Source organism: Neodiprion lecontei, chromosome 4 (genome assembly GCF_021901455.1).
Source record: "Neodiprion lecontei isolate iyNeoLeco1 chromosome 4, iyNeoLeco1.1, whole genome shotgun sequence".
In the NCBI taxonomy this organism is placed as follows: Eukaryota; Metazoa; Arthropoda; class Insecta; order Hymenoptera; family Diprionidae; genus Neodiprion; species Neodiprion lecontei.
Window position 1 is genome coordinate 37,309,006 of NC_060263.1, and position 250,199 is coordinate 37,559,204.

The window sequence follows — 250,199 nt, forward strand, 5'->3', positions numbered from 1 at the left end:
GTATTACAATAAAAAAAACATGCGTCATTGTTGACGCGACATGTATAATTGCCAGACTGGCATATGCAGTCTTGGTATCCGTTATACACACCTCTCTTTTAACCGAACCTTCCATGGTTTTTAAAGCATCTCACGAACTACTTCGTTCACCTTCTCTTTCAAATAAGTAGTCATTAATTATCGGGAAATTATCAGAGACGGTTTCAAGCGGAAAATTATTCCCGAATCATGCATAGACGTATAAAGACGAGGTATTTTTTCTTTTGATTGAATAGTCGAATACCGATTAACTGAAAAGTCTCAAAGTTCAACGACTGTATTACGCGCAATACAAAAGCCTGCAATTGTATAAGTGTATATTCAACAGTTAACATACATACTAATCAAGGATGTGATATTGAAAATTGAAATGTTTCTGCCGTGTCGCAAGTTTATCAACGAGTCGTTCAACCCGCGTCATTGAGCCGTGTAACACGAGGTTGGAGGTCGTTAAATCATTACTTAGTAACGTCATGCTTCACAATTGCGGGAAAAAGGCGTTTTAGTTTCTTGCACTGGTATTGTGAATAAATATCGTTACGTACTAATAACGAATGTACGAACGATCTTTCTATACATACATACACACCGCATCGTTTCATAGTAAATGATGTGATCGTGATCGTTGATTATAGTCCTTCATTTTTATCGATTGCGATACGTGATACAGAAATGTTTGGAAAAATTTTCCGTTCAAGTCGTTGGCCATGGATCCCCTTCTCTGTGATCCAAAAAGCACTATTGACGCGATAATGGAATGTGACCGTCGATGATGGCGTCAACCTTTTTCTTTCCGTTATAATCATCTAATTCAACCTTCGACGCAGGCGTTCATTTCGATCAAGAATTTTCCAACAAGATAATTCACTTTCCGATTCTACAACTATAGGATTGATTTTAAAATTGTTCTCTAGGGGGTGCAAAAAATGCCCATCTTTCATCTTCTTGGACTATTGAATTTGACGAGGTGATTGTGTTCTCTTTAATTCTTCTACAGCGTTTTAAGATGCTATGATATTTCTAAAACCGAAGGAAAGATTTTCATTTTTCAAAAGGTTGGCATCATTGTTTGATTCACAATCAGCGTTCCGAAGACTACTAATGAGAAGAAAAAAAAATTGCAATCAAAATTATCACCACAGCCATTAAACAATTTGTCTCTGGCATACGTTGAATGTTATTTTTACATTAAATCAAGAGATACGAAACTGTCTCGCACAAAGTACATTCCAAAAATTAAAAATCTAGAGTTGTACTTTCTCAATTCTGCGCACATGCAAACAAGAATATCGTTTTATAATTATAAACGTCATTCACAGTCAATTATACGAGCGGAATTTCGTTTTCGTGAAGAATACCGAGAATTTTAATTTCATATTAAAATTAAGTTCAGATGGATAATTGGAACGTTATTAATTCATTATTATGAATTATATAGTAAGCCAATTGGCCTCGTGGAATTAAGTATGAAAAATTATTATACTCTCTAAACTACATGGCTCTAAGTTTTTTCATTCTCTCTCAATTCTGTGATAGATATTTTTTTCTTTTCCTATTTACAGCTTTTATCCGTAATATAAGAATAATATTATATCTATAATATTTTATCACCATGTAAAAACGTCTTTATATATACATAAATAAGCACTATACGTATACATGCCTTTTATGTCGCTGATAACCATAAGCGGTTGATGGGACGTTTTGAATGAAAAAAAAAAAAAAAAACCGATATTTTCTATCAATCAGTATTTTCCCAGAACAGGTTTTGCTTTTTTCTCGTGTATCGAACGATCCAAAAGAAAGAAAACCCTTTCTTAGATTGCGCGAAATCTTGAGGTTCGTATAATAATGCTTTTCACCGATATTTTATTATAGGTTATGAATTTTATTTTATTTATTTAAATTTCTCTTGTATAATTCTCCCCAATTATGTACAAAAATATAATGAGAATCAATGATTAGATTGCAGAGTTTTTAATATATGCAAATATATATAATATTATATCTATACATATAATATATGCGTATATACATTAATATTATACGTATATACAATATTAAGCATATAATAGGTACGTACATGAAAACGCTAGTATTTATTATTATTATTATCATTATAATTTTTATAAGTCGCTTCCATCGTGTCACTCATACATTACACACAGGTATATGCACATAATAATAACAATAATAAATTGTCATTCTGTACTTGGTATTTATAAAAAAAATTTATTTTTAATTTAAATTATATTAATTTATACATATATATATATATATCCTGTATATTAAGGTGATTCTTGTTTAGGGTGTTGGCGAATTTTTACCAGCTCACGCCCCAAGTTAACTTCAAATAATTCAAAAACAATTCCCTCATTTTTTCAGATTTTCATCTCAACTCTAACCCTTCCCAATAAGACGATAAATTTCCCTATTGAAAATACACGTGTATTCACCAAAGTCTCGCAGTTACGAATTTTTTTTTATAACATTATTACTCTTACAATAAAACATATACTGAGAATCTGGCCGAAATTCACCCTCTTACAGGCACGGGTTAGAATTGACACAAGTATCTGAATAGATCAGGCAATTGTTTGGCAATTATTTGAAGTCGATTTCGGGGGTGAGCCGGAAGAAATTCATCAATATCCTAAATAAGGATCACCCTAATATACAATGTATATACGTAATATATTACGAAAGATAAAACTGAGAAAAAAAAGAACAGTGAAAGAAATTGAAAATTAAAGAATAAAACAATGTAGCACTATAGTATTATTATTATTATTATTATTATTATCGTCATAATAGTATGTACAAAGAGGTATGTTTATTTTAACTAACTATTTGTATGTATAATGTATACAAATGAGAAGAGCGTTTATGGAAACAGATCAGCTTGGCGTTTGTGTGTGTGTGAGTGTGTGTGTGTGTGTGATGTGTGCGTGTTCGCTTAGTTCATCGTAATATATATATAGATATATATATATGTAATATACCTATGTACACATATACATATTTATATTATCGTTAGATCACTATTCCATGTGAATTGAATGCATTAGAAATAACGGTATGACAGTATTTATATGCATATGTATATATGTGTGACCAGAGTCGAGGACTGAACTAAACTTGTAATCGTCATCCTCAAAATGCTTTCAACCTTATTATCTATAATGTTTATAATATAACAAGGAAGAGACACCGCATGGCTGACTGATGAGATCTTCTGGCGCGTTGGATAGATTCCGTCTTCGCTAACAATAAGACTGCAGTATTCAAAGTTAGAGCAATAATTTTATTTTTCGGGGAAGCTTTTTTCTTTCCGTACGTTGTTTTTACCCCTCTTTGTGAATTCAAGACGATTATTGGTCCCTCGCGACCATGGACTTGTGATATCTTTCAAACGAAAATCATTATACGAGAACGATTACAATTAGGTGTAATATCACTTTGAATGGTGGTGGCGGTTTGATTATTGAAAAAATTCAAACTCTCCGAATTCCGGGTGCTTCGAAAGTTGAACAAATTGCTTTCAAGACGCTGCTCATTCAAAATATCTAATAAAATGGCCTAATACAGGAGTGTAACGAGTTACAGTCACAAACAAGCAACGATTACACACTGTCTCAAACTTTGCCTCTTGCGACGAATCCTTCAACTTCTACAAATACACACAGTCTAGTGGAGTAATAATATATAAAGTCTCCGGTAAAGCATCTCTAGACACCAGGTTCGATTCCTGGCTTCGTCTTTAATTTTTCTAGTCACCTAAAATTTTCGAATTTGCATTCTCTATTCAAACTATCGACGTGGACACACCGATTTACAATCAATGATATCAAATAATTTTGGCTACTTTGGGTAGATCGGAAATAGGAAAGATCGATAATGACACAAAGCCGTTACAGTTTTGACTCTTCAAGCCTGAATAAATTAGCCGATTTTACTTTGATGCACTTGGCGTCACACGTTGAATGAGAAGCGCTTTAAGATAATTCAAACTTTGTTTGCACCCAGTTTTGTTATGATCTACTTGAAAAACAATACCTAGTAATACGCATGGAAGCATGTGTACAATGTGTGAAATTCGATCAATTTCACAATTAAATGCATCGGTTTATGTATAATATATTGTTTATAAACGGATAACGGAGAGTTGCTTCCAAAATTAAGTATCGTCATTCTGTGAACAATTGAAAATATTTCTTAATTAAACTTCTTGGTATAGAAAAATCCCCCTACGTTCATTTTTTAAAGTCAAGGCTTTTCAGCTTACTTTTCACCTCTTAGCTGAGCTTCGAAGCAAGTGAGTGTAGCACTGCTGCTACATTGGTACACAGACTTATGGTATTTGAACTCTGTTTTGATGTACATTTTTTTTTTTCTTCATCTCGAAGCGCAACAATTGCATCGTTTCAACAGAGACAATACGATCCTTGTATATTTACAAGTCTCAAACAAAACGAGAAATTTGTTTTACGGACAAAATTGCGTGAACATTTCGTTCGAATAATTAGGTAAATGACTGAAATTTCAGTACTTAAAGCAAAACGTCGAAGATTTCGTCGATTAGTTCTCATTGCCATCGACAAAATGACATTTCTTAGTTTGAGCAAAGTTTAGTATATTATAGGTATGCAACTATGCATGGATCATAATGCCGTTATTAATTTTGCATATCGGTAGCGTCGTAAGAACGGTGATTTTCGAGCCTGATTAGCAACTGCGAAGTTTGAAAGAAGATTACAGATTACCATGGCGAATAAATGATCGCTAATGATCGCTAGCCGTTCCGTAAGGCTTCGGATTATGAATAGTTCAGTCGTGTTCGTGTTCATGCCCAAATTCGCTAGGTTTATACACGACAGATTGTTACGCGAGATGAAAAATGGTATTTTTAATAATCAAGTTTACAATGCGTGCCGATTAAATTAAATTTGAAGAATACGTTTGTGTATTTGTTTTTGTATGTATTTCTCCTTTACATTCATTATTTATCATTTTCTTTAAATTTGTTTTTGTTTTTCCTCTCTTTGTTACTTCTTTCCATTTCGTTTTTTTTCCTTTCTTCTTCTTTCTTGGTTCAAATCTCTCTTAATCGCGGCGCGTGCAGAGAGTAATATTGCACACGCGTTTCATCGGTAAAAAATTTGAAGAAACGATATGTATAAACAAGTAATGAAAAAGAAACAAAAACAAAAACAAAGATCACTTCGTTTCGATAAAAACAACAATTTCATACATAATTATAGACTCCCTATCTAATAGAAAATTAATAACAAAAAAATCCTTATACTTAGTTAATTACTTATCCTTACATATCTAATGAACTTCGGTGTATCGATTACTTTTTTTTTTTTACAAGAGATTTTTGTTCTGTTTTTTCTTTTCTTCAATTTCAAATAATTGTTAGTTGCTCGTCCCCCTCCCCTTTTCTTTTTGTCTTTAATCATAACGTTTTGTTATAGGTACATTAATGTATAATAATATTAATAATAATAATAATAATATGAAAAGTCGAATTAAAACAGGCTCCAATTAACGTCACGAAGAACTAAAAATCAGAACACGAAACTTTCAAAATTTAGAAGCAGAATTCTTTCGAATATTATTGTGTCGTGTTTTTATTTTTTTCATTTTTCTATTTACCATTTTTTGTTTTATTGTTTCAAATACGCGCTGCGTAAGAAATCGAACGATTGATCATTTATCCGGTTGCCAACAGATTTTTCAAAAAATAATGAGAAATTAGTATTTGAAATCTATTACTTCATCTATGCAATATACAAAATATAATGACACAGGGCAATAAAAACATGAAGCGATACACAACGTAATACACATTCCACGAACACAAATAGGAAAAGACAAACAATAATAACAAAAATAAGATAATTGAAGAAAAAATAATCTTTAAAAAAAAAAAAAAATAAGAGGAAACTCATCTTTTTCCTAAATACAAGCAACCTTTAAATATTTCATTTAACCTATAAAACGTATCAATAATAATAATAATAATAATAATAATAATAACAATAATAATCTATATTTATACTAGTTTTCGATCGTCCGCCCGTTAAGTAAATAACGTTATCTGACTTGCATTTTCAAAATGTTTTCTTCTTCTGTGCATCATCTTGACTGTTGGAGGAAGAGAGAAAAAAAAACAAAAAAAAACACACACACAAAAATAATAATGACAACAAAGTCAACGCATATTAAAAATCTGTCATAGATCTTTCTGTCTTTCTGTGTAACATACTGTAGAATGATATCGAACGTGTATTAATATACTAATAATAACTCAATTGTATTCGACAGTAAATAATTATTGAATTCTAAACAATAATAGAGAGGACCGGAATTAATTAAATCTGAAACTTGTAACAATAGTGCTAATCATTATTTACCGTGTAGTGTGTGTGTGTGTGTGTGTATATATCATATATATACATCGCATATATACAGTAAGAGACAAAAAGATAAATAAGTGAAGCACGCACGTTGTTACGTATATTTGAATTTGAACACACGAACTTAGTTGTCGAATACTGTATATATAGCCAAACATATAACACGTATTGTGGGAGCAGAAGAAATATGAGGCCATAGATGTAGAGCGTCTAGGCGGAACACACGAATTATCATTATCAATATTATTTATACCGTTGTTTTTTTTTCCCCGACTCATATTTTCATTCTGTTGTGTCTTTTTTTTTCTTTTTTTTTGCTATTTCACTTATTAATCAATCATTTATTTATATTATATATATTTTATTTAATTTGCGCGACTAACACACACTCTCCCAAGTATCTCCCCCCCCCTCCCCCCTCCCCCCTCCCCCCGCCCGTCGAAAAATATATAAAAACCAGCACAACGCGTTATATATTACAATTATTTATAATCTTTAATATAATCGATAGATTATTTATTACTGTGTGCCCAAATATTTTCTATTCAGCGAAATATAATAGCGCGTCATAAGTTCATTTTCGATGCGGCGATTGATGACAGTTATTAACTAATAGTTCGAGTCGCACGCAGATGAAGTAGTGGTAGCGGCATAATAGTAGAAGTAGTAGTGGTAGTGGTAGTAGTAGTTGTGGTGGCGGTGGTGGCGGTGGTGGTGGTTGTGGTTGTAATTTGTTTAATATAATTTCATTATATTTTTTGTTGTTTAATTTTTTTCAGTGAGAAATGCGTAGCAACTGGTTCGCCAGATATTCATGTAACTGCGATCAGTAATTGCACAAGTTTTTGTTCTTTGTTTGGTTTTTTTCCCGTTCGTTTACTTATTTCTTCGATTATTGTTTATTTAATTTTTTTTTTTTTTCTCACACGCGAGTGATTTTTTTTACTTTTTTAATATTTATCGTCGATTGATTTTAGGCCACTTTTTTCTCCGTATTATTATTAGCTACGTATCCATTGTTCGTTCCATTGCTGTAACAACTGTTGTACTCCTTGTTGTAAATCGTTGCATACGACGATACACCATTTTGATGAGGTTTCGTATCGTCTTCTAAGACTGGCATGCAACCGCCTGAGTTTGCTTCTCGTTTCACATCAGACCTAACCCGTGTGTACTTTGTCTTGTAGAAGTCGGAGAACAAACCGAGGAACAACACTCCGTGGAGACCGATCCAGATCATGAAACTCCTCGGGTAATCGCACTCCGTAAACAGAAGTTGGAACTGGTGCGTCATTATCATCACAAATTGGACCTGCGAAATGAAACGAGAGAATTTAGTCAGGCATTGTACACTTTTCAGCGTTCACATGTCGTCACAAATTAGATATCGCAATCGGATCGCTTTAAATTCTAGTGAAAATAAGTGTGATGATCTCATTTTATCGATGATGGAAAAAAAAAAAAAAGATAACAAGTTCGAATATTTAAACTTATAATAACTATGCAACTGGGGTGAATCAAAAAAAAAAAAAAGAAATGTACATATATGTATACGCAACACGCAATCGTCTCTCTGTGTTTGTTCAATTCTTACGATATGAGCCATATTTACGATCCAAATGGTAATAAAACCTGAACGAAAGTACGTTTACGCCACGAATGATGATGATGATGATGATGATGATGTAGTGACATCGTAAAAAAGTATTGTATATTATTATGTAAATATCAATCAAAGAAGGTGACTCGTAAATTTATAATTATGAAATCTAAACAGGTGAAGAGAGGAAGATGAATGGGCAAATATGAGATCTTCTCATGTTTACTCATGTATTCACTATCTCATCCACAATTGCATGTTGGGTAGATGAATGAGTAAATAAAAGAAAAACGTAGGGCAAGAATTTTTAGAATTTAAAAAGCAGGAAATAAAATAACTTTCTGGGCCGCTCTTGACTTTTGTCTCTCTCTTTCTCTAATGTTTTCTGTCCATATACCAATATCGGTGTCGGTATTCTTATCGATCATGTCATCAATCTTTGGCTTGGATTATTTTAATGCAAGTATTTTATCCAGAAGAAGCGATCGTTGTAATCTTATTGTGAGTGAAGAGGAAATGAGGTGATTATTTCCGTGCAGTTATATTAATCGCATTATCTTATCATTGTCGAACGAGATTCGTATTATATACACGTTTTTTACTCGATCCAATCATTGAGACATAGATATGTGAATCATAATGTCAAACGTTGTTACGAGAATTTAAATTTTCTACAAGTTTTTATCTCGCACGTAAACGAAGAAAAAGAGAAAAGAAAAAAAAAAGAGGAGGCACTCTGTGTTATAATTCAAAACTTGGTATATAAATAGGACGCTGAATGAGTATGAATAAATTAATAAATACAAGAAAACAAAAAATAGAAATTCTTGTGAAATTCTGCAAGGCTTTTGCACCACAAGGTTTAGACCCTGAATCTGACCATTGACGTGGGATTTTTAATGAAACCGTGTAAAAGTATGCTGATCAGATTCAAGGCTCGCGAGAGATTTGGCCTCAACGAAACTGACTTGACCACAAATATGAAAGGGAAACATAAGGCGACGAAGAAAGATTAACGAAACTTCGAATCAATCGACGATTAATCTTTAGACTTCTTCCTGCGTTCTCATTCGTATTCGTGTTCGATTTTAATCAATGTACTCGATCGAACCGCACTCACCATCTGCATCGTTGTCAGATACTTTTTCCACCATATGTATTTCTGATACTGGGGACCCATCGCCGCCACCATGTAATAAAAGTACATAACGATGTGAACGAAGGTGTTTAGTAAGGCAAAGAACGTGCTGTGGCCACCCGGTGCAAACTTCATCCCCATCCAAACCGAGAATGGCATAACGCCATGGTGAATCACGTGGAGGGTGGACACGTGCTGATTCTTCTTTCTCAGGATGAAGAAGAGCTGCGCGTGAAAGAAAAAGAAAAGAACAAACTTAATCACGTTGAGTTAAATCGAAAAAATAATTAAGACAACTTTCGCAATTTAATTTCTCTTCAAAACCGATCGTTCGATATCTCACGTATCACATGATGCGTGTGTGTGTTTTTTTTTTTTTTACCTTTCGATAAAATCCATCAAATTTTGAAAAATGATATTCATATGTATTATCAATGATAAGAAAACGAAGAAAAAATTTTCGCTACCCTTTTGTAAAGTGGCGAGTGTTCGAGGATACGCGGAGGGTAAGAAAAATGCAGGCACGAAGAAAAAAAAAAAAAAAAAAACACGGCGATGCACCACGTTAATGAAATTCAAAAATTATCATTGAATGACGCTTTTCCAACCGGGAAATTCCTTGCGGCATATTCAATTCTTGTATATTTGTTCGTCATTTTACGGAAACGTTTGTTATACACGTTACGCGAGGTGTTTGTACTGAAAATTGTTGACTTTTAACATAATCGCAACTGGCTGCATGTATGAGATGTAGGAATATATAATGAACAAGTCGGAAAACAAAGAACAACAACAACACAACGAATGGTTATATTCTATTACCCGCACCTGTTGCAGGAAATACAAGCAGATGATTTTCTCTTCGTTTCTTTTTGCCCCCCGCCCCCCCGCCTTTTTTGAATAAAGATTTTTTTTTCACATTCTCACGAATCGCAACCCGACGCGGACCAAAGGTGTGTAAAAATGTTCATTCATTATTTACTTTCAGCTTGTTATCATATACGCTGCATTTATTTTCAATATACTTGAGGTGTAAATTATTGTAATGTCCCTACACGTCACCGAGTGCAACGATGTTTCGGTTACATAATTAATTAACTAGCAAATAAACCGGTATAGCGCGTTATAATACGTAATATACGTTTTTATTATTATACAGTGTCAGACCGAAGCTTTTTGTCTCTATTTTACTCTTTCTTCCATATTATCCGTATTTTAATAATTTTACACGTTATTATACATTATATATATATATATATATATAGAAATTACTTATCTTACGCGAGGCAAAAAGAAAATTTATACGATTATTACGAGTGATTATAATCGTTGAATGTATTGGTATATGCGACCGAGTGATGATACGCACTAGGATTGACTGTCAGAATTTTTTTTATGTTTATTTAAATCGTTAAATAGGTGGATAAAGTTTTTTCAGACGGAACTGATCGAAAGTCAAGTAATAAAACAGATTTTTTTGTTTTTATATAAACTCCGGCTCGAAATCCGGCAGCATTTAATAAAGAGATTTACAGCGTGCGTTAAGCGTTAATAATTTTTTGTACTCGTACATCGTAAATAGAAGACCGATAAATTGAGATAAAAAACATTGAAATTTTTTTCAAAGTTCATACTGCAAATATCGTCGCAGGAACAATTGATCAATAAATTTACAAAAAGTTAATTCATTTATGAAAAATTCGTAATTAGAAATAAATTATAACGAAGCGTCAGATTCGAAATTATTTTCTAACCATTCGCTATTCTGATTCGATCGTTAAAACTGTACGCATAATTGAATGTGTAAGTATTTTTCGTAGTATAATAAGCTTGCAGCATGTTTATCATCGCATACACGTATCGCAAGTTTTGTTTATTTCAGTAACTTGACAACGGCGTGAAGAATTTTGCTTTTCGTAAACACATATATGTATGTATAATATATATACATATGAGTATAAATACTATCAGAAAAAGCCATTTAACTTTCAGATTGTCTATCGTATTATACCTATAGGTAATAATTTACTAAACAAATTTCGTACTCTGTGTATTTAACTTGCGAATTGTAAAATACACGTGCGTTTTATACATATATATATATATATATTTTATTTATATTTATGTATACTTTGTGGTACGACAGAAAATTATCATAACTGCAAAGTATCTCCAGTGGAATGAAAAACTGCAGATGCGAAATCCGCAGTGAAATTACAGATATTTGCTGTTTTCTTTTTTTTTTTTTTTTTGTTATCCTCTTCTTTACTTCGAAACGGTATTGTTTATTTTATTTTATTTTATTTTATTTTATTTTATTTTACTTTTTCTTCACGGTAAGTAAGCGCGATCGGTATATTTGAACTATTCTCGCTACGCAGCTACGTGTCAAGGTTTCAGATTTTACCACCGACTTCAAAACCCGTACAACATTATTTTAATAAATATATTCCAAGTGCGAAAGTTAACGAAATTTTTAGAACCTTCGGCCTGAGTAGTTGAGAATAAATAAAGCAGCGTGTATTTCGTGCACATTTCGTTTTGCAAATGTTATTATTCAAGGCGTTATTTTTAACAAGTCGTCGTACGTATTTGCGATTATATCATCTGCCGAACTGTTTATACGATTAGAAAAAGGAGTTTTAAGAGAAAATAAAAGCATATTATATAAAACGTATATTGCAATTAACAAGTTTTCTCTAGTATAACAAGCAACGCATCGTTACACGTTACACGTTGTATGCGATACGATCTAAGAGATCGGTTGAAATCGATTTGGACGATGAAGAGACGTGGAAGAAAGAATGGAAAAAAAAGAAACGAAAAAAAAAAATGAAATTAAAATAAATAAAAAATAGGAAATTCAACGTAGGATGAAACAAATTTTTTAAAATTCCTTATTTACCGTGTCAAAGAATTCTGTGAACTTGCTGAAATAATACCACCAGCAAGTGTTTGCCATCCTCAGGGCCAACGGATTGTTTGAGTAATCGACTGGCTGACACCTCAGGCTGTATCCTCTCGCCCAGCCGCTCATCAGGTACTGTAAAAAATGAAAAATAAACGGATTGAAAAAGGCGTTGGAATAATAATAATAAAAAAAAAAAAAAAAAAAAAAAAAAAAAAAAAAAAAAAAAAAAAAACGAGTCCTGCAATCGGGGCAAAATTCAACCGGCCTTATAATAGATTAAAAGACAAATTATTTTATTCCCCTTAGTCTCTTTCATTCTCATTCCAAGTAGTTTCTACAAATTTCACATTTATACGCAACTGTTTCAAATTGAAAATTAAGAATCGAAAAATTCCTTTTTTTTTAATTATTTTATCTCGCAGATATTATGCGAAGAAATGAGAATTGAAATAATAAGATATTGTTATGCTGCGTCGTAATACACGTAGAACGGGGTAAAAAAGTAATAAAAACTTTTATCTGCGACCAAGCATGAATTTCTTATAAAATGTACGTAGATATAATATAATATATATATATATATATATTATATGTATACATACACATACATAGAATGAATTATTTTATCCGCGTACAAAAAATTTCTCCTCATCATCGTTTTCGATTATTAGTTTGCGTAACTCGAATACCTTGCGGTGTATAAGTATACATATGTGTATACATATTAGAGCGGTCCAAAAAAATCGAATATTTTTTTTTTTTTTTTTTTTATCAAAGTCACACTTTTCATGGTTTGTGTGAAGTGGTAATAAGACGCCTGTGAAAATTATAGCTATTAATGTTGACATTTAGTGGTTCCTGGAAGCGATTTTTCGTTTTCCATACGATTGACAAGCGAATATAGTTTTAGTTTAATTCCTAATTTTGCAGTTCGGTAAAGAGGCGATCTACGTAAATGTTCGATACACATTTTTGTAGCGAATTCAACGCTCTGCATGAAGAAAAAAAAACAAAAAATGGTCAGTTATAATTTTTAGATAATTCGAATCTTTGAAAAGTTATTCAAGACTAAAGTTGAAATCGTGTAAAAATTCGCGTTTTTTTTTTTCGAAATTAATAGTGAAAATACTAGAGTTATCAGAAAATATTGTGGGTTTCTTTTGTAAAGCATTTCAACCGCTATAAAAGCGTGTCGTTTAATCAATTCTCAACTTGAGTGAATTCATTCTTTGCAAAATAAAAAGAAAAAGGAAAAAAAGAAAACGTGCTTTTAAAGTGGAATTACATTATATTACATATTACTACGTGTAATAATTGCAAAATAAATTTGATAAATTTCAGTTAATCCTAAAGTTGCAAATTAACAACTTTTTTTAAAAAGATGCATCGTTATAATAACGTTGCAAACTTCAGCCTGATAAAATTTCGCAATCGTTTAACCAAGCGTAATAAAACTTGTTGTACGTACGTGCCTCGACTATAACGTAAAAAAAAATCACTGCAGGGATTGAAAAATTAGCACCAATTAAACCTCTTAAACTCTTCTAGACTATACATTACACTTTACGCAAAACGCGGACGTAACTTTTCGACTTAACGCGCGTACTTTCATAAAGGATCATCTGCATGTTTGCGACGCGATGCTTGATATTCGCTCCTCTCAATTTGCGTCAACTTTTTTACACACGCGTTAAATTGCAATGTGATAAAACTACACCGTGTCGAAAAATTTTTTTTTCCATCGCGACGAACGATTACAATTTATTTTTCATTTACACAAATTTCACTTTCTATTATAAATCTTCGTTCCGATTACAACGGAATTATTTCTGTTGAATATTGATTCTCAATCTAAACCAATGAATTATATATTCCGCTTGTTATTTATAATACACGTATTTCGTTTGAAATGCTTCCAAAATTTTTTTTGTTCCAAATAATGATCCATTCAATATAAATTATGACGCATATTTGCATTATAGACGTATTTATAAGGAGAGAAAAGGAAAGAACGTTCTAGATCCCGTACATCATGTATACCGGGACAATTTGTCGAAACTCGAAAATCAACCGCGCATGCGCGAGTTTTATCGGCTGTTCCTGCAGGCTGGCCAATCCGAGTTTTCAGCTGTCGAACTCTTTCTGCCGGCGATGCGGTTGATACGAATTTTCGAGGTTAGAATCTCAAATAATCGAGGCAGCGACTCGGAAAGGTTTCGGAAGCGTTTGTTGTCGGGTCGGAAAGTTGATTCTTCGAAGAACGGTCGGAATTCAATGCTTACGCTCTTTGAAAATTCGAACGTACAAATTTTGCGTAGGTTGGCCCGCCTGCGTCGCGGACAAAAATATCGCTGCGGGAAGATTTGGCCGACCAATGAGATTTGATTATTTGGCGCATGCGCGGTTCATTTTAAAGTTTCAAGAGATTGTCCCGGTATGTGTATGTTACGTAATACATGTACAAAAGCTGCAGAAGTGACGGTTGTACATACGTCGTAAAAAAAAAAAATACGCACCTCGTAGAATATCCATGTTGAAAATACTGTCTGTATGAAATTGTAGACGATAAGGACGTGCCTCAGATTGAAGGGCTTTCTGTTCTCCATTAGCCTTGGTCCTATTACTTTACTAAAGTACGCGTAACTCAGGCATATAAGTACGGTCGGAAATGGGCTGCTCATCATCGCCCAATCGTTCACCCTTGGATCTGTAATAAAATTATTACCCATCATTCCCAATTTTGATGCTTCTTTTTTTTTTTCAACCTTTTACTCTCTGTATATTACAGCGAATATGGAGAAGAGATAAATTGAATTAGTTATATTACTGATTTAAAAAAAAATATATATATTTTCCTGCAATGAAAATTAATGCGTTGGAAATTATCGAAACGATAAAAATTTTTTAGAAATTTATCATTTCTGAACAATTGTGTGTATTTAAATAAGAATCAAATTAAAATATATAAATTACAATTGAACGAAATCTTATCTTTTATTTTTTTACGTGTATCACCCAATTACAGACTTAATTCTCGGACAATGTGATATAATTATGATCAATGTATGAAAAACGTGTTTAATTCACGTATGGAGATATTTCTCCGCAAGATATTTGAGAACTCAAGAGATTTGAAATCAAGAGAATAATGATAGTCGAATTTCTCGTAATAAAACGTCGGTATAACAATATCTCGGTATAACTATCCTCGATTATAAATATGCAATGAGGAAGTTTGTGAAAAAAAATAATAAAAATAAATAAAAAACAAAAATGTAATAATTCATATTGCCGAGGAAAATTGCAGTGAAGAGAAGGAGGAAGAACGAGGAAAAGACATTTAAAAATAGAAACAATTCACTTTCTACATGAGCGAATAAATGTTTCGGTATAAAAAAAACTTGTGTCATCTTAACGGTTATGACGGAAAAAAAAAAAAAAATGTAACACAAGAAAAATAATCTTTTAACTCGTTTCGGTAAATTTTTCTCCTCGAACGTTTTGGAATAATATTAATCGTAGGTTTTTCCGTGATCGCGCAGCGCAAATTCCTCTGTTATTATTCAATTTAATACATTTTCAAAATGGAAGAAAAAAAGAAGAAACAAAAAAAGTGAAAAAACTCTGGCATCGAAATTGATGGAATTGGAATTGGAATTATAAATAAAATTTAGGAAAGAAGAAGAAACACGTGAAATTAAAGAGGCAATTTTGGAAAATTACTGCAATACTCTTGCCGACGAAAGAAAAAAAAAAAATTACATACGAGTATAATTAGATGGATAATAATCTATTATTATCATTTCACGAGGCACATAATTCAGATTAATTATTCGGTCCGCTAGATAATAAACATAGTTATGTCTCTATAAACTTCTTCACTTAACTTGATACGTCTATATATATGTATGTGTGTGTGTGTGTGAATCGATAAGGAATATAACGTCTATATGAATACTTGTTACAATCTTGCATACGTATATCGCGATCCAAAGAAAAATAAATCGTGTAAATTGATGAAGACTAATTGATACGCGTTATATGTTGGTACATGCTTGAATTAGTCGTCATAATCGTTTTATTCACGGTTCGGGATCATCGCGTTCGTTATTAATTATTACATCAACAAGATTTACAAAAATTCGTTTGATAATTCATAATTCGTATCGAGTATTGCACAGAGGAATAATCTGTACAATAATTCCACACACGTGTACATGTATACACTGAGAAAAATTTCATTTGTCATTGTAACTAGAAAAATTGAGCAAAACAGGTATCGTTAAAAAAAAACTGTTTGAATATTGTTGGAATTACGAAAAACGAGGTACACCTAAAATTTTGCGCTATCGTCGATCCTTTTTTGGTTATTGCAATGCAAAATCAGTTTCCGAGGTTTACTCTACTTTTTTAGTTGAACAAGGCTTTAACGTCAATTTATCGTTGCACGAGCGTTAAATTTTCGCAACAGTTGCAAGAATATCTAGCAACAGTGATCGTAATGAGAAAGAATAGCAACGGATGCTAGACTTTCCGGTAACGGCTAGAAAACTAATTTTCATTTTCTACCTGGAACAATATTTTTCGATTCTGGTAAAAAATGAAAATAGTCAAGGACTGAGCGGTAACCGGAACTAAAAATTTCTCTTAGTGTACATACATATTAGGATGTTAACGTATTTTTTCCGCTCCACCCTTGAAATCAACTTTAAATAATTCATAAACAATCCCCTCATTGTCATTGTGATCGAAGTTTCTTATGAAAATAGCGTGGGAAAAAACTATTTTTCTCAGTATATATTTTATTGCCAAAGTAATAATGTTCCAAAAAATTTGTAACCGCGTGATTTTAGTGAGCATTAGCGCTATTATGTAAACAAAAAAAAACATCACATCATCATAACAGCCGATCTAGACGAATTGCACACCCTCGAAATCTGCCTTTTTTTTTGTATTAGTAAAAAATCATTCATACTTTCACACGTGCGGTTAAGTATTCCTAGTTGAGAATTATGATAATATCGTCACCATCATCATCATCATCGTTATTATTGCTATTACTACTATTATTATTACCGTTGTTGTTATTATTATTAATAGTATTGCAAGACCGAGGCCGTGAAATCCACTCTTTGCTCTCTCCAAATATTTGTTCTATTATTTTTCTTCTTAATTTCAGCTCTCGGAAAACAACCTTGATCGTTTGATTTTATGAAGGTTATACATATACACTGGTAGATGGATGAATGCGGTGTTAAGATATTTCAAGCGGGTGAAAAAGATAAGGAATAAGAAACAAGAAAAAGGACAAAAAAAAAAAATAAACAAACAAATAAAAAATCCACGTTAAAAATTGTATAGAAATATTCACGCTGTATGGTATAAAACAGAATTAATATGTAGATACAGGAAATGCAACCACGTAAAATCGAAGTCGATCAAAGTGTGCTTTTTTTTTCATACGCATAATTAAAAATTTGCGGTTTAGGTAATTTTTTAAAAGGTGAACCGGATCCTGTAGTCATGATTACTTTTAATGCTAATTCGGACAACGTCTCGTTACATTTAATCAAGTTGAAGTTGTCTTTTTTTTTTTCACGTAATCCGCGAGTAACATAAACGTGAAGAAGAAATCGAATCAGAGGACGAAATTATTATGTAACTAACCCGAACCGTCCCGGCTTAGCACGGATGACTTTTTTTTAGATCCACCGATGACTAATATTTGATTAGTGCATTATTTTTACGTATATCCAACCATTCGGTTAACGCACGCCGGTAAAGCAGCCGAGCTGTGATTTTTCATCCGATGTAATTTACCATTATTGAATATTCGAAATGAAAACTTATTTTTATCAAAATTAATTATAACCGATGTTACTCAACGATTTCTTTTAATATCGGTTCAGTGATTCTAGAGATTAAACCTTACATAAAAACGAGCAAACTTCACCTATTTATAATATTATTACGATGTGGGAATATAGATTTTTGTTGGAATAAAAAAGAAACGAACTTACACGTGTACACGGGATAATGATAATTGCTAGACAATTTTCAAATGTCCGGACTAATTTTTCTTCTTCAAGTGCAACGTGCGTTTTTGAATTATAATTTTTGACCAATTACTAGTAATTTCATAGTAGGTGTATATATATACATACACATATATATATATATATGAAAAGGAAAACAAAAACAAGAAAATTAGTCGGTTTCATTTCTCGAGGAAATTTTGTTCATTTTTTTGTTTTTTTTTTTTTTCAACTTCCCTACTTTTTCAATTATTTAAGAAACAGAATTCCAAAAAAATCAAATAAAAATGATGAATCCTTGAGAACGGACGAATGGATTTGAATGAAAATTGTTACCGTGAGGTTTTTTTGGTTCGTTTGTCAGATTATCAAAAATTGCGATCCGATACGATGGAAAAAAAAAAAAAAATCTAAAAATATAGGAAAGTAGGCGGAGTTTTTCCGGGTAACCGATAACGAATCCAAGACCGGACTTCTAAAAAATTTGTAACGGTGATTCCGTTACAGTGGTTCAAAAGTAAAAAAAAAAAATCATCGTATTCGTAGTTTGAAATTCGAATTCGATATTATTCTTTTTTCTACGGGAAGTTCGAGGGCTTGCTCATGGTCAGTCTAAGGCCGCTTCTTCCTTTAATTTTTTCCGAGCATAAAGGAGCAAAAAAAAAAAAAGAAATGAAATGAAAATGGCGCGATAAAGATAAAATTGAGAGATTAATCGGAGAGTTGGCAGGGAATGCCCCATAAATGTCGTGCGTGCTGGTGTCCTTCTGCGGTAGTACAGGCATACTATCATACGGGTTTACCGGTTACGAAATAACTCTTATGTATGAATATTCAATATACGCAACCGATTCTTGACTCTAAGCGGTGAAAGTTATACCTTAAAGTTTAAACTTTATGCCTAGCCACCCGAGAGTATCGATGACAACTCTGTGTCGTGACTTGTCTTGTTATTGCACCGCATGAAACGACGATTTCGCCGGACTCTGAAACGCACCGCGACCTAAGTCAATTTTATTTGCGAGATTTGCCTGTGTATTGTTTAATTGTTTAAATTATTTATTCATTTACTTGTATGAAGTTATACGTCGATGTAAAATCAAGACGATCCGTTTCATCGAATGTGGCAAAAAACACGTACTATATACAGAAAACAGAAGGAAATTGTGATGTTAGAAACAAAGGAGTTTTATTTGTACACTGTGAAAAATTTTTCATTTTTTATACTAACTAGAAAAATTCAGTAAAACAGGCATTGTTTGAAAAAACCGTTTGAATATTGATGCGATTACGGTAATCAAAATATGCAGCGTTTCACCAAAACGAACGTTTAGATATCAATATTTTATTATATTATTCAAACTCGAGTAAACTGTATTATTCAAGTCGAATAAGTTACAAAAACATCATTAAACAGAAACGTGTAGTCGAATCGAATGAATGAAATTAATTTTTATTGCAATAAAAATCAGCGTTTTTTTTTTTTTGTTTGTTATATTTTTATCAAGACAATTCTTTTTCAACTCCATCCGTACAACGCGAGCTAGTTTTATAGCGTGGAATTAAAATAAAAAAAAAAAAAAAAAAAACAGCATCGTCAGCAGTTGTATTCCGTACCAGTTTTACATGGGTATTAAAATACATACATGTACATATACGAACAAACACACACAACTAATCAATCTATAGGCCACCATTGCACTTGTACTACTTATCAGCGTCTCAAGTTGCTCGTTCGTGTATATACATATGTACTATATATATATAATAGAGTCTACAAGGATCATCGCCGTGTCGTTAACCCTAATGATCGATAGATCGGGTTCGTAATCGTACACACATCGACGTGATAATTTATTAATGAACGGAAAATTCATGGCCGACCATTTTTTATATCTAGGATAAATAATTGATATACATATATAATATAATATAATATAATACATATATACATACATATATATCTATATATGTATGTATTTACGTATCTCTGCGGTCGCTTTGCTATAACACGCAATTTATTATAAATATTGCCCGAGGGGTTCGAAAATGTTTAATTATGCAAAAGACTGTATGTTTTTTTTTTTTTTTGCGTCTGCGTATGTTTTTTATTTTTTCATCCGAGCGTAAAAAATTGTTGTCGTGAATTTAGCAGCGAATAATTATTCCCAGTTGAGGGAATTAGTCGGTGATAGATCGATCGCGTGGAATGATAAAAACGACGAAACAACGATCGAGCACGGAATAAAATACTGGATTTTTTATCCCCCCCCCCCCCCCCCCCCCCCCCTCTCTCTCTCTCTCTCTATATTCGTCTTCTATTACACAACGCATTATGAAACATTAGAGTAAATGAATTCAACTAGTAAGGTATCAAAGGATTATTAAATAATGACCGCAAATGAATTGGTAAACGATTAATAATTATCATCTACTATACACATACCATGTTATGTATTATGTATTTTTCTTCTGTTTTTTACGAATCGCGAGAGATTAAAAAAAAAAAAAAAAAAAAAAAAAAAAAAAAAAACAAAGAATTCTCGATAAAATTGTTGTTAGCTTTGCAGGGAATAATTGCAGTTTTTATAAGAGATATGAAAAAGAAGTGACTCGTTGTTGTTCGGAGAAAATAATCTTGTGTACAGTGTTTGTGTGAAATTAATTAACTGATTTAACGTAGAGAGTATTCGTTTCGAGTTCATCTTACGTGAAATACCCTTCTTCGGCACAACTTTTAATTATAGTTATTATTTTTACTCACCGGACTTGTTGTCCATTAGATCCCTGTATCCATGTACAAGATCTGCTACTACGCTCGTCATCTTGACGTATCTGAAATAATATTGTAAACAAAGAATGCAATTAGATATTTGTTCACGTAATTTTTTTGTTTTGTTGAAATATCGGGTAATTTTTACGGGGAATAAATTAATTCGCGGATTTTTCCATTCGCCGATTATGAATCTGATCTCGGAATTGCGATATTCAGATTCCAATATCGCGAATAAACAGTGAGTGATATGGTTCGATTTTTACGTAAGCGAAGGTTAAGAAAAATTCGTGAAACTTGATGAACGAAAGAACAATGAAACAAACATACAATCAATATCGGATTTTTCGACTCGTTTTGCCGTGAATCAAAATTGCAAAATCAATTTAAATAATTGTGATCGACCGTTTGTAACTGAAATTTTTCATTACATTAACGATAAGACAACGTACATAAATATTTGAGATTTTAGAAAAATATAGAATTTTGAAGCCTGAAACTTAACGAAATCTGTCATTCTTGTCGCAATCCAGCATCGGACTATGTATTCGTTTATCCGATATCGGAACATGAAAAAAAAAAAAAAACAAAAAAAAAAAACACTTGAAAAACATACTTTTTTAATTAAAAAAATATTGCAAGATTCGAATTTGAAGAACCAGCTGATTTGTTGCAAGCAAAAATCATGGTAAATTTAGTTTTTATTACAAATACTTGGCTGCTAAAAAAATGTATTTTTTCACTTCTTCTCTCGTCGTTCTTAAACTTTCGGAAATATCGTCACGACAATGGAATCTTACAGCTGAAATTTTTAACGAAACAAGTTTGAAATTAGGTGTATATAATGTGTTATAAATTACACGCCTTTTTCGAAAATACAATTTATTACCTTAGACCGATAGAGGCAGAGAATTAATTACGTACGAAGCACATTAATAATCGCTTGGAAAGATATTTCTTTTTATTATTTCATATATTTTCCTTTCACATAAAAACTGTTCCCGTTCGTTATTATCACATCGAGCATTCTGACGTTGCGTGATACGTACTTTACTTATTATGTGATGCGAATGAATTAACGCGATAATAGCATTAAAATAATTCATGGAAACGAGGAAATCATATGTACCTTGAATTGGCCATTTTCGAATAAAATGTTATCACTACTCGGCAAAAATATCGAGTTCCGCGATGCCAATTTTTCTTTTTTATATCTCCCCAATACACTGCCAAATACCCTGTGAAATTAACAATGAATCAAAGTTGCCGCATTGAGAGAAAAAAAAAAATTTCCATTTCCATTTCCATTTTTTTTTTTTTTGCTAAAAATTCGCCTTCTCATTTCATTTTATATATATATATATATATATTCTACTTCTACTTTCACGACCCGTAAGTATACGAATTTCAAGTAAAAAAAATCAACTCCGTAGTCTTTGTTTAAAAAATTTAATGCCCTGCAAGAATATGCTTGGAAAAATGTTTTAATTAAAACGGTTCAACAGTTGCACCATTGTTAATGAAAAAAAAAAAAAAATAATAAAATTTCCGTGTTATTTAAGTGGGAAATTTTCAAAATGGCCAGCGACACCTTTCAAAATTGAGCTGAAAATATTTTCAACCGGGAGAATTTTTTTCTCAGTAAATAGGTCCTTACGAGACCGTGGATTCGATGGATCAGTTTTTTTGGCTCACTGTAATATATATATATATATATATATATATATATAACCAATTATGAGACAGATCCGAGTGGATGAAAAAAGAAAAAAAAAAAAAAAAAAAAACGTGGTTGAATTAACGGAGACCGCCGCATACGTAAGAGACGCATAATTGCACGTCATTTTTTAATTCAATTATATTTTTATCAAATGACTTCACCGAAGCGCGACGAGCCGGCTCATTAGATGTCCCTAACCGTATACGTATTATACATGCATTGGTAGTAAAGTTTTATCAATAATACACATGAGAGGCTTCTCCTCCTCCCTCACCCCCTCCTCCGTCTCCTTCTACTTCTTCTGTGCCGTACCGGAGCGTAATACAGGGCGACGCAAACACAGACGCACACACAGACAAACACACAAACACCCACGCATCCCTCCGGAGCCAGTAATAGAGTAATTCTTTGTCCGACCTAACCTAAGCCGACCTAATTTCGCCGAACGTAACGTAACGTGGAGGCATCGCGCTGCATTGAACATAGATACACGTGCGTGTGCGTGCGTGTGTGTGTTTTCATATATACCGCATCTAGTCCGACTTGCCTTCTCCAAATTAGATCCCCCTTGCATCATCTGAATTCCAGGTGCCCTGGCTTCCACTTCTCGTTGGAAGGGAAATTTCTTTCTTTTTTTAATTAACACACACACATATATATATGTATATACGTGTATATGTATACGTTAGGTTGACCCTTGATAGTTGGTAAATAAAATTTTTCCTCTCCCACCCCTTAAATTGACTCGCAATACTTAAAATTGATTCATAAACGTGAAATCCGCTGTTGATTTTAATATTGACCCGCGACCCAAAGGTCCTTTAAAGGAGTGTAAAATCGATTAGGAGTTATTATCAAGATAAAAGATTTGGAAACGAAAAAAAAAAAAAAAAAAAAGTTTTGCACAGTTTTTCCTGCGAAAATCAATGCCGTTGTCCGTATTTATACAGCATTACTTTCTTGACATGAAATATATACGAGAAAATCGAAGAATAATCGGATCAAAAAACTACAACGCTAGATTGGCAATTAATTGTGTTCGGAGATGTTACATCTATTTCCACCTAACTTTAGTAAAAGTTTCACCTTTTTATGACGTTAAAAATTTTTCTTAAAAAAATTCCTTATTTCTGCTTCTTTAAGTAAAATCAAATAGTCTCTCATTTTATCTAATTGAAAACGATTATCTTGCAAGCATTTATTGGCGATTAATAACGCATCAATAATTCAGCTTCTTATCTTCACATTGCTATAATGACCGTATCATCTTGAAAAATTCAGATAAATGTGCGGAATGCGGTAAAATAACTTTTAGATTAGTTTAAGCTGTCACACGATGTTGTTTCATTGTTTACATGAAAATTGATCAAAAAATTGAAAGGGTCTTTCGGGCACGGGTTAATATTAAAATTAAGAGCGGATTTCACTTTTAAAAATCATTTTCTAGTATTCTGAGTCAATTTAAGGGGAGAGAGAGAATTTTTTTTTTTTTACAAATATAAAATTTGACTACTTTGATCTTTTTTTGTTTTGGATTTTCGATATTTTTAAGCTTGGGAATTCTGGTCATTCTGATTTTCGGTTTTTCCGATCTTCACACCAACTCGTTGAGTAAACTGTGTGAGTATATTTTAATTTTCGGAATTTTACTCAATCGAAACTATAATTTTCGTAATTTTGCTGTATCGTAACTCGAATTTTCGGAATCTTGCATTTCGGAAGTTTGAGCCGTCGGGTTTCCGACCGTAGAAAATTTCGTTGGTTCGTCAAAGTTTGATCTCTTCAAGTTTCGCCACCAAATAATTCGGAATCAGGCGCTTTCGGGAGTTTTCAAATTCATAACTTTAACCCCGCAACACGACAAGGTTGAATTTACTGGATAATTCTATAAAAAGGGAAAAAAAAGAAAGAAAAAACAAACAGAACAAAACAAAAAAAAAAACCAACACAACTGTTATTTCAATTTATTCAGATCTGAAACGAAATCTATTTTTTTTTTTTCCTTTCGATTTTTTAGGTCTCGTTCAATTTTTTCTCTAGAAGATTCTAAAATTTACGAGACCTCGAAATTTACGAGAGCTAGACTATAGAATTTACTACTTGTTCGACCGAATTTGTTTGTATAAAATTATATATATATATATATACATATATATACGAGACCAAAAAACTGAGGAAAAAAAAAAAAAAAAATCCCAGACTTCCTTTCAGATTCGAACGAATCGATATGACAGTTTTGTTTCTTTTTTTTTTTATTTTCCTTTCACTTTGTCCCGCGACAAGGCAGAGGATTTGAAATTAATATTATCCGCCGATGCGAGTTCGCTGCTGCATTTACACGTCGTCGTTAAATAAATGCTGAAATCACGAAGGCGAGCGGCTCCGTTACGTATTACACATGTAGTTCCGTATTTACCATCTTTGGACAAGACACGCGGTTTCCAACTTTCAATCTCGACGCCTCGTCGTCTTCGAAAACTTTGTAATTCTGTACCAAACTAACGAACGTTTTTTTATGCCGTTTTTCATGTTTAAACAAAAAAAAAAAAAGAGAGAAAAGCAAATTCCTCGACGAATTTTTCAATTTTGACGGTGATGCAATTTATGGTCTTTTTTTTTTTTTCAATCATTATCACAACGTCCGAGTTACTTTTTCGCATATTTCAAATTTCTACAGGCATAGCGACAATTGCTACTTCGGCGATACTTTTAGAATTGAAATTCAAGTTTTTCTATTATATTTCTTTTCTTTTCGAAGCACCGACGGTCATCCCTGATTTATGAAACTCCCGAGGTATCTTCACGTTCGAATTGTCAACGCATGTAAATGTAGAAGACGAGAAAAAAAATAAAAGAAAATAAAACGAAAGAAAAAGCCGAACGAAGCGTCGTGGAATGAAAATTAATTAAACGAATGTAGAAAGGAATATGGTGAGAAAAAAAAAAATATAAAAATCGAAAAAGAAGAAGCCAGGCTTGTGCAAAGGTTACATATACAGCGGACGCGTAAAATTCCTCCAGACGTTTTTAAATACGTAAAATTCAATCAATCAACCGATATGTGTGTTTTGAATAATGCGCAGCAACGAGCGATTAACCGGTAATAACACAACGTCCATTTGCGTTTGACGTCTGTTGAGAGTAATGCGCGAAGTAATGTGTAAAAAAAAACGGCACAATATCTGAACGAGAGATTTGAAATGGAAAAAAAAAGAAATCGCAAAACCGCGGTAATACTTTGTCATAAAAATAAGGCACAGCAGTTCGGAATGCGATTGATACCGATCGTGCATGAGTATTAGTAACAGTCAGTATTACGAATGGCAAAACGAATCTTTAATTTTTTTTATTTTTAACCCATCTTCGTATACACGTATGACATAAGTTTTGCATTCGGAATTCTTGCGTCAAGGGTTAGGTTACATGTAACAGTTGACATCGATTAAGGAGATGGACTCGACGCTTCTGTCAAACGATTTATTATATCTTCGTATTCACGTTTGTGTGTACGCGCTTTATTCAAATTGAACCGTCGAGGAAGGAGAGAAATTAAATAAAGAGAGGAAGAAGAAGAAGAAAAAAAAAAAAAAGTAATACAGGTCAATTTTTGTTCATCAACTTTTGCACACCTCCTCAATCGTCGCGTCATTAATTATCCAATCGTATAAAAATCATGTAAATGAATCGAACGCGCGAGTGATAAAGGCGCGTACACATCCAAAAAAATGGACAAGAGAAGAAAAAAAGTAAAAAATTTCAACAGGTTGCATAATTGTAAGCAACGACAATAATTATGACGGAAATTTTTGTAAACAAGGAATTTTGTCAGGTATATTTTTTACAGTCAAACTATTTCCTCAAACACGAAATCCATCGATCATTTTTAATTCTTTTGATACACGGTATCGTTAGATCGTTATGTCGCATAAAATTTATTTAGAAAAACACTCTGCATTTTTTCAGTGTATTATAAACAGGGACGTGTGTATATATAGATAGACGATTAAACGATCAATCGATCATACGTATTACAAAAGTTATTCTCCTACAATCAATATTATATAGATCAATCGTACATACACTGAGGGAAATTTTTTTTCCGGTAAACCTCAGAAACTGATTCAGCGTTGCAATAGCCAAAAAAGTATCGACGATATCGCAAAATCTTTACGCGTAGCTCGTTTTTCGTAATTCCAACGATATTCAAAAAGGCTTTTCTAACGATACCTGTTTTACTGAATTTTTCTAGTTACTGTAACGAATGAAATTATTCTCAGTGTATGCGATATTGACTTGTTATTTATCATGACAATCGAGATTGACGATCGAAAGAAAGTTTTCCAAAAATTTTCCGTATAAATTAATCGTGGAGCAGGTTTCAACAACCGAGACAGCGTCGCATCCTTGATAAATCAAATCTTTCGACCTCCGGACTCCGGAGAGTAATGATAAATTACAACGCGGTGACGACGCGTGACGTACAGTGAAAACTTTCAGGGATATCCCCGAGGCGAATTCAAACCGCAAACGAAAATTAAACGTGCAACGATTCGATTCAATATTTTTTATAAAAATAATGAAAGTAAGAAAAAATTTCGTCAGCACTTAATTACGATTCACGTATAATAATAATATATATCCATATGATGGTTAGTTTTTAAACAAAATCATTTCATAGAGAATCGAAGTGTTTGAAAGCGTTCCTATTATACACATCTTCGTCTATTCGCTATTTTACTTATACATACAGTATTGTAACATTCACTTGTCTGGGTAAAGATGAATAAATGATTTTTGAAATTCATTACGCAACAGCTCAAATATACAGTCACCGCGTTGAAATCTCGTGAAATCTTCTTCGTGGAATTTCCGGTGGGAATGAAATTCAAAGGGCTATATATGTATATATATATATATATATATATACAACAAATTAAAAAGCCGAGTCCACCGATTACGTGTATCATCTATAATATATTTCACGTATTTATTACTTTTTTAAAATCATTTTTCAAATCTTTGAAAAAAGCAAGTTTTACTGTTTATCGACGTCACGTCGAATCCGTCGCGTCTAACAATGAAAATGTGATACGTATACGTGTGTATATCGACACATTGTGATGTAATTTGGCATGTTCATTTTTTACGAATATTTGATCGCAAATCTTATAATGGAACTGTCAATATATATGTATATATATATATATATACATATTATATATATATATATGATTATGTGCAAAAATCTGTGAGGTATGCAAATATTAAAAAAAAAAATTACTCCCTCTTTTTCTACGCACTTTCAAATCTTTCGGTCGCATTCCATCAAAGAGAGCGATACACGCACGCAAACAAACAAACAAACTTTTACTAACACAGGATGACGAAGAAACGAAAAATAATAAATAAATAAAAGTGAATCTAGAAAATTGAAGTGGCAAAGCGGAAATAACTGTGTAAAGTGGTAAGTAGAAAAAAAAAAAAAAAAAAAAATTGTCGAATAGGAAAAATTTCGAGAAAACTGTCCTCGAACACTCAAAAATATCGTCAGATTTTTATGTTTATTCGAATCTCGCGTGCTGATTTTTTTTTTTTTCTCCCGAAGCAAGCGCATAAGACGTTTGACCGCGAGATGATTTTTCGCGGCAGGGTTTATAAGTGGGTCGAGTTGTCAGGGAACGGAGCATACACGTACGACATAAGGATAATCGTTATTGACCGAAAACTTTCGAACCTGACGTAACGCGACGGCGGGGCTGAAAACGGGTTGTTGATTATTCACAGAAGTTACAATACGCGCCAACATTTTTATGCAGACGTGACATTTATTATACACGCGTGTACGGTGTGAAATGAAATGGAGACGGGATAAAAATAAATAAATAAATAAATAAATAAATAAATAAATATACAAGTACTGGAAGAAAAAAAAAAATCACCGTTTTTGCATTTCCCGTTTCATAGCATAAAAAAAAAAAAAAAAATTGACATTTTTTATTTACTTTTTTCTCTCTTTCTCTTCTTTCGCGCTATTTTACCTCTTTGTTGTAAATATAATACGCAAATCCGTCGAGTGTTCAACGCACTTACTTACTTACGTGCGTGTATATATGTATATATATATAATATATGTATATACGCGGATAAATGTGATTTATATGTAAACAAGTGTCGTTGCAACGGCGAGACCGTGAGCAGCTAGCAGCGAGCATCGAGCAGCACTCGGCAAGTATTTAGTAACTTTCTCGCGGTTTTTTTCAACGTCTTTAATCTTGCGTAATATTCGTATAATGACGCGTCGCGGAGTTTGTTCCCCGAGAGAAAGAGAAAGAGAAAGAAAAATAAGGAGAAATGACGACGATGACGACGATTATCATTATCATTATGTTGATCTCCTCGGCCCGATCGAAAGTCGGATTTCAAAATTACAGACGCTAACGCGCCGAATAGCTGGCTAAAGTTTATTACTTTCGAAGGCATTTTTTATTCACTTTTATTTTTCTTCATTCTTGTTGCTCTCAACATTTTTTAACGTACGATTTTATGTTTTAGCCCTACGCGACGAGAAATTACGACCGATGTTTGGAGATAATGATGATAAAAGAAATTTCTCTAAAATTTGATGAAAGCAAAAAAAAAAAAAAACGTTACGGAGGGTAAGATCTGCGAGAATCGATTTCATTTTTCATTTAATCGTTCCGAGCACTCACAATAATAATTTATATTTAAAGGTGAGATGAAAATGTAAACGTTAAAAAATAAATTGATAAAACAAATAACGGTATTACTTATTTGGAACAAGAGGAACGACCAATTGCTTTGAATCTGCGATAATTGTGTCTTCGGAAGAGAAGCGAAAGAATAAATGAATGATGAAATAAAAAAAAAAAAAAAAGTAATAATAAAAATAATGATAATTAATTAAAACCCGTTACCGAACTTTCACCTGTTGTTATTTCTTTTTCCGCAAGACGCGAAAGAAGGGGGCAGGAAAAAAAAAAGAAGAGGAAGAAACCGTCACAAGCACCGCGATATATATATACACACACACACACACGCACAGACTCTTAGTGATGAAATCGCGAAATATTATGTATGGCCGTTACATTATACGTATCTTATATATATATATATATACACGTTACAAGTTACGTTGAATACCTGCAGAATCGCGACAAGGATAATAATTTATTCGTTTCTTGTTTCTTTTTTTTTTCGCCTATTTTTCATTCCATTTCTCGCGTTCCGTTATTGGAGTTTCGGCTTTTAAACTATCTAGCAAGCGCAAAGTGATTTTTGGTCAAGCCTGTACGAGAAGCAACATCAGCATTTATTTGAACGCAACAGCAGCAGCGTGGCTCTGGCAACTGCTTTCCCCACTGTCTTATATGCTTACTACTTTTATCGGCGACTTTGCGTATAGTTAGTTACAATCCGTCTACAACCTGTATGAGTTGGTTGAAATGGCCCATCGAGATATCACAGCAGCATGGCTTTTGGGGAACCGTGTCGTTTAACATTTTTTACTTTGATTCGAAGGGTTTTTTTATTTAATATTTTCATTTTCGATTCGAGTATTTAGGTGGACTGTAACATACTGCGGAAGAATTGAAAGATATAAAAAACGCGAAAAGAAAACACGCGGTGCATGTATACACGTGTATTTGTGTTTCTGTCGCGAAATCGAAATCAAACAATCGCTGCAGGGATAGAATATTCACGATTTTATTGATAGACGATTAGTAAGATTAGATTAGACGTAATATTACCGTGAGGTTCAAGTTCGTAAAGTTATGCGTGGCAAATCATTTGGGGCGGGATTGATACTTTTCCAATTGTATAGCGACTTTGAGGTAATCAAGTTTTCAAAATATTTATACACTTTACTAATTATTATGATTTATTGCGTTTCAGAAATTCTTAAGATTGATCGAAATAACGATTATACCGAAACGTGAATCATATTACAATAACGTTAATAACTTCAGCCTCATATATTATCGAGATAAGATACAAAGTGGTAATTATAAAGCGAGATAATATTCGAATTCAGATCGAATGTAAATTATAACTAGACACGTCTATACAAAGTGCAGAGATTCATTTATAGAGAATATATACAAAGTAGCGAAAGATGATGATTTAAATTTTTTTGAATCCAATCAAAAAGTAGGATTCTATAAAGGTTTTCATGCATACGGTCTACAATTATGGGCGAAAAAGTTAATTAAAAGAAATCAAGTTTGTCTGTCTGCCAATAAAATATAAACTACACATTCATTTCCCGTTATGCATACGATACGTATCGAGAACTCACGATGACAAATTAACGAACGAATACTTGAGAACCGCGTGAACAAATAAGAACGGGAACAAAAAAATAAGGATGATAAAACAAAAACACCGATGCCAACGATAAGAATGAAACGTAGTAACTCGCGCCTGATTTTTTTGTCTTCCAGTACGTATTTTTCCGATTTAAACCGCTCGTTATTATGCGTAAAACACGGTTGCATTACTATTCACACGTTTGCATTTATGAATTACACATTAATCTCTGTCCAACTGACGCGTGTTCCGTGACGTCACTTAGAACGACGAGTAAGATCAATTTACGAACGCTGGTTTAGTTCTTTTTTGTTTCGACAATTCTGGGTAGTTGATTCCTTGCAAATGTTCCTAAAGTTGCAAAAAATGGCGATTACTTTTAAACATACGTAGAGTTTCGACTTTCGTTTGTTTCAACCGTTAACGATCGTCATTCTTTTCTTTTTTTTTCATACTTTCGTTTTTCTATCATTAATCGCGACTGGGTTGTAAGAGATGAAAATATTTCACTCGAATGTAAAAGAAATCCCTCGAAGACAAAAGGAAAGCAAGCATCAGAAGCAGCTCGTCGCCGCGTACGCCGATCGGCAAATATGGAGAAAGTCGGGACGAGCAGAGGAAACAATGAATGAAACACGATTCATCGGAAGAAACGGAAGTAGGCAGCGTGTCGTCTTTCAAACTCTTCACGTACCGGAAGTGAAGTGAACGCGGGCGCTTCAACAGTTGCGCAATCATTTGGGTGAATAAAAAAACGTCAACAAAACCAAAAAATCACCTCACCGTGAATCAGCAGGAATCGCAAAAAACAAATCGACGTAACAACGAGTTTGAGTTGTTGAAACGGTTATAAAAACCGACACGCATCGGGAATCCCTCGAGAGATCGCCGCTTCCATTTTTACAGTTACATTACGTGTATTTTATTTAATATACCCAGTGAATAACGTTGCAATTTAAAGAGATATCGTTTCCACGGTGCTAAATCGAGTTCGCGAGGATTATAGGATTATCATCGACGGTTACATCGCCGCCACCTCGCGTTGCTCTCGTTGTTGTTGTTCGTAAAGCACGGTTGGGATTATATTCAAATGGAGAACACAAGTCACAGAAAAAAACAACACGTACACACAAACAGAGTGCAAAACTGGAATTCATCCAGACATTAATCGCGAATAGCGTATCCACGCGCGAGTTTCACGTTCCCAACTATTCAATCGCGGTTTTTTCACAAACACGCGCTCACACACGCGGGGCTACTATTACGTGTATGTGTGTATGTACTCACTTTTCAGCAACTGAACACGCTTTTGCGTGCATAGGTATGCGCGTATGTATGAACGTAATGTACCTTCTTGCGGAAAGAAATCACGATCGTGAAAACAAAACACTAACGGTCACGGAAGACGCACGGGGCACAGACTGACGGACCCTCGAATTTTGTTTACTACCGTCGAATATCTTTCCTGCCTTATTTTCGGGTTGTAACTTCCGGCTTCCCGCCTTAAAACAGCAGCGGACGTATCACCGAGAAACTTGGACGGGAAGTTGAATAAATAAAAGTACGAGTTTGTGCAGATTTGAAACAAGAGAAGGGGCCGGAAGAAAAACGCCCGGGATGCGTGTAAGCGATAAGCGGCATGTGGGCAGGGGAATCGATTGGCGTTTCGGCGCCCTAACCTCAACCTCATCGGGAGCAGTAGGTCAGGAGCTCCATTTTGCACACAAGCCGCGTACATGCAACGGAGCGGCCGACACCCACCTGCTTCTTTGGCTTAACCGTTGGCCGAAAACAGGAGAAGGATATACTCGGCGCTGGGAAGTGATAAAACAGAAGAAAAACGCGGCGAGGGGTCGGGAAGTTGTCACGTCTTATCCGCGTATATTATCCCTTGGTTGTCACCTGCGGCACGTTGTGCGATAATAAATACGATAGCGTGGAAGCGAATAAGGGATCGTTAAGCTCGCCCGTTAACCGGGCGTGAAAAAATGTCGCACCGTTTATTCGCGCTGTGTTACGCCTCGCAATGCCAAGCGAAAACCACGCGGAGGATGGCGAACCGAACGGTTAAAAGTAGAGGATGGGAAAGAAAAAAAAAAAAAAGAAAGGAAGACTAAAAATAAAAAATAAAACTAAGACGAAATGAAAAAAAGGAAACGCGGTGTACGGCACCAAGCGCCGCTCACTGATACCGAGGCATTATTTAATCCGCGGCTTATCTTTTATACGTATTCTCCTTTTTCTTAAACCTTCACTTACTATTTATTTTCCTACAAATGATAATAACTCCGTCAACGCGGGCACGTCCACTCACGCCGCCAAACGTTTAGCACAAACTATCGAATCGCCTCGACGCGGAGCCGATTTTGATAAGCACAGCCTGCCCTACCACCGCGCCACTCACCCTACTCTATCCAACCCTGCCTCCGCCTGCCCTTCCCTACTTCGAACCGCTGCCGACTTCGCTGCCTTTGCTTCGCTTCGGCCGCCGTTGAACGCGTTGAACCGAGCCTTCTGCGCATGCGCCGATCGCTTTTTCGTCCCTCCGACTTGGCCAAGCACCCGCCATCTACGAGTCGCGTCCGAACTAACGACGGAGGTTGTTTTTTGCGTCACGTGGCAAAGTACGCAAACGCGGGACGCTTAAGGCTGACGCTCATTATACCGCGGCGCAGTTATGGAGAGGTGCTCCCACTATGGTCGCTGTGACCACCCGCCGATACTGTCTCTATGAAAAAGAGATATTTGTCGATTATCCGATGACCGCCATTTGTCTCAATCGTCATGGGCTCACAATAAATAATCAAACTAATTCTCAGATTGGATAGTCCACCGAGTTTCAGCCCTTTGCGACTCGCCATTGATGATAACGCATTTTGCAATTAGATCTGTCAAAAAAAAAAAGCCGAGCGCATTATTTTCTCACAACCGGGACACGAATCCCGTCGCTTTTGCAACGTTCAAGCGTACTAGACAGTTACCCTACCTACTACACCAAACTACTTCGTAAAATTAGTGACTTTATTTCATTCATGATACACGGCACGTTCTATAGACGGGCATGACAGATGACGCAGTCACTGAAAACCCACCAATAAGATTATAATTTCTGAATTCGTACTCACAATACAATTTTAAATAAATTTACAAAAGCATTCACTTTCCAAATTTAGTAAATTGTTAGATAGTCCGTAAAATTACAGTGTAATTATCTGAAATTGAAAAATTGCTTATTCCAAAATTAACGTGGGAATTCTTTGATCTTTGTTGGGATCTGATACTGTTAAGTATGCCGTATAAAGTTTATACGCGCACAACTTGAGTAGATTCACAAGAAAATTCCGGAGTTTCCAAAAACTATTGAGAAACCTTGTAATACAGTACGCGTGACATGCTATCAATTAAAACTAAAATTCTCCGGGGTGACTTTAGAACTCAGATTTGCGAAAGTCGAAATCTGACTAAGGAACTGAAGGTCCACATGCGACATTTCCGAATCTAGTTGTGAGATGTTTGAAATCCTTTTAATTCCTTCTAATACAATATATTCTCAATTTCCAATTTATTTGTACATTCATTGCGTGAATTTAGCCGAATGTTTAGTAAATTCCAAATACTGTATGGCAAATGTACGGTAAATGTACAAATACAATATATTTAATTACATTTTTGTCTAGTAAATGTGTAGTAAATTAACCATTTGAATAGGGTTAGTATATTTATACATATAATATGTGTATGGTAAAAATGAAATAAATTTTAGCTCAAAATATACTCTCTCATTTCTTATGTATAAAAATTAATACGTAAAATAAAAAATAGTCTTCACGAAATCAGCATTATATCCGAACAATAAGAGAAAAATAATATTTTCACATAAAATAATCCGTTGATTATAACTTGTTGTTCTAAGACTCACATTTACTTAAATTTCCTCAAAAATGAAGTAATTACTTACGTAACATTTATTTAATTTCTGTAGGATTTATTTAAGATGTAAAAATGAATACATTTATTATTCGCAAGAACAGCGGCGAGAATGAGAAGAAGAATCCTTGTAAACCATAACCATCTACACCAAAGTAACGCAGGTTGCCCTATTTTCATACTTGGGGTGAATTTCGGCATCGGTCGAAATCACCCTGCGTCACGCGGAAGACGATTTTTCATCGGCATCTGACGTGAGAGAGTACAGAAATTTGACGAAGGACTCCTAAGCCGACGAGTCAGATTGAATAAAGATGCAACGATTTGCATTCAATTCGAGGTGTACATTTTTTTTTCCCAGGTAATTGAATTTCCCGAAATAAACGTATCTTTGGACATGTCAGGTTTTGACGAAGAGGGATTTAGCTCCGAAGTTAAATATCGGAGTAACGTCAATTTGCAAGAAAGAATGAAACATGTTTATAATCTCAAACGATGTGTCTGTAAAATGGTAGAGGTGATCAAGTTTTTGCACAAAAATCGCAATTAAATTTTTATGCAAATAAATCGTATCCGTCTGACGTACACGAATCCGCTTACGCAGACAGTGGATTTGCAGGTTATTTAATTGTATCAGGAACCGAAGCTAATTATTTTTCACGCGACATTAAAATATCAAATTACACATATCCACCTATATGCAAGGATTCTTGCACCACCCTTTTGAGCGATAACGAGATCTGACTATGCCCAGATAAAGGCGGTAAAAAAGGAAGGAGACAGTTATCGTCAATTTGACGAGATCCAGTTAAACCTAGCTGGGCGGATTAAAGAAGTAAGGAAAAAGATAATAACCGTGAAACTTTCAATCACGAACCATTTATCGCGATCCTTTTCTGCAGCTCTCATTCGAATAACAACGGAAGAGCGCGACTTCAACGTAAAGGGTTTTTCGCAACGGAAGCGACGCGCGATGAGGGTGAAATTGCGATCGCCAATAGAGGAAGAGTTAAGGACAAAGCGTGACTCTGATTGGCTGTCGCTAGTCTCGCGCCAAGATGATGCAGCTCGTAATTCCGGAACGTAATTTGAAATATACGCGGTAGTAGCGATTAGAGGAGGATGAGAATATGCCTTGAGTTATGCTTCTAAGAAAATGAACTTTGGCAGGGATGTATTGAGTGGAATTTTTTTTACCCAGTTTTTTTTTTTTTTATAATTCCATCTTCCTCAATGGACCTAATGGAATTTAACTGTCGGTAAATTTTAATGGAAATGTTGAATGCCAAAACGCTGCCATTAATATGAATAAGTATCAACTGACGCACGATATTTTTTCACTCATTTTCGCGCATGTAATTGCACTTACGCCATGTATGTTAATGTATAAAGCATGGCAAACGTTCAATTACAGACATAACATATCTACGTATTTAACTTTCGACGAATAAATTGCACGACAAATTTAGGCAGTTTGAAAAAAAAAAAATTTCTTTCCTACTTCTTTGTCGTTTCTTTATTGAATACTCTTTCGAATTCTCATTCTTGATAATAAACACGTAGATACGGGATGCCATCGCTGTTAAATTCGCAATTGAGATTTTTTTTGCGTTAAAATCGAAATCATTTGCTATTCTTTCCTTGTTATCTCCAATTTGCTTGTTCTTATAAAAGTCATTGACGCGTTTGCGTTTAGACGAAGGTGACGCGTGTCAATTACATCATGGTAGGGGATTGACGTAGCTATACATACATATATAATATATATATTTTCCAAATTCACGGTCCGAGTAATTTCGGGAAGGTGATGTATGAACCTTCGACATTCCTACTTTCTCATCGCTAACGAGGCTCTATTAGGTAAAGTTCATAGGAGAGGAATAAGAAACGAGGAAAAAAAAATCGATTTTACAATAAAGGCATATTTCGTGTCAATGATCGTTATTCAGGACAAAATTGATTAATGATCCACAGTGACGTCAGGTGTCTATGATTTCGAATATTTATGAACTGTTACTTTGCATAAGAATTTTGCATTTCGTATTTCGCGGTTTTGGTTGGTAAATATTTATCCTTCAAATAATTCTCTAGGCCGTACGGTCAACCGACGTAAAAAAAAAAAAAAAAAAAAAAGTTAATAACCTGTACGTAAAATTCAAATATCGAAAAAAAGTTTTGATACCATCGTTAAAAGACCTCCGGGGTTAAAATTGATAACCTGCGAACGATGAAAATAATCTACCTACAAATCTGGTCTCAAGTATAAACGGGAGAATCGATCGGATCTTGAATATGGTTCAATTTTATCGATTAAAGTTCAATCGGTAGTTGATTTATATTATACCCGGTTGGCATATGTAAAAATATTCAGATGTAAACCAGTGTCGCAATACCGGAATAAAATATCAAGTCAAGGGCCTTTCGTTCGCGGTCAGGTTTAATCGACTTTGGTCAGTCTCGTAAAACGCCGTGATTCGCGATGGCATTCGACAACCGATCGCATCACTGGCAGTACAAGAGAACGTTAGAGTTTTATCGATTCTTGAACACCAGGAAATACTGTTACCAATTTCTTCATAAATCTCCAAATCTTGGAGCAGACTGCAATGCGATAAAAACTATCGATGAATGCAGCAGGTTTTTGCTTAGTAAAACTGCCGGCTGGTCACCTCCGACGAAACGTTATAAAAAGTTTCGCGACTCCTGATCCAAAAACGGGATTACGATGTCCAGACATACAGAATTTCTTGCAGAGAAATTGTAACAAATAAATAAATAAATGAATTATTAAAAAATGTTGTAACAAGTGTAGTGGAGAAAAAAAATTCTGATCGTGTCTGGATTGCATACCCGATAAAATCGCACCATCTCGCTATACGGTGCGATATCTAAAAACTGCGTCATTTATTTTTGCTCAGCGATATTCGCTCCGACGATGTGAATTTTCGATCCGAGAATCGATTCCATCGCATGTTTGATAACCTCGGTTTTACACCGGAGAACGTAATTTTTTTTATTTGCTTTTATTCTTCGGGTATTACAACCTCCATCTTCAAGCCCACGTTACGCAGGTGTAATAAGTAATATTGCCGTACCTAACCGATTGTCAGCCAATTAATAAAATGACAAAGCGATTTATCCCATAGAGAGATAATACACGTGGGCCCACACATGCGCACACACGCACGTTAATCATGCATATATATTCATTCAGGTCGTCTCCTTGTCCCACTTTCCTCTTGTATTAGCCTCATTCGGGTTCCAATTCGATTATACGTTTTTAAAATTTAACTTTTAAACAATGTGCGGAGGCAATTCATACTTTACCTGCAAATATCACTGTACGTGCGAAATACTCGTTAGACAAATATGTATTATTCGTTGTCTGCTGCTTCGCGTGTGTGTTCACGCGCAATTCACACCGCATACCGGTGAACCGGTAATAGATATTATTGCTGCGTTGTGTCACCGTTATGCAAAAGGCCTTCGATCGGGACTCCGGCGGTCAGGGAAAGTGATCTTAATTTTATTCCCCCGCTTTTGCTCAGCCGCCGCCGCCGGCTTGAAAGCTCGAACCCATCTTGCCCTGTAACCACGCGTTAAGTCGACTCTCTGAAACACTCGATTCCTCCGTTCGCAAAAATTAAGAAGCAGAGTTTTGCCATTTCGATCGAGTCTCGATCCGAAATAGGGGAGCAAAAATGCTGATATAGTTACAACAAAATAAAGTGTCATATAAAAGATGTGACGCTGCCTGTGGGAGGTTAAGAACCCGATGGGTCTCACCTCGCGTTTTGCAACGTTTGTTTCTGTCCCACCCGAGGGACTACTTCCATTTTTTCGATCGCGTCAGCAGCCCATCGATTGATAGAGCGACTTGGCCGACCGAGTTTTTACAGAAAGTTGAGTATTGCGTTCTTTGTTTTAAGATATTACAAGCCAATTGCCGACGGCCAATTAAATATGGCGGTTAAATTTTTAACTCCAAAATAGCGCAAGTATGAATTTTAACTTAGAGTGAAGAACAGCGATCATCACTCATCGAACTTGAGTCGATATGTTTTTGTTGCCGGATAAACAACCGAGGCGAGTAAACGTTTGCCTGCATAAATTCGGCGAATTTTTTTTACCACCTCCGACCATTTAATTAACATCAATCCACCGACTAAGTACATACATTTTTTATCATCAAAGTTAGGAACACTTATCTACGCGTGACTAATATGAGTTCAAAACAGAGGTCGCCGTGTGTATACGCAGACGAATATCGGAACGATCTCTGCGCAGCTTCCTGAATCTCGCTAATCGCACGGTTAATTCCTGTGTTTAAATTAGTTTTTGAAACACCCACAGTGAAGATGAATATCTCCTATGCTTGAACATGCATATGGCTGTAATATAAACCGAGTTTATAATCAAAAAACAGCAAAGATGGATGTGATAACGTCGCGAACCTTGCGCAGGAACTTCTTGGGTGACATTGAAGAACCGCTGTGACAATTACATATGCGCGTTAATTCAAACCTGTATCGATCCGATCGTTACGCGTTCAATGATATTTTGTCAAAAAAATACCGATATCGGTCTAAAGATCTTTGGAATTTGTATTAAGAATATCGGCGAGATCCTTGAATCTTTGCCATCAGGTTCTGGGTATTAGGTGCAAGAATTTTCGGCACCGATCATACCTATCATACTTTTACAAGCACAGACCGTGTGGGAGAGGAAATTCACAGGTCAGCATATCGCGGCTTGCATATATGCGGTAGGCGCAAGTTTTCCCGCGACTTGACTTCTGTTATGGAAAACATTCCACAGGTGAATACCAAGAAGCCGTCGATGCGCGCTTCTTGTTATTCCGAGGTTTTAAAACACAACATTTCTCCTTTCTTTTCCGTTTACGCTTAAGGTGCTTTATATTATCTGTCTCGTATACGCAATCTAATTTTGGCCTGCAAACAGAGTCCGTCGCATAATTAGGTTTTTATATTATACCGCGTTCCGAGTCAAGGAGACGTGATTCAAACAACGCTGGCGTTTACTTCTTCACTCGATCACGTTGGTGTATAAAAATAACAATAATAATTTGAAGAATGCCTTAATACCACTTACTGATCCGTATTTCGTAATGATTTTTTGTCACTCGCGACGTATACACCTCGTGTAACCCGTGATTATCACACAGCTCTAATAACGCCTTCGTATTTCAAGCCGGGTATATTATACCTGTCTAGAAATCGTTATATTTATTTGTCAAGGTAATTATATTGTTATTACACGTGAGATGATGTACATCACTATGTAATTATATAATATATGTATACACCGTGTGTAAATATTATTATGCTGAATCAAGATATTTTCAAATTCTGTATAAACATATGGTATGCATAATTTGTTGTTAAATATTGTTATCGTTACGCAAGGTGTAGTGTATTATAATCACGGGAACAATATCTTCGACATTTATTATTACGCCAATACCGAAAGACGTGACTGCATCAGGTTGCCGGAATTATGAATATAATATCATTCGGATATTGCGATGTATACACAAATATACGCTATACAGGGTGGGCAAAAAAAAAAAAAAAACCGACCGATTTAAAACGTGAATAATATCCGAAAGCGTCAAGTCTTAAGAACTTTTTTCACTTGAAATCAGACGGTTAAACCTTTCGTTCTGCGTTTGAAAATTCAAAAAATTTCTTGCTGAGATACGTGGTCTTGAAAAATGGGTTTTGAAAAAGTTGCTGGAAGAACGAAAAAAATTTATATTAATGAATGTTCTACTCAAATTCTATCTTAAATTGGAATCCAAATTTTGATTCTGGCATTTTAGCAATTCTCTTAAATTTTTTCACATAACATGAAACGTTTTTCGTATAATATCAGAGTCAAAACGACCTTTTGAAAACCCGTTTTTCAACACCGTGTATCTCAGCGTGAAATAAAGATTTTTTGGATTTGCAAGCGCGAAACAAAAGGTTCATTCTTCTAATTTAGATCAAAGAAAGTTCTTGAAAATCAGTTGACGCATTCGGATATCATTCGCGTTTTGAATTGGTCTTTTTTTTTACCCACTCTGTATATAACTGTTATGTATCCAATATTACATGCGGTAGTTATTCTTTTCCACGAATTTATTACATATCTGGTGTATTTACCACCATCCAGTTCCAGAAATCTCCACATTTTCAATAATAACTATACCTACAAGGTGTAACACCATGTTCGGTATAGTTATGAGCGTGTAATATTGAAATATTGTATTTCATGTTTTTGACCCGGATTGAAAAATACGGATATAAAACGATATTTTGAAATGAACGAATGATAATTTAATGATGATTAAAATACCTCCCGGCTATTCCGTTTATCAATCTATATTATATTCTTTGCCGGGTGAAAAAGGAAACACAGTTCGAGTAATCGACTATTGCTCGGGTAAAAAGTTGTGATAAAATCGTCACAAAATAATATCCGGTTGAGAAATGTTAATCTGACGAACATAGGGTCGTATAAAAATCCGACATTACAAGTCAGACGCGCATGCGATGCTTTTCCTCAGCATACTTTCCGAGGGCAGGAAAGGTGATGGAATCCGGTAACCTTTGGATGTTTGCCTTGGAATTATATTGATAAAATGTACGTACATTGTGCCTGCGTGAACATACGTATACGCATAGAAGTTTTTGTAAAAAATCAGAGCAAAGAAAAAGAAGAAAAAGGAAAAAAAAAATGCTAAACAAAAGAATTGCATGCATGCAGGCGGATTTTCCCTTCGTTAAATTGCCCACGAAATAGCTCGGTACGTATATTACAGGTGTTGGTATCAAGCAGAGAGACTCGGCAAAACCTAATTGCCGTTTGAAACCATAATTTTATCTAATCGGGTGCTCAGTACACATGGATACAACATAGATGGTAGTATAAAAATAGGTTAAAAATTAATTAGAATGCCAATTTTGTATGGCGTGGGGAGAAAATACAATTTTAACCAAAAGCTGGAATTAGTGAAACCAATCGTTACACGCCTGTGTATAACACGTAGCTGCTTGCAAAACGTGTGCTTACAGACGAATCAGTTTTTTCTGCGCTCACGCATATGAACACTGCATTGATGAAAATTTCCGTAAACAGAGTATCATGTGCACGGGGAAATTGGAGAAAAAATCATTTCCTTTTTTACAATCTCTTTATCATCCAACCGATCGAGGCAGAGATAAAATATACTGGGAGTTGTATCATGTTGAGACCACTCGGAGCAACCTTTATCGGTCAATTTTGTTTCAATTTGCTATTGAAATCAGTGAGCTGAAATGCTGTAACTCGTGTGTCCAATGAAAAGAATACATTTTGCTACAATTTATTTTTGACATGACGTCATGTTCTGTAACGTCGGTTACGACTAAACCGAATAGACAAGTTGTACCGATGTTAAAAAACAACTGCAACTGTACACTGAGTACGTTCCAATTATAACCGAGTATTTACAAGTTTTTTTTTCCAGTCGACATGGCAAAATAACAAAGCAGCAGATTCAGACCCCTTGACACCTGCAGGTCTGAATGGATTCAATGCAAAAGTTTACAGGTAGCCATGATGTAAGGAAATATGGTGTGTCGGAACTGAAGACTGATTTTCGCTCGTTCTGCGCAAATCCAAGATGACGTCACAGAAATCACCCAAATAGGTTGCTTGAGGTTACTTACTTATTTCCGTATGTTCCGTTTGCTGAAAATGCCGGTTTCTGCAGTCAGAAGGTACAAAAATAATAATATAAACACCGAAGGACAAAATATCAATCCTTTATGACGTCACCTTGGATACGTCTTTCGATTGGTTCAACTAAAGTGTATGCGCCGGTGCAAATTCAAAATGGCAGCGCGGTCGACCACTTCGAATTTTATTTGGGCTGTCGAATGATTTGTCTGATTGACCATCGGTCGAGAGTTGTTTCAAGCTAAGCGAAATAACAGCACGAACATCTCGGGCGTAATTTCACCTTCGACGAATGTCTATAAAAGCTGCGAATTCGTCTTGCAAAATAGCCTCGCGTATACAAAGACGCGCGTGCGTATGCGTCTGTTGCTACATGGACTCGCTGTTGGACGGCTATCAAATAGGAACTCGATTACTCAAAGTCCCTCTCAATTAACCTCGAATATCACTACATCCACAGCCGGAGTCTGGGCGAAGGTCGTTCGTCAATTTCGTGCATACGTCAGTCAAGGTTGATTTGTTTGGGGGGACAGGGTTCGGTGCACGATTAAAACTATGCAAATTTCTCGAAAAACAGTTCCTCGACAAGACGCGGGGGCCGCTCAACTCATTGCCAATTCTGAATCGGCATTGCCGATCGCGTTGCAGGTTCTGTTCGAGATACCGACGTTTTTCCCGACAAACCGCCGGCGCGCGGCCCACCGATTTAGTGAGGGGAATTCCATTCCGGCACCGTCGTTAAAAATATACTCCGTGATGCGAAGTGATGCTCGGAATTTCCGCAATTTCACGATTCTTTATTCACCGGCCAATCCCAAAGTCCGACTCAGATTGGAAAAGTTTGCCGATCTTTCACTCGCTGGTCGAGTAATTTTTAGATCATCAAAATATTCCACCGTCGATCGATCCATTGCAAACAGCTTTTTCTCAGGTAGCATACCGTTCGCTGTTGGTTGACTTAATATTAACAAAAATTCTCAGTCAGCTGTTTCAAGTCAACTGGGAATAGGCATATTATGAGCCTATTGTTCACCGTACACCGACTAAGACTGCACGAATGTCCTTTGAAAATTCGTGATAAAGGCAATACCCGACGTCAACTATTATTTGGTACTCAGTTGACTATGAAAAGGCGATAATTTGCAAGTAGGCTAATTACGTGGGCTAATAGTCAGATGGCGTCAAGTACGAGATAACGATTAGTTAGTCTAACTGCCATCAGACCTTGAAGTTCATTCGGCACATGAATGCGCTCGCACAAACAATTATCTGTCGGAAAAACATCAAAAACCTGAACAATCACAACTGTAGTTGAGACGGCTAGTATTAATTTATTATTGCAAACATGAAGTATACTGCATGTCAATTTTACGTTCAGTTTTTTGACGATCTATAGCTATTGAAAAATAGGCTGCCTTTTGTTGATTTTTTGCCAACAATGCGTCGGCATGTCTTTAATTGAACAAAACGGTGACTTTTTGTAGTTGAATGATAGACAGCCTCGAAATAAATGTGCTACCTGGGCTTGTTTACCGGATTCCGGTTGATGGGCCAAGAAATTCGATGGCATACACACCTGCGTTCCCAGATCCGGAGCAAAATTTACTTCAAGGTTATAATTTTCATAAATTAGCATAAGAGCCGCAATTCCCACTTGTGCAGCATTTATATGTATCGTTATCCCGCGAAAAATCAGAAATAACTCAATCCGTTATCTCGAGTGGAAAAATCAATGATACCTCGACACGAAATTTGAATAGGTCATAATAATCAGTATCAGTCATAGTAATCATTAGGCATTCAGTTAGTCTCGACGGATTGAATTCTTATCACCGAAAATATATTCCATCTTCATATTTTTTGATAGAAATAAATTCTACACATTTAATTTTCCCGCGTGGTTTAACCCAGAGTGACCTGCAATTGGCTCTAGGCGTATGACGTCACGTAGATGGCGTCCCTAGCGGTACCGCGGAGTGTGAAACACAGCCACAACATACGTATAATTAAATATCGAGCAGCCGCTTATCCACTCTGCGCATCGTTAATAATTGCAGGCGTTTGAAAACTGCGTCATTGAAGTAAAATAATTAATTACTGGTAAGTCAGATATTGCTGAAAATTACTTACCTTGAACTGCTATTACCATGACTGGCTTCTACGCGAGACGCGCGTCATCAGGTGTATTTGATCTGTGTGACGTCAAGTGCGAACCAATGAAACTGTGAATGATTTTTTTTCGGAGTTCATTATGACGGCGCAAACTAGAAAGTCAAACATTCGCACCATTTCACTTCATAGATCGAGTGTCTAGGTGTAAAGATTGTTGCGAACTGAGAATAAATGAGAAAAAAAAAAACAAATTTCTTCAATTGCTTCAAACACCAAAAATTTTCATATTTGAATCACGACAATGATTCTTTTTACAATTAGCTTATGACCGCAACCTGTTGCCTTATTGCGGTTATTGGCAATGGTTTCCTCGAGTAAACTACATCAAGTAATTACAGGCGTGTGTGCTCTTTTCTCGTATACATCTATACAGCATATTAAGTATCCATCGGCATAGCTCTAGGCGATCAATTATTTCATTAGTCTTTCTGTGGTATTTTTTCATCTCTCTCTTTTCGGTTACTACTTTTTCTGTATTTCAGCCTCAAGACACTGCGCAGTTGCGGTTCCACGCGAAGAGTATGCGGTACATTTTGTTCTTCTTCTTTTTGACCGTTCCGTTTCTTTCTTACTCTTATTCACTCTCCTTTTTGTTTCTATTCAAAACCCGCACTTGCCCTGGGTTCAAAGTGACCGATGTTTTGCTGGACGATGAATTTTTACGCAACAATATACAAAATTGATTAACTAATAATCATCATTGAATCGAACGACGAATCCATCGCGGTTATCCTTCAACGCGTCTGTGACTTGACCTAAGGGATCGACGCTTCGATTCGTCGTCATTAACACGTAGCGTAAAATGTCACGCTCGACCGCCTCGAGGAATTTCTTTGATCATTACATCGAACCACTCGGTGCACTGGCGCCTTTTCATCCGCATCGTCGTAATACGCATGATTTACGTATGCGGTACAGCAGTGATAAAATTTTCGATGGCGTTATCCGATCGGTAATTGCACGTGGAATTCGTTTAGTAAACAATTTATACGGAGAGCCCAATGATATGACATAAGTATTATGTACACTTGTCTATTGTGACGATGATGATGACGATGACGATAACGCTTGGATGTTAAATAAACACCTACATAATTATATGCTCTCACGGAATTTTGTTTGCGATGCACTCCATATTCCTCGCTATAATTAGTAATTCATACGTATCAATAATTCTTGTCACGAGGCGGAGAAGGAGGGAATTTTACCCGGGGATTTCAGAAATTTTTCGATCCGTAGGATTTAAATTTCGTTTTTCAACTCTGGAGCGTAAGCCGCATTCTTGAATATTCATCAGACTCGCTTACAACAGAACTATTATACATGAGTGAGAAACGCACAAAGTGGATAAATCTGTGTTGCGCATAATGGATGAATCGCAAAAATCACAGCAACTTTTTCAGTAAGCTACATATGAGGTATGCATTGGACAAGGTATACGTGCAACCAAACAAATCAGCGCAACGAATCTGATCGATTCATCATGAATTGCGATATTTAAAAAAGATATGAATGTCTTCTCCCTTCCCGCTTATACGCGATGTCATCTTCCATTACATATTTAACCACGTAGAAGATCGGCAGGTGCAAACATCGCAAAGTTCAGTCTTGCAGTTTGTGTACGTGTACGTAGGTACGGAATGCCCGGCACTGTCACAGACCGATTGCCCAATGCTTTACGGTCCGCGGTTATGCCCGAAAGGCCCGTAAGGCCCGAAAGGTTGGATGCCGTGTAGGCTTGCCTTGCCCCCCCCCCCCCCCCCCCCCCCCCCCACAACGAAGCAGTTTCCGGTTTGCGGCTTCGCGGGAGCGGCGCGATGCGGTTCACTTTCACTATCCAGCTCCCGCTTTCACCGATTGAAAATCGGTCCCAGCAGCCGGTCCCAGTATCATCTTCATCATCATCATGATCAACGTAAAGACTGCGCGCCCTAGATTATTTTTCGTAATGGTTTACGGTTCTGGTAAATTTTTAGAGTAATTCGATAGCCCTGCACTTACCGACTGGTCTTATGGGATCCCAATGAAAAAATCGAGTCGGCATAGCAGAACATTACAATCTTCTTTCTCGCAATTTGAAAATTTCCCGCCGTAATGCGAGGTTCGGTTTAGTACCGACTGTCAGCGACATCTGGCGGCGGTTGTTTACAGCCGGTAATCGAAAGCCTCGCATCTCTCACTCTGTATCTGCTGTGAGATTGTGAAAATCGATTTTCGCACCCCAGTCGAGAAGCTGTGGATCGAACGAAACGGTGAGATCGACCGGTGGAACGTTACCGACCAATCGTTTTCCCTATCGTCGCCAATTGTTGTTTAATAGAGACTTTATCGACTATTTCGACTTTATCGACCGAGCGTAGACTTCTCATTTTCTAACTATCCGATCGTTTTCATCCGATTTTTCATTACAGATTGTAGGCACTACCCGAAATAGTTGAAAATGATGCAACTAACCTCTGAACACTGATAATCGTGCGTATTTGGTGAATGTTGCCTGGGTGAGTCGAAGTTGAAAAATCTGCAAAGATCGGATAGAGCTAAAGCCACTGAAAAATGAGCAGAAAAGACACACTCGAGGAATAATGGAAGTGTGCCATTGCCCTTATAACGGAGTGACGGTGCTTGACTTGCACCAAGGCGCAACATGATACTTGTACCTATCTATCTACCTACTTCTCGACCCGCATCGGGTTAATTAGAAGCCGTTCAGAGATTTTCTATTACGCGACAACCACACTTTCCCCAGTTGCACTTGTCCTAATATCTCTTCTTGCGCAAGGGAAGGCGTAAAAGATACGGCTGTTTGTACCTACAAATATCAGTTATACTGTCTGCATGTCCACGCATGGGTATATATGGCATGCAAGTTATTTATCGGTGTAATAACCTGCAGTAGAAGGTATAAAACTTCCGGGAAATTTTTATACACGTATACATATAGTCGCGGACTACGTAACCGATGTAAATATTTTTGCAAGAGGAAGAATTAAGATTCTGTTTCCTGGTACATTAGTCTCATCTTTCTTTTCCTCACCTTCGACTTGGAGCTCCTTTTTTTGTTGGCACTTCTGGCTAGGCTAAACCGCAATCATGTAGAATACCAATATCGCTTGAGGAAAATATTATAACGAGCCGTCTTCTTTGTATACGGTGTAATTCTTTTCCTCCTTTAATGTGTAACCGAATTAACTAAAGTGTGAACAATCATCTTCGTCGTGAAAGAAAAAAAGGAAAGGACACTAAAGCGAATCTGTGCACGTATATAGACACGCGATGAATTTTTCCTGTAGCCTAACTTGAATGAATAATTATCGCGGTGTACGGTCCGTTCTGTGAAAGATTGAAATTATCACTAAATGAGGAAAAATTGAAAATATTCGTCTGGCTGCCGCTCAAGTTGATCATCACACATCGCGAATTCAATATGAATCTTTAAATTAAGAAATAAATGTATTCATAAACGCGGCAATAATATTACTCTTTACTATTCAAACCGGTGTTTTTCTTGTCTGGCCATTTTATTGACCCGAATTTGAAATTCTCATCGAACCTACCGTCTGCATTGCGAATAATAGGTATTTTGTTTTCGTCGTGTGGTTTTAACTCAACGACGAAAAAAAAAAAAAAAAAAAAACGGAAAAATACCTATCTGACGAACAAAAGACAAATTTAATATGTAAAAGAGGAAATTTATCTTTGCGATTAGTGCACCGGACTCACGACCAGACGTTAATTGCTTATGCATTGCAGCCTGGAAGCAAATCCATAATAGATTTATCTGCTGCAACGTGGTTAAAGTGGTAAAAACACGGGCACGGTCCAACCTGGGCTACATCATCAGCCGGTCATTTTATTTCTCACTTTTCTCGTTTGATTCGTCATCCTGTCGTACAACAAAGTTGAAACGCGTCTCGAACCTTCGAAGTTGCCCCGGCGAGCTGTGTTCTCGGTTCCATAAGGCCAGTGATTACCATTTCTGATTAACTACAAGATACTTGTCATTCAGCTCGGCGACAAAGACAAAGCACAAGCCAAAGTACAGGAAAAGTAAACTCGGTTCCGCAGATAATTGACACGCACTTTAAATTAGTAAGGATTACGAAAAACGCGCAAGTTTTATACTGTCGGACAGTGATCGGGTCGGATCATCCGCCGTTCATTTATTGTACAAAAGCCTTAACAAGTATAATTTATCTATACATTGTAACAACTAACCGCAATGTATTTATATTATTACGTTAGACGTATATCATTTCTCGTTTTATAATGAAACACATCCAATACAATCAATGTATAATACGTCGAACACATGACTCGTATTGATAATATGTCTCACAGAACATAAAACTGTGATCGGAGGATAAGAATATTATCAATAAGTGCAGCGAATTGAATATACATCTAAGGTATATTACAGATATAGCAAGATTAAAAAAAAAAAAAAAAAATTTATAAAAAATAATAAATCGGTTGCATCTTTAATGTGTCACTGATTGAGGTGCGACGTTCGCTATCCATCATTATTATTACTATGTATATGCTCGTAGGCTTTATACATATTCATCGCATATTTGACACTATATGTACATGGTCCCCATTTTGTCACAAGCAATTTCTATACTCACAGTAATCTACTAACAAGTATATAAGTTAAGACTAAGTTAATGCTAACAATAACACTAATAATAATTATAATAATAATCATAAAATGGTAATATGTACAACCGGTATCAGCTGCCGGTCAAATCCCGTTTCGTTCATCGGTTTTCCTTTATCAGCAGTTTCTGCCAGCTTTTTCATTATGTACAGGTACATATAATAACATGTACAGGCGACAAACGTTGCGTTCTTTCTTGTTCATCCTTTTTCTCCCCTCAGCTTCTCTATTAATCTCCAAATGGTAAATTCTCAACCCTTTGTGCAATGAGATGAAAAATAAACATAAACAAAAATGTATCTCCATATAGCCGCTTTCTTACTTCCTTTCGTTCTTCTGTTCTTTCTGATATATTCCTCATTCCTTTCTTTGGTTCGGTACAATTGGATAATGTGTCGCGCAGGCGATGATACTAAGCTCTATATTGTTTTTATTGTTGTTGTTGTTGATGTTGTTCATGTGTATAATAACGTATAGTACAGTATGTGTAATGGGGTGTGTAAATCAGTTGCACACTTCATCCTCGTGCTAATATTATTTATCAGGATCGTGATCATCGTCATCATCGTCATCGTGATCTTCTAATGTCCCGGTTGTTTTTTTTTTTCTCTTCTCTTTTAATCAAGGATCGGCGACCTCGATCCGTAACGGCGAACAGGTTTTGTGTATAGGTATACAATTAGCGTATAAAGTCTCGCTGCATCTATTCGCTGATGCTCCTATTGTCTATGAATACTCTGTTCCTAAGTCCGTTACCGGAAATGTAACCTGTCGCCATTTTGTATTTGCCGGCGTATATCTCGTCCTTGGTATCGACGCCAGGTTCCAGACCGTTCTTCCTGTCACTCTTGCTTCCGTCGTGAACCTTGCCGTTCTGTAGCTTCGCGTCGTTGGAATCGTCGGTCTTGGCGAGGTTGCGCGACTTCTTGACGTAGGCCTGCTGGTAGAAGTCTCTGAACAGGAAGTAGAAGAGCACGGCGTGCATTCCGATCCACCATACGAAGGCCTTGGGGTAGTTGCACTGGATGAAGAGCAGCTGGAACGCGTGGACCATCACCAGAACAAACTGGACCATCTGCAGGGTAGTCAAGTACTTCTTCCACCAGAGGTAAGGCTGCATATGGGGACCGAGAGCGGCCAGAAGATAGTAGGAGTACATCACTATGTGAACGAAGGTGTTGAGCAGACCGAAGAACGTGCTGTGACCTCCTGGAATAATAGAATAGAAGAGGTTTTACAAGGGCGAATTTTGCGATCTGGTCAGTCTCATTGGGGTCGTTGTCTGAACGTCGCGTGGTACATGGTAACCGTGATAAATATGCATGACTTATTAGTGGTTGGGCAACCTCTGCGAGTTCTGGGCAAGCAGAGTTTCGTTGACATTATTGTAATTTCTACTCATCCGCGGCCACCTGTCGAAATTACTTATGATCTCAACAAGGCGTTTAACTTTTAAGCCGGTCAGTTAGCCCTTTATGCACTGGAAAAGCAAAGAGGACTTTGTATTATGATATGGTAATTTTATTTCTTTCCTCGTGTTATTGGTCATTCGGAAGCGTGCGAAGCTCGATCCTCGACCTTGGCTGTCTTGAACGTACACAACAAACCACACAAGTACCTGACGAATTACTTTCTGTAACTGAGTAAGTAATCTCGAGATATTCGACGTTTTGTAGACCATTCACCAATCGCCATCATCGATAGGAACGAACATACTAATCGGGGGGAAATTTTAACTTAACTTTTAAAAGAAACGATCGGTGCTCAACGAAGCTTTTCAAACCGTACGCGCCGCGAGTCATTTGGTCACAGAATGGACGACCACTTGGCATTTTGAGATCAGAATAAACGATTCGTCAAGTTCAGCACATTCTCATTAATCATGCAAACTCCAATTGAGATCATTATGAGGTACAAAAAGGGTACCGGTTTTATTCCGTTCCTAGCTAGGCTCCGATCTTCGGCAATCGTAGGTGTAGTATGGAGAAGATGATTGACAGCGGTGAGAAAAGTTTGCTAATTCAATAGTTACGTCATTGTTGTGTTAACGGTACACTTGGCATGTTCTAAAACTGACCATTTTTAGCCGGCTACCTATAACTCCGTTGAAATTGAGGAACAGATCACGCGTGTCCGTTGAACCTTCGGTTGCAAAGGTACATTCGATGTTAATGACTCTGAACGAACGCTCGCCTCTAGCAACGCTTAGTTTTTATCGAAACAGCTCATGACTTTAGAGGCTCGTAAAATACCTCAATATTTATGGTATGGTATATAGACTTAGTAACCGATTACAGGATTCATCGGTTCAAGCGCAGATCACGTTTTGCTGAATCACGGCAACGGTATTAATCAACGAATACGATTAATCGTGTTCCAAGTGTAAGGTTAAGACGAAAATTAATGCACTCTAAATATGTATAATATACAATGAGAATGTATTCAATTAACGTCTGCCGGGATGGTGACTGTCCAGTAAATATTAGAACACCGGTTAAATTAACATTGATGTTAGTGAGAAGATCCGATGGAAGCCATGGGACTTCGATCGTTAAAAACCGTACAGAATAAGTAATATCTACCCAAAATCCGGTAGTATATATTTGGAGTCTGAGATCAGAACTACATGTGGCCAATATTATTCGTGTCCACAAGAATATTGAACGCGCAATATTTGTAATGCTTGAATATTTAATGACGCGTGGCGAAGGTATCGCGGCATCTCGTAGAAGACGTTCGATGTATTTACCTATTCCGTATACACAATGTGCTAGTGCCAGTGATAATTGATTTTTTTCGTGTCCTCTTAGAGTGGTCGAGTTACTCTGGAAGTAATGACTGTCAATTATCGGGGTCCGATATTTCACCGAGTTTTGCCTTCAGACAAGTCTTGGGTACTTTTGGCTTCGACCCGTATTTGTTGAACCGTACTCGGAATGAGACGGGAAGAAGTTTTTCAAAAGTCAAAGAGCGTTGGAATCAGTTTCCATAACCCACCTGGCGTGAATTTCAGCCCGAACCAGACGGACATCGGCATTATGCCGTGATGGATGACGTGGAGGGTCGACACCTGTTCGTTCTTCTTCCTAAGCACGAAGAATATCGTGTCGAAGAATTCCGTGAACTTGGACATGTAGTACCACCAGCACGCGTGGGCCATTCTGACGGCCAACGTGTTGTTGGAATAATCGACCGGCTGACATCTGAAGGAGTAATGACCGCCCCACCCGGCAACGAGAGACTGAAAAGGAAAGAACGTCATTAGGTACAGGAATTACTCAACACCATGGGATTACTGTCCAAGCAAACAATGACACGATTTATGCGAGCGTCTCTGCGAAATGATACATGATACATTGATACGTCATTAAATATCATTGGTCTTACCTCTTTGAAGAGCCAGTAGGAGAATATGACTTGGAACAGGTTGTAGAAAATCAAAACCTTCCGGAGCTTCATCGGCTTTCTGTTCTCCATCAGTTTAGGTCCGAGCACCTTGACGCAGTAAGCGTAGGTGAGGCATATCAACGCCGTTGGCATTGGACCGCTCATCATGAACCAACCGTTGACTCTCGGGTCACTTTTGTTGTCCATTAGGTCCCGATAGGCGTCCACCACCATCCTGACTACCTGGTCCATCTGCAAGATGAGGTACCGGGCGATAAGTTAGTGAAAAAGTCGCTACTGATTGGAAATTGGGGAAATACCAATGTCGGAAAAGTCTTGACACATCGCTTCTATAATCACCCAGTTGGGCAATCCTGACCAATCGCGGTTACCAAATTCTCATTTCTTGTACGTATGTTGCGGGTCGAATATCTGCGTAGTCAAGACGCGTGTCAAATATGTCACGTTAGTCGGAATAGTGAAAACTCGGAAGGGTTCGAAGTGCGAGTTGTCGAAATTCGGAATAGTTCAAATTTCGGATGAGGCTTCCGCAAATTCGCCGCAGTAACTTTGGAAGACTATGAAAACCCGACTGAATTCTGACAATCGGCAATTTGGATTGTGCTTGAAATTGATCGAACAATTTGCAACATCGATTCTTTCGACTGACGAAATTTTACCCATGCATAAAGATGAGTCCAAATCATCAGCAATGTTAATCATGCCGACCTTTGCCTGATATCCTGTACGCGGTACCGTTTCGTCGTAAAATTGCACTTCGTATTTCGCAAGGGAGAAACCAAAAGTTGCATAAATTAAGCGATAGCTTCACGAGAACATTTGCACGTCATTATGCAGCGTCAAGAATCGTTTTATTGCTGGATGTGACCACTGTGACCTCCGGTTGCAAAATCGCCAAGCCTAAAATCGAGGCTTTCTTAAAACCACCGCGGCTGATCAATGTCAGGGTAGCGTCCGAGGTTTTTGCTGTCCAAATTTGCACAGTGGTAATAATTTCTACATAACACTGAAACCAGCTGGGCTACACATTGCGTAATACCTATTCGAGATTGTTCACACGCGAATAATGACGTGCGGAGAAGGTGAGATTGTAAGGCAAACATTCCGGAGCCTCGGCCTCATCTCCCATTCCTCTGCAATCTCACCAGCAGTTTTCCGTGAAACCCGTCGCTAAACGCCAACAGCTAGGCAACCAAGGCTACGCGGTTGCATCAATTCCACAGCGAATTGTGGGTTGCCTATCTGCCGGGTGAGTATCAGAGAAAAAAGACACGCGCTGCTGAAAATTCGAGCAAAATGCTTATTCGAAAATCGAATTAACAGCAGCGCTCGGATACCTCGGAATTCTAATGGTACCTACTACCTTTCACGGGCGTGTTGAGCAATCTACGTGAACCGCGTGGCTACCTGCTCGTTGTGAAATTCTGAGCGTCTCGCCGGTCTTCCGCAGGTCGTTAAGATTGGCCCGTTCGGCGAATGCGGAATGTGTGTGTGTGTGTGTGTGTGTTTTTTTTATTATTTATTTATTTATATTTACTACGGACAATGGAATAAACGACAGCGTCTCTCCTCGTCGATCGTCCGAGTAAACCGATCTATCGTAAAATCGGCGAGGAATTGAGGAATTTCAACCAGGTCGGGGTGATTTTCTCGCGGCTTCAGTGGCCCGAGACCGTCACCGTTGGGCCTGAGTATTGCCTTACAGAAACCGCACAACCCGTTCTTCGATTGAGCGAGCTAGCGAGCGAGTGAGTGAGTTTGTTTCGCAACGCGCTAACGTTTCTGTTCGAAAGGAAAAGTGGCCTTACATCGAAGGCTGGTGCAGCTGTGCAGTTAGGTATACAGGTATAAATTCAGCGCCTGCGGACCGAAAGAGAATAAAGTACAGCGGGAGAGGGAACGCGTTTTCTCGGTTGCTTGAAAAAAAAACAACGGAAATAAGGAAAAAGTAAAAGAAAAAGAAAATAAAAGAAAAAGAAAACAATCTCACCGGACCAGCTATAATATTCCCTTGCAAAACTCCGGGTTTAAATATCTACGCGTTACACGGAACTGCAACTTGTAACAGACCCGTCTTTTATCTTCGCACGCTCGCGATTCGAATATAATTTTGTTCTCATCCACTTGTTACAGGCCAGCAAAATATCAGACATTTCGTGTTCCACTATCCGAACCAGAAGGATGTGCAATTTTGAACCTGATGTATATTGTTACTTTGACGAAAGATTGGTATCTATGGATTGTAGCCGAGGGCGCTGTAAAGTTTGAGAAATTTATTTCTCAACAGGCGATTTCCAAATTAGAACACAAAATTGTGATTATATATATGTATGCCCGCGTGATGACAGAGAGAAAAGCCATATTTAATTTTAGTCGAATTCTCAAATAATATACGAGGTGTGTGTAATTTTGCGAAAAACGGAAATGTGAAAGGTGGAAAAATCGAACGGGAACGTTTAGCTATAGCGCGATGATAAATTTCTATACCGGGATACAAAATCCAATGTCAACGCTGATTTTAATCGTCGGCAGTAACGTTCGGAATAGAAATTGAACGGTCTGAATGATGTTACGATGCTTGTATGTATTTACCTGCATAAGCACGCGGCTAAATTGTGTTCCGTGATTTACGGGGTTGAGTAAACGTTTTTGGAAATTCTTCGGCTTCTTAATTTACGAAATACCCCGCGGCTCTTCGCATTACAACAAAGCGGAATATTTTCCAACAACACATGATACGCGTGAGTAGATATAAATTCCGAAATTATCGTACGTATTTTGGATACCTATCTACGGTATTATGCGCATAGACGAAGACGCGAACTTTGGCCGCTCTTAACTTTTACCCTTAAGTTTGATTAAAATTTTTAACAACTTTTTTACGTTTCTTCCACATTTTTTTTTCACACACCTCGTGTACATATGTAAAAATTACTTCGCATCATCTTCCGGCGTTGAATTTCTGCTCTTAGAGGGGACTTCGAACGACGCGTTTTTCAAACTTTGTTTCATACTTTCAATATTCATTTATTTCATTGTAATTCTCGCCAATTATACAATCATACAAAATTTCCAATATTTCAAACATCTTCGAATACTTTACGCGATGTAAGAATAATGATATAATTACTGGGCGAGTCTCAAATTAATTGATATTCATGTCAATATATGTATATGTATATTTATTATACTAAAATCTATCGTTTCAACGAAACTCTTTGCGGTGAATAAATTACAAATCACCGTAGAATATCTAATTTTTCACATATTTGACTTTCGGATCCGGTAAACACCCGTGTGTGTAATGTATAAATAAACGGCGAATGGAGTTTGGAATGTGGATGACCGTAGGAGGTATCCAGGTTCGAAAGCCGGCTCCATGATATTATAACAGATGCGTTTAAATGTAATTCGCAGCCCCGGTCAGGTGCAAAGCGAATGGAGAACCGCGTCGCCGTTAGAAATAAAAAAAAAAAAAAAAAAACGACCACCCGCAGCGAGTTTCATGCCGCATGCGGAAGTCTGCAATTCTTCTTTGAGACAACGCATGGCGTTTACCGCAGGTTCTGCAAATATGCGCGCATAATAAAACTAGTCAAATTATGCAGGTCGGTGATTTATCCGCGTTATATCTTGATATTACATACGCGAGCCGAAGGTGAATTTTTATTATATTTTATTTTATTTTTTATGTCATTGTAAACCTGACGCGTCTTTCTGCACAAACCGCGATCGGTTTATTGCGTAAAAAACGATACTTCGCATTATTCCCGGAGCGTGAAAAAATAGTAAAAAATTTTTACGCACTTTAGCACAGCGGTACGTAATCGATCTGTGGTAAAAAAGAATTTATACGTGACGCGTTAATCGGTATATTTAATTATACATGCACAGTGTAGCGTGTGAATTTAATAATATCAAGCCACGATGCAAGAAGCCGGTTTTTTTCAGATTACATCGCGGTTACACATACTCATGAGAACCATGCGGCGAGCCACAGATCGAGTGTAATAATCGCATGTATGTGTGTGTGAAAAGTTTTGCGATTTCGAAACCGGTTCAACGAAAATAACGCACCTGTCATACCCGATGCAGAATTGCTTATGATTAAGCAAGGTAGCCAATTTCACGGAATGCTTGGTTTCTTTTCCTGTTTTTATTATTTCTTCCTCACATCGTTAAGTCGACGTCACATCCTGCGATGATTCGATTGACTTCGTAAGAATCTTCGCGATTTGCCTATGCAATAAGTATAACAGAAAGCTTAAAGAATATCGTAGAAAATTAAGGCTCACTTCAGTCTCTATCCTCTTTCGAATCCAGTCTTGATACGCGTATAAATAACTAGAAAATCGGTCGAACGATTTCATTTTTGATAGACGTGAAGGCGAATGAAGGAAAGAAAATAACCGAAGCTTTACCTACTAGTAAAGTAGATAAAGAAATATTTCGGCTGCAAGTCACGCGTGAGGGAGTGATTTATATATGTTGCATGCATAGATCGGTGTGGTCTTTTTTTCCAACAGCATCGGTAACGGCTTCGAAATTATATTCACAGCTAGTAAACGGAGATCTTTGGCCTTTTTGAGGTCTTGGTCGTGATTTGTTCGGCTATTAAACGCCTGTGTTAACCGGCATAAAAATGGTCTTTAAATGCCAAACGATTGGGCAATGTTGTTTTTATGAATCGGAGCCGATCGGTATGTTACATAGATCTAAGCGTGACCTTGTGCGTGGAACGTTAAAAATAAATGTGCAAGCTGGCCGATTTCTCTTAGTCATAAACTATTCCCGATTTATTCGCAAAAAATTATTCACGCTCACGTTTGCGGATATTTTTTTTTCAGAGCATCTTTTCTCGTTAGCATCTCTCATTTATTGTCGAATAGTCCTATTAACTTGAAGAATGAAAACCATTAACGGCCATAAAACACATTGTACAGGCATGCAAACTCGGATTTTTAGAAACTTTAAGATCTGCTACTTCAAAGTCTCATTAGATCTGAATTATATCCAGCGTTATAAAAATCGGCATAAAAATCGTTTTGCACATCTCGTGAAAACTTCTTCCTCTTCTACGTCTGCCTCTGTGTCACATTTTTATTCATAAATGCATGAGCCGTGAGCTGCGAATTTACAATTTTAATCCGCATCACCTTTTTCTTTGCCGATAATTTTTTAACGTAATATTATACGCCACAACATGTTTGTTTAAAGCTACAGAGAATTTTTTAATCGAATTACGATCATTGTGCAAAATCCGATACAAAATTTAACAATCCGAATTATGTTTTCAATAATATTTTCAATAATAATAAAATTCGAATGGTAGATAAACAAAAAAAAAAAATTCCATGTTCAAATATCACTGGGTAGTTTTCTTCTTTTTCATCTTTTCAATTCTTTTTTCACCTCGTATCGTTCAGTCAAGTCATCGTAAATTTTCTTTCATTTTTCTCAGACTTGCAACTTTTATCAATAGGTCGGAGAACGATTGAACGGAATAAAGACAAAATCGACAGCAAATGTATATTCAAATCTGAGAAATTGTGTGCAACACAACGAGCGTTTCAAACCTTTTGAAATTCTCCAGTACTCTAATTTCTATCGTAGTCGGAGCAACTAATTTAAATGTCGATTTGTCGATGATCAGTCGTGGTTGCCGATATATCGATTTGATATACCGTTGGGGTACGGGTATAACAATAAAAATTAGTTTAAAAATAAAAAAAAAAATCAACAAAAAAATTTACCAACCATGTTTTAATCAAACAATTTTTTCCCGAAGGCTGTCAAACCTATCTTAAAAATAGGGTATAAATGGATGAAAAAAAAAAAAGAAAAGGAAAAGAGAAACCGACTCACCGTTATAACTGTCGTCCAAGATCGCCGGATACCGAAATGTGTAGAATCGGTTGTCCAAAATCCAAGTTTATCGAGAACCTTTCAATCGCGTTCAGTTGTATATTATTATCCTCAATAAAACCCGCACGTGTTTGCCGAATCGAGTGTCTGTTATTAAAATTAACGTTCAACAACGTGTCCGATTTTACCGATTTACAAAAACAACCGTATGCTCAAATACGCCGTCTGCAAAAATCGGCGCAGCTACGATCGATTAATTTCGACCAGTTTCTTTTATACCGTACAAGACGAATCGGCAAGGAACAACAACAGATATTTATCGATTTATTTACTTCTTCATTTATTTATTTATTTATTTATTTATTTATTTATTTATCTATACATGTATATATATTTATGTATATATATATATACATATAGAGGTGTACACACACATGTACCTATATCTCTATCCCAGCTCGTCGGGTAATTCAGTGATCAACTGCGGTTCACGAGCACCAATGCCGATCTTATATCGGTTCGTTGCGGCCGGTCGAACGGAACTCGCGCTAGAAGTTCGAATTCTCATCCTCCCCCCCCTCCCCCCCCCATTCCTTGGATCAGATAGGCTTTCGTTAATTTACCAAAGCCCCACCACCGATCGCGTCGCTCCTCTGCGTTTAAATTCGCAAACGCTGGCTCGAACGCGCTTACGTTTTATTATTATCAACTTTATCACTGCGATCGTGGGTATTTTTTTTTATTTTTTATTTTTGTTTTTTTTTTTTTTTTTTTGCTTTACGCATTTGTCGCCTCTCTTTCTATCATCCTCTATATTCCTCCACCTCTGAAACCGCGAATGTTTCACAACGAGTGTTACAGGATAAGCGGAGAGACTTTTATTATCCATGTTTGATTCGTCGGTTATTCGTAATTACGGCGAAATATTTACGGTTCAGGGATAATCGAGGTGCCGCAATAACGATAGAAGATCGTTGTACATAATTCTTTTATTATCAAGTATTACGTAATCTTACTGTAGAATAAGAGTTTGTATCGTACGTTTGGAGACAGTGACAGTGGAAACATTTACTGTTGGATAATTGGGAGTGTGAAATAGCGATTGGGACAAATGACGAGTTTTCCCATAAATAAATCTGAAAGTAATTATTTTCCGTAATATTAGTTCTAAGAAATGTATGAAAGTTTAAAATTTTCGTTGTAGATTACGTGTCGAATTGAAAGGCACTTGTATGATGTAAAGTTTCTGGGATTTTAGAGAAATTCTAAAGGACTGTACGGAAAATAGCCGAATGTTTACGAAATGTTCCGACTTTAACCGACGACCATTAAACCAGTTCGCGACAATTTCTGTGATGTGTCCATTATTTTACACGAGTGAGGTGCCAAATGATGTTTTAAAAAGCTGTGTATTTTCCTGCAACGTGCTTGCAGAATTTTAGTCCCTAGATTGTTGAAGAAAGAGGTGTGAATATTAACCGAGTATCCAAGTAATTTGTAAATTTTTTAATATTACGTGTTGTTTTTTTTTTTTCTAGATTTTTATTTAAAGATCGGTTGGTTTTTAAGGGGGGAGCCTGCTTTAGAGGCTTCAAAAAATCTATTTTTTTTTTTTGCACAAATGTCTTCCCAAACTATCCAAGAATGTGTCCCTAAAATTTCAGACGCAAATTCGAGATATTTTCGGAGTTACAGAAGAAATAGTGAGCAATTGTCGAGCAGGTATACGAGCGGTTTTTTGAAGTTTTCAACCAGTTTTTCGAAGAGTCTGAACCACTTTTTTGAAGTTTTGAACCAGTGTTTTGAAGAGTCTGGAGGGCGACTCTATGGACCAGGAATCGCTGATTAGCATATTAATGCGGTAAGTTCAAGAAAATTACAATTTTTTATGTACGAAAACTTTGACGCACGATTTCTCGGTTTTTCATTTTTACGACTTTTCCTAATTGGCGGGAAAGATAGGGAAAAAACTAAACGTCCTATCGAAACGAGACAAATTGCATTCTACTCGGGATTAAATTCTCTTCTAGTTGAACCTAAAAAACTTTAAGAAAGTCAAGATTAACCCACTTTTTAAACAATCTAAAGTGAATTTTTTTTTTAATTTGCGAAAAATTGTTGAATTTTTCACTTTTTGTTGAATTTTCTTGGTTTAACTAGAAGCTATACTATTGAGAAGTAAAAATTTTTTTGGGATCTTTTTTTCAGATGGAAATTGCGACCTGCACCTTTCCCGCCGCACGACAAATGCACACTGGAGACGCCTCGGTGAAATGCTTGGATCAGGCATAATATGACATATATCTTAATGAAAAAATTCTAGAAGACTGCTGAAATATATAACAATAAAACCTGAAAGTTTTGTTTCAATCGAATATTTCTTCCCTTCCCAAAAAAATCCTTGAAAAAATCGATTTTGTGAAGCCTCTAAAGCAGTCTCCCCCCTTAAATGTTAAAGTAAATTGTCGCTGCGATTATTTATATCTGGTAAATGCTTAATGATTCGGTAAAGATGGAACCGGAATCAGAGCTTTTCAATTTCAATGCCACGTGAATCCAAATTTTCGTGTATTGTTTTAGAAAAATTGCAATGCGTTTATATCGATCGTGCAAGATTTTGATTCACTATTTCTAAAGCACTGTATTAATTTTCGTAATTTGAGTCCGTTACAAGATTAAATTTGTACAATAATATGCAAATACTGTAATTCTTACAAAGCAAGAGTCTAATATTCTCACGAGTCATTATAAAAAAAGATATTAACTAATAATGATAAGAAATAATCGATTTCAAGTAAATCCATTATTTTTCAAATCAGATTTATCGACCAACTCCATTATTTTTCCTCACGATACATAATCAATTTATACGATTACTGTATCAATTACTATCATCGTATTACCCACAAGTTGAAGATGAACGAATATTTTTAGCTGAAATTGAAAAATATTTTGAATCTAACTATAAATTATAAAGAAAATTTTCCGCTATTAAGACCGCATACCGAAATTCACGACATATTGGTTTCAAATGTACTGTTTCAAAAAAACCCGGAACTATGGATCGATCGATTAATTTTTGACGATTCAATCAAGTCGTGTTCGATTATTTTTTTGAACCCGAATAATCGATTACTCGATTATTTTTAGCTCAGTGGCCGTCGTAAAATTACTTACTCTGCATTTTCCCAAAATTCGCATATTCTATTATAATGATGGATATAAGCAAACATTGATATCTTTATCGGTTACTTTTATTTTTTTCATACGCTGCTCATACTTTTTTACTGTGACGTACCGTGTATCGCATTTCGGTTTCTGATTATCTATATTGGAATTTGCACGACGCGGATGAAGAAGAAAAATGTATTACTATTATCTTCCTCTTTTTTTTCTTTCATCCCATTCTGCCGATGTTAAATCGCAGCTTTCATACGTTAATATTCGGATTATACCTCCTGCAGTCATTCAGCGATACGTGCATCATATAAAATTCCAATGCAGAATCAGTGAAAAAACTTTTCATCCGCGTTTAATCCAGTCTATTATTATCGTAATTACTATCATTACTGTGCAAATTATTTGAAGTGAAAAGTGATGTTTCATTTGTTTATCTGAAATTATTTTCGTTTCTTCGCCGATTTTCACTGCGATCGAGACGTGAGACAGCCGATGTGAACGTTTTTTTTTCTTTTTTTTTTTTGTTTATCCACATCTTTTAAATACTAACTGCTATTTGCCAAAACGTATAACTTACACACATGCGAAAAATATTGTGAAATACCAATTGCATAATGTAAATTGATTGAATTGTAGTAAAAGATTTTTTTTAAACACCAAAGCATCAAAGTTCCATTGATCATGATTTATAAATGATTTATGGTAGAAAATTTTTGCGAATATTAACATATTTATGCACCGTTTGGACAAATTTCAGTGTTCACGTGAAATGTGAAAAAGAACGAGGACAACTATTTAGATTTGTGTGAGCGGAAACAATGACAAAAAAAAAAAAATAAAAAATACATAAGGCCGACGAAACGAAGAAGGCACGGACAATGAGTCGATAGGTCATTATGTTAGTAGATCAATGTTGTCGCATAAATTTTCCGTTCCACGCGATGCATGTATTTTCACGTAATTGAAGGTTATACAGAGAGGTTCTCTTGCAAGAACTTGCTCGACAATTGCGGTTCGTCTAGTTTATCGGCGTAGCCAACTTCGCAAAAAATGTTACTAGCATGGCTAAGGCAGAGTGACGGATTCTTAAATGGGCGAGAGGTTACGGTTGACCGTCACTTGTCGGCCGGTCGATTCTAGGGAATTTTTTTGTTTTATTCTTGCCTGAAAAGGTTTGCTTCAGGCTTTGGGAGAATGGATTTCAGCCAATGAAAATTGAGCAAGTTGAATCGCGCTTGGTACAAACAGGTTCTTTCGGGAGAACCTTTCGGCATCTGGAATTTGTTAATGAAAGACATCGAATTGCCGGGGCAATTGTATTATGTATTAACTCAACGTAACTTCCTATATTATTATACATCGCTTATAGTAAGGCTGAGAAATAATGTTGATTCGTAGCTTTGCGCGGTATTGATATTGTCAATCAATGTAAAACGGCCAGTAGTATATACATATATATACATATATATATATATAGCGCATTCCCGTGAGTTTTTCTCTTTTCACTTCTTCTTTGTTTTCTCTTCTTCGTAAGGCTATCATAACATATTCGACGAATTATAGTCGTCGTGTTACATAGATACTAGGCGTGTAATAACAGGTTTGCGGTATATCTCCGGAATCTAGTGTTGGCCGTTAATTTATTGTGAGAATTTTATCACGATTTGGAATATTACTGAATGATCTTTTTATTATAAAAACACGGATGTACCGGATCATCATGAGGCTTAATTCGATTCAGATGTTTAACTTCTCGATTCGTTATAACCGATTTGAAACAGCGGGGCATCACACAATGAAGCGTGTACATTTTATATTTTATACTAAATTTGTATATACCTGTATTGATCAGAGATACTATCGACTAAACATTTTACGGCGAAGTTGAAAAGTCTGAAGTGCGTCCGAATCGCTGACTGAATCAAACGTTACCCTGTATCAACAGTTTGAAATTATTACGACAGATTTACGTTTAGTGGCTCGATTAAATTTTTAATACCAACAAATTTGAACTGCATTTACCAAACTCATTAAATGATATGGGTAAGAAAATCCGATCAATTATTTACACAAATAAACCATATTGGTGGAGACGTTTAATTTTATAAATTGTAAAAGTGTCGTGTTATGAAAAATTTGTGAACTTCACAGACGGGCGCAACTCGTTTGAAGGCCGATACAGATGACGAACTTTTCACGTATTGAGAAACGTACTCCCAATAGATAATTGGGTCAATGACTACCATATCTTAAAGACTGGCGAATGCACAACTTGCAGATTGAAGTAGGTCGGTATACTTGATTACGATACGCCAACCTTTACGCGTTACGAAAGTTCTATCAATCTAATAACACCAATCGGATCGGCCACACGTGTAAAAATTCATCCAATCGTTTATACAGAGATTACCGGAGATTCCGGTCGATGCTGCATTGCGAAATGCAGCGATGCAACATCATTCGATACATGATAATTATCAGTCGATTAATCGAAAAAAAAAAAACAGGTAATCCGAGTATTCGATTAATCGACTAATCGAATAAACAAATACACTCAAAGAAGAGTGAATCCGATCGTTATTCGTTTCGGTTGAGCCTTGGAAAACTTCTGAAAAGATTGGATGTTTGTTGATAAAATCTTCAAAGAATGGCAATAAATGTGCGTCTGTTGTTTATAACTCAATTTCATTATGCGTAGTTATAGCGATTCGAAAATATCCGGAGAATCTGGCAATGGTAAGTTTTTCCGGATATTTTATCGTTCAGCGAGAGCACATCGAAAAGAAACAGTCAAGCGACATAATGCATCTATAATTTCGAGGTGATTCAGACGCGTCTGTTAGTGCAGATTTGGTCTTCTTTTTCCGCACAGTCTTGACAAATCGGTTGTTATGAAATTTTTTTTACTCCTCTGCCGCTTATTAATATTACTTAAACAGTACGAAATAGTAAATTGTGGACGAAGGATGAAAGGTGAGTCTGTTTTTGTAAAAAATTTGGTATCAGATTACATTGATCAAAAAATTGATGTATGCGTTCAATTAACAAACACTTCCAATTGTTTCAAAAGTATAAAAGTACCGAGGTAGGAAAAAAGCAAAATGGTTAGGCGTGCCTCGTTTTTCGTAATCCCAACAATGTTCGAACAGTTTTTTTTAACACTACCTGTTTTACTAAATTTTTCTAGTTACTGTAACAAATGAAATTTTTCTCAGTGTGGTTAATTTTTCCCGATGATTCGTAACAACCAAGTTTCAGCCCTGCATATGCCAAGTATGCTGAAAATTCAATTGTGCGAAACACTTCTTTCAAAAATCCACACATATATCGATCCAAGAATATACTATACAGATAAGAATTAACTTTTTAGCGATTAAATTAATTATATTGGTAGAAAGAAGAAAGAGGCGATTATATCCTCGACCGCAAATCATGCTTGAATGTGTCTTTTTTCTTCGTCATTTCCAATCATTGACCCTTTTATTTAACAAAGTTATAAACCGACGGCCGAAATTTCGAAATTCTCGACGACTAAAACCAATTGCTAGAGGGTTAGATACTACAGATTTAATTTTTGGTAGTTTTAGAACCAAGGATCGAACAGATACAATCAAAAAAGGTCATTAATTGGGACAGGGTCAATAACTTGTGACGCGTGCCTAAGTTACCTTAAATAATGAATCTTTGTCATTCATTCTCACGATGAGCTGGTTATTTGTTGTGTGGTTTGATTATTAGTTCGTATAAATCTGCGTCATTAAGTACGATCTAAAGATAGTGGAACAGGGATCATCGATCCACTAATCACTCCTCACACATTTCCTGCTACCGTATAATATAACTTCGTAATGATTGTATATTTATATAATTAATCGTCGATTTACAACCGAGGAGATTTATATAACTCATTAGTCTGCGATCGTAATCAGGCTGAACGTAGGAACGCGTATAGATGATTAGTTAAAAATTGAAAATCATGCCGGAAACTCATTTTCACTCTCAATACCAGACAGATGTAGAAAAGAATAAGAAAAAGTCTGATCGACTTCGATTCGTCTTCGCGATGTGAAAAAAAAAAAAAAAAAAAAAACTGGGAATAAACCTTCGTCCCGACGAACACGATTTTTCGAGAGTGCAGCGTCTGGACTGTTTTTTGAAAATCTGCCAACTCATCGGTACAAAGAATTTTACGATTGCAGGATGACTCGCGATTTCGTCGCGATACTCGAAACGTCGAAAACGAGAAGAGGTGAAAAAACATTGACATTCGCTCATTGTCATACGTCATCGAGCGGGAATGATTGGCGAAGAGTTTCGGCTCGGAACTCGCGCACGGTTTAGTTATGAAAATAACATGGTAATTAGTCGGGCTAAGTGCGCCGATATTTGGAGGTAAGAGAACGGAAAGAGAAAAGAAGAAGAAGAAGAAGAAGCCTTGGTATTCAATTAGACGTTTCTGGTTAACTGCGCGCGTGCACGGTTCGTGAATATCAATTCACAAAATAACAATCATTGACCGAGTATATTTACCCGAGATTCCATCTCCGGCATATTGTTTGAGATTTTTTTTTATTTTTATTCTCATCGCGCGCCATTAATTGAAAATTTTATCCATCGACGGAATGCCGTGTCCAATTTTCAATCACCGTTTATCATCCGATGCGTTTAAGCGTAAGTATATAAGCCGTTCCTTGGACCCCTGGAATATTCGCAACCTCAACGTATTTGCGATCCAGTCTTATAAATGGTTCTTTTTTTTTTTTTTTTTTTTTCTTCTTCCATCTATAATTCATGAATTTGTTATATCTATAAAGGCGATCACGTTGTCCCGGAATTTTCGAGACTTCATTAATCAGTCGTTGTACTGTTTTGTGTAATTGTTTATTCATTGGTTGGTTAAGTTTTTTTTCTCATTTAACTTCAGAGACTAGCGAACAGGTAATGATTCCGGACTTAAAACGCGCGCTTTATTATTTACGCACACGTGCAGCGGCCGTTTTCCGATCTCACTTTTTTAATCGTTATAAGTATATTAAGCATTGACCGGTTGAACATGTCCTTCCATAATGTCTACAAATTATAATTTCTCTGCTACCGCAATTTAATGGGCTTATTAAACATCATTTCCGTAGGTACTCGACTTTGTTGAGCATTAAGATTAAGTGGCTTAATGGTAGCTGTAAACATATAAAAAGTACGGTCATTAAATTTGAAATGAAATTTGTTCAATATATTTACTTTGCCCGTTTCGACCAGGCTTAAATTTCGTGTCATATTTATTCACACAATGTAAATAGCCCGATTTTTGTGTTAAAAATTATAAAGCACCACCGATTCGAAGCTGGTTTCAAAAAATTAGGAAAACATTCGGCGATAAGGAAGCGCGAAGCAAGAAATAGGAAACATCTCGAATTCCATATAACGACGAAGGCGCGCCGTTTAATTTGACGCATGTAATTAAATTCCGGATCCGCAAGTATCAGATGTAAACACATGGATTATAACTAACATAAATTTCTTGACGTAAGATACGGAGGCTATCCTTGGCTTTCGTGTATCAATTTAAATAGGCTTCGTCATGTGTTTGAATTTTTTGGTTTTAGTTTTTGTCTTCCCCGTTACTGTCGATTCGCCTTTCGCATTCAAGAAAATACTTTTTCCGGATGAAATACTTGTGACAAATTAATATAGATATGAAATCGAACCTTTGAATGATCGTGCCGAGCATCAATTTATTCGAGACAACACGACCGTGCGTTTTTTGCGATAATGTGAATTTTGTATCATGAAAATTTGTCGTTCAAATAATTAAAAATTTTACCGAACGCACCTCAATCCATTTATTTTGGAAATATGAAATTGTTGTATCAAAGTTCAATGGTTGAAGCAGATAATCAAATTTTGTTGCATTGACTGAACACATTAGAGTTATTCAAGCGTAGAAATCATATTTGTCAAATGTTGTAATTATAAATATGTTGATTCAAAATATTGTGGAATTTATTCGATATTAATCTGGTGAAATCCGAAAACTTGTAACTGTTGTATATATGTAAAAGTGAAAAACGAACATGTGGCGATGGTTTTTGTTTATTTGTCGTCAATTTCAATTTCGGTCATTCAAAACTTGGCATTATGATGCTTTCTTCGTTTTTAACAAGTCGGACGGGAAATTTACCCTTCGATTTCCGGATCTGACTTCTTTACCGACTCAACCAATTAGCTAGATCAACAAAGTGTGGAATTCGATCGATGTAAATTTTCTGCTGGTTAGATTCATTTACTCATTTTATTTTAAGTACCTAATCGTTTCTCTGTCGACGAACATGCGACATGGGGGAACATTGTATAAGCTTGAAATGAAATGATATCTAGTTGACTAAATTTCGGAAACGCATGAAAAAGTTCGTTCGCTTTTGTTGAATAAAGGAATTCTCTTGAATATATCATTTTGACGAACTAACTAAATCGAAACGGTTGAATCGAAGTCACCGTAGTTGAAAGAAGTATAAGTGACAGTAGATGGAAGCGAATGGACTCCAAAAAAATCAAATTTTTTGTTGGTTCAACAATTCCTTTTCCTCCGTGCGCGAACCGAGTTCTTTGAATTTTCATAAAAGTATTTTAATAGACATAATATTTCTTTCGCAACGAATCAAATACAAAGTATACTTTTCTAAAAGTGATAAAATATCCCATCAATACTAGGCAGCAAACATTTGCGTTCTACAACATGCGCGAAAAAAGCCCCTTTGCAGAATTTCTATTCATTCCATCATTCCAGTGAAACAGAAATTCCAAAATTTGCATTGCAAATTTAGATTGGCATGACCCCTTAATTAAATGCAACTTCGACGAGTACTAATGGAATTTGACTTATGGTGGTATTTTTATATATTTAATTTGTTGAGGCCTGTCGACAGGTACAAAATAAGGACCGTATCGGCATAAGTGAACTTAAGTTTACGGATTGAACATTAGGTTTCAGGGTCATTGTCCAACTGCTAATCATAATTTAGTCTCGGAATTGAAATTAGTTTCTCGATTTGAATAACACGGATAGAAAGTTTTTTTTATTGTTTTTTAATTATTACAACCATTCAGCCTCGTTTAATGGCAGGAATTTTATCGAAAAGTATTTGTAGGAAATAGAATTGTGTAGAAAAGTGTCATTTGAATTTTTCGTTTTACGGAGTCAATGGCTTGGCCATTGTAAATTGTTTTTCGAATCGGAGCTTCATTACTCTTGAATCACGTTTCGTGCTCAACAGATTCTACTGAATATATAAATTATCTACAAAACGTTTCCCGGATCAATTCCGTACCATTAAAAACATATAAAACACAGTATCCGCGTACGATTTAAATGACCTTTAATGATGATTTTTTACGTGCGATTTGATGCAAATATTCTCTCACATTAGTTTAAATCTTATCAGCTTCACGATTTTATTCAATTCAATGGCCTTCGTGTATGGAGCGACTCGCGATACTGCGCATTCGTAGACCACCATTAGACCTTATCGTTAGCATCGTAGACGATATATAAAATAAAAGTGGTTTTTTGACAAGTCGATTGGTACTTATGCCAAAGCGGCTTAGCGTTCTTGCCCGGCGAGTCCAATTCTACTTCGTTTCGAGTTTGATTAAGCACATCACTCTGCTTTATCTTATAGATTTCCTACTTTCATCGAAGTCTAAAGCTTTCACCCCTTTCAGGGGGTGGATGTCGAAATCTCAAAAGATGAAAAAGTCGACGAATTTTAAAATAACGAATGATTAGCGCACCGATATTCGGATTTTTCATAAATCTCATTCATTTAACCGAACGCTCTTTGATGCGATAAAGTATTTTCGGAACAGTAACACGAAAAAATCACGAAACGTGAAGATACACGGAAAAATGAAAGTTCCGAAATTAGAAATTGAGAGCGGCTGATACTTCGAAAGGAGAAAAACAGAAAATAATTATTTGTCCAAGATTAAAGTTCAGAAGCAGGAAAATTTCGATCCGCAAAATGTAAAATGACCAGAATACCGAAAGGACGAAATACCGAATCTCCTGAAAATACGGAATGTCAAGATTGACAATCGTCAGTGTCATCAAAGAAAAAAAACGAACGCAAGATATTTTTAACAACATTCAAACAGTAAGTCTTTTTTCCCGTACGTTTGATTTATACAAGTCAATTGTTAAATTAAATCGTCTTCCACATTCGTGTCCACGTTCACGTGTCAATTCGCAAGTGTAAACATAATAAATATGTTGCTGACGTCTTGCAACGTCTTCCGATATTTTATCAACTCTGTTTTGATCAGTCGTTAAACGAGTCTGACATTTGAAAAGTTGACTTAACAACTGCTCGGTATTTCCGCAGTTCAATATTTTGTGATTCGTAAACTTGTCCATTCTCGACGAAAAAAAAAATGTCAGTATAAATTTATTTTATTTACACATATTCGCGTTCAAAATTTTTTATTTTTTATTTCACTTTTTCGTGCCAACTTGTCATATTACGGTATTTCTACGTTATTGACTGTCCGTAATTTGACTTGAGAAATGTCATGCCGTCGACTTTTTGGTCTTTCGCATTTTTTTAACCCCCATCCAGCATGTTGAAAAAAGCCATCGATGATCGGACGATTATACTCATTATTCGTAAAGCTTTCGATACCGTATCTCTCACCAAATTATTGACCAAATAAAAGTGTCTTAGCTGTTCAACCTCGGTGATGAAGTTGATTGACCGTTATTTTCCTGGGTTTAAAATGAATGGAATCCGTAATGGTCGGTGTTGACTGCTACTATTATCAGTCTTTGTGAACGATTCCTAATTTATTAATTCATTTCCACAATCAAATATCACTAAAGGTTACAAGTATCAAACTATCGCATGATATTAAAGCGATTCGTGATTGGACCGGTTTTTGAATAGCTACGAAATTAACTTTCAAAAGACGAATGGAATGATTTGTGGTAGTTTTAAGCTTATCAGCATTCTTGATACCCTTTTCCCTTCGATTCTGCCTTTCATGGGCTTCTCTATGATTGACATAGTCATCAGCTGTACTCTCTATTCTCTGTCATGTGATTCTATCTAAATCGGCTTCATTCATTTGTCAATATTGTTTTAACTTTTAGCTGCACTTTTATACCACTCGTTTTATCGATATCTTATTCAATTCATTTCTACGTTTATTTATTTATTTATGTTTCTATGCTGTCTCATCTTGTTTTATCTGATTTTTGCATTTATTTCTGTGGTTTTTATAATTAATTTTTTTTTTTTATCTCCATCTATTTACTTATTTAACTCTATGTTCTATTTTCTCTTTCCTTCTGCTATTTTACTTCAGTGCTTATCTTAATTTTGTTACTTATTTATTTTATCTTAGCTTACACTTTATTCATATATTTGTTTATCTACTGTCATATTTACCATCCTAGGGAACTTGTCCTTAGGCAAATAAGCGCTTCTCTCTCTCTCTCTCTCTCTCCCTTTCTTATTATTTTAGTTTCCCATTTTCTTCACACACGAATGCTTTTGTACACTAGGATAAAGTTTGTTTATTTACTAATTCCTGTCTTTGAGCATTGGATCATCTCTGTATTACACCGTTTATCGCCACATGGCACATACGAGCTAAGGTATAAATGATTAAATATATCAATCATTCAATTTCTCTCCTCTCTCTCTCTCTCACTCTCTTCGGTCACTCTTGACCTTCCAATTTCATGAAATCCGAACGAGAGATTTCGACAGCGGTACGAAATATGACGAAAAATGTCATCGCCTAGGTATGTAAATACTGAGAACCGGTATATTTGGTTACGAAATCGACGTATAGCTTATCACTGGATCTAACGATTCCACACTCTGATTTACTGGATTTTTATTTCGGAATAACCGACAGCGTCGCGTATAAGAATAATAATTATGTATTATTGCCGTGTGCAGGCATGCACCAGAAAATTAAGGTCAACCGTCACAAATCATTATATATCCATCACATTTTTATACACCTGTACAGTTTTACTCGCGTCAAAGTGACGAAATTCCGTCACGTTTGGTAGGCTGATCGAGTTTTAATAAACATACGTGTAAACAAGACCGAAGGAAACTCATTCACAAAAAAAAAAAAAAAAAACTATAACTACCATGCACAGAAATCGCGCATACAATGAAACGCATTGCGTGTATAATTCGTTTTTCTTTCTCTTCGAGCTTCTCCCCCCCCCCCCCCCCCCGCGCCGTTTTTTTTTTATCACCCCAATTGTAATTACAACGTAACGAAAAATTCGGAACGTAAGATATCATTAAATGGTATAAAAGAAACCCTATTTTGCAACGAATCAAATTTCAAGATATACTTACACGCGGGATCGTGAAACGAGCGGATGAATATTAAACTAGGTATACATTTGTCACTGACCTCGTTGTGAGAAAACTTGTTGAGCCCGAAACGTTAAGGATTTAATTCTAACACAGAATAATTTCGATCACTGCTCGCTTGAAATTAAGATATATTTGTCTTCTGTGTAATTATAATCACACAATTGCGACGGGGTATTTAATATCATAATCGTCGTCATCGTCATCGTCATCCATGTACAAACAAAGCAGCCGTCTGTGGCGAATAAGAATTTTTTGTCCTTATTGACAAGTATTTGTTCTTGTTTTTTTTTTTTTGTTTTTTCTATTTTCGAAGTAATGAAAGATTTCGCGATATAAATTATAACCAGTTTTTTTTTTTTTTTTTTTTTTTTTTTCAACTCGAAAATTTAATTATTTTCATCAGAATTCACTGTCTTTATCTTCACTTGCCACTGCAATGGCAAAGGAATGTCAGTTTGGTTGAAACGATCAACTATAGTTTCACATAATGTTCACACGAGTGATTATTCGTGTATTGGCCAGGTGTTTATGCTTGAATAATTAGACACGGATGGTCATTTTTCTTTCAGTAGATTTTTTTTTTTTTTTTTTCTCTTCACAAAGTTTGTTTTACGCTTATTTTACAGGATCTTGGGTGAATTAATTAGCTAACGTAATTTCTAGAATCTCACTGGATGTTCAATTAACTAGAAAATTCGCAATACCGAGTTGAAATGAAGATTTGTGAAGAACGATGATCGAAGTGACAAATTCGAATGCAGTATTAAAAGACACGCGACACAAGAGAATTAGAAAAATTTGACCTTCTGATTAGAACGTAAATTGCGTGAACAAGTTTCCTAATATCAAAATAAAATAACGGTCGCCTCTACGATACAAACGAAATATGATACAAACGTACCCGAGTACAGGGTACGCTGTGTAATGTATTCCATCTCATTCTTTTGCACGTTCAATGTATATGTTTGTCTCTTTCTATAACGCCTCAAGTATTCGTGTTACACTTGATGAGGATTTGGTTTTTTGTGGTTTTTTTTTTTTTTTTGTTCGGCCGTGTTGTTGTTGTTGTTTTTTTTGTCCCCTTATCTCACTGTCTCTTTTTTCGTTTGAAATTTTTTTTCATGCAAAACACTAATCGACAAGCTGACACTTACGGACTTCTTGAACACGCAAGGAATAATGCAAATATTGCCATGTAATTTAAAACGAAGCCTCGATGATTTGCAGACACCGGATTCTCTTGCTACGAGAAACTTCGATTATCATACATCGATTATTATCATAGATCGATGATCGAACTGAACAAATGACTGTTGTTATTACACATACAACCGCCGATGCGTATAAGGGGAAAAGTACCGGGGATGATTGAAACTGACACGTCAGTTTTTTGATATCGTTGAGAATTCATAATAATTAATCGTTCAATATTATAGCGGTGTAATCATTATACAATATCAATTGAATTATTAATGAGATAGCTGACGTAGATGCGCGGCACGCGAATGTTGCGAATATCACATAATACAGGTGTACGGATATGTATAGGATGTTTTAAAAAAAAAAATAATAATCATAATAATAATTAGAAAAAAAAAAAATGAAAATACCATTAGTCGCGGTTTTACCAGATGATTCTGCTTCCTATTTATCGATCTTTATCACGATTTTTAATCTCGAACCGGAGAAATAAATTTTATAATCTTTACGGATACTCCGGGAATGATTTGTACAAAAAAATAGACATTGACATTCCACCGAATCGTGTGATTATTTATTGAATTATCGTAATCGTTCGACAAATGGATTTTCGAATCTCTGGTCCATGAGTTACGAGTTATGACCTGACTAGTAAGAAGGAGCATGTCAACCCGACGAATATCGGCATTAAAATCGCTGACGGGCACAAGTATTCGAACGGTCATGACTTTTTATTTTTTTTTCTCTTTACCGGCGGCATATCTTTCAGGATTTTATAGATAATTATCCGGTAAAGCGTCGACTAATAGTTTTTTTTTTTTTCTTTTCTTTTTTTTTTACACCCTGTACGTTATAATTAAGAGTGCGCACAGACATACAAACAGATACAAATGTGTAAATAGATGGTGAAAGACGTATTGTGTATAAATTATATACATGTACAGTACGTCTAGGAAACAAATGACCTAAGATTATAGGTATATTAATGTCATTAGATTCGAGAAGCTTCCTTTAGACGGTCTAGTCATGCAAATATTCGTACAATACATACCTATATCGCATGCAATGTACTCGTAAACGAGTCGCCTCTGTATTATACTTAGTGTGAGAAAATGGCGAGAATAAAGTGATACAAAAAGCAAAGTAAAAATTAAACACAAAAATTGATAAACCGATAAATGAATATCATAGAAAAAAAAAATCATGCGATAGTATACCAAATAAAGGAGTAAAAGCGCAGCGGAGGACGAGAGAGAGAGAGAGAGAGAGAGAGAGAGAGAGAGAGAGAGAGAGAGAGAGAGAGAGAGAAGCGTTTATTTATTCGCCCTGGGACAAGTCCCCTCAGGCGGCATATGTATAATCAAGAACGAAAACAGAAAAATTAACAAATACGAAAATAAGTAAATTAATTAATTAATACAAAATAAAATAAAAATAAAACACAATAACATTGATAGAAAATAAATAAATAAATAGATAAATAGATATGTAAATATATAAAAGTAAATAAATAATTAGGTAGAAGTAAGTAAAGATAGAGAGAGAAACAGAATAGGATTAGTTGAGACTGCCAGTACTCGAGCATAACAACTCGGGGAGTGAGCCGAAAAATAAAAAATAAAATATAGAAATAAAAATAAAAATAAATAAAATATATACATATATAATAGGATTATAGATAAAGACATAGCCGGGGCGAAAATTGTCTCGTGACAGTAAGAAACAGAAACAGAAGGCTAGCAGGGCAGAGAACAATAGACACAATAAACATAAAAATAGATTCACTGAAATAAAATAATCAAACAAAATAAAATAAAATAAAATAGCCTTATATTTTAGACGAGGAAAATAACTACTGCAAAGAATCAAATCTTTGTTGCTCGAGATTTAAGTAATAATCATAAAGTTTGACCTTGAATGTAGCCAGCCTGTCACTGTCAACAATGTTCTGTGGGAGTGAATTCCACAAATAGCAGGCACTGACTGTAAATGATTTTTGGTAACAGACCGTGCGGCAGTGCGGAATGCAAAGCCTGGCAGTAGCTCCCGTATTGACAGCAATACGTTGCGACCGCGCCTCAGCTGGTTGCAACGTCTCAGCCAAATAAGTTGGCCTACCTGAGCGTAAAATAGTAAAAAGATAAGAACCGATTAAGTATAGCCTCCTATTTCGCTGAGTTAACCAGCCCAACTCAAGTCGGTGTCCCGTAATATGCTCATCCCTCGCTACGCCTGTAATAAATCTAACAGAGGCGTTAATAAGTCGCTGGAGCTTTATATCAAGTACACCAGGTAGATTATTATAGACTGCTGAACAATAATGGAGGTGAGGAAATATAAGAGCCGTAACTAACCATTTACGAAGAGAATCAGAAAACAGTTCCTTGTTGATTTTCAAATGGTATAGAACCCTGTTGACTCTGTTGCAAATTACATCAACATGGTCATTCCATGTTAGAGTCGAATTCATAATTAGTCCAAGGTTACGGAACCTGTTGACATACTCGATTGTATGATCCCCAACCTTAATTAGTGGTAGATGAGAGGCATCTAGCCTGTTAATGAATTTGGAACTACCACAAAACATTCCCTTCGTCTTTCCGAAATTGATTTTCAAGCAATTGTCACCGGCCCAATCATGAATTGCTTGTACATCACGCGAGACTTTACTTACGCCCTCGGCAATATTTGATGGTAGGAATGAAAGGTAAGTTTGTAGATCATCAGCGTACAAGACATGCTTACAGTAACGTATCGATGCGGGTAAGTTGTTGACAAAAATGGAAAGTAGTAACGGAGCCAGCACCGAGCCCTGCGGGACCCCCGAATGAATATCAATATCAACCCAGAGAGAGAGAGAGAGAGAGAGAGAGAGAGAGAGAAAGAAGGAGAGAAAACCTCTAAAACAATAATGCACTTATACACGTGATATTGTTACTAAACGCGGCTGTGATGACGTAAATCGTTTATAATTATGCGAGAAAGAGGGAAATAGTGACGTTCTGTTCACATTGCATAATTCACACGATCGTGTTTTTGCCAGTCATTGCGATCGATTGTAAATCATTGGTGCACCGAACGATTGTGCGCAGTTATTGACGTCGAAGGATTAAAATTTCGGAAAATCATTGCATTGTATGCATGATTGTACATACATATACATGTGTTATCGAATAAACTGATTTCTGTAGACAGAGGTAGCTGTGCAAGTTGTGCAAACTGTGCAACGCAGGGCAGATGAATTTTTATAATCGTGCAAGCTTCCGTAAAAGACGTATCGTTAACATGCATAATGCACCGAATACGTATGACCGAACTATACGGGCGGAATCAATTTCCGCCAATATTCGTACGACTGCAAACGTTTAACACAAGTGTGTCTTCACCTTTGAACAGAAATGAAAACTGACATTTCCAGACGTAATTTCCGGTGTCGTGCTTTTTATTACGGTTATTTTGTTGACGTTGTTTTTAATTTCGCTGTACTTAGTCTTGATTCTCATCGTGATAGTGCAATAATGTTTTGTATTCGAAGCGTTATCGGTTCAAAATTGAATATGCAAATGAACGTGACTGTTTTTGTAACTGGCGAATATTGCATGAATTAAACTACGCAGCACGTGTAAAGGCGGATGATTGGAAGTTGAGGAGTTATCTAATGTCCGGAATATTTATATATTAATTTATATATAGATTTGTGTGTATATTCTTGAAAATGTCTTTGCACTAGCAAATTATTCTACCCACATCCGCGTAAGTCATGTTTATCGAACTGTCGTCATTTCGCGAAGACAGATGTTCGTATAGCTATACATATGAGCAAGGCGAAAATAATAATGAGAAGAAGTATAAAAAAGGCTTGTTTTAACGGAATTCTGGAGTCTGTAATTACCGCGATAAACGTTTTTTTTTTTTTTTTTCTTTCAATTCGATTCTTCAATACGCGCATCTCTCTGTACAAATTTCTCGATATTTGTTCGGAAAAATGAAAGAGCATTGAAGCGAAAAAGTAGTATCGATTTTTATTAGACAATCACAGGATAGCCCACAAAGGATAAAAAAAAATATCGATAATTAATTTTAATTTATGTAGTTTTACCAGGTGTTGAAATGGCATCAGTCGGTTCTCGGTCATTTCCGACAGCGACTTGTGTTTCTTCAATTCAGGCGACGCAAGATAAATTAATATCGACGAGATATATTTCGTCCGAAGTGAGATCAGTTTTTGTCGATTTGCGCAATATCCAGCTCAAGGTCTAATCGTGGAAGGAGATTTCTTTACCGATCTTAATTCCAGATTGACGAGTAAACATGGCGTCGCAGCTGAGGAACAGCTGATCGTTTTGGTCGAATTGCACGACTATGAAGGCACGAGCTCAGCGCAAGCTACCGATCTTCTATTTCTTTACGCGGAGTCGTCACAAGATGAAATCCGCGGGTAAAAACGAGTTTTAAAATTAAATACGGAGCAGCAGAAGGCGGCGTTCTTAAATGCAACACCCGAGACCCCAATCCGGGCGTCACGTACACGTCGCAAATCAAGACACAGACGTCTTGAGAGCATCCCATCGCTAATAGATTCCAGACTGAAAAACTAGTTTTTTGATTATTGTTTCGCTCGGCTGCGTAGGAATCAACGGAGCTGCTCAAGGAGCCTCGGAGAAAATTACGACCCGCAGTCTTGCTCGCTGAAGTCTACTGTGGAATTTTACGGGATACCATTTGCGGAAAGTCCTGGTATAAGAACCAGAATGACGAGGGTCTCGAGGCCACGAGGCCACGATCTCAGCGCGGCCCTTTTCACTCAGGTCAACAGCCGCCAGCTGGCTTTTGTGCAATCGTTCATGTTCACCTTCAGACTTGTGGCATACTTCGCAACCGAGATTGCCGCGAATTGAATCGATTCTATTCTCTGCGAAGGTATGTGGCAGGTGTAGATACGTTTGTGTATAACACAAGCTGACTCGAATGGATATAAGCTGATCCCACGCGGTGTTCGAACACGTTTTCTAAATACTTCAATGATGCAGTTTCGTTAAAAAGCCCGCCTACACCACGTGCGATATTTTATAACTTATTTAAAGATCGCCTAATTTTATACTTCTGAATGTTTACGTTTACGGCTGATTTCGTTTCTTCCTATGTACGTGCACACCGTGTCATTTTTCGAGGAAATCTCACATGTTATACTCGACGCAGATTAAATCCGCCTACAGTTATGGAATTCAGGGTACACTTTGCCGATATCCGCCTGCATTTCGGCAACTCAAACTACGACGAACCGATCGACATTTGTTTCGCGGTTTGTGATTGGAGATATTGAGGCGCCGGCCAATCGCGACGAGTGAGAAAAAAGACGATCGGTAAAACGTCCTCGGAGTTACTGTAAATATGTGGACTCGGAATTGCATAAAAGCAGGCGAATTAGCCCGTAACAAATGCAGAAGAAGAAAAAGAAGAAGAAGCGAGAGGGAATTTCGAAGTTGAGACACATACGTGATATTTCCTCAAGTTATTGAAAGTCGTTTGATCACAACGCTTGGACTAAAAAGAGGAGATAAGGTGAATCAAGCTCGGACGATGAGTAAAAAATGTTGTTCAATGAGAATTGATTTTCATCAGAGGAAATTTATTCGTACCTACTTCCGTAATCGTATAAGCGTACAATGAATTTGTTTTTTTTTTTTTTTTCTTCAGTATCGTCATCAATGATTATATATTCGCAGATTCTTTTTGAACTTTGATCTGCTTGTTACCAAAATACAAATGGACATTGTAAAGGTATGAATAAATATGAATGTCGTGAATTGAACGAATATTCGATTGAGGAAATCGTTCCCCCATTCCGCCTTTGCCCTTTTATTTAATTCATGTCTTTACGCACTTCCAGCCACCTTTTTTCTTCGGCGAAACCTTCGCTCAGTCCTTTTTATTTTCGCAGGTTCTTCCATCAATTGGGATATGAAATTGCAAACAAAACTCATAATTCACGCTCCTTTATCCTCGAGAGTTTCGCCTAGCTATTATACGGCAATTTAAATTCACAATAATATATGTATTTTGGATAGAAAATAACTGTTTCTGTTCTTGCGATTGTCTTCGAGATTTTCTAATTACTGTGATGATACTTTGAAAAGAAGATTAGCGAAGGGAAACACGTAAATTCTTATTATTCATTCTATAGGTAGCCCGAGGTAGACGACCTGTCGTTTTACCAACACAGTATCGCGATTCGCGGTTTGAACGAGCAGTTTCCATCATAGCTAATCATTTTAGACAGATCAATTAACTTCATTTCATTTCACGACCGATTGAACGATCAATGCTAGAGCACGCCGATGTTTGTAATTGTTTACGCCACGTCCATGACCGGAGTGTCAAAAGCTTGGAATAAATATATTATCCCCGAATGCACGACCGCGCTGATTAATACTGTAGTAACAATTATTTTTGATTTCAACTTTGTCTATCACTCAATAATAACGTACACGATGTTGCATACAGTTTAGATATTGCTGCACTTCTGGTATTGCAGATAAATACATGTAGATACAAACATAAAACTTTGAATGTAGTTTTACAATTATAAAACAATAGTTGTCGCGGAGATGAATTGCAATAAATTTATGCGCATACATGTGCATCGTATAAGAAATATTCCATGGTATAATCATATGTATAACGCGAATGCATGTATGTTATAGATAACAATCTAACTTTATTTATCTTATAGCCGTGCGGCAGAGACTCGTCCGTTAGTTTACTACTTGAATTATAATCGCAAATTTACCCATTGACGTTCAAAGCGACGTTTTGCACCGCCACCGATTAGCAGTATAGTAATAACAATGTGAGTATCGAGTTTATACGCACTGTTTGCGTCGCGGTGATTATTTATTTATTTTTTTTTTGTTTCCTTTTTGCCGCATTTTTTGTTCCGTAAACTTTGTTTATCATTGGTTTTTTTTCTCACTGCTCCTTCTCTCCTTCGGTTCGTTGCATGTGTGCTCAATTTTACCGAGCGTGCATGTCACGAGCTATTATAATACATCGAGAAAAAAAATTAATTACTTAAAAGTCGTACCAGAAAATTCTATGGTAAAATTTTTATCGTTAGAATAACGGTTTGAATATTGTTGACAATAAATGATGATTTGGTACTAGTAAATGTTTAACCTGATTACAGTTGCCAAAACTACGATTTCTGATTATTGCAAGGCTTAATCTGTTTGTTAATAGTTGACTAGGATCTTTTTAGTTTAACGAGGCCTTAACATCATTTTGTTCTTACAACAGCATCAAATTATCACAACGGTTGGAAGAAAATGCATCACGAGAACAGTAACATCTGTTGCATGTGATTTTATTTTTGTTAGTTAGAAAAGTGATATCCATTTTGAACCCGGAACCATATTTTTTACGGTTATGATGAGAATATGAAAATTGTCGAGGACCGTAAAGTGACAACGACTAGAAATTTCTTTCGGTAAATTCACGTCAACGCGTGAAATTAGGTTTCTGACGAGTCGGCGAATATTCTGGACATCGAGAAATTAATGAGGCGGCATGGCGGCAGTGAATTTAAACTAGCAATACTTAGGAGTATGTCCGTTTCTTTATTACACGTCTCCGCTGATTAGACAAAAAGATTATATGTGTTTTCAATTCGTTTATGGAGGCTATTATTCATTGTTGTTTACTCTCGTAGTAACGGACAGTGCAAATCGCTGGGGGAATTCTGAATATCTTAACGTATATGGGAAAACTTTATCGTCAATTAAATAGAAATATAAAAGTGAGTAAAAAATTTTTATATTCTCTCTGAGAAGAAAAAAAATTTTGTTTTGTCTCATCGAAAGGTTACCGAATACCTACTTTAATTGCGTAGTGTGATTGTAAACAAATATGTTTTTTTTTTTGTCGAAGAATGGATGCGTAGGAGAAAATCTTGCAATTTTCAAGTAAATCCAAGTACCTACGCATTGTTATACAGTTAAGTGAATATTTTTCTTTCCAATGCCACATGACTCGACTGAAAATTACCGATGTGACCCTGCAAATTGTGCCATGCGCGAAGCTCTGATATTATCATTAATGTATTGTCGATCTATTTTCGCGTTTACTGTATTCGAGTTTTTATACCAGACTTATAACATGTGGATTGTACTCAACTCAACGAACACATAAATAATGAATAATTCATTGTTCATTTATTCGGCGCTGTTTTCTTGCCCTTCAAATCGTATTTCCTGCAGACTATAAATAATCAGAAATCAATTTATGTTTCCCGGTTGTTTGATGGAGTTCGGTTTTTTTTTTCTTCCATTCGGACGGATGTGATTGAGCACCTTGAAACTCAAATGGCCTTGCATGGGTTTGGAACGAATTGTTTTCTGCAAATACAATTCAAATAGCTAGACGTTCGGGGATTTCTCTTCAATAATTTTGCGTGCGAAGAAATAATTAATATTTGCGTTATAAAATATTATTTTATGTGCGACCCGAAATCCAGTACAACTTTCAATGCAAATCATGCATTGCAAGTCTGGCGAAGAAGTTGGTAATAAACAAAAATCATAAAAGCAGGCTTACAAAAATAAAACTCAAGTTAATACGTTGAATTTTCAAAGAATCTCTTCTTACATGTAGTCCGAAAATGAAGCAATGGATAAAAACGGTAAATTAAAATCAATCGTAAATCGATGTAATAAACTCTGCGAGGCATAAATTCGTTGATTACAATCTGTGATGAGTTTGTATGGGACAAGTGAAATCATCCGGGTCGATCTGTGTCAGTGTTAGTCGATAGTGTTATTTCGACAAAATTTCCGACATAATCCATCGAAATTGGAGACAATAATGGATGATTGTTGATGATTAACGATACAACTTTTTGGTTAATTATAACTTGATTTACTTGAGTCATCGCTTCTCAATCTCCGTTACAATTTTCTATGACCCAGTTTCGAAAATAAAATAAAATTTTCCGACGCTCGAACTTACCTTGCGGCGTTGATATAGGCGAGTTTTGTAATTTTTTGACCTGCTTTATTTTCACAATAATTTTACCAACGGTTTTTGTTTGAACCTCCTGCAGATGTGCAAAAATTGAGAAAGCCAATTGCATGGACATGCAAGTTCAAGGTTGAGAAGATCTATAGCAAATTGACCTTGATAATAAAGTCGAAATTATTTGCACTCAACGCGGTTGGATCTTTCATTTAGTAAGACAGGTAGAAAGGTGATTTCTCTTTTTTTGGAACATTCATGCGTATGAAAATAATCGTTCAACATAGTATGCATCAAAATCTGGTTCCTATTCATCTACTGGCATTAAAGTTAGATATGGGTGAGAAATTCGCAAATTTAAATAAAAATCGCGACTATGTTCCCTACTCTTCGATATGTTATTCGATTAACGAAGAAGGGGCATTCATTTAGTCCATCGCATCTAAAAAGTAGGTAAATCATTTGTTCCAGTTAATTCGTCTGTTAAATTAACGAGAAGGTTAATATTCTTAGAGTGAATTTAATACAAAAACCTACATAGTTTTGTGTGTAGTTCAAACTGTTCAGAGTGTTTTTTATTTCTAATTTCAAGACAAGGAAGACTGAGAAGAAAAAACCGCTCATTGATTGCTTATATCAGATCAAGTTACTTGTTAGGAACAGGTAAAAAAAAAAAAACGGATGACGTTCGATTGACGTAGTTAATGACACCAATAACAAATATTCTGGAGACGTTGGTATCCAATACGTCAGGGAATGCTCTTTCAACTATTTACATTTACTTAAATGGTATTCTGGGTAATTGACAAGAGAAGGAATTTAAATAAGCTAAAATCATAGAACGGTAGATATTCAGGGCTGCAGACCATGAGCAAATATGTGTCCTTTTTAGCAATAATACTTCACTGAAAATTATAACCGCACTAAAACTACGTTCGGTGTTCAATTGAAATGGCAAAACTTTTGAAAACAAATTTCGCGTACGATATTTGTTAATCCAAACGTTCCAAAGGTAGAGAACTAACAAATGTTCAACGAGCTGAATGACGAGGAAAATCGTTCAAGTTTACATTTTTTGGGAAATATCTTCGGAATTTGCCGCAGCTTAGTGTATGTAATGTTTGTTGAATACAAAAATCAGTTCAATTCGTATAAATGTATATACAGTAACTAATTTTGTAATTCAAATCGTCGACATCTGTGATTTCTTCCGATATATTATGATCAACATTAGCTTACCATCAGTATTTACAAAATCCTAAATCATTCAAATTTTCAATTTTCGCTAGGTAAAAAAGATTTTTTACTTTTTTGAATATCTTTGAAATTGAAGTAGGATTATACAAAAATGTACCATAGAGCCGACAGATTAAAGGTAACGGTACGAAGTTGATGAATCGGTACAGAATTTACGAGATTAATGAGCAGAAAAAGACCTTATGAAAATCATATGAATAATTGAGATAATGAATGTGCTTACTGAGCGCAGTCTCTGCAGTTACCGACTTGATCAGATGACTCGGTTGGTAATGACAGAAGACCTTCATTACTACCGACCACGGTCTTACATACAGGTCTGGTAACTCCGGCAGTTTTGAGTGGTAGGGGGTGTCACCGTTAGAGAGGCACACGGTCTTGTTTCCTATCCATCCGCTAGGGGCGCCATTGGCCCGGGGTATGCTAGATATAGATATATACCGATAAGATAACCTGCTCATCGAAGTTTTTGCCAGTTCATAACTCAGTGTAAAGTGTGTAAGCGATGGATCATCTACACAAGATCTCAAACTGTCTCAAAAGTTGTGAGCCCTCGCTTGATGTTTATGGATTTTATTGACTTAAACATTTGAGGATTCCGTTGAAATGAAACAATTATCATGCCCGCTATGGAATGCTAGTAAGCATTTCAATCATTTTTTATTCGCATCTTTCTTCATTTTTGAGTGTTATTCAGGATTGTTGATTCTGAAAAACCAGCTGTTCGGATCTGATTTATGATTAACTCACCCCGAGGGGACAGCGCTGCAGACGGTGAAGACGAGAACCACGGTTTTGCCTCATTATCTGAGTCATTCCCCACCCTACTAGTTTCCGGACCTGTATGTAAGACCGTGCTACCGACGCAATTACTGCTGATCATAAACGCTCCGTCGACTCGGCTGTCTCTAGTCTTCTGAGTTCGTGATTGATTCACCATAGCTGCGTCAAAACCGTAGTCGGAACGGTCAAAATTAGCGTAATAAACGGAAAGGATTTGGGACACGTTTCTTTACAGTTGCTGAGAAATTTATTGTCTAGAAAAATGGTGAAGTTAACACCGGAATTGATCCAGCAATCGATGCAGTACATAAATCCTGTACGAGATCGAGAATTGGACTTGAGAGGTGAGAATGTTAACGGTTTTTCAAACGACGTTGCGCTGCTTTGGCGTAACTTAACCTGAAAAATTCAATTTTTGCACCGGTTGTTGCTGAAAATTTACTTTTTTTATTACAGGATATAAGATACCAACGATAGAAAACCTGGGGGCCACCTTGGTGAGTATCAACGTTCAAGAAATAAACAAGAACAGAAAAAGAGATTAACTTGAGGTCAGAATTGATTCCCAATATATGAGAGTTGAATTATGATGGAAGAAAGTCCGTTTTTGCATGCATGTATAAAGCAATTGTTGGGGGATGAAGAGCATTTGTTTCTGTACTTCTAACATTGGCATTATGTATTATGGTTGCCTGAAGTCGAACAGTTTGATTCAAGCCTTTGGGCTTCGAGTTCAGAGTTGGTGAAACAAAAGAGTGCTATTGATGCATTGTTAACAGCCTATATTTGTTCCAGGACCAATTTGATACAATAGATTTCTCTGACAATGACATCCGAAAGCTGGATGGATTCCCGTTGTTGAAGAGACTGAAGACCTTGTTCTTCAACAACAACAGAATAGTCAGAATAGCCGAAGGCTTAGAGCTCTGTATTCCATCGCTGGAGGTGCTTATGCTTACCGGTAACATGATACAGGAACTGGGCGACTTGGACCCACTCATTCCGCTGAAGAATCTTCGGAACTTGTGTCTCCTGCAGAACCCGGTTTCTGCCAAGCCTCAGTACAGACAGTACGTCGTCTATAGATTGCCACAGCTCCGTCTTCTCGACTTCAGGAAGATAAAGCCAAAGGAAAAGGAAGCAGCCATCCTCTATTTTAGAAGCAAGAAGGGCAAGGACATGGCCAGAGAAATAGCCAAAAAGGCCAAGACCCTTGTTGCTAACAATGGCACCCTAAGCAAACCACCCACCAATGCTGAAGAACGCACAAAGATCAGAGAGGCCATCACAAAAGCTTCGTCACTGGAAGAAGTTCAACGATTGAGCAAGTTACTACAAGCTGGTCAATTACCTGGCGAGGAATCTTCACAGAATGGTATGGAAAACTTTACTAAAATTGTTTGTACGCCTGGCCTCGGAGCTTGATTTGAACATAGTAAGACTATTCTAGCAAATTGAGTTGCGAATGAATTTTTTTCCAAATAAAACATCGAACTCGATACTTATTTCAAAATCAATTTTTTGCAGACGAATATAGCGCTTGTTTATGCTCGCGGGCTACTAATATCTCCTATTTTTCAGGCACCCCACAGCAGCCAACGCCAATGGAGGAGGAGGACGATGAGTGAACTAAATTGAGGGATAAATGTTTAATAATCTGTTTACCGCATTACGAATTAAGTTCTTTTTTTTATAAGGTTACAGCGTAATCCCGTAAGTATGCATTGCCTCCTGATCAACGTTTGTAAAATGAAATATGTAAAAAAAAAAGGTTCTGCATATTAAGCTAATAAGAAGCTGTACACTACACAAAATACAGCATTATCCATTGGAATGTATGGATAGAAAGCGATGGTAAACCGAAATAACGGTTCATTGAAAATTCTAAAAATAAATTACTCTTTGATTGCAATGAAACAAGGTTCGGAAGCGATTTTACCTGAACGAAATTTTCTCTGTAATGTTTCTCCGCTGATTCTAATGTAAATCTCTGTTTATTTCAGCGTGGTTCGAATAAAACACATTGTTTTTCACATTATAAATTGTGTCTTTTAATACTTATTACCATCCAAAGTTTCCCAACAACTTAATTTGCTTGCAGAATTTCATCAAAACTAACCATAAACTAATATTAATAGTTGATATAATCTCACGGTTTGCATTGATGAAAATTCATGCGTAAATCAGTAGCTCAAAGATCTTCTGAATCCCACATTATCACTCAAGTTTAGACGAACCGTTCGCGTCTGTAACGCAGCTTAAGCTAAACTGGAGCATACAAAATCAGCTTCGAACCGTTGTAAACAATTTTTGTTTTGATTTTCCTCACTCTAGGGTCCGTTCGAAGCGTCGAAACTCGGATTAGCGACTTAGACCGCCTGAAGGTAAATTACAAGTCATACACAAACGTAAGACCCGCTTGCATTTCACGGTTACGTAAGGAGCGTCAACAGATGTCAGCACTGTACAGCCAGTTCGTCAAATTCTTCCAATCCGCTATAGGTTTTCTCCGTTCCAAAAATCGGAGAATTGTTAAAAAAATAAAATTTGGTGGGCTCGGAAAAATGGGGAATACGTACGCGCACTACGTTTCTCACCCGGACACGACACCGGGGATCGATATAGAACCGAGTTTTGATCCTCAGATTGGTTTTGCGAACGGGAGAAAACCCAGAGGCAAGTAAAACCTCTCCAACCTAACCTAACCTAACCCTAAACTCGTCCTTGTTGGCAGTTTATACACGAGAGAAATTGAAAAATGAGTGAAAATTGAACGTACCTCTGTTGATGTCGGTCGAATCTGCTCCTTTCCTGCCTTTGAAACCGTTGACACCGTTCACCGACTTTGCTCGCAAAATATTCACCTTGTTTATCTCGATCAGCAATCCTATGACATAACCGAATATGCGCACACCTTATCATTCATCATACCCAGTGTTCCAAGAGAATCCAATGCTGTACCCCGAAGCTCATTCTTGCTCTCGCACTTCATGCGGAGAGACTGAGTGATGCAACTGCCCTCTTTGCCTCGAATTTCTTATGCTAGATTTATCTCAGCGTGCAATGTTAGGAAAATCGAGAGACAGCTAGTGTAGAAGACTTGTTTACACAAGTATTCATGCTAATTGTTATTGCCAAATACCTTCCTGAATTGTTATTCTAAATCTTGGTAGTTGTGGCAATATCCTGGTATTCTTGGCTCCGTAGATAAATCTGTGAATCTTATCAGTTCTCCTGTTAAACGTCACAGGTAATCCGAGGGTTAATTTTACAGTCCTAGTGAGAAATCGAGATTCTTGCCTAGTTCGACTACCTGATTTTTCTTTCTTCAGTTATGGTGGCGACTGAGGAGGAAATGCAATCCGCTCGTCTTCCCCAAGACCGTCGAGACTACTGTGCTCACATATTGATCGATTATCAAGCCTGTCGAAAAGATGTCTGGCCTTGGGCTGTGAAATGTGCTCACAAAAATCACGAGTATTTAAACTGCGAATACGAAGAGTAAGTCCAGTCAAGTAATTACAGGCCTGTTTCAAATGTTCCTCAATAATGTAAAGGGAAAAGATCTTATTAGGGTTTTTACTGCAAAGTTATAACCGCAAATTATATTTCTTTTGTTGTATCATCGATAAAAAAAGTAATTTTTCCTATACCGATGTACGTGAATTTAAATTTCAATACGAATTACTATTATTGGTTGTTTTAGTTATCCTTTAATTATTAACTGAGTATGAAATCTTTTGTCCTTAGAACTTATGGTTTTCTACGTCATGTTTTGTAATGCGAGAAAGAAAAAATTGACCAATTCGATATGAAACTAATTTCATTCCAGTTACATCATCAGAATGAAGGAATACGAACGTGAACGCAGACTTCTTGAGAGACAAAAAAGAAAGAAGCAGGCAGAAGCAGCCTAGGATGAATTATAGTTGATCATGAATTGAATCACAAATATTTCTGTAAGCGCAGTAGCGAGTAATATATATAAATACGGTGTTCAGTTTCTTTATACATAAACGCATCGTCGTCGATCACGTCGTGTACATACAATAAAAAACTAAAATTGAAAAAAAAAAACAATCTGTGATTCCTTTTACAATACGTTATGTAAACAAATTTCCTTTGTTCAAGTCGATCTTTTATTCTGCAAGTACCTTGTTTCCATAATATTTTCGTCAAACTGACTTTGTAATTTATTGCTAAGCTATTGTAAGTCGTCGCTTGTGCGAATAATGCGCTGTCTGCCAGTGACCCTTAAATCACTTTTTCACGGGCGCTTTGTCAAAAATCCACGACAGCACATTTTCGCCTGGCTAAAATGTAAGCAGCACAAAGACAACTTTCAAAATATATTTTAAACGGCTCCGAGGTACAGTAACATTTATTAACGCCTTAACCTTACGGCTAACTTGCTTTCGGTCCGAAAAAAAATGCGAGTTCAATTCTGTACGAATTATGTGATAATATAATTCGTATAGAATCGGAGTCGCATTTTATTTTGGACCGAAAACAAGTTAGCCGAAAAGTTAAGACATTAACGTATATGACTGTAAATGATGATCAGTCTACAAGAGGAGAGGACGCTTTTGAAAAACTTAAAACGCCACGAAAAAACCAACATGGACGGAAAAGTTGGCGACACACTTGCTACTTAATTTCGTCTCGTCGATAATTTTAGGGACTAAAAATGCAACGAGCACTTACACAGACGCAGTGAAACGACGACGCAAGAATAACTCGAAGTGATAATATCACCTTGGACGGGATCCCAAAACCCGAAATAATCAAGCTTGGAAAACGAGTTTGTATAACGACTACGAATTGCCTATAATGATTTGTATTACTTCATATATTTTATTGAAAAAAAAAAAAACAATTCATGACATGTATAGAAATATAGTATGTATTTACAGAATAGTTTACATTTATACATTAATTGTACGTATTATATTATAATTATTACTTTTCATAAATAGAATTTTTATAATCCGCCAGAGTTTCTCGTTTATTAAATAATAATAATAATAATAATAATAATAATAATAATAATAATAATAACAATAATAATAATAATAATAATAATAATAATAATAATGATGATGTATAAAAAAAAGAAAACGAAGAAAAATTACGAATCGGTCAACAGTCGACCCGCGGGACTGATTGGTTTATAATTCGCGAGGATTGAACTACTGCGCATGCCGCAAAAATCCTCACATTACTGTTGTGGACAAGTTTCAATGAGCGTCACTGCACTTCGTTGTGCGAGTTCAAGCGGTGGCTGCATCGCCCCCGTAAAAATCGATAAGGCAACGCGGGTTTTCCTTATCGCACAACGTTCGCGAACGTCTTTCGGTCAGCGTTACGATAATCCTATCCACCCCTGAAATTTCGTTATCAAGAAAACAAGCGTGTACACGCTTATATCTGTAACTGCAGATTATACAACTGCCTGTATACGATACGTTTTTTTCTTTCGTCGGTGAAACTTCATGCCAAAAATCCTGGTACGGTGATTTATTTACGGTGTGCGTATATATAAAGGTGCGTTCGAAAAATTATAAATAATTAAAATATATTGACTACATTCCTATGTTACATCGTAAGAAAAAAAAAAATTATAATTTTTTTTTTTTTTTCACTCATGCCTATGCGTTCATATTCGTATGTATATTGTATATACGTGTATTAAAATCAAATTCTATCCTGTGAAATCTTTTATATGCATACACACACACACACACACATATATATATATATATATTTTATATATATATATAAATGTAATACCGAGTATATTTAAAAAATAATATTTTAATTGTATTTTTGACCAAATTCTTTGTTTTTCTTCTGTCTTATATAATAATAATAATAATAACAATAATAACAATAATAATAATAATAAGTGTTTTCTTTTTATTTTCTAATTCTTTTTCGCTTATTTCTGTCAAAACTTTTGCCGACGTCGGTCGCTGCAACTTGCGGAGAATGTAGGTTACGTGTTCCAATGCGGGAAATATATGTGTGTATACATATACACAGTATGTGTTTTTACGCACCTATGTTTACGAAATATTGCACACATACACACAGGGTACATGTATACACTTGAGCAATTTCACAACCTGTATTGTATATCATTATTATTTGAACGACGATTTTTCATATTTCAATATTAACATTTACGGTTTATTCTTTCAACATTCGTCAGTGCTTGGGTGCATTTTTGTAGATTTGAAAAATTCACGTACTGATTGCTGAGTGATATTTTGCAATTCCGAAACGTGATTTTTCTTGTTTTTTGCCATTAAGCAATTGATATTACGTTAGTTGTCAGTTTTTTTTTTTTTTTTTTTTGTTTCACGAGACCTTTAATTACAGTAAAAATTAATAATCGTCATGGTAATTTCCAAATGATATGCAAATGAAATTTAAGAAATACGAAGTTTAATTATACGTGTCAAACGCAATTCATGTATTTAAGTACATGTATACGTATAATCTATTACGTGTGTGGTACGATGATTCTATACGGTTTAATATTGAGCTCGAGTCTCGAATCTCTTGGCCATGCCTTACTTAAATAAGCCTGGTCGTATTAAAATCGCGGTATTTCATTACTCCTATGATACTGATTAATGCATAACGTTATATTATTACACAATTTCTATATATATTTACAAAATTAGCCTTAAGCGCATCTACACTATACGTGTAAACTTAACGAAATGAATTTGCACGAAACATGCGGCGTGTAATCTATTACTTACTTGACGTATAAAATAATTTATGATTTATGGTTAATTAACGCTTATTTCTATGCTTGTGTTTGTATATAATATAACATATTATATATCTATATAATTTGATCACACGTTAATTTGATCGGTATTATACGATGGGGTTTTCGGGATAAGGTAGAAAAGAAGTTAGGACGTGATGGGGAGAGAAAAATAATCAAAATAAAAGAAAAAGAAAAAAAAAAAAAAAAATGACAATGACAATGAAAATAAGGGAATAAGAATTGGCGCGCGTGTCTTTGAACTAATCTGATTTAACAGCCTTTTGTTGGATAGTCAGCTTCTTCGCCTGTGCTCTGCGGTAAGCTTGGTTGTAAAAGTCCGAGAACAGGACGAAGAATATCGTCGAGTGTAGGAGCAAAAGTCCGGCGACTAGTTTCGGGTATCCGCAGTCAAACACCAAGGCTTGGGTGCTGTGCACGAAGACGAGGAAAAATTGAACCTGAAAAAGAAAGGATAGAAAAATTTTTCACCTTCAATTATTTACCTTCTAAAATCGTACGCGATACGTAATTTCGCGCAAATTATATTTTACAACGTTTAATATCCGTTTGATACTCTTGCATTTTCACCTGCGCTTGCCTCTAATGTATGTGCATATTGTGCATACATGTAATATAAGTACACTCAGAACGAAAGCGACTGTTCATTATATCCAATTAATATTTCGAAACGTTCTGGAAAGGTTTTCGAAGTAAAAGGTATTAACCGCAGAATAAGTCACGCCCCGAGTGAGACAATTAATGCGAAATCGTCTATATAATGATAATAACAGTAATTATGCCAGTTTTCGATATTCTGCAACTGCATTCAATTACATACGTGCATAAGCGTACACGTAAATTTGTATGTATGTACGTGAACTTGCGCAGCTCCGGACGATCCGTGCGAGTCACAATGTATGCAATTTCTACATACATATTCATGACTAGATATTTTATAAAGCTTAATATCGTTGCAAAGGTCATGAAATTCGTATTCTCGCGTGCATGCGAAAAACCACTTTTGCCGTATATTTCTCAACACTACGCAATCCACAACAATAACGACGAATCCCGAAATGTTCCAACGTTGAAGACGAAATTATAATATGTAGAAATAAACGAGGATGAGGAATGGATGATTGAAAATTTATGTAGATCCTATTTTCTGTATTTTCGGTGACCGTAATGAAAATGAAAAAAAAAAAAAAAAAAAAAAAAAAAACAAGAAAAAATAAACGACGGTGTGAAAGCTGTTCTTTTTCGTTTTTTTTTTTTTCAAATTGAGGTTACCTTGAGCGTGGCGCCACGTGGCCGATTTCGCAGTTTTTACGGGTCTGTCACGTTCCTTCGCAAGACTTTGAATCGATTTAAAATTTCTCGTAAAACGATCGTGCCAGTGACGGAAAGTGCGCTCTGGTCAACTACGGCTGAAAAAATGTTTTAGAAATTTTTAATCTATTTATTTCACCGTGAGGTAGGCTTTGAGGTTATAGTTTCCAAATCGTGCGATCATCAATTCATATGATAATTTATCCGTCCTAGCTGACCAGAGCTCACTTCCTAACATTAAAACGATTACATGTCGAGAAATTTCGAATCGAATCGATGTTCTACGAGATAACAAGATGGAGATTCGTAAAAGCTCTGTAATCGGTCACGTGACGCCAGGCTCAATACGGCTTAACTTTGATCGCGGGATAGCCGCGCAGCCAGCGACATCTGGGGACGAATCGTCGTACCGACAGAGTAAATCGTATTATCACGCGTCGTAGGTGTTGCGCAGTCGCAAACATCGCCGCTCCGATTGGGCGGTTAAATTAAAACGCTAGCAAATTTCGCAAGCTTGTGAAATATTTCATAATTTCGACAGTGCATGCATGGTGTAGTAAAATTGCAAAAACAAACCTAATTGCGGTATAATAGTCGAAGAGGCGAGCGTACGGATCCTGTTCAATCGTGTAATAATAAAGATCCTAATAAGGCCGGAGGCAGCGGCGGATAATTTTGTACGCCGAAGAGTAATTAGCGTAATTATGCGTTCGCGATAGACCCGTAGGGGGAGGGGGAGGACAGACGGAAAGGTTCACTCCGTCAAAGTTTAGCAATTGGCGGGTGTGCGCGGGCACATTCCTATATTATGCACTCGTGTGAGGCAGGTTCTGTCGCGGTGCTGCAAAAGCAAACGGCATATCGGAATGCCGAATTATTACACCATCTCGGCTTGAGGCCGATCCGGCCTTTACGGAGAACCGCGGGCCTCGCAGCCTCCGGTTGGGTCCAGGTACCCAAGATCTTTACGGAGGCTGAACGCTCGTCTGCGAGTTGGTGCTGCACCAGCACCAGCAACAGCAGCTGATCGTGAGTCCTCGAGCGAGTAACGCGAGTTGAAATTGCTCAACGTCCTTACCGACATTTTTCACTTTCCCCGCCATTCTATCCTGTCCTATCCTTTCCTATCCTAGCCCATTCAATCCTGAAAGTCAGTACTCCGTCTCTTTCTCGAGAAATTCATCCAGGCTCTTTTGCACACGGAGATTGCTGCTGTAACGAAAGTGTCGAATCGCGCGATCGCTCGTCCGCGACTTCAAAGACTGTAGCACCGGCAGAAATCGGACAATTCGTTCGCTTTGATTATAATATTATATCGCGGACCTGTTACATCGCACAATGCAAACCGTCGCGAGTCTCGACCGTGCAAAATTCATTCACCTTGCGAAATAACCGCTGCGCCGCGAATTGTCTGGTCCAGTTTTTTGCCTCTCTTTCTACGAATCGACGCAGTGATTTTTACGGTTTATACACTTTCTGCGGCCCTGCCAATTGTCTCAGTGCGAATTTTGTTGCATTTTTCACGCCTTTCGGTATCTGTAATTTATTAGATGACAGCGCGCCATTCCAATTACCGAAAGTGCCATTCGGTGGCGGGAAATCCAGCTGGCTACTCTGACTTCGTCGTATTTAGTTATGAAAGTCGTTGTTCACCGGATATTCTTCCCTTTATCAAGTTAACGTCACAACATAAAAGTCCCATAAGTTGCACGAGTTTTTTCTTGCCTCTCCGCGCATTCAGTTCACCCGAAACGATCAGCTGATCGTTCAGACCGGCGCCATATTTATGTAGCGATACACGTGATTTGGATTTTATCCAATCGTTTTAAAGTATTCCGGAGATTTTTCTACAAGATCTTTCAGCTCTTGTCACACGTCATTGCAATTTGGCGATTTGCGAATGGCTTGGGAAAAGTGTTGAATTAATATGGAAAATTCGCTTGCCGTTTTTGAATTCAATTTCTTTCTTCGTAAGTATTAAAAAACTCGTCACAAAATTTGCGAGATCAAATGAGCTGAATTCTTTCTACACTCGTATAAGGTATATGTTCTCGACTGTAGAACTAGTTTTACGCGCTCGAGTACAGAAAGAAAGAGATTTCTTTCAAGTCACGTCACGCCAGTTAAATTACGTCCGAGAGTCGTAGAAATTATACGGGATCGATGTCTCCTCGAATTGCGCAAATTTACTCGACAGAACCGAGTCAGCCAGCGTTTCTGACATACAATTTTCATCCAGTTTCCTGACTTATCCTGGGATTCCGGTTCAAAAATATTCTCCACCGATTCGAGATGCGCAATGAAATTGACGAATCGTGACTCGGCGCACAGAAATCGAGTCGGTAAAAATCGCTTAGTCACTCGCACGAGGCTGGGAGTACAACTTTTACGCTATCGCAACTAGGAAAAGAGTGAACGTTGTCTCGAGGTGACCGAAACCGTTCGCCTTTCATTCTGAAACAACAGTTAATTCGGCGTTTTTATTGCCTCTAACAGTGGTGAAAGAAAAAAACTTACATTGTATAAAATACCTTTTAAAAATGAATGGGCCGTAACGTCCGAAGTGAAAAAACCGTCTCAAAATCGCCGTTGACGGTGAACACAAGTTAAAAAACGTGCCTAATACGTAATTGAAATGAAACTGAATAAATTCGAACAACGTAAGCTAAGGTGGCGAAAATTTGAGAAATGATTTTACGCGATTAGAAAGATCAAAATTATTGAAATCATATCTTGTTTTTTTTTTTTTTTTTTTTACCTTATTTTCTTCATTGCAGAGATTTTCAACGGCGTAATAAATCCTTTACTCAAATCCTAAACGACTCAGCGTCTGTTACTCTAATTTGCTCCAATTCGTTTTTGTTATCATTGGCGTAAATGACGTTGTTGAAAGTTCCTTCTCTGCTCCTGATTTTCGATTCGAACGTTTTGGCCGAATCATCCTTAATTATAGTACTATATTCAACAGTCTTTTGCCAAACAAATTCCACGTTTGGAGCACAATATTATGTTCGCACAATATGTAAATTTATAAATCGACGTGGATAAAATAAAAACGCGGCGCGAAGACGAATCAGAGTCGAATATTTGCGAGGGTAAATCGAACGGACAAAACGTATTTTCACCTTTCCTATTTCCTTAATTTTCCCTACCGCATCGAGCAAAACGCCCCGCTTAAAACAATACCGTTTATTTCGCAACTCCGTACCGTTGAATTCCCGTTTATCCCTACCGTTTCTCATTTCGATTCGCCGTCTCCGTTCCGAGACTTGGGCGGCTGCCTTATACATCGAGTGTGTATTTTGATTATAGCAATCTAGACGATATTGCGAGGCGGCGTTCCTAATTCGCTCTACACACTCACAATCAGCGCGGTTGAGCAATGATTGACAGCAACCTTAAACCGCGTTATTCCCACCGCAGAACGATCGTTACTATCATTGTTGTGATTTTTTTCCATCCCTCCTTTTCTTCCTTATTTCTTCAAAGGTACACGTCGCTTTTTTTCCCCTTCCTTGTCTCTTTTTATCCGACAATTACTTCTCCTCGTTTTCTATATTTCACACGCTCGCACCGTTTTGTCATACCAACGATCTTACAATGCGCCTGCCGCCTCGCCGAATCACCCTTTTTGTCTTCTTTCTACAATTCGTCAATCATATCTAGGTTATCGAAAGTACAAACCTCTCACTGCGGTAAAGCGGTCTAAACGCGCGCCGCTGCGGCAAAGTCGCGTGGCATATTTAAACACAATTACTTCGCGCCAAAAACTTGCGCCTATGTAATTCCGTGCTGTGCGGTAATTAAGACGGAAGTAAATTTTTTCCACAAGAAAAAAAAAAAAAAAAAAAAAAGATCAAACAAAATTTATACCCTTCGACAGAAATATGTCGAGGTCGGTCATTAGTATGGCCGGTTCGCAAAAAAACAAAAAAAAAAATCACATATTTGTACGTAATTATTGCTTCTCATTCGATTCAATAAAAATTCACATTCCAGCTCAATTAATATAAATTCAATCTTTGCGAGACTAGGAAAAACTTTCTCACATAGTACAGATAACTTGAATTCAAATACAGATCCTCTGTTTTCCTGGATTGTGCAGAATCGTCGGAAAAATTTCATCGATCCCCATTATCGATAAAATCCCCCCCCCCCCCGGCAATTTATACTCACCAACTGAACTGTGGTGAGGTGTTTTTTCCACCAGAGGTACTTTTGGTACTCGGGTCCCATCGCCGATAGCATGTAGTAGGCGTACATGACTACGTGAACGGCGTTGTTTATCAAATTTCCAAGTGTCCCGTGGCCCCCGGCGATGAATTTCACGCACACCCAAGTCTCGAGGGGCGTCAAAGAGTGATGGTAGAGGTGAAGGAACGACACCTGGCTGTCCTTTTTGCGTAGAACGAAGAATATCTGAAGAGGAGGAGAGAAGGAAAGAAAGAAAAAAAATAAATAAATTGGAATCAAATAAAAGCGGAAGGAGAATGAAAAAAAAAAAAAAACAATTATCATCGGGTGGATAATTGTTCATATTACGCTAAAAAGATGATTCGCGATAACTCGATAAAACGTGTTTGCATTAACGCGAATTTATTTCACCCGTTAACATTACCCCGTGCAAATTAACACCGTACGCAGGTTCAAAGGACTGATTAATAGACGAGCTAACGTTTTTATATAAGCATGTCAGGAAAAACTTGCGAATAATTTTTCTTCCATCTCACTGTATATTTTTGTATATATATATAGTTGGCACGGAATACCTCATATATATATATATATATTATATATACCCCCGCCAATTTGCTTCATTATTTTTTATATGATTCTACAACCTAAAAAAAGAGCTCACCATTTTTTTCAGATTTTTCTTCCGAACCATTCTTTTTTAAAAAATGTTACAAACCCTTTTATGGTCTTAAAAAAAAAGTCATTTTTAGATTTTTTTACAAAAATTAACATAATTTCTAGGTCCCAAAACAAACATTTTGTGCCGTAGTTCAGAGTGGAGAATTGATTCTTTGTATTTTTTAAATATTTTTTTAGAGGAATAATTTTTCTTATTTTGTATGTATACAAAACATATGTTATGTTTGTGACATTTTTTAAAAAAGAATGGTTGGGACGAAAAATCTGAAAAAAATGGCGAGCTCTTTTTTTAGGTTCTACAATCATATAAAAAATAACGAAGCAAATTGGCGGGGGTCAGGGAAAATGTCCTCTCAGTTGGCACGGAATGCGACATATATACCGTTATCATTTACACTGATCGGTTAATAATATCCTGAGAAGCGATGTGATTAGCTCGCGAATCGCGAAGGCGAATAATTCGTATCATTACGCGCACATCAAATAAAGGTGTTACGTGACGAAGGGGAGAAGCGAAGTGTTTGCTCAGTCTCACCTTAAATCCGGCATATAATCGTGTATTCATAAATACCAAATTACTACATCCCAGACGTTGGTCTCTAAGCTTTGCGCAAAGAAAGCAAACTGATTTAACGAACACGAATAAGATTAGACAGCGGTCAGAGATGAACGAACGGCCAAGGTTGACTGTATTCGACTCCTCGCGCTGTTATAATAACCCGTCAAGCAGGCGATTCGTGTTCGTATCGTTAATTCGTCGGATGTTGGCTTACCGTGTCTGCGAATTCGGTAAATTTACTGATGAAGTACCACCAGCACAAATTGGCCATCCGCAAGGCGGACGGATTGTGAGAATAATCGACCGGCTGACATTTGTAGCTGTAGTCCAGTAGCCATCCCGACATCAGATGCTGTAATGGGAAAACCAGTCCATTCGTTTAGAGACTGTTGAAAGAAAAAAAAAACAAAAAAAAAAAAAACAAAAAACTCCCGTTTTATTATGTTATCATTACCGAATTTTTTTTCTACCAGCCAATTTTATTATTCTGCAAGACGTCGGCATTGAACGAATATAATATTCACCGGGGGAATTTAACTTCGCTAATCTGTTCTGGCATCTCTTTATATTTCACACTGTAATTATGTATTTAAGCATCGGTTGTCACGGGATATATTTTATCTGCGATATCGACGACCAAAATAGTTGTGCATTAGTTAGCGAATTTCTTCTTCTTCTTTTTTTTTTTTTGTGTTTTTTCTTCTTATTTACGCATTCTTCATAATTTATTTTAGCTTGTTCAATCGGAGAGTGTAAGACAAGCGTCGGGGATATACCGAAATTTTTATCCACGACTGTATTTACGGTAATTTGCGTCCAAACGACACGATTGCGCGTTAAATTGCACATTGGCCGGATCCATTAAGAGTTTATGGAAAAATCAACATCCGTATAATTGGTAATTATTTTTATTGTTGTTAACATTAATAGCATCGTAAATTAGAATTGCCAAAAATTATCGATTTTTGGTTAAACCGCTTATATTTTCCGGATTAATCGAGTATAATGATCATGTTTGAAACTCTATTAATTGACAATTATTATTCTTCACGATAGGTTTTTTTTTTGTTTTTTTTACTCCCATGCATGACGCAGAACAATGTCAATTTATACGGTTAAAGTATCGATTATTATCATCGTCTTACTTACTAATCGTAAGTACCTATTCGATGTAATTAGTGAAAAATGAATAAATATTTTTATTTGAAATTGAAAAATACCTTGAATGAAACAATAGATTATCAAAAAACTTTTCCGCCATTAATACTAGGTACAGAAATTTACGTAACTTTGGTTTCATATGCACCGTTTAAAAAAAAAAAAAAACAACGAAACAATCGATTGTTCCATTAATTTTTACCGATTCAATCGAGTCGTGTTCGACTATTTTTTTGATTCGATTAATCGACGCATCGATTATTTTTAGATTACCAGCCATCGCTTAAAATGGCATCGATATTGCTAAGGCTTTCGTTGTAGATGTACGCAAATCGGCCCGAAACTTGGGTGTATTTTAAAAAGTAACGGCAGTTTGTAATTTATTGATATTAAATTTATTCTCCCCTATTCTGAATTTTTAATAATTCTTCTCTTCGGATCTTATCGACTCTTTTTATTTAATCGTTGTTGTTCTCGTTGCATAGATTTTAGTTTTTCTTCGCACGCGGGAATTAATCTCTCGACGATCTTGGAAGGCGCGCCATTATTGCTGCTACCGCTGCTGCTGGTGCAGAAAGAACGAAAGAACGGAGGCACACAAAGATACCGGCAAACGCACACAAATCACTATGCAGCCTTGAATATAGAAAGTCGATACAGGAAATTCCTTGGAGGGAAATATTGTTGCTCAAACTTTCGAGAAAAAGCGCGGCTTTGCATCGCCATACTTTATAACTCTTTGCCGGCTTGAACCTAATGATTTCGTATTTCCTAATCATCGTTCCATACGTCTCTGTGTATATGCGTAAGTTACAAGTACCTATACGCGTATGTAATTCTCAAGTGTGTTACAATCTCCGATGACGAATCGAAACCAAAGTAAACGCGGCAGGTGAAAGGTAAAAAAATGGAAGAATATAAGATGAAAAAGATGTCCACATTTGCGTTTGTTGGATAAATTTTTTTTTTTCTTAGGAATTACAAATTCTGAAAGAAATTAGAGACTGTATTCCATCGATTCTGACGAATGGAATTTAATGCTGTTTTCAAAAATAATTGAAAATTTATTTAGGATTAATGATTATTAGGCGTGACAAATTTTCTTCAATAATTTCCTACAAATGCAATTTCCGCCAATGACATTGAACGCGCATCAAAGACCATTAGTACTATGAGCAACAGAAACGATTCAATGGAAGTTAGAATAACAGGGATAAGTTATCAGAAATTTGAAAAACAGTTCTCTTTTCCCAATTTTCGATTCGGATAGTCCGACTGATTCGCAACCTTGAATAACGAATCTCTGTTTTCTACTCAATATCCGAAAGTCGGCCATGAACATACAAACACTGTTACTGTTGAATTGCGTGTAATTACTGTTTCAATGACTATACTCTTACGGTTTTGGTTACGCACATTCCGAAATGAATGAGGCGTATTTTTTATTCTCATGTATTTCAACCGGTTCGTCGGTAATTATGAATTTTTAACCATAAGGAAAACAAGCAACTCGATTCCAGTTTACGACTTGTCTATGTCGTTAATTTTTTTTCACCTAACAGGCGTGTGCAAATTCGTTAAAACGCACCCGCGGACTTAACAAAATCCTCTCTAATAACGTAAGGTCGCGGTATGTATTTACAGTAAGAATGACTAAAAATAATCGATTATTTTTCAAACTCCATTATTTCTCCTCACAAACGGTTTTTGTTTTCTTTACTCTAACGAACGACGCAATGCAATAAAAATTTATGCGATCAAAGTATCAATTACCATCATTGTTTCACTTCCTAAGATACCTATTTGAAATAACAAGTGATGGAAAAGTGAATGAATATTTTCAGCGCAGCTACAAATTATCGAGAAAACTTTTCCGCTATGCGTTGTTTGAAAAAAAAATAATTTTTACCGATTCAATCGAGGCGTGTTCGATTATTTTTTTCTAATCGATTCATCGATTATTCTCAGTTCAGTGGTAATCGGCAGACTATTTAGGTGTAGGAAGAGGTAAAGTTGAAGACTCGAAACAGTCACGGAGAGTGATGGAGCACGTTTACCCCTTTACCATCGCCTCGAGTTAGCAAATTGCCACAAGAGTTACACCACACGCTGTCAGTCAAGTAAAATTGGTATTTAAATTAGGAATTTCACAAGTTCGGCTGTACAAGATTCGGACGCGAATTGCGAATGAATAACCATAACAGACGCTCGTCAAACTATCGTCCAACTGTCGTCCAACTGTCATCCAACTGTCGTCCAACTATCGTCCAACTGTCGTCCAACAATCGTCCAACTATCGTCCAACTGTCGTCCAACTGTCATCCAACAATCGTCCAACTATCGTCCAACTGTCGTCCAACTGTCATCCAACAATCGTCCAACTATCGTCCAACTGTCGTTCAACTGTCGTCCAGCAATCGTCCAACTATCGTCCAAATATTGTCCAATTATCGTCCAACTATCGTCCAACTATCGTCCAAGTCGACGGATTCACGGCATAAAGCGATCGCGAATCACACTCGTTGTTAATCGTTAAACCCTGGCGTAGATGATAATTAAAGGGTACGTGAAAGAAGCGACAAGTTGCAATACAGAAACCGTTCGCCGCCAGTGAAATGATGTTTTCGTTCCTCAAGAAGTCAGTCGGTCAAGGTTGCATCTCGTGATCTGTCCGTGCTACTTTCTTCCACGACGTTAACAATTATTATACCTATAGTTAGTACGCGGTTGTAACACGGAGTTCCAGCGGCTTACAAACTTGTCTCGCCGAGAAGTATAACTTGCGAACGAATGCACGCAATTACAATCGAAACCCGCCGAACGAGTCTCCCTGCAATGTTTGCATCGTGTATGATTCTAATTTTACAGCGTGAAAAAAAATCTCTGTTTACCGTTGTTATACTGGAAAATATATGTAAGTTAGAATTATAACGGTTCGAATAACGTTAGAACTACATATGAGAAAATAGTGGTAATTTAGTAATCGTTTAGTATGCTTCAATACGGTTGTCGATGCTACATTTTCTGGTCATTGAAACGTCGAGTCCGTTTCTTTAGTTTACTGTATTCTTTTCGTTTGTGAACAACGGTTAAAATTATAGCAATATCGGGTGACCGTATAGTCGAAGAGAATGATGACCCTTTACATCAGATTTTCTGGTCACACCTGCCAAAGTTAATTTTAATTTTTTACCAGTGTTGTGCGATCGATCGATTAATCGAATAATTCAGTCTTTAGATTGATCGTTTTTTTAATTAATCGATAAATCGACATTTTCGATTAATCATTTTCCCGAGGAATCGATTAATCAACGGTTTCGATTCATATACCGATTGACCTGAAGAATTATTATGAGGCGATTAATCGTTTTTTCGATTAATCGATTAATAAAAACCGTCGATTAATCCTAACAGGTCACACTTCATTAGAATCGTGATATCTTGTTTCAACGACGAGTTCTAAAAGTCTAAAACAAATATCTACGAATCGTTTAAGGATCGCAGGAAAAGCTCTCTCAGTTTTCCTAACCAGAATTGATTGTTTAAATATTGTAAATAATCGGCAAACTTGCAGGAAAGTGCCAAAAATGTTTAAAAAAGGCCTTTATTTAGCGTGAAGAATGGCGTGAAGAGGCTTATTTTCACGACTTATGGACTCTACGAGAGGTTCGAAGGACGTTTGGGGTAAAATTTACCCAGAGTGACCAATCAGGGTTGATCGATCAATCGAAAAAACGATTAATCGAACCTGCCGACCAATCGATTAATCCGATAGCGTTATTTTCTCAAGCTTTTCGTTAGCTCGCGATTTCTTACCTCGTACATCATCCCCAACGAGAAGAGGACCTGGAAGGCGTTGTAGGCGATAAGGGTGCCGCGAAGCTGGAAGGGTTTTTTATTCGCCATCACCCTCGGACCGAATATCGTCACGCCGTAGAGGTAGAGGACGACGATGAGGAAGGTGGGGATCGGCGAGTCCATAAGGGGCCAGTCGCTCACTCTTGGGTCCGATACCGTCGTCAGGATCTCCGTGTACTGATCGAGGGCCATCCTGACGAGGTATTCCGCCCCCATGGCGCCCCCGAAAGCTCCGGTCCTGTTCGTGTCCTGGATTTCATTGCGCGGCTCTGGCTCACGCTCCGCCACTAATTCTGCCGCCGCGGACGCCAGCTTGCCTGAAATTTTTTCAAAACTAATCAATCTCCTTTGTTCAGGGAAATTTTTGGAAACCGGAGAGAATTTAAGCAATCGGTTCGGTGCCGGTCAAAAAATATTCAATTGTTCAAAGATTGACTTGCCCAAAGTTCATACAATTATAAAATTGTTATATTCGTATGGAGTACAAAGATGTATTTAAGAATTCTAAAACAGAATACACCGGGACAATCTGTTGAAACTTGAAAATGAACCGCGCATGCGCGAGTTTTATCGGCTGTTCGCGCAGGCTGGCCAATCCGAGTTTCCAGCTGTCGAACTCTTTCTGCCGGCGATGCGGTTGATACGAATTTTCGAGGTTAGAATCTCAAATAATCGAGGCAGCGACTCGGAAAGGTTTCCGAAGCGTTTGTTGTCGGGTCGGAAAGTTGATTCTTCGAAGAACGCTCGGAATTCAATGCTTACGCTCTTTGAAAATTCAAACGCAGACATTTTGCGTAGGTTGGCCCGCCTGCGTCGCGGGCTAAAATATCGCTGCGGGAAGATTTGGCCGACCAATGAGATTTAATTATTTGGCGCATGCGCGGTTCATTTTCAAGTTTCAAGAGATTGTCCCGGTATCGACTGGGTTTATAAGGAAAAGATTAAATATCGATGTTTGATCGGTTCAGATCGTTTCAAAATCGATGATAATTTGGCAGATTTATAAACACCATTATTTCGTAATGTGGGCAATGTTACATATTTAATTTTGCAATCCTGCATCGACATTGATCGTACGAACACAAATGGCAATATTAAATCAACCACTGGAAAAAGGTAAAAATCCATTTCAGTTCCTCTGTAAAAAATAATCTGTCTGAATGAAATGAACGAAAACGTAGAGTGAAATAGTCGAAAAATACTGAATTTTCATTACTTCAAAACAATTCGAATCGAACCATCGACATCTGAGCTTTTCTTTATAATTCCGATTTATATTTATTAATGGATTTTCGTGGCTAACGAACAAATGCTTGTATGATAAAATACCCGATGCAATTATTGTGAAGTATCGATATTTGCCCAACGAAACTTTTCAATGGATATTTTCACGGTGAACAAGTTGAATACGATCGTTTGGTAAGAGTGTATGACGTAATCATATCTGTGTCATCCGATATATAGCGTCTGGGGTTCGATGACTTATTACACATACAGAAATTCTTTTGAAATTTTTCTCTCGCCTCTTCAGTCATCTCGATGACCTATATTATGTATATTATAATAACGTTCAGTGTCGATGAAAGTGTTAATGACGTTTGAATCATTCCGCATGCATTATTCATACGTAAAATTCAAACACTCGAAAACTTCACCTCGTTTGGCAAAATATGTAAATATTTTACAATGATTTCTACTCCCTATTTACACAGGCACGGTAAATTTATGATCACGACGTGACGCGAGTACCGTTCGTCATCTCGTGTATCAGGTTCCATTCGGACGGACATCTCGAGTTCGATATCTAATCAAACAAACCTACATTCACGTTGATTAGAAACCTAGGTAAGAGAATCGTTGATTCACACCAAAATTCGCCCGCGTGTTGAAAGAAAGAGTCGAGATCCGAACGGAAAAACGAATGAAAGAAAATAAAAAATAAATAAAATAAAACGCAATTGCGCAGAATTTGTGAGTAAGAAATTTTTAAAGCCTTGCAAGCTGTCGATGAACTTTTTTTTTTCTCGAGCTTTCGATTGTCGTTCGATAAAAAAATAAAAAAATGTACAATCAAACTTCAAGGAATATCAAAAGTTTAGAAGAAGATGGTTTAATCATTATTTCGTTTGTAAAATACAATATCTAGGCATCGATTGTTTTACGTATATATTTACCTCTTATTACACGACGGCAAGAAAATTACGCAACATCCGCAGTACAGAAATATTTGCGAAACTCAGCGTAACGCGTTTTATTCCTTATGTCTTTACAGATGGGTGAGATTTTTTTTTTTGCAAATAAATTGCAACCTATTGCAATATGTGCAGTAATATACCTAATCAGAAACGTATTTCGCGCTTCGACCGGGTTTCTCCGCCGCTGTCTGCATGCGATAATAATAGCTGGGTGATGATTTCTCCTCGTAGGATTCGAGCGAAGTGTAACGAGCACAGAGCTCGTTGTGAAAACAACGGAAGAGAAGAGTCGCTGCATTTGCGGAGAATGATTTATCGCCGTAAATGACATTATCATTCCCGCGTCAATCCAGCGGATTTAATAATCCAGCATTTGCGATTATATAAATTTGTGTCGTAACTGTCTTAGCGCCGATCGAGTTTTCAAATCAAATGATCAAAACACAATTAGCTATTCATACGTACGTATACGCGCGTGATTTACGTCCTTGGCTCAATAATTATTATGATAATACAAAGCTGCACAACTTGTCTGCAAATTATTTTCTTCCGGACGATGTAATCGGCGTCTCAGAAATTTTTTGTTATTACACTACCGTCGATATTCTCTTTGAAGATTACTCAACGAGGAAATAAACAAACAGAAAAAAAAAACGACAACGAAAACAACAAATTAAAATTATTCCGCTGAGAAGGTTTCATGATTGGCCGAAAATCGATACTTTTTGGTCAATTTTATTACGAGATAGTTACTTGAACAGATCTTTTTTTTTTTTTTTTCAGCGGTTTTTTCAATACCGCCGTTTGTTAATCGCAATCAAAATCTTAGCAGTATTGTAAAACGAATTATTCAACCAAGCGAAGATGATGTAAAAAAAAAGTCTCCAACGGACAGCGAATTTGGAGAATACAGTCGTCTAGTAGTCAAAACGAGTCGTCGTAGAGTGAAGTTCAACTGATCTAATAAATTTTTGGCAATTTTAAAAGGATTTTAAACAAATTTTAAACGAATTTTTACGACGATTTTAAATAAAAATTACTCACACACAATGAATTTCATCGCCAGGGAGTCAATATTACCAAAATGTGGTTAAATCTTTTCAAAATCAGGTTCGTGACTCACGATAAGACGCGTGGCAATCCAAAGTTTGACTCTTGTTTGAAAATACAATTCTCGAGACCGAGGGCATTGACCCAAATTATCATCAACGGGGATTTCCCATGGCAAAACCGGTCCTTCCGGGTTCACCGGGCGAATAAAGAGTTATTAGCGTTTGTCTGCAGTAATTGCGAAGCCGCCTCGCGTCGCGCGTCAAAAGAACCCGGACACGACATTCCGGCATCAAGGTGGACTCGTGCTTATTTTTCAGTCTTTGTTATTACGATTTTTCCTCAGCAAGTTGACGTGCCGATAAAAAATTTTGCGGTCAAAGACAATTGCGAGAGTTGGAATATTATTATCCATAAAAATAAGGATTTCTTAAGATTGGGAAAAGAAAAACAAAACTGATAAGGTTCTGGGAATTTTAGAAGAACAGATCAATGGTACTTTTCGAGAAAATTTTGAAGTCACGATGGTGTCTTTTTTTTTTGTAAAAGTCTCTGAAGAGACTTTTTAACAAAAAATTGAGCGGACATTTCAGGGTTAAAAAATATGTTTCGAAGGGTGGAAGAACCATGAATGAATTTCTTGTTATAAGACGATGACAAAAGTTATCAGAGGAGATTGGGGCGGGGTTGAAATTCCGAACTTGAAAAATTCCGAAAGCGTCGAATTTTGAATTTTTCGGTGGCGACACTTGAAGTAAAGAAATCAAACTTTGACGAAACATCAAAGTTTCGAATTTTCCAAAACCCGACGTTCAAAGTTCCGGAAGTGCGAGAATGATAAAATTAAGAAAATCTGTAACACCGAAATTCCGAATGATCGAAGATTTTCGGTCTTGTGAAATTCTACCGCTTTGATTTTTCTTTATTTTCTGATTCTTCACACCCACTCTCGTTGAGTAAACTACGCTGTACGAATATATTTGAATTTTCAAAACATCACCCCATCGAAACTTTATATTTCGCAATTCTGCTCCATCAGAACCTTACTTTTCGGAACTTTGCTCTACCGTAACTTGAATTTTTGAAATCTTGCATTTCGGAACTTTGTCATCTCTCCAAAGTTTGATCTCTCTCCTTCGAGTCTCGCCACCAAATAATTCGGAACTATGCGTTTTCGGAACTTTTCAAATTCTCAACTTCAACCCTGCCCCGGGACATCGACGACTTCGAAATAGCAAAAGTCTTATCCGACCTTCGGAAGGCGAAGAGTTTCGCAGTCTCGAATCGGGTCTTCGAGCAAGACCGAATGTTTACACGAAATGTTTATATGAAATACCGAGCGTTTGCCCGGTGATTGCATCGTACAGACGTTGAACTTTCGAGTACGAAATAGGCAATGATAAACGAGATTGGTACCAGTTCGAGAAAGGCTGTGCAATAATTCAAGCGATGGTTTCGAGGGCGCGTGTAACAGCGATAGCAATATAAACAATATCTATTAAGCATTCCCGAGTAGCGCAAGCTCTCTGACCCGTGGAGATGCGGTTTTGAATAGAATATACGGCACGTCTCCATCCTCTGAAACGTATCGGCGTCGAGCAAGCGACAGCGACAGCAACAGCAGCAAGTTGCGTTCAAGGACGATGACCACTCGTTGTTGAGCAAACTCAGATCACGAAACTCGCATCAATTAAAAGTAGAAAATTGTAGAAAACAACAAGTCGGCTCTCTCTCTCTCTCTCTCTCTCTCTCTCTCTCTCTCTCTCTCTCTCTGGTGAATCGCGCGGTTATTATCATCACTATTAATCCATGGTGCAATACCCACTTGCAGTTGGCACGGTGAACGCGTACGACGGATATACGATGATTAATCGACACGCGCGACTTTGACGATTTAGGATTCGGAATTTCGAAAGGAAGCAAGATAAAATAATCACCGCCAATCTTGTCGTTACCGACAGAAAAGCTAAACGCGAATTAAACGACATTCTCATCGTGTGACGGACGCTGAGCCGAACGAAATCGAACAACGCAATTATTGAAATATTAGCATTTTGAGAAAGGATTCTTAAATAACTAAATTCTTGTGTTTTTCGACATATTCCGATGTATCCAGACTCATTTTCTTCATCATAAATATATCCGAAAGTTTCAAATAATGGTTACTTCAGGAGTGGATAAACTTAGTTACAGATACCAGTTCGTTAATCACATCATCGCGTTGTACACTGAGAAAAAATTTCATTTGTTACGGTAACTAGAAAAATTGAGTAAAACGGGTATCGTTAAGAGAAGCTGTTTGAATATTGTTGGAAATACGTAACCAGAAGACGCTATGATACAAAATCGATAGATATTTTGAATGTTTTTTCAGATAACTCGAGGAAATCTGCTCAGCGAGGAGAATGAGGCCGAAAAAATGAGAATAGTAAGAATAACACTGAATTTTGATAATTTTGAAGGTTCTAGTTATCGACCTCTTTTCCCAAATCGTTGATATCTCAGGTTGCGTTATTCACATTCGTCCAGAAACATTTTTATCATAAAGTGTCCAGACGTAGTTCCAGCGATTTTTTAAACAACATTCCCTCTTTCAATTCGTCCATCTTTTTCCCAACACTGGTTCTGCATCATCATCATCATTATATCATGTTCAATCGCACGCGGCATCCTCTGGGTGAAAATGGATGCGAATTCTTGTACATTGATCGATAACAATCTGTCACAGCGTTTGAATCGCTTCCTCGAATGTCACGTCAAACGTAGGTATATCATAGTCGTATATTTTCATTGTACCGCGATCAGTCACTTTTATCGCAGGAATGGGATGCGGTATGTCGTAGAGCTTGCGCAACGGCGGAAACCGTGTTGCGGAAAAAATTATCACCCTCCGAAAGCTCACCTCGGAACAAATCCTCGGTTATTCGATCCTCCTTCGTGAATCACCCGATCGCTACGTCGAACGTGTTTTTATATATATATATATATATATATTTATCCTTGATTCGAGTTATATTATCAATTACAGGAGGGATAACCCTTCGCCGGGAAATATTTAAAGCCCTTCTGTCTGTAACGCGGCGCGGAAAATCCTTCGAACTACAAACGGCGATGGCATAAACGGAACTGACTTGCGATCATCATCGGTACGATACAAGATCCTCGTTTAAACGAACGAACGAATCGAACGGTACGTGATTTCCAGAGAAAGTTCCGCGGGTCGAGAATGAGATGGAAGAAAGCAGCGGCCTATGGGAAAGATACGAAAAAAGTAACAAAATACGGCGGGAGGGAGGACAAAGAAAGAAAAAAAAAAGAAAAGAAATTTAAAAAATCGGCGAAACATCGACGGGAGGAATCGCCTGTTCGAGTTACTTTTTAGCCGCTTTTCATTGGCTCAAACAAGATAAATACCGCAGTGACTGACTGTCCTGTCTCCTCGTTCGTACTTATAACACTTATAGTAGGTAAGTGTGCCGCGCTTAGCTCAAGCCTCGAGTTCCAACCAAGACAAGACCCGGACTGCAGACAGGACTCGGAGAAGGCGAACGACACGGTCGCGGAATTCATTGTGCATCCTAGGTTTGTCCTATAGATGATGTTCGTGCGCGTGTTCGTGCATCCGCGGAATTATCCACGGGCGTGTAATTCCGCCGACGCGGCGACGTGCAAATGAACGATCGTTAGTCCAGTTTCCAGTCGGCTGGCTCGAGTCGCCTTCGTTTCAACGGATGGAACACCGTAGGAAATTACGCAAGGAAATACTGTAGTACATCTTGAATTAGAATCGCTTTTAGGGATACGCGTCTCAAAGGGTAAAAACGGAACCTTTTTGGTATCGTTTCGTTTTTCGTTTGTCCGTCCGTCCCTTTTTCCCTTTTTCTCGGGGACCGGTGGAGGTACGAAGTTGAAATTAATATCAAATACTCAGATCTACGGTCCCTTGGAGGTGTGAAAAATTCAAGATTCTAAGTCAACGCGATCGAAAGATACGGACATTTGTGTCACCTATTTTTGTACTCGCAAACTCACTCGCCAATTCAATCAGAGTTCAATTCGCGCTTGTCCGGGTTTTTTTTTTTTTTTTTGTATATTCTCGAACCGAGAAAGAAGAAATTTTATTGCGAATCGGGGCGAGAAAGATTTGAAAACGAAACGGAATTTTGAGGTATAAGTTTTAAAGTTCAACACCGTTCGGCGTCAAATTCAATACCGTCGGTGTGAATTGTGCTTTTTTTCACACCCGATGGTATCGAATTGTATAGAATATTTCACCAATAATATTCGATCGTTTTCCGAAACGCGGAAGTCCATTTTGCATGGAATTTTGTAATTCTGTATATTAATATAAAAAGATTGTAAAAGTCAATAACAAAAATACAGAAACGGCAAAAAATAAAGATATAGAAAATTTCATATCTTGGTTTGAATTGCCATTGATTCGACCCTTCGACGTTTCGAAATTTTATGAAACAGATTTTTTTCTTCCGTCTAATTCGAAAATCCGATATCGCAGAATCCCACGAGTATAACTTCTACGTTTTTTTTTTTATCATCTCCCAACATTTTTACCCCCAATCAACCGCTAACCAAAGGAGTTAAAATTCACGCGAGTTATCGACTGTAAAAACAATTTTTTTCACAACGAACATTGTGAAGATTTCACTAGTTTTGGGTCATTTGTTTGCCCGAGTCACGATTTCTCCTCGGACACATACCGTTCTTCAAATCTTCTCAAAGATTCAATCCATCCAAACAATTCTCTCTGTCTTCATCCGCAAGCATTGCAAAAATTAAAAAAAACCTTTATTACATTCCATACGGTTGACTGTTCATTGTCAGTGTGATTATAATTTTCAACGGTTGTCTTACAGAGCGGACGACAATTTGCAAAGAAAATTTACTAAAGAGGATAATTAAAAGCGACTGTAAGTGCCGTTTTCATTTAGAAAAAAAAAAAAAATAAAATAAGAACAGAACAGTTTAACTACGTTTTTGAAAATTTTTCGCTTCAGTCGCACTCACAGCCTTTTTCGATTTTCCTCCTCAATTTCTTCGCTCGCGTTTCACTTCGAATAGTCAATTTGTATCTTTGCACGGATAGTTGCTGGCCCATCGACCGACTGCTGCCGGATGATTTTTACTTTCGAAATATTTCGCTTCGCCATGCGCACGCGATACAGGCCGTTAATAAACAAAACGGGACCTGTCTCGGGGCCTCACCAAGGACCCAGATACCGTCTTGCGGTGCCAACGTACCTTACACGCCTCTCGAAACTCGTTTGGTCCACCCGTAAACTTACTCTGTACAGTACGAGGTATCAAAGACCTCGCTCCGAATCGGTGCGGCTAATATGGAGAGTGTGACACTTATTTTTTTTTTTTTACAGCACCGACATCATAATCGGAGGAATTCGTTTTACGACAAGGGCCAAAAAAGCTGAGCAATAAAATATTCTCGTCGAATCTCCCACTCTTTTCACGATTCACTTTATTCGCCAATCGGTCGAAAACCGATTTATACGATTTCAAGGATCGGGGATGAGAATTGCCGAAGAAAGGTGAGAAAAGTGAAATTAAAATTGACAATAATTAGCGAATCGCTTGACCCGCTCACTTTTAAATTAATATATTTACCCAAAATGCTCTTAATCGAGTAAACGGACACTTTTTGGACGATTTTGAGATGTTTCGAACATTTTTAAGAAATTGATGCTTCGTTTGCTTTGCGTTTTTCTTACAATGCGGGAATGATTCTACAAAAATAAATAGCTGCAATCAAATTGACAGAAAGTTTAACTCTTGTTTCATATACTTAACAATTATTTAATACGTAGTATATTTCGATGAAATCGTACATAACCTCAAAAATGTTGGTAGCCCTGACGAAACAACTGCTTTTGCTCGCGAATATTAGCGCATGCGCGTTAAACCGTTCGGTCGTTAGCGATTCGCTTTATAAATTAAATATGCGTATAAAACTTTTACTCACAATTTTCATTTTATTTTATTTTACTGTCGCGTGTTGTTTCTGTTCTCGATGACACTCGACTAGGTCTAGAATTTACAGATTATTACTCAAATTTGAAATCGAAATTTTCGCGTTTGTCAAGTTATTCGTATCAATATATCCATAAAATGTAAATTTTGATCAACGACTTTACAGGAATTCCAGAGAAGAATTAAAATCAAACTTTATTATTTACGATGCTGTGCAACTGTTTTGTAGTAATTAAGGAGAAAAAAAACTATGGAGTTTAGTAATTCCCTGGCTCGTTGGGATTTTATTTTCTTATTAAAACACCAAAACTTGGTACTTGAAAATTTACCATGATATCGATTGAAGGAGAACATCGAGCAACGAGACCGGTTGTTCTAAATTTTATTTGTCTACGTGAACATCAAATCTGATTTCCAGCTCAGTCCCTCAACTGTGTGACTCGAGATTTCAAGATTCAGGATTCATTGCAGCTTTCATCGCGCAATGACGTTAAAAAAGAAGTTAGAAAAAAGAAAAACCGAAAACAAACCCTGTGAGATGCTTATACGATTACAGCTAAGTGGCAGCATTTTTTTTTTTTTAAACCTCTTATTAGGAAGTAATGTACCGAGCGTGATGTAAGCACTAAATTTTTGCACGAGTATATCGCTCGCTGACCTTCCTAATCCCGGAAATTGCAGCACAGTGAGTCGACTGATACAGAAATACAAGGCGTGCTTAAATTAATCGCAAGTCTGAGCATCGTGCGATTTATAACTGACGTGAGAGAGCAAGGAAATCGCGAGTGATGAGGCCCCGAAAAAATTGGGTCCGAATAAATAGCCTCAAGCGATCTAGCGGCGAATATTTTTGCGAATTGTAACCACGTTGTGAGATTACAAACAATTCCGGTATTGTGCAATTAAAGAGGAAAAACAAGAGTTGCCGATTATGCAGCAGCACTTTTATTTATTTACACCAGCCGCGAAAATATGTCGAAACAGTTTTGACGTAATTGATTTAAACATTTTTAATTACATATTTCACGCTCAGAGCCGGAATCGCGTCAAGGTTTATAATAATAGCGACAACAAATGACGCAATTTCACATGAAATGCGAGAGAAGTGATGAGAATCTGGAAACAGGTTGAGTTGTATTCCTTTCGTTGTTTGGTAGTTTTCGTTAATTTTTCACATACCGTGCCTTGTGCGCAGAGCCTGTTCTACAGTAGACTACAAATTATACATACTAAGCTCAGAATTATACAAAGCCGAATGTTGTCTCATGATATGGTAATAAAAATATCTTGAAAAACAGGAACCTTGCTTGTTATTACAATAATTGTAACCGCAATTATATTCAGCTGGGAGGTCATCGAGCCGTAGAAATATGCCTTATTTTTCTTATACTTGGCATATTTTTATATCGCATATACACATATACACACGTATTATTTGCGTGCCCGATATTCCCGAGGTCGCATACATTAAAATTTGCAGCATTTTACGAATCAGTTGTCGTTGTTCCAACGAACTTGATTCCGTCACGTTTTTATTTTACCTTCCGTCTTTGTGCGATGAAAAAAAAAAAATAAAATAAAATAAAAAAAATAAAAAACAAACGAAATAAATATTTCGCAACAATCGCGTCGGTGCGGCGCGGATTCGATAATATGATAAATCGGAAAATCGGCTCGAACCTGCAATACGACGTAAATTCGCGATAAACGAGAAAGGTGAAGAAACACGGGAATGAAATTGTAAAATCGGGATGGCTAACGAGGGCGGAACAATATTTAGACGAATCGGTGCCGATGCCGATAAAAGCGGAGAGAAAGAGAGAAATATTTATATATACATACATTTATACATATATGTATATATATGTGTATATAAAAAAATGTCTATATATAATATTCGAGCTCACCGGTCTACTTATTTCAATTGCAATCCTTCGAGTAGAATATCATTACGTGCATTCTACAGTATGCAAGAAAATTACTGAAAGCATTCCCGCGCGGATTTTTTTCTGAATCTTGAACGTGTTGTTGTTTTTTTCTCTTTCTTTTTTGATTTTTTTTTTTCCATCTGCTTTTCCCCTCTCGAGACGCGTCGATATCGCCAAACGCGACGATCGCAATTTTCACGCTTTGAACGGCGTCGCGAATTACGTCGTGCGCCTGTTGCGATTAAACTGACGTTTTATTTTTCACCTCGTTTTCTTCCTTCTTCTGCAGTATTTTCGCAACGTTCGCCACGGGCATGCAAGAACGATGGAAAATCTTTCGGGACGTGGCGTTTTTTCCGCACATCGCGTAGATTTTTAAAGATTTGATTATAAATTTGCAAAAAAATTAAAAATAGAAATAAGAAAATAAAAAAAAATCATCGTCGTCGATCGTTGCGTTGTTTCCTTTTTTTTTTTTCGCTCCTTCTTTTCTCGATTAAATCCAGCGTCGCGCGGTTCGGTTGCAAAGTTTTAAACTCGCTACAAGTACAGGGTTAAAAACGTTCGTGCAACAACTTGTAAATTTTCGAGGACACGATAAACTGCGAAACGGTAATTATATAATTGATAACAGTCCGAGACGAAGGTTTGCGATTGCGAACAGCTGACGAATTATCAACTTTTGCAATAAACATACCTTCCTTGTTATCATAAATTTTGAGAACTTGATGGTTACGGAGTAAAAAAAAAAAAAAAAATGGGAAAAAGATCAAGAGTTCTTTGACGAAAATCCCATCCTTTTTTTCTTCTAACCTACCGGAAAATACATTTTTAATATCATGGTGGGAATGAACGCAAACTGTTATGATAAAAAATTGCGGTAGAAAATGGGAATTTCAGGTACAATTGACTTTTTCCCTAAACTTGAGCGACGACAAAATGAAAAAAAGGGTATAATTCGAGTAATGATCTGCCTGATAAAGGGAAAAAAAATTATTTCCACTCCAACGCGCTGGATAATTTAAGCAACTTCAAGGCCCGTGCGGGGCGGTTCAAGCCGATTTCGCATTTCGCGTATTCAACACGCTGCACGCGTGTCAATGATTCTGGAACTTAACGCAAACGCACGGGCATTTGAAAACGGCGAACGATAATTATTTCCACGTATTATACGTCCACGTATGTATACAACTATGCACAGCAATAATCTGAAACAATTACACGGCAATATTCCACGAATGAAATCGCGCTGAGCCCGAGACGATGCGATTACAAAACGCTCTCGAATAAAATCTCCGAAAACTTGTGTAATTTGAATGAATTACGATAAGCGATAATAATTGTTTCTGTATTTTTTTGAATTAATTTATTTTTCGCGAAGAAATTGAAAAGTTTAGTTAAAAAGAAAAATAAAACAGCCGGTTTCTTTTTCTAATCGTTGCGATAAATTGGTCTTCTGAATAAAACGAGCCGTGGAGTGAATCCGATCGGATGTACATCGGATTTTTTGCAATTTTTAAGGCACTTCGAACAAAGCATCGAGCTGTATAAAATATACGAAATAATCAATCGCTTCGTATTTTTTTTTGAAACGGTCGATCTGAAAACAAAATTTTGTAAATTTCAGTACGTAGTCTTAATAGCGGAAATTTTTTTTGATAATATATTATTTCATTCAAAACGTTTTTCAATTTCAGATAAAAATACCGATTCATCTTTCAATAATTACGTGAAATAGGTAGTCAGTAAGTAAGACAAGGATAATAATTGATACTTTGATCGCACAAATTGATATCGTTTTGCGTGGTTAATCGAAGTGAAAAACAAAAACCGATTTCGAGAAATAACAATGGTCGATCAATCGAGTATCAAAAATGATCGATTATGCACGATTAATTAAAATAATCGATCATCTTTGATCGTTCTTGCTATTCACAATAATCGCAAGGATCGTTAAGGACGAGATTCTCGCATCGAGCCGTGACTTACAATTTTTGCGAAACTCGTCGCATTTCTTAATTGCAATCCGTGAGAAACGGCGATCGAACGCACGTTCCCCCACCGATCGAGTCTTTATCCAGTAAATTTTTAAGAGAAATATAACACTCTACACTTGTTGAGTAATAATTGAGTGACCGACGAAGCGGCGAGTTGATTTCGCTGACTTGAAAGGCAAATTCAAAACTCTTACTTCGCCGACGTATCGGTTTTGTGTGTTTGCTGTGCACATGCAGAAGCGTTGTAGCAGGCTTGATGAGTTTTTGCACCGCGTTCCAGTTCACCGCAACACGGCTCAGAATTATGTCAGTTACTTACAAATTTTCAACCGGCTCGTTGCTGCCTCGGTTGTTCTACTTATCCTTAAAACTGCTTGCTCGGCAGTAGCGATCGAAAAAATTAGCGACGTTCTTTTGAACGCCGGGTCAATATCCGAGCGAATCGCGCGGTTCGAGATTTTCTTTACTTGAAATTTTTCGATATTTATCAGGCATTCCACTCAGGCAAGTCCGTCGATGTATCCTCGCTGTGGGTGATTTTTTATTTTTTTTTTTTATCATCGAATAAAAAAAACATCTTTTATCGAGTTTTAGATTTTTTGGATAATGGGTTCGATTTTTACCGCCATGAAAAACACGAAAACTCAATTTTCGAATAAGCAGCCTCAATCAGTTGGCTTTAAATTCTTTACAACGGTTCTTCAAATTTTTTTCAATTTCAAAAATTGATAAGAAACGAATGAAACGTGAATTTGTATTTTCTAAATTCATATTCAATTCGATTTTTCTTTCCACTTTTCAATTACTCGTTTCGCTTGTAGCTTCTAAACCAAAAGCTTGCCCGTTTTCATTTTGACCTCAAAATTTTCGTCTTTTGACAAAAAAATTATCGAGAAAAATTTGCAGCCAATCGATCGGGGCTGTTCATTCGAAAATTGTGTTTTTGCGTTCTTTGGAGCAGTAAAAATTAAACCCCTGGTCAAAAGTATGTGAAACTCGGTGAAGGAAGTTTTTTTTTTTTTTTTTTCTTTTATACACTAAACCACACTTAAAAAAGAAAGAAAGAAAAAAAATTTATATATATAAAAAAAAGAAAAGGGAATGTCTCGTACGTGTATTACAGGCGGATTGAAAAACCGCGAAATTGAAAAAGAAAACATATCTTTTTTACATTCATATACGTACAGTGTAATATGAGCACGTGGACCGGAGACCTTGTGCTGATTAAATATTGTATACCCGCGGGTTTTCGAGTTGTGTAATATTTGCTTTTAAGACAGGTGTGACGTTTGCTCTTTCATTATACCTATATAATATCCTACGCTCTGTGTAGCCGCCTGATACGTATTATAATTTTACTATCTATTTATAAAGCTGATATATTCGATAGATTTCACGATCTTTCGATAATTATTCGGTGCTCGATCCGATTTATCCGTAAGAAAAAAAAAAAAAAAAAAGAAAATCACGGCGAACACGCTAAGCGAATTTTCTCAGGAATTAATCGTGCACGTCGGCGTTCAAATTGAAAGAAAAAATTGTCGCCGAACTGCAAAATCGCGGGTTTTAAAAAAGAAGGAATTTCGTATTTTCAAAGACGCGAAAAACTAATTTGTAGAACGTCAGAGTTTAGAAAATTAAAAATACAGGAAATTCGTAACGAATCTAACCTTTATATTTTTTCACTTCTTTATATACCCAGACCCTAATATTTTTAAATTTTATAAATGAAATTTACGCTACCATAAAAATTCTTTGAAATATTTTCACTCCCACCTGCGCGTAATAATTTCCTCTGCGAAAAAATCTGTACAAAAATCGTTAAAAAATCGGTTATACTGTTGAAAAATTCCACACATGGATGATTAATTTTTCGCTAATAATCTCTCACGGTTTGCGCGATAATAACCTTGCCCCCCAGACTCGTTCGAAAAGTGAACCGCGCACGTCGATTTTCAAGGATCATCGATCGTTAAACTAACTGCACGCGGTGTGGGACGTCGTCCGGCGCCGATCTCCGATCGATTTGAATCCGATTTTTTTTTTTCCCACTTGTCTTGCGACCGTATTTTATACCCATATTGCACGACATGCGTGCAGCGGCCAATGTTTCCCAACAAATTCGACACGCGCACGCAAAAACAATCGATTCGTCAACGCGCGTATTTCACGTACCGTTAAGCCCGCACAATTGTTATAACAATTCAACTTTCGCCAAATTTTACAATATCTCCAATTAATTAACCATTATTCGGCTGATTTCTGTCTAACTGTACAATTCTTATAAAGTACAATCGTTATTTTAGATTCTGGTCAATTTCTTTCCTCCCGATTTCGCATCGCGATCGGCTCGACCGATTTTCCTCATTTTCTAAAATACACGATCCCGATTCGTTTCTTCGTCGCATTTTCTGTAACTTCACGAAGTAATAACTACGTATATAATATTATGATTATATGTTTTATATATATATATATATGTCTGTATTCGCGCTTTCTATCCCAGCTTCCGAGCCTCTGCAACATAGCACGGGGGCCTACTTCATATTTTATAACCATATTATATATATATATATATATATATATATATATATATATATATATATATATATATATATAAATATTAGGGTGCTTTTTTTTGGACTATTTTTTTTTTTCGGTCCCACCGTGAAATTTTGTTGGAAATACAACAAAAAAAATTCCCTGAAAGATTGAGCCCTTAATATTAATATTAAGTGCTCGCCCAAGGCATTGTTAAGATTTCCCGCTTAAAACACACGTAAACTTTAATTTTTTTCTTTAAAACATCTACAGTTCAGAGGAATTTTATGGTGTAGTCTAGGACGTCAGTAGGTTTTCTTCGGAATGAAATGATCTACAAAAGTGCTCATTGCGGTGAAGTCGTAACTCACACCGGCGAAGTCGTACGGGTCACCCAAACCAAATTTTTTCATGAAATTCTTGTCTTTTTGCCCGTATCTCGTAAATAACAAGAGCTACAAAAAAAAAAAAAAAAATATTCAAAAAATTTGTAGGAAGTTTAATTTCCTACAAAAAAGTTCCAGAAAACCAAATTGCTAACATCGATATTTATTGAGATATTGGGCTTTTAAGGTGAGGAAGTATGAAATTTTCATGAATTATTGAGTTAAATTGTCGAATAATTGATGGTCGAATATTTTTTTGTTTTGTAGCTCTTGTCATTACAATTACAATTATTAATAAATATACGTAGATACGCGGCGAGCGTTCGCCCCCGAACTTGAAAACGCGATTAGAAAACTGGCGTTTATTACATCACATCGCATACTTGCCGGTTAATATCTTCGTTACGATGGTTATTTTTTAATTTCTTATTTTCCGCCCCTCTGTCTGTCTTCTCGTCGTACAATCACCGGATATGTGATATAATTCAGGGTCGTTTCAGTCCCCGTAAAGAAATATTACGTAAACGCGTATGTATGGATGCGTATCCGTGATTATAAGACGAGTTTAGTGCTTACGGCTGTACACGTTTTAAGAATTTATATATATATATACATATATACGCAAGTGGGTAATTTTAGTGAATGAATTTCATCTTACCGTTTCGCGTCTACTCGTTAAGGCCGAAACTTTATCACCACACTCAACACTGTGTCTTTCTTCTTTTTTGTATTTTTATTCTGATTTTTTTTTCTTTCTTTTTTTTTTTATTTTTATCTTTCTTACTCTTCGTTTTTACTGAAACCAGGTAATTATTTATTTGATTATTTATTTCTCCGTGTATGAAACGTACACAAAGTATTCTTGCCCCTTCGATCTACGCGATCAGTCGACGGATATATTTGACTTGGGTGAGGAATAGGAGCTTTTTTAAATCCTGCATCAACGAACGAATCGATTTATATGTTTCACTTTGCTGCGAGGTTCTATCGGAGGAATAGGAACCGTCTATCTGTCCCTCGTTATTCACTTTGAAACCGCACCTCTCGACTTTTCCCGTATTGTCTGAAAAACGTCAGCAGCGAAAGCTTGCAGCTTGTAGGATACACGAATTTCACCAGTTAATTATCGCGCCCTCCGCAGCAGACGACCGGAAAATCAATCGGCGACAGACGCCAATTTGTGGAAACAATATCTCTCGTCGTCGATAACCGAAGAATAATAATAAGAAGGATATAAAAATATGAAGGAAAATAATAACCGGTATATCGTAAATCGAATCAATCGTAAAACCGGCGATGTTTGCGACTGCAGCGGCGACGTCGTATCCGTACAATGTGTAACTCGTATGACACAATTTTACAGACACGCGGGTCCGGTGAGCTGATGCTGGTGGAATGGTCGGGGGGCCTCAGGCCCAACGGCTTAAGTATTGGCTATCCAAGAAGGGGTACGTTGGGTCAGACCGATCGGTTGCAGGTGGGGGTTGAATTTGCGGGGGCTATACCTCGGCGGAAATCAAGGTCTTCCAGAGAGTAGCCGACGAGAAATGTGCGCGCAAAGGAAACGGCGCGTGCGCAATTTTAATGAAGAAACCGAACGCGATTCACGCGCTCGATTCTTTTCTGAAAATCGTACACGGCACGCCTGTGATCTGCCTGGAAATTTCATTGCGGTTGAGTATATTATTTTTTTTTTTTGGATTTGTGCGTCGACGTGTTTTTCATGCCGACAAGCGAATGAGCTTTATTTGCTCTGCGGGTGCGGGGTCGAAGTTACGAATTTGAAAACTTCCGAAAGAGGCCTTGTTATTTATCGTTTCGCGGGGAAACTTGACGGAAAGAAATCAAACTTTGAAGTAACGACAAAGTTTCGAACCGTTGGAAAGTTGACGGTTCAAGGTGCCGAAAAGTAAAGTTACGAAATATGAAGTTTCGATGGGGTGAAATTTCGAAAACTTAAAACTTGTATCGCACAGCGTGGTTTAATCGATGAGTGGATGTGGAAAATCGGAAAACCTGAATGACGGAACGATCGGGATTCCGAACGCGGAAATATAGAACACTTCAAAACAAAGAAAGATCGAAGCGGTGGAATTTCAACTCACCAGAAATTCACAGAACCGAAAATCTTCGATGTTTCAGATTTTTTAATTTTCTCATTTTCGCACTTTCGGAACTTTGACTCGTCGGCGTTTTGTCCTTTCGGAAATTTGAGCTCCGGGTTTCAGATCGTTCGAAACTTTGATCTTTCGTCAAAGTTTGATTTCTTTTCTTCAAGTTTCGCCATCAAATAATTCGGAATTCGGCGCTTTGGGAACTTTTCAAATTCGGAATTTCAACTCCGTCCCGAATTGCGGGCGAATAAAATACAAAAACATGACGATTATTGTTTCGGGCTTCGTGTTTTCAATTTTATACACAGCTTTTGCCTTCTTATAAACTCTTTTTACTTCTTCTTCTTATTCATCTTTTTTTCTATCCTTTGTTTTTCATCTAACTCCGTTTTTTCCTAACGCTATAACTAGCTACGCCTTCCCTCCCCCCCCCCCCCATTTGTTGTTGTTTTATTCCTCTCTGACGTATGAATATGTCTTCAAACATGTTATACCTGTATACCGTGCACAAGCGAGTGTAATAAAAATCTTACGCATCTTTATAAAGAATTGCGAAACATTTTGGCCGTCGTCGAGAATCTGTCGTTAGACGGAACGACGTGACGTTGCAAAAGTGATTTAATTTTCGAGTTCACTTCTTCTTTCAATTCTTCAACGTTCAACTATTCCTTTCAGCGAAATTATATTTCGCACGTTATAAGATTTCCCGATGAAAAGTATCTTCTTTTCAGCCTTAAAAAAAAACCGCATATTACGCACAAACATGATCGGTAAAAAAGACTTTGAATATTGATAGAACATTGAGGTTTCGCGTCATCGAATTGCATAGGTGAAAAATATTTTCCACACCGATAAAACAAAAACAAAGCCCACGACAAGGAATAATTTGAACCAAACTTTTTACTTTCCCTTTTACATTTTTTTTACGTCCAGTTTTTTTCCCCCTCTAGCCCGACTCTTTTCAATTTGTCAAATTTTTTTTTTCCCCCCTTCGTTCCTCGTCACTTTCCTTCCGCGGGCAAACCTTGTGTCCCGGAATTTGCGGGCCTTTTTTTCTTTATTTTTTATTTTTTTTTCCTCTTCTCCTTTACTCACCGGACCGCGCGGCTCGAGTTGACGGTCAAATATTCTACACGTCCGAGAAATGATTCGACGAAAGGCTGGCGAGAGTGATATTGTAATAACCGATGGGTGCGTGTAATACGTAATACTTGGCCGCAATAATGTTATAGAGGCATGGCGTATACGAATGACCTTGAGAAATTGTTCAGTGATCGTTGGCAATTCGTAATATATGTTGTACGACATACGCAACCGTATTTAAAATATGAGGTTCGAAATAAATTCGCGGTTGCAACGTAATTTTTTAACCCACCGACTTGTTTACGTTTATTCGTTTACTTGCGATTCACTCGGATTCACTTTGCTATCTTGTTTGCATGGGAAATAGTCGTTTTTCCAAAGAGTTCGATTTCAGGTTACACACGAGCATGTGAATTTACACCCATTGGCATACAATATTTATATTATATATCGCAACTGCATCTTAACCTACTGCTGAGGTACCTTCACGCCTATAAATTACGGCTGTGTAATATAAATATGTATGTAGATATATACGCATACATGTAAAACATATGGGATTTATGCGGAGAGAAGATGAGTAAATAATTACAAATATATGCCGTTGCTGGTGAAGGCCTCGATATTTTCAATAACGATTATGATTTAATAATCAGATCGATAAACTTGTACAGATGAGTGATGCAAAAATTGTACGACAACCTAGTATTTTCTAGGTGTAGATAATCGGACGAATGCGGTGAAATGCAATGAAACGAAATTTTTTTAAGCAGCCTAATTATTTTAGGCGTCGATATATCGGTCAGTAAAAATGAAAAACGTAGGTACAGACCGGGACAATATATTGAAACTTGAAAATCAACCGCGCATGCGCGAGTTTTATCGGCTGTTCGCGCAGGCTGGCCAATCCGAGTTTTCAGTTGTCGAACTCTTTCTGCCGGCGATGCGGTTGATACGAATTTTCGAGGTTAGAATCTCAAATAATCGAGGCAGCGACTCGGAAAGGTTTCGGAAGCGTTTGTTGTCGGGTCGGAAAGTTGATTCTTCGAAGAACGGTCGGAATTCAACGCTTACGCTCTTTGAAAATTCAAACGTAGACATTTTGCGAAGGTTGGCCCGCCTGCGTCGCGGACAAAAATATCGCTGCGGGAAGATTTGGCCGACCAATGAGATTTGATTATTTGGCGCATGCGCGGTTCATTTTCAAGTTTCAAGAGATTGTCCCGGTATCTACTAAGTAGGAGTTCTTATTTTATAACCGATCGTCGCGGGTTACTGAACTATGAAACATTAAAAAATCAGAACGAATGTTAAAATTTTATTCGCGTAATTTGCAGAAGTAGTCAAAATAGTTGTGAGGAATAACTGTGAAAATGTATATGAATTTTTACCGCCTTTCAAATTAACAGTGCCAAGGTCCAAGCTTGCTGTAAATCTACTGTATTTTTATTTTATTTCCAGACATTCAACGGAAATTTTTTTTTTCACGGTATATTCCTCCTGTTAGGAAAAAATTCATCAAGCAATCAATTATTCAAACGTGTAAGCTCCTTTTGATTTTACGAGCGTTTAAGTTTTATTGCTTTTGTTATACCGATCATTTTTATCAAGTTCAATCGACACGCAAGTCGGTGATCTTGCGACTCGCGCTCTTTGTACTTTTATACGTGTATCGTCATATTTACAATAATGTCTGTGTGTATTTGCGAAATGGCGACAGATTCAGATATACAGGTACTTTCGAGGTAGTTATGTCGTCGAGACTTCCTTAAAACTCGAATTTATATGCATCCGAACAGAACAACTTTTTTGGGCGCGATCAAAAAAAAAAAAATAAACAGAACTATTAAACGGAAAGGTTAAAATTTGAATTCGTACAATTTGCCGAAGGCAAAAAAAAAAATTGTAAACATTGCTTACTTGTGGAAAAGTTGTCTATTGAAAAGAAAAAGACGACGAATCGCTGGAGAATATTAGTTTGATGAAATTTCAATATCGCGTTTCGAGTAATAGTCGTGGGGGGGAGAGGGGTGGGGGGGGGGAGGGATCCGTGTCCCATTTCTAATTTAATATAAAACAAAATAATAATAAATAATAAAGAAAAAATAAAAAATTTGTTCAATATCGTGCAAAATACAAGAAATAGCGAATCGCTTGAGACTGAGCGGCGGAGCCGTTAACACGAGGGTACGAGCTGGTAGCGCTCGTGTTGAACTAACGGCTGACCAGTTTCACTTGAAAATTGGGCGTCCGAAACGAGGAGCCGAGAGCCGTTGGGTGAATGATTAATTCTAAGCCGCGTGTACGGAGGCAGAGTCGCGAAACGATATCTTTCACAAGGGTCGCGCGACGGAGATGGAAAGCGGCAAGGGTCGTGGGCGGGGGGCGCAGGGGGGAGGGAGAGGAGAGGGAGGAGGAGGAGGAGGAGGAAGGGACGAAGGAACGGAGTTGCGCGCATGCGCGCGCGCGACAATCGAGCGGGGTGTACAACTACCTGCGGTAGCGAAAAGAAGATAGAGCGAGAATACGGGCGAACGTAGAGACGGACAGAATTAATATATACATCGAAATTTCCCATTCACTCGACCGGCTCTCAAATATTGTTATACGCTGCTATAACGGGCGTGAAAGAATTTTTTCGAGGCCGATCCGAGACATCGTGCAGCGGCGAATTACCCAACTCGCGCAATATTGCGAAGCTGTGCGCATGCGCGCTCGATCATCAGCGTTGATTAGACCCGCGCAGTTTCAAGAGCTGTTTCGTCGCACGTACCAACCGATTGGCACAGCCTGCAGCACAGCGGTTGAAGGGAGTCGAATGGAGGGATCGAACGATCTTTGGACCCGAAAACGAGCGTTGCCTCATCTCACCGGTTTGGTCAAATATTGTTAGTATACACAGAATTTTGCGACTCATCGCCTTGTCGATGATCCCGCATAACTTCGCGTCTCCGGGGTCGAAGCGGAGACGAAATTTAGAGAAAAGAAATACGGCGGGAGAGGTCGTTGCCGGATTTAGGATCGCAAAAAATTTGGCTAAGCGAAAACGTTATTAGAGTTTGAAAAGTCTCGGCTGAGTCAAGCTTCGAGTTAAATACAAATTGCAAGGCCTCGTGGTACTGCAGGATAATAATCTTTGAAAGAGGTTAATTTTTAACAAGTCGTATCAATAAAGTCCGAGGAATTTCTTTTACTCACTCTAAAATTTATATCGCTCGGCCGATTCCGATGAGCATTATGTAGCTATTATCTTATCCGTACCGTAAATGAATTCTCCGCAACTGATAATCGGAATTTTAGATTTTGTGTGATAGGAACGTTGCACTCTTTGCAGAATCACACGTAAGTTTCATCGTGCAAATATTAAAACAACCCTCTATAAAATATCAACTTTACCCAACCAATATTTCGACTGACTGGACAAAAAAAATGTACATAATATTATACTTTAGAGAATTTCATTTGTGAGTAAAATAAATTATTTATCGGTCAACAACCATTATTTACAACAATGCGTGATTTCTGTGGTACATTGTTAGTTAGGGAGGTGTTTGGAATTCAAATCTTATTCATTTCTCTTTCTCCGACGTGGGAAATTTTTCAATTTCATTCAATTTTGTCGGTCTAGCTTTGCAGTTGCATTTCTCGATGGACCCGACGGTTACCTTGGAAGGTGCAATCGCCGCCAGAAATATCGTTGCGCAATCTCTACACGTTTCCTTTGCACGCACGCATTCATACATTCACAGGATATTTGGTGTAACGACGTTACGAGCCGTACAACGAAGAGGAGCATCGAATCCGTTTACACTTTTTTCAGATCCAAAGAACTCCGTCAACTTTTTTACTCGCGATGATTTGTAATTTGTATATTATTACTTACCGTTGTTTTTTTTTTTTTTTTTTTTTTAAACCGCAATTGGAACTGTATACGAATTACAGAACGATATTAACACACGTTCCAGAATGTTGAATAAAGATTGGCATAAAATTTCGGAACGAACAACCTTGACATTCTAAACAAGTTTTGAAACGAAACGTTCCGTTTTACACATTTTGCTGGAAACTTGAGAATGTAAAGAAAAAAAAACAACATAAATTGCCAACTCTTGGAGAGAAAATTTCGAGACGAATCGTAGTCTAGCTTTACAGACTGTGTCGTCAAATTTCTTCATCGGGTTGTTCCCATTTATTTTATCTACATTTCAATCCTCATGAAATTCTATGATAAATTGAGCAAAGAGGTATTGCAACGTACATACGTTAGAAGGATCAATTATCAATGGTTTAAAGACGCGCAGAATGTTCGTTGTGAAAGAGCGAATATTATGAAAGGCGTGTGTATACTGCATATAATACGTTATACCTACATACATGTATAATGTAAAAACGTAAAACATACGTCTACACATGTTTATAATTTTATTTCTTTTTTTTTCCGCAAATACTCGTTGCCAATACTCGCCAAAGATATAATTTTGAAACGGGATTCTCCTAGCAATTAGAGAGAATTTCAAACGTTTTCTTCCAACCCAACCATCTACAATATAACTGCCTATACGCCTGAGGTGAGATAAAATAATTTACACCGAGTTAAAATATATAAAATTCCTTTTTTAATCAACGCGAAATTATTCACTTATATATACAATTCACTTCTTTCGATCCCAACGATTTTCCGAATCAAGTATCGGACGGTGGTGTCGAAGATTTATGGATGATAAATCCTCAACTCCTCAAGTCACGAGATAATTAGCATTCCGCATGTACGTTATAATGTATAAATTACTTGATTTTTTTTTTTTTTTTTTCCTTTTCCCCTCTTATTTTACACCATATTACGCGTACTATTCCTTCGCGTGTATCAAAGATATGACTCAGAGAGTTGACGAAGTCGGAACCACGATGAGTTGTCAGATTTTTTTCCTTTTTCCCCTATTCTATACGATATAGTCGATTGTATATTAATAACGAAACCGATGATTGTCGAAAAACAATCGTACGGAAAAGTATTGTGAAAAAAAGAATGTTACTTCTCTATCTCTCTCTCTCTCTCTCTGTCTTTAGTAACAAGCAGTAACAGTTCGACAGGCTTAACGTTGGTGCTATTCTGTGAAAAACGTTGTTCATTTAGTAACTTCAGAATCACACGACGATTACAATATATCCGTAACAGGTTTCCGTAATTTGAGATAAAAAAAAAAAAAAATAAAAAAAAAATAAGAAAATGAAATCTTTTTTCTCCTTTCTTTATACGGCTAAATTGGCTTCCACGACGAAAGAGCGTCTAATCAGGATTGTCCGGGGTTTACGATCATCGACAATCGTTATGTCATCCGTCATTTTTGGACCCTCGTCAGTATGTGCTTAGGAGATAATATTTTCCAGACTTGATTTTAGTTAGCGTCGTATATGTATAGTCAACGTTTCGTACCTCCGGTCACGCGGCTAGATCCGGCTTCAATTCTCTCTCTCTCTCTCTCTCTCTCTCTCTCTCTCTCTCTCTCTCTCTCTCTCTCTCGCTCTCTTTTTTTTCTCGTCTTCCAACCGAACATCACCGAAAACCTTCAAGGACGTTGAAACGGCCAGTCGCTGGGATAATTCCTACACCTATAAATGTTTTTACCTGCAAAGAATATAAGAGAGCAATCGCGTCCAAATTCGCAGCTCTGTACTTACTCGTTAAAATTAGCGACAATACCCTAACATCTTTGCGAATTAGGATCGTATTTCTTCATGCCGGAGCGTAAATGCCCGCTCTAATTACGCTTGCGTCATTCGGTATTCATTTTTTATTCACCATTTTGTTTTTTTTTTTTTTTTTTTTTTTTTTTTTTTCTCGAGACACATTTACTTTTGGACATTCAAGAAATGTCACGCCGCCGATGCGTAAATTTATCGTAACTATCGCCATCGTTATTTTTTATAATATTATTATTAACTACCTGAATTTATATTTCTATATTTATTCCGTATCGTATTTTCCGACGTTAATCAATATTACCGCGTAAATTATTCCCTGTTTTTTTGAAAGGGAAAAAACGAAAAAAAAAAAAAAAAAATGTTCATGCACTCAATGCTTCTGCTCGTTCATATTCTCTATTCTTTTTTTCTATACTTCTCGTTTTTATTCTCATTCGTACATGTAATATTTAAGTTTTGTAATTCTTACGTAGAGATAATTTTTTTTTTTTCTTACATCAAGATCAAATAAATTAATCGCAACAGTTCGAATCTACATCTATGTATAATAAGTATACGATTATCGTTTTTCAGAAAGTTGCTGCAGAGACGAAATAGAACGAAAAAAAAAAAAAAAAAAAAAAAAAAAAAAAAAATGGAAAATAAACAAATAAATACATATCGTTAGGTCCAACGACTTTGCCTCTCGCCTTGTTTATTCTTCGAGCATTTCGTACTCTTCACACCGTCCGCATGTGCGCGGTGTGTAAAACCACAGCGTAATAAAGACAATAATTCTTACAGAGAGATAAACGAACGATTCATATCTTAAGGTTTCCACATTTTTTCCCCTTCTTTTCTTTTTCCTACTTTTTCATTAGTCGAATTATGAAATACGCGCGGCCACCTGTTAATACCTTACCATATATAATTCGAGTTTTATCCAGGTCATATTCCCTACCAACGATCCGCCGATTCGATGTCCATACATACGTAAAATATGTAAGAGGCATGTGTATAAACTGCATTGTACATCTTTGTCGCAAATTATAGTACATGTATATGCAAAGTATATATACGAGAGCCTTCGGATTGCGCACGGTGTACAATAATATTCCTTTCTCTTTCGCGATTGTGTGTGTGTGTGTGTGTATTTTTTTTATTCTTTCATTTATTCATTTTGTTCGTCTTCTTCTGTATTCTCGCATTTTTATTTTATTTTTTTAATTCTTTTGTTAATTCCATTCACAAGCATCCTCATCATCATCGTCATCATCATCATCGTCGTCGTCATTATCGTCGTTAAGGTAATAAATTATTTTCAGAATAATTCGGAGAATGAATTACGAACAAGACTTGAAGAATTCATAATCTAATTCATTCATACAATTACAGATCTGTCGTTGTGTATAAAAATTGACTATTTATTTTTGATTCTTTCTCCCACTTCGCGAAACCATAGTTTATAACATAGTGGGAGATCAAAGAAAAAAAACTTATTATCGAGGCAGTCTAATATATATGTATATATATTAGGGTGATTCAAAAAAAAACAAAAATTTTTTTTTTTCTCGCAAACAGGCTTAAAAGTTTCCTTTTGGCGTAAAAAAGTGCCAGTTAAAATTTGAGCCCTTAATATTAATATTAAAGTTGTCCTCATCGCGCTTTTCTATTTCCCATAAGAATAACATGGGAAAAATTTTTTTTGCACCTTCTGATTTTTGTTGCTAGCCTATCGTGTGTCATAAAAAAAAAACCATCACTTAATCTTGTAGAAAATTGAACGCTCTACAAAAAAGGTCTCTTATGATTTGTTGCGGAAACTAATAGTTCAAAAGTTATTCGAGGTCAAAATCCAAGTTATCGCAAATTTTACCGTTTTTAATGCATTACAGCAATTTTCATGGTTTGATTAAAAAAATTTAACAGAAAATTTGTGTTTATCTTGAACTTAGTCTTAAGGAAAAATAAGTTTGTCAATAGTTTTTTGGTATAGTGAGGCCAGTGATACTCGTTAAGAAAATTTTTAGCGTCAGTGAGCCTTAAAATCATAGTTTGTTTCCTTTTTGTTTAATCTAAGTGCAATAAATTTTCTTTCAGTCATTTAAAATACTTACATGAGGTATAAATTTAGTGACGATTGGTTTTGTTAAGAAAAGAAATTTATTTATTTTACTTGTACTTATAAATTATTGCAAAAAATTGTTGACAAACTTATGTCTTCTAAAGACTAAGTTCAAGATAAACACAAATTTTCTGATAAATTTTTTTAATCAAGCCATGAAATTCGCTGTAATGCATTAAAAACGGTAAAATTTGCGATAACTTGAACTTTGACCTCGAATAACTTTTGAACTATTAGTTTCCGCAACAAATCATAAGAGACCTTTTTTGTAGAGCGTTCAATTTTCTACAAGATTAAGTGATGGTTTTTTTTTTATGACACACGATAGGCTAGCACCAAAAATCAGAAGGTGCAAAAAAAAATTTTCCCATGTTATTCTTATGGGAAATAGAAAAGCGCGATGAGGACAACTTTAATATTAATATTAAGGGCTCAAATTTTAACTGGCACTTTTTTAAGCCAAAAGGAAACTTTTAAGCCTGTTTGCGAGAAAAAAAAAAATTTTTGTTTTTTTTTGAATCACCCTAATATATATTATACATACATACATGTATATGTACAAAGCTTATTCACATATTTTTACAAAACGATGCATCCAGCCCAGCATAATTTTAACGGTCAGAATGACCTGAATGATTTTATTTTCCAATTATGTACTATTCTGATTTTTTATTTTTTCCTTTCACTTTTTGACTTTCAGTTTCTTCTATGGGTATAATAATAATAATAACAATAATAATAATAATATTTTTATATACAGCTATCGTAATGTTGCATCCAAACAAGACCGTCCTCTACGTAATATTATTATACACATATATTTTTGATAATATGTGTACGTATAGAGTTCACCATAAAATATCTATTACCATTGTTATTAATATATATATATATATATATATATATATATATATATATATATATATATAATACATAAATCGTTAATGTGAAATTTCTCAAAATTTTTGTAATCGTCGTAAAGTTCATATATTATACAGGGTGATATGTCAATAATATTGGTAATAGATGTTTCATGATAAACTGCATATATATTAGAGTGTTTCAAAAAAACCGACAATTTTTTTTTTTTCGAAGAACATTGAAAAATCTTCCGAGTGTCCCTCAAAAATGACCTCGGTAAAATATGAGCTCTTAATATTGATATTTAGAGGAGGCGATTATTAATTTTCTATTTCCCATTCAAATAACATGGGAAAATTTTTTTTTTAAATTTAGAATTTTATTACTCGAAAACGAATCATTGTGAAGATATAAACAGAACGTGTTCTTGTAGGAAATTTTACGCTCTACAAAAAAGATCTGAATAAAGATTTGCGTAAGGTAAGTCGTTTCGGAGTTATCAGGCCTCAAACGTCGAACCGTTTGAAACAATGATGTTATTAATTTATAAATGCTACAAAATTGACTCATGTCGTCGATTAATGAAATTTATTAATTGACATTTCATTGGAAGTCTATAGTTTTGTAGCATTTATAAATTAATAACATCATTGTTTCAAACGGTTCGATGTATATATATATATGTATAAATGTATAAAATGTTTAGGTATACTTACGTGCGCAATATTTGGAAGATATCGATTTGCTAAAGTTGGGGAGAACGTTCTAATCTTGTTACTTAGAATACAGGTTATAAAATTACGATTCTTTCAAAATATTACCGTTAAAAGTAACAAATGAAAAGAAAAAAAAAAAAGAAAGAAAAAACGATAAAAAAAAAAAAAACAATTTAATAGCGGTTAATTTGCGTTGCTGTAACATTCATTTACGTTATCTATATCGTTATAACGGGGCTTCGAACTTCCACGTTTATAAGTGTAGATGACTTGTCCGATTTGGAATTTGAATGTTTTTTTTTTTTTTTTTTTATTTTGTTTACCATCTTTTTTCAATTTAGTTTTTACACATTATCCGCGATTGATGCGTGTCTGGATCCGGTTTTCGTACACACCGGCCTACCAATACCAGAACCTTTCCCTAAACTGATCGGCAAGGTTGTTATCCGCAGCGTTCCTACGCTAGCCTGCAAACCGAATATGCGTAGGTGCGTCTGCATGTTTTTTTGTTTTTTTTCCATTTTAACTTGTAAAAAAAAAAAAAAAAATAAAAAACAATTTGTTTAACGAAGAAACAAATTGACGAACGAACGAACAGAATTTCGGATGGGAAAAATTGGAAAATCAGTCGATAATAATTAATCAGCATAGAACTCGGATGCTTTGACCGAAAGAACAGGTGTGGAAGAATATTACCTACTTCTTCTCTCCTATTTCTGTTAAACGTTGTTGTACAGAAATTAATATTCCACGTTTGCTCGTGTATAAATAATAATATAAAACTTTTCCCAAGCGATAAATAAAAAGTCTCCCGTTCCCCCCACGATGTGAATTCATTGATTTTTTACACTTCTTTTAGATCAATGCAGGCACAGACGAATAGTGGACTGGAATATTCCACCTTGAAATACCGGTATAATAGTTGCGTAGCCAACCCACGATATTTAATATGTCCATATGGTCGGTAAAAATAAGACTATTAGTTTGAAAATTTTCACTTCCTGATGGTGGTAATATATGTTTGTTGTTTATTCATTGTTCGTCTTACGCTCGGAACGAATCGAGGCGTTTGAAGAAATACGCGGAATAATCTTTGGAATTGTTATTGTTCGACCGATTAAAATTGAAATAATTTATCGTGTGATAAATGTAGAAAAAAATCATGGTAACGTGTGCGGTTTTATGAATAGTTGATAATAATGTTTTTTTTTTTTTCCACTTTTCTTGTGCCTTTTATCATTTTTCATTTTTTGCTTCAGCAAGAAATTCTTCTATCATTCTCGCGCATGACGACGAGTAGTATTCTTCATTTTTATATCGCTTCGTAAGCGTAAAAAAATTACGTACGTAATATCAGCTTTTACATAAAATAATTACGAATATTCACCATCGTCGCGAAATGCGGTAAATTATTTATTGCATCGACTACCGTCTTGTTATATTTCTGTTTTTACGTGAACGACGATTTATCCGTATATAATTTACGTTTAACGATGATGCCTGAAAAATCAATCGATCTTTCAAATTTTCCAGCTTCTTTTACACCACACGATTTGCATCGGCGTTGTAGAAAATATTAATTATCAAATTTTTGTTCACGATTTACAATTTTTCATCACAATCGAGATGACGCAGACGAATTGCAACGATGTAAAATGTACAGGTATTACTGGCAAAAGGTGTAAATCAACGTTAGCATCGTGACTTTTGTTTTTTTTTTTTTTTTTTTATTACAATGCACAGCGCAAATTACTTTTTGCGACAAATTTTTTTAACGAGGGTATTTCCCGTTTTCATATAAATATACTTGTTATAGCCACAATAATTCGATACGTCGTGGATCGATTTGCAAACTGCGAAGGCCAATGCGCGTTTTTCGGCTTGATTCATTCTAAATAATTCTAGTTCCCTCGTCGATTCTACACCACAAAGGTTAAACCGATCTCGGATAATGTTCGGTTTCCGTCAACAACCGCTCGTCGAACGATCCGATCGTCGTCGACCATTTATTCCGCTTCCTGTCTGCTCGTGTTCGTTTATAATTTATTGCTCATCCTTGCGTGGGTGTCTTTAACACAAGCGGTTTTCTACATATTCGGAAACCTGTCCAACCGATTTTCTGTTCATTTTAAAAAGTCGGCTTTGAATTCGCAAAGATCTTGGCCAACGATCGTTTGCGGATATTGAAATTAAGATTCGTAGACGAATTGAATATCCAATCGTCGGAAGGTAACTCTAGTCACCCGGATGAAATCAATACAATCTTACATCCGTGATGAGATGAAATCGAGAAAATCGAGCAGGTATTACGATTACGATTAAAGATCATCGTTCGTAGTCAAATCACTGCGAAAATGACTGATTGCCGTTATATTTTTATAGACCATAAAACAAACGCGGGGATTTTCTGTTGTACATACATGTTTAAATTATACGTATACACGTAAATTACGATGAAGGGATTTTCAAATTACTTCTTCATATTTATTCGCGGGGGAATCACAGCCGCGTTATAATATGGCCATGTCTAATGGACTTGCGGACATTAATGCTGCGATAAACAGTAATCAATAAAATACCTGATAGATTTTTTTGCTCAAACTATATGTGTTTTAATTTCGATTCTTTTTTTTCCCCAACCGTGTTGTTGGTGTTGATGTATGTACTATACATTTGTATCGTACACACATATATCTATACTGTGTGTTGTATATTGACATTGAGGAAACAGAATCCAACCTACGCGTATGTATCCTAATACCGAGTGAGTGTGTGAGAACGAAGAGTGCGTTTCTGAACAGAGTTAGTCGAAAACAAGATTGCAGGCAAAGCGCCACGCCATGTCTTGTGTTGTCCTAAATCATTAATTATTAACTCTGTATGTATTTCTATACAATAAATGCAGCATAGTATCTCTACAGAATTATTGGAGCCTCATTTTTCCCGACACATTCTAACAGTTTGTTTTTTCTTACCATTCAAATATCTCGTGTAAGATTGCGTTAACATTTCGTCTGTGCGTTAACTGGTTGACCTTAACTCGTCGAGAGACGCAGTTTTTAAAAAAAAATTCAATCGTTTAATTGTCTACCACGCAAGTGTCGCCACGCAAAGAGTGCGGGTAATTATTCGCATCTATCGTTAGTTTTTGCGTTTGAGAATTTAGGAAAAAAAAAAAATAAAACGTTAGTCGACAACGACGCGGTGGAAACGATTAAGTTTGTGGATACAACATTTAATAGTTTGTTTTTCTTTGCTCGGAAGGTAAAAAAATTATTATTCTCTGCAAAGTTGATTGCTTAACAATCGGGTTTTTTTTCTTCCTCTCGCAATACTTTTTCTAATTCCCACCTTTGTCTCTGTCTCTGTCTAAAATCGACATCACCTTCGATTAAATCAATGTACTTTATACGAATACGATTGTTTGTAATTCGCGATTTTCGCAATATTCTTATCCCGACTATTCGTATTATCGTGCGTTTTCGTCGAGGAGGCTTCGACAACTTCGGAGAATCTGGATTAGAAATTGGGTGTAGAAGCGGAGTGTTGGAAACGAAGAGAGAATGGTGAAACGTAATTGAGAAGGTCTCGGATTACGATTCTGAAATCGATCTTGATATCGTATTTCAATTTTTGCATCAAATGGGTCAAAACACTCTGCCCATTTCCCACTCATTTTACATTCTTAAAAATTTTCTCACGCAGTTCGTCGCTGTTTTTTTCTCCCGAATAACCGACCACTCACCTCGTCTCACTTTCTGTACAATTCGGTGGAAAAAAGTACCCGATTAACGTAACGCGACATTGACTTTGACACAGCGGTTCGAAACGCCTGACGAATGGTCGACGATTTCGTTTTATCATTTTTTGCCGCCGCTCAGACTTCACGATTAATACCAGATATCGATCGGTATTTGATCTATCACCTTAACGAACGTTTACTGTCGGCTAAATCCCAGTCTGCAGAGCAGTTCGCCATTGGTAACTGGAATCTGTTTCCGTCAGCAAACGCCGTCGTTTGAAATCATTCTTATTTGTTTCAACTCAACGTGTCGCTTTGACGAAGTTAATCGCAGACAAGGAAATCGTCGTTTTTGTCTTATGCAGAAGGCCGAGCAGTGGTAGTGATTTCTTCGAGTATAGAAAATCCCTCGGAATTACCGTGCGGAAAATTTTCAGGCGAAACTCACCCCAATGAATATTCACACCAAGCAAACAACGACTCTGAACTTACCGGATGTAACGAATAACGAGTCGTCTGATCGTACAGTCAATGACGCTAGACCCTTTTTTTTCATATATTCTGGTTTGCACAATGACGTAAATGAAAATGTTGGAACTCAGGTAGAACCGAACAAACAACTTTCCTACGGATTGCTATGCTGTATACATTATTATAGAGATGTCGTTGTCGATAATGACCCACGCATCATCGATCCTAATGATCTTGATGGAAAAAGCCTCTGTCATTACTGCATTTGCGCAAGTAAATAACACTGTATTAAAGCGTATGAGCCTCGAAACGTTTTGTCGACAAATCGGCACATTTCTCGAAACATCGTTGTATAATTTTTTCCCGTAATCAGCGTGTAACGTCTTACCCGCATCGAGTCTGCAAAAATTATCCACACTATAGATAACCCTAGAAAATCAACATCTCGCAATCGTTGTTCAAAGACATCGCGTCATTTTTTCTTCCAACCCGTAGGTACCGTATAAATGACACGTAAAAAATCATGGAGCTTCGCGTATGCAAACGTGTTTTGAGAATGTTTGAATCGTTTGAAGTCAAACGATTTTTAACAAGTGTTTGAGATATAGCGTTGGAATTTATAATTGATAGGAGTAGCAGAACCTGCCACCGTAACGGATAGACAATATATCATTAAAACTTGCTGCCTGTGCAATTACGCCAGTTTTTTTTTTAACACTATTACCACCCGACATGCGGCTGTTTACGATGAGCACGTTCGGTCATGTTTTCACAGGCCTTAATCACGCGCTTCTATCATTATGCGTAACGCTACAAAGGCATGCGCATATACCCTACTACACGCGTCTAAGCTCTGTAGGTGTAACATCCAGCCTGTGTCGGAGTGAAACAACGATCGGAAATTCCTTGGCGGTAAAACCGAAGGCCAAGGGTAAAATTAACAGCCTCCCTTCGCTTCCATCTTATTCGTTTCGCACACACGTCTGCACTTCGATATATGGGATAGACTTTGCACCCAGAGTCTTAGACTAGCTTTTCTGCGATGATCGCGTGATATTTGTAGATCCATCCTTGATGGCGGGAATCCCCGATGTCTTTATCGCGATGTTTAAACTCGCGCATTGGTTACATCTGTGTGTAAAAATAACGCGTGTTTTTGCCGGTCATACATCAGACTGGCTGCGTCACATCCCGGAAGGATTTGAACAAAGTGACACGCCAATTTCGGACTTACGGATATCCTATGGCGTAAGGAAGACGCGCGTGTTATATTCGAGAAGAGATGCAAAATGTTCGCGGAGACAATCGCTGCTCAAATTGTCGACCAGGTTTCGTTCCCGTAGAAGCACAAGCACGGGATCACGTTTTGTAAACAGCCTTAATTTCTGCGATCAATATTATCATCTGTTAGTAATTTTACGTTACATCGCCGCGACACGAAATAAGAGAATGACCGAATTGGCAAGGAATTGTCTATACGCGGAACACGCGGACTACTTCCTAGATCAACCGGCATGTAAAAATGATGAAAAACTATTTGTTGTATGATACGCGTTGGAAACATTGTTCAAGGTTAATATATTCCGAGTACGTACATACTGTGCGGTAATTGGCAGTTTGTAGGAAAATGCACGGTAGGTTACGAAATGAGGGATTCGTGGAAATATTCCAAGTGCAACGTTTAATATGTTTGGATATTTGCGCACGCAAACGTTGGTCGTATTATTCTGCAAATTATTAATTGACGACAACAGACGAGCGCAGTGGTTGGTATTATTCTAGAAAACACTTTCCCGGTGGGGTCTACAATCGTTCGCTAATATCAAGGATCTTCAACTTATCGCTTACAGTGTGCACGATCGATCCTCGGCGCTCTTTTTGGTCGATAATGTCGCTCTGGATCACTTCGGATTTCTCTTTGCTGCTCGGTAAGGCAGAATCCTCTGATTCATCACTGCGCCTGGCGACGAAGCGGTAGGCAACTCATAATACATTCATATCGAGTGTTTAGTATCAGATCATCGGTTGATACCAAGCGTGGTTTCATATGAAAACCGAAACCACATTTTTCGGCTTGGCTACATTCTGTGAGAATAACTGAAGCTTTTCGATTCGGCGTCCGTCTTCTCGGCGGATAAAATCACTCTGGATCCCTTCGGACTTCGTTCCACACTTCGGTAATGTAGGATTCTCGAATTCACCTCTGCGCCTGGCGAACAAGTGGCAGGCAACTGGAAATACATTTGTGTCGAACGGTTAGTATTCGACACCTTGCACCAGGCGAAACTCCCAATGAAAGCCGATCGAATGTTGTTTTTTCTTGTTACCGCTTGTGGGGTATTCCATCTCTTGAATTCTCCAAGTTGAAAAATAAAACACGATTTTATGGCACTTTCTGCGGCCCGAGATCCAAGAATTTAATCAATTGGGAGGGATAAGTGTTGTCATACACGCAGGGGATTGTTGGAAAAACAGCATCAGCACCCAGAGGTAATCACACCGCACCTTTGAACAGGGCGAAAGAGAGACAAAAATGTGAGCTAAATGTCACCGCACCTTATGGTTGCGACTTACGATAAGTATTTGATGACGTTTCGCAACGCGTACCACGCGCTAACTGACCGAACGAAGGAGAGAAAAGTCATTTATTTAGCAACAGTGAACGGTCATTGCGGCAGCTCTCTTCTGTGGTGCAATATCCAAGACTTTGCATGTATCTGCGCGCCGTTTCTTACGTTTCTTCTCATCACAGGCAATCGGAAAATGGGCATGAAAAATTTATTCTTACGATTATTTCGAGGATTCCAGAAGAGTTAGCCGAAACAGAATCATAAAAAAAAGAGAGGCAAAAAAAAAAAAAAGAAAACAATCTCAATCCGTGGAAATCAAACTGTTTTCGAAATAATAAAAATTGTACAATATTGTGTAATTGGGTATTTTCAATTACCTAAATTCACGGTTTGGTTTCTTTCCGTTCGTTTTGAGAGAACATTATTGTATAATTCCATATTGTCGAATTAAATTATATTTTATTACTTCTGATTTAAAACCGATTAGCCGCGTAAAATAATAAAAATTACTTCGTCTATCGAAAAAACCTGTACAGATTTCAGTTACACGCTAGGTTTGCGCATGTTTATGTAATCGTACCTAATTTCCGCAGTAAAAAGATGCGCAAGTACCGTACGGATCGCATTAGCGTGCAGAGCCGCGTACTCGCAACAAAAATGAAATCTTAAAAAAATTGAATATAAATACCGTGGCCATAAAATTTTATCAACGATAGATTTTCGCGTGTCTAAAAGGTAAATATCATCTATTCAATTCAGTCTTACATCGCACGGCATGAATATAAATGGTCGAATTTGCATCTGTACCAACAACTTCAAACGGTGTTGCATTACGTTAATTAATAAACACGAAAAAACGTGGAATACATTATTGTGTAATTTGCTCCTACGATTTTGCGAATTTAGAATATATTATCTCGAGGTTTACCTAAAGAAACACGAATTACATTTATCTCTATATCTTTATCCAGGCATTAAAATGGCGTTTTGTAAAATCCGGTGTCAGATTTCAGCGACTCAAAATTCGCGAAAGTGCTTAAAACTTTCGTTTTTTCTATCAAAATCAAATCCAACACGCGTATTGATAAAAATGCTTGTCAGTGAAAGTGTTGCCTCGAAATATTTCGTCCTTCTAATGGGTTTACCGATCGTCAGCAGTGGCGGCAATTCTGTTTTATTAGAGATAAGAAGGGGCGCTGTTGTACAACTTAATTTCAATCCGCTCTTACTCTCAATTTCTGCACATTTCGATCACATCTGGAGCACAAGAGTTCGCAAAGGGCCTCTCGCCATAAAGTAGGTATCCACTTATTGTTTCGCCTGAAACGATCTGGTTAATACGGTTGTAAGCTTTCGCCTCGGTCGTTACACGGGAGTTCTTTACCTCCCGGAAGTTCGCTGTCCGCGGAGTCTCTGGGACAGGTATAATCACGTAATAATCACCACCACCTGCAGACCGGTGCGATATAAATCATGGCGAAAAAAAAAAGAAGGGAAAAAAATAATGGTATCAGTGTGCATTGTTCGGTACGAGTCGCTATACCGTGTTCGTTCATTGCCGAGTGTTTTGCAAATGCATGTACACAAGCTTTTTGCCTTGGTATAAAGTTATGTAATATAATAATGCATCGTCGTTATTCCCGAGAACTTTTGCTGTATTTTCTTCTTCTTCTTTCTTGTCAAAAAAATTACCACGGACGGTGAGAATAAACAGGTAACGAGGGTATAATAGGTCGGAAATTTTCTACGATGGAACAAAAATCATCTACGATGACGCTGTCGTAATTTCTTTGATTAACCCGAGTGTTGTAATTTGGAATTTACCACGATATTCAGTAATCAGTATCGAAAATTTGACTGTTACTCGCTCGAACGTCGAAAATTCGTCAACGTTTATAGCATAAATAATTGATCAGGTTTTTTAGAAATTTGTAAATTTTTATTCAATCATATTACGACCCGCGAGTCGACGACCAAGTTCTGTATTTGGCAAGTCTTGCGTGGAGATTGAGAACGTAGTAATTTGAGGGTAAAAAAAAAAAAAAAAAAAACAAACAAACATCATAATATCGGCATGCAGAATCGCGTATTATACCATTAAGTATCAGCAATTAAAGTACACGATTCCTGTAACAAAGGTGGGACATCTTAATTCCTTAGTCATGATTCTGGTTCCTTCATACATATACGCATAGTGAGAAAAAGAATCGTTTCTAACTCACCTTGAACCATGAACTAAAATTTTTTCGCCTTGTATTACGTGACTGTAACTATAAAAATAAAGTTTGAACGTCAGACTTTGTCCTAAAAAAAAATTTCAACATATAATTTATTTCAGAGAATAGAATAGAGTCAAATTGAATGACGCGTCCTGTGTCTCGGGAGGATTTTCATGGTTTGTTTAAAAATGAACATTTAGATTTTTAATCGGTAAAAAATAAATGGAAAATGAGCGATCGAAGACATCATCCCTTTTCTGAAACAGTCGAATAACTTGTCATTATCGACGTCATCGTCATCTGAAAACTTATGAAACTTTCATAACTGTGACGTAAACCCAAGGTGCATTGTAGGGAAAACGGGAGGAGAGAAATGACGGGTATGGACCGAGCTGCGGGGCCCGGTGAAAATAAATCGGTCTCCCTCTCCACTACGGGGGACCTACTTAGGCCCTGATTCCCACTTCGTCAATTTCCGCAGGCCAAGTAGCCGGGGATAGCACAAGTCCCAGTTCGTTCCTAACGCCATAAGGTAGACGCCACATGTTGCCTATCGCCAATAAAAGCGAAGCTTTCCGCACTTCGCAACAGAGTCACGGATTAAACGGTCCTCGTACCGGCATCCCTCAGCCGGGCCCCAGGAATAAAGTTTAAAAAAAAAAAATAGAAAACCAACCGATCGCGCATCATTAACGATCCTTGGAACAAAGAGGATCGTGGATTCTGCAAATAAGCTCGTAAAATCGTCAGGGAAATCGGTAATCGGTCTGGTCACGGGGTCGATTACAGTCACCGAATCGTCGGTAGATCAGGATCGGTAAATATATCGGTAAAACCAGGGTGTTCTCGTTTGTGTTTGCCGGAAGCCGGTCATCGTCGCTGGTGAAAAATCGCCGACAACCCGCGTACTCTTGGGAGGAATAAAAAAGTAAATAAAGAAGGGGATAAGTACTGAAAATTTGAAAGTATTAAACTTCTTCATTTCCCGCTCGTTCAAAGTTTCAAAATGGAATAATCGGCCGTCTGCGACGGATGAACTGAGGAATCGCATTCATCGATCTGGCAAGTAAGTGTTACGCGTAAAATTCGACAAATTCTGTAAAATATTTATGCACGCGAAGCCGATATTTTGCCTCCGATTCGTCATTTGCCGCTTAGCGAAAAAGGCTCGTTGCTTTTAGTTCGGCCCGATCGCGTCCACGGCTTGGTGGACACTTTCAACGTTCTAAACTAGAGAAATCGTGGCGGAAATCTTACTATCATCTAAGAGACCTTGTTCCGGTTTACTAAACGTGTATATGCCTGCACGAAAGTCCTATAAGACCGGTTTTATTTCTCGTTTCTGTATGCATACGTGCGTTAGGTATTAAGGTGAATATATATTTATACGTGTTTAACGTTATTGTGTACCTTACGTACACGTAATTACCAGCTTACGTGTAGAATATTTTAACTCGATTCAAGAGGGGAATTAAAAAAGACTGTAAGTGCCTTAAACATGGAGAGAAACTGTTTTTTTCTTTCTTGCATAGTTCTTCGTCGCTTGAATTTGTCTGTGCATGGAAAAATGAAAGGGGGAAAAAAAAAAACAGAAACTGCCACTCACACTCTCTTTTAATTCTCATATGTACTCGAATTATACGCAAATATTTAAAAGTTGTAACGTTGTGAATTTTCGATCGCGTTTTAACCCTGCGTAAAATTTGCAAATTTGTTTTCACACCTCGCTGTTAACTTTCACAGATCACACCGGTCAACGCGAATTTTCAGTCTCGGTGTTCTAGATGTTAAATTTTCATTTCTTTCACGTGAGCGACGAGAAAACATGAAAAAAAAAAAAAAAAAACAGTTGTATTAGATAAAATTTACTTTTGTAGAAACCAGAACGATATTTCGGGTTTTAAGAAAAGTTACCTATATTCTCAAACATTTATTGTAAATAACGACTAAACAAACTTCGGTTTCGGTTTTGATTCACTTTTGTTCGAAAATAATAATAAATCACGGGTCAACAAAATTTTTTTTATTTACTTCGAGTTTATATCTAAATAAACAAATTTCGCTTCCATATCGAATAATAACCGAAATCTTCGTTTATCGGCGTAAAAAAAGTACAAAAGCAAACTTTATAAGCAACAGATCGAGATAGTTGGTTATTATTCGACGTATAGGATCAAAATTTATTTATTTAAATGTAAACTGTAAAAATAATGTGTTTTTTTTTTTTCTTTTCTAATCCGAGCAATTAATCGCCGCGCATTGTTACACCTTACCGGTAACACATCGCGTTATATTCCAACCGTTACTTTCACGATCGTTCGATTTCACGATCAATCAAACTCTGCCGAAAAAAATTAAAACGATTGCGCAACACGGCCTCCGGTCTTCGATATGCAATAACAATTTCCAATCGAATTTCGAGCGTGTCGAAAAAGAAGAATAATTTATAGTCCGTCCATCGTTCCGAAGAGAAGAAAGAATAATTTCCCTTACGAAACTGTTAAATATTACACAAATAGTTTGTAAATATTTAACGGCGATCGAACTCCTCAACGAAGACGAATGTTATGAAAATTATGCTTCCGGATACCGGAGGCTCGAATTCCTCCGACATTTAATTCGTTTTATTCGCTCGCTATATTTTCACGCGCATTGCCCGAGGGCTCGTTCATGTAACTCCGCATATTTAACCGCTCGCAAACACGCGGAAAAAGGCGCTCCCGTACGCGTCTCCATTTGCTTTCTTGTTACGCTTTCTTCAGACCATTTCTCCCAAGCTCTGTAATGTACTTAACTGCACGTATATGAAGCAGTCGGAATCTGCGCCGAGTGCACATATGCGTCAGTTTTGCTGCAACGAAGGTGAGACGCGATATCGAAACGATTAATAAGGAAGCCGACGCGACGCGACTCGCGGTCAAAGAGCGAAAGCTGATCATTGCAATTTGTCTGGGATTCTTGAAATTTACGACTCTTTGATACGGATTTACACAAGATATATTCGGTTTCGTAGAGAAATTTTTACTTCCGTTTACCGATCACTCCTCAACTAATTTCATTTATTACCACGATCGAAAAATATGATAGTTCTAGGTAGAAAATGATCATTAGTTTTATAGCTGTTACGGGAATTCTAGTAACGATATCGCAAAATGGTTACTATAATTATACTTCGTTATCTATTAACAAGAAAATTTATGGGTTTTAATTAACTGAAACCTTTTTCATCGACTTATAAGTCAGAAATTGCGCTATTGAAAGTTATAATCACATTAAATAGTAAGTTCCACCGCGTTGTAATTTTGTAACGTGTAATGTAATTTTTATTATCGCACCCGCACGATGGTATAAAATTAAATCAGAGTCCCTTGAAGGTTGAAAATTTGATTAACCACGCGTTCAGAGATTTTTAAAACCAAGTATCTGCCGCTGACTAGTCGTTAAAAAAAAAAGTTCAAGTCCGCGTATCGGGAACTTATTTATATTCAATCCTGTATAAAGTTTCAAACCTGCAGAGTGAAAACTCGCGGTTACGCGCCGAGTGGTATTAATATAGTCACAGTTATATCGTAAGCCGAGCAATCTCTACCCGTTACACTTGCTACAACAATCGTACATATCGTGGCAACGCCCAAAGCGTGCCAGCCTCGTTGAATCTAATTGTAAGATTCTATTCAGAACGTGACGTTTGCCATGCGCATTGAAGAGAGTTGGAGAATCGCGGTGGGGAAAATGAAATACGAATATGAAATATGAAATGAAGAAAGAAAGGATCGGTCGATCAGCTCCTCCTTATTTCCGGAATTTGAACAAGATCTACGAAATTTTCATTTTTTTTTTTTTTTTTTTTTGGTAAGAGCTGAAACGTTCTTTCTGCTTTCAATTCCTTCATTTCTCTTTCAAATTTTCACCATCCGCATACAGCGGTTTCGCTGATCCGCGAATTAGCCGTTTCGAATATTGTCGAAAGTTTAGCGGTAAAAAAATCAAAGACTAGACAGCTCGCGGCAATATATTTTGGTTATAGCTCATGGCCTCTGACATCCGCACTTGTAATAGTAGACCAGGTCTAACAGATCCTTGAAAGCTGCATCGCAATTATACTTTTTTTTGTTTTTTTTACCGGTTACAATATGGTCCTGGTCACGTTTCTATACAACAGTACATATGATGATTCTGCTTATTATATTGTACACACACATTGAACAGACGCAAGTATCCATATAATTATAAAGGCGGATTCGTTGTTAACGATTTTATCGCAGGCATGTGAGAAAAGTCTTTTTTTTTTGCTTTTTTTTTTTTTTTTTACTCTCTTTGCTGTAATTAATTTTTTTTCTTTAGCATTTTTTATCTTGTTTCCTTTGTACTTTTGACGGTCTGCACGGCGACATTCGGAGAGAACGGTTCTAAGCCATAAAAAAAAAAAAACGAAAAAAAAAAAAAAAGACGCCTTTTCGATCTAACGCCTGCACACTTTACCACGCGTAATGTATACCTGCCAACGTTAAAAGACTCATACGAAAATTCAAATTTTGTTAATTAACGCAATGTCGTTATTATTCTGTAGAATAAGCACGCAAGTCGATAAAAAATATTACCGTTAGGTATAGTGGGATTTGATTTATTCTTAGATTATACTTGACTTCGATTCTTGAAAATTTCTGAAAAAAAATTCTGTTCAATTCGAGATAGTATTGAGAATAACGTCAATGTTTTTGCCTTTTGTAAAATAGATTTAAACTAAACGAAGAGAGAAAGATTGTTTTATTTTTCTGTTATATAGGTAGGCATATGATTGTACTCTGATAAGTTGGACAATATTGAGCGTACAAATCGAAGGTTCGTTTACCGGTGCAATAAAGAGAGAGAGAAAAAAATAAAAATAAACAAAATACAAACAAATTACCGGTTAAAATCACGTACAAGTGAATCGTGTAAAATGAGAATATCGCGTGTGACTTCGCGATGAGCTTCGTTTCTCGTTAACGGAGTTCACGAAACGAAATACGCAACGCTGTTTACAATAATCGAATGCATATTTATGAAAGAGATGCGATACGGAGGCGAAGAACGGTACCGGGCGTCAAACCGGACGAGAATAAGATGCTGACCCAGATGAAGAAGGTGCCTTTAACCCTACCTCAACCGAACAGCCTCGGGGCGAAGAACGGTCGCATTTCGGACACCGCAAAGCAGGTTCCGTTGGCTCCGAGGTGTTCGGCCTGAAGATATACGGAGAAAGGAGGAGATTGTAACAGATTCGAAGACCCAATTTCATCTAATTCCGAGGCGCATTGACGCGGAGCGACGGAGTTGAAATTCTCGTCGTTCTCTCCGTGAACGGCGCTGTAAATGGCACCTTTAACACATTTTATTTATAATGAGATTTCGAGGCGACGATGTGAGAATTGAACGCGCAAACACGGACGGTAAGAGGAAGAAACGGACCTCGATGGACCGACGTGTTTCTACCTTCACTAATTTCGGCGCTGGTACGAGCAGAGAAAAGACCGGTACCGGTTCTCAACGGATCGCTCGACTTGCTTACCTGCCCGCTTACGCCGATATATCCGCAAGCTTTCTTCATCCGAAGCCCGGTCATTTAACGGCGATGTTGGTCGAGTTCGGTGAATTGGGAGCCGAACCAATTAACGCGACATTGAAAAAGACCGGCCTTTTATGACGAGACGAGACGTTATTAATGGGTTATTAACCCAATTTAGGTGCGTTAAAAAAGGCGGTTTTCATGAATTTTTTCGATAGGTTTATATTATTAATATTGAAGTATAAGTTGTTACACTTAATAAATACACTCCCGAAATAGATGGAAAGATTTTTTTCAATTCATTTTAGTTCCAATCATTTATATGAAGGATTTTTGAAAATTTTCATTTTGACTATTTTTATTTGGCCAAAGACATTGAAAAGAAACGTGGATTTCTTTTGTTTTTCGAAAAATGTCCGCCATTTTGTCAATTTTGCAAAAATAAAAAATCGTATGATATGCGCTATAGCTATTAATACACTGAATCTAAAACCGTTCGATTTTTTTTTTGGACCATCAATCCCAGGGATTTCATCAACAGCGCAGACCCATCTTTTTTCGAATCTTTCTTCAGCTACCACTTTCTTGTATAAAAACTCACTGAAATGAATTTAAAAAAAAATCTTTCCGTGTATTTCGGGAGTGTATTTATTAAATGTAACAACTTATATCGGGACAATCTGTTTAAACTTGAAAATCAACCGCGCATGCGCGAGTTTTATCGGCTGTTCCTGCAGGTTGGCCAATCCGAGTTTTCAGCTGTCAAACTCTTTCTGCCGGCGATGCGGTTGATACGAATTTTCGAGGTTAGAATCTCAAATAATCGAGGCAGCGACTCGGAAAGGTTTCGGAAGCGTTTGTTGTCGGGTCGGAAAGTTGATTCTTCAAAGAACGGTCGGAATTCAACGCTTACGCTCTTTGAAAATTCAAACGTAGACATTTTGCGTAGGTTGGCCCGCCTGCGTCGCGGATAAAATTATCGCTGCGGGAAGATTTGGCCGACCAATGAGATTAGATTATTTGGCGCATGCGCGGTTCATTTTCAAGTTTCAAGAGATTGTCCCGGTATATCGATATTTATAATACAAAACAAATGAAAAAAACTTATGAAAACAGCCTTTTCTTAGCGCGCCTGAATTGGGTAGACTCATTAATGCCGAGTCGCTTCGTTCGCGTTTATTTTATTAATGAAAATTTTTCGACATTGGTATTGCGATCGAGGTGCAAAATTCTTTGGACGCAATAACCGTGGACGATTTTTTTAAAGGAAGCAATTTGAGTTAGCGTTTCGTGCAGATTGAACAGATCGTTTGTTTATATCTCGAAAAAGCTTCCTCTCTCAAAAGTCTGCGAGAGCAAAGCGAAGGCGTCGTGATTCTTCGTCGTGTAGAAAGAACGGCTGTCCAAGTGAGCGTACGAATAAACCGAACGAAGTCGACTCTGGACCGCGAGCTTTTCAAGTGAAAGCTAACCGCGAATAAAACGTTTTTGCTACGAAACGACGCAGAGTTAGATATTACGTTGCGTACGCGAAGTAACTCGTTACCCGACTGAAAGTTGAGGTGATCTCAAGTCCATCGAGTCTCATGGATTTATCATTTGTTTTTTTTTTTGTTTTTTTGTTTTTTATTAATTAAATTACCGTTGATAATCGATCGGACGCGCGACGTTGCGAATCAATTTCCGCCACAGCTGCTGGAATAATTCTTAAACGGTTCGCCAATTCGTCCACACCGGCGGTTAAATTTTTTTCACACCGTGAAAGAATCGCTGGGAAAGAATCTTCGTCGTTACGGAGTATCAGGACGAATTGTCATCTTATCGCGAACAAATTGACGTTGCGAAAGGTTCGCTGGTCTCTCGCCAATTGCGCCAACGGGTTTAATAATAAGGATAATTGCACACCTACGGACTGCAATTTTATCCGTTTCTCCTGCTCTGTTTCTAGTCCTCTTAAAATTCTCCTCTCCGTCGACTGACGCGAGTCGGCTCAGACTCGCTTTGCGCAGATTATACGGGCCGTTTCACTCGCGCTTACGGCCGTAAATTTGCAATTTCCATTCGCCGGGTGTCTCTCAAGATGTGCGGTTCAACGAACGACATTGCTCTATGCAAGATGACGACGACTTCGAACGGCTGATATTGATCCGGGACGGTTCGCAAATGACGAATGATTGCGCGATTTAAGGGAACTGTAGAGCTTCGAGATTTTGAAACTTTTGGTGACTTGGTTTTTTTTTATGATAACGGTGCAATTGAACACAACCGGCTTCAACTTTTCGGACTGTTTACTGGCATATTTGTAAATAATCAAGATGTTGGTTCCCAGGTCATTGATACGGTCTTTTTGAAGAGATAGTTTGATCTTTGTCTTAGGCTTTGAAATTTGAAAAAATGATTGATTTTCTACTTGTTTGCACGGAAATCGAAATTCTATGCTGAAAGATCATTTTTGCAGGAACTAGAACTCGGCGAGTTACGAATTATAGAGGAGCGATGAGATTCGATAAAGTTGCGAAAAATTTGTCGACTCTGGAAAAATAAGACAGCGCTGCAGCGTGACGACATTGGAGTTTCAAGTTTCGGCGATATAACTGCGAGTGCGTTGAACTTGAAAATACTTCTTTTCTTTTTTTTTTTTCTTTCACTTAACCGAAAGCGTCGTAATTATATAAAAATTGCAGCCTCGTCGAGAAATCTGTTACAGATGCCGAAGGTCGTTTCATAACTCGAAGAATCGTATATTATTTTTCAAATTTCATCCAATCAACCTAATTCCAGCGGCAACATTTTTTTACAAATCATTTTTTGTAATGAACTAGTCGATCCATCTGAGCAACTCAAGTTTTCGTTAATATGTTTATTCCAGCACATATTCTACAACGAAAAATTAACGTTTCAAGTTTTCACTCGGAGTAGGATTTCTATTTTTACTATCTTTGAAATTTTTTTTTTTTTACAAGGACGCCGTTGTGTTTCGATCAATATTAAAGTATAAAGTTAGGAAATTCATTCTTTGTGGCCGATTGTCTTGCAGTTTTCAAAAATTTCCATTAACCAAAAAAATCACCAACAATCAATTACGCGACCTTGTGTAGAATTGACAAATATTCGATACTTAAATCGATGTAAAAAAAATAGTAAAAATAGGAGTTCCACTCCAATCGAACCCTCAAAATGTTACATCTTACAACATGTAGAGAAATTTTCAAAAAAAGGTCGTTTTTTGGGTAGCTTACAAAATAATTAATTTAAGAAACTTGTTCGGCAAAAAAAAAAAAAAAAAAAAGTTTCCGAAACTAGAACTATATTTTTCGACTGTGGTAAAAAATGAAAATAGTTAAGGACCTAGCGGTAAACGGAACTGAAAATTTCTCTCAGTGTTGAAAACGGACATCCGCTGCTCTCTGTGAGGAGCTGCCGAGTTTGTCCTTATTGCACAAATCGCCGGATTGACGGACGTTGTGCATAACTCGGCATAAGCCAGCACGTTACATGTCGGCTCTGAATGCACCTATGCACAATGCCTATGTAACGATCTACCCGTCAGTTTTCTATTCTTGCGTTTAAACTCGCGGACTTGTATTTCCATATTTTCCCCTCGTCCTGCACTGATTTTCATCACTTTCGATTTATTATTATTTCTCGCATTGCAGTTTATGCATTGACTTGAGAGAGTTTCTCGCTCAAATACTGTAATATTCGTCGGTTCCGAGTCTCGTTTCTTACTTTTTTAATCTCGTTTTTTTCGTCAATATCCGATATTTTAATATCGCATGATACAGCGAAAAGAGTCTGAGATTAATGACTGATGTAACGAATTACGTTACGTTAGAATAGAATTTGTACATCGGATCAGATTACCCGCCAAAATGCGAAAATCAGCTGTTTAGAAATTGGATTTTCATAGAAAACGCTAAAGAAAGTTGGAAGTTTTTTCAATGGAAATGCTATCATAATTATTTATCATAAAATCTATGAAACTTGATAAAAAAGAAAAAAAAACGAGATAATGGTTTTTGGAATAATGATATAATCCTGCCAACGACATGTTGAAAAGACGGTGTATAGTTTAAAAATGTCGCATCCATATTCCGACGATATGGCGAGGAATTTGAGTATCGTGAATCGTATTTTCACATAATCTGGATTGATTTATTAATAATAATAACAAAACAAAGATAAAATCGTTGACATTTGACCGAACGAAATCTATTTTACATCAAGGTGTATGAAAATAATGGAATTATACACTCGCTATCGATTAAAAATTAAAATTCGTCAACTTCATTTATCCACATCATTTTAAAAATTTTAATGTAAATTATACTCCTCCAAAAGGATATCCGACTTACTCCGGAGTCAATAAAGAACCACCTTAAAAGTTTGTACATGGCATATAAGATTATACAAGATTGGTTTTTCAAAGCGTTTCTCACAGCATCAATAAATATATTCCACCGAAAATTCGTGCTACCGATTCTGAGAAATATGTCGATAATTGCTATTGAATCGGCGCATCAATTAACAAACCTTACTGTCCGTAATACGTTATAAAAAGAGACAGAAGTAGAGAGAGAGAGAGAGAGAGAGAGAGGCTTTCGCGTGATCGGGGAAAGTAATGCGAGCTCGATATTGCTGCCTTTTCACCCGTTTCTTCGGATATTTCTTTTCGCCCATTCACGTAACTATGATAGAGCTGTTTATGTCATCGGAGCTCGCCGGGTCGCGAGTGAAAACGCATCTTACAAACCTTTTTCTTTCTCAGCCCCGCCTGTTTGTTAACTTTTATCTCTTTTACGCGACGATTTTACAAACGAATTCCTAGGCGAACGAAGTCTCGAGTGATTAACGGACTATTACATCGCACCTTAATGGTTATATACACATATAGACATACGCTTCGCGGGCAAGCATTCAACTTGTTTAGGAATTTCACAATCTCAAAACTGATTTTATACACGACCGTTTGAAAAACGGTCTATAATTCTATGTATATATGTATGTATATTTTTATAACTATTTGTAAGGCCGGACGTTTAATCAAACGACGATTTTCGCTTCTCCCTGTATAATTATTGTAATATAATGCGAATATATGATGCAATAAGTTTCTAATGCACTTTGCATATTAATCATTGCGATTTATTTTCAACGAGATCCGTTACCCTTGTATTACGTTTGATCTCGAAAAATCGATTGCTGATCAGCTCCAAATCGGGAGTCTACGTTTTTTTAATTTTTTTAATTTTTTTAATTTTTTTTTTTTTTTAAAGTAAAAAAATCTATTCAACTAATTGGCTAATCAAGAACAATTTACCGATAAAAAATTTTCATATCGTACTCGGAAAAATCACAGCAATTAGGTATAATGATTATTAGCGCTGTGTCGGAAAAAAATGTTTTATCGAATCTCTGAGAGTGATACATGCAAAGAGAGAGAGAGAGAGAGAGAGAGGCAAACGCGATTTATGCACGAGAATTTTTATACAGAGTTCAATTCAGTCGCGAGGAATGTTTTATAAATACACCTGATCACATAACGTAGATGAATTAATAAATCGTACCGAATGATTTAGCCCAGCAAAGATCTTTCGTAAATGCGTTACGATCTCAGAATGTGATCTCAGAAAAGCGAAATCAGCTGGGGGATGCTAAATTTCGAGATGTGTGCGGTAATTTCGGAAGGAAGAAAAAACCAGTTAATGTTATACAATTCAAAAAAGTAACGAAAAAAAAAAACGAAAACGGTAAATCATATATTCTATATAGTTTCGATACAAGAAATAAAAAAAAAAAACCTTAAATCAAAAAGAGTCTCAACGTAAAGTAATTTACAGACATATTTCGATGCTAAGTTCGCTGCTCGAGAGTCGTAAACAAAAATACTAGCAAATTCAAGAAAAAAAGGAGTAAATCATTTTTTCACGCTCGTAGACCGTAACACTTAAACTAGTTCGTAGTCTTGACTAATTGAAAAAAAATGTGCGAATTACAATAGAGCGAAAAATTAGGATTAAATGAAGTCTCTAATCGCAATCCGCCGTTATATTTATTTTATAATTACTCTATTTCCTCGCATTACTCGCGACCTAAAATCGAATACAACGACGAAAAAATTTTTTAAGGAGGATATAATCTCGAGGAAGTCACGTCCTCGTACGTATAAAGCACACTTAATTAATACAAGTGCGCACACTTATTATTATTCGAATCTAAGTTTACCGATTCGAAAGCGTTAAATTCTCACATCGGTGTCAATAATTAGGCAAGCTGCGTTTCCAGCCAGTTTCAACTCTCGGATGTTTTGCCGTTGTAGCTGGCCGTTTGAAACGAAGAAATGAAAGGCAAGAACGCAATGTAATCACATAGCAAACGAAAAATTATATGATAGGTAAAAAAGAAACTCTGGTTATAATATATCATGCGGATTATATTAATTTATATATCATACCCATAGACTTTCACTTTTTACAGAGGAGCCCACTGCACACACGGACCGTGTCAAATCGCTTTATCTTGCCAGTGTCAACGATAAACGAATCTCGATCTTAATTCTCAAAGTCAAACGTCAGGTTTTGATATTACGAATCGGCTCGTGTGTTACGAGTTGGCGGAAAGTGGTGGGTGGGAGGAAATCGCACCGAAAAACAATTCATATTTTGCTCGTCGTTGTTTCGGCTAATTTTAACTTCATTCGCGTACTCGCCGAATTCGTAACTCCGTCTCGTTATTAACACCTGTACATACGTGACAAACATGTACCGGGACGATCTGTTGAAACTTGAAAATGAACCGCGCATGCGCGAGTTTTATCGGCTGTTCGCGCAGGCTGGCCAATCCGAGTTTTCAGCTGTCGAACTCTTTCTGCCGGCGATGCGGTTCATACGAATTTTCGAGGTTAGAATCTCAAATAATCGAGGCAGCGACTCGGAAATGTTTCGGAAGCATTTGTTGTCGGGTCGGAGAAAGTTGATTCTTCAAAGAACGGTCGGAATTCAACGCTTACGCTCTTTGAAAATTCAAACGTAGACATTTCGCGTAGGTTGGCCCGCCTGCGTCGCGGACAAAAATATCGCTGCGGGAAGATTTGGCCGACCAATGAGATTTGATTATTTAGCGCATGCGCGGTTCATTTTCAAGTTTCAAGAGATTGTCCCGGTATAAGTAGAATTTCGCTGTGGATTATCAAGAATTTATCGATTGCTTCGTCCGGTACACCTTCTTCTATTACGAGAAAGTTATATTGTGTATTTAATTAACGCAAGAATTGAAGCCCCTTTCTTTTTTTCTATATTTTACGGTTCTTTGACGCATAATTAAAAAAAAAAAAAAAAAAAAATGCTCAACCCACTAATTAATTGCTTTTAATCTCGTTACAGTCTGATTTCTAATGAACACCAGCGACGATACAATCAGCGAGATGTCGAACATCTACAACAACTCGGTCGTGAGGTTTTACCAACGTTTGTTCTACGAATGGGCTGGTGAGTTTATTCGAGAATCTTATTTTACGTTACTTCGAACAATCGGCTCCTCCGTATCTTAATTCATAAATGTTCAACAAATCTTATAAATCATTGACAAGAGATTCTCATTGTCAACATAAATATGGCATTGAATTTGGAAAGAAGAGTTGTCGAAGAATTTCAACAAGAAAAAAAAAAAAATAAAAAATCGCTAAAAACAAGAACCTAAATTATTTTTTACAAATATCCGGATACAGAATTGTTCTTTAAAACCGAAAGAAACTCTTTGCAAAAATATAAGAAATTACACCTATTCATGAAATACAAGGCAGTGCGTTCAAATGTTTTAACTGCGTTTTGTGACTTTCAACCAAAGTTCACCACGAAATCCGTATCGCTAAGAAACCTGATATCCATCAACCGGAGGTAAAAAAATTCTGTGGTTTGCAGCCCGCAAGAGGTAGAAAAAAAAAAAAAAAAAAACGAAAACAAATAAATAAACAAATAAAAAAATGTACAAGATGTATAAAATTGTCGTACGCGTGAACGTTGTTGCAGAAGCATATTGTTTTCTTTCCAATCGATTTTAGATACTCGTGAAACGTGACCGTGAATTTTAAGAACACGTTGCTGGTGGAAGAAAGATAAAAAAAAAGAAAAAAAAAAAAAAAGTTTCAAGTGCGGAAATACTAATCGAGTCCGCATATCACGTGCTTCGGATCTTTTTCATCCTAGTTCGGGTTGCGTAATAAATTGATCAGCACTTTTCCACCTGTCAATTAAAAGATTATCTGCCGCAGGCTCATCACGTCAGACGGTCATGCGTTCAATTCTTTGATCTGTCCTAGATGTGAGGACAAAGGATTGGTTTCTGATGGGGTCGCCGGTCCCAGGCGCCAGCATAATGTTCGGCTACCTTTACTTCGTTCTCTCATGGGGCCCGAGGCACATGGAACACCGAAAGCCGTATCAGCTCAAGAATGTTCTCATTCTTTATAACTTGTTCCAAGTTATCCTCAGCATTTGGTTATTTTGCGAGGGTCTCGACGCCGCCTGGCTAACTAAATACAGCTGGAAGTGCGAGCCCGTAGATTTTTCAAACTCACCAGAAGCGCTCCGGGTCAGTTTTCACGTTAGATTGGAATCATTCCAGTATTATTACCCGCACTTTCTCTCCATATTTCTATCCACTTATTCACCTCGGCGTAATTAATAGTCAAGGTGACCAGTTACGTCGGTCGGCTTTGCCGAATGAGGAAGACTTTTTACCTGAGGACCGGTTGGAATTAGAAAAAAAAAAAAATATGCGTTAGTTTTTATTTTTATCATTCACGAATCGAGTTATTATGCAAATTTAATCAAATCACTGTACATTCGTTCTCTACTAACTCTTCATTATCGTTTTTCAATTGGTCTATTCAACGTTCTATAACGTTTTGTATAGAAAGGAAACGGTTAACTGCACTTACAATTCGGATACACGAAGATAATTGTGGAAATTGTTGTTTTTTTTTTTTTCGTTTTGTTCTGTTTTTGTTTGAATTCTAAACATCGTACGTGTGTATAATTTGACACGAATTAAAGCGACGATTTTCTTCACCGATAAAAAAGCAAAAAGTGAAGTACCTGAGAATAAACAAACGAAAATCAGACCTACGCACGAGTCGGAAAAATATTATCGATACGACGTTTCGTAAAATCTTTTTACGATTGATTTTCGTACGTACATTTGTTAATATATGAGCGTGTTATTCCGGCTGCAACGAATTCCTACCGGTTTTCTGTCTTTTCACTCTATCGTTCTTTTTTCTTTCTCTTTCGTCTCTTTTGCAAGTTGCGCATAATCGCTAAAAGTGAATTTAGGACGTAGAAGAATTCGAATCTCTCCGATCGACCTGATAGTAATAATAAACGATCCGCAGGTTGCTCGAGGCGTCTACATTTACTTCCTTGCGAAAATCTCCGAGCTCCTCGACACCGTCTTCTTCGTTTTGCGGAAGAAGGATCGACAGATAAGCTTCCTTCACATGTATCATCACACCGTCATGCCTCTCGTCGCTTGGGGAGCCACCAAGTATTATCCCGGCGGCCACGGGACCTTCATAGGTACGAAGAAAGGATAAGAAAGAAAAGAAAAAAAAATCTAAAGCGACCGCAAGATACGGTTGTAATATCGAATTTTTCAAAAGTGGAAAGTCTGAACAGCGTAACGCAGTGTCAAAATGTTATAATGAAAAAGCGAAGTGTGAAACGTGAAAACTTTGGAAAGGTCAGAGTCTAGTCGATTAGAAAGTCAAAATTTATAGCGAATTACATGAATAAATGAGAATGTATGATAGCGGGTTTCTAGAAAAAAAAAAAAAAAAAACATGAAACATTTTTCAAACACGCATCAAAATTTTGCTATAGCATCTCAAATAGAATATCTCAGCCAAATACGACCTTCTAATATTGATATTCAGAGGTGTCGATTTTATTTTTTCCATTTCTTATTTAAATAATGCGTAAGAAAAATCGAAAATTTGTTGAATTTTTTCCTTTCTCGCAAACGGCTTGACTCATAAGCTATCAAAACACAGATTCTTACGGGAAATTTCACGCTCTATAAAAAAGTAATGAGATGGAATTTTCCCAAATATAAACGGTTAAGAAATATTCAACAGATGACTCAATGTTTGTAGGCGAATATTTCTCAATCTGACAAAGTTAGGAAAATTGTATCTCAGTATTTTTTTTATAGAGCTTGAAATTCCCTATGAAAACCTGTACTTAGATAGTTTATAATTTTACAATTTTATTTTTTTTTTTTGTACGTATTATGTAACTTGTAAGTGAGAGAAGTAAAACAGGCACCTCTAAATATTAATATTAAGCGATCACATTTGGTTGAAATATTCTATTTGAAATTCTCTACCGAAATTTTCATGCGCGTTTGAAAAAAAATAATTTTCGTCTATTTCGAAACGCTCTAATGTATAAACAAGCTGAAATACACATAACGTGCATTGTGGAATTCTTTTATCTCCCTACAAGTCGAGTCGTCTGTATTTTAATCAATTTTATTTTTGATCTATTGCATTTTGCTCTGCACTTCTACGTGTCTATGACTCGTGTATCCGTTACCGATTTTCGCCACTTTTTAGTTGAGCTTCTTTGTTAATCAAATTCTTTTCTCCTTTTTCGTCCCATCTAATTTCAGGCATCATCAACACCTTCGTCCACATCGTCATGTACACCTACTACCTTCTGGCGGCGATGCTGCCGCAATATCAGGCCTACTTGTGGTGGAAGAAATACATCACCACCTTACAAATGGTACAATTTTCAATCGATTCTTGCCTTTGTCAACGCTTACAGATTTTTAGAGCAAATTTTTGCGCGCCATTTCTCTCTAGCTTGATCCTCTTTTTCTCGTCGAATTGATAAAGTCTAAATTACTTTCGCGAATAACGCAGTTTTTCGCATCATTCGAGGAGGCCATAATTTTACAAATCGCAAATCAAATATTCAATCAAAAGAGCTTGAATGACCGAAATGATTTTTTTCTAAGTAACGAGCAATCGATTCTCGGCTAGCTTAAATCCATGCCAATTTCTACTCAACATTTGAAATCGCGCGACAAACGTCGAAAATCATGGAAATCATTGTAAGTCTTGCGGTAAAGGTGAAATGGTTTCAACTCACTGAAATTTTATTAATTTTTTCTCCCCGATTTCCATTCATTTCCAACGATTCAACCCAGCGTTCCAAATAATTTCCAGTGTCTAGTTACGATTTTCCGTGATCAGCATGAAAATCGGTCAGAAAACTCGAAAATCATTGAAAAGCAGGCCTAAGTCTTGAACACTGAGAGAAATTTGTAGTTCCGGTTACCGCTCGGTCCTTAATTATTTTCATTTTTTACCACGATCGAAAAATATAGTTCCAGGTAGAAAATGAAAATTAGTTTACTGTTACCGGAAAGTCTAGTATCCGTTACTGTTCTTTCTCATTACGATCACTGTTGCTATATTTTCTTGCAACTGTTGCGAAAATTTAACGCTCGTGCAACGATAAAATGACGTTAAAGCCTTGTTCAACTAAAAAAGTAGAGTGAAACCTCAGAAACTGATTTCGCGTTGCGATAACCAAAAAACCATCGACGATAGCGCAAAATGTTTACGCGTACCTCGTTTTTCGTAATCCGAACAATATTCAAACAGTTTTTTTTTAACGATACCTGTTTTACTGAATTTTTCTAGTTACTGTAACAATTAAAATTTTTCTCAGTGAAGTCAGTGAAAATCGATTGATACGGTATAGAAATAAATTATAAAAATGCCTCGTAATCAATGCCACCCAATTTGAATAAAAGCATATTCTAAATCCAATGAAGCTTTCCTCGATTAGAATAAAATTTCAAGTCGCTTAATTTATGTTAGTTTTCACCGTGTTTTTCCTATTTTCATTTTTTTCACGCGCATGTGCTCTCAAAGTTGTTAAATGTCGTCATGAGGATTAACAACGATCGTTGCTGTTATTATTATTGTTATTATTACAGCAGTCGAGAGATTAAATTTTTCGCCCGTTGATATTCGTTCGTTATTCTCAGGGCCAGTTCTGCATCGCCTTCCTTCACAGCCTGCAGCTGCTGATCTACGACTGCGACTATCCGAAGTGGTCGCTGATGATCATTCTCCCGAATGTGACGTTCTTCTACTTACTGTTCGCGGACTTTTACAACAAGGCCTACGACAAGTCGAAGACATCGGAAACTGTGGCGAGTGCGAAGCTTCGCGAGGATTAAGAAAGTCGGAGGTTGACGAACAGCGGTAAAGTCCAGAATGGAAAAACGACGAAGGCCTGATCGAGTAACGACCCAGTTTTTGGCCATCCTTCAAAGGGAGACTGAAACGGCTTCGGGACTCCGAACGAAAACATTTATTTGGCGCAATGAACGGCTTTCTCGATTTCGAAATAAAATTGCCTTACACGTAGATCCGGCTTTTTGTATCCTACGAGGATGCCGAATGGCTGGATGAAAAAAAGACGGTTCAACTTATATCGATTGGTTTTGGCTCAACAAGTAGCGCATTTAGCGATCGTATTTCTGTACATAGGTGGATAATCTAAAAATCTAGTTGACACGTCAAGTAATTCAACGAAATTTAGCGTGTGATTTGTAAACGAAGTTCGGACTGCGATGATATTTGTACCAGGGCTTTGATGCTGTTATTCTTAAAAAAAATAATGCACAGAATTACAGTTCTCAAAATATATCGACGACTCGACGTTATTGGTTCGAATATTCGGTTCACAATTTTTTTTTTTTTTTCTAAGAAGCTGCGTTTACTGACTGAATATTCTCAGTTTGTTTTTGATGATATTTTTCATTTCTGTACGAATTTCTTATCTCTAGATTTTTAGATTCGCAAACCGGATAAGTAATCTTCCAGTTTACAAGGCTGAAATAGAATCAGGCAAAATTAGAAACGGTCCAATCTTTCCAAATGTATCTTCCAACTATCTCGATAAAAGCTTCACTGACGATGTTTCAAAGTGTGCAATTATTGCTCAAACAGATCGTATCTCAAATACGTATATATATATACGACTCGGTCGCAGAAAATGTATTCGCGAAATAATTATAATTGAATTTGTACATATAACAGGTTATAATACGTTTATCGTTGTTTACGAGTTTGTTAAGTTCTGCGCCAAGAATATGATAGAATATAATTTGATGCATCTGTCGCTTCCGAAATATAAGCGAGCAAACAATTTGAGAAGCTTGTATATAACACACAAATTGTACGATTAAATCGCGTTTAACGTACGTTGGATATATAGATTTAAAATATTTAACATGTTATTGCTGCCTGCAGAATGATTCAGCAAAATGATACGTCATCGATATGTGATGAAATTAATAAACGAGAAAAATTTCGCAGACAGTTAGGTACCGTTGAACTTGACGACAAAATTAGCGCACGTAGGCACTTGTTTTTGTTTTTGTGTCTTTTTTTGTTTTTTTCTTTCAAACGTCGAATATCGTAGGTACTCATAGATACTAGAAGGCACTCGGCGTGCATTTTACAGCTTTAAATATCTTTACGGAAGAGTTGATATCTTTACATATTATTATACATTAATGTAGGCATGTACCATATAATATAATACAATAAATGTATTATACATGAGAGTAATATATATATATATATAAACTATAAAATTAGTTGATCAATCGATTAATAAATTCACGATTCAGTCGCTAATTATTATGTATCGTATACACGGTAGGGTGATTCAAAAAAATCATTATTTTTTTCGAAAAAAATTGGTAGTGAAAAAACGATTTGAAATTACGAAAAAATAATGCCTGCACGCGGAAAAATTTTTTACTCGAGATTTCGAGGTAGCGCAAGTCGATTTTATGTATTTATTTAAGGTTTTTTTTTCGTAAAATTTAGATAAGACCATAATTGCCGGTGTAAATATATATTTTACGAAGAAACCACAGGATACCTTTTTTGTAGATTGATTAATTCTTGACAAAAAAGCTATCTTGTTAAATTTGACGTAATCCAATTTTCTCAATTTACTCGCCGAGTCTGGAAAAAATGCGTTCTTGAAAAATATCTCATGAAATACTGGATTATGTCAAGTTTAACAAGATAGCTTTTTTCGTTAAGAATAAATCAATCTACAAAAAAGGTATCTTGTGGTTTCTTCGTAAAATGTATATTTACACTGGCAATTATGATCTTATCTAAATTTTACGAAAAAAAAGCCTTAAATAAATACATAAAGTCGACTTGCGCTACCTCTAAATCTTGAGTAAAAAAATATTTCGCGTGGAGGCATTATTTTTTCGTCATTTCGAATCGTTTCTTCACTACCATTTTTTTTCGACAAATATAATGACTTTTTTGAATCATCCTAATACACAGTCAATCATTTCTTATCCGATAATTGGTGAACTGTATTAATTAGTCTTACTGTTAGTTCGGGTTGAAAATACGAACGAAATGAACAGAGAGAGAGAGAGAAGCTTTTCTAGCGACTGAATTTAAGGACGGGTTCGAATCTACAAGACGAGTGCGATTGTCTGTTTCGCGTTTACGTTAGCGTTAAATTGTTATAGTGTTAAATTTTGTATTATACAATGATTGTACGCATTGTGCGTGTAATTATCGGATTTAAATAAAACGTGTATTGACGAAAATTTTAAACGATACGATCAGTTTATTCATTCGAATTTTATGCTAGGTATTATATTACACGTATATGACTTGATTCATATATTCCATTAGATTACTTCTTAGAAATATTATTGCCATCAAATAAATAGATTAAGATCAAACTTAACGAATAATTAACGATACACACATCGGCTGATACGAACATTCGCATCTGTTTCATTTGAATCACATTTTTCATTGCAGTAGTTAGAATGCTCACGTTATAATTATAGCGTTGCAAAGATGTAAGAAGCGATTTTCCTTTTCGTCTCTTAAAACGACCTTGCTCGTTATAATTACCGTTCAGATCTTGCCTACCGATGATCCTGACTTATTAACCCCAAGTGAACACATCGAATGATGAATGAAAAATATTGAAATCGATTGGAAATTGTTTTCAAACAATTACAACGCTCTTTGAATTTCTTATGCGCATAACATATTCGACTTTTTACCCGATTATTGTTATATTTATATACGCGGACGGCTTGACGTATTATGCAATAAACTTACGACCTAGGCTTTGTACAATCTATTGAATAGCGGACCGTGTCCAACGGCATCGCGTGCCGCCCCTTTTCAGGCAAAAACATAACCGTTCACTGCAGAAATATGCATCGCAAGTAACGGTCCATCGATCTTCCATCGAAAGAAGTCACTGCAAAAGTGAACAATCTAAGCCGTCTTCTTCGTGTAAGATTTTCTGTAAAAGTCGCTGAATAGGTAAATGAATATCGTGACGTTAGTCGCAAAGAAGTAAGTCAGAGCCTTTGGTAGCTTGCAGTCTATCGCCAGGAGGTAAGTAAGGTAGCAAAGCATCACGCCGAACTGAATCTGGAAACGACAATGGAGAAAAAGGTGATTGACAACGATCCGTTACCGGTGCGGCTACACCTCGGAGATCACGATCGACGCCGAAATTGACTCACCAGCTGCATCCAGGTCATGTACTTCTTCCACCAGAGGTACTTCCGGTAGGCTGGACCCAGCGCCGCGATCAGGTAGTAGGAGTACATGACAACGTGGACCAAGGAGTTGAGGAAACCGATGACTATGCCCTGCTCACCCGGCAGCAGCTTCAGGTAGCACCAGGAGAACAGCGCGGTTATGGTGTGATGATATACGTGGAGGAAGGTCACCTGGTTCTGCTTCTTACGGAGGACGAAGAAGACCTGGAAGAAAAATTCGGTCATATTTACAGACCTTGAAGTTGCAGGTGAAAGCCTGGAAGGTTGAATTTCGCTGCCCAAAGTGAAACGAACGTTTTGCAAAGTTCAGTTGGCGCAGAACGGTACAGATGTGACTTTGGATCCAGGCCAGGTGTTCTTCCCGGTAATGTTATTGTCTGCAGTTTGCGAGTTTAGAGGCAGTTTAGAATGTGGCACTTAAGTGGCTACGGTGCTCGTAAAATACATCGTCCGTTATGTATTCCGGAGGTGCTTGAACGTGGATGAGAAAAAAATACACTCACGGTATCGAGGAGCTCGGTGATCTTGGCAAAGAAGTACCACCAGGCACCAGTCGAGAGCTAAAACCATGAGAATAAACGTCAGTGGAACATAGAAACAGTCGACGAGAATGACCTGAGTTGATAGTTACCGCAAGCTGAAGCGGGTTGTTCACCACTTTTTCATCGTGGCTGCATCCTTCAACGATAATCAACTGCAACAGGTCGACTTGGAACGTCTGCGGAAATACAAACACAAGTTACACGAGTTGCGTAGTGAACTAATGATGAAAAAATCTCTGTTTCTGCTTCTCACTCCTTTTTGTTTCGCCTTAGTGAATAGGTAGAATACGGCGAGAAGAAGAAAGAAATGGAGACTAGAACGGACTCGAATTTGCGTAAATTACAACCTCTCTCGCATACATTCACCGGTCATTACTCATGTCTGTCTCACCAGGGAACACAGCCACAGGCTGAAGATCACTTGAGCACCGTTGTAGAGGATCATGAGATTTTTAAGCTCGTACGCCGGCCGGCTCGCCATGATCTTCGGGCCCACCTTCAGAACGAAGGTCAGATACAAGGCAAGGATGCCAAGGATCGGACCCGGGGACCCCATCAGAAGCCACGTGTCTACCATTGGATCTGGAAGGACGTTTCATTCGGTAACAATGAGCAAACGGCGACAATGGACAAATGGAAAGGTGGTCTTCTGACTTCTTGTTCTTTTCTCTTATCTTTGTCGTCGGAGAATTCACCCGAGAAGTAACGTTAAGACACGAGAGATGCCATCTCGGCACGCTTTACTAGTCGAACGTTGCGTACGCACAGCGATTACCGAATAAGTATAAGTGAAAATCAACCACGTACACGGATGTGTGAAGCAAATTAGTGATTGATGACGGGTTCCCTGAACTTGAAACTCACGTTGCTTAGGTCACTTATGCAATGAAAAAAGAACGTTCTCAGGTACATCCGGATATCTGGCACGTTTGCTCAATAAATTTTGGCTAAATGGGATTCCTCTTTTGCATGCACTCGAGAAAGTCGGACGTTTGTGTTCAAAGGATATTCCATCGATCCTGGATATATCGACGGTCAGGATAGAAACGAAAACGAGAAGAAGCAGACCATCCGGATTGGGCAAATAGAAATGGAAACGAAATCAAACTAAATGAAGATGCGGTAGAGAAGAATGGGGCAAAGTCTGATGGGACTAGAAGAAAAAGGAGGCTATTCGCTAATTTCCATTCAGGACTAAGCCACGGTTATTCGAAATTCTGGGACTGCAATTTTTTGCTCCATATGAAAATTAGATGGATTTTCATTGGTGATCCGTGCTGGAGTTCCACCGTTATAACCTTGCCTACCGTACGTGACAAGCGAAAATTGATGAGAAAGCGAAAGTGAAATAATTCGATACCGCTTCGTGACGTAACGTGAATATTACTATAACCGACACGGTTATCGTTATAATTACTCGAGCTGGTTGTGGGCCGGTGTGGCGCGACACGAAAAAAACATATGTCGATATGAGGATAGACGGTAGCCGTGAAGGTGACGGAGTGGCGACTGCACCGTGTGCAACAATTGCAATAAGTGGAACAATTAAGTCCAAGCAAACTCCATGCGTCGGACAAGAATGTGCTTATACTGGTGGAACGCGATAATTGGTAATTAAGAACGGGCAGGTCGGAACTACGTGACTGACGGGTAATCGACAGTACGAGTAACGTTGGAGAGCAAGGAGCGTGATAAGACGGACTGATCATTGCGGTACTCACCCTTATTCGATTCGAGTATGTCATTGTAGTTGCTGACCACCATGCGTATCAGGCTCGCCATTTCGATGGTACCGCGGTACTTGGTCAAATGGTCACCTGGACAAATGGACTCCCAAGTCGACGATGACTCTGAAGAGTCGGTCCAAGCAGCGTGGCTTTGTCCGGGTGTTAAATTATTCCGAATGTCAGAGACTGGGATGATCCTATTTTCCGAAAGTCCGTCGATGACTCCAAGTTCAGTACATCCTCGACAAGGACGGCTAGGCTTTCAGGTCTCTGGCTGCACTCGCTCACCTTCTCACCACAACGGTCTGACCGACAATGAATGACGCGCTGCTCAAGTACTTCGAACCACAATCGGGGGGTGATGGCGGATGCTTGCCTAGCTAACTATGGTACGTCTGACCCAAAAATCTGTTTGCCGGGTGGCTATATAGCCCGCGGAACCGCGGCTCGGCCAATCGCTGGTCAATCCAAGGCCCAAGGATAAGCGGTCTCGACCATCGATCTTTGAACCGATTGGGGCCATCCCTGGGACTCATCTAGCAGATTTGTCAAAGCTGGGAAGTGACTGACGAATAATCGCGGTTTCCAAAACTAGACAACGCGTCGTTTGTCTAAAAATGGTTATATTTCTCATATCGATTCGAATGTTTTTGTCTTTTTGAATAAATCAAGTCGTCCGGTGACCCTTCGGGTTTTTACCGCAAAATCACGAAATTTTTTGTAAACGGGCTGATTTCTCAGATATTTGGGATTTCCGAGATGTTGTGATCACGCTGGGAAATTTCGTTGCTCGAAGGTCTCTCTACCACTGGGATTTTTTCCATTGCTCACACGCCTCGGCCCCTTGAAGCGGACTCGTCTTATGGCCGCAGCGAGAGTACGATAGACGGGCCCCAAAAGTTCGCCGATTAACTAAACATCCGGTTACTTTCCCCGAGATTTTCGGACGATTTATCGACGGTTTAAACGTCTCTGACACCTTTCAGGTTACAGCTGGGAAGCAGCGGCTAGCAAGGCCGACTTTTATATGAAATCGGCGACTGAACGGGAGGCGAAATGTTTCGGAGACCTTGACATTTGGTGGTCAATGTTTGTGGTTCGAAAATATCGAACGACTTGAGAAAGAGTTGGGTAAAAAAAAAAAAAAAGAAATAAAAAACTACGTTTCGGAAAAGATTTGAAAGTTGCGAAAATCTTCCGTTCTATTCCACACGCCGACGGCACTCCAGGATATCGCTCGCTCTGATCGTTGTCCAAATATACGCATTAGGTAACTGTGTGAATACCTGACGGTACGTAAAATTGCTCAAAGAATGCGTAATATTGACAATGGGACAACAATCACCGATGCGAACGTAAACATTTCGGCGAGCAGAGGAAGTGAAATTAGAATTCATTATTGCGTCTAGTCCACTGATTTCGACAATTTTCGTACCAGTAAAAATATGCGACATTTTGAACGACGCCAGGGTGACTGAAACTTATTGCGGTCAAGATCGGTCCTTGATCATTCCGCGACACGGTGCCGAATCATATTGCGTATAATTTGAAATTCAAAAACTATCCACCGCATTGCGATTGTAACTCTCACGTGTTATGTCACGGAATACGATTAGGCTGGCAAATAAATTCTGTGAATATTGATGTTTCGCACGCTGTGCGGTTTTCGTGTCTGGCGAAAAGTCGTTTGGCAGGGAAAACTTCGTTTCTTTTTTTGGCAAATTAATTGCTCGAAAGCGTTTTCAATGTTTTGTATTTTTCTGTGATCAACGATCTTTATACAAATACGACGCGTGATCTGGAACCAAAATATCAACGACTATGATGGATTGATTATACCTGCGTATAAGATACATTCGTGTCATTCATTATCTAGATGAAGATTAGAGTACTCGTATATAAATTTATCTATATAAGAGGTAACATAGTCGCATCCCATGCATTTAACTTTATAAAAGAAAAGGTTATTGTAATTTTCATTGTGATTCGTAATCAATCAAGAATGGAAAATTGTTGATTTTATGATATATCCTATACAGTGTGGCGCTAAGAAATATTATTCCTGCGAATAATTTTTTGTCGAGGCAAAAAAAAAAAAAAAAAAAAAAAAAACGAAAGATTTGGTTGGATCAAGTCAAATTTAAGATAAAGCAACGAAACATTTTCTTCACCACCCACAAAACATCGACTATTTAATTCAAACAGCCCCTTTTATCAGTAATCGTCGAGCGAAACGAGTTTCTTCGAGGAAAAACGTTTTCACTGAAATATTTATTTTCCCAAAATGACATCAGAGTCTTGACTTTGAACCGTGTCGCATAAGCTTGTAGTTTGTCTTGTCGGTTTGCCATAAAAAAGATGAAGATAAGCGTTAGATTAATCTAGATAAAGATGAAAGATGAACTTGATACACGTCATCTCTACGTTAAGACAAAAGGTTAAGCGGAAAAATAGTATGCGAATAATGCCTGTTTGGCAGGGGAATTTTTTTATTTTTTTTTTGTCTCTTAGAACAGGCATGTTGGAAACTAGTTGCGCGCGGCGTCACGACCTCAGAATTATCGTTAATTTGCTAATATACATATCAGTCGGCTGTGGCAGCAGACCTGTATTTTTATTTAACGACAAAATGGTAATATTATGCCGTGGTTCTCTCTCGTTTGCCATGAATAAAGATTAAAGGATTTGCCCGAGGAGGAGAGCGTGAACCGATGCATGCGGAAAGGCCGAGTTGTGCAATTTTTCGACTCGTAATGCGCCTTCGTATGCGCGTGTGTAAAATACGCCACCTTTTGTTCCTATGTCGGGTGAACTTTGTTTCGTCAAAGCGCGTAAATTACACGGATATCTGAGGATTGTTTCTTTGAAACGCGGTCGAAGTGCAAATGCCGGGATCGGTAACTCGAGTTGTCGCTTTCTGGTCGTATTATTGATGGTCGAGTGAACAGCTGATGGTTTTTGGCTGCAGGACGAGGTCTCGACTCCGGCGACGGTCATTAGGCTAAAAATAATCGATGCATCGATTGATCGAGTCGATTAATCGATTATTACGTTTTTGTTTTTTTTTTTTTTTTGTAACAGTACGTTTGAGAACAAAATTTCATAAATTTCAGTACATCGTTTTAATGGAGGAAAAGTTTTTTTCATAATCTACAGTTTCGTTCGAAATATATTTCAAATTCGGGGGAGATTATTCATTTTTCCATCACTTGTTATTTGAAATAGTTATCTTAGTAAGTAAAACAATGATATTAATTGACACTCCAATGGGAGTAATAAAACAAAAACCGATTGCAAGGAAAAACAATCGAGTCGGTTGATTAATCGAGTTTGAAAAATGATTGATTTAATCGAAAATCGATTATTTTTGGTCGTTCTTACTCAGCTTTTAGAAATTCCGAAGTCCAGCTAAAAGCGAACGGATAAAGCGATTCGAAAACTTGTAGGATTGAAACTGGCGGGTTCGACGTTGCATCCTTGCTTACCTTGCGCGACGGTTGAACTCTCTCTGACATTGTCGAATTGCCGATCGGCAATATTGCTGATTGTTGAAATCCGGGAATCACACATTTATTCACTAATACCGCATATAATGTGTCTAGTCAAACAGTAACCAGATTTTTTCGACGGCAAGTGACCTTCTCATCTCGTAAGATTGATTTTTATAACTAATTTACGAGTCACCAATTTTTCGAAATCCTTCGATATACGTACGTGAGAGTAAGAGACATGCGATTTGGCCAATTTCCGTAAAAAATGCAAATTATTCGCTGGATATATGCGCAACTAACAGACAACTTTTTGACAAATGTTTGAACTGTATCCGAATTCTGGTTCCGAACATAATTAATAATATGAGAGCCTTCGTCAGTTGGGATTGAATGACGGAAAACACTGACAATTTGCCATCGTCGTAAAATTTAAGAATACTAAAATTTGTGTTGTAAATTTTTTCTAAGGGGCTATTCATAAGCGGCGTCACATGAATTTCATAGTTTTTGATCCAGCCCCCCTTCCTCTCCCTTGTCCTTGTTAGAAGTAATCGCATTCATGCGACCTTCCCTGTTGTGACCTCATTCATTTGGCAACTAGCGATTTTTAATTTACAACTTTATTAAAACAGCACTTTTAATATTCTCATTGTTTTTTAATACTTTCAAGTGACGTGACGATTTGGAACAACACTTTGTGAACGTAATTAACGGATGACTTTAAAGCTAGATTTTTTTATCTTTTACAACATAACCTCAAGGAAAGTTTTCTCAACTCATAAGTTACAATAAAATTTCGAACAAAATTTCACTCGATTAGAATGAATATAAAACATAATCAAAAAACGTGACCGGCTAACGTAATAGTTATAAACACACGGCCCTCACCCAACATTGTCCACTAGACGATTATACGTACATTTACAAAATCACACTAAATTTGTAACCTATCAAGCAATTGCCACAAATTTTGACGATAAAACTGAAAGAGAGAGGACTTTTGAATTGGAATTGGAATTAGAATTAGAATTAGACTGTATTTAATTACAAGTCCCCGAAAGGCAGAATGAAACGTTAAGATGGTATGTAATAAAATAAAATAGGGAGAAAGAGAAAGGAGACACATAAATTAACCATTAGTTTTTCTAACCTTACGTTAGTCTTGAACAACACCTGCGACGCATTGAAATGCACGACTATAATATTTTAACGAAAATTTTGCTCGTTACCGAGGTTAAATGTTACAAATCATTGGCGACTACTGTAAAACTCATTAAATTTTTCTGGCTTCTGTCTTTCCTTTCCATTTTGAATGTCATCGTGTGAATTTTTGATGATGCTAATACAGAAGAAATGCCAGACAATTACTTTTATTGTATTTCCGAGATTTTTAAAAATTTAATTCAATTTTTAAAAATTATATTTTTTTAGGTAGTGTCCTTCCCCCCTTCCTTCTTCGACCCCGTCTTGACTCCCGCCAACCTAAATGCATGCAATAGTTGTAGGATTTTCTCCTCTTTTCTTTTTAAGTCGATAATGCGACCAGAATTGAGTCGGGAGTAAAGTGCATTATGTACCAAGGGAATAAAAGTGGATTATTCCCTTGTTGCGTAATGTACTATTACTACCCATGCGTCTGGAACAACATAAAATCTCTATTTTTCTTTTTCGAGTCATCAATTGATTGAAATGTTTATTATCATAGCTATAAAACCGAAAAACACGTTGGATATTCGTGCAACGTTTGAAAAATATTTCTTTTATCCATTCAACTGCCGTCAATGTTTTTAGTAGCCTCAGGTGAATATTTAATTTTGAAAACACGTCTTTCAATTTTTTTCAGATCAAGGAATCCGATTACGGCTATGAAAAGTTATATTTTTCGCGCATTCATACAGTTTTCAGCCCTTGGAGTTGACAAATTTTTTATCACATTCTCAAATGGCGTCATAGAACAAATTATAATTTTCTTTTCTCGTGACGGATTTTTCTTTTAAAAGAACACCGAGTTATACTATTTTTGTGTCCAGGTATACAATTTTAAGATTACCAAGTCAATGTGACTTATTATACGGTATAACTACGGCGTATTAGGAAAATATAAGCACGGTACGAGCGCGTTTGACGCCGCTATGAGGCTTTGGCGAGTAAGTATTCAATACCATGCATTAGTAATATTAACTCCTGAGGTTAAAATTGAGATTAGCAAAGTATGATAATTAATGCAAATTATTCAGAACGGCGCTAAAATTATCTGAAGATTGAAGTATCGTCTTCTGTACGTAAAACTTGACTACTATTTTATCTTATATCTACTACTTTACATTGTATAACGCTTCTTAATTCTATTATCCTCTGCGTTTAATTATTAAAAACGGCAAGTCAAGCGTAAAATATTAACTTCAAAGAATCTTGGAAACATCGTGATTTCCAAATTTCCTAGATGGCTTTTATTCCACTGGGTATTTTTTTTTATTGAAGATAGACACGGTTCTGAAGAGTAGAAGTTGAAAAAAAAAAAAAAAAGAAAAGAATGCAATATTGATAATTCCGGAAATTGAACTAATTACAGGCTATACAAATTAGATAAAAAAAATCATTATCAATCGTCGTTGAATTGTCATAGCTTATAAGTGGAATGAAATGAACTAATTCTTTCGTCTTCAATCGCCTTATTTCTTATCCTCTTTTTTCTTACGATTAATTTTAATTACCCACGCATAAATTTCAACAAATTGATAACGTTTCCGTGACGACAAGTGCTGGACGGCGTTAATATTACATATGACGTACGTTACGAAGCGTTAATATGTATCATTTATCGTTACCTACTTTCATTCAACTATAACTCCAAGTTGCGCAAAGACCATCATTATGTTGTAATACGGACGAGCTATCCCTTGAAAAATTCTGTTCGATGTAACGTCGGTCAAGTTTATTTTGGGCTCTCAGCATCATGACGGGTTGTAGACTCTAAAATTTAGATCATCGATAATGGAAAAGAGCTGACCGCGGAAAAGACAGACTGCAACGAATGACGAATGCGCTTGACCACCGATTTTTGAATATTAATAAATGTGCCTCTTAGCGATAGGCATCGGTATATTTAGAATCTTGAAGTAATTTTGAAAGGTTTTTGAAAGGAGTCTTGACGGCAAAGCGCCTCTGGACAGAGTTTCTAAGACTTGTATAATTTCGGCAAAGCGCTGAATTATTAAACACCGAAGCACAACTTTAACTTCCTTGGAATGAAGCATAGACAAACGTATACCCGGAGCAGTACGTATAAATACTGTTGAGTAAATTTATCATATCTTATTAAATTTTCTCGATTTTATTCTCTTAACGATGATCCTTTCATTTTTTTTTTAAATTTTGTTGAACGTGTCTGTTTATTTTCCTCTCAGACAGAGTCGATTTGAAATTCCCTCTAGAATTTCGGTCAGGATAGCAGACGGTAAGGGAGATCTCTGCAAAATGATCGGCGCTGGCTTAAAACTGACGATTTCGACGATGTTGGAAACATTACGACTGGTATATTTCGGCTCTCCGAGCATCGATCGTATTGATAAAAGGCTTAAATAAAAGCTCTTAAAATCTAGAAACGTAGAAAATTTGTTATACGTAGAATTTCATCGTGAGAGGGAAGAAATATGTGATAATATTTTTATCGCGTAGGCCAAAGGCTTCTCTTTGCTGTAAAAGATACGCGCGTCGGCTCTCGCGCGTTTTATTTAATTTTTTTATTGAACTTGGCGCGATCAAATGCGAGTTCGATTCTGTACGAATTATGTGAGAATGACTCCGAATCTCTCACATCGGCTGTAACGCCAGTCATTGTCGCATAGTTCGTGAAGAATCGAACTCGAATTTTGTATCGAACCGCCAACACGGTTACAGGAAAGGGAAAGCATTAATGAAAATTACTCTAAATTGACTTCAGATGAATAGAAAAATTTAAACGAAGTTTTGTCTTACGCAACAATAACGCCAGCAAATGTATTTCTGTAATTCAATTAACATTCATTGCTGGAATACGTTTCCTGGCATTATTCTAACATGAAATAAAAAACTTTTGCGGTATTTTCATTCGTTATTGCATGTAGAATGGCGTTGTCACTGGCTTTTCAGTGATATTTCATCCATCCTCTTAAGATTCTCTCATTGGACATAACGTTCAGGTGTGAAAAAATGAACCAATTATAAGGAAAGCAGAGCGTCAAGAAAGAAAAGAGACGATCGCACCTTATTGCTTTTTGTAAATTACGAGTAATTAACACATACACACAGTACACACTCAAGGGCTGCGCGAGGGAGCCAGGCAGAATTCGAGTAATTGACATTGAGCTGACGCAAATATTTGCCAATATAGGCAAATAGACGCGGTGCCGTGAAAAGAAAACCCTCTCTCTCAGTCATCTTTTTTGGTATTTTTAACAAATTATCCGGAAATCTGGTTCGTCTCACGACAACGATGGTAAAGGCAACGGTACAGCCGTAAAGGGGATGAAAAAAAGTACGAAACCCACGGTGCATTAGCCATATCCAATTCCGAAAACGAGCCAAACGTTCGAATAAATTATGAACAATGTTGAGACGATATAATGAATCTTGTCAACGCTGCAGCGATGTATATTTTTTAGGTTACTGACGGTTGGTCAAAAATTATTAACCGTTCGGTGTTTGCCTGAACAATGAATAGCCGAGAAGTCATTATACCGCATGTTAGTGAAAAACCGTTTTCAATTTAATTTATTCCTCGTTCCACATACTGGAATTGTTTAATTTTTCACCTACAATGATACATGTATGTATATCGTTACGTATAACGTAGGTATACTGATATATATACATATATAAAGGGTGAGTTTCTAACGAGTGCATGGTCCGACGTTTACTAAAATTTAACGCGCACGCGCTACAATTCGAAAACAGTTGTTTGCCAGGGCTACCAACCGTCATAAATTCAGACGACATGACAGTTCGCCGCGATTTATGTAACCTCAAAAATTTTCATAAATTTCGGTATCGAATACAACTGCCAGCGACAACTGTGAAAATTTTTGAGACTACGTTCAATGACGGTTTTTTGCCCTGGCAAACAATTGCTCTTGAATTATAAAGCATGAGCATTAAATAAAGTATAGCAAAGGACCGTACGTTTTAGTCGTTAGCGATTCTCTCTACAGATGTATCACTGGAAAAGAAATTGTGTCTTGGTTGTGCATATTCGTCAATGTTATTATTAAATTCACATTCATTCACATTTGCATTGGTTGTACAATATCTTTTCAGTTTTATCATTTTGTTTCTGTATTTGGTATTTGTTTTTAATCATTATATCGACAAATTAATGACTACGTACTCAGTTTCTGAAACAAGGCGAGGATGACGTTTATATATAGACATACTAGGATGAGTCTCGGAGATTTTGCTCGGAGCTAGTTGAACTTGTCGTTGGGAATGCTCTTTTTCTTCGAGACGCCGTTCTGTTCCTGGTGTTTCTTGGCCGCCGGTTTCTTCAGATAAGTCTTGTAGTAAAAGTCACCGAATAGCACGATCATGAATAGGTTTTGCGGTACGAAAATTAACGCCGTCCACCTTGGGTATCCGCAGTCCTTAACCCACATCAGCTGCAGGAAGTGAAACAGTATAATGACGAACTGTATCAGCTGCAGTTGCGTTATGTGCTTTTTCCACCACGGCTTGCTGCTCTTCATTGATGTTACGAGGTAATGCGAGTACATTATTATGTGCACGAAGGAATTCACCACTCCTGGAAATATCGGGCATAATGAAAGAGGGGGTCAGTTTCATTGTAAAACCAAATGTAAAAAGGAGAGAAGCAAAGCCCACCTAAAAAGGTCCCGTGTCCGCCTGGCAGGAACTTGACCCCAGCCCATGTACCTATCACCATTCCGGCGTGGTGGTAAACGTGAAGAAACGATATTTGGCTCTGCTTTTTCCGTAAGACGAAAAACACAGTGTCCAACAAGTCTATTAACTTCACTATGAAGTAGAGCCATACAGTCGCTGCGATCTGTTAAAAAAAAAAGAAAAATAAAAAACGTGTGTTCTTTGGTGTATAATTTATCCTTTCCGATCGAAAAGTACAACATAACCATACAAATGCATTTTTTATTATCAAAGCAGTGAAAAGTGTTGAATCAAAGGTTTAGAAAGCTCTTGTTAAAGTTTCAAAACTTTTCAGATTGCACACTGTTTCAGCATCGTTGCACTCGCAAACGAGCTCTGTGAAATTTATAGACCTTACGGATTTTCAAACCTCTTGTTGTTTGACGTGAGACAAGTTATTTTCTTTCTCGTTTTCAAACTAAAAGGGTACCTCGATTGCTTTCGGTGTCTTCGAATAGTCGACGGGTTCACAGACGTAACTGTATTCCCAGAGCCAGGCAAGAGTGAGTGCCTGAAAAAGAAAAAAATTTGAAAAAGTGGGAACGCAAAAGCTGGGAAAACCGATGTAACCTGAGTTGTATACCAGGTTACTGTGTAAAGTAAAACCGCCTGCGGTCAGGCAATCCGGAGTACGTTTTGCCATAATCCGCCTGCGTGTATGCAATTCGAAATACATTTTGCCAAGGGCCGCCTGCGTTTATGCAAGTCAGGATAAATTTCGTCGATCAATATTTGTCTCATGACCAATAGTCAACGATGAGACAATTGATGTCAGTCGGTAAAATTTAACATCAGTCGTCCGAATGTAGACTGATTCGCTCTTTGTTAAATTACCCTTGAGACGTTCTTACGAATAACTTGGTATCGTGAAGTTTATGGATTAGATAACACGCCTGGTAACTGTCAACCGAGCATACACGCATGTATGCGAAGTTCGTCCGTTTAAGGAGTATGACTGGCAAACGTCGAGCTTGCTAGCTTTAATCTGCGCGAAAGAAACAACAGGAAATTCTTATGCGAAACCGTGAACGCTTCATTATTACTATTGTTTTCTTTTTGGACAAAGCGGTTAGAATTCGTTGTATACATAATACTTGAGCGTGTAAGCATTGCGCGGTTGTAAGGTCAAAAAGTGAAAATTAAAGAAAGCAAAAAAGTTTTTACACAACGCGTTCTTCGACGCGTGTATTCCGTGAACAGAGTATCCGTTTCTATGACGGTCGAGTGAGTATGCGAATGCGCATGCGCGGAATACTGAAAAGATCACTTTTAAATCCTAGGAGTTGAGAATATTATTTTCCGTACTGCGCGCATGCGCTGTCGGGAACAAATCTGACATAACGCGATCCTAACCTCAATTTTGTGCTTTGTGAAAAAACGCATAACATATTCTCGTTATCTAAAGAATCGTGTACAACAAGGAGGCAACGGTCTTTTCGCGTATTTGCAAAATTCGTCTACTACTCGTATTGCAAACTTACGCTCGGCCCGAAAAGACGGAGTTTGCTTCCTTGTTACACAATATACGATTTTCTGTCCTTTTTTAGGGTCCCGTACCTCAAAATTTAAAATGGAATCCTTATAGGATTACTTCGTTGTCCATCCGTCCTTCTGTCAGGACCCTTTTTCTTAGGCACGGGTAGAGGTATCAAATTGAAATTAATATCAAATACTCAGATCTACGGTCCCTCGGAGGTGTGAAAAATTCAAGCTTCTAAGTCAACGCAATCGAAAGATACGGAAATTTATGTCACATATTTTGATACTCGCAAACTCATTCATGAAAACCAAAAGGGTACTTCCCATTGGCATAGAATCATGAAATTTGGAGAGAAGCAAGGTCTTACAGCACAAGTAACGGGAAAAGTCGTAAAATAGTTAACTTGTTGTTACATCACATAAAAAAAAAAAAAATTTAGTTAGTACGGAACCCTCGGGCGCAAGTTTTATTCGCACTTGTTTAGTTTTTTTTTTTTTTGTAGAATTGATCTGAGTTTTTTTTGTTTTGTTAAGTTTTAGCATATTTACCTTGTAAAGCAGGTATGCTGACACTAATATTTGTACGACGTTGTATATTTGCATCACTCTGTCCAGGTTGAACGGTTTCCTGTCCTTCATCAACCTCGGTCCGAGGGACAGCACGAAATGAATATAGCAAAACATCAAGCCCAGGATAGGCCAAGGTGACCCAATGAGAAACCATGACTGCGTTCTTGGATCTTTGGAGAAAATTGATGGAAGATAAAAAGAAGAAGAAGACAGAATCCTCAACTTGGGTACAAATTTAGTAAATTCTAAAACAATTCAATTCTAAATTCAAATTTCTATAGTATCACGATGAAAAGCTCCGCTGCTAATTTCTCATCTTATCGTTATTATCATTGTCGTAATTTTTTACTCATCACTCAGTTATCCTCACTTCCGGTAATTGAACAAGAATTTATCGTGAATATGTTCGATCAGAATTTTCATGCTTCCTGCAAGAAAGGTTTTCATACCCACCTTCGCTTTAGACTACGGTTTATCCCTCCCCCGGATATCTGTAAATTAAAAACAAGATTTTCTATCAATCACAAGAAGGTTGCCTCTATCGACTTTGGAAATTCATAAAAATACGTCTCCAAGTTCTGTTTGAAACGATGAACAGAAGCGGATGAAAAACAATCGGAAATCGGAAGTTTCAATGCATCTAATAACTTGACAAAAATCAATTTCACTGGTCGACAGAGGCCGCATCTTTTCGTACGATCGGATAGAATGTCTTGTTTTTATTTTTCTTACATCGACAGGAAAAAGTGAAAAGCTGTGTCGTTTAAAAAAAAAAAGTACGATATATTTATCATTGACAAAACCGCCGCCCGGTTAATCGACGAACGCGATCCGCGAATCAGGATTCTTGTTTCTGTTTTTTTTTTTTTTTTATTCTCCTTCTTCTATTTATCACTATGGTCAAACAATCTCTATCGCTGTCGAACGAAACCACCAACCAATAATCATGCGTTATAATTACCTGCCAGTTCAACATTGAACGCGTGATAGCCGTTCAATAAGGCTCTGATGATGGCTGCCATTTTTCAGTATCACACTCCCAACACCGAACATACACTGAAGAAATGAATAACAATCGAATTTTCGAATGATGAGAACAATCGTTGCGAGAAAAAGTGAACAAAAACACGCACACGCGCACATAAAGAAAAAGAACTGTCAAAACATGAAAAAAAGCAAAAAAAAAAAAAAAAGAAAAAGATATAGAAAAAAAAAGGGTGTAAACAATACGGAACGAACGCCGAAGTCTTTGGCTGTTTTGATTTTTACTAATTTTCATTCGGCGAAACAAACGCGTCGTTGCCTCGATCCTCAGCAGTATGCTTTTCTCGTTCTGTATCACTTTTTCAGATTCCGAAGTAGGAGAGAGAGAGAGAGAGAGAGAGACAGAGGGAGAGAGGGATAGAGAGAGAGAGAGAGAGAGAGAGGGAGCAAGTAAATCGTTAAAATCCGACGCGACAGGTGTGATTGACGTTTCCGTTTTTAAAAAAAAATCCCTCCAGACCCACCCAACCGCCGCGAAGTGTTCGACAAGACTGAGGTGTCGTTTAGCCTGGAGAAAATGAAGTGACCATTGTGTTTACAGCGATTTAAAATTATGCGCGTACTCGAATGCACGGATTAATGACCGTCCGGGATTTGCCGATCGTTTAGCCCGGGAATAGAAGCTTGCGTTTAATACCGTTCTGGGACACGTAATCGGTACGTCGAGCTTCGATGATCCAGCCCCAGACGATCTATCCGCGAGTCATGATGATAAACGGAATCGATCGGAGAGGGGAATTCGCATGTAAATCTCTATCTACGCACGTGCGACGCGATCTATCGATCATCGGCGCGGGAGATCGTGACCATTAACTGGTAAGTTTTGTCAACGTCGTACGTTATTTGCTTCCAGGCTCTCTCCTGATTATAATATTTTAATCGCGTCGGTATAAGCAGCGAATTTACAATAACTCAACGAAATTTCGACGTAATGCGCGATTCATCGTACACAAGCATCATCCACTGACGTTGAGGAAATTTTCCAGCGTCATTTGCTTTTTTTTTTTTTTTTTTTTAACGTTACTTATGTGCATTTTTTTCTTGCCTATAAATCGATTTTCGGACTGTTGCTTCCTTCTCGTTGACAATGAGTCGGCGGTCTGCAATCGGGGTGCGGAAAATATCTCGCGAGTCGAGCAACGATCGCAAAATTACCGTATCACAACTGTTAGAATTCGCGTTTATGCGGATCGTTCAGACGGCAGGTGACAGTTCGTACGACTATAACTCACGAGCGATTAATGACTGTTGAAAAATTAAATTCACACACATCGGCGACGCTCTTGCCGAACGATTTCCCCTGGAAGCCCAACCGGCCACATCGGCGTAACAATCGAATCGGAATTAATTACAATTTGTGCCGTGTTGACGCGTGGATTTTATGTAAGGATGCGCGCTGAAGCTTCTTCAAGGTTCGATAGTTTTCACAGCACAACGTGTCTCGGCGGAAAAGTATTTTCTTTTTTTGTACAGTTTTTTTTATTTATTATAATCATCTATTTTTCCAAGCCAAGTTCCTCCTCGCTCCAGTTTCCGGTAACTCAGTACGAAATACGTTATTATTTAACAACCTTCGTCCCCTGTTTTCCCTTTTCACAATCTCATAGAAATTGCATCGTTCTAAGAAACAAATGTTACAGTTGAATTGTTGGAGTGGTAAATTTTTCAACATTTACTCGGTAGATACGTCGAATAAGGCTTAGGAACAATTGTTTTCGAATTTGCGAATAAAGTCGAGCCGGGAAATGAATGTGGAAATGAGAAAATTGGACCATGTACTTTTTTAATTGAAATTTCTTCCACAAGTAACAATGAATAGATGAATAGAGAGGAATAAAAGTCGAACGAATCGTAATGTGAAATTGAAACGATTTAAATCAGACTTGTTTGTTTCCCCTGCGATTATTGCATCGCAATTGCGGTGTTTGTTGGACGTCTTTTGACCTCGGAACTTGTGGAAAAATATAAAAACGCCGTCCGCTTTTAGCTTTTCCAACTAAGCTACGGCGATTTCACAGAGCGATGAAAACCGCCGTGTTTTAAATTTCAACGTACCTGCGCATGCATGTTTATAAATCTAACAATAAATTATCGACGCGTTTAGTGAATAACCGTATATCGATTACGGAAGAAAATCTGATAAGCTATCGCTACAAACGCGAATAGCTGTTATATAGCGTTATTTCACTTTTTGTGACATATTCAAGTATCATCGTAACGTCATCGTCCAAATCGACATATTTGGCGATTATATCGGTAAATATATTATCATAACTAGTTGCTGTGATTTATCAATAATAATTAGAACTGGCGATGATTAAATCGGAAATTCGGATCTTTTCACGTTACACTGATAGAAATTTTTAATTCCGGTCACCGCGCAGTCTTTAACTATTTTCATTTTTTACCACGATCGAAAAATATAGTTCGAGGTACAAAATGAAAATTAGTTTTCTAGCTGTTACCGGAAAGTCTAGCATCCCTTACTATTCTTTCTCGTTACGATCACCGTTGCTATATTTTCTTGCAACTGTTGCGAAAGCTTAAAGCTTGTGCAACGATAAATTGACGTTGAAGCCTCGTTTAACTAAAAAAGTCGAGTAAACCTCACAAACTGATCCTGCGTTGCAATAAACAAAAAAGGATCGACGACAGCGCAAAATGGTTAGGCGTACCTTGTTTTTCGTAATTCCAACAATATTCAAACAGTTTTTTCAACGATATCCGTTTGACTGAATTTTTCTAGTTACTGTGACAATTGCAATTTTTCTCAGCGTACTTTTCTTTTTTTACAACTACGATTTCATAAAGAGAACTCGCGAATTATACATATTTTTGGACCGGTTATGTTTCTGTGGGGTTGAAAATTGCCGAGATCATGTTTTCTTCCTTTTTTCCATTTTCTTCTTCCCCTTCTTTTTACCACGCGCAGCGTCGTTCGTTTTAAAACGTCCTGTAGAAAGTCGATCGATGCAAGATTACGTATTCAGTATTCACCGTTGAAAGGTCAAGACAGTCAGACCTACGAACTTCAACTTCCGGTATTAAAAAACGCAAATCGTCATTTTCCGTCCTTCCCCCACCTTCCCCCTCCCTCTAAATCTCCCCAACGCTCGCTTTTTCCGTGTAGAATTTCTCGTTCGAAACATTACGAAGTGTCACACAGCCTGTCTGATTAATTATTAATAATCGGTTCGACTCGTGCGGTATGCAACAAAGATATTGTTCAGCGACAATTTTTCTTTGTCCCTTCTTCTTCTCCTGTCTCATTCATTCAATCATTCGAATGTCGTTAAAATTAATTGAAGAATTAAAAAGACGATAACTTTTTGGTCTCTTATTATAAAATATTTTCATCTGATATACGTATAACACATGGTAAAGTACAGAAATAACACATTGTTAGTTATTTATATATATGTACAACATTTTAAATAAATATATTGACTGGCGAAAATATTACACAATGTATCGGTATAATAAAAACTACAAGCCTGTTGGTTTCTTTTTTTCCTTTGCTTGTAAAACCTATACTTTCAATATGATTGAAGGAAAACGGTTCATCAACCTGACGTACCTCGCATTGAAATTTGATTGTCTCCAAATTATTTTTAGATTGCATCGAACACCGCTAGACGGTACCTGTTACACAATGTACAATTACAATATTATTATCACTATTATTATTATTATTATTATTATCACCGTCACGATCATCGTTGCTTTGAGTTCTAGTTTTACATTTTAATTGTTCACTTTCGAAACGGTCATTTCGTTATCTTTACCGATCCTCTATATTCCTATCATTACGTACAAATTACGACCCACGGTGAGAAAAAAAAAAAAAAAAAATGACGCGTTTTAATTTGAAGAAAAAAAACAAGAAAACTTTCGTTTTACAATAACACGAGGTCATCATGTATCTACAAGGTACCGTTATCAGTGTTGAGTGTACAATGTAAGAATTGTTAATGATGAAAATAAAGTCATAAAACTAAATTTATTCCGCGAGCCTAATTTGTATGTAATAATGTTTCGAATAAATTCTCAGGCTCTATAATTTAAGTACAGTTCATCATTCGTCGATAATGTCTATTAGAATACATAAAGTGTCTAGGCTTTTTCTATCTATCATATTTGACCTATCCTAAACTAATCTTTAAAAATATTCAGTAACTGTCAACGGTTATGAGCATCCGTTGTTCTTAACGTGCCATAACCGGGAGTTAATTTTCGAGTAAAATTTATATCCGGAAGCTTGCGGCACCTCGGAAAAACGCTCGATGCGAAAGATGGATGAAAGAAAGAAGCCGGACGTTTTAAATTTACGACATTCACTCGGCCTTCAGAGCTTGCGACGAGCCGTTGGCGACGGCGTTGACGTTCTTAGCGAGCTTCTGGGGGTTGGATGAGACATTCTTCATGTAGTTTTTAACGTAGAACGAGCCGAACATGTAGAGGAAGGCGGAGGCGTTGAGGAGAAGAAGGACGGTGAGCTGCTTCGGGAACTTACAGTCGTTGAACATCATCTGGGCGTTGTGGACGAATATTATGCAGAACTGTATTATCTGCATCGACGTAAGGTGCTTCTTCCACCAGAGGTACTTTTGCACTTCCGGTCCCATCGCCGAGAGCATGTAATACGAGTACATGATTATGTGGATGAACGAGTTTATCACACCGAGGAGCGTCGGGTGCCCACCGGCCACGAAACGGACGCCGATCCATCCGCACATCGGCATCATGGCGTGGTGATAAACGTGGAGGAACGATATTTGTCGCTGCTTCTTTCGCAGGACGAAGAACACGGTGTCCAGGAGCTCGACAAGCTTGCAGATGAAGTAGAGGTACACCGCTCTCGCCATCTGGAACATTCAACCAACGATCTGAGCCCAGGTTCCCACTCCCAAGTCACTTTCTCATGCGCTGAGAGAAATTTTTAGTTCCGTTTACCGCTCGGTCCTTAACTATTTTCATTTTTTACCACGATCGAAAAATATGGTTCCAGGTAGAAAATGATAATTGGTTTTCCAGCTGTTACCGGAAGGTCTGGTATCCGTTGCTGCTCTTTCTCGTTACGATCGCTGTTGCTAGATTTTCTTGCAACTGTTGCGAAAATTTAACACGCTCGTGCAACGATAAATTGACGTTGAAGCCTCGTTTGACTAAAAAAGTAGAGTAAACCGAAGAAACTGATTTAGCGTTGCAATAATCAAAAAAGGATCGACGATAGCGCAAAATCTTTACGCGTACCTCGTTTTTTCTAATTCCAACAATATTCGAACAGTTTTTTTAAGGATATCTGTTTTACTGAATTTTTCTAATTACTGTAACAAATGAAATTTTCTCAGTGCACGGGTGTTTTCAATTCGTACCAAACGCCGGAGAAGCCAGCCGAAATTTCATCTCGTAGATTATTGATCAAAAGCTGTATATGCTGGAATGTAAAAGGCAGTGGTCAGGCTTGGTCCTTGTCAAGTTCACAATTTGTACAACTTGTTCGTTACGAATGTGTCTATGATCGATAAGAAATGATCGCAAATTGATCGTTGTCACGTTTCATTTTCAGAAACTTGAATACCAATGATAAACAAGTCAAAGATGACGCGAATCATCGAAGATCATCCGCCGTTCGAACCACCGTCCGTACTATAGAAAATTCTGCGAAGTGAAAGGGAAACTGAAGCGTGTAGAGATCGGATCCTCGGTATCGTATTGCAGATTGAATTGGAAACAATGCCAGGATGGAGAGCGTGTACGATGATTGACTAATGTTTGTAATTTATTTGCGATACAATTTGAATTGTGACTAGTAGTGGTCGACGACCTTAGAATTGAATTTCGCAACGCGTTTGGCTGTGAGTATTGCGTGTATGTGAAGCTGGCCAGTCGAAAGCTCGTCGAGGTTTCGAAGCATAATTTTGTCCGATTGTTAATTGTGTGCTAATCGACCTCCATCGAACGGGTACAAGGGGCCAGAAGGCCCCTCGGACCTTGGCCCTCCCTTACCTTCGTCACAAATTTTTCCAATGACATCTCCAAAAAAAAAAAAAAAAAAAACAAAAAAAAGATTACAAATCAACCACCCTTTTGGAGGTGTTGCGACTTGCGCAGAGTGAGCTTGCGACGTTGAACTTGCAACAAGGTGACGGGGCTTGGGACCGAGCGATGATAGGAAAACGAGAGTCATCGAACGGCTTTCGGATCGTTAAACTCACCCGCATAGCTTCTGGGCTTTCTGAATAATCAACAGGCTGACACGTGTAGCTGTAGTTGTAAAGCCATCCGGACATCAGGCCTTCGTAGACCAAGTAGATGCTCGCTAGTACTTGGGTGAAGTTGTAGACGAGGAGCAGGGTCTTCAACGAGTATGGTTTCTTGTCCCTCATGTACTTGGGACCAGCCCATACGCTGAAGTATATGTAAGTCACCACTATCGTCACTATCGGACCTGGACCGGATATCAGGAACCACTCGCTGGTCCTCGGATCTGCAGGAAGAGGAAATTTTTGGATGTGAGAAATGATTGTGGACGCGAAAAACTTGAGACGATCCATTGGAAGTCGGACATCAATCGTCACGGCTCATCGACTTCGGTTTCGAGTCATTTACATATGTTTAACTTGTCAAATGACTTTCAATGATTTCCAGTCCGGGTACCAAGCGATTTCAAATGACTTTGGCTCGTTCTAGACGGTTTTCGAAAAATTACTACTTTACGTTTACCGCAAGACGGTTTCCAACAACTCGAGTAATTTGCAATTGTTCCAAATGATTTCCAACGAATATTTCAGCTACCTAACAAGCACCTTTGATTTTGCAAATTAATTTCGGATTGTTTAATTTCTTTCTTTCTTGAGCGTGTAGCTCTTCGGTAAGTGTAACCGATCGACTTGTCTCGTAAAAAACTAATCGACGTTCGCTTGAGTCCTATTTTTGATTCTACGGCGCAGCTTGCGCGTAAGGGACAAAGTTTCAACCTAAATATAAACCCGAATTGCCTCGCCTGATTCTCTGTCGTTAAAACTTGATTGTTTTCTGGCACGTCTCGGTCGAGTTCAACGATTGATCAGACCCTACTTTCATTTTCTATCGGAATTGATTATCATTCTATTATTGTCGAAAATACACGCGCGATTAACCGCGTAGAGGAAATGATACGGGATCGTTCAACTCGGGCTAGAAATATTTCGGGGCGACAGACGTATAATTCAGGATTATTGAACGCTCACCATTCTTGTTGTACATCACGTCCCGGTACCATTCCAATATTCCCGACATCGTGTCGTTCTCGTTTCGATCGGCGGATCCCCGGATCAACTGAAAATCGGTAAACATCAATTAATCTTTGGTCATATTTTCGATTCGCCATTACGTCATGATTCATGGCTGTTTTAGAATTGTCGATAATGCTTCAACTTTCTTTTTTCTTTTCTTTTCACAGGACACAATTCAATGACGGAATTTTATTCCAAATTTGTGAAGTAATGCACTGCGAAAAATTTCATTCGTTACAGTAACTAGAAAAATTGAATCTAAAAAGAAAATCTAGCAACAGTGATAGTAATGAGGAAGAAAAGTTACGGATACCAGACTTTCCGGTAACAGCTAGAAAACTAATTTTCATTTTCTACCTAGAACTATATTTTTCCGATCGAATTGAAAAATGGAGCATTTGCTGGGTGCTCCATAGTTTCGCTGATCAGTCAAATTTTGTCGGGTTAATAATCGCGTGATATAAAACAAAAAAGAAAAGAAAAAAAAACGAACAGAAACACAGAACGGGATTGATTCGAATTACGAATATTAGCTGAAAAAATATTTTCAAATTAATTAATATATTGCACAGTATTGTTCGAAAACAGAAGAATCTCATAAATGGAATTCAAACGCATGGCGCAAATTGAAATCTTTTTCTTTTTTTTCTCTCTGCTGCGTTCATGCGAAATTCATGATTGTCAACATGCAAGGTATTGTTTCAATTCGTACGGCGCAGTTTTCGAAATCAATCAAGCACGTAACTTGTTTTTTAGCGCGTATAAAAAAAAAAAGTCTGTGACGTTTTTATTTACTTATTTATTTCAAACTACTTGTTACACCCACCGCTTTGTATTCGTTCATCCGTATGATAATATAAACAATGTTACTCGGCTCGTAGGTTTTTTGGTTATTTTACGAAAGTAGGCTCACCTTCGCTCGGTGAGTTGAAATTCGCCTGTTTACTTTGCCTCTCCTTAATTCCCGCGCTTATGGAAATGATATTTATTCTTGTGCAGGCATAACTACGCGTTACAGCTATATCTATACCTGACTCTGAGAATGGCACAACTTTGTACAATGCCTACGTAAACCTTTGTGTTTGCCAAGGCCAGCCGGTAATATATGGAAAAAAAAAAAAAAAAATAAAATAATGCGTGGGAAAAAATACTTGACAAACGTAAATAAATTATATATCGTATCTGTAACTTATTCTATTTCTGTACGTATATTTTCCCAAAGATTTGCTTCGTCAATTTGCACGGCAACGAATCTTCGAACTCGAAACTCTTACTCCGCGTAAAATTTGATTTGCCCCAGTTATTTTCACGTCGTTACTTATTCGTACCTCTTTTAGGACTAGAAAAGCAAGCTTGTTAATTCTTAAACAGTAGCCTCGTGTAGATAAGCCGACAGCGGTGCGATCATTGATACAAAAAAAAAAAAAAAAAACACGTAATTTCTCGCACAACGGTACGAAGAATTTTTCGCACTATCAATACAGCTCGGAAATTTTCTCGATTCTTACGATTCGTCAATAACCGAAATGCCAATCTGTCACCACGCTATCGGACATCTGTTTACGTCAATAATTATTATTCCAACCTTGTCTCTGATTCATAAATTCACCGAATCCGAATCGGTTGGCTAATCTTTGTTTGAGGGGGGAGCCTGCTTTAGAGGCTTCAAAAAATCAATTTTTTTTTTTTGCATAAATGTCTTCCCAAACTATCCAAGAATGTGTCCCTAAAATTTCAGACGCAGATTCGAAATATTTTCGGAGTTACAGAAGAAATAGTGAGCAAGCGTCGAGCAGGTATACGAGCGGTTTTTTGAAGTTTTCAACCAGTTTTTCGAAGAGTCTGAACCACTTTTTGAAGTTTTGAACCAGTGTTTTGAAGAGTCTGGAGGGCGACTCTATGGACCAGGAATCGCTGACTAGCATATTAATGCGGTAAGTTCAAGAAAATTACGATTTTTTATATACGAAAACTTTGACGCACGATTTCTCGGTTTTTCATTTTTACGATTTTTCCTAATTGGCGGGAAAGATAGGGAAAAAACTAAACGTCCTATCGAAACGAGACAAATTGCATTCTACTCGGGATTAAATTCTCTTCTAGTTGAACCTAAAAAACCTTAAGAAAGTCAAGATTAACCCACTTTTTAAACAATCTAAAGTGAATTTTTTTTTTAATTTGCGAAAAATTGTTGAATTTTTCACTTTTTGTTGAATTTTCTTGGTTTAACTAGAAGCTATACTATTGAGAAGTGAAAAAAAGTTTTTTGGGTTCTTTGTTTCAGATGGAAATTGCGACCTGCACCTTTCCCGCCGCACGACAAATGCACACTCGAGACGCCTCGGTGAAATGCTTGGATCAGGCATAATATGACATATATCTTAATGAAAAAATTTAGGAAGACTGCTGAAATATATAACAATAAAACCCGAAAGTTTCGTTTCAATCGGATATTTCTTTCCTTCCCAAAAAAATCCTTTAAAAAAACGATTTTGTGAAGCCTCTAAAGCAGGCTCCCCCCTTAACACTTCCAGTTTGCACGATATTGCAAAGTATGTGTGTTCAGATTGCGTGGATTAGAATTTTGTTTACTCGAAGAATGATGAAATTTCTCCACAGACGTCAACGTTTTTCGAGACAAGGCTCATTGCCACGTCCTTGGATAAGTTTGTCAACGTTGATGCAACTGCAGTCCCCGAATCGCAAAGGCTGCACTGACATTTCGTATACATCGAGAATATGTACGCGCATACGTGTATAAATTTTTTCCAAGATTGCTGATGAGATGAGAAAGAAAAAAAAAATTCAAACATGTAATGGTTGAAGAAAAAAAAAAAATGATGTAAAATTATACAGAGCCGCGATAAACGTTATTCTTTACCGTCGTGTCAATTTTCTAATTGGGAAATTCCACTGGCTGTTATTAAAATTTTCCTCTGAGTGAGTGGTTGGACGCGTAGAAAAAAAAAAAAAAGAAAAAATAACAAATTCCGTGATTTTACACAGAAATTTTAACAAGTTCGTTCGCTGGTCAACGATAGTATAATTCACAGATTGCGTGGATGGAATGAATTAAGATTTTTTTCATTCCGGTATTGCTATTACATCGGAATAACGTCATTCGTCATTATCTATATCGGAATATTCCGAACAGATGTAGGTATAATATCACCGGAAAGAAATTATCGCTGTGATATATCATGGGTGAATGGTAATTCGTAGATGTGGTTAACCTTGACAGCTAATACATTAGAATTAATAAAAATATTATTAAATTAAATAGAGAGAGAGAGAGAAAGAGAGAGAGAAAGAAAAAAAGAAAAAATAACACAAGTTTCTATAATATGACGTTGATCAAAACCGCGTTCATCTGTTCGTGGGAATGCATCGATACGCGATTTTCTTATCTATTATTTGGTCAGCTGTATTTTTCCCCAAAATCTCAATCAAATATTTCGCCGAAGAAACTATTGCGTTTTTATTTATACTTCCGGCATATCCTGATGCAAACTTCTAGAATCGAATTAAATGAATTTATTAATCCAGTCAGCTGAATTCATTTTCGCACATTATCTTGCGTTGATGTTATAATTTATTAAACAAGTACTGTAACTGAATTTACGACTACGACTGCCGTGCTCGTCGTGAAATTGGCGAAGGCTTTTAATTTTTATACGTATATTTTAGTATTCAAAGTTTTATTGTAGCGTTAAGTGGAACGAAATTTTTTCACCAAGTCTGATAAACACCCGTTAAAATTAAGAGTTTTATTTTTCTCATCGGTTTGCAGAAATATCAGTTCTTTCATCTTCGAATCGCGAGAGTATGAAGAAAATGAAAATGAATTTTAGAAACAAAGCTATTTTGACGATCGATATTGTATACCATCTATATTTGTTATAACTGACATAAATTTCTTTACACCTTCCATTGAAACAAAACATTGGGAAATGTTTTTTTTTTTTTTAACTTTCATATCTGATGGAAAATTTATCCTTTACCCTGATCTTCGATGTAAGTCGCAAATATCACCGGTATAATATCGTATAAAGCGTGAACGATAACGAGTTGAAATATAATTGTAACCTTCGAATCGCGGAACGGTATATTTGAAATTTTAAATCCGAATGAAATATGGATTTCCTCGGGTGATTTGGATCACGATGTACGTGAACAATTCACGCACGATATGCGCGTAATATATTATACACATACTTGCGTTTATGCAGATTCCAACGAATGCAGCTTTCAAAATGTAAATGTATGCAGCAATGCGGTATAATATATAATTCGACTAAGCCGATCGCGTCATTGGGAACAAACAATGAACTAAGTAAAAAAAATAAATAAATGTAAAAAAAAAAGAATAAAAAGAAAATGAAGAAAAAGAAGAAGAGGCAGAAAGAAATGAAAAGTGAAATGAGTGAAACGATTCGATAAAATGCAGATCATACGATGGAAATAAATCGGACTCGCATGTCTAATTAACCGTGGCTAAAACTTCAACGGATTGCAACGAATGCCGATCATAAAAAAAGAGAAAAAAAATGCAAAGGCTGTTTTATTTGAAATAACTTTCATCCCTGAGCTCCGCAACTTTTGAAGGTTGACATTGAACGGTTATGGCGAGAATCTGAAATCTCGTCGCCAGCGTGGAATTGTATAAATTTTATTTGTTCAACGCTTTCAGTAATTTACGGTAAGTCGGAAACCTCTGCACCTCTTCTTCCTTCTTCTATAATTTATATCTTTAGGCTGGACTCCGACGGTTTATTACGCTATCGGCGTTAACGCGCTTCCGTTATTGCGTGATTATTGCGGTTTCAGACTCGAAAGTAGCGGCAATGCAGAAAATTGTTAACGATGTTCTGACAAAGCGAGTCGATTAACAGACCGTTTTTCGCATTATTTTATCGCCGCGAGTCAATTATTCATCCGCACCAGCAAACCGCTTTTGCGGCATCTTACTTCCTGACGAACGATTATCGGTAATTGTTATTAAATGTGAAATTGCGGACGATGTTAAAAAACGACGGACGGAAGTGCGAGTGGAAGAACCTGGGAATAGGAATCGGGGGGAGTTCGAAGATGGCGGAATTTTCTCGATCGTTGATCAAGGCCAGGCTATTTCGCAAATCAACTTTATCCTTCCGGAATTTTTAGTAACGAATAAAAATCAAAGTCGAGCTCTGAGATCAACGACCTAAACTCGTGACATGGTAAATAATGGTTGAAACCGGGGTTAAATTTTGCCCGCATCAATTAATCAGAAATACGATCCACAAGGTGATCCCGAAATGTTTTCATATTCATAATTATATTCAAATGAACACATAAATGTAAGAAAACCTTCGTTTTAAGACGTTATTTGCGACAGTTATCCGACAGCCAAAGTTATGTCAGTCTTGACGGTGGAATTTTAATTTCCCAAGTGTAACTGGTTGATTTGAATAGGAGGTTCACGATCGAAGGAGGGCAAGAATCACGCGAGGTTTCTGTTTTTTTTTTTTTGCAATAATTTTTATTCCACTTCATCGACTCCAGAAAGTTCTATTTTCAATTAACGCTAGCTCTTAGGATTCCGCGCAAAGCCGAACGATGAACACGGTGTTTAAACGTGAGTGACACGTTCTGCAAATCATTGACAATGACGGTAGCAGTTATGAATCTTAAAATCAAATGACGCGAACCATGGCCGTGATCGTGGATCCGTTGCTAAGTATAATATGCCGATAAATTATGAATGATCGAGAACTTTTCACAGGTGTGTAAATACATATACTGTATTGAAAGACCGATGATTGTCCGCAAACATAATTTCCTCATACGGATTCGGTAATCGTCCCAGGTTAAGTGTGCTTCTGGTGTTTGATATACAAATTCCAACGTTTATGGATAGGAGACGTTTAAATACCGAGCGAATGGCAAAAAACTTGACCAATCACGTATTCATGTCGGCAAGACATGTTTTACCGAAGAACTCAAATTCAATGATAAATAAATTCAACATTCCATCCTTTATATCCATGTAGTACGCATGATTTTATCAATGAAATTCCGCGTACCGAATTTTCGCTCCTGAGGCTCTCGCGTGCGGTCGAAATCGTAGCTGAACGATTCTTGCCATCATTTTGCACGGGGTAAGGTAGAATCCGACGATCGGAGAGCACCGGGAACGATCTTAAGGGAAAAATAAAGTGCGAGGCGTGAGAATGGCGGCCATTTTGATTTCATAAAAAGCCTCGAATTTTCAAACCGCGTCATATCATTTTTTTGAGAAAACTCGTCGGTTTCAATGATGCCGTTAACGCGTTAAGCGCATGACTGTGTAACAAATATTTTCCCCGATTCGTAAATACCAGGTTTAAATCATTATCCACGATGTAGGGGAGAGCCGGGCAAAATGCAAACCTCCGTACAATCAAATGGGATTTAAAAAAATGTCGATAACGCTTAAGATCTATTTTTAGGCCAAGGATGAAAAAATTGCTTTCGTCGAAATTGGTCTCACGTTGTTCTTTCTTTGGGGCCCGTTTTCCCCATCCTGCATTATTCGAATTTCTATTGGATTGTATGGATGCTTTTTTATTCGCGTTTACTTTCATCCGCGCAGAAATAACATCGCTACACTTTTTTTAGACATTTTTTTCTCCGCTTCTAACTCTTAATCGGACACCTGAGCTCCATTGATCTCCAATTGAAACAGTTCCAGGCTAGCGGTGATCATCATTCAACCCAGACTACACGGAGACCGTAGCGTAATGACGGATTTCACACAAATCGCAGTCGCGAACTCTGCACTCGCATGCGCAAATTCTTACTCAATACCCGTTGCTGTATAGCCTATCCTAGAATTGAGAACGATTCCGCTGCCCAAGGATCAAACTATAATTACAGTAATTACCGCACAGTTTAATAGCTGCATATATGTAAGAAGTTTTCCATCTTCTTTTAAATCGTTCGTTGCATGATTCTTTGAAGAAGAACATGGATTAAGAATACAAGAACATTTGACAAATGGAAGGGAAATAGTATATTGTGTAACAAGGTGGCAACCTTGGTCTTTTCGGGACGAGTCGTGAGTCAGCCGATCACGTATATTGCAAATACGCGAGCTTCCTTGTTCTACACGATTCTTTGTATAACAAGAGTACGTTACGCGTTTTTTCACGAAGCACGAAATTTAGGTTAGGACAGCGCATGCGCGCAGTACGGAAAAGACCACTTTCGACTCCTGGTACTTGAAAGTGGTATTTTCTGTACTTTGCGCATGCGTATTCGCAGACAATGTGAAATCTGGCAATGTGAAAAGAAAAAAAAAAAAAAAAAACAGTAAATAGGAAGTGATGCGTTTCAGTCACTCCCACACATTGCTGGAGGATCATAAATTAGATTTATTAGGAATTCCGTTCACTCTCAATTTACCGATTATGGCGCATTAAAATCGATCGTGATAATAGTATTATATCATGTGAGCTTGTGAGAGGATCAACGATCGTTTTCAATGACAAAGTTATCATTATGCTAATGGATTACATGGAACAAATGAAATATGAAGCGAAACAAATCTGAAACTTGTGATAATGTGATTGGAATGAAGGTTTTAGGTAGGTAACAAAATATTAAAACTCAATTTGTCAGTGTTATTTTATATGCTCTGCTTTATCGATAATTTTTCTACTAGATTCAATATTGTAGTATAATTATACTATTTTTTTATTATTGAATTTTACTCTACTTATTTCATAAATTTGGTAATTTGATGCACAGTGTGTTATATAGTGTCGGATCGGAGCTTTTGAAACTAAATGGAAAAATATCCAACAACAACCGTATTCTCACGAAGAATGGTAAATTATCAATAAAAAAATTTGAGTTTCTCGACAATGTGATCACTCTCAAGCTTACCCGAATGTAAAAAATAAAAAAAACTGAGAAAGTACGTTTCGGGTAGCTGAATAGAAGCAGAAAGCAAGAATTTCAAAAAAATAGACCGAAGTTGCATTGAAATTATTTTTCTCTCCTTCTCGCGCTAATGAGATACGTGTCGATTATGACATCGTTAAACGTGATAATTTATTAAACTATTCGATATCGGTTTTTTCCCTCCGTCTGGAAGGAATTGTCTAATTGTCCGCCAGATCGTTACAACGATACAACTAAAAAAAATGGGAAAAACCGGAAATATTTGAAAGAATAAAATTAATAAGTGGGGCTAAAAAAATTGTCTAAACAAAAGACACGAAGAAGGAAAAAAAAGAAACGTAACGATACTTACTCACGAATCACAGCTGCAGGAACGGGAAAACACTGGCAGGTATTACGATTCGAAAATAATCTTTCGAGTTTCGCGAAAACCGGTAAAATCAACTAATATTCCTTCGACATAAATTCGCCCGGAAATTCCAAGTTTCACCGTAAACTGGGTGCGTGAGTACTTGCAATATATATCCTCTCGTGTCAGCTCAGCAAGGCGAAAATTTGCCCACCACCCACCCGGCCAGTTGTCGAGAGGAAACTGATCGGCAGATCGGTTCGAATGCTGGACCAAAGCCGCGGCTGACTAAGAACTTGGCAAATCGAAGTCCGGGGGTAAGGCGCCCAGGAGAAGACTTTCGATCGCCGGCGATCTCCGAGCAACGCTTTTACCGAATGATGATCGATCGGTGCTAGGCCTCGATCTGCGGACGGCTCTTCGGGAAATCAGAAACGCACGACGGTTTTTAACTGCAAACGGCACCTTCATATGTATATATTCATACATACACACCCCTTCCATCGGCTCTTAGCCGAGTTGAGCCTCCGGCGAGTTCCTCCGCTCGTTGTTGTCACACCACCACCGTCTCTCTACACCTACGATTTTCATGGAATTTTTTTTTTTTTTTTTTGTTTTTTTGTTTGTTTCACAGTCCTAACGGATCGTGTCGGCCACTCGTCGACCTCCGAATCACCCTGAAAAACGAAAGTCTAGTCAACCTGTCGACTCCTCTCTTCCTACATCCAAATAACCAGGGGCTTTTTAGGGTGGGGGCGACAAAGTTGAATAACCACATGAGCGTGGAATTTACGCGGTCGAAATGTTTATGGAATTTTGTCAGGGAGATGAAAATCTTTTTAAGGGAATATTTTTAAGCGTGGGAAAATCTTGACGATTTTACGTTTTCGATTTTATTCGTTTTAACTGTTTCGTATTCGCGATTTCGATACTTCGAAATGTTTTTTTTTTTTTTTTTCTATTTTTAACTCTTGACGATGCTGTATTTTGGTTTGGCATGTTCAAGTACTTATTCCGACAATTTCGGGTTTCGGCTTGATACGTTTTTTATTCATTTTCACGATTTCTTTACCCTGACTTTACTACATATTGGCGATTCTGTATTTTGATTCAATACAATTATCGTCATTCCGTAGTTCGGTGTTTTATAATCCGAAATTTTTTAATCTTGACGTTTCTTCGCATATCCGCTCGTGGAAAATATTAACGCCCCTACCGCCCTGTTTTTCGCCGCAAAAAGTCCATCTTTGAAAGGCTCTGACTTTGTGTAAATTGAACGTAGAACAATGAATCATAAACGATTTTCAAGCTAAAGCCCTCGGCTTTAAGCTCAATTTTCGAGATCTGGTTTATACGCGTTTTCACTCGAGTAATCAACGTGAGAACAAATAATTTCGGAAGAACGTTGATAATACATAAAAAGTGAAAATATTCTCTCTGTCTCGAGTCTATCTTTGGTATTGAAGAATGTAGGAATAATTTATAGGACAGAATATTTCAGTGAAATCTCTTTTCGTCAAGATAGTAATCCGGGAAAATACTATCGCCATTTTTGTGCAAGTTCTTTCGTGGTAAAGTTTAAATGTTCACGCAAGTCTTCCAGCGACGTCACGGATAATTTATTATCAAAGATTCAACAAGGTGACATTCAGAGATTCGGTCTGTTTTCATAAAACGTCCGGTACGATGATCTTCTAGCTTGTCGTGTGACGTCAAAGTTTGTCGGTCACGACTTCTTTCGACGTTGATTAACTTGGCGAGAAAAAAAAGGAAACTCCGAGCTGTAAAATGATTGTTTCGAAAATCTAAAAAAAAAAGAAAGAAAAAAATATTTATCGCACAAGACCGTGCGAAGTTTAAGGTTTAATTTACAAATTTGACATAAATGACTTAAATATTGTATTACTCGAGTAACAATCCGTACAGACCAAATCTGAAAAGACATAGAGTTCAAAGCCGAGATTTTCAGCTTGAAAATCGTTTTTTATTCAATGTTTTACGTTCAATTTACACAAACTTACAGCATTTCAAAGTTGGACGTTTTTTCCGGCCAGGTTGGCGTTAATTTTTACCACGAGTTTTTATCAATTTGTTATATTTTTTCATCAATTATACGACGATTCCATAATTCTGCAGTCTCTGCTGTTTTTGATTCTCCTAAATTTTCACCCATTCACATTTTTCCTCTCTCGCTCTATCGTAATACGTGTTTAAATATTCCGTAATAATCGAGTCAGATCTTCAGTTGTTTAGGAAAATCACTATTCCGAGGTTTTTATCGCGTACGCATATCACTTTTGACCCTCACCGAAGTTTTTCGTCTCGAGATCAAGTCGTTCCGGTCGAACGATACAGATGTAAATGCCGGGCTGGAGGACGATCGGGCAGATGAAATAGAAGAATCAAGGATTACCAGTTTTCATCCTAAACCGTAAAAAAAAAAAAAAAAAAAAAACACTTGGGTACATTGACGCACGTCTTTTATCCGGGCATCGGACGGATACTTGCTTCCGAAGTTGACTACCGGACAGAATTTCTTTAACGCCAGACTTTAACCTTTGTAATATATTCATCAGGACATAACGAGGAACCGAATTTCGTACAATTAGCATAACGTCTATTTTAGCCTCACTGACGGCGTATCTTGCAACAAGATTTCGGTTTATAAAACAAATGAATTCTTTAAATGGCTTCAAGGGAATACTTCATTTTTCTCATTTTCAAAAATGACATTTCACTCGGGTGACATTGAAACTCAATTAATACAGAAATACATAATATATTTAATATTTCTGCCTTGTAATGTACCTAATGATAATTACCGAACGAAGTAAAACAGTCAGATTTATGTCCTACAATCTGAAGTATAATTACAAACATATTATTGAGAACTTTTACTCATACTGATATGTTTTTATTTTTAATAGTAAGTGAGTTTGAAAATTGCACACGTTATCTAATTGGTTCATATTTTCTCTGGAACTTCACAATTGATTGATTTTACGACTCTTGACGATTCGTCAGAGATCTTCAGATTTTCTTCAGATTTTCTTCAGATTCCCGGCTAAACGACAATATATCTTAATAAGAAGACAGCTATTCTTTTTTCCTTGAACGAACTATAATTTCTTCGGTTCTAAACAAATTTCTCCAAGGTTGGCAACGCTGTAAAGAAAAATGTCAAAGATTGTATAATAACGTCTGTCTAGAATGTCAACACAGTCCACGTCTTAGATCTATCTTTGTAGTTAGCCGTTCTCTCATTAGCTTATTATTTGATAACAAATCTTAATTCCTTAACCTCTCAATTCCGCATCTTGCCAAGTGCCAAATATCAGACAACGGCAAAATTCATCAGCGATGGGTTCATGACCGAATTATTTGGTTTATTTTTCTTCTTCAACGGTTTTTTCACAACCGTTTTCGATCGCTTTTGTACTCTGATCATTTATCATAATCCCTGTGAATAATCTCGTTAGTTGAATAGTACAAGGCTGGGTACATATTAATTCGGTATTCTAGACGTTGAACGGAGTAATTGTAACAGCTAATCTTTATAATTATAATACAGCCAGTAATTTCCGAGTTTTTTTTTTTTGTTTTATTTTATTGTTTCATTACCAACTAATTGTGCAAAGAATTACCGACCTTTTTCTTTCTGTCATTCGTTTTATTTTTCTTTATTTTTTTTCCCCTCGTTCTTGCAACTAATCGAGTACGGAATTTTTGGCCTTTGTTTTTCTTTTTCTTTTACACCATGCATAACCATAATTAGATACAGCGTTCCAAGACGCCCCCGCAACTCTTGCGTTACGACATGACACAATTCTCGTTCAACGATCAGCGAACGACGTAACGACCGTATATCGAATACAGTGACTTGTATGCGAAGTCAATGGATGATTCGGACAAGGTCCTCCGTAACTTCTCTTTCAGTCGAGAAAAAAAAAAGGAAAGAAAAAAAAAAAAAAAAAAGACAGATGATGTAAAGGAACGAAATATAAAAAAAAATATCGCACGTTTTTCGCACGCGTGAATTGGTTATACACACACAAATATATATTATGCAAAGATGGAAAGAAAAACTTTTTCCGTCCGTGTATGTTTCATTCATATTTTTCTTTAAATTTATTTTTCTTTGTTTCCTCCTTACGGACGAAGAAGATAAAAACGAATAACGAACGATTTAAAAAGTAAAAAAAAAAGAGACAAAAAACCAAAAGGATAATGAAAGAAGAAGATCAACGAAACTTACAATTAACATAACGATGAATCGAATTTTGAAAGTTTTTTTACTCTTCCATGCAATTAATTAACACAATTGTACACGTTGAGAACCTGTTTTTTCTTTTTTTTTTTTTTTACTCACAACAAAAATTTTTCCCACAGTTTTTCCCACACTCGTAACGTTTCTTTTATCGTACCGTTTCAGCACGTTTCAGTGTATCGAGAATACATATTTCTTCCCTCGCCTTTTCGTTCCCTTCTTTCTATCTTCTCACGACTCGAACCGCAGACCTGATACAACGAATTATATCCATACCGATTAAATTATCCCCCCCCCCCGGTAAGACACAAGAGCGAGAGTATGCGGTGGCCGAAAGCAAACGGGAGAACGGAATGACAATTGGATTTATTGCTGCACAGATGCACGGATTCGCGGTTCTTAAGATTCGGAAAACATATATTATTCCTATTTACGTCTTGTACCGTTTCTCATTTTTATTCCACCCGTCGTCGTACAATTCTTCTACATCGCTAAAAATTTTCACTCCCCTCAATTCGTATCCGAATTACCAGTGATGGATTTTTTATTCTTTTTTTGTTTATCTTATTTATTTATTTATTTATTTAATTTTTTACTTTCACCACTTGAACTTCCAACACACGTTCAACGAACATTATTTCTCGTTCGCCTGGCATAATTACAAGGGAATAAAGAGAACGAACAAGCGTGGAAATGAGAAGATGAGGGGGAAGTGGGAAACAAACGAGAACGAAAAAAAAAAAAAAAAAAAAAAAATACAATTCGAAAAAGTAAAAATAATAACGAGACCGCGCGTTTATTCCAGCATATATAACGCAACGTCATTTTCTGCATTATCTGCAGCCTTATACACGCGTTTATGCGTTCGCTGAGGCGGCCTTCGATTATGCCATCGTATGTTTATGTACCAAATAGGCTATTTGCCCGCAGCTCGAATTTGCATATACACTCAAGTACAAGCAAGGTATATACATATGTGTATATATTATATGTATATACATATGAATATATCGCGCGTGAATTCGATTACGTATCGTTTTCGGGAAACAGCTGCCGATCGTATCGGGACTGAATTTATTTCTAAAGGTTATACGTTGGTAAATTATTTTACCTGCGGTTAATTTTATTTATCATCCTGATTATTCAACGGATTCTTGTTTCCTCCTTGAATGAGATATGTGCGGGTGTAGTTTTTTTTTTTTTTTTTTTCATCCTAGTGGTTTCGTTATTTTCAAGATTACGTTCGAAATTAATAAACTTAACTTCAAACCGATTCCGCTGCGAACACAAGCCGTCCGACGTATTACGAGAGAGTTAATTTTTGTTGATTCATTTTAATACAGCGATTTTATGGAAAAAAATAAAAAAAAAAAAAAAAAAAAAAAAAAATGTTCACCTTTACGTCGATCAGCTGCTTCTACTCGTTACCTGCATGGCATTGCAACGCGTGTATGTAAACACCTGTTGTCGCACTGAGCAATACTTTTTTTTTCAAGGCTATTTCGCCCTCAGGGCTCAGGCTTAAAATACGACTCTGGTGTAACCGGTGCCGATTACCCAAGACTTCCGTCGCAATATCTTAACCTTTGAGAAGACGAACAGAGGATGAACGATTCAAAGATTCGATTGATTCACGCTCCGCAAAGCTCTGCTTTACACCGAGGGGAAATTTTTTAATTCCGGTTACCGCTCGGTCCTTAAATATTTTCATTTTTTAACACGATCGACAAAATATAGTTCCAGGTAGAAAATGAAAATTAGTTTTATATCGCTGTTGCTAGATTTTCGTGCAACTGTTGGGAAAGTTTAACGCTCGTGCAACGATAAATTGACGTTAAGGCCTTGTTTGACTAAAAAAGTAGAGTAAATCGAAGAAACTGATTTTGCGTTGCGATTACCAACAAGTCTCGACGATAGCGCAAAATGGTTTGGCGTACCTCGTTTTTCGTGATCCCAAGACTGTTCAAACAGTTTCTTTAACGACAACTGTTTTACTGAATTTTTCTAGGTACTACAACAAATGAAATATTACTCAGTGTAGATTATTGCCGTGTTATTTTTTTTTTTTTACTACCGAAAGGATACGATTTTTTTTATTTTCTCGCGCAACGAATCTTAAACAGAAATGAAGTCGAGTCAATTTTTCGCGGCTTTCGATTTGAGTAAAAAGGAAATGAAACAAAATTCTGAGCCAGGGAGAAAAGGGAATTTTTCATACCTCATGAACCTAGGTTTGAATGAACGAACTTTGATTATTCTTATGCATTTACGTCGCGAGTGGTGAAAAATTTGTTTGTACAATTTTTCGAAAGCTTGCAAAAAGCAGCCTTGGAATTGTTGATGTTTGAAATAACGGCAGTTCCAGGCTACGAAACATCGAAGCCTAGAGATAGTTAAATCTGTACGTTGCGGCATTCGAGACGATGTGCGTAAATGAAAATTGAGCAATTAACAAAGCAGCCCGGTGTTAGAGGTTTACATACCTGTAAGTGCCACGACGGTAAAATATATAATGTATGGGTATGACATAGGTATATAAACGAGGTGCAAAATCGGGTCAGAGGCGTAAACAGCGCCGGCGGCGTTCAAGGCTTTGTAATAATGCGGGGAGTCATAGCTCGATGGCCGTTTTACACGCGTAAAGTGCATAAAGTCAGACTCGGGCACCGACTGACGAGAATAAAGAGGAAATGAAAAAGAAAAAATCGAAACGGACGCGTAGCCTGTGATCGGAAACGAAAAAGGACGAGATTTCCAATCGAATCGACGTCCGATCAATTTTATTTCCGCAAGTCTTTCCGTCTGCAGGATGAAAAAATACTCATCGATATTCTCTCTTCTTCGCCCTTTTTTTTCCATCCGTAAAAAGTTGTGTGCACGGACTCTGATACTCCGAATTTCGGCCTGATTTTTCGGATAAAAATTTCGATTTGACTAAAAGTTGTGGAATATATTTTTCAAAGTCTAGATAAATAAAAATGGAAATATCTTTATTTCTTCAAGTGTGATAAAGCAGACATTTTCGAATAGAATTTATCTGGTCCGGAAAGTTTTCGACGGAGACGAAAGTCAAGTCGTGATTAAATCGGTTCAAATATTTCAGGGGTATCAAATATCTTCGTAAAACTGATCGAGATCCTAAAAGTTTATTTTTCGAAGCCTGTGGAGCGTGCGTAAAGTGTCCCATTTTTTAACAGTGCGGTAAAACGATGCTGGCGCACGCGCTTGGCTGAAACTATCCTTTGCGCACTAGTGTTTTTTTTTTTTTTAGCGCATGGCTTAATTTTACGCACGGACTTTACCCATCGCCATTAACGTCATTGGGTTCAGTTCAGCCTGAAGTTTGCACGTTTAGGTTAGGTTTCGCGAAGCCAGACTTCTGCCTCTGGTTCCCTTGATTATCCTTCATCTACATCTATCAAATTATCATATTACATTCGTTTGATTTTCACAAAAATATGAAAAATTGCTCGTAACATGAATGCAAATGGAGATATCCGAATCGTGTGGTCACAGCGCTCATCGGAAATCTACCACTTTCCACACTAATGAGATAATACACTATTTTTAGTCTCCAGTCGAATATGCATAATCTACTTGAGAATAGATTTTACATCCAGAAAGAACGGGCTTCTTCACGTTGAAAATATATGGGAAGATGTTTTATTACCGACGACAGGAAGTGCGGAAAATTCGATTCGTAATATTCGTAAAATTGAAAAGCAGGCCGAAAATTTGGCGAATTGCGACTCGCATGAAAAAGATTCGTGCGACAATCGAATGACGGTATGGATTATTCGTCGAAAATTTTCAGCCTCGGCATTCCAATTCTTCTGTTTTACATTCTTGGCATATATTCCGGAGCCGGTCGTTAATTGCAATGGTATTTTCATCAAGGTAATAGCTGGATGAGAAGTGCTTTCACTATCGGTGAACAGGCATTGTCGGTCACGAAATGGGCATAATATACGGCAGAAGTGGATAAAAATCACTCGGCATCAATGTCGATGAATTGAAATCTTGTTCAATGATTATAATTATTTCACGCGGAATGTCAAATTTCGGGATCTTCAATTATACATTATATTTATGCTCAAGAGAGTGTCTACATATATTATAAAACAAACGAGTATTATAGAGAAGGGACGTGTTACCTACGTGAAACTTGTCAAGTTAATTCGTCCTTTTTTTATCGCTAATTTTTTATCGAATTGCGGTATTATCTACTAAAGAATAAAATCAGCCGTTGCGGAGAAAATTCTAACGATAAACACCCAATGTACAGACATCTTGTAATATAATTGATGAAAAATATAAATCATCGGCCAACCAACTTCTTTAAACAAACGAATTGATACAGAAATATTCACAATCAAGATTCGTGATATTACTTGACTTTTATTCATGTCAAATTACTTTTCCTATCGAATCTAGGTCAATGGATTTTCTTTTTTCCCTGACTGACTTGAGACAAATCCGTTTGCAAAATTTCACGCATCACACGGATCTGAGGTTTTCTTTTCGGGCATTACTCGTATATATCTTGTACCAGAAATAGGAAAGAAAGAAAAACAAATAAGAATTCAAAGAGTGTAAAAATTTGTGAACGAGAAAAGAAACGAGAAATAAATTAGCTGTATACGTCGGGGTGTTCCTTAACAGGGTTGTTTTTTAATTTTTATGCTCCCAGGCGCTTCAATTTTTTCAAATTGATTAAAAAAAAAAAAAAAAAATCCCCGAATATTTGAGTTCTCTAAATCAACTCTAAGATAGTTCGCTTTGTGATCGAAGTATCTTACGGAAATAACGTGGAAGAAAACTTGTTTTTCACTTAGAAATTTTATACGTCGTTGACGAATATATAAATGATAATGGTGAATACATATTTTTGTAGAGAAGTGAACGATCTACAAAAAAAAAAAAAAAACACTGATTTATAAAAATCGTAAATGAATGCGATTAACGAATTCGATTAAACTTTGAACGTTAATTAACATACGAAGGCTACCATTTACGAACTTTATACATCAGAGATTTTTTCTAGAGCGTTGAATTCTTTACAAAAATATGTATCTTCCATTGATTTCGGTACATTCATCAACGAATTATACAACTTCAAAGTGCAAAGAAAGTTTTTTCCATGTTATTTTCATAAGATACTTCGATTACAAAGTAAACTATCTTAGAGTTGATGTAGAGTGCTCAAATGTTCATGGAATTTTTTAAAATTAATTTTCATAAAAATTCAAAAACAATCCTATAAAGGACCACCCTAATACCCATATTACAATGTATGTGTACCTACAGCAGTGATTAAAATTACGTAATGTGCACGAATCCGCGGGTTTGTGAGAGAATCGGAAATAAGCGAAGATTTGAATTTGTTTGTTCATTTTCTGTAATCAAATCGAAAATAATCTGGTGACATCACCCCGGGCATCACTTTATTTCCGCTATGTTTTGCGTGTATTATAATTTTCGCCATGAAAGATTTCAATCGCAAATCGACAGATATAATCACAACTGCTTTTCTGCCTGGTATTTTTATCGGCATAACATTTTCAACATTATTCCGTCTAAAGTCAGCGACTTCAATATAATTTTTCCTATCTCAGTTATTCTAAAAAAAAAATTTGAAAGTCAAAATATAAAAATAAATACAGATAAACCCCCCCCCCCTTTTTTTTTTGTAAATGATATATTCGTAATTGTTCTTTCCATTTTCACTTTGTACTTGCGGTATTACCGATGTAAAAATGTTCGAGTCACGCGGTAATAAAAATTGTTCGGATCTCGCTGCGCGCAATTGATTATCCCGACAACAATCATTACTAACAACAAGTTGCAATGATTAACGCGAATAACGCAGGTGCGATTATGCGTAACAAGCGTGCGTAAAGCGCTGAGAAAGCCAACGGTTAGAGTTTGTATGGTAATTTAATTACACGCAAGATGATTTAACTGTACAAGCAATCCTGTTGAACGGAAGTTGAAACGCTGACATAAAGCCAAAGATTAATCATGCCTCGGTAGAATTTTACCGATGCGGAATATTTTTCTTTGTGTTGCACGGCTCAAATGTTTATCCGTCTGTTTCATCTGTCGCAATAGTTTTGCGAATTCGGATTAACGAGGAAGAACGGTAGAAGAAAAAATTATTACAACAATGTTTAACCCAATGATATCGTAAGACAGTTATTTCCGCGGTTATTAATTTATTCTATTTGAACGAGTATTTCCTGATAACGAAAAAACAAATGTTAAAAACCTCCGACTTTACACGTGCCTAAATTTTTAGCGTGTTTCAGACGACCTCTTCATTCTTGAGGTCTCGATTCGTTTCAGAGAATCAAAAATATAGTGAATTTCACCCATCGTGCGTGTAATTTTTATCCGCTTCATCCGCCAGAAGCGATTCGCGTATGCAATTAATATTTATTCACCAATTAAATATTTTTTCAATCGCATTCGTGAGTCGTTAAGATGATTGCGTTTTACCTGATTCCAGTTTATGAAACATGCAACCTTGAATAACCGCACTAAACTTCGTCTGGACAATGGATTCTTTTCAACGTATATAATCGATACTCCGACCGTTTTTTTCACCTATGTTCGATCTGAGGACAAATTTCCAGAAGAACAAGCTGAAAATTAATCCGCACGAAGAAAAAATTAATCAATAATCCATTGATCAATATCATATCTCCGACTGATTTTAGACGGATGTTTATATTTTTCATAGATTTTCCGTCCGACGATATATGTCTCGAAAACGAATAAACAAGGTTTTCGATGAAATTCGCCTGCTCGGTTTCTTTCCAATCAACTAATCGGAACTGATTAGATTATGCGAAAAAATTCGCCTTGCCATTGGCAAAACATTTGCAAAACCTCATATGTTTTTGTCCACGGTTTTCATTTACGCAAATACCGGAAACAGCGAGAAGTTCCGGAACTCTTGATCGGTTTTTTTTTTTTTTTTTTCTTTTTGTTAATTTGTTGTTTCGTGTTTTGTATTGGCATATAATCATATTAAAAAGCACTGACCGCAGTCCTTGGTTATGACGTAATTGATCAGACCTACGATTCATCTGCGCCATAATTCTTTCGGTTAATTATTATTAGATAATCGTTAAACGTATGAAAAAACAATTTTTAGTTCATTTTTTACCTCGCGACGTGTGTTCGAAGAAATACGCGAACATCAGTCGTTAAGAGTCAAAATCCAAGAAAGGAGTTTTAAGGGGGGGGCCTGCTTTAGAGGCTTCAAAAAATCTATTTTTTTTTTTGCGTAAATGTCTTCCCAAACTATCCAAAATGTGTCCCTAAAATTTCAGACGCAGATTCGAAATATTTTCGGAGTTACAGAAGAAATAGTGAGCAAGCGTCGAGCAGGTATACGAGCGGTTTTTTGAAGTTTTCAACCAGTTTTTCGAAGAGTCTGAACCAGTTTTTTGAAGTTTTGAACCAGTGTTTTGAAGAGTCTGGAGGGCGACTCTATGGACCAGGAATCGCTGATTAGCATATTAATGCGGTAAGTTCAAGAAAATTACGATTTTTTATATACGAAAACTTTGACGCACGATTGCTCGGTTTTTCATTTTTACGATTTTTCCTAATTGGCGGGAAAGATACGGAAAAAACTAAACGTCCTATCGAAACGAGACAAATTGCATTCTACTCGGGATTAAATTCTTTTCTAGTTGAACCTAAAAAACTTTAAGAAAGTCAAGATTAACCCACTTTTTAAACAATCTAAAGTGAATTTTTTTTTTAATTTGCGAAAAATTGTTGAATTTTTCACTTTTTGTTGAATTTTCTTGGTTTAACTAGAAACTATACTATTGAGAAGTAAAAATTTTTTTGGGTTCTTTGTTTCAGACGGAAATTGCGACCTGCACCTTTCCCGCCGCACGACAAATGCACACTCGAGACGCCTCGGTGAAATGCTTGTACCAGGCATAATATGACATGTATCCTAATGAAAAAATTCGAGAAGACTGTTGAAATACATAACAATAAACCCTGAAAGTTTCGTTTCAATCGGATATTTCTTTCCTTCCCAAAAAAATCCTCGAAAAAACCGATTTTTTAAAGCCTCTAAAGCAGGCTCCCCCCCTTAAACTGTCGTATTAGATTAAAGCAAATTAGTAAATGCGGGTTTTTCTTTTTCTTATTTTTCGTGAACTCGAATTCTACAGTAAAATACTAACTATTACATTTGACGGTAGAATTTTGGAATCAAGTTTAATTATATTTTATACCGAGGACATTGAACAAATCAAACTCACAATCAGTGCAATTGACATGGTGAAATTTTTCAGGCTAGACTTATTGCACTCGATTGAATTCTGTTTGTTTTCATTGTAAAATGATTAATTCAAATATTTGATCATTTATTTGATTTACATAATATTAATCGAACGCGTTACACTGATTATTTATCTGAACTGCAAAGTTTTATCGTATATGTAACAATAATCGATATACTTGGAATGACCTTTAAATAATTCGACGAACTTGTCATATTACCGGTTCAAAACTAATTCATCAATATTTATAATTAAACTTTCTGATGTTCCGATTTCGTCGATTCGAACGAAATGGGAGTCCAAAAAAAAAAAAACAAATATTTAAATAAAGATGCGATAAAACGAGTATTTAAGAACTCCCATCTAAGCGAATTTAAATAAAGTTAGAATATTGAATCAAATTGTCACGATTCTGAATATCGAATGTTTTTAAGCAATAACTGGTGAGGTCAGGAATCTCATATATAAATAAAATGAGCTACAATTATTATCAAACGGTAAGAAATGTTAATAATAAAATAGCGTGATTTTTCCGACTTCGTTATAATTGAAATTAGGTGTCTTAAAATTTTCCTCTGTACGACAAGAGATCTTTTCTTTTTATAAACTTATTTTGAATTACATCGAACCCGACCTACACTGAGAGAAATTTTTAGTTCCGGTTACCGCTCGGTCCTTAAATATTTTTATTTTTTACCACAATCGAAAAATATAGTTTTAGGTACAAAATGAAAATTAGTTTTCCAGCTGTTACCAGAAAGTCTAGTATCCGTAACTATTCTTTCTCATTACTACCACTGTTGCTGTATTTTTTTGCAACTGTTGCGAAAGTTTAATTCTCGTGCAAGAATAAATTGACGTTAAAGCCTTGTTTGACTAAAAAAGTAGAGTAAACCTCTCAGAAGCTGATTTTGCGCTGCGATAAGCAAAAAAGGATCGACGATAGCGCAAAATGTTTACGCGTACCTCGTTTTTCGCAATTCCAACAATATTCAAACAGATTTTTTTTTCAAGGATACCCGTTTTACTGAATTTTTCTGGTTACTGTAACAAATGAAATTTTTCTCAGCGTACGTCCAGCTGCATTATTCGTTATTAATAGTAATTAACAATAAGATAGAGAGGAATTTTTTATTTATCCCCAATATGCCAATAATATGGACCGCATAAAAAGCACGAGTATTCGTTCGAAAATCGCGACGCGTTCGAGCGACTTTTGCACGCTGTGCGAGTTTTGCAGGCTAGCAGGGAAAAACGCAGTCGCGCAACGCGACTGCGCAGAGATAAAAGAGGATCGACGATTCCTCTCCAGTCTCTCCTGGGCTCTCCTGGCGTCGCGGCGTCCGTCGCTCGTCGGCGGATCCGTCGGATCATGAACTAGTCGAAGCCCCTCTTAAATTCGGCATCCGGTTCCGTTCGTCGCGTTCCGAAGATCGTTTCAAATTTCCGATGTGAAAAATACTCGGTACGAACGATCCGCGGAGCGATTAACAAGAGTCAGGTTTGGTTGGGACGCGTCTCGCAGGAAGCGAACAGCTGTTCGTAGTGCGTATCGGGCCACGCGTCGTTCGTAGACTCGGCGTCGGTAAGCAGTTTCCTAACTTACCGAGCGGCTCGGTTTTTCCCCGTTTCTTCCCGTTCTTCGCTACTTTCTCGATCGGAACTCTGCGGGAAAGAACATGTCCGTCATCGTTGATCGGCTCCGTCGCGTAATGAAAGGCGAAGACTCTCGGCCGGTTAACGATGAGAAAGAGGTGATTTAAAACGGTCGCTAAAAAAATTTACATCACTGTATTTGTGATTTACATTACTGACTGGTATTGTTCTTTCAACCTTTTTTTCAGATCAAGGGATACCGAGTGACAAATGCCGATCGCACTCGGAGATTCGGAGTCGCTTGCAAGGATTTTCAGGAGCTTAAAAGCAAGGCCTGCGCAAAGTTTAATGTGAGTTGTATTTTATAATTTGTCGTATCGTTGATCCGTGCTAAACACTTAACGCCAACTTAATCGAGCCGGGAAATTACCGGATGATCGTTAAATCTGATCGGTTACAAGTGTTCGGGTCGAGTTCCGAATGCAAGTTTTTGTTTTTAGTCAAAACTCGGCGGAAAATTAGTTTACTGTTACCGAAAAGTCTAGTATCCGTTACTGTTCTTTCTCATTACGATCACTGTTGCTATATTTTCTTGCAACTGTTGCGAAAATTTAACGCTCGTGCAACGATAAATTGACGTTAAAGCCTTGTTCAACTAAAAAAGTAGAGTGAAACCTCAGAAACTGATTTCGCGTTGCGATAACCAAAAAACCATCGACGATAGCGCAAAATGTTTACGCGTACCTCGTTTTCCGTAATCCCAACAATATTCAAACAGTTTTTTCAACGATACCTGTTTTACTGAATTTTTCTCGTTACTGTAACAAATGAAAATTCTCTCAGTGCAGTTTCCATAAAGGATCACTCTTCCGAGTGTCGATATTTCTTTGTAAACACGTTTTTTTCCCCCCTCCGCTAACAAATTCTCATCAGCATAAGATGAATATTGAGAGACTAGAGATTACGCGATCACGTCCCAGCTTCCTCCCCCGCATTCGGGTGACGCCTGATGCAACCGCAATTGCAAGTGCATAAGCCCGGCCGGATTTGCAGTTGCCGGCTTTATCGAGTGGTCCAAGACCCCAGCGTCGATGCTCTCATTTTTCCAACCCCGTCAATGTAGCTGCACGTGGAACTAGGAACATCCGCTTCCGGTTGCGCGAGTCTCGGTCAAGGTCGATTACATCGACGAATCATCTCCGTCCGCCTAACGAACCTCTGCAAATTCGATTTCAACGTTTCCCCCGAAACTGGGTCACCAGCCCCTTTCTGCCCCACCAAGCGTTGATCCTGGTTTTTCGTTTCTGCCCTTGATTTTCAAAGATTTTCCTCAAAGGACAATTTTCACACCGAGGGAAAGATTCGATTTTTTCTTTTTTACGAGATTTGAATGGTTGCTACGTTCGATAACATACATTTAAATATATATATATTTTATGAATAAATAGGTGATGGGGAAGTTTTATTCGATCACTATTTTTTCCAATTATCGTTTTTAAAGGGAGGTAAAAAACACGATTCAATTATTTTTTAAATACGTGTAATACACTTTATGCATGTGCATCTACACGTAAAACTGAAACTTTTCTTTCGTGAAATTTAACCAGTATGGATTTGCTTGATTCGAATGAAACGCGATTGAATTTAAAAAATTCCCCGTGTTCAAGTTGTTCCTTAATTTATTTATTTATTTGATTTTTTTTTTTTTTATTTTCACTAGGAACAAGTAAATATCGTTCAAGGATTATTCAGACAATTAAAAACCTGTAATCACCTACCGAAAGATTTTTTTAATACGATTTAAATTGACTCATATAATGTAGAACGTAAAAATTACCCTGATTAAGATAATCTTATTCGAATTCATTAGTCAATTTTGTTGATTCACAAAGCCATAAATTTTTCGAAACGCCATTAGACTTGCCTCGATCCTCTAGAAAATTTATCAGGAGCAAGTCAGTCTTATTCGATCCAAACAAACAAATATCTAATTATAGAATGAAGAAAACAAGGAAGAACAAGCAAACATATATTTGCTTGTAAAAGACATAATTTTCATTTCAGTATAAAAACGATGAACAAGATTTATTTATTTATTTTCGAGTTTCATCAGGCTTTGTTTTCTGTAATCAATAAATTTTGTGTTTTGTTTTAAGTTTGTTTTTTCGCAACCGATCAACATCGCTGATTAAACAACCTGTCCGATCACTTCGGTTTGTTTTTACATCCGCGTTTCTAATTCATTGTAATTCCTCTTATTTATCAGCCAGTTATGATTTGTTATGTTCCGATTTTTTTTTTTTTTTTGTCACTCGTCCAATGTTTATACCGGAACGAAATACCGGATAGAAATTGACAAAAAAAAAAAATAACAGGAAACGAAAATAAGGAGATTGAAAATTAAGCCAGACATTGACCGTCTCGTAAAATCAACGAATTATATTATCAGACAATAATTTATTCTATCGATTCTTCTGACTTCTAAGTGGTATATGTATCATACGTTATATCATGCAAATGATCATCGAGTTTGAGTTTAACGACGAGTTAGAGACTTAAAACTTTAAACATAGCTCAGAACTTGATGCCAATGCAATATTATTCGTTGATTTGAAATAATGAGAAAAAAATAATTCGATTAGCTTCGACTGAGATTAGATCTCGAATATTCTACACACAGAATATTAAAAAGCAGAAAACAATTATTTAAACAATTTTTTTTTTTTTTTTTTTTTTTTATTCCAAATTTACAACGTTTCTAAAACGGTCTGAAAAGTATAAAATATTTTCACCCAACCTCACAGAGATTTAAAACGAAAACGTTTCACATCATATGCGGCCCGATAAAATTGTTACCGAACTAATCACGCATGAATTATTTATTTACGCACCTCATATTTTTCGATACAAATCTGCACGGTGTTATAAATCTGTATGGAGCTAGGAGAAATAATTTAATACTTTTTAGTCCGTTTTAAAAACGTTGTAAATTAAGAGAAAAAAAAGAAAAATAAATAATTCAACTGATTTTTCCTCGTTCTAATTTTTACCTGATTCGAATTCACAGATTTTAAACCCCGATGAGCGGGATAGAGTGACGATTTGTCTCGTCGACGGATCGGTAATCGACGACGAATATTTTCAATCGGTAGAACCGCAGACTACCTTGATACTGCAGCGACATGGGGAGAAGTTTTTGTCAGGTGAGGAAAAATCTTTTTTTCATTTCTTTTCCCGATTTCACTTTTGGTTTAACAATTTTTAACCAGTTAGCAATCCCAGGCGAAATCTAACTTACGCGGACTGCGGATATTGCAAGTTAAATCCGTCACGGGGAAACCGCGAGAACGTCTCGAAATTCTTTTGCATGCAAGTAACGAACGCGAGCAAAGATTCGTGACGATATGATGAGATAATATACGAGATAAGCTTTTTCTGGTTGCGGATTATTTGATATGCCAAATCCTGCAAAATCCCTTTACCATTTATAATGATTGTCAATAAGACGCCGCGAATTGTACTTTGTCATTTTTCAGAATTAGTATAAAACAGTGTTTCTATTAGAGTGAAATTGAACGAATTTTGACAAGAATTGGAAAAATTCCGAAGCGATTTGAAACTAAGCAGCGATTTCTGAGCTTTTCTTCGTCATTCTGATACCAATTTTTTAAGCAGGTACGTTTCGTAAAATCACCGCTATAGCTTAAAAATGTTGTAATTCAATGAATATTCAAAGTACGCTTGCTTACGGTTTATAAAAAGTGCGAATAACAATGACGCGTTGCAAAATTTGATGCAATTCTCTTTCACCATAATCATATGTATTTGGGGATTTGCATTTTTCGCTGGTAATTAATTAAATAAACACCCGCATTTAGGATAAGGTTCACAGGACACGATGAGTCGCAGAACGTTTGCAATCGCGATTCGGCAAAGTCACTATAATTTATTAAAATGCGTTGGACTTAATTTTCGCGTCCGGCATATTTATACAAATAAAATATATATACGCATATGTATATATATGCCCAATTGAAATATATTATACGATCCCATTGGATGCTAATGAGAGTTGAAATAAAAAAGACATCGCCGAATGAAACCGATTGATTTTTAGCAATCGCGAAGGAACTTTGTTGTTATTTAATTTTTTAATTTTTTATCAACCGTTTCATTCGCACTTTTTTCACTGTGGAATTTCTGAGAATCGTCGTAGATTTTTGTTCAATCAACAGGAGAATTCGGAACTTCTTGAACAGCGATTTTTTGATTGTTGTAAATTTAAAAAAAAATTTTACTCCACAATTCTGCTCTTGGCAATATCGAAGTATTTAGAAAAAATTCGTGATTGATAATTTTCGAAACTTATTGAATAATTGTTTGTACGCGCGTTACGACTTCTTTGAAATTGATAAGAAGTAGCAAAGACTGTCGGCAAATAAATTCTTAAACAAAATGGTGAACATTCGTAATTTTTCGTTGCGGATTCACGATGACGTTGAAATTTTCAACATCGTAATTTTTGAAACGTGTTTGTTGTTGCTTTTTGCGTTTGATGTTTATTTATCCAAAGCCACAAGGTTTGAGAAGACTTTAATTAATTTACGGGTTCTTTGTATGTATAAGGTGACGTATACATGAATTTTTTCAAACAAGTAAGTAGTGTTAAAAATATTTACAGCAGATTCGCATGTCGTTTCTTTAATCAACTCCACGACTCATCATTATACAAATGCTCGGAATATCAAACACTTCAGTCTTATTAAAATGTCACGCATCATCCCGTGGAACACTTGAAAGCGTCGAAACTGCCGAAACATCTTAATTTTGCTAGGTATGTGCACGTTTCGGCACTGAGAGAAAAAAGTCGTTGAATCAATTGAATGTGCGGTCACAGGTGGCGAAATTAATGTTTATCCGTGTCAATTCAAGATCCGATGGTCTACAAAAATATATAGTTAATTTAAAAAGTTCGTAAAAATGTCCAAAAGTCCAAAAGTCCAAGTGCGATAACCGTAATAAGAAAGAGTTGAAAATTTTTCCTATCTTCTCGACAGAAGTTCCTGTCAGCATTTGAAAATTAGCTGAAAACAAATCGCAAGTTTTGAGAAATTTTTTAAAATTTCATTCTGTTTACCGTCGTGAAAGACGAACAATAATTAATTGTTTCGGAACACCAATTCATCGGATATTGATCCGTTGACAACTTTTTTCAAATTCTATCCCTGAGAGATTGAATAAGAATTTCACCAAAGTTAAAACACAAGGAGTTCGAATTTCTGCAATTACTTCGCAGCCAATAATTTTTTCGGACCAAAATGTTACAAATATAATCATTTATACTCGCTTCACAGATGCTGACATATTATACAACACGCTGCGTCAAGTCAATCTCGAGTTCATAACGACCGGCGATGCGATATCGAGATTTCTCACCGAGAATCTAAAGTCGAAGATCGCAGTTTTGAACAAGGCTCTGAACAAGAACGACGAAAAGACTAGACTCAGTTCGAGGGAGGATCATCCCGACTGGTTTAAGAATTTGGAGACGACGGCCACAACTAAAGTAAGAATATTGATCGAGGATAAACAATAATAATTATAAAAAAAAAAAAACCATTCACAAGTAAAGTCCATGGTCTTTACTTTTACAATTTATTTTACTTTTTTTTTTATTATTTCATAGATACCGATTTTTCCACCGATTCCACCTGCACGATGAAATTGCTTTAATGCAGTAATTTCAAATTACGTCATGACCATTTTCGCATAATAGCTGTATTATATATTTGGATGAATCGTATCCTAAATTAGGTTAAATTTACCCATAATATTGAATAAAATCTGAAATTCGAAAAAATTATTAATTCGCTTCGACTTCAAGGAGGATCGTGATTTTTCACGTTTTCGTTTTTATCCACTCCTGCGTATGAAGCAAGTTCTGGAAGTACGATCGGATGAATTGTATGCGCAGGACTCGAATTATTTGTAAGAAAATTGAATAAATAAATAAATCGGGATAATTACCATAAGCTTTCATGCTAATCTGGCTAAATTCCATTTTAGGCAAAGATAGATTTGCTGTTTCATTTTAGTTTGAAAATACATGCAATGAATCGCGAGAATGTTCGTAAATCGGTAATGATGATGAGAAAAAAATTGAAACTCTTTATTGGTAATAAAAATGGCCGATAGAAAAAGCGAGAAATTTTTTCGTGAAAAAATTATCAAATTAAAGTGTAATCTCGAATTTTCAGGAGGCCTACATGCACCGCAGATGCCAGGACAGGATCCGGTGTTACCTGTACAAAACGATCGATCAAATAAAGACTTCGGACGTATATTCGAAGAACGAATCGGCAAGGCGTCGTCTGTTGCACGTGATGACGTATTTCAAGCTCCAACTGAAGGAGGATCACTGTTTCGGTTTTTACTTTGACCGAAGTTACGCAAGAGGGGTGAAAAATCGGTTGGAGATCGGCCGATCGATCGGCGAAAAAGAAGAAGAAGAAGCAGAAAAACCTGCGAATTTGAGTTCGGACGAGGCGGATTTCAGCGCCTCGGTATTTTCGTGCCACCATTTTCACTGTCCGTGCAAAATCGGCGCTGTCTCTGCAGGTTTCTGGTCGCCGTGGAACAGCAACCGATTTCTCGCGGAATTTTTCCCCGAGGAAAACGATACCGACGAAACGGACGCCCGACGAATATCTCCCGTTAAAAAAACAACCGCTAACGATAAATCTGCCGATTTATGTCCCTACGAAATCGGCAAAAACGACGAAACGGTGCCGCGATTCGCGCTCTGTAATTCTGACGGTGAATTCAGATGCGACGGCGTCTGGAGCGCCGATCGTTGTGCTTACGCCGATAGGCACACCATCAATCCTTACCGATCATACGAGGAACTGGTTCTCTTTTCGACGTGGAATTTCGACCACAGGTACGCTGTTGCTTGATTTTTATTTTTTTTAATATTCATAAGCATTCCGAGTAATAGACTTGGCGTTTCTTTGTTCGTCGTTTAACTTCCGAATAGTCACGTTTCAAGATTCAACAGATTTTATTCTTCAACGTTACTTACCGATTTTTTTTTTTTTTTTTTTGCCTAGTTTCTTTTCTTTTATTCATAGGATTAAAAATAGATGTTCGGATGACAAAATTTTCGTAAATTTTCTATCCTCGATCACGATAGCAGGTTTTTTTTTCTCTTTTTTTTCTCTTAGACAATTTTAGAGGTGAATTTAATTTTTTTCCCCTATAATGTAATGTAATTCTGATACTTGAACTTCTGATAATTGATACAAATCTGGAAATTTTTTTTTTTAAAAACTATTAACAACTCGTCAATTAACAGTGTGCAAAATAAGTTTTTCATTTCCGAGAAGGTATTTTGAAAAGCGACGTAATACGATAACGTTTCGGGGAAGAAATGAAAAATTACTATGAATATTGTACAGCTGACACAGAAATAAGTGTCAGAAAAAATTTTTCCCTCCGACTATTAAAAATGATGATATCACTGAAACAAATTCCTTTGGGGAATTGAAAAATGAGATTTTTGACAACAAGTTTTGCACCTGAAGTAAAATCATTATACTTTAACAATAAAGCGAAAAGTAAAAATCTCTTAAATCAACGAATTTGCGTCAACGTTTCCTTGGACCTTGTTGCATGATTTTTATTTCATAGAGTTAGACGCTAGTCAAATCACGAGGTCATGGCTCTTCTTACGTACAATCAGCCAGCCTTCCTTTTACGCATTGTGAATTTAACGATCCGTCACTGTTTCGGGCAAATCATCATCCTCGCGCCTGCAGGGTTTGGCAATCCTAACGACGTCTTCTTCTTGGTCCATAATAACTATCTACCGACGTGGCTGCGGGATGATCCTTGACGGACAATGAAATTGGTGAAAGTGAATTGAGAAAAAAAATAAATAAAAAAAACAATGATTGAATGAAAAAAAAAATGGACAGCCGTCAAGGCGTCTGGGTCATGGCTAGAGTTTGTAATCTATATATATACAGCCGGCTTATGACCGAGGATTACTCGGCAAAAATATATATGCATATAAAAAAAAAAAAAATTATATACATACATCTTCTGCGACGTGTCTTGTATTTGTACAGTTTAGTAGCAGTCAATGAAAAAGAAACGTGTCGCAATCTGTAATTTTACACAATTAGCTTGGAAGTAAATTCGTGTTGTAAAAAAAAAAAAAAAAAAAAAAAAAACATGCATGCATGCATGTTAAAAACAATGAAAGATTGTAAAATTATATGCATGGTAATTAATATTCAAGCGATGAAACTTGTTTGATCCGGATTTTTTACTTTCGAATTACAGAAATAAGTATCGTTTTTTCTTTTTTTTTTTTTTTTTTTTTTTTACAAATGACAAAATAAGAACGTAACGAAATACTTTTTTTTCCGTACTTTCAGGATCGAGAGATCGCGAACTCTGATACCAAACCTGTTGCGAGCATCTGAGGAGAAGGCGATAAGTCGTGAGGATCTAGTTCACCTCTACGAGAATATATTCACGGTGAAAAATCTACGACTGGTGCACATAGTTTGTCACGATAAGGGAGCCCACAGAGTTCAATGAGCGATGAGGCGTCGAGAGTATTAATAATATGCAAGAAGGTCGGAGAGTTTGATCGATAAAAACTCGGGCTTGAATTATGCGTATAAATAAAGTTTACAGATTACATAATCCTGTCTTCTCAACGCGAACCGTTGCAACAAATTGCAACTTTGTATGTATATATATATATGTATATATTAGGGTGTTTTGGGAAAAAAAATAATTTGCCATTTTCAACCCATGTTACACCCCTGAAAAGTTTGTTCAGGGTAAAAGAAAGGCTTTGTCAAAAGACGAGCGTTCTACGTTACGCGGGATATCGCGCTCGGTTGATTTTTCATTTTTATAAATTTTATTTTAATTTTATCAAGTATCGTGATTGAAATTTTTTTTTATTACTTACGTCAATCGTAATATCAATTTATTCAATCTCATAAAATAGTTATAATTTAATACAAACTTTTAATTTAGGAGAATAAGATTCACGGTTGATAAATCGTTATTTTATGGATCGTGATCTTTGGGTTGAATATAAACGTCAGGAAAGAAATAATAATCGAAGTGCTGTAACGTGTTTCTTCAGAAATTCAAAGAAATGTGACACTCGTCCTTTAACAAAATCTTCTTTTTTTTTAAAAAAAAAACTTTTCAACTGGAGCCACGAACGAAATTAGGGAATTTTTTTTTCTAAAATCCAATTAAATATATTTACGCGGTGCATGTGATTTTCTAAAATGCGTTACCTGTTATGGAATTTTCGATGTTCAACGTCATAGCTACCGATTAGAATCCACAACAATACGCACAACGCAATATATATTTATTTATATACAATCGTATATGCATGATAAATATTTAATAATTTCCAAATTTCGTCCAAAGTGTCTAATTTTTAATTTGACAAGTTTATTGAGCGACGTTTCAGTCGGGCACCGTTTTTAGGATAGAAAGTTCACATTTGTTTCGTAAAAATGTTCAACGTGACATTACAGAGAGCTGTAAAAATTTTAATTTAACATCCGATTGTCACAATCGCCTCTAAAAATATCTCTTCCTAAATGACGCAAGCAATAAAACCTGAGCCCGAAGATCGTCAATTTTTAGTAATTAACAATCTGTAAATACCGATTTTAATGTCGATGTAAATAATTTTAGTCAAACGCATTATGGAAATTTGGAAATTATTAAGTAAGCATGGTCACGTACTTATAAAAAATAAATAATAATAAATACCGTAAGCCGCGTTATGCGATGTACACGTTTTACTGCGTGCACCCAGCGGATGAAATAGAGCCGGAATTTCACCTTCGCGTCGGTTAGTCATCTCGGTATAAAAATTTGCCTCGAAATTTATTCACATTTATTTACTTGGAATCCACTTGCAGACGATAAAAATCGCAGTTTGGTAGAAAAAGGAGAAGCCTGTAATCTTCTTCCTGAAACGAAGATCCGCGTTCGTAAATCGCGATATTTTATCGATGTAATAAATTCGGCAAAGAATTCTTCCTTTTCCTGCGTTAGGAAGAAGATGAAAGAACAAAATCGCACGTGCATATTTTTCATCCGAAATTCCAAAGTATAGAATTCCATTAGCTGACTTTGAAGGAAAAAAAGATGTATTTTGAAGTCGAACTTCTCTCGAGTGCTGTAATTTTAATAGAGCGTGAGTAAAACGACGAATCCGTGATCTCGGTAAAATTTCTTACATCTATACGCGATGTATTATATATATATATAAAAGACAACTGAAGATAAAATATTTCTTGCAAGACTTTACAGACTGTTATATAATATCTGTAACTGAATTATAAATAATATTAACACGTTGACAACTAAGAAATTAATGATATATAAACGATAATAATTGTCGCGATAACAATGTTAACGATAATGATGATGATGACATGTTTATTATACCGGTTATACAGGGAGTCAACACAGATTTACATCAGCAAATACATGTTACACAGATTATAGATTATAGTATCAGATGAACTTGAAAAGAGGCGGAAGAAAAAATATCTTCAAAGGTATAAAACATAACATTGCGAAAAAAAAAGAAAACAAAAGAAAAAAGATCAAGGCGTTATAATTCTAACTGAAAAATCATTAAGTTCCGATATTGTATAACTTAGACCTATGTATGTATATGTAAAATGCAATAAGTTATTAAAGCAATTTAACGCAGTTTATAAATAATAACAACAACAGTCAACATCTCGTGCAGTTACGTGTCTGTAATTTTACCTATTTAAGCGATGTACGCGGTGAAGAGAAAAAGAGAACAGATTTAAAAAAAAACGCGGTGATTTTCACTCTTTACAGAGTAAATTCCGCACTTTACAAAATACATTTTACAAAAAAAAAAAAAACCTGACGTGTCCCTTTCTTCCGTCAATTTTGAGCAACATTTGCTCTTTTATTCTTTCCGTGTGTATTTATCGCAACACGCATCGCTCGCTGACCTCGAAAACTGTCGAGTTAAATTTATTCAAAAGAAAAAAACAAGAAAAAAAAAAAAAAACTAATCTGAATAGTCCGAAACACGGAAATATACAAAATGCGCAGCAACAGTGAACAAACCACGAATCGAATTTATTACGCGATTGGAAATGGCAAACGAATTTTACGATTACTGTAGAAATAATTAGGGATACATGATTTTTAAGAAAATAAAGAATAAGAAATAAAGGTGTTTCAAGTTATTGGCCAAAAGAGAAAAGAAAACAAAGGTAATATAAATGAATGAATAAAAAGCAACAATATTCGCGAAACGGTGTTGGAGTAAATTCTGTATATTATTGGCTACTTTTTAATGGATAGTTATAAAATTCCTTAATTTGCCAAACTTTAAACGAGCTTTGCACATGCAACATTTTTTTTCTACAATTTTAGAATATCGTAAAGCCGCAGAGTTACTCAAATTTACAGAACATTTAATCCTGCATCCATTCGAGAAGAAATTAATGAGCAAAAAATAAATTATTTCATACTTTACGAGACAGTGGAATACTTTGCAGAGAATCGAGCTGCGATAAACGGTATTTATTCATCTTTTATCGAAGCTCACGTCACGGTATCAAATTATAATTTCAAAGCGATTTTGCTATAAAAGTTGTTAAGAGTTTTACTAAAATTTGGCTCGCCAAATGTCGATTACACTTTTCAATAATTTCATTAAAGTAGATTCGTAAACTACGGAAATTCTTTTCGGAAGTAAAAAAATTAAGAATACTGGAATTATAAACAAATGACTCGAAAATGATTTCAATAAAAAATCTGCAAGTAGATTCGTTCGATTCTATTAAAAGGACTATCTTTTGTTAGAATACCCAGATTCGATTTTATTATTTTATTTAGCTGTCAATTCAACACTGCCGTTTGTTGATCAGGATCAATATCGGTGCAATGATGTTGCAAAATTAAACATTTAACAATGCAGATATGATTCGAAAAAAAGTGTCTTCAATAAATTTACAGAAAACAGTATTCTGAATAAAATTACCGAATATTATCAGATTTTTAAAAATTACATCGAGGCAATTTGAAATTAACGCATCGTTGCATGAACTTTTATTCATAGATCCAGTATTTTTTAATACGAACTTCTTAGCCCGTGTATAATAATTTGACAATGATACTAAATTACGAACGACAATCTCGCGATAAAATTAACAAAATGTTCGAAACTCTTACAGCCAATCAAGCTGCTCGAGAGGCGAAGGCAATAAACCGAATGACACACATTTCGCAAGTCTTATCACGGATCTACTTTCATAGATCTCGGCCGCATTCAGACTCGAATTAGCGCATCATCCAGACCTACAGTAAATCATAATCCCCTGCAATTATCAATCATCCGAGTGATTCTCATCCGCTTATACGTCCACAATACGTAATAGAGAGTACAATATTAATAGATATATAGTCGGTCTACCAGTCATGCCGAGAAGCCTGAAAACGTCAAGATAACGATCGTGAAATGAAAATTCTTGCCATTTCGTGCAGCTGGGAAAGTTTATTTTCGCCAATTTAATCATTCTCGTGACATATTACGATTATACTTCTTCTTCAGGCGTATATAACATCTCGGAATAACCTTATCCGCCTTTCGTATCGATAATCGTATTCAGGCTAATATTTTGTCAGCCTGGAATATCGCCGTCTTCATTTTTCTATTTCCGTTATAGTTTTGACTGAAAAAACCACAAAAAAAAAAAAAAAAAACAAGCAACTGAATACAAAGAAACGGAAACAATTCGATTGACAAAAGTACACCGAGAGAAATTTTTAGTTCCGGTTACCGCTCGGTCCTTAACTATTTTCATTTTTTACCACAATCGAAAAATATAGTTCTAGGTATTTCCCAATTTGTCGACAAGGAAAGTAAAGATGCGAAAGAAAATTATTTCCCGCGTTAATTAAATTCGCATTATCTTGTCATTGTTGTTAGTACTGTTATCATTATTACACGGCACGTGGTGAAAATATAAACGGAATAAAAAGAAAAAAAAAAAAAAGAAAAAACGCACGCAGATACCGGGTGGCTGACTTCCGTTTGAGGTGATTTACGCCCTCTATTTTATTCCCGAATCTCTTGATTTTTATTTTTAAAGCCCTTCCCCTAATTCCTGCCAAAAGCAGCCCGGTTCCTAAACGACGTAATGTCTGGTCCACACGCACCCTCAAAGATCCTCGGCACGCTTTGTCGTGGCTCTGAGTTGCTCAACTTTATATACATATGTATGTATGTATACGTATACATGTATAAAGATCTAAAGCCACGAGGAGAAATGTGCCGGAGACTTTGACTAAAATGGAAATCATAAAATCGTTAGCCTAAGTATAAAGTGCAATCGTTTAACGAAATACTCAGTTTTTTACTACTCGTATTTATCGAGGATGTCCGGTTGAATGGGGAACAAAAAAATGTGCCGAACGAAAATTGAAATTATTTACACGCGCGGCATATTTTTTATTTGACTTTGGGAAAAAAATTCGGAGCTCGTCAACTTGAGTTAGCAAAATTTATCATCCGGTTATTAACAATTTTAAAATTGTAATCTACTGTATTCAAAAACGGAATTAAACTTGATGCGACAGAATCGAACAAACTATACGATTTCCAAATTAACAAAAAATGAATAAATAAATAAGTAAAAAATGAAGGATTAAAACAATTGTATTTACGATTTTGCAATTATTTTCACCTGTAATCAGTGCATATTCTTTTCCTTTTCATCTCCAACGGCAAAAAGAGAATCTTTAAACCGTATTCAACTCGATCGAATTGAGTTTATGATTTCTAAAACCACGGTTGATTCAATGTTTTCTTTTTTTTTTCTTTTTTTCTTTTTATATATTTCGTTTCATTATTTCGTTTATCAAACAGACGCGGTTTAAAATTTTTAAGAAAATTGGTGCAAAGCAAGTAGCGTGATCAAAATGGCGAATGAATCACGAAAAATCTGTACAAAGATTGCTGCTGTCGGGTATCGATTACGAGTCTATTCCTGGTGAGTCGAGTCACCTTTAATGTGGATCAGATAATTTATACGCGGAATTGATTTTGTCGACAAGTTTGCCATGTCAACTATATCTATATCATAGATATACCTATAAAGAGGATTCAAAACCAAATTTGGAGCGCATGTATTATATTCTTAACGAAGAAACCACCTTCCCTCTCTCTCCCTCTCTCTCTCTCTCTCTCTCTGGCGCTCTCTCTCTTTGTCATTTGATCGCGTTGAGGAATTACGCGTGTCTAGAGGCTGTAACGTGAAATCGTACGACATACATCAAGCCTCAACGAGGTGCACGGAGTTACTCGTTGGTATATTGATCGCGAGAGATCAACGATACACGTATTATTAACGAACGAGAACAGGTACAACCCTCATCCACAAAAGATTTCTGATCTCACCGTTCGCGGCGAAAACGTAGAAGAGCGACGCGATAAAATAGAACGTAAAACTTTTTAACCGTAATAACTGTATAAAAAAAGAAGAAATTAGAAGTATAAGAATACACCTCTTCAGCAAAAACATACCGGGACAATTTCTTAAAACTTGAAAATGAACCGCGCATGCGCCAAATTATTAAATCTCATTGGTCGGCCAAATCTTCCCGCAGCGATAATTTTGTCCGCGACGCAGGCGGGCCAACCTACGCAAAATGTCTCCTTTTGAATTTTCAAAGAGCGTAAGCGTTGAATTCCGAGCGTTCTTCGAAGAATCAACTTTCCGACCCGACAACAAACGCTTCCGAAACCTTTCCGAGTCGCTGCCTCGATTATTTGAGATTCTAACCTCGAAAATTCGTATCAACCGCATCGTCGGCAGAAAGAGTTCGACAGCTGAAAACTCGGATTGGCCAGCCTGCGCGAACAGCCGATAAAACTCGCGCATGCGCGGTTCATTTTCAAGTTTCAACAGATCGTCCCGGTATAATACGGAATATGGTTAGAATAAACCGTGGGAAATAAAGGAAAGTTTAGAATTTTCAGGCGATTTTGTTACACGTATTTTGGATTTCTGTATGTACTTATTCTTTGTGTACCTACTTAGATTCTCTGCATTTTCAAACTCCGCAACAAAAACATTATCGAATCGGCGGAATATGGCGTAAGCAACGTTTTTTCAATGCAAATAAGTACAGTGCAGTTTCGCTTGATCGTAAGTAAGAAAATCCGTTGTTCTGAAAACCATCCGTTGAATCAAACAGACATTTCTTTGAATTGAAAACTAATAAATCCTCTCTCTTTCTCTCTCTCACGCGTACAGCGATTCTACTTTTAAACATTGACGCGAATGTTCGCGAAGAAATGTACACCGAGAGAAATTTTCAGTTTCGTTTACCGCTCGGTCCTTAACTGTTTTCATTTTTTATCACAATCGAAAAATATAGTTCCAGGTAGAAAATGACAATTAGTTTTATAGCTGTTACCGGAAAGTCTAGTATCCGTTACTATTCTTTCTCATTACGATCATTGTTGCTATATTTTCTTGCAACTGTTGCGAAAGTTTAAAGCTCGTGCAACGATAAATTGACGTTAAAGCCTTGTTTAACTAAAAAAGTAGAGTGAAACCTCAGAAACTGATTTCACGTTGCAATAACCAAAAAAGGATCGACGAAGGCGCAAAATGGTTACGCGTACCTCGTTTTTCGTAATTCCAACACTATTCGAACAGTATTTTTTAACGATACCAGTTTTACTGAATCTTCTAGTTACTGTAACAAATTAAAATTTTTATCAATGTATCGTGCCTATAAGAAAAAACTGGGCAGAACGATCGTCGCAGAGTATCGTAATAATTGCGTAGCGATCGCGAGTAGAAACAGAATTCCACCGATAGTCGCGCGTATGGCCTCTTGAAGGTAGAACTTTGAGCCAACTCGATTTGACGAGTTAAACTCATTGTCAGCCAGAGCAACCAGTGTACCGCATCTGCGTTCAAACACACAGACACGGACACAGACAGGAATAAACGTAACCAACTCACCGTTCGAAGATCCTGACTCACGTACGATGGCAATCAGATGATTTAATTCCAAAGACAAACCGCGGTAAGAAGCGAGAGAGCACGCCTCGAGGAGGAACGCCAACCAACGTCGAAGACGCTTCTACGTGAGACTCGGTCTCCGAGTAGAGGGTGGCTTCAATTCCTCTCAATCCGCGAACTCTCGTCAACGCGGAGCAGTCGCAACCTGCGGGGCGATTTTCACTCCTCTCCAAGTTTTACTCGACGTCTGAGCCTTGGTGTGCTTTTCGTTTTCGACCTTTTCGAATTTTCACTCGGCCACCACTCGGATTGCTTCCAAATAAACGAACGAAGATCCCTTTCGAATCAGAGATCTCTGCAGCAGCCCTCGCGCAAGGGCTGTGAAGTCTGCCGTTTAAAATATACGCGCGTTTTTAATACAGTCTCAGCGTATATTTCGTCGCGGAGTCGGTTGTTTGAAAAAAAATTTGCTACCGTGAGAAACCAGCGAGCATTGATTCCGATATTCGATGCAAAATATCAGCATCGTCCGTCGAGCATTCCGTGTCGGCTGTACCCAATTAGAATTTAACTCTTTTGCGAGTTTGACGTCGGTGAACGATTGACGTGAAATCCTCCGTCGACGATGCTGATATTTTTATCAAACGTCAGCATCGGTGCCGATTGATCTCTCACACTTACAGATTACTCGCAAACAGTCAGTCCCGCGGTAAAATACACGCGTACTAAAAGTCGAGTAAAAATGCGGATACAATCTAAATGACAAACTTCACAGACTTTGCGAGGAGATTTTTCCGGGTTGAAACGGATGCCTGTGCTTTCGATCAGATTTCTATTTACTTATTCGTCACAAATCCGAATCGGTTATCGTTAAAAAATCGGTAAGATCCAAACTAAGTACCGCCCTAAAATCTATAAAACATTGCAGGGGAAAAGAAACTGTCGTTGTGTCTTACTAACGATATCGCGCCTTGAATCACCTCCTCGTTTCAAACGTGTCGCTACGAGTGACTATTTTTTCCCCTTCAAGATGCTTCTCAACGATCATTAACGAGCTTGTTCATCCATAATTCGAATCAGCCGAGTATTCGACGTTAACAGTCCCGTTGTCCTCCTCGCATATTGATTTCAGACTTCGGATTATACTTCGCTTTGTATCACACACACGCTGCAAACTTACACCTATGCAATTGGCAACATATTGCCGGGCAATTTGCGCCCCTTGTGTGCAAGGGTGGTTATCCTGCGCCTGACGATCGGCAACTCGAGCGTGAAAAATAACTCAGGTGTGAAATGAAAATTTATTTGTAACCGATTTTCTTACGCCTTAACCGAATCCTTCCTCGCCTCGCGAATACATGTGCCGGAAATACATCCGGCACATCATCCACCGATTTTATATGCATAATGCATTATTTGTGCATCCGTGATACGTCGTCTATTGCGCTATTATTACGGAAACTGACGGTGAGCGCCAGCTGTTGGAACGATTCCTTGTAACAGATAATTCGGCACTAAATCAATTTCCGCCTTGATCGATAAAACCTGGGAATAAAATTTATCATCACAGATTTCGTGGAATACGATTAACGTATAGTTCAGATTTACTTGGTTACGTGAAAATTCAAACTCTTTAATCAATGTCCGCGAAGAATCTTTCTTCATAATCTACGGTATCAGAAATTATTCGATTCAATTAATGAACGTCATTCGATTCTTCGATCAACAGGAACGAAAACAAAAAAAAATAAATAAATAAATAAATAAATAAACAGATAAATGCCAAAAATTGCCGATTTATCGAAAGGAAAATTATTTCAAACAGCCGACGAAGCGAAATCAGTTGTCATCGGTTGCAGTTCGTGTAACATTTCCCAGTGAATAATATATTTCATCAGAATTTATCGACAACGATCAAAATCGCGAAACAAAATCGAATTAAGCAGCCGGTTTTCTTTTTATCTGTATCGAGGTAGAAACTTTGTTTTTTTTTTTATCAGTCTGAGTGAAGCGTCGAGAGACTTGCGAAGATTTGAATGGCAATATTGGAATGCCGTTCCGTTCTCTCCTTTGTCCTCTCCTTCGTCTTTTTCCTCATCGTCTTCATTGTCGCATTCGCGAATGAAGTCTAAGATTGAATTAAGCGGGGCTCGGATACTCGGAAAGGCGAATACAAGACGTCAAAGAGGTTCTTCTCTTTTTTTCTCCGCCGCTTCTGTAATTTCGTTGAAACGTTCGTTATACGCCGGGAGTCTCGGATGCTTGAGATGGGTGCAAAATCGAGCTTGAAAATGTCTGGAATCGATGAAAACCGTTTTTGCAAATTGGCGAAACGGCGAGGACGGCGCTTTATGCCGTGAACTTTCACCCCACTTGGTTGGCTGCAATTATGTTGTCGCATTTTTCGTACTTCTCCAAAAAAACGATCCACTCGTAAAGAGGCGAGTGGCTTTAGACTTAGAACTTCCCATTCTCATGTTGCAGATTCCAATTTCATAGAGAGGGACAAAAAAAAATCAAATTCGAGTTTCGAACTACAAATTCAGATTCGTGATTAACGATTTTAAAGCCATCGGATACCATGTTACATGAAAATATGACGGTTTTTTTTTTATTTTGAATCACTGTAACGGAACCACCGTTACAAATTTTGGAAAGTCTGACCTTGGATTAGTTATCGGTAAGCCAAAAAAACCTCCGCCTATCAATTTCTACGAAAGTCGGAATGATTTTAGTTTTTTTTTTTTTCCACCATGCTGGATCATCATTTTGGATTTCGTAAATCTGACCTCAGGTTCGTGATCAGTGACCAAAAAAGACTCACGCAACTAATTTTCATTCAAATCCATTCATCCATTCCCCAGATATCATTATTTTTAATCGATTTTTTGGAATATTGCAAAAATCTAATCAGTTCTAAGTTTGGAAAAGCCGCGACGATTGAGACGAAAGTCATTGAAATCTGGTAACTCGTTCTCGAGATATCGTCGGAAAAAAAAAAAAAATTGATCGCACGCAGACATTCCATCCGAAAATGATCCGAGGTGATTCTCCAGATCTCGAAACGTCGAGATCTAGTGAAAACTCGCCATTTCACTTTTCGGTTGATTACAACAACTTCCTCATTTCTCTGAAAACAGAAAAACAGTATATGTCCGATTCACTGGTAATTAGGAGAATATCCGAATACAGAATCAAATTTTTTCTCCGTCTGCATCTCGTCCAAAAAAAAAAAAACAAAAACAAAAAAAAAACAAAAAAAAAAAAGCGATATCAACTAACGAAAGTGAAAGGAGTTGGAAAAATCGAGAATCAAGAGGGACGAGGAATGAAAGAGCGAAAATACGATACCCGAAAAATCGCACCCGATGTTTTTAAAGCTCTGACAAGCTCGTTAAAAATGACGTATCTGTGTAATACCGGCCGCCGCCATGAGCGTATTGCCTTCGCCGTCCCGCGAGGCGTACCTTTAATAAGGAGTGTCGTTTCATCATTTTTTCACCCCCCCCCCCCCCCCCCCCCCCCCCCCCTTCTTCGTCTCTTGCAAGCTCGGACACCGCGGGCTTGGTTTTATAAAATTTATGGCGTGCGAGCCATTGGTCACACAGGCAAGATCCAACCCGTTGCTCTCAAGCCTCGCGAGAGTCCCAGATGCCAAACTGTCCGCGAAATCCAAATTATTATTCGCTCCCCAAGAACAAGATAAAGGGGGAAAAGCCGGCTCCTACGATATTTTAGCCTCCGTTTTCTTACATCGACCACACAACGTTTTACACGGTATTCTTTAGGGCGGGGTTGAAATTCCGAATTTGTCAGGTTTTGAAAGGTCCGAATTTAAAAAATTTTCACGGTGAAACTTGCAGTAAAGATATATGGAACTTTGACGAAGCACCAAAGTTCCGAAAGTGCAAAAATGGCGAAATTAAAAAATTTGAAACATTGAAATTCCGAATGATCGAAGACTTTCAGTTCTGTCAATTTCTGGTTTGGTGAAATTTCACCACTTTGAACTTTCTTTCTTTCGGGTTTTCGATATTTTTACGCTCGTAATCCTGGTCATTCTGATTTTCGGTTTTTCTGATTTCTTGCACCCGCTCGTCGAGTAAACTACGCTCTGCGAGTATATTTTAATTTTCGGAATTTTACTCCGTAGAAGCTTTATTTCTCGGAATTTTTCTCTACCGAAACTTTACTTTTCGGAAGGTTGGTTTGTCGTAACTTGTGTTTTTTGAATCTTGCATTTCCGAACTTTGACCTTTCGGCTTTCCGACCGTTCGAAATTTTGTTGTTTCTTCAAACTTTGATCTCTTTCCTTCAAGTTTCGCTACCAAATAATTCGAAATTGGGCGCTTTTGGAACTTTTCAAATTCGTAACTTCAACTCCGTCCCACTTGGTTCTCGGTTCTAATATTAATACTATTATAACCATTTTTCCCATTGCCGTTTATGCGGTAAGAAAATTTTTGACCGACTGAAAAAGGGAAATAAATATTCTCTTTTCTCTTCTTAACGGTATAATTATCACACCTATTATTTTACTTCGATATAAAAATTGTACATAATTCCTTCTTGCGAATTCATATTTACTACACACTGCGAAAAATTAATCACTACTTTTTGCAAAAACAATATTTTAATCTGATTTAGTAGCTGTTAATTTTATTCAATGGGTACCTGATGTTATTATACTCTTCGCTAAACCGCAATACTCCGTTTGAAACATTTTAGTTTTTTTATCATCCAAAGATTATGAGGATCGATTTATTTATTTTTTTTTTTTTTTTACGGCGAAACCGTCGGTCAATCTACCGAACCGAATATAATTATATCATATATACGAACTTCGGAATGAATATCTCATCATCACGACGTAACAATTGTATTCAACAACAAGTTTTATCAAATCGGAGGAAAAGTTTCCGAAAAACTTAACGGTTCCTTACTAAAAGTAAATTTCTAAACACCTATATCGAAGTTTGCGATGAATAATCGAAGAGAAGAATTAAAAAAGGCGGTGAGTGCCTTTTTTCCAATAATAATAATAATAATAATAAAAAAAAAAAACCACTTTGCCCGTTACAAAGTATGTATGCGCTTAAACCAAAGTTATCTGAGAAAAAAAGAAAAAGATTTGAACAAAATTGCACTCGGTACCTTTTCAATTCTCTACTTCAATTATATAATCTTCTTGTCGAACTTCTGCCGTTTTGCAAAAGTTTCGCTTAATAAGCATGTAACGGGATGATTTTCCGATGGAACCTGAGAAGCGCTCCAGGGGAAATTCAGCCCCTGAAACGGGGCGAGGATCACGTGACCGGAGAATAGGGATGGAAAGAACTGTATTGAGCGTAGTCAGACAGTGTCGCCATTCAAGGCGCGAAATTTCTTCGAAGTATAAAACGAAAAGCGGCAAAAAGGAATTTTAAAAATTGACAACGACAACACCGCTCGTTCATTTTACTCCGATATCTTGTGGGACGAAAATTTTCGTTAAATTTCCAATTATCACCGGCGATTGTAGAATAAGAAAACTCGTATCGACGATTCCGAATTCTCTATTAATTTAATAGTCTCGCTATTAACCTCGTATCTAATTGTCTTTCATACCGCGAACGAAATAACGTGACGAAGAAAGGAAAAGGGATCGTGATAAAAATAAAATGAATAAAACAAAATTAAAACAAAAAGAAACAGTACAAATAAAAAGAGAAAACGAATCGAACAACGCGAACTGGAACGATGTGAAGAGATAAAAAGAGGAGAGAAAATAAGAGGAGAGCATTGAAAATGATTTATATTACAAAACAGAGCGGGAAAAATTGACGTCGTATAAAAATTGCTTGCTGGAATTCTTGCGAATCTGAATTGCTCGCACACACACTCGTACATGTATAAATATATATGTGTGTGTGAGTGTGGGTGGGTGCGCGAATATCGCCGCCGGCGTTTGTTAGCTCTTATTTCCTTCCACTTTCCTTCGGGCGAATATGCATGATATTATCCTTCTAACTTTTTACTCCCGAGTTTTGATTTGTTTTCTCTTTCTTTCTTTACTCCTCCCGTCTCTCGATTATTCTTGTCTAATCACTTTCGTCGCCAACAGAGAGTAGGTATAATTTTTTACGACGATCAAAATGAAATTGAAAAGACAATAAATAAATATATATGTGTGTGTGTGTGTGTGTGTATCTGAATTTATTTTTATACCTTTAACAAATATAAACGAAAGAGAAGCGAAGGAGAGAAAGAAGACGAATAAACGCGGTTTGGATAACGGAGAAAGGAAGAGGAAGAGCGGACGAGTAAGCCGTTCGGATAATAAATTAATATAGCGAGCTTGTAGCTGCGTTGCTGCAAAATTCAGAGTGCGACGTTTGCCGGGAAAACTGGCCATCGTAAATATAAAAGCTTGCAGTTTTCGTTTTCTTTCCATTTATATATATATATATATATATACATGTATATATTTTACAAAAGAGAGAATAGTCAGGAAAATGGTGTGAAAACAGAAAGGAAAATAGAAAAAAAAACGCGCAACGTTCCGCAAGCTCGATCTACCGATAAAACCGACACGGTGTTGTAATTTGAGTTGCAGTAATTTTAAACACTGAATTACGAAGTGAATTTTTCGAAATTTCACACATGTTATAACACGACGATGAGCTTTCAAGTCGGGCAAATTTAATTGCTGAATTTTGTGAAACACGACGAAATTTCCACCACATCGTAAAATATACCTTTTCGACCGTTACCAGTTATTAATCGTAGTTTCAATTCTTTCTCCTTACTTTTCGTTTTCGATTTTTTTTTTTTTTTTCTCTCTTCTCTATTGCAGGATTTCGACAAGGATATTTCGATCAAGTGTTTCCGACGCGTCGCACGCTGTACTATTGAATACGTGTGGGAACGCTGCGGTATAAAAAACAAAAAAAAAACGAAAAAAGGCAAATAAAAATAGACACGGAGAAAATAGTCATACACGGTGCCGCTTGGTAATAAAAACGCGGAAGCGGGAAAATTGTTTGAAGGAAAATGTATGCACGTCCATAGGTATATATATATATATGTATATACACGTATATCCGTGCCGTAATATATGGAGAAAAGACTGGTTTAATGACTCATCGTTTTACGATCCTCTTTCGAGAACATTTTGCGTCTTCGTGCATCGGTTTCCACACTACGCGCTAAGTTCCGCCCATTAAAGTCCGAAGTCTGTCAAAAACTTTCCCCGTTTCGATCTTTTCCCATGTATACATATGTTTATACACTCACGCACGCACACACACACATATATATATATATACAGTACACATTTACCAGCGATAAAATAAAGGGGAGTAGAAATGGCTGTCGAGAAAATATCTTCGAACATTCGACGTATATCGGAAACAGCTGGATTATAAATAAAATGGTTTTTCTTTTTTTTTTTTCTTGCTTTTCAAAACTCGAGTATTTCTGTCGTTAGCAGTATTTATTCTCCGTTTCTTTTTTTCTTTTCGTCTCGTTTTTCAGCTACGCGTCGATCGATTTTCGCATCGATTGACAAGATTGTTGTGTAATTAATTAATTGTTGATGTTAGGCAAAACGTTCGATGAACTGATAATTAAACGTTAATTCTGTCCGAATGTTGCGCTGATTGCAATTTTCAGACCCGTAAGACTGTAATATTTTTCGTTTCATTTTGTTTTTTCTTTTTCTGTTTCTTTTTCGAAAATTTCCTTGCCTCAAATACCACGGTACAAAAGCTGCAGGATCTTATTTTGTCGGGTCCTTCGTCCTTTGTGCGAGGCGAAAGCGTAGCAGTTGAAAACGCGTGAAAAGCCCCGTTTCTCTAAACCAGTATTACACCTACACGTAATCCGCAAACAAGACGGGTTATATTCGTAATTACTCTCTTCATCCCGATTCTAAATACAGACTTTGAAGCAAAAAGATTTTCATTTTACAGCAACTTCGCTCAGCAGTTATATTTGCACAAAATTTCTGAATTTTTGCAATTCATCACAGGCTACCTGCATTTTTGCACGTGATATATTGCACGGAGAAAAATTTCATTTGTTACAGTAGTTAGAAAAATTCAGTAAAACAGGTATCCTTAAAAAAAAACTGTTTGAATACTGTTGGAATTCCGAAAAACGAGGTATGCCTAACCATTTTGCGCTCTCGTCGATCCTTTTTTGGTTATTGCAACGCAGAATCAGTTTCTGAGGTTTACTCGAATTTTTTAGTTAAGGGGTACACCTAGTGTGACAGCCTACAAAAAAGGCGATTTTTGGGAATTAAAAAAAAAAAAAAAAACTACGCTATCAATTATTTTTAAATTTTGAGGGTATATTTATACATATCTTAAGAATACACAGTAAAATGTTTGGAGAAAAAAATTAAACATTCTTCGAGTTACACGCGATCTCCGACGGCGCTGAAAAAAAACGGTCCTCCACTGCTGCGGTGATTCCAGCCTTCTCCGTGGATGAAACCTAAAAAAAAAAATTCTTGTTAAACTAGAAGATATTGTCCGTACGATGACCTACCAGTTTTTTGATCTGATCAAAAATCGAATTTTGGCAGGCCAAAAACGACCAAAATTTTGGGTCAAGTTCAACTTTTTTTTTAAAAACGCCGCCATTTTGTCAATTTTTTGATTTTTTTTTTTCGACCGTAGGTCATTGTACGGACAATATCTTCTAGTTTAACAAGAATTTTTTTTCTTTTAGGTTTCATCCACGGAGAAGGCCGGAATCACCGCAGCAGTGGAGGACCCTTTTTTTTTCAGCGCCGTCGGAGATCGCGTGTAACTCGAAGAATGTTGAATTTTTCTCTTCAATCATTTTACTGTGTATTCTTAAGATACGTATAAATATACCCTTAAAATTTTTAAATAATTGATACGGTAGTTTTTTATTTTTTTTTGAAATTCCCAAAAATCGTCTTTTTCTTTTAGGCTGTCACACTAGGTGTGCCCCTTAAACAAGTCTTGAACGTCAATTTAATCTTACACAATCGTTAAATTTTCGCAACGGTTGCAAGAAAATCTAGCAACAGCGATCGTAACGAGAAAGAATATTAACGGACACTAGACTTTCCGTTAACGGCTAGAAAACTAATTTTCATTTTCTACCCGGAACTGTATTTTGTCGATAGTGGTAAAAAAATGAAAATAGTTAAGAACCGATCGGTAACCGGTAATAAAAATTTCTCTCGGTGTTCGTCCTATGCAGAAAACGCGATCGTTGTGTGCGGAAACTCGATGCGAACGATGAGCGAAGGCGGAAGTCTCTATAGTCATTCCTATATATATATATGTAATATTTTCAGCTTATGCAAAGTATAGGAAATTAAATTTAGCCGTGGTGTATTTTTTTTTTTCTTTTTTTTTCTTCTTGTTTTTTTTTTTTTTTTTTTTCTATTCTTCGGCGCCGTCCGTCGCGTTCCGGCTCTCCCGCAGGTTTCCCTCGGGAATCACTCCCCGGGTTCGACGCGGTTTCTGCAGCGTCGCAGCCTCCCCGGGGACACCCGCACCGATGTTGGCTTAGACTGACGACGTTACCTCCGAACGATTATGCAAGGTGAATATTTTCGCGTTCCACCTTTTCGCCTCTTTTTCCCTCTTTTCTCGCGAAGCCCGTTCGATATTCATTCCAGTCTCACCGACATATTTCTTTGTTTTTTTCTTTTTTCTTTTTTTTTTAAAAAAATAAAAATTACGTTTGCATTTTGTAATTGAGGATGAGATAAAATACAGATTACACTCGTATTTTGCCAATTGATACGAAACAGATTACAAATTACGTTTGTATTTTGTAACCGAGGTGAAATAAAATAGAAATCGAGTTTTTATGTCGAAACTAGGGAGTATTAAAATACAAAAGACGTTTTTAATCGACAACGAGTCTTCGATTTGATTACAATTCATCCGAGTAATTGGTATCGATCTTCATTCGGATCGCAATGACAATTTTCAGATCTATAGCCTGAAACACATATATCATTATTATTCGATCTAATTATAACATTTCAGGATGTATAATCGATCCGCGCTGCATTGAATCACAAAAATTTCAAAAGACTCGAACATTTTTTCAAATACAAAACTTATACTTCAGAGCCGTTTAGATTTGTCAATGTTTGTCGGATTGACCGTAAAATTTTGTCGATCGGTGCAAACCGGAGAAGAGAAAACGCCTTGAGACAAGAGAAAAAGTATCCGTTACAGAGTAGCTGGTGTTAAAAGAACGAAGAGATAATAAAATGCCGGAGACAGAGTGTTTCCTGGTTGTAAAATATTTTCGAGAGAGTGAATTGTAATTCCGTGGTGGATCGTTGCCGCACCTGTTCGCTCACAAGTCAAAGCGGAGAGTTTAATTGTTTACACAGCGTGCCGGATCTAGGCAGTGGAGAACTACGAGACAGTGTTAAAGCGGGTTTTATTCCGATCGCTTCGCGAACGTTTCTTCTTCTATCCGTTCCCCGGCTAATTCGATCAGACCGCGGCGACGAGACGGTGGAAGAAAATATTACATCGTAAGAATAGAAGGGGTTGGTGCTCCTCGGTTGGCGAAAGAACAATGAAGAAACAACAATGGCGGGAGGCGTCGCGGGCATTACGCAGCTGTCTGAGTCTCGCCCGTTGATAAATGAAGGCCCATTAACCGAAAACCAAAATATTCATTTAAATTTAATATCCCGCCGGGCCGCCGCGACGCGCAAAAACTCCGATCGCACGCCGGCTACCCGCGCCAAAATATTATATGCCCCTCGGTTAATGTAGATAAATGAGAGTCACCCGTTATACGTACCATTACGTATTATGCGTACGCGCAAACTTTGTCGAACCAAAATATGTCCCGGAATTCAGCTTCATTTTTTTCGCTGTACCTTCGTTTTTGTTGTCCGGATAAATTTTTTTTTTTTTTTATTTTTTTTTTTCCTTTATCCTTCCTCCCGTCCTAAATTCAGGATAAAAAGATTGATCCAACCGATCGAAATTTAAGCTTGAGTAAATAATTACCTCTGTTCACTGATTTTGATTCGAAAAAATCTCTTACGAATCATTTTTTGAATACAAATTGATGTATCATGTACAATATAATACATATCATATATTCCTAAAACAAAAAAAAAAATATATATATATATATATATATATATATATATATATATATATATATATATATATGTGTGTATACCTATAGCTGTTGGTCGAATCACATCTGCATAGGTATATTAGGTATGTACATATAAATTAGATTTCAAATATTAATGAAACATTACGTTCGACTGATACGGACGTCGTTGTATTTATTTCGGTCTAAAAAATGTCATTCGCCGATAAAGGTTTTTTTTTTTTTTTTTCACAATTTTTTCCACCGAAACACCGAGAAATTTACGTGTATTTACGAAAGTTTGATTTTTTTTTTTTTTCTTCACACAGTTCGTTGCCCGCTTCGAGTTCCGTTTTATACTTCCGAAGCCGCGCGGAGACGTTCCGATGATTCGGTCCCAGGATGCCGTAGGTTTAGGCTTAAGTGTAGGTGTTGGTACCACGGGGGTTAGACTGCAATTTTCCAGGGTGCGTGCTCAAGGGGCGAAAGTCGGGCATACGGGACGAAACGGGCAAGGTGAGCAGACAAACACACACACACACACAGATCGAAGGAATCCAGGTATTACAGACACACACACACGCACACACGCAGAGGGTGCAAGCCGCAAGCTCGAATTGGAATAACTACGTGTCATCCGTCCTCGGGAGGGCGAAAAAGGGACGGGGGGTTGGGGGTTGGGGGGGGGGAGAACGGGACCGGTTCTCTCCTCTCTCTCTCTCTCTCTCTCTCTCTCTCTCTCTCTCTCTCTCTCTCGCGCGCACGAGTTACTCGGAACGAACTATATATATATATATATATATATACACGTAGAGGGAAGAACAAAGAGCCTCGGCGCTTCAGTGTTGCGAGCTACTTCAGTTTACTAATGAACCCAGCTGGGTGTACGCTTGAGTTAGGGGGCACTTTTACTTCGGGAACGAGACGACAAGGCGGACCGGAGCCGGGCTTTGCCTGCCTGCCTGCCTGCCTTCCTTGCCTGTCTGCGCCAACAACAATGCCCTTTTCCGACGAACAAGGAAAAAGGTGCGCGAGAGAACAAGGTTATTCGAGATGAGGAGGATATGATATCTGACATGAGGAAAAAAAGGTGACGGATCGCGAGCGGAAACAAAAAACAAAAAAAAAAACATAAATAAATAAATAAATAAATAAATAAAATATCGGAGGAAAGTTTTGCCGTATCCGATATTCGTCGCGCGTCAAATTGAATCGTCGCGTTAAAATTCTTCGTGTCGAATTTTTTCGTCCGTCGAACGTACGATATTATATCGTCGTATCAAAGTTTGTCGCTAAAAATTGATTCGTGGTATTGAAATTATTTCCGCTGAATGAAAATACTTCGTGTGAAAATTCTACGTGGCCGGCAAGATTCCGAAATACATCGTGACAAGTTGTTCCGACGAAAATTCATGGTGTTAAAATATTATAACGTATCGTATGAAAATTCTTTGCCTGAAATTATTTTGTCACATCGAAATACTTGAGGAAAGAAAAAAATCGTTCCATCAAATTATTTCGTCGCGTCAAAATTCGTCGGGTGTAATAATTTGCCGTTTCGAGAATAATTCAGGTGGCGTGCTTGCGTTTTCGAATAATACGCGTAAAGTCAATGATCAAAGGTAAACGTGTTACAAGCAATTTTTCGTTTTTCCTTTTCATTTCGGTCTTATTAAAAAAAAAAAAAAAAAAAAAAGAAAATATTCCAACCATAATAGTTTCTACACCGCGATCAACGGAACGACCTCGATGAAATTGAATGGAAAAGTCGAATTTCGAGCGAAAGGTTTTCGCACAAATGGAATCCGAATCTCGCCCACGTGTTTCTCACGTAGAACGATGTCATTTTGCCGTGTTCCGGAATACCGTCGAAAACATCAATCGAAGCGAAGTCGCTAGTAGGTAGAAAGGGGTGAAAATTTCCGCGCTGGGACTCGTCAAATATGAAGAGGATGCAAGGAGAGTGTGAAAAAGGATAAAAAGAACTTCCCCTTCTTACGCGAAACAGAAAAAAAAAAAAAAAAAAAAAAAAACCACAGAGAGAAGAAAACAAAGAAAAAAAGAAAACCCGAAAAGACGCGGGGGTGAAGAAAAATCGAATCAAATGAAACGGAATAAAACGGAAAAGCGTAAAACAAAATGAAATCCCTCGGATTCAATCCCCCGCTCGCACACACGATCATGTTTTGCATATTCCATATAGCCCCGTGCAAATATATACGCATACATATATATATATATACACGTGCATACGTGTAGCTACAACAAAGGGGGTGAATTTCGTCGAGATGAAGAACGTAAAAATCGTCGTGAAGACGATCGACCGACCGAAGGCCGCAGCTGGATGTGATTTTTAAACTAATGAAAGAATCTCCAAAGTCTAAACGCCTGACTAATCGCTCCCCTTTTTTTCTCCCTCTATATCTTTCTCCATTCTTCTCTCTCTCTCTCTCTCTCTCTCTCAGTCTGTGTCCACGGTTTTTCTTCCTTTTCTTCTTCTTCTTTTTCGTTTGTAAAAGTCTAGGCGGCAGAGGATTGTGCGGGTTCAAAAATATCGACGTCCTTAGGCGCCCCCTCGAGTCGTGACCTTCTGCAATTATATCGTAGACATCCGAGGCTCGATCACGGGCATTTCGTGACCATGGCCCAGCCTCGAAATATGGTGTGTGCTTGAGGGGATATACTTCTCGGATATTGCACGCAGCTGCTCTGCACGGAGGTAGATAGCGGTGGGGAGGAGACTTATATACCCAACGGGTTCTGAAATATGTCGGAGAACGATGACGGAATAGAAAAATGATTCCTCCGGTGAAACGGGATCCGGATCATAGATTAATCACGTCGACGTCCTTGTTCTTCTCGCTGTGCTTTCGCTACGAATCGATCGGTTGGGGTAGATTTGAGGAAAATTCGTGAATTCGAAATCTATGCTCGTTGGTAATCTCGTCGCAAGATCGTCGCGTGTTGACGGATTTGTGAAACACGGTACGATTTTCATTCAAATTTAAGATTCGACGTAGCACTGAAATTGTTCTGAAATTTTTGACATTTTTTTAAAAGATTTTCAACGAAAGATCGATATCTTATGTAAACAAGCTCTTGTTCACAATTTCAGTATTTTTTTTTTGTTTTTTTATACCACGACGAAATAATTTTAATCTAAGAATTCTTGCACGACCAATTTAATACGACAAATCTTACTACGACGAATTTTGATACGACAAATTAATTTGATCCGACGAATTTTAATACAACGGATTTTGACGCGGCAAAATAATTTATTACAAAGAAAAAGACGTTCATTCGCTGCTACTTCGTACGTGACATGTACGAGTAAACTGACCAGTTAGATTCAACGCTGCTTTACCAGGATAATTTACTACTGTTTATAATACGGACTGTCGTAACTGCACGGACGCTGAATGGTTACTCGTGAAAATTTTTCTTGCAATTCGATAATTCAATCGGTACTCGAATCGTCATTCGGCAAGTATACGTATTATCGAAAGACAATCCTGCGTGAGAAATGAATTTTGTTATCAAAGTGGCTCAAGTACTTCCCGAAGCTTGTTACTCAGCTCCGTCTTAAAAACGTCAAGCCTTGAATTTCCCTCGGTTACGCGACCCTCGCTCCTCGTCGTAAACTCCTCTTATGACCAGGGTGACCCTTCGCCCCGTGTCTACATACCTACCTGCCGGCGACGGGACAGAGGGATCACCTTTCAAAGGCACCCACGCCGCAACAGTATTGCCTGCTCCTGTATCCTGGACGCTTTGCCAGCGCTACAGAGTGCAGACACTAACGTACGATTCCGATGATTCCCCTTCCGGGTTCACGCCCTCAAATCCATAAGTGGAAAACAAGAACAAGCAACAACCTACCGTGGTTATTATTTCCGGCTGATTCGTCGATACACGAAACATCGACGAAGACCTTGACCTCGTTATGAGAGCGATTCGGGGATTCCACCTCCCCTGCAGCCCCGAAAGCGGAATGTTATCCAGATTCGCCGGTGTAACAGCGAAGAAAAATGGATACGAAACATCGACGAAGACCTTGACCTCGTTATGAGAGCGATTCGGGGATTCCACCTCCCCTGCAGCCCCGAAAGCGGAATGTTATCGAGATTCGACGGTGTAACAGCGAGGAAGAGTTCTTGCTTCACAATCTTTCCCGCTATTTTTTCTCATTTCGACCGGCAGCTCTTCAGACCCGTTAATTGCAAGCCAGGCCGGAATGACCTGGACGCTGCAACTTTCCGCATTCACGAGTGCGAAGAGCGTCGTCGTCAGACAATCCAACAAAAACCGCCGGGAGGCGCTACGTCGACTATCGCAAGCGTGTGTTTTCCACCGTGAGAGTGTGCTGTACGAACTTATTTACACAGTTCTCCGTGTCTGCATGTCAGTGGTTGCAGTTCCCTCCAGACGTGCATCTTTGCATTCTTGTTAACGAGTCGGTGATGCACGCGTCGAGGCAGGGAGGAAGGGAGCTCGGGTCAAAAAGAGACGAGAGAAAAAGAGAGGCAAAAAGTGAATATGAAGCATGTGTGTGAGGAGATAAAAAACGAGACGTGAAGATGGCAAAAAAAAAAAAGAAAGGAATCCAGAGGAAGGGAGGGGGGAGGTAAAACAATACTGACCGGCAAGCTGAGATCTTCTCTTTCGATGACGCGGGGCGGAGGGAGAAGAAAGGAAAACTAATAAGAAGGAAAAGGTGTTTTACTTTTTGTTCTCAGCTTCTGCAATGCAGATCTTCTTCTTGGATTTTCTTTTATTCCGCGCTGCTCGCTTCGATGCTTCATCAGATCCCGATGGAACCTTGATTTTCAACTTCCATCTGGAGTGTCGCCACGCCGGCTGGAAAGCTGGTGGGGAAAAGGAGCGACTGAAACTTGGGAAACGGGGATCAAGGGTGAGGGTGAGGGTGAGGGTGGCCTGAGAAGGCGAGAGAAAGTGCGAGGAAGGATGGAGGGAGTTGCTTGCACATACAAACACACACAAGGAAAAGATATAAATTACAAATCGTGACGCGTTTCGAGTTCTGCAGGCACGGAGTGCCCCGTGCTCTCTTTCTCTCTCTGTCTCTCTGTCTCTCTCTCTCTCTCTCTCTCTCTCTCTCTCTCTCTCTCTCTCTCTCTCTCTCTCTCTCTCTCTCTCTCTCTCTCTCTCTCTCTCTCTCTCTCTCTCTCTCTCTCTCTCTCTCTCTCTCTCTCTCTCTCTCTCTCTCTATAACTTCCCTCTTACAGTATAATCGTACCCTGCCACACGCGAGACGGAATCCCTCCAAAATACGGCCGTTTCTCAACGCCCACACATTTCACTTTGCAAATGTATCGACAACGTTAATTAAGGATGAATAGGTATTACCGTCTATGTCAAGTGTTGGGATAAGGGAAAGAAAATTAACTCCGGATGAGCTCGTACGATGATAGTAAACACGGATCAACCAACATTTTTAACATGCGACGGAAATGATTGACGGAAAAATCTATTGGCAGTAAAAACAAAACTGATAAATATTTGTCAAATCGGATGAAGAACATTTGCGGAGCTTGATCATTTTCGGGGTATCGATTGTAAAAGTTTTTTTTTTTGAAATTCTTCGTTTCTTCACTTCTGGTTGATTCAAACTTCCCAGCCGTAAGAATCGTTCCGTTAGACATTTTAGGGGTGTTTTTTTTTCAATCGTCTCGGTTATCATTGGCACAAATACTAACTCTCGAGATTTTTATCAACCTAACGCTTCGCCGCGGGGTCAAAATGACCCCACGGCACGTTCACCGTAAATTTCACGTAAAAATTATCCAAAATAATCTGACTCGATCAAAGATAAATAATTAAAGATCGTATAAATCGTTAATTCATTCTTCTTCCAAAAATTAAACTTCACTCACTCAAATAAATCCATTCTCTTCATCGCGCAGTATGTCGATATTTTGTTTCTCAAATATCCGTGTCTTGAGAGTAACTCGATCAATATTCAGCTGAAAATATTTTATATTTATCCGAAAATTTTTTCAAGCTATTCGAATCGATATTTCCGTTCCTACGCAATGATTTTAGATCTGGGGTCCAGCGGCCCCGGTGTGGCACCAGTGTTACATACAGAAAGCGCGCAGCGTAAGGGTTGAAGTTCTTTTCTCTCCTCCCAACGTTTGATTCAACACCCCTAATTTGTCACAAGATATCAAAAATAGCCCCACACATTCTTACTCGGTACGCAACACAGCATTTTCCAAAAAAGTTTTCCAACGCAGCGTTCCACTCGCGCGTGTAAGGGTGGATCGTGCCGAAGGCGTGAGGTGTCTAGGCACATAGGTTCACATCCTGGTAGAGAGAGGCTGCAGTTGTTTAGAAACTATAGCAGGGCCGTTAATGGTTCCAAGAGACTTAACAAGCAATCTAGGGAAAATCTTGGGGCTCAAGAAGAGCTCGTTGCTCCAGAGCAGAGCTTTCGAAGGGGCAAGAGAGACACCGGAGAAGCTGCCGTGTAACTTTGCCTTCGGTGAACCGGCGAGGAGACCAATTGGGAATTAGCCACTCGTTAACGGAATCCCGCGAAAGCTCGCGCCGAATGTATCGAGGAAAAAAGTCACGCTTCCCGGCTACTGGAAATAGAATTTTCCCTCACTCGGAGGGTCATGACGCTAAAAATATGTCTCGGCACCCTCGTCTCGGCGTCTCTCTATCCCCGGGGTTGCGGGCCTCGATCGGACGTGCAGTCAGACATCCTTGACACCTGGTCCCTTCTCGTCAATGACATCAGCCGGAATATGCCGCCTGCATCCCGGTTTTTGAGGGCGCGCGTTGCAAGCTCGACGTCGTCCCTTTCATCCCTTATAGTTAGCCGTCCCCTGCACCCGCACTTTTATCACCTTCCCGGAATGCAGGGAGGAATTTTTGTCTCCGAGCTTAGCTGAGGTTTTTCTTATGTACCGTTGCAACCACCAGAATTGAACTCTCTTCTTATCCATGGCAACAATTTTTTATCTTTTTTTGGGGGGTGAGGGATTTATGCTGACAAATTTTTTTGAAATTTTCGAAACTCTCGCGGTGGATGATAGGAATTTATCCGATTCTTTGTGATTTTGAAGTCTTGAGATTTTGATTGGAGATTAAAATTAAAACAATTTCGAATCAACGGTTCGTAGAGAAATTTGTCGCCTTTCGTTAATACGGTGCACTAATCGCTTGAAAACACAACTACAAATTCTGTTTTAAGATCTACAACTTCCCAAGTGGTACGCATAAAGATATCAGGATTTTATTGCTCAGCTGCTGGGTCACATTTCTTTGATGTTTGGAAAAACAAAAAATCATAAGCCAGCCATGCGGCTCACCGGCCACAAAATAAACACACACCGTTCTGGAGACTAATATGTAGTTTAATATTCTAGATCGAATGAAGGAAAAAAAAAATTGTGCCAATTTTTCCCATTTTTTCCAATCACTTTTGTATCAAGAATATTCAAATCATTAAACTTTTTTTTTAAATCACGATAAATTACGTTTGTATCTCGATCATTTGAAGATTGATTCTTTCATAGCGGAACGACTATGTTTTCTGTTTTTTCAAGCAATTGGAAACTTTGCACCGATAGAAATCAATGTTTGACATTTTGAAATTAACAACAACGATTTTCGAATATATCCCAACTCAGTAAGAAAAGCACGCCAAATTAATTTTTCTAATGTTTTTTCTCACCTCCTTCTCATAAATCTTTATTCATTGATAAAGTTTTTAATACGTATAACAAAATAACGTTGGTTGTGTCAATTAAGTTAAAATCAAACCTTCCGATGGAATAAATAATTTATTTTTGCTAATCCTCTTAATTGATTGAAATTTATTTCGTTTTGTAGCTCCACAAAATTCGAAAAAAACAAAAAAAAAAAAACAAGGAGGAAAAACTTAAAATCACCTCCTGCGTAAAGTTTAAATGCATGCTCTTACGCGAACTGGAAAATGTTTCGAAATTCCTTTTCTTTCTTTTTTATTTTCAAATCGAAATTCTTCACAATCCGAGGTTTCCGAAAACCTGTCGTAATAACAATAACAAAAAACAGAAAAACACGATGAAGCAAATCGTTCCATCGCGGTATCAATCAGCTAAAAATGTTCGAAACGGAAAACGAAGTCTTGGAAAAAAAAAAAACGGCGGATGTCGCATGTATACGATTTGAACACTCGCAATTCAACAGCAGCGATTCCATGTTCGATGAAAGAAAAAAGAAAATTTTAAGCACTCCCTGCCAGTAATTATATTTCGCCTGAAAGTCTTTCGAGGAAGATAAAAAAAAAAATATCGAGGTTCGCTAAACGCCGGATCGAACACGTTCGCGATTGATATAACATACCGGATAAATCGGACCTAGTGGAGTAATTTCGATATTTCGGTATGTTTTCTTTTCCTTGTTCTTTTTTTTTCTCTCTCTCTCCCTCTCTCTATTTCATTTTATCTCATTTCCTTCGTTTTTTCTCCCTCCTCGCGGACATCGGCACCCCCGTCACGGGACCGATGCCCGGAGGCGAGGCGGGCTGGTTGAAAAGATAATCAAATTACTCCGGAGCTTCGCAAAGCTCGTTGCGTCTCGTATCCCGAGTGAAGCCCCGCGTCGTGATAACGTCCCTCCACGGAGCAGCCTTGTTTCACATTCCCTGATTTGAAATTAGAATTTTGAGAGAATTTCACAGCGAATATTGGGACAGTCGCTGCTCAGCTTCGACTCGAGCTACGTACTGCACGCTTATTTCCTTAATTTACCCGCGTTTTTTTCGTAACGACCACTTTTTTACCCCTCTTTTCCACCGGCAATGAATGCTCAATTAGATCGGGAAGAAAATGTTTTCAACTTAGTCTCGCTCTTCGGCTGTGCAGCTAGCTGATCATTTGTTTCACGATTTATCTTGTCGATGTTATTTCTTTTAACCCTTTAAGTCACGCGTTATTGTACCGAGTCAACTTTTATGATGAGATAGTATTGTGCGATTTTTGGTGTCGATGATTACAAAGCTGAAATCAGATTTCAAAATTCAACATAGCGGGTACGTAATGGTGCACGAAAACTTCAATTTTTACGATTTTATTCAATCGATTTGTCTGTAACGATAATAACTTACATTATATCGCAATACTTACTCTCGAGTATTGAAAACTTATCAATATACTGTCAGAGATAGCAAAAAACTGTGAAAAAAAATATTTTGAGAAGTTCTTTAGATATTCAAAAAATCGTTGTAAAATACGTGGTAAGAATACTTACAATTATGACTCAACGGTTTAAATAATAATTATACACAGTGACGTGATACATTTTTTCTTTCTCTCTCATGTACAATGTGACGCGTGTTTATCATAATGCTCGTCATCGCCACATTATCATCCACTCTGTTGGTTAGATTTTTTTCTTTCATTCCTTTGTATTAAAAATATTTCTAGCGATCGGCAAATTTTTAATTAACGATATACCAAATTGACAGATAATTTTCTTCGCAGTTTATCATAATATACGTATCATCACAATTATCACTGAAACGAATCTTTGTTTTTTTTCATACCCGAGGAATACATTTCACGATACGATTTTCTGTATTTATCGATGGTTAGAAAATGTGCGAGAAAGATATGAAAACAAAAGTAAAATAAAGATGAAAGGGAGTGAAAATCAAGGTTTTCAACGATTTTGTGGGGAAATTAGACGTTGAAACGATGCTCGCGCGAAAAATAAAGAAACGAAGGAGAAAAAACGAATCTATCGGGGAAAGGGAAATGAGGAACAAAAAATGCGTCGCATCGGGTTGTTCTAATTTATAATTTAGCCCGGCTGATTTTCCCGACTGAGCCGAGGGATGCAAACGCCCCACGGAGTATAAAATGACTGTTATTATCAGCGGCCAGTAATTATCAATTAGCAAAATCACCCGCCTTCCCGCATATACTAAACACACACAATCGCGCACAGAAATACGTGCGTAATTTCGTTGCGAAGAAGAAGAATCGGGGTTACAGCCGTTATATCGGCTGATACGGAAATTCCGGCAAGGGTACATAATAATAAATGAACGTACAAACACGTCCGAGAAGGGAAAGAGAAAGAAAAAGAAAAGGAAAGAGAAGAGAAAAACGGAACGTTCGCACTTCGATATGAAATAATAGAGCTATACTCGGAAAGAACCATCTGAATTCTTTCGAACAATAATCTGCGAATGAAAAATTCATTTACATTAATCTTGTGTTGTATTTATAGCTGTGAAAATATATGTGTCTCGGATAAAAGCCTCCACCGAGAAATTTATTTCCACGTAAAGTGAGCTAATTGAAAACAATTCGATTTCTGAAGCGAGTAGCTGTACGTTTTTTTTTTTTTTTAATTCAACCTTTTTAAAAAAAAAAAAAATTTTTTTTCTACACTGGTGGAATTTGATATTGATAGTGAAAAAAAAAAAAAAAAAATTTTCCAATACTCGTACGTTTGAAGGATAATTGTTAGCGGTGTTTTTCATTCGCTTTTTTTTTTTTTTATCGAAACATTGATTACGAACAATCGGATTTTATCTTGACAATAAAAAGAATCCCCCAAACCTTGGATGTGAAAATAACTTGAAATCGAGTCTACGCAAGTATATTTCAAACAAGCAAGTGAAGCATATAATCGTAGAAAGAGTACAACGGTCTTAAATCCTTTCCATCGCCCTTCCCAAGTTTTTTTCTCACCGGTTTTCACGTACGACCGAAATCTCGTTTACGGGTTTATTTTTCCGTCCGTTTCTTTTTTCCTTTCACTTTTTCATCGACCGGATGCAACACGCTAAAACAAAAATTTGTTCGTCCGGTGCGCGCCTAGCGCGAGGTTTTCATCGAAATTAAGAGCTAATCTTGGCGCGATTTGTCAGCGAGTCTGTGTCTGTGTGTGTGTGTGTGTGTGGGTGGGTCGGAGAAGCGATGGGCGGCTCTTTGGTTAACGACCGAACACAAATTAACTTGACATGAACTACAAACCCCCGCATGCACGGATCGACCGAGGACCCCTTTTTGTAATTCGATTTGCCGCGCGTATCAAGACGTATAACGCGTGTCTTTTCCCGCCAAGCGAGATGTCTAAACGGTCTAATTGTCCCGGAGCGTTGACGATATGCCGACGTGTCTGTAAATCATCCGCCCGTTGGGGGATTCGATGCCTGCAAGAGCGCTGAAGAATTTATTAATATTTAAATTTATTTATTCAACCAATAAACATTACGCATATTTCTCTTGGATTTCACTTGATTTATTTTGTTTCTTCCTTTTGAATCGTCTCTCTCTAATTTTGCAAAAATTGGTGAAGACACACACCAGGTTTCCCACTCCATGGGTCAACTCTCATCCGCTCTCGTTGTGTTTTACTAGCAGGTATATTCGAATCGTTACAATCGTAAACTGACAGCTACCAAGACACGCCCTTTGCCGAATTTGCGGATATCCGATATCCGACTTTCCTCGGTCAGTTAATGAATCACGCTTCAAGTGCGCCAGGACATTTGGTAAGCTGAGCGTACCCGCAGGTACTTGTCGACGTCTTGAAGATCGCCGATTTATCCGGGCGCATTCGAAACGGAACGGAAGCTCTTGTGGTTTCGTCTCGATGTACGTATGGGTACAGAATTGAACGTGGGGAATTATGCCGGGACAATCTGTTGAGACTTGAAAATCAACTGCGTAAATGGGTTGTTCATTGTGTTTATGTTACAGTTTCTGAGAATTTTGGTGTGAATTTGAAAGAGGTCCTCGTCAAAATCAATTTAAATATTTGTAAATAATTGAGCAGTTGAATAAAAAATGTGAAAAAATTCAGGATACTGTTTCAGAGTTGAGAAAATTATAGAAAAATTTTTCAAACAAACCCTGAAATCTGTTCGGTATTTTTTTATATTTTTATCTCGAACAGCAATTTTTTAATCTTGAGAAGATTGAATCATCAACCGGGTGTGATGGATTTTGAATTTGTTAACGTAACGTTTCTCGACAGAATACCGGAAACAGAATATAATAGGTTAGAAATTGTGCTTCGACATGGGAGGTTTCGCTTTTACTAAAACGTCGCATTTCGAGTCAACGGCATTATCAATTATACGAAATTGGATCCACGCTTTATTTTAACTTGGCGTTAAACGATTCCGTGCAAAAATTCCAGAGGCATGATTTAGTTGAAAATGTATCCACGACCACGATGGCAAACGTTCAGATTTGCAATATTTAAACAATTGTAGAAAAAGATGCATTTTTGCGAATATTTTCGTTGCACCCCTGAAGCGGCCGGAAAAGCATTTCACACAATCCGCATCTCGGCATTACCCCGCGGTGAATTTTTTTCCACCTATTGAAAAATTGAAACACGGATCTCCGAATATCAATCGCTGAGCCGACGATTGAATTCGTCAAAAACGTGGGGCGAAGGCTGGAATTGGGAAGTTCTTTCGGCCACCTGCACCCAGGTGCATCGGCGGAAGGGGATGAAGATAAAAAGTGGGAAATTCACCGCTGCGACGCGTAACCGACGGGGCAAGGAAATAATATTATTTATCAATTTTGGATAAGGGGGCGGTTCTGCCGCTGCCGTCGCCTCAGGAACGACGTGTACATCTATAATGCATCCCTGGGGGAGAATCGAGGGGAAGGATACGTGTCCTGCCTGACGATGGCGCTGCAGGTCGGCCAGACAACCCTCGAGGTGGTGAGTAAGGCTCGTCTCCGACAAAAGTAAACCCAGCCGGACGGACGTAAAGCTCAGCTTTTTGCAGCTGACGCGAGCGGATGGTTCGCGTTCCTGGTTCTCGACGTCTCGGTTTGGATCGTCAGACGTTCGAGTCGAAGAGATTGTCCGGGCAAATTAAAGAGATCGATGATATCGGAAAAGAAACGTATGGACGTAAAGAAGAAAAAAAAAAAAAAAACAACAAAAACAACAATTTGAACGATCGAGTAAAACGCTTCTGATTTAATTATGCCTAAATAAGTAACGGTGAGTTGTGATGGATTGAAAGAGAAAGATCTCTTGCATGAAATTTTCGGTAAATTGGTGGAAAATCAAAATTCTTAGAGTTACGAAGTTTTTTTTTATGGAAACGGTAAAAATTGGAAAATATTTATATTATCTTCGTTCGATATGCGATTCCACGTACAACTTTTCGGAATTTAGGACTCAACCTTTTCTGCACACGTCGCCGGTCTAATGGCAAACGGTCGTTAGCGCCATCTTACGACCTTTTGATTTTGGACAAGGCTAAAGGGCGTATATTTATATTTCTTTCATCTTATCTATACTCAAAAAATTAAAATATCGTCAGAAACGTTGAAATTGAACAACAGTTTAATTATGAGAAGCTTTACGAACGAGAAGCTTGCACGCGGACTGTCTATTATTATTAACACATTGTAGAGCGCGTCGCATAAGCGGAGCACTCACACAATTTATGCACGCGGACTGCACGCTTCTCGGCCAATTGTGACTCGTTGAGAAAGGCAATCGTCTCTGTATTTGAATAATTTTTAATCTTTTCAAGGTAAGTAACACTCGCTGCTCGTATTCATTTCGTTATTTTCGACTGGTTGGAAAAATAATTCGCGTGTCTGATCGCGTAAGGTCTTTAGCGCCATCTTACGACCTTTTGATTTTGAAAAAGGCTAAAGGGCGTGTATTTACATATTTTTTATCTTATCCAGACTCAAAACATGAAAATACGGTCAGAAACGTTGAAATTGAACGACAGTTTTATTAAGAGGAAAAGATCGTATGTACCGGTAGATACGACCTTCCGCTACTGACTCAGCCATAAAAACCTACGTCGATTAATTCCGTAAGGTCGTTTCAGCCGAAAAATATTTTATTTTACTTTCTTGGGTTCGAGTATAAATTCATCAACTAAAAGCAAAAGGTTATATCTGCTGGTAGATGCGACCTTTTGGTCCTGAAGAAAATTGAAATAATGATCTACTACGATGATTGCGTGAGGACCTAACTGCCAAAAATTATTATTGTTACTCCTATCGTTCCGACAACTGACGATAAGAATATCGACATCGAGTCGTATACCTATCTTAGTTTCAATTTTTTACACGTTTTAGTACCCTTACAGGATTCGTAAAAAAAAAATACGCTCTTTTGCCAATAGAATTGTATTTTCTTATAGTTACTACCATGCGTCATTACACGTGTCGCGAAATGCTAGAAAACGGTTATCCGAGTGATAAAAGCTCTCTCCAAATCCTCTATAAAATTAGAAACGCAATCGCACCCCGCGTACCCAAAAGGATCGGCGAGGGGAAAGGGCGGCATAATTTCAAAACGAGGCCACCGAATTCTCTGAAACGAACAAATGAGCCGTGAATTTTTACCAGCGAAAATTAACCGGAATTTAAATCAAAATTCGCGCAGGTACTTGCGACTCCACGATACGGATTCGGGTTCCAATTACACTTGAGGGTCGGTCTGCGCTCCGGTAGAAACGGGGCGGTTCGTACATTTGTGATGCAAAAACGACGACCAATTAAATTTTCCTTAGTCACAAGCCGTCGACGCCGCCAATTTGTACGTACATATATAATACTCATACACGCGCATGCAAACTCCAGCTCTTTGATTCACTGTTATATTTTACAAACATTAAGGTTACGCGCGATGAAGAGCGGGTCGAGGCAATTTGATTTTAAATTGAAAATTCTCGGTATTTCGTCTCTACTTTTTTCCTCCTTTCTCCACCTTTTTTTTTTTTTTTTCTCATTTCTTCTCCTTCTTCTCATTATTACCCTCCCGTTTACCCGTACGAACAAACGTACCTCTACTTCGTGAATCGCGAATGAATATTGTCAGAGAAATAATTTAAAAAAAAAAAAATGTATAAAAAAAAAAAAACGAATCCCTCGACGTGTGTCGCTGAACCAACTTACAACGTACTTGCAATGTTGTTTTTTGTATTTTTTTGATACTTTCCACATACTTTATTTACTCTGATTACGCCCGACTCTCGGTCGCGGATTCAACGATGATTCTCTTTTACAAGAAGCTAATTAACCACCTTCTCTAATGTGTTATGCGTTAATGAGAAATATGTCTCTTACGGCTCGTGTCGCTGATTTAATTGACAGTTCGAAGTAGGCGCACACTCAGCTTACATCAATACTCGATCCGGCTAATTCGGTATCGCTTCTTTATTTTCTCTCTCTCTCTCTCTCGACTCGCTGCCTGCTTCAGGTTCTTCGTCTATGCCCCGGTGTATTATAATCTACCTGGTGTATTAATTCCCAGAGTTTTTGTTTTAATTTAAGAAGTTTGAGCGCTGCGCGAGAGACGGAGAAACAGAGAGAGAGAGAGAGAGAGAGAGAGTAGAGAAGAGACGAGATAGAGGAAAAAACAAAAGGTGATAAAAGAAAAAGTATACAGAGACGCAAGAAGAAACGCAACATCGGGATTCTCTTTTATTTTATTTATATTACTTTCTCTTTCTTCTTTTCATTCGGAACATCAAGGGTGGGCTTTGAGAAGGGGAGAGGGATGATTCGAACACGGCTTTCGGTCTTGTGGAAACCATAATACAGCCGTGAAGGAGGAGGAACGGGAGGGAATGTGTATTGAAAAATCTGTTGGTCTAAGAACCGCGTGAAATATCGCCCCCCTTTCACCGAATGCGTACGTATACATTCACCTTGAGAATCGGATGGAAAGGTTTCGCCCAGGGATGCTGGGAGGAAGGGAGATGAGAGGAGAAGAGAAAGCTTCGGTTCGGCCCTCGCGCCGCGGCGGGAAAACGATCAGATTACCATTTTTTAGCTCCACGGGTGGAAAAGCTCCAACAAGTAATTCTGTGTTTTCAATCTTGGCGAATGACACGGAAAAGCCGCAACCCAAGCCGCATCTATAACCGCGAAACGGCGATGTATTGTCGGGCGAATTCGCAGGCCGAAATTTTCAGCCAAAACGAGGCCGACGTTTCGACCTGAATAAGCTTGCACGGTCAAGCTCGAAAGCTCTAACAGAGTGGAAGACGGGGAAAGCTTCTAATGCAGTTTCGATTCGCGACTCGTATTCGTATATTGTACAATTTTCTTAATCACGTTGTAGAAATTCACACCCTAAATTCTCTATCGTTTCACTGGAAAAATTTTTAACATCGGGCTTCGAGCTTTCGGAGCTTTGTTCATTTCAAGCTCTTTTACGGGGTTTTAACCCTTACGCTGCACGCCTCTTGTGCGTAACACTGGTGTTAAATCGGATTAAATTAAAAATCGTTACGTAGAAGTGGAGATCGATTCGAATAGCTTGAAAAAATTCTCGGATACCCTTTGGCTGAGATATTCCAAGGCAAATTGGTTATTTTTAACAGAGTTGAGTTTTGAATATCAGAAACAAAAATTCATAAAACAATGAAATACCGGGATACGGATCGTTCTGTCATAAAAAAAAAATGTAACTCACTGAATTTTCATTATTTTGAGCTGAAAATTGACAGAGTTACTCTCAAGGCACGGATATTCAAGA

The 250,199-nt window shown here is 37.2% G+C and overlaps 11 protein-coding genes and 4 long non-coding RNA genes across 35 annotated transcripts; 9 read left to right on the forward strand and 6 right to left on the reverse strand.

Annotated features, from left to right (window-relative positions):
• Positions 1–5,048: 5,048 nt before the first annotated feature.
• On the reverse strand, positions 5,049–33,359 carry LOC107223221 (elongation of very long chain fatty acids protein AAEL008004). Of its 4 annotated transcripts, none has more exons than XM_015662835.2 (6): positions 33,226–33,359; positions 20,910–20,980; positions 14,627–14,817; positions 12,105–12,242; positions 9,182–9,424; positions 5,049–7,773 (listed from the first exon to the last, which is right to left on the reverse strand). In XM_015662835.2, exons 2-6 carry the CDS (start codon positions 20,968–20,970, stop codon positions 7,435–7,437), a joined length of 972 nt encoding a protein of 323 aa, XP_015518321.1. In that variant the 5' UTR covers positions 20,971–20,980; positions 33,226–33,359; the 3' UTR covers positions 5,049–7,434. The 4 variants fall into 4 exon arrangements, with proteins under 4 accessions (XP_015518321.1, XP_015518320.1, XP_046595164.1 ...); XM_015662834.2 differs by lacking the exon at positions 33,226–33,359 and adding an exon at positions 32,254–32,300; XM_046739208.1 differs by lacking the exon at positions 33,226–33,359 and adding an exon at positions 23,186–23,283.
• Positions 33,360–44,044: 10,685 nt separating this feature from the next.
• LOC124293920 lies at positions 44,045–45,369 on the forward strand. Its single transcript, XR_006903795.1, has 3 exons — positions 44,045–44,230; positions 44,530–44,718; positions 45,273–45,369. It is a non-coding gene; the product is annotated as an uncharacterized LOC124293920 (long non-coding RNA).
• Positions 45,370–50,043: 4,674 nt separating this feature from the next.
• Positions 50,044–59,214, reverse strand: LOC107223222 (elongation of very long chain fatty acids protein AAEL008004). Its single transcript, XM_015662838.2, has 4 exons — positions 58,721–59,214; positions 52,835–53,086; positions 52,445–52,688; positions 50,044–50,656 (listed from the first exon to the last, which is right to left on the reverse strand). The coding sequence occupies exons 2-4, from the start codon at positions 53,084–53,086 to the stop codon at positions 50,151–50,153; spliced, it is 1,002 nt and encodes a 333-aa protein (XP_015518324.1). The 5' UTR covers positions 58,721–59,214; the 3' UTR covers positions 50,044–50,150.
• Positions 59,215–59,488: 274 nt separating this feature from the next.
• On the forward strand, positions 59,489–61,078 carry LOC124293946. Of its 3 annotated transcripts, none has more exons than XR_006903811.1 (3): positions 59,489–60,210; positions 60,385–60,581; positions 60,929–61,078. It is a non-coding gene; the product is annotated as an uncharacterized LOC124293946 (long non-coding RNA). The 3 variants fall into 3 exon arrangements; XR_006903809.1 differs by having other exon boundaries at positions 59,490–60,185; XR_006903810.1 differs by having other exon boundaries at positions 59,490–60,185; positions 60,416–60,581.
• A 15,119-nt stretch (positions 61,079–76,197) lies between these two features.
• On the forward strand, positions 76,198–79,290 carry LOC124294106. Its single transcript, XM_046737983.1, has 4 exons — positions 76,198–76,260; positions 76,541–76,632; positions 77,795–77,935; positions 78,128–79,290. Exons 1-4 carry the CDS (start codon positions 76,198–76,200, stop codon positions 78,393–78,395), a joined length of 564 nt encoding a protein of 187 aa, XP_046593939.1. The 3' UTR covers positions 78,396–79,290.
• A 5,358-nt stretch (positions 79,291–84,648) lies between these two features.
• LOC107226080 (probable U2 small nuclear ribonucleoprotein A') lies at positions 84,649–86,463 on the forward strand. The gene is made up of 4 exons (XM_015666766.2): positions 84,649–84,890; positions 85,003–85,043; positions 85,342–85,921; positions 86,128–86,463. The coding sequence occupies exons 1-4, from the start codon at positions 84,809–84,811 to the stop codon at positions 86,172–86,174; spliced, it is 750 nt and encodes a 249-aa protein (XP_015522252.1). The 5' UTR covers positions 84,649–84,808; the 3' UTR covers positions 86,175–86,463.
• A 554-nt stretch (positions 86,464–87,017) lies between these two features.
• Positions 87,018–88,914, forward strand: LOC107226081 (NADH dehydrogenase [ubiquinone] 1 beta subcomplex subunit 7). The gene is made up of 3 exons (XM_015666767.2): positions 87,018–87,222; positions 87,879–88,047; positions 88,379–88,914. The coding sequence occupies exons 1-3, from the start codon at positions 87,111–87,113 to the stop codon at positions 88,461–88,463; spliced, it is 366 nt and encodes a 121-aa protein (XP_015522253.1). The 5' UTR covers positions 87,018–87,110; the 3' UTR covers positions 88,464–88,914.
• Positions 88,915–89,433: 519 nt separating this feature from the next.
• Positions 89,434–136,905, reverse strand: LOC107226082 (elongation of very long chain fatty acids protein AAEL008004). Of its 3 annotated transcripts, XM_046737012.1 has the most exons (6): positions 136,894–136,905; positions 119,865–119,893; positions 103,068–103,426; positions 98,308–98,445; positions 96,836–97,078; positions 89,434–91,788 (listed from the first exon to the last, which is right to left on the reverse strand). In XM_046737012.1, exons 3-6 carry the CDS (start codon positions 103,323–103,325, stop codon positions 91,591–91,593), a joined length of 837 nt encoding a protein of 278 aa, XP_046592968.1. In that variant the 5' UTR covers positions 103,326–103,426; positions 119,865–119,893; positions 136,894–136,905; the 3' UTR covers positions 89,434–91,590. The 3 variants fall into 3 exon arrangements, with proteins under 3 accessions (XP_046592968.1, XP_015522254.1, XP_046592969.1); XM_015666768.2 differs by lacking the exons at positions 119,865–119,893; positions 136,894–136,905 and adding an exon at positions 120,466–120,607; XM_046737013.1 differs by lacking the exons at positions 98,308–98,445; positions 136,894–136,905 and having other exon boundaries at positions 119,865–120,614.
• LOC107225483 (elongation of very long chain fatty acids protein AAEL008004) lies at positions 111,756–161,601 on the forward strand. 2 transcript variants are annotated; one of them, XM_046737006.1, is made up of 6 exons: positions 111,756–111,915; positions 153,720–153,824; positions 154,655–154,926; positions 155,729–155,912; positions 157,006–157,121; positions 158,398–161,601. In XM_046737006.1, exons 2-6 carry the CDS (start codon positions 153,731–153,733, stop codon positions 158,590–158,592), a joined length of 861 nt encoding a protein of 286 aa, XP_046592962.1. In that variant the 5' UTR covers positions 111,756–111,915; positions 153,720–153,730; the 3' UTR covers positions 158,593–161,601. The 2 variants fall into 2 exon arrangements, with proteins under 2 accessions (XP_046592962.1, XP_046592961.1); XM_046737005.1 differs by lacking the exon at positions 111,756–111,915 and adding an exon at positions 141,291–141,855.
• LOC107225484 (elongation of very long chain fatty acids protein AAEL008004) lies at positions 160,726–165,250 on the reverse strand. Of its 3 annotated transcripts, none has more exons than XM_015665967.2 (6): positions 164,258–165,250; positions 162,928–163,118; positions 162,626–162,712; positions 162,498–162,554; positions 161,956–162,198; positions 160,726–161,860 (listed from the first exon to the last, which is right to left on the reverse strand). In XM_015665967.2, the coding sequence occupies exons 1-6, from the start codon at positions 164,316–164,318 to the stop codon at positions 161,702–161,704; spliced, it is 798 nt and encodes a 265-aa protein (XP_015521453.1). In that variant the 5' UTR covers positions 164,319–165,250; the 3' UTR covers positions 160,726–161,701. The 3 variants fall into 3 exon arrangements, with proteins under 3 accessions (XP_015521453.1, XP_046592956.1, XP_046592957.1); XM_046737000.1 differs by lacking the exon at positions 164,258–165,250 and adding an exon at positions 163,954–164,248; XM_046737001.1 differs by lacking the exons at positions 160,726–161,860; positions 164,258–165,250 and adding exons at positions 162,289–162,371; positions 163,954–164,248 and having other exon boundaries at positions 162,024–162,198.
• Positions 165,251–172,974: 7,724 nt separating this feature from the next.
• LOC107225487 (elongation of very long chain fatty acids protein 7) lies at positions 172,975–178,011 on the reverse strand. 5 transcript variants are annotated; one of them, XM_046737009.1, is made up of 6 exons: positions 177,809–178,011; positions 176,681–176,775; positions 175,699–175,889; positions 174,101–174,181; positions 173,611–173,794; positions 172,975–173,530 (listed from the first exon to the last, which is right to left on the reverse strand). In XM_046737009.1, exons 2-6 carry the CDS (start codon positions 176,739–176,741, stop codon positions 173,196–173,198), a joined length of 852 nt encoding a protein of 283 aa, XP_046592965.1. In that variant the 5' UTR covers positions 176,742–176,775; positions 177,809–178,011; the 3' UTR covers positions 172,975–173,195. The 5 variants fall into 5 exon arrangements, with proteins under 5 accessions (XP_046592965.1, XP_015521458.1, XP_046592966.1 ...); XM_015665972.2 differs by lacking the exon at positions 177,809–178,011 and adding an exon at positions 176,989–177,380; XM_046737010.1 differs by lacking the exon at positions 177,809–178,011 and adding an exon at positions 176,173–176,210 and having other exon boundaries at positions 176,681–176,894.
• Positions 177,384–186,469, forward strand: LOC124293947. Its single transcript, XR_006903812.1, has 3 exons — positions 177,384–177,579; positions 185,779–185,974; positions 186,325–186,469. It is a non-coding gene; the product is annotated as an uncharacterized LOC124293947 (long non-coding RNA).
• LOC107225486 (elongation of very long chain fatty acids protein) lies at positions 180,091–196,594 on the reverse strand. Of its 5 annotated transcripts, none has more exons than XM_046737003.1 (4): positions 196,571–196,594; positions 183,996–184,083; positions 182,982–183,253; positions 180,091–181,628 (listed from the first exon to the last, which is right to left on the reverse strand). In XM_046737003.1, the coding sequence occupies exons 1-4, from the start codon at positions 196,577–196,579 to the stop codon at positions 181,098–181,100; spliced, it is 900 nt and encodes a 299-aa protein (XP_046592959.1). In that variant the 5' UTR covers positions 196,580–196,594; the 3' UTR covers positions 180,091–181,097. The 5 variants fall into 5 exon arrangements, with proteins under 5 accessions (XP_046592959.1, XP_046592960.1, XP_015521456.2 ...); XM_046737004.1 differs by lacking the exon at positions 196,571–196,594 and adding an exon at positions 192,811–192,834; XM_015665970.2 differs by lacking the exon at positions 196,571–196,594 and adding an exon at positions 192,319–192,757.
• A 7,198-nt stretch (positions 196,595–203,792) lies between these two features.
• On the forward strand, positions 203,793–204,622 carry LOC124293882. The gene is made up of 2 exons (XR_006903757.1): positions 203,793–204,116; positions 204,464–204,622. It is a non-coding gene; the product is annotated as an uncharacterized LOC124293882 (long non-coding RNA).
• Positions 204,623–206,200: 1,578 nt separating this feature from the next.
• LOC107225485 (DNA fragmentation factor subunit beta) lies at positions 206,201–215,478 on the forward strand. Of its 3 annotated transcripts, none has more exons than XR_006903799.1 (7): positions 206,201–206,648; positions 206,739–206,840; positions 209,558–209,693; positions 211,845–212,056; positions 212,748–213,430; positions 214,180–214,399; positions 214,932–215,056. XR_006903799.1 is itself a non-coding variant. In XM_015665969.2 (6 exons), exons 1-6 carry the CDS (start codon positions 206,574–206,576, stop codon positions 215,095–215,097), a joined length of 1,374 nt encoding a protein of 457 aa, XP_015521455.2. In that variant the 5' UTR covers positions 206,202–206,573; the 3' UTR covers positions 215,098–215,478. The 3 variants fall into 3 exon arrangements, 1 of the variants encoding a protein (XP_015521455.2); XR_006903798.1 differs by having other exon boundaries at positions 214,180–214,405; positions 214,932–215,001; XM_015665969.2 differs by lacking the exon at positions 214,180–214,399 and having other exon boundaries at positions 206,202–206,648; positions 214,932–215,478.
• The last annotated feature ends 34,721 nt before the right edge of the window (positions 215,479–250,199 follow it).

Bases quoted from the DNA above. Each gene is read 5' to 3' on its own strand.
- LOC107223221 (XM_015662834.2), bottom strand. From the start codon at position 32,285: ATGCACGCAAAAGCGTGTTCAGTTGCTGAAAA. The intron at 20,981-32,253 runs GTGAGTACATAC...ATATTATTTCAG, and splicing joins GCGTGTTCAGTTGCTGAAAA to ATACGTCAAGATGACGAGCG. The intron at 14,818-20,909 runs GTGAGTAAAAAT...ATTTTATTACAG, and splicing joins TCTAATGGACAACAAGTCCG to ATCCAAGGGTGAACGATTGG.
- LOC107223222 (XM_015662838.2), bottom strand. From the start codon at position 53,086: ATGGACCAGGTAGTCAGGATGGTGGTGGACGCCTATCGGGACCTAATG. The intron at 52,689-52,834 runs GTAAGACCAATG...TTTCCTTTTCAG, and splicing joins CCTACTGGCTCTTCAAAGAG to TCTCTCGTTGCCGGGTGGGG. The intron at 50,657-52,444 runs GTGGGTTATGGA...CTATTATTCCAG, and splicing joins CGGGCTGAAATTCACGCCAG to GAGGTCACAGCACGTTCTTC.
- LOC124294106 (XM_046737983.1), top strand. From the start codon at position 76,198: ATGAAAGGTAAGTTTGTAGATCATCAGCGTACAAGACATGCTTACAGT. The intron at 76,261-76,540 runs GTAAGTTGTTGA...TGTTTTTGCCAG, and splicing joins ACAGTAACGTATCGATGCGG to TCATTGCGATCGATTGTAAA. The intron at 76,633-77,794 runs GTATGCATGATT...TCTTAATTCCAG, and splicing joins TTTCGGAAAATCATTGCATT to ATTGACGAGTAAACATGGCG.
- LOC107226080 (XM_015666766.2), top strand. From the start codon at position 84,809: ATGGTGAAGTTAACACCGGAATTGATCCAGCAATCGATGCAGTACATA. The intron at 85,044-85,341 runs GTGAGTATCAAC...TATTTGTTCCAG, and splicing joins AAAACCTGGGGGCCACCTTG to GACCAATTTGATACAATAGA. The intron at 85,922-86,127 runs GTATGGAAAACT...CCTATTTTTCAG, and splicing joins CGAGGAATCTTCACAGAATG to GCACCCCACAGCAGCCAACG.
- LOC107226081 (XM_015666767.2), top strand. From the start codon at position 87,111: ATGGGGAATACGTACGCGCACTACGTTTCTCACCCGGACACGACACCG. The intron at 87,223-87,878 runs GCAAGTAAAACC...TTCTTTCTTCAG, and splicing joins GAACGGGAGAAAACCCAGAG to TTATGGTGGCGACTGAGGAG. The intron at 88,048-88,378 runs GTAAGTCCAGTC...ATTTCATTCCAG, and splicing joins TTAAACTGCGAATACGAAGA to TTACATCATCAGAATGAAGG.
- LOC107226082 (XM_046737012.1), bottom strand. From the start codon at position 103,325: ATGGGGGCGGAATACCTCGTCAGGATGGCCCTCGATCAGTACACGGAG. The intron at 98,446-103,067 runs GTAAGAAATCGC...TTCCCATTACAG, and splicing joins CGTTGGGGATGATGTACGAG to CATCTGATGTCGGGATGGCT. The intron at 97,079-98,307 runs GTAAGCCAACAT...CCTCCTCTTCAG, and splicing joins TTACCGAATTCGCAGACACG to ATATTCTTCGTTCTACGCAA.
- LOC107225483 (XM_046737006.1), top strand. From the start codon at position 153,731: ATGAACACCAGCGACGATACAATCAGCGAGATGTCGAACATCTACAAC. The intron at 155,913-157,005 runs GTACGAAGAAAG...ATCTAATTTCAG, and splicing joins CGGCCACGGGACCTTCATAG to GCATCATCAACACCTTCGTC. The intron at 157,122-158,397 runs GTACAATTTTCA...CGTTATTCTCAG, and splicing joins ACATCACCACCTTACAAATG to GGCCAGTTCTGCATCGCCTT.
- LOC107225484 (XM_046737000.1), bottom strand. From the start codon at position 164,245: ATGATCAGTCCGTCTTATCACGCTCCTTGCTCTCCAACGTTACTCGTA. The intron at 163,119-163,953 runs GTAATTATAACG...ACGTCCTTCCAG, and splicing joins CCGGCCCACAACCAGCTCGA to ATCCAATGGTAGACACGTGG. The intron at 162,713-162,927 runs GTGAGACAGACA...GTATTTCCGCAG, and splicing joins GCCTGTGGCTGTGTTCCCTG to ACGTTCCAAGTCGACCTGTT.
- LOC107225487 (XM_046737009.1), bottom strand. From the start codon at position 176,741: ATGGCAGCCATCATCAGAGCCTTATTGAACGGCTATCACGCGTTCAAT. The intron at 175,890-176,680 runs GTAATTATAACG...TTTTCTCCAAAG, and splicing joins GTTCAATGTTGAACTGGCAG to ATCCAAGAACGCAGTCATGG. The intron at 173,795-174,100 runs GTACCCTTTTAG...TTTTTTTAACAG, and splicing joins AGACACCGAAAGCAATCGAG to ATCGCAGCGACTGTATGGCT.
- LOC107225486 (XM_046737002.1), bottom strand. The intron at 183,254-183,995 runs GTGAGCGTTCAA...CTCTTCCTGCAG, and splicing joins CGTGATGTACAACAAGAATG to ATCCGAGGACCAGCGAGTGG. The intron at 181,629-182,981 runs GTGAGTTTAACG...TGAATGTTCCAG, and splicing joins AAAGCCCAGAAGCTATGCGG to ATGGCGAGAGCGGTGTACCT.
- LOC107225485 (XM_015665969.2), top strand. From the start codon at position 206,574: ATGTCCGTCATCGTTGATCGGCTCCGTCGCGTAATGAAAGGCGAAGAC. The intron at 206,841-209,557 runs GTGAGTTGTATT...TCGAATTCACAG, and splicing joins AGGCCTGCGCAAAGTTTAAT to ATTTTAAACCCCGATGAGCG. The intron at 212,057-212,747 runs GTAAGAATATTG...TCGAATTTTCAG, and splicing joins AGACGACGGCCACAACTAAA to GAGGCCTACATGCACCGCAG.